At 45.7% G+C, this 284,837-nt stretch overlaps 8 protein-coding genes and 2 long non-coding RNA genes across 19 annotated transcripts; 5 read left to right on the forward strand and 5 right to left on the reverse strand.

Moving 5' to 3' along the window:
- Positions 1-57,727: 57,727 nt before the first annotated feature.
- Positions 57,728-114,557, reverse strand: CORO2A (coronin 2A). The gene is made up of 12 exons (XM_064641968.1): positions 114,459-114,557; positions 78,382-78,582; positions 73,473-73,589; positions 69,146-69,295; positions 68,419-68,598; positions 67,632-67,748; positions 65,300-65,404; positions 64,855-64,951; positions 62,808-62,920; positions 61,639-61,729; positions 61,084-61,355; positions 57,728-59,300 (listed from the first exon to the last, which is right to left on the reverse strand). The coding sequence occupies exons 2-12, from the start codon at positions 78,580-78,582 to the stop codon at positions 59,169-59,171; spliced, it is 1,575 nt and encodes a 524-aa protein (XP_064498038.1). The 5' UTR covers positions 114,459-114,557; the 3' UTR covers positions 57,728-59,168.
- Positions 114,558-117,498: 2,941 nt separating this feature from the next.
- On the reverse strand, positions 117,499-141,150 carry TBC1D2 (TBC1 domain family member 2). Of its 5 annotated transcripts, XM_064641967.1 has the most exons (15): positions 139,617-141,150; positions 138,291-138,460; positions 136,139-136,546; positions 135,306-135,438; positions 134,252-134,393; positions 132,089-132,225; positions 131,299-131,486; positions 129,819-130,205; positions 128,862-128,972; positions 125,906-126,093; positions 124,277-124,747; positions 123,049-123,169; positions 121,433-121,618; positions 120,657-120,778; positions 117,499-119,967 (listed from the first exon to the last, which is right to left on the reverse strand). In XM_064641967.1, the coding sequence occupies exons 1-15, from the start codon at positions 139,672-139,674 to the stop codon at positions 119,766-119,768; spliced, it is 3,024 nt and encodes a 1,007-aa protein (XP_064498037.1). In that variant the 5' UTR covers positions 139,675-141,150; the 3' UTR covers positions 117,499-119,765. The 5 variants fall into 5 exon arrangements, 3 of the variants coding, with proteins under 3 accessions (XP_064498037.1, XP_064498036.1, XP_064498035.1); XM_064641966.1 differs by lacking the exon at positions 139,617-141,150 and having other exon boundaries at positions 136,139-136,629; positions 138,291-138,531; XM_064641965.1 differs by lacking the exon at positions 139,617-141,150 and having other exon boundaries at positions 136,139-136,548; positions 138,291-138,530.
- Positions 141,151-141,282: 132 nt separating this feature from the next.
- Positions 141,283-172,630, forward strand: ELP1 (elongator acetyltransferase complex subunit 1). Its single transcript, XM_064641964.1, has 36 exons — positions 141,283-141,497; positions 142,569-142,721; positions 144,390-144,471; positions 146,412-146,492; positions 146,825-146,910; positions 148,154-148,253; positions 149,126-149,216; positions 149,699-149,822; positions 150,431-150,521; positions 151,581-151,811; positions 152,106-152,276; positions 152,881-152,980; positions 153,609-153,791; positions 154,573-154,679; positions 155,224-155,327; positions 156,156-156,209; positions 156,308-156,413; positions 157,081-157,196; positions 157,835-157,908; positions 158,526-158,604; positions 158,874-158,953; positions 159,818-159,958; positions 161,051-161,136; positions 162,202-162,350; positions 163,204-163,327; positions 163,748-163,845; positions 164,987-165,188; positions 166,127-166,188; positions 166,715-166,777; positions 166,901-166,961; positions 167,736-167,849; positions 168,521-168,632; positions 169,747-169,874; positions 170,275-170,429; positions 171,455-171,533; positions 172,491-172,630. Exons 1-36 carry the CDS (start codon positions 141,348-141,350, stop codon positions 172,556-172,558), a joined length of 4,005 nt encoding a protein of 1,334 aa, XP_064498034.1. The 5' UTR covers positions 141,283-141,347; the 3' UTR covers positions 172,559-172,630.
- Positions 172,631-176,276: 3,646 nt separating this feature from the next.
- Positions 176,277-184,109, reverse strand: APTX (aprataxin). 4 transcript variants are annotated; one of them, XM_064641981.1, is made up of 8 exons: positions 184,026-184,109; positions 183,188-183,324; positions 182,430-182,476; positions 180,950-181,279; positions 179,457-179,516; positions 177,841-178,067; positions 176,940-177,043; positions 176,277-176,644 (listed from the first exon to the last, which is right to left on the reverse strand). In XM_064641981.1, exons 2-8 carry the CDS (start codon positions 183,315-183,317, stop codon positions 176,490-176,492), a joined length of 1,053 nt encoding a protein of 350 aa, XP_064498051.1. In that variant the 5' UTR covers positions 183,318-183,324; positions 184,026-184,109; the 3' UTR covers positions 176,277-176,489. The 4 variants fall into 4 exon arrangements, with proteins under 4 accessions (XP_064498051.1, XP_064498049.1, XP_064498050.1 ...); XM_064641979.1 differs by having other exon boundaries at positions 180,944-181,279; XM_064641980.1 differs by lacking the exon at positions 184,026-184,109 and adding an exon at positions 183,815-183,912 and having other exon boundaries at positions 180,944-181,279.
- A 420-nt stretch (positions 184,110-184,529) lies between these two features.
- On the forward strand, positions 184,530-192,082 carry DNAJA1 (DnaJ heat shock protein family (Hsp40) member A1). 2 transcript variants are annotated; one of them, XM_064641982.1, is made up of 8 exons: positions 184,530-184,804; positions 184,897-185,074; positions 186,198-186,302; positions 186,404-186,631; positions 188,012-188,126; positions 189,947-190,062; positions 190,632-190,732; positions 191,479-192,082. In XM_064641982.1, the coding sequence occupies exons 1-8, from the start codon at positions 184,673-184,675 to the stop codon at positions 191,695-191,697; spliced, it is 1,194 nt and encodes a 397-aa protein (XP_064498052.1). In that variant the 5' UTR covers positions 184,530-184,672; the 3' UTR covers positions 191,698-192,082. The 2 variants fall into 2 exon arrangements, with proteins under 2 accessions (XP_064498052.1, XP_064498053.1); XM_064641983.1 differs by having other exon boundaries at positions 184,534-184,804; positions 191,006-192,082.
- A 12,669-nt stretch (positions 192,083-204,751) lies between these two features.
- SMU1 (SMU1 DNA replication regulator and spliceosomal factor) lies at positions 204,752-212,612 on the reverse strand. Its single transcript, XM_064641977.1, has 12 exons — positions 212,385-212,612; positions 211,846-212,056; positions 211,600-211,752; positions 210,859-210,969; positions 210,304-210,432; positions 209,442-209,561; positions 208,973-209,089; positions 208,639-208,766; positions 208,409-208,535; positions 207,017-207,184; positions 206,601-206,753; positions 204,752-206,003 (listed from the first exon to the last, which is right to left on the reverse strand). Exons 1-12 carry the CDS (start codon positions 212,408-212,410, stop codon positions 205,905-205,907), a joined length of 1,542 nt encoding a protein of 513 aa, XP_064498047.1. The 5' UTR covers positions 212,411-212,612; the 3' UTR covers positions 204,752-205,904.
- A 15-nt stretch (positions 212,613-212,627) lies between these two features.
- Positions 212,628-215,942, forward strand: LOC135407161 (uncharacterized). The gene is made up of 3 exons (XR_010426739.1): positions 212,628-212,975; positions 214,242-214,375; positions 215,343-215,942. It is a non-coding gene; the product is annotated as an uncharacterized LOC135407161 (long non-coding RNA).
- Positions 215,943-221,349: 5,407 nt separating this feature from the next.
- On the forward strand, positions 221,350-222,719 carry LOC135407027 (uncharacterized). The gene is made up of 2 exons (XR_010426649.1): positions 221,350-222,106; positions 222,556-222,719. It is a non-coding gene; the product is annotated as an uncharacterized LOC135407027 (long non-coding RNA).
- Positions 222,720-237,794: 15,075 nt separating this feature from the next.
- Positions 237,795-265,324, reverse strand: B4GALT1 (beta-1,4-galactosyltransferase 1). Its single transcript, XM_064642789.1, has 6 exons — positions 264,999-265,324; positions 252,050-252,285; positions 244,736-244,923; positions 243,203-243,325; positions 241,758-241,862; positions 237,795-241,198 (listed from the first exon to the last, which is right to left on the reverse strand). Exons 1-6 carry the CDS (start codon positions 265,270-265,272, stop codon positions 241,063-241,065), a joined length of 1,062 nt encoding a protein of 353 aa, XP_064498859.1. The 5' UTR covers positions 265,273-265,324; the 3' UTR covers positions 237,795-241,062.
- Positions 265,325-276,984: 11,660 nt separating this feature from the next.
- SPINK4 (serine peptidase inhibitor Kazal type 4) lies at positions 276,985-280,626 on the forward strand. 2 transcript variants are annotated; one of them, XM_064642074.1, is made up of 5 exons: positions 276,985-277,126; positions 278,098-278,132; positions 278,447-278,559; positions 279,264-279,351; positions 280,396-280,626. In XM_064642074.1, the coding sequence occupies exons 1-4, from the start codon at positions 277,063-277,065 to the stop codon at positions 279,316-279,318; spliced, it is 267 nt and encodes an 88-aa protein (XP_064498144.1). In that variant the 5' UTR covers positions 276,985-277,062; the 3' UTR covers positions 279,319-279,351; positions 280,396-280,626. The 2 variants fall into 2 exon arrangements, with proteins under 2 accessions (XP_064498144.1, XP_064498143.1); XM_064642073.1 differs by lacking the exon at positions 280,396-280,626 and having other exon boundaries at positions 276,987-277,126; positions 279,264-279,449.
- The last annotated feature ends 4,211 nt before the right edge of the window (positions 280,627-284,837 follow it).

Consider the following 284,837-nt stretch of genomic DNA (forward strand, 5'->3'; position numbering starts at 1 on the left):
AGAATCTGGATCAATCAGATCTGGCTGACCTTATCTACCCGGAAAGCTAAATACAGAGCTGAAGAATGAACGTTGGCACATCAGTAGATTTTGAACTTTGACAGCACAGGAACTTTATTTAATTTGATCAGCTGACACAAGAAGTTTTAAATTGTGCTCAGCAAAGACACATTGCCATTCTCTCATGTATTTTGAAAGCTAACATTACTTATAGTGTATAAGCTAACTACGTTTTTTTATTTCAAATTAAATTAAAGAGAATCCCTTGTGACCAATTTTGTGACCAGGTAAATATAATCCTTTATCCTTGAATTAGCCCTCTGTGAGATTTCTTACCAGACAACTGGATTATTCACCTAAAAGGAAAGGGAAAAGTTAGGGCAGGCAAAGAGCAAGAGATGAGGAGTTGGAAGAAAAAGAGAAAAAGACAAGGAAAGTGAGGGAGGGAGAGAGGCAGGGAGAAGGGAGCAGAGAGAGCGAGAGAGACAAGGTCCTTAGCATGGATTTCACTTTGTCTGCACCAGTGATACTTCTAGGCACTTGAAGCAGCTGCTTCGAAAAAGTAGCTTATGGAGCTGACAAGGAGATATGATCATTTTTTCATTGCTGTTCTTCATCCTATAAAAAAAGTAGATAATATACTTTTATCCAGGGATACTCCACAGCTATCTTTTCCTCAATTTCATCAGAATAGTTGCAATTTATAACTAAAGGGAGGTTAATATGAAAACATCTGCTTTTAAAACAAGTAGAAAAGCCTTTTTGAATCTATAAGGCTTTTTTCCATCTCCTTTATTAGGGAAAAAGCAATGGTGATAGGTTTAATTACCTTTTTTTTTCCTCCTCGTACCACTGTGAGGAAATGGGAACAGCACATAGAGGGCCTTCTACCAAGTGCTGGAGTATGAAACCTTATCCTTCTTGAAGGAAGATATTTATACTTTTAAAGTGAGATTCTGTTTCTGCTGAAGCCAAAGCAGGAATCTCTAGCAGGGTCAAGAGGAAACATGGTCTGTTTTGCAGTCCTGGAAGACAGCAAACACCCTCCTTCCTGCCCCGTTCTTCACTCTAATCACACTTTGGTGTTATCAGCTGAAGCCATAGGTATCAATCAATGTATTTATGAGACCAAGAGCTGACAGTCTACTCAGTTCCTCTCCTACACCACATAACCATCCACTCCTCATGACAAACAGCAAGAGATAAGGATGGGAAGATCAGAGGACATGAGAGACTCCTTCTCTCCTCCCATCCTCCTTTGGTGCAATAGCCAAAAGCATATCTAAACCGATTTGGTCAAAAAGGCTGTAGAAACACAAGACAGCTTGCACGCTGTCCCTGACCTCTGGCTCAGAGAGCCCTTACGGTCATGACTGATGCTCATTTACACTGCCCTCAGAGCCCAAGGGTGAATTACAGTGTGAACAAGGGTAGCCCTCCATAATAAATGCGTCTCTGGGTCAGCTCCTTGGTCTGTGTGCACGTGTGTTGGCTTAATTCACTTATTACCATGATCAGCATCTGTGCTAAAATACTATTTTCCTTCCTTTTTCTGAATTCCTGCAAATGCTACCCTTCAGCACAGCTCCCCAGAAACATCAGCCAAAATCCAGAACCCTTACATCCAACACCCCTTTGCAGACAGTGCAGCCCTCCTCCTGATCAGGCTGTTTAGCTCAAAAAGTACCTCATCACATCCTTAACTCAAGGTTGCTGTGGGATGCTTGCCCTCAAGGTTTCCAGGCACAGAAATACTACTGCCTGAAGGCACTGGGTAAGAAGTAGGTCATATGAGTTGTTCCTCTCATTATTATGCTCTGTATGACTCAGATATTTCCCTTTGATGGCAGTCAAGGCAGAGCATTAGGAAGCCTGTAGCATGGTAATTCCACAATTGCAAGGAATGAACAGATATGTTGTTCTGCTGTGTGGGGTTAAAACATTAAATACAGTCCTTTATGCAAAAAAGCACGATGTCAAATCATTGCAACAGTACCAAAGAGCACAAACTATAGGTGTGGCAACATTTCTTTTCTGGCTTGTTACCTACAGTGCCTGGTGGTCAGGGAATTTTTTAATCTGTTGCAATTTTGGTTCTGTTGGTATAGCCCATTTATGTCTATTTCTCCAGAGTAGGTTGGTGGGGAATTTAGCCCCACCAGCTAATCTGAGCTTCTTGCCTTGCTGAGTCCCTCACCCTCCTCAGTGCCCAGGGCTCCAGCTGTGAACCAACCTAGTTTAGTTCAGTGTGAGAGAATACACAGTACCCTGGACTTTGGAATGTCTTCACTGAAATCTTCCTACTGACCCATTGCCCCCAAAATGTATCATCTAAGAAAAGGAAAGGGCAAATTATATTTAGTAATATAATTTATATGGCAAAATAAAATTACTTACCATGCAACACAGCTGACAGAAATGAGATTTACTCTTGTAGCTGCAAGCTAAATTTGTCCCTCATCACGAGAAAGAGAAGATGGTTTCATGGTTTACAAACTACACCTCTTGGGGACAATGTGAGTGCTACTGATTTTCAGTTTTCTATTATTGCATTGTTGCAGAAACTGGGCTCTGTTTTTTCAGGCTACACAAAGGATCAGGAATTACCAGAGAAAAGGAGCCAAAAATCTTTTAAATCAATGGAAAAGCACTGAAATATGAATGCTTTCAAACTGAAACAGATAACAGAATTAGATACAAATTTATGAATAACTTGTGAAAGCAATATTCTAGCTCTCCAAAATTACAAACAATATAACAATGTTAATAAAGTTCCTATGTAAGTGACATCTACGTGTGATAACACCAACATAGAATCACACAATGGCAGCATGTTTGAGCTTGGAGGGGACCTCTGGATGTCATCTGATCCAGCCCCCTGCTTAAGCAGAACCACCTATAGAATGTTGCCAAGGACCATGTCCAGACAGCTTCAAAAGCTGGATACTCAAAATGTCTCCAAGGATAGAGACTGCACTTTCTCTTGGGGCAACCTTTGACAGTGCTCAGTCACCCTCACAGTGGAAAAGTGCTCAGAGGCGTGTTCAGGGGGAACCTCCTGTGTCTCAGGACCTCTGGTCCTGTCACTGGCCACTGCTGAAAAGACCCTGCCTCCATCTTCTTTGTACCCTCCCTTCAGGTATTTACATTCATTAATAAGATCACTTGAGACTTCTCTTCAGTAGGCTAAGCAGTCCCAGCTCTCTCACTGTCCCCCGGTCACTGAAACTTATTGTCCCTACATTGAAAATTCCAAATAAAGTTTTCAAGGATGTGTAACTCTTGCCTTTGAAGATTAGCTCTGCAAAGCCTCAGAGTTTTGAAGTCAATGAGATCTAAATCACAGGCAGGTGACTTCTTTCAAAATTTAGAAATTTCACACTCTGTCCATGTCTTTAGCCACGTTACTCCTTTTCAGTTTGTACCTGGAGCACTAAAATATTTGTAATAGAAAATTAAGTAAACTAGTGTTGTCAAGTAAATATTGAAAATCAAAGTTTGAATTGAGATAAACAACATAATAACAGTGAAAGGACAATCCTTATGGTCTTTGACACGAATGATTTTGCTATAACTATTTCTGTGACAGCTCTGAGAACGTTTCACAGGTCTCCTTAGTAACCCTCTGGGTGATCACTGTTCTCACAGGCACAGCAAAAACTATGTTGTTCTTATCCTTGTGTTGTCACCACAGTTTCAACAGCCTGGCCTTGGTGGCAGTGTGGACACAGAGAATACAAAAAGGGTCAAAACTCCCTTGTTTTGAAGACTTTTGCTATCTCCACCCAGGTAAGGTCTGTACATCCAAGCAGCGCTACAGGCTGGGCTCAGAGTGGCTTGAGAGCAGCCAGGCAAAAAGGAACCTGGGGTTCTAATTGGCAGGAAGCTGAACATGAGCCAGAGTGTGCCCAGGTGGCCAAGAAGGCCAATGGCATCCTGGCCTGGATCAAGAATAGTGGGGCCAGCAGGATCAGGGTAGTGATTCTTCCCCTCTGTACTCAACACTGGTGAGGCCACACCTGGAATGCTGTGTCCAGTTCTGGGCCCCCCAGTTTAGGAAGGACATTGAGGGGCTGGAGCAGGTCCAAAGAATGACAGTGATGCTGGTGAAGGGACTGGAGCACAAGTCCTATGAGGAGAGGCTGAGGGAGCTGGGGTGGTTTAGCCTGGAGGAGGCTCAGGGGAAACCTCATCACTCTCTACAACTACCTGAGGTTGTAGCGAGGTAAGTATCAGTCTCTTCTCTGAGGCAACTAGAGACAGGTCAAGAGGGCACAGTCTTGAGGTGCACCAGGGGAGGAAGAAGTTCTTTACAGAGAGAGTGATTTGGCTTTAGAATGGGCTGCCCAGGGAGGTGGTGGAGTCACCATCTCTGGAGGTATTTAAGAAGAGATTGGATGTGGCACTTAGTGCCATGGTCTTGTAGACAAGGTGGTGTTGGGTCATAGGCTGGACTTGATGATCTCAGAGGTCTTTTCCAACCTGGCTGATTCTGTGATTTTGTGATCCTTGCAAAAGTAAGGCTCTCTTTACTTTTGAGGTTCAGAGACTTTCCGCCACCCTGGGACCAAAAAGAGGAATTACAGCTTGATCTAATTTTGACATGCACAGAGAGGAAACACAGACATGCACCTCCGTGTCCTCTTTTTAGCTGAGAATATGCTCAAAGAGCATCATGGTGATGTTCTTTGACCTTTGCTTAGCTCTTTTCCCATCACTCTTAGTGATCACATGGAAAATGTTGTTAACTTCAGTTTACACCCACTACAGGTTTGTATACACCTTTGAACACAGTTTCAACTGCACCCACCAGCTCTCTCAGATCAGACAAGAGGCAACATGAACTGGAAGCAATATTATCCTTATTTAAGTCATCTCTAGGCCTGGCTTGTAGATCTATGGACTCCAGAGCAAAACTGCTGTGACACCAAAAGCATGCCAACTTTCACCCACGCCTCTGCTTCCAAGGCCAGATCAGCAAATGCAAAGCTAATGCATTAAAATGATGAGTGACAGCTCTCCAAATGTGCTTGAAAAATAAAATTACATTAGCATGATAGTTCAAAGAGACTTATCCCTGCATTTTCCAATCATAATTTTTACATATAAATACAATATTCCGCTAAAAATTCAGGCTCTCTGAAATCACAGAGGCAAAAAAACCTCTTCATGGAGTCAAACATGGTCTGAAATATATTGAAGAACTGCTTTAAGTAGAAAGGGCAAGTATGTCTTTAAAATTATGCAAAAGCAAGCAGGAGGGAAAAGAAGACAGGAGAGAGTGAAGGTAGTTCTCTGCAATGATATGATAAGAAAGCACATCAGAAGAAGAAAATTATGTCAAGCAATACAAGTAAATGAAATATTTAAAATAAAGCAAAATATTTAGGTCTAGAGACCAGCACAGGCAAGAAAAATAGACATAATTATTCCATAATTAATTGCGTCACACGTGTTTACCAAGTGACCCCTTTTCTTGTTTTTGATTTCTAAAGAGTTCTCATTGCTACTGCATTTAGCCTACAGTGTCATTTGTAATAATTTCGTATTCCCATCTGATTTCCATGGAACAGAGCTTTTTCTGAGCACAGCTCGATAATTAGCCACTGCAGAGTGTGGGAGCATTCCCCATCCCAGGCGCACATGAAAGGTGAGGTGGTAAACCTTCACGGTGAAAGAAGTGGTTTTATTATTTAAAACAGCAAGACATTTCTCGGGTAAAGACTCTGCTCTTGTTTCTCCCAAACTCACCAGCAGGGAAAAAAACCCCAAATTTTTCTCTCCTTTCCCACCTGGCAAGCAGTGTTTCTACATGTGAAACAAATTACTTGGATACTGCTGTGGATGCTGAATTTGGCTTGTTTAGTTACTGGGTGAAAACTTGAGCACAGCCTAGCATCTGGGAATTCGCCAGTAAGAATTGTGTCAGTAGATAAGTTATCCTTGGAGTCCTCATCTTCCCTTTCATTAATAAGGTCTGACTGGTGATTACTTTCCAAAGTTGTTTACCACACAGGAGGCAGACCTTGACTGACAGAATAGAGCTGACATCAAAGGGCTGAAGGAGCTCAGAGGAGGCAGCATCTGCAGCCAGAGGAAGCTCCGTTTGGTCAGAAATTTCAAAGGCAAACAGGAAGAGAAGGGGATGTCAGTCTCTCAGCTGGCAAAAATGGTTCTCCAGTTAACGCTGTGTAGTAAGGCACATTAACCAGGAGCAACAAGAATTATTCTGTGTCCTCGTACTGCAACCTCACAGTCATCTGGCACCCTCACCCTTTCCCTATCCATCTTTCAGCCCACATAGTGTCACCGTGTTGGGAGGTTGAAGGACTGAGAACTTATCTGAACTGAAAATCAACCCAGCAAAGCAGTGAGAAAGAGCAAGTTCTGGTTTGGTTATTCTCAAAAACAATCTTGCTTCTTCTCTCAGGTGAGCATGCTGTGGTGAATACCTCCCACATTTGCAGAAAATAATTTCTAAGTTTTAAATCATAAAACTATTTGGAAAAATTTCTATTACATAGATATCCCTATGAGCCCAAGGGGCCAGAAAAACACAGCAGGCATCAGAAGAAGGTGATTTATGCACTTACATTTCCTCTTCTCTTAAAGAAAGGACCCCATTTTTGCAGCACTAAAATCTTAAAGATGACTTGTGCATTTACCACAAGGTTCCAAACTTATGGCCTGTCATTTATAGTGACGAGTCTCAGGCAAGACTCTGCAACCACCCGCTTACCCTTAGATCTTCTCTTACTGACATCAGCGGTAACTTCTCTGTTCCCTTAGTCACTGTGAAAGTAAACCTGTGACCTGTTGTCAGCACACCTGCCTCACCTACTCGTACATTTAAGTGCCCTGTGCTGGGTAACACGTTTTTGGCAATGCCAACATATTAATCTTGATCCAAATCTCCTGGAAATCAGAGGAGTTCTTAGAAAATGTGTGGTAAGGCAACAAGACTCTTCAGCAACTAAATGGATAAAAATGTCGAGAGAGGACAGTACAGCCGCATTATGAACTAGCTTATAGGATTACTATTCCTAGAGGGCTTTCCTATTTGGTTGTTAAGACAGCAGAATTAAAGGGGGGGGGGGTGTCACATACTTGCAGCTGTATAGATATAAAAGCATGAATTTTCTCCCTGCTGTAGATGGATATTAAATTCTACTTCATTATATCCAAGCACCACCAAACCCAAGGATTTAAGAATGAAAATACTATGTGACATCATGCCTCCAATATTTTATGCATTCTAACTTTATTGACTGAGCTGTCAGAGATAATAAACACATTAATTAATGGCAGAGGTAATTGGACCAATCTTCAATTGGCAAATTATCAAAATAAAATCACTCCAGTTTGTGAAATGCATGGATTTACAGCAGGTTAAAAAAGAGAGAAACATTTCTCTATCTAATGTTACCCTCTAGATAACACCATTTCATGCACTGATTCCTGCCAGAAGCTCAGAGATTTCATTTGAACTGCAGCACACTTTGCAGACTGAGATTAACCCTTCAAGCAATGAAGAAATTAAGACTCCATCATATCCCTAGATATTTTTCTTGAAGCTTAATTAAAGTTTGAGAACAGCATGAAACATTTCTCCTGTCTATTGGCTGTGCTCCTCCTTGCCAGATTATTTCTATGTGGTGTGTTTGATTTCATGAATAGATTGAGGAGAATACTCTGTGCCTCCAGCAACTGCTCCAAGCAGTTTTATGAGGAAACGGGTTCCTAGTTTCCATAATCGCTCTCAAAACATTTCACTGCAATATAATAAGCGTGAACAGCGATCAGTCATTCAACAGCAAAGATGTTCCCAGCCTGATCACAGGGACCAGTATGTAGAAACAGATGATGCTTGTATTTTCAGGCTCCACTCCGCAGTGAGGAGGTTGTAGAGGAAAGAGGCAGTTATCAGACATATGGAAATAAACAGACTGAAATTAATCAGCCATACTTGCAGAAGTAAAATTAGGATTTGGGGATCCTTTCCTAAGTGGATAAGAAAAGCTTGTGAGGTGAATAAAATAGTTTATATGCCTAAATTAATCATCTTTACTCAAAGACAGTATGATTGAGGGGTGTTCCTTCTCAGGACGTTAGTCTTGGCTAGCTTTTGTCTCTACAGGGAGCACTAGTGTCTCTGGGCACTTGCCCAGCATAGGCACTTGCCTCACTTACGGGTGAAGTAGATCCCAGACATCGGATCTTACATGTAGTAAGAGTAAATTTAAACAGTATTACACAGGCAGCAATACCTACCCTCAGACATTCTTGACATGCCTTGGTAAAGTCCGTAGCTGGCTCAAAATATGACATTTGTGTGAGCTATAAATTTTGGTGGACATGATATAATAATTATTAAGAGGAGCCAGACCCAGTGGGCTGCAGGATTTGGGGAGGGTTTCCATCCCAGCCCAGTTGAGCTGAAGCAAGTCGGTTCCCAGGGCCAGGATGATCCCTTCACAGCCCCAACAAGGCAGGTGGCTGCCATTCCCCCTTCCAGGTCACTGATGAAAAAATATTAAATATGGGTTGCAAGCCTATCCCTGGAGACCTCAACTAGCAATAGTCAACTGGATGACATGCCAACAGGACTAACTTTCTCAATTTTTCAATGAACATCTTCTAAATTAGGTTCACTTGATTTTGAAAAATGCTAATCTTTTTGCACAGGTATAATCCACGACTGAGAAAAATGTCTTATGGAAGTGTAAGAATATTACAACACAATTCAGACCATAAAAATTGGTCTATTTCATTCATTGTATTGCCACCTATTTATTCCTCATTGACTATGCTACCCCAAAACTTTCCCACTGATTGCTTTGAGAGGTGGCTCCTGCTTACTTAGGTTATTATATTTCCCCTTTCTGAGCACTCTTTTCTCTGTTTACTGAATATTATTTGTTGCTTTCAAAAGAACAAAGGCTGATGATCACACTTTTGTACTATAGTCCTGTGTCCTTAAAAGTGAGGAATGCTGTTTCTCTGTAGAACTCTGCAAAGAGAGTTTGCAGCAAATTATGAAACCTAGTTTATAATTGGCTTTCCCTACATAGTCTCACTAGGGATAGATTGCTGAAAGCTTTGCAAGTCTGTGCTGATTTTGGATAAACCTTCACCAGTTCATGACTTCGCATGGAAATCATGTAATATGCAGACAGCTCGCACAATTTTACCACAGCTAAGCAGGAACATTTTCAAAGAAATTAGATGGCATTAAAATACGTTACTTTCTGGAAGACAAGTATTTTTCAGAGACCTATTCATTGCAAGAAAGTCCACCTTTAGATCTCTTGCTGCTGTCAAGGGTAGACAGTGAAAAACTTGCGAGACTCATGAATCAGTCTCAATAAAGGAAAACGAGCTCAGATTTCTGCCTTCCTTGTGGGCATCTTCATTTGAAATTCTCTCTGGAAACTGCATTAGTTTTCATATCAGAAGGTCCCTATAATTTGCCTAATTATCAGCCTGACAGTTTTACATGGAGCTTATATGCAGAAAATGAAAGGAATTATGAGGGAAATTCATGGAAGAGCTTTTATTTCCCCTGACAGAAATATCATCTCAACCTAATTTGCATGTTAACATCACACATTGCCCTCCAAATCTTATTGGTGGAAATATATCCACTCTCATCTATTTCCATAAAAACAGCAAGTGAAAATTGACATTTGTTCATCTTGTTCCAGCAAAGCAGCTCCAAAAACAGTGAATTTGGGTCAGACTAAGACATTGCCTATTATAGAGAAATTCAGAGTTTTATATACAAGTGATTTCTTTTAAATCATAGTTAAAAGGAGAAAAATTATTGCATTTCTGCATTAAAAAAGAAACTATCTATGGGACAACCTAGAACTTACAGGCAAACAGACAATTACATGCCTTTTTTTGGGGCCATGTTTTAGTCAGAGACTGAGATACAGAAAAAAATGGGTCTTACCAGGGAATTGGTGCCACACCTGGGTGGTCATTTCTTAACCAGATTCTTAGAAGTGCCTTTTGATATGCAAACATTATCAGTATTTGAGAAGGCTGATATCTACTATAAACCTGTAGAACCTTCTGATGCTCATATCCTTAAGATTACTGAATAGCATCCTGAGTGACTTGAAAAACTCTTCAGTCATTCACTGTCTCATTTCCTCCCTCTTTAAAATCCTCAGTACACTCACTCATAGATGAAGTATTTGAGCACTTCCAATGAAAAAGAGAGTGCAATTGCGGAGGTCTATATTACTGATCCCTGGATACTGATTGATGGCATATTTACAAATCCAGAAAAAATTGATTCAGTTCCAGTACCAAGGCTAGTGGGCTTTTTACATTACTGTACTTCATCTAGTGACAGAAGAACATTTTGTAATACCTCGGACTAAAAATGGCATGGCCTTGCCTCCTTCAGTTAACCATTATCCATTTTGTTTTAACTGAGCACTGAAAAATTCCATGTGGCTGGAAGATGCATGGAAATTAAAAACTTAACAGTCTACATTCTGGGCTAAAAAAGAAAACTATATGCAGTTGAAATTATTTGGCTTCTCAGCTTCTGTGCTGCCTCATGCATTTTGTTTAAACCGCTGTGTATGCCACTAGCACACATTTTTGTAGGTAACCAAGACAGAATGGGAGAATTTGCCTCTATGCATAATACAAAGCGAAAAGTTCAGCTATACATTTCAGCTATAATTTTTCAGATTTCCTGATTTTTTGTGTGCTTAGCTATAAAATTTAAATTCAAATACATATATTATTACAGAGAATATGATACATGCTCTATCTAATTATATTATTACAGAGAATATGATACATGCTCTATCTAATATTTTATCTTTTTCTGTAACGTACAGACATTCCCAGTCACTTCTTTTAAACAAGGAAAAGGATTAGAGATACATTCTATTTCTTGACACAAACAGTACTAGCAACGTTCACCTTCTCAAACCAAGATTTTCAACTCAATTCAACAATATCACTTTAAGCATCATATACTTCATTTACATTCTTCCTTGCGGGAGTTAGGAACACAAATACCATCTTAATTAATTCATAAAGGATAGATTTAGTGTTATAACTAAATGTGTCTGCAAAATATCGCTTGGGAAAATATAGGCAAGTGTCATTACACATAGAGCCATCTATCCTGCTAGAGAATAACTAAAAAAACCTAGAAGCTGAAATCATATACAACAAGGAGTAATTGCAGTTGTTACTGCACTTACAGTGTGAACATGGAAAGTGCTGATCACAGCTTACAATCAGCACTCAAAACTCTTCCAAAAGGAGCCTAAAATAGACTTAATGAATGCTTTCGGAAAACTACATCTGTTTTATATCTAAATAAATGCATTAAAAAAAGTTAATTTAACCACAATCCATACCATGACTTCAATCTCTGAAAATATTTATACATGTGCATTATTTGAATTCTTGGCTCAGTAATTAATCTTAACATTATAATTTTCTTCCTGGATAGTTTACGCACAGTTTTTGGCTGCATCCAGAGTACAAAATAAAAAACATTTTTGCTACGAATAGTTGAAGCAAGGGAGATACCATGTAAATAATATTCTGGGAAACACAAGCAGAAGGCTACAAAAGCTACCTCATACAAAGCAGCAATGTTTCTTTGGTTCTAGTCAAGTACTGAGCATCTTGCAGTAAGAAATGCACAACCATCAGTGTTATACAGCCTTTCTATAGACATAGCACAAAAAAAGACTATTGTAATTACTTGCAATTTCTTAATTTCACTCTTCTCTTCAAAACTTCACTTTGCTTTAAAGATCAACCAGTTTCATTGCATATTAATACAACTGGTATTTTATGGTAAAAGGAAGCTTCCCTTGCTCTTCCCCATCTGTGCTCAGAAATCTTGACAAACTGGCACACATCAAGAACGGTGATGTTCATTTAGATGGCTACTGTTTAAATCTCAGGTGAATCTTCACAAACAAATCTCAAGTGAACTTTCATAAACAAGTCTTTTTTCACCATATGTTCAGCACACAAGTGCTATTCATTAAAATTCACCTGCGTTCAATAATTTCTATTTGGTATTCATTGTTATGCAGACTTCCCTGGAAAAAGGTCTGCAGTCTGCAGAGTCTCACCAAACAGTTACACGACAGATTTCTGGCACTAGAAAATGCTTTTCTGGATTTACACACTAATTACATGGTTAAAATCGAAGCACTAAAATGTCAGCTTTGTGAAGAAATCAGTGTTTCAGGTGACAGAGGAAAGTTTGTTCAGAAATACAAATGAGCTGATAGGAATTAGGCATCCTCAGGCAAATGTACCATCCTCCTAAAGTAATTTCAGTTTCAGGCTCCCTACAAGAAATAAATCTGGGAGGTCATATAGCCATTGTCAGAGAAAGGCTTCTGTGGTCACAAAAGTCCTCTCAAGGTAGCAGAGCCATTTCCAATGAAGACATTAGAGGGGAAGATCATAGAATCATAGTACAGTTTGGGTTGGAAGGGACTTTTAAAGGTCATCCAGTCCAAACCCCTTTCAGTGAGCAGGGACATCTGCAACTTCATGATGTCGCTCAGAGCTCTGTCCAACCTGACTTTGAATGTGTTCATGGATGGGGCACCTACTACCTCTCTGGGAAACCCAATCCAGTGCTTTACCACACTCATCATAAAAAAATTAGTTTAAATTAGTGTAAAAGCATTACCCCTTGTTCTACCTTTACAGACCCTGCTAAAAAGTGTCTCCTTTCTTGCAAGCCCCCTTTATAAGGCATCAGTAAGATCTCCCTTGAGCCTTCTCTTCTCTCCTCTGTCTGACATGCTCTCTGAGGCATGGAGGACTACACCCAGAGGCATCAGCCTCCTCTTTCTATACCTCCTGCCCAGATAAGTCTGATCTTTCCAATCTGCCCAGGAAAAAATGGAGCTCCTGTTGCAGCAAAATGACATTTTAATGAGATGGTTTAAAGTAATTTTTATTTTAAATGCGTGGGAGGATAAAGCTCTCAGCTTTATTATAAATCTACACAGTTCAAGAGGAAAAAGGTGACTCTCCTGCCAGTGCCTCTGTACATCATACTGAGCCTCCCCCTCTGATCTGCCTGTGAGGTGAATTACACTGGTGCTGGCCTACCTGCCTTTAGAGAAAACCTTGCTAGCAAGTCCTGTCGCAGCAGGATCAAGTGCCTGTTATGGATCTCCTACCAGGCAGGTATTAATCATTCAAGCACAGAAATCTAGACTTTTAAATGGGTGAGGGAAAAGCTGCTTCACTGCATTTCAACTGCACAGAAGAGAAGAACAACCTATCGGTAATTGGTTGTAACTAATTAAGTAAGCTGAACACAGAGGCTACTAATGACAGCCAGTTGCTAAACAGCTACAACTGCTAATTGTAAAAGTTTCTGGAGCCTTTTGACATGATCTCTGGCAGCTTATATGCAAAGGCACCTGGATGAATAAATTAATTGCAGCTTTGTCATGTCCGGAGAGAAAATGAGTAGGAAAAATGCAGTGTAGCTTAAAAATGAAAATGTCATTATCAGAATTAAATTAATCCTTTTAAAAGGAGCAAAGTCAGACAGAAGACGTGATCAGTGCAAATGTGACAAAATGGGAGCAAATGTTAAAGTACTTATCTTAAGTATGTTCCTTTAAGTAAAAGGTGCCTTAAAACAGTAAATGAATCATCTTCCGTTACCAAGTATCGTTCAACATAGCTATCTCCAACAGCAAAGTAGTGGTTCAAGTTCTGTATACCTACCAATAATTCACAGGGAAAAAAAGAACCAATCTTAAAATTAATTTTTTTTAACAGCCAAATTCTGTTTGAAATCAAAGAAAAACAAAATTATAAACTAGATACACTAATAACCCATATCTCTATCGATTTTCCTCCTAGATGTCTTCCTGCATTCACATATGTAAATCTGATATCTGATACACCAAGAGCAAGAGATTCAATACAACTGAGCACCGTCACAACCCAATTGTCTGTCTGCCTAAATCCTCTTCCACCAGGCTCTGTGGTACACAGACACCCTTAGGCCTGGTCACCTTAAAAAAGAGTCAAATTCTTGTCTACTTTTAATATTTCGTACATCACCAGTCTTCCCAGTATGGATTATTTACTTTGCAGATATTCTGGAAATGCATATATTTCTGTTTGTTCTTGCTGCCCTAACAGATTATATTTTCTGAAACATTTCATACAGTTAACCCTGCAACTTGATTAATGAGCTCGGATAGCTACGTTCTTCCAACTCATCTTGTGTAGTGGCCTCCATTTCATCCTAAATACTTAATTACAACTTGGGTTCAAAACATGTCACTGCAACTTTCAGTACAGAAGAAATTTTAGCCTATGTTTCACAGTATGTAGTCTAATCTGTCACATCATAATAGAGGGAAATCCCTGGAGGACACAGCATTGCAGATCTTGTTAACCAGGGAAAAAAGGTATGAAATGTAATCGTCCAGATGTAGTCTCTTGATATTCCCTTGGAGGATTGAATTATCTAATGTGGAGTCTAAAGCCAAAATCAAAGATGAGGGTGTGTTACTTTTGTTTCCTTCCTTTATTCCTTCCTGTCACAGCTCAACATGGTTCTCATTTTACCTGATACATTAGTTGGCTATTTTCACCACATTTAGGGTCCTAGCACAGCTCATGTTTCTGAATTGCTCAGAAACCTAACAGCTCCTATTTCAACTTACACCCCAACTTCAGATAACCATTATTTTGAACTTCTGCCAATACCTGTAAAGTTTGACTATCAGACAGCCACTGAATCTCCTATTACTTATTTATGTCCTAAAGTGCATGACATTTTATTTTGAAGTGTTCTCATTACATATAAGTGTATGGTCAAGTATTATCTTCTCTGGGGTGGCACCACTCTGGCAAAGTTATGACTGCCATAGCTCTTCCTATACCTAAAAATAATTACCTCCTACTCGTTCAAGACTTACATGGTTTCCATAGATCCTTTTAAGCAATTTTTGGATGGCAAATGTTTCTCCTCTCAGGAAAAGTGCTTGTATCTCCCATAATTCAGGAAGAATTTTTTTACTGAAAGCATGATCAGACTTTGCAATGGGCTGCCCAGGGAGGTGGTGAAGTCACCATCCCTGGAACTGTTCAAGAAATGACCAGAGATGGCACTTAGTGCCATGGTCTAGTTGACAAGGTGGTGTTTGGTTAAAGGTTGAATTCAATGATCTTGGAGGTCTTTTCCAACCTTAACAATTCTATGATTTCATGATCTGAAGAAGCAGGGGGTCATTACACGGCATGAGGGTTTGATATGATAATGCAAATTTATCTTTGCCACATTCAGTCACTCTGTATAATCCTGTGCTGATCTGGATTATCTTGAGGATCAGGATGAACAGATTTTGCTCTGATTGTTCCTCCAAGCAAATAGCATAAACTCTTTTCCAAGTAATGCAAAGATAATAAATTTCTGGTCTTAACTGTTACAGATAAAGTAACTTTTCTTTCATGAAAGCATGTTTTGTATGCTTATCTTTATTTAGTGGTGGTTTATATTAGACATCTGAGAATATCTTCATGACCATCACCGCTTTTAATAGAATATCATCTATGTATGAAGGTTATCCTGAACAGCAGATATACATTATTCAGCTACGTAGAATAAAATAAAGTGGGGTTTTTTTCATTACAATACTTACAGGCTGTAATAGCTCTCATTTGCATATCTGACTCTGGAAATGAATTGTCACACTGGAGTTGTTCTGATTTCCTATAATTTAGCTTTCAGTCAATGTAATTATACTGCCCTCCTGGTTCTTGACCAAGTCAGTATACAATCCAAAATCTGTGTGAGGATATTGAAAAATTGCCACGTTGCTGTAGAAAACTGGGTTTGCTCCAAATCTATTTGCTCTGGAATAATCTTGTTTGTATCATAAGGAGTCAGCAGTCATTTGCATTATATGCAGGACAGTGAATATGGGATGAAATACTCCCTCTCAGCCTTGATAATGCCATTTGAAGTAACAGGAGCAAAGTTTGGGATTGGTCCTTCAGAACTCACATCCAGAGCAGTGATCATGAATTACCAGTGAGACAGGAGAGCTGGATCATTTGGCATGGACAAGGCCTTGTTCTGATGCCTGGAAACTCACAGGAATTCCCATGGCTAAGCAGAGCTGGCAGGTTAATGCACCACCTGGCACATCCAGCCAGGCTGCCAGAAAAGGCATAGCATAGACAGTGGAAAGGTGAGTGACAAGGCACCCACACAAGCCTCACCTTTGACTTTCAGCACCTCCACACCATCCTCTGCAAAACCCCTGAGGACAGACAGTACCATCCACACTGCACCAGAAAGTCTACTCTGCAAATCATCTAAACACAGCAATAGCACAATAAATTGCCCTGTGAGCAACCCAGGAACTGATTTCCAGTGGATTTGATTGTTCTAGCTGACTGAGTTTTAGCTGAAATATACTGAGGAAATGCTCTTAATGAAGCATGCTTTGCCACACTTCATCAGGCATCTCTAGCACAGAGAAGCCTGAACTGAGGAATTAGGCCCCCAATGGCTTGGGCAGTTGCCCCACACCTGTTTCTGATGTACTTGCTTTGGCCTATGGTAGTGCCTGCCTTCAAAATCACCTTTCTTTTTCTTTTCATAAAGAAAATTTTTCTTCTACAGTTCCTTTTATTTGCACTTTGACAAGCCCTTACTATCTTTATTTTATGAATGGAAAAACTAGGGAAAGTGCAAAGTCATCCCAGAATTACCCAGCAAATGAGATAACTGAATGTAGCCTATGCTTCTATTCTCTAGACATTTACTTTCTCTTCCTTGCTTTTCCCTATGAGGTGGTAATCTTTCTCTTCCATAACTACTAATTTCCTTTCTTTGGGGGGTCATAACTGCCCTTCACTCATGCAAGTAATATTGTTTAAATATGAAATTACTTTTCCCATTCTCTAGCTCCAATTTTTCCACATCTGCCTCAGCACTAAGGGTTAAGCTTGTGTGCACTTTCCAGTTGCCTGAGTCAGTCTAACAAAATACTCTTCTGTTAACAAACCTCTCTTCATAGCCTTAGTTCAATATTTCTACCAACCTACCAGAAAGCCTACTTAACAACAGAAAGTGCAGATACCAGCACTGAAGACAGGTCTAGGCAAAACATTAATATCCTTGTTGATCCTTGGCAGAGGAGCCCAGACACCAAGATTAAACCCAGGTTTGCTGAAGAGCCACGCAAGATTTCAGTCATATTGTCAAGAATCCCGCTGAGACTACTGTCTGCAGTCTTAACCTCAGGGATATCTGTTGTTCAGCAGGGAAAGATGAGAACAGACCCTTATCACTCAAGAGTCTTTGCCGTGTCTTTCTCGGTACAGTTTTGTGGAGAGAAGTGTTGTAAGTGTTAGACATCAGAGAAACCTTGATCTATTTCTTCTGCAGCGAAGTAGAAACACTTTTGGCTCAGATTAGAAAGCTGATTTGTAAAGCAATCCAACCAGATACACAGAAGCTGCATCAGGTAAGGCTGTAACAGTTGGAAAGCCAGATAAATGTGAGCAAATTTTCTCAAGACTTTTGCCTCGTTCTCATCTTTTCCCTTCTCCAGCCATACTTCCCAGCTGCCTTCCTGACACCCAGCAGAGTGGAGGGATGGGTTTTAGCAGCACGGAAGAAGGAATAAGAAAGTCAATATTGACCTTGTAAAGATTCACAGTTGCAGCCTGTGTGTATAATTGTACCTGCCAGTAATATCTGTCTGAGTCATTGTATTGGGTCTGGCTGAGATGGAGTTCATTTCCCTACAACAGCCCTCACATTGGTAGCTAGAAAGGTGTTGATTACACACCAGTGCTTTGGATACTGCTGAGCAGTGCTGGCACAGCATCAGCGCTGTCTCTCAACGCTCCCCCCTCATCATGGGGGTGGGCAAGATCCTGGGAGGGGACACAACCAGGCCAGCTGACCCAAATTATCCACAGGGATATTCCATACCATATGACAACAGCTCTGATATAAAAGCTGAGGGAAGGAGGAAGAAAGGGGGGCATTTGTGTTTTACAGTGTTTGCCTTTTGAAGCAACCACCATGTGCTTCCTGGGAAGTGGATGGACATCACTTGTTTATGGGAAGTAGAGAATAAGTTTTTTCTTTCTCTCTTTGCTTGTGCACGCACAAACTTTCACTCTTGTTTTACTAAACTGTCTTATCTCAATCTACGAGTTGTTTTCCACCTCATATTCTCTTCTCTGTCCAGCTGGGAAGGGGAGTGGTAGAGCAGCTTGCTGGGCATCTTGCTGATTGACACCCACCACATTCATAATTTTTAAAAGTCTGTTTTTTAGAGATCTCTTAGGTCAGTCTTAAAAGGTACTTAAATAATTGTATGAGGTATTACCTTGCAGGACATGGTGCAGAACAAGCTCATCACTGATCTTTGCATCCATTTCTTTCTGTTCAAACTGTGCAAATAAAAAACAGTTTCATTGCTACTCAGATCATCTGGGAAGAAAACTTTAACTACTTTCCATGCCTGATAATACAAGGCGTTTTTCTCATCTTTCTTCATTTATCTTATGTTTGGATATACTCAGTTACTCATCCTGTCCTGTGATTGGCTGCACTCCCCAGCACTTACTTATTTCTTAGGGAAGCACTGCTTATAGATTTTGGAAAGGAACTAGCATGCAAGGCAGTCAATAAAAGTTTTGGCACAGTTGTCTTCCACAGGGCCACAAACTGCTTCATAACAACTGATGATTTGTAAAGGATATAAAAGGAATATCCAAAAATTAGCTTGATGTCTCCTATCAAAAGCAATCACAAAAAGCTGATAGGGATTTGACAGTGAGTGCTCCTTGCCCTCTGTGTTCAGGCCTCTTGAACTAACATAGTTGGAACTTCATGAGTTTGTGAGTGTTGGAGAGTGAATGCATAAAATCAACTTGTTTAAAGACCATGTAAATAAATATGACATTCCTCTTCAAAAAGATCTTGCACTGAACTTTGTTGTGCTCATTATCCTGCAAATGAGAGTCATAGTCCTGCATGCCTGGGATTCTTCTACAACTAGGTTTGATCATGCAGAGTAGGAAAGCTGGAGCAAATGGCTCTGCATTACTGCAGAGCCTGCTGCCTACATACAGAGAAGATGGTATCTCCTTCTCTCTCTCTGTGGGAGTGAAGCACTGAAGAAGCTGAGCAAAAGAGCAGGTCCTGAGGCTGGTTATTACCAATTTTTCCCTGCAGTCACCTCTTAAATTTCAGGAAGATATCCCTGGTCCTTTAATCTACTCTGCTACTTAATGAAAAAAATCTGAGCCCAAAAAATGTGGTCTAAAGTGTCTTGTGGTAATCTTTTCTTGCTTACAGAGGGGAACACGTACTGTTGAGGCCTGTACTTGCTTCTTCTTATCACCTGGCAACAATCTCCACAGAAAATCCCCTGCAACATCCAGCTTTGGCACTGCTAGGCTGGAGGGACTTTTGTCAATGATTCTGAAATTCATTGGCATATAGATACAGCTAAACTGATTCTGGGGATGCATACTGCCAAGGACAGTCTCACTAAGTCCTGCACTGAAATGAATTTAGAATCTGCATTTGTTGCAGTGTGTAGGCTAAAATTATCTTATATGTATCATTGTGCATAGTTAAATAATGATATCTGTCAATCAAGAAGATTATTTTCACTCCCAGGAGTACTTTTATACAGACCACAGTGGACTACTGTAAATAGGGTAAAACCCAACTGGATAAAATACTTCTCTGTTCTATTTTTTCACTCCACTTGCAACTAAAATGCCTCACAAACATCCGTGTAACCTGAGGTAATAATCTTACTCAATGTCAGTAACTTCTTCATAAAACCAAGCTTCTGCTGTGGCCCTTGTCATTTATGTTGTGGAGGAAAGACTGGAAGAGGCTATATTTAGCAGGTTTGTGCATAGAAACATCAGTTCCAGAAATATACAGTGATAGATGAGTCCTTGGTTTCTGCAACTGACATCTGTGTATCCCATTGGAGCTTCCTAAAATGGTAGTCTTTGTTTAGTTCTAGCATGTTTCTGCCTGCACTGGATTACCATGGTCATGCTTGGAGAGTGATGCCATGAGATCATGGCTTATCCACTCTGCCCTCTCTGCACTGCAGCTTTCGCTTGAAGTTGACAAACAACCCTCACAAGTGGCCTCAGGGTATGTAGCAGTAATGCAAGGAGTGAAAAATGCCAGAAGCCAGACTAGGAGAGGCTAACTGTTTAGTAAAGTTTCAAGGGAAGTCTAGATCAAAAGAAAAAATATATTTTAAAAAAAATCCTGGGAATAGTTGCACAGTGTTGTAAAACATCTTCTAACATCTACAAAACAAACAGCAAACGAAATGAGTTTGTGTGATAATCAATCCTTGATGCTTTCCAGCCATTTTACAGAACTGAAGTCCGCACCTCCATCTGTATCAGCTAAATATTCTCTTTACATATTCCTCACCACCTCTGTCCTACTGAAAGACCTTAAGCTTAAAAGAACTTCCAGTCTCCTGAAGGACTTATCTGGTTTTAAAGGACACATAGAAATGCCTAAGTGAAAAGAAAAGAGGAGTTTGCTCTCCTCTGTGCTTGCTCTTTGTAGCTTGTTGCCTGGCCTTTTGGGCATTCTAAAGTTCTTCTGTGGCCTGAGCTCTCTTCTCACCAGCCCCTCAAAGGATGCTGGGCTTCCCTTCTCTTCCTGTCTCTCTCCAACTTTCTTTCTTCAAAGCTCCCTTCAGGTACTAGAAGGCCTCAGTTAGGTCACCCAAAAATCTTCTCTTTTCCAGGTTGAACAACCTTAATTCTTTCATCCTTTCCTCGAAGGAGAGGTGCTCCATTCCTCAACTTGGTGGTGCTCCTGTGGACTCGTTCTGACAGGTCAATGTCCTTCCTGTGCTGGAGACCCAAGAGCTGGATGCAGGTGGGGTGGGGTCTCAAGAGAGCAGAGAAGAGGGGCAGAATCATCCCACTCAACCTCCTGCCCATGTTCTTTTGATGCATCCCAGGATACACTGGGCTTTCTGGGCTGCAACTGCACATTGCTAAGTCATGTCCAGCCTCTCATCCACCAGCACTCCCGAGTCCTTCTCAGCAGGGCTGCTCTCAATCTGTTCATCCCCCAGGGAGCTGTTGCCCCCACACAGGTGCAGCACCTTGCACTTGGTCTTGTTAAACATCATGAGGTTCCCCTGGGCCACTAGTGCTTGTGCAGGACTTGACTCTTAAGATGCTGCCTCCAGTTCAGCATCCATTATGTATTAGTGGCTTTTACTGTTCTCTGTCTGGCAGATGGGTAGATGTTTTGCAGAGCACCGCAGTGGAGCAACATGTACATTTTGCCAGCCCACTAGCAGTAAAATCAAATAACAACCCAGAAGGAACATTAATTTAGCTTTTTCAAAATAGGACTTTTGCTGGAAGCCACAACAATCAGCAGTTCAAAACCCCAGCTTTTAGCAGGTAAAAATCCTGCCTGAAGAGATTGAGCTGTGTAAACCAGCTTGCTTTCTTTTTTCTTTTAAAATGGTATTAAAGTAATTTCTCACTTTTCCCATAAAAATTATTAAATGTTATTGCTTGTTAATCTTATTTAAGATTTTTTTCACTCTGTATTTACCTACCACCTCTCTCTCCATCATTCCTTCCCTTGGGGTCTCAATTATTCTCAAGTACTATGTCATTAACATTATTACTTATGCACCAATAGCAGTACAGATAAGTCTTACTTTCTCCTATTTGAGATCTGAATTATCACATTAAATAAATAAATGTTTACCAATGGCTCTGCTCTTAATCCTTCTCTTGCTGTTTTCATTATGAATGTAGACATTCATAAACACCAGTTTATAAGTTTATGAGACCTGATGTGATGTTAGATGCATTTTCACATTGGAAAAGAGAACAATTCAGGACAGGGAGAAGCTTGCTTATAGTCTGTATTAAAGAATGTGGTGACCCTGTCTCTGCAAAAGCAGGCACTCTGGATCTTGCCCATGGCACACATCAGTTTTGGAGAACTGCTGCCCTATACTGGAAATAAACAGCAATACATGTGTAAGCTGTTAGTAAACAAGTGGCTGTGTTCTTGCATGCACCCAAAGTGTGAAGTGTTCTGTCATGTCACTTCACTTTCGGTACTCCTTAGAAAGACTCCTTGACATTTTTTTTATATGACTAACCCCTCCTTACTGACTGCATTGAGAAAAGCACAGGTTCCCAAAGCAAAAAAGTACTTTCAAAAATTATATTTTCACAGACCTTCCCCAACACTGCTGCAGTGTAGAGAGCTGTGCTGTGTATTAACAGAGTTCTCTTCCTCTGCTTCCATTCCTCCACTTAGTCTTTGCATTATGGGAGCCTGAAAAAGTCCACCCAGATCGGGGCTGTGGTTTGCAGGATGGTGTACAAATACCTAACAGGAGACAGTTTCCATCCTCAGAACCTCAAACCTACACTGACAATGTATAGGAAAAGGCAAAACCATCACCGTCCCTATATCAAAGAAGCTATCAGTCACACACAGTGCAACTTGTGAAGACTGAACCTCAGCCAGAATTTCACCAGCATTTTAAGTGGGTATTGCCATTTGTCAATTTGTCAATTGCCATTTGTCAATGGCTTAAACAGCCTTGCATCTGCCTTTTAGCTGACTGCTTGGCTGGGTAGCCTTTCAGCCCTCCACATCCTCATGGCAGAACAAACAAACTGAAGTGGGCCTTGCAACAAGGCAGAAATTATTACTGAATATGTATATTGGGAGGTGTGAAAGAAGAGCACTAAATGCCACAGGCACTATCCAAAGCATCCCACAGACTCCTGCTGAGGAGGTAGTTCAGGGACAAGTGTCATAGATGGAAACGAATCAGCTGAAATCCATGAGGATCCAGCTTTTTGCTGAATGCATACACATAAACTGATTGTAGACTATTATTTATTTTTTCGTGCCTCCCTCAATTCTAGTAGCCTTCCCTCGAGATTTACAGTCATATAAACAAATTCACCCCCTCCGCTGACTTTATCTTTTCAATCCCTCTCAAGTTGCTCACTTTAGTGCCAGTGTAATTATCTCCCCAAAACAGATAGAGGTATAGTACAGAGAGGCATGCAGAGAAGCCATTTCCAAGTCTTGTCTGAACCTGCTAGTGTTCTGCAAAACACCTCTGTAAGGAAAGACATTCAATAATGATGCAATTCAGAGAAGAGATCAATCAAGCTCCGTAAAGTCTCTCCTTTCCTTCCTACTGTGCTCGTGTTCTTTTGCAGACAGAAAACCCTGAGCCCTGTATTATGAGCCTTCGGAGCTTGGGTTAGTTTGTTCACTTTTCTGTAAATGAGTCCATTAGCAAAACTGTGAGAAGGATGTACTGGATTGTGGTTTCTTCATGGGTCTGGCTAGGAGACAGAAAGGAGTCAACTCATAAGTTTAGGGGGAACAAGGCCATCCCAAAGATGGACTAAGTGGCCATAAAATGGACCCAACCATAATCATGTCCTGTAAAACTATCCCGCTCCTCTCAGTTCAGAGCTCAAGAGAGTACATTCATGAAAGACAGGCCTTAAAACCAAGTGGTAGGTAGAAAGTGGAGAAAAAAAAAAAAGGAGCTTACAACTCTAAAGCACTTTTTAGTTCAGAAGTGTAGGATGCTCTTCATATGCTGCTTGAACAAAGGCTAATTTACAGCCCATGCACAAACCAACATCTGCCATCTGGGATGTTTAACTTTACTGGTAATCTGAGGAACAAGAAAAGCCATGTTTGTCTAAGCATACATCTATTGCATTCTCCCTTTGAATCTTGGTACTATAACATCTATAGTCTGCATGTCTGGCTTTTTTCTTTTCCTAATAAAGGTAGATAATAGTACTCTAGGAACAGCATCAACATAAGCCTTACAAAATATTGAACATGCAGGCACCCTTGACACCATGCTTTTGTGATGTATTTTTATGATGACTTGAGAAATGTAATGCCTCTGTCTGAGAAGTGAGTTTTCAGTGATACTGCTCCTCTACAGTGAAAAGCTGCAAGAAAAATGCATTAAATTTTGCTGTGCAAGTGAGATTCTAAAGTGATAGTTTTATCCAGAAATGAAGAACAAACAGTTAAAAAGATAAAATGCTCATCTTGCAGTCTCAGGACAAGCAAACTTATCAAAAGGACAATTTTATAGAAGTTCTTACCCTAGTTTTGACCTCAGGCATGTTTAGACCAATATCTTGCTCAATCCTGTAGATTTCAGATGAACACTAATAAACAAACTTCTAACATACACTGTGATAAAATAATTTGCCACTAAGGGAAGGTTTTTTAACCCACTCCAGTTAAACTTTACTCACTTTCTACACTCCAGGAATTTCTAGAGAGCAGCTGCCAAGGATCTGTCAACATAGAAACCAAAAAAAGTCTAACCTTTCTAAGAATTTTGGTGTTTATGTATTCACTACTTATTAGTTGTCTTTCAAAAAGAAACTCTCTTTCTGATCAGTTTTAAATATATTGTGTTCAATACCATGGAACGTCTCATACGTCCAGATTCCCTTCGAGAGAAAAAAGGGAAACATGAGCAGTGAGAATGTTTGCACCATTTCCTGTGTTACTTCTAGTATGTCTTATTTGTCTCCTCTTTCAGCTACATAGCTGCAGTCTCCAGATGGAAGATTGGAAAGCAATCAGAGCACCACCAACACCACCCTTTTCAACAGATTGCAGCATCCCTAGACTAGCTGGTCTCAAAAAAAAACGTGGTGTAAATAGGCTTTCCACAACATTTTAAACTATGCTGCACAACCAAGGCACTGCAGGTAAGGAGTAGTCTCATGTGGTCTTTTATGCATTCTTCAAAACTCCTGAAGTTGCTAGAGAAAAAAAGTACCACAGCTTCACTCCCCAGTGAATTTCAGAATAACTCATATAAACCTACATCAAAAAAAATGTATTTACACTGATGTACCTATTTGAGCTTGAATATTTTAATAAGTTGATTAAAAAACACCCTGATTTCAGGCCTAGATTTGCAACTGGTCAGAGATAGGTTAGCATCACATTGTTCCCAGAAACGTGAATTATAAAAATAATAATAGTTCACCAGGCTGGTTGGACAACATGTGACTTGGCAGTTTTTCAGTTTTTACAATGTGGGTTCTAAAAAAAGTGATGAAGCTGTGATACAAGATGCTTGTGATGCTCCATTTAACATCACCAGTTATTAATACTGTGTGAAAGACTATCTAAAACAAACACACATCTTAGTGGGATGTACTGACTTAAGCCTTTTGAGAGTCTGGTTTCCTGGTTGTGTACAGTGGTTTCCACTGTTCAGTAATAAATCAAAATTACTTCCCTGGTCATAGGTTTGATCTTGAAGAATGGATATATCAATATGCTCTTTTCTAATCCACACATGGATCTGTTAGGGATATGGCAACAAATTTCAGCTTTTTCCCCAGCAGAAATCCTGTATGCTTTGCTGATGTCAGCATAAGCTTCAGAATATACTTTATCCTGATATGCTTCTTATATGGAAAGCACAAGAAATTAAGAGATCAATTAGCTAAATGATTATAACAATATTCTGGTTGTATTCCCAAGAGAAAGCAAATAAGGTAATGGGAATAAAAATAGTCAGATTCTATAGCATTAGTAAAGCACTCTGCTCATCACAGCTGAAGGGGAAAAACACTGACAATGTCTCTAAACTGGGTAAAATTGGAGAATGCAATAAGCACATCAGGATTGTTCTTTGCTACTGGATCGTTGGTGGAAGACAATGCTCTGTGAAAACTGGGAGCAAGAATGGTTTTCTTCCATTATTGTGGACCCATTGTGAGGAATTACTCATTAATCATGAAGGATACAGCAGAACAGAAGCATTTTGTGAAACAGAGTCATCTGTTTCATAAAAGCAGGCTTCTGATAAAAGTCTGTTGCATTGAAATGCTGTTGCACCATTTTGCATCAGTGGAGGATAATCCCACCTTTTTTATATTTCTTTTTTTTCAAACAAGTTTCTGAGTATGTTCCATCTGCACAGTTGTTACTAATTACATCCTAATTACATCCTATTTTAGCATATATGTAGTTGTCACTTGAGGAAAGGCCAGAACTCAGCTTCTCTTTCGCTGAACCTGGACTGTCTGATGGTGATGGGCCCAGGACTGTATTGCCCCACAAACAGGACAACACAAGGAGAAAAATAGTTCTTTCAGAGTCAATTACCATCTTTCCACTGTGCTTTGCTGAGGTTTATTCTTCCCTATACGTCTAGTCTTGACTTGCAAAATGCCACAGGAAAATAAAGAGCTGTGTACACGTACAGTGCTGACTGCCTTGACTTTGAGTCAGCTGCACCAGAGACAGAAGCAGGGACAAGTATTTCCTGTCAATATGCAGAGCAAACCTCAGAGGAAGTCTTTGTCTTTCAGCCACAGGTGGGTCACAAATTGTATTAGGAAGCTTTGCCTTATAAAGCCACTGAAGCCCAACTAAAATATCATCAGGTGCCAGACATTAGGCTCTGACTGATATTTGCAGGAAGAGAACCGGCACAGCATTAGGAGGCTAAAGCTTTTTTAAAAGTGGCAGTAGCTCTTCTATGAACTCAACTTCTGTTTGAGTTGGCCTAATAATTTTGTAGTGTCTTTATCTTTCTTGTCTTGGCTGCAGGAGAGGGTTGATCTGTAGTCAAAACTGTACATGTGGTTTGACTTTTTTATTACACACAGGGGGTTGAAAACCTGTATGTACCTTTGTACATCAATGCATATTGAGGTCTTCCTGCAGATACCCTGCAGTATGAGTAGATGCATACTCCATATATTTAACATAGACAGTAGGAGACTGAGGTCTGGCCACCAGGGTTGGCTCTAATCCAGTAGAATTGTGTGGAGAATCCAGCTGGCAAGTTAGGAATAAGCAATGGGATGTTGACAACAGGCTTGGGAAGAATTATGGCTCATCCCAACTAAGCACATAAAAAACTCCTGCTCTTAAGCAGAACTGGAACTCCTGTTGTTGAGGAACATTTCTTTGACCCTTGCAATACCAAAAGCAATATACCCATTTCAAAACCAGTAACTGTTCAAAAGCGCTACACTCTATAGCTACCTCTCAACTCTGTCTAAATAAAGCTCAAATTTTTCCTTTTCCCTACCTCTTATAAAAATCTCTAATCTTTTTTTTTTTTTGCCACCTTTTATCAGAACTCCTTCTCCATGAGCCAGCCAGTTTATAATCACAGAATATATGACTTTCCATAGCCTCTATGACATACAGAGAAAATCAATATTTTGCAAAGCATAAGACTGAGCTCAGAAAACATTTTCTCTTAATTGAGTACTTTAATATTCAGTCTCTATAGCACCCCAGGTATATGAATGCTGGGAAATGGCACATCTGGGAATTCTTCAGGGCCAAACTCTGCAGCCAGTCACTACAATCCAAAAAGTACATGCAGGTGACCTCTCCTAAACTAACACAGCTGAGATCTCGCCAAGGTCTTTATTGGTGCAGTATTTCATTCTCTCCAGAACTGCTTTGCCACACAATGCACAGTTCTTCCAGTGGGCTTGAATAAGCTGTATGCACAAAGTCTGCTGCTGATTTCTTTCCACAGTCTTTTTCCTTTTGGTCATGAGCAATGAAGTCAATGAATCTGAAGTGTCTTTCCTAAGTGTTTTATAAAGATATAACACAGTGTCACAATTACAATGAGCAAGGGAAAAAAATGGTGTGCATGCACATATTATATTGCCTACAACAGCTTGCAGAATGATCAATTCTCTCAATTTTCTTTCACTACCTCCTCCTTCATCTCTTCATTAAGTCAGTGAGCTTCTTCTGACCCTTTCCACCCCTCTTCCATGAATAAATGGTAAACCTCTTCAAAAGCTTGGTACTGACAAATTCTGCTTTCTCTAACTCTAATGTTCATGTAACCTGCTGGGTGATGTTTTGTAGAAATAATGATGAAATATTCATAGGAGCATGATGACAACAAATACATGGAGCAAAGAGAGTCACAAAGCAAGACAAGAGGTCATTTATCACATTATTCTAAGCTAAAAAATGAAATAACAAGCAGTCTTCTGAAGCCTGCTGGGTGAAGCATGAGCCTTCAGTCAGGCCTATCAATATCAGACTCCCTTCTATTGCCATAGCAAATCAATCTGCCGGCTTCTGCTTGCTCCCTAGCATGATAGCAACCACTGTAAAATCTCCTGGGTATACCAAAATTGATAGACCTTGCACTGTAGAAAAGTCCCTGTCCATATATGGCTGAATAATAAGATATGTAGCAAGACTGATAGTTCAAAACTAAAATATGAATGAAAAAATATCACCATGGAAATTACTCCGAAATCTGGGTAATAGTCCTGGCATCTTTGTCAAAGTCTCAAAGGAGTGGAGGGGCTAGTTTCAGGAAAACATTTTAAAGTTTATTCACCCATAATTCTTTCGGGTTTAGGCAAGCAAAATAAAAAATTTCCAACATGATATTTTCCCTGGAAATTGCTAAAACTTCAGAGTTGCCAGAGAAAAAAGCAGGACTCCGGTTTTATGTAGTGATTTCCACTCCCCCAAAGTAAATTGAAAGCACTGAGCAATCAGGATGGTAACACTTCTACAATGGCATTGCAGAGGTGTAAATGAGTTTAAGCAAAGACCTTGGCATCTGACATGCAGACCACAGCTGCAAGGTTAGGAGAGCAGGTTGTCCTTGTCTTCACTACTGCAAAGTCACAGCATTTTGATCATGGATTTGATTCGTCCCATTTACTGCCTAAAATGATAAAATGTTTTAGTAAAGCAAAGACTGTGAAAATTCCATTGACTGCATAATCAGAGCTCTGCTTATGTGAAACCTTCAACTACACTTTAAAAAACATGGTCTATTGTTCTCTCCTTCATAAAACCACAGCGCACTTTCCAGAGCACTGACAGGAGACAGGGGCCCCAGAAGGCCCCTCATTCATCACCTGCACAGAGCAGGATCTCAGCTCTGGGTTTGCAGTCTTCAAGGGTGGAGACCTCAGGGAACACAGGGCAGCTCCTTCAGAGCTTGGCTGTTATCCTTGGGAAGAAAAAGTAGTTTCTTGCATACAGCCAAGCACTGCTATGAAGAGCTTGTCCATGTCCTATTGATCCTTCTTCATAAGAACTGACATGCTGCTAGATGCACTGAAGCTCTCTCTGCCCCAGCTAAACTAACCCCAGACCCACAGTCTTCTTGTTACCTGCAAACCTGACAGAGCTCTTGTGACTTCCCCAGCTCACCACTAGAGCTGGTAACCAGGAAAGGCCCCACAGCAGATCCTGCAGGACCCCACAGGACATAATGCTCCAGGCAGATATGGCCCAGCAACCACCACCTCTGATCTTGACTGGCTAACCAAGTATTTATCCACTCAGACTCTAACGTCTAGCATGAATTCAAGGATATCGTGGGAGACTCTTGGAAGCCTTGCTGGAGTTATATCCCATGGTCTTCACTTGTCCACAAACACTTTATCACACAACATAATCAGACATGATTCACTCACAGTTGGTGGTGCTCACTGTCCCAGTCACCTTCTCTTCCATGCAGCCAGGGATGTGCTCCAAGTGAACATATGCCATGTATGACTTAGGGAGCGAAGTGACACCAAAGATATGAAGTTCAGCAAAGGGAAGTGCCGGATTCCGTACATGGGATGGGGCAACCCTGGATGTACAGACAGACTGTGGAATGAGATGCTGGAAAGCAGTGCCAGGAAAGGGACCTGGGGATCCTGGTCAATGGCAATTTGAATGTGAGTCAGCAGTGCCCTGGTAGCCAGGAGGGCCAACCCTGTCCTGGGGGGCATCAGGCACAGCATCACCAGCCGGTCAAGGGAGGGGATTGTCCTGCTCTGCTTTGCACTGGGGCAGCCTCATGTGCAACATTGTGTGCAGTCTGGGCACCACAATGTAAGAAAGATATAAAGCTGTCAGAGAGTGTCCAAAGGAGGTCAATGAAGATGGTGAAGGGCCTTGAGGGGAAGCTGTGTGAGAAGCGGCTGAGGGCACTTGGATCTGTTCAATCTGAAGAAGAGGAGACTGAGGGGAGACCTCATTGCAGTTACAACTTCCCCATGAGGGGAAGAAGAGGGGGTAAACACTTATCTCTTCTCTATGGTGACCAGTGACAGGACGTGAGGGAATGGTCTGAAGTTGTGTGAGGGGAGGTTTAGGTTGGATATTAGAAAGAGGTGCTTCACCCAGAAGGGTGGTTGGGCACTGGAACAGGCTCCCCAGGGAAGTGGTCACAGCACCAAGCCTGACAGAGTTCAAGAAGCGTTTGGTCAATACTCACAGGCACATGGTGTGACTCTTGGGGGTAGTCCTGTGCAGTGCCAGGAGTTGGACTCGATGGCTCCTTTCTACTCAGCATATTCTGTAATTCTGTGATTCTGCGAGACTGACTGGCCTGAAGTTCCCCACATCATCTTTCCTCTCCTTTTTGAAGACAGGTGTGATATTTGCCTTTCTCCAGTTGTTGGGAATCTTGCCATTCTCCGCAGCCTTTCAAAAATGCCTGAAGGTGACCTTACATAGGCATTGGGCAGCTTTCTTGGCAACCTTAGGTGCAGCCTGTGGAGTTCCACGGCTTTGCATGGGCTGAGATTGTGAAAGTAATTCCTTACTCAACCTTCATCCACTTTCTAGTTGTTCTCAGCCTTCTTGAGTCCTGTCTCTGGGGAGTCCATCAGTGGAGAGTGAGGCAAAGACAACATTGAGCACCTCAGTCTTCCTCTGTGCTTCTTTCATGTAAACTGTTTGCCTTATTCAGCCCACATTTTCCTTGTTTAGCCTGTCACTGTTGATACAGAGGTATGACTTATAAGATTGGATTTTGATATGCATTTTGCCTAGAATGGAACAGAAATAATTGCTGTAAAAATAAAGAACAAATTCACTGGTATTTTCTGACAATGACAAGTTTTAGATTACACCGAGAGTCCATCATGTACTTACATCACATAATTACTATCTAAATGTTCCTTCAAACTGCTATTTAATGAACAGAGAATCCCTTTTCCTAAAGAGAAATTATTTCTGCAGATTTACGGTTTATTTAACAGGAATCAGCTTTCCCATTTTCATCCTTCTTCCTTATTTTCATTCCATTCAGCAGTTTTATCATATCATACCTTTCTTTCAATTGAGATCCCTGGAGATACTTTACCAGGAGATTGCCATACTTAGACTTGATGTTCCTAGGAAAGCACATCAATGCAACATTTCTGAAAGGCCAAGTTGTTTCCTGTTGTCCCTTAGGAGACAATATCACTTCGTCCTATCATTGTTTATATGTACCAAGAGCTTTTTGGCGCTGTGCCTGAGCAGAGCTGTCAAGATTGTAAATTCAAGTTATAACCCAAGGAGTGTTCACAATTTTATCTTATCCTGAGCTGCCTAACATCAAAAGAAATACTGAGAACTAAACCAGCCTTCTGCATCCCTGAAATGTGCAGCTGCAGAAGCCTCTGTTTTAAAGGAGTTGAAAGTACAGCAGCTGTTTTAGGGAAAGTTACAAACGAAACCATGCTCCTTGCAGTTGAGAGCCAAGGTAAGTCCACATGGTAAGACTTTGTGTCAAGAGAAGCTACACTAAAAGACAAAAATGGAGATCCATAATGCATAAGAAAACGTACTCTGATAGAGGACAGTGCAGCACTACATTCCTTATCTCTGCCATTACAGAGGAGTCTTCCTCCTCTTCAAGCATCAGTGGGCTGAAGCCATATGACCCTGCCAATGATATCTGTAGTCCAAACTCATGGAGATGGAACTGACATAGACATGTGACAAACTGAGCCCAAACCTCTTGAAACCAGTCCACCAAACTCCCAGTCCATGGAAAGCAAGTTTGAATTCACATTTGGAGTAGCCATGCATGGATGCTGTTGCCTTGCACAGACCTTTTGATGGTAGTTCGTTACCATCATTCCTCATAAAAATTCACTCTTTTAATTGCAATCCTCACATCCCGAGGGCTTAAGCCTACAGTAACAGAAAATCATCACAAAAGTAAATACAAACATAGAGGAGAATTGACCTCTGGACAACAATTCTATTCTGTGGCACATGCAGTTTTGAAAGGGGATTTTGGCCCTCTGGTGAATAACAACCACACAGAATCTTCTTACAAACACAGAAATGTGCTAAAATGCACTATTTTTAAATTGGATTTTTAGATTTTCCAACCCAAGTATGCATGTCTTTGACTGGGACATTAGCCAAGCTTGGCAAAGTTCCAAATGGAGGACTCTGCCTGAATTTTTCATGTTGGATAGCTCTGAATAAGATAGATGAGGGATATAAATACATATCCCATATTTCATATTTGCAGTCTTACTGCAATGCTGTTGAGAGGAAGTATCTCCTGGTCTTTTTTTCTTCCTCGCATTAACATGAAATAGTGTTCATCACTGAAATATCATTTGGTCATAAACATACTACCTGATATTCTACTACTCCCTGTGCATTGTAGCAGGTGAAATATATATGTGTAGGAACAAAAGTAACTTTATGTGTATGTGGGTTTTGCAAATGCTGCAACGGCAAATGCACAGGCATATAACCTAAAACATTCCTCACGAGTTCCACCTGCTCAGAAGCCGTGTGGGCAGGTGTGCCAGTTACTACAGTGAAGTTATTCCATGTTTCCTCAAAGGTGTGGTGCGCACAAGCGTGTTGATACCCCTCTCTCACCTCTCCAGTAAGCACAATAGGAATCTCCACAGCGCTTCTTAGAAGGGTCCTGGCATTAGTATTCCCCAGAGACAATACGGTTTCACCAAAATGTCTTTCAGGGCTTCAACCCCTGTGTTAACCTGAGTGCTCACTATTTCCCAAGGAACTGGGAGTTGATGCCTACCCAGTACAGCATCATGAGTCCTACTGACCCCACAGCCCTACACAGTACTAATATGGAACACAGGAGAGGACTGCAAGCTGTGCAGAGCTGGGCCACATCTGCTTTCCCCATCTACAGTCCTGTGCTGCTGGTTGTGCATCTCCCATGGCACATCTCCACCATCCTGCATCAACAGAGCTGGGCTCACCCATGCCCCACATGGGGGGTTCTGACATCAAAGTGTGTCTCTACAAGGGATTTGCTTTTAGGGGTTCTGTCAAAGAGCCTGTATCTGTGTGTTGAAGTGATAAACCATCACCTTAAATTTTGGTTATGAGGAAGAATTCGTGGATTATGATAGACAGAGTTTTCAGAAATGCTGATTATTTTCATACTCCAATGACTCAAGAAAATTAGGAGTGTTTAGTGAGTCTCTTATTAAAGATAAAAGTACACTTACAAATAATGGATTTAAGTTCCACAAGCAGCCGTGCTTCTATTTTCTTTCAGCTTTCTGAATTCTTCAATCCAGAAACTTTAATATTTTCAAGACACAGCTTTTGGCCCTTATATATTATACATTGCTGTCATATTTACAGCTTATATGACTTAATATGTGATGACTAGAAGGTAAGATGTAAGTAGCTATACCAAAGATAAGCATGTTTTTGATGCATGCTGTGCTGCTTTTTGTGTCATAAGGACATACTAGAAAAAAGTATTGAATGGCTTCATAGCCACAGTTACAAGCAACTCAACAATAAATTATATTGCCCAAATCTCTATTGATTGTATTGCAAACATTCATACACCATTGAAAAGAATGCAAAAAGTTCTTTTTTTAAATAATGTTTAGACTTTTGATTTGATTGGAACCAAATGTAAAAATACACTAATTTTTAGGTACTGATCAGGCCAGTACTTCTTAAAGATAGTATGCTTTGGCCTCCCATTAATGCAGACAATTCATGAGGAGATGAAAAACACAAATTTCAGCTCCAGAATGCTCAGTGGAGGGTGTGCAGATCCACAGCTCTGTGTCAGATCCCTCTCTTCAGGTAGTTTGTTATGATATTTCTTTTGAGTTGACAACAGGACTGTGATCCTAGCAAGTAAATCTTGAAGCAAGCATAGTGAAAACACAGAACAATGATAGCATACATCTAGAATGTAAAGCGTGGTCTTAATATTTCCCAGTGGGGCAATCTGTCCACCTCCCAGCAGTTCTGTACATTGGAGCAGTCATGAACATAGTAAAAGGTAAATAGCACATTTTAGAAGATGCTATAGGGCTTCATCAGCTGGGGGGGCAACCAGATTGGAAAAATTATAAACCAGAGTAATTTTGCAGCTGTTCTTTCCCCTTCATTTTACCATTATGAAGCAGTAGGCAAACCCCACACACAAATAAGGTCTGTGTAAATGTATATCCCCTGGAAATCAAAATGCAAGATCTGAAATAGCATTAATTTTCTTTTATAAAAACAAAGATGTAGGAGAAATATACAAATCCAATACCTATATTATCATGTTTCACACTGAACTTTTTTCCTCTTTATGTCCCGAAGTCAGATTAAAAAGAAAACACTAAAAAATACAAATTAATGAAAATATACCCCTGCTGCCAAACTGGTTGTCATAGAAACAAATATCATTACATCCAGAAAAAGGTTTAAACAGCCAACAGAACTAAAGATCACACATGTCAAAGCATGGAGAAGCTTTACATGGTAGCACGTTACAAACATGCCTCACCCTTGGGCACAACTAGCCTCTTCTGACAGGCAGATCACAATTTGAATTCCATGTCAGTTCAGCTTATGGAGGTTCAGTGAGTAAAGCCAGATGCTGTAGTTTTTTCCAAAGCCCTATTAGATGGAATTATTTCAGATGAAATAATGAATTAAAGGCAGATCATGAAGGGAGGAGCCCTTCTCCAGTAACAGACTTCTGACTGAGGTCACCAGCTCAGCAGCACGAATCTCAAAAGAGGTCATGGAACAGCTCTTCTGTACAAGCACCAGGACAGGGTACATACTGTTTTGCCCAGGATCAGTGTTGTCTAAATTCCTGCGCTCTTAAAATAACAAAACTAGGCTCCAACTCAAAGATGATGCAGATCTTTGCAACCAGGTAACTCTGCATGCTTCAGTTATTTGGGGGAGACCTAATCATAAAATCATAAAATGGTTTGAATTGGAAGAGACGTTTAAAGGTCATCTAATACAAGATCCCTGCAATGAGCAGGGACATCTTCAACTAGATCATGTTGCTCAGAGCCCTGTCCAACCTGGCCTTGAACACTTTCAGGGATGGGGCATCAACCATGTCTCTAGGCAATCTGTGCCAGTGTTTTCCCACCCTCATCATAAAAAATTTCTTCCTTATATCTAGTCTGAATTAATCCTCTTTTAGTTTAAAATCATTACCCCTTTTCCTATCACTACAGGCCCTGATAAAAAGAATGCCCCCATCTTTCTTACAAGCCCCATTTAAGCTTATTGAAAGGCCACAATAAGATTCCCCCAGAGCCTTCTCTTCTCCAGGCTGAACAAGCCCAACTCTCTCAGCATCTCCTCATAGCAGAGGTGTTCCATACCTCTTACAATTCTTGTGTCTCTCCTCAGTACCCACTCCAACAGATCCATGACTTCTTGTGCTGAGGACCCCAGAGTTGGACACAGTACTCCAAGTAGGGTCTCACAAGGGCAGAGCAGAGGAATAGAATCCCCTCTCTTAACCTGCTGGCCATCCTTTTTTTGTTGCCCCAACTGTACTTCACAAGGAAGACTCGACTAACTGTAAGAATTCCCATTTTTCCATGTCTTATACCATAGGAATATTCACTTCACCTGGAAGACCTTTCACACTCGTGCAGCGGTGAATATCTCTTTTGCCAACCATATGCTGAACAACCCCAACACTTAAACCTCAAAAAACTGAAGAAAGCTTCCTCCAAAGAGTATTTGGACCTGTCCCAGCTTGTAAGAAACCATGGTGAACCTAGCCCTGCGAAGGAACTCAGCAGGACAATGTTTCTTTATATCAACTCCTCTGTGAACCTTCCTCACTTCAGCCACCGGACTGAGATGAAATATTTGGAGCCATACACCTCCATATCATAGCTCAACTTTGAAATTTTCTCCCTCTATGCACTGATCTTAGAGTAAGTAAATGGGGATACAAGTCCTAATTTGGATATTTTGACCCCTTTCTCAATGTTAAGAGTGATGGATCAAAGCAATGGTCTGATTTGTGCCCTAGAACTGCAGCTGTGCTGACTCAGCTCATGTCATAGGTATGTGTTTTAGGGGAAGGGGAAAGCGAAGCTGAAATTATTAACTGACCAAGATCTGTGTCATGTTTTGGCAATGTGCTCGCTTAGTGTGCATCTTATAAAGTTGGTGAGCTCAGTCAATAGTCACTGCAGGGAAACTTGCACTTGCACTGTTCATGCTCTGCTAGCACTAGATATTCAGCGTTGCTAATTCATCTCACAGCCACTCAGCTTACACAAGGCCTGAACAGAAAGCAAACAAAAGCCTTGCCTGATTTCATCAGACTTTCAGTTGAGCTGTATCACTGCTCTGTTTGTGCTCCTGGATCAAACTTCCATGCAGCACCTTTCAGGTCAGAGTGAATGTTTTTATTGCAGTACTATATTCTCTGGAGGAACAAGTTTTATAATGAAAGCACTGACACTGACCCTTAACTAAAACACAGCTTTAGATGCTGCTACTGCTCTGCCTTAACAAGTCTCCTATCAGCTTCACAGAAATAAAGAAGGAAAAGCCTAGTATAACAGTGCTGTCAGGGAGCATTTCAGTCCTGTTCTGCACATATTATTTTTATTCAACCTATCTTTGCCAAATTTTAAAGCCTATTTCACATCCTCTCTGAATACATCTGCTGTTGTCATGGCACTGTCACTTCACTTGCTTTTTCAGATACACCAGCCATTAGATTTATGTCATCATTAATTTGCCTCAGTGCGTATTTCTTATAGGCTGATTTACAGCCTTAAAAAAATCACTGGTCATCAGCATCTAGGCCAACTCTATTCCAAATGCAAATCATATACAAGAGTGGCCTTTCCCTCCATCCTGGGTAAATCCTCTTCGTTTCTATATGTGTACTGACTTCAAACAGCCCCAAGTAGACAGGTCCTTAAGGGGTCTCGCCTTTCCCACTTCTGCCACAGACTTTGCTATTGCATGGATCTGAAAATGAAAGAATTGTGTAGATTTAGGCAAATTATCCCTGGACAACACACTGCCTGTGCTTGTCCATTATGCAGCACGAATAAAGCATGACAGAGAAGGTAGACTTTGAAAGATCTGGATGTTTCAAGCGTCTCCTGCCAGCCAGCCCTCATTGCTGATCCGTCTTTTCACAGATGAAGCACTGTCAGTTTGCTGTCACTATGATGAATGAGTCCACTAGCTACAACTTTCTCAAACAATATATCGAGCCCATCTATTGTCAGCATTTATAACATCCCTCTCCCCAGGCACTCCCAGGCAGCTACTACTTAACCAGTTGCTTTGTTTATTTGAACTTGCTGGGGGGGGTTCTTAAAGTAAACATTTTATGATTAGAAGTACAGGGAGTGGCTCATAGACACGAAAGTAGACATAAGCGTTCGTTATCTAGATACAAAAAGAGATGCCTAGAGATCACTTAGAACTCGTAGCCACTGTAAACTATATCCTATTTTACCCAGTAATCACACCTTTCATTACAAACCACAGAATTTACATGCATAGCCAGGTTTTCTAAATTCCCTCATCATTGTGATATCTGGTTCTATGATTTGTTAAAGTATTGACTTCACAGTAGGACAGACTTAAAGACTTTCCACTAGCTTATCATCCACTGCTCTCTTATGTCCGCTTGTGGAATATTTAGTCAGCTGGAAGAGCAAAGTGATTCCAGTTCTAAACAAAGGAGTTCCCATGCTGAAAATAATTGGGCCTTGGGGGAAGTTTCACAGATGTTTTCCCTGTTCCTAATTTCCTCTACATACCTGGTTTGGTTACTACTGAAAATGGAATACTGCCTTAGATAGACCTTTGATCTAGCTCACCATGATCATTTTCAGAGCCTTTGCAGTGAAGAAAATAATCTCTGCCTCTGGCCACTTCCATACTAGCTTGTGGGCTGTTTGTACTTATACAGTTTTATGGTGTTATCAAGTGACACAATGATGCATTGATAAACTCATCAGCATGGCTGAAATATTGAAAAGTTTCAAGTTTATGTGAACAGATTTTTTTTGGGGAAAAAAAAAGCCTTATAAAATTACTTTCTGGATATGTTTTTCCTTGAAACTTTGTTGCAAGACATGCCCAGGAAACCAGGGGATCAGACCTAGCTAGCATGGGTTTAGGAAAGGCAGGTCCTGCCTGACCAACCTGATACCCTTTTATGATTAGGTGCCCCACCGAGTGGATTAGGGAAAGCCTGTGGATGTTGTTTACCTGGACTTCAGCAAAGCCTTTGACACCGTCTCCCACAGCACACTCCTGGAAAAGCTGGCAGCCCATAGCCTGAACAGGGGCACTCTGTGCTGGGTTAGGAACTGGCTGGAGGGCCGGGCCCAGAGAGTGATGGGGAACGGGGCTGCATCCAGCTTGCAGCCAGCCACTACTGGGGTTCCCCAGGGATCAGTGCTGATGATCCAAACAAGGGGATCAAGTCCACCCTTAGTAAGTTTGCAGATGACACTAAGTTGGGCAGGAGTGTCGGCCTGCTGGAGGGTAGGAAGGCTCTGCAAAGGGACCTGGACAGGCTGGATCGATGGGCCAAGGCCGGCTATATGAGGTTTAACAAGGCCAAGTGCCAGGTCCTGCCTTTGGGTCAAAAAAGCCATGCAACACTACAGGCTGGGGGAGAGTTGCAGAAAAGCTGCCCAGCAGAAAAGGATCTGGGGGTGCTGATGTAACAGCTGGCTGAACACGAGCCAGCAGTGTGCCCAGGTGGCCAAGAAGGCCAATGTCATCCTGGTCTGTATCAAAAATAGTGGGGCCAGCAGGACCAGGGCAGTGATTGTCCCTCTGTACTCAGCACTGGTGAGGCCTCACCTCAAGCTCGGTGTCAAGTTCTGGGTTCCTCAATTTAGGAAGGACATTGAGGTGCTGGAGCAAGTCCAGAGAATGACAATGAAGGTGGTGAAGGATTCAGAGAGTAGGTCTATGAGAGGTGGCTGAGGGAGTGGAGGTTGTTTAGCCTGGAGAAAAGGAGGCTCAGGGTAAATCTTATCACTTTCTACAACTGCCCGAGAGTAGGTTGCAGCCAGGTAGACATCAGTCTCTTCTCACAGGCAACTAGTGACAGGATGAGAGGAAATGGCCCCAAGCTGGGCTAGAGGGGGTTCAGGTTAGACATGAATTTCTTCACAGAAAGGGTTGTCAAGCATTGGAATGGACTGCCCAGGGAGGTAGTGTGGTCACCATCCCTGGAAGTGCTCAAGAAAGGACTGCACATGGCACTTAGTGCCATGGTTTATTTGACGAAGTGGTGTTTAGTGAAAGGTTGGAATCAATGATCCTGGAGGCTTTTTCAACATTAATGATTTTATGATTCTATGATTCTACGACATTTTGTTCAGGTAATCACAGTAAGCATGTATTTATTACTTCTGTATATAAATAGCTAGTTTCAGGAAAAAAAAATAAAATCATTTAGTGATATAATTCCAACTACAGAATAATACTTTGTTGCATAATCCTAGGAGCTCAATAGCTGTTCTAAGGTTCCTTGATTCCACTGTAATGATCTCCCACAGCTGCTTTCAAATGCAGCCATTAATCTGCAAGTACAGAATGTTAAGTGATGTATTTTGTCTTCGGTGTGGTTACATGGGAGACAGAAAAAGAGGAAACTGATCAACAGAAGGCCTGATTTTCCAGTTCTGCAGATAATAAAACTATAACAATAGTGTAGCCAGCCCTGCTCGCATTTGTTTTTTCAAGAGAGACACGTTAAATTCCTGCTCCCCTGAATCACAGCACTGAGTCCCTTGTCGGAAAACTTCTCCAGGTCTGGGTGAGAGACATGAGGGTGACTGTTACCCCTTCTCAGGCACATCTTTAATTCACTTCTTCCTGTGATACTTCAAACTGCACCCAGGTCTTGTTCCAAGGAGAATCAAACCTTGTAGAAGGCAGAAGGAAAATGTACGGGGCTATCTTTCGTGGAGAAAGGAAAAGAAAAAGGTAGCCACCTTTTTTGATCTCCAGAAGGATATGAAAAACTCAAAAACCCAAAATCCTGGTCTGCCTGTATATGAGATCTGCTATGTTCAGGCTGAGATCATTGCCATTTTGTTTCAATTTTATGTATATCTACCTGTCCCCGACCCTGGGCAAGCAGGTGGAAGAAACATTGCCTATTCTCCTACCTCTGCAACTGCTGCTGACAGCTGAGAGTCACCACATCTTACAGAGCTCTAGCAAGAACTGTCAGAACTTCTCCAAAGGCATCCCTAGGACAGTGAATTAGGTCTTTTCAAAATGCTAAGAAAAAAACCTTATATAGCAGACAAAGAAGCACTAATGATGAATACCTGCCATGCAGATGAAATGAGGCCACAGGAATGAATGCCCCAGAAGGTGCTCTAAGGAAATAACAAAACCCAATTAGTGCTGCATATGTCTTTTCATGGGGTTTTGCAAAGCTGAGTACTTACAGTGCTTTACTGTGATAGCTAAGCATCAACAGGGTCTGTTCTCAATAACTTCCTTTGAGGTAGAGAAAGAAAATTCTCTAGTTGTAAGACTCAGACAGATTAAGGCTGAGAATGATCTGTCTAAATGACACCTGTGATGAATCCCTTAGGATCACTGTGACACTATATTCAGGATCCCCACAGCATGCACAGACTTCACCATTTTGAGAAACTGACTTTTCCTGTCCAAGGCAAAAACCTCCTTCTTTGGACACAGGCTGCTTCTCCACAGGCTGCTTCTCCACTGACTCCACAGTCAGTGTGTCTAGTTTGGAGCTAAATGTATGCACACCAGATGCCTACAGCTAAACAGGATGAAACCCCATGCCAGTGGCTGGCCCTAAATCACACATCTATTGGGACAACAGAGTAGAGAGCAGAGATACAGCATGATCCTTCCTGCTTATTCTTTGTCATTCCTCCTCAGCAAACACCCTGCCAATTCTCCATAATAAAACCTACAAGAGAGATATGTAAGGTCTCTCTCCACAGGTGGAAGATTAAGATTTCTCTAAGAAATGTTTAGTTAATTTTCCAGGCACCAATATATTAAATGCCCCCGTGCCTTTTCTTAAAAATGTTCTGAACCTGACAATTACCATACATACCTCATACAGCTGTCTACAATCACAAGCACTATAGTCTGCTCTGGCTCACAGCTTGGATTTTCCTTTTGAAGGTTGTGGTGTCATCACTTCAATGCAGTTTGAAAAGCAATACTGCTACCACTCCTGAATAAGCCCAAGCTTGTTTGGGTGCTGTCTCTTTTATAGATCCTAATAAAGCAGTATTCCCAGCCCCTCTCTGAGTCCACTCACTTCTGCCCTGGTTGTGACATGAATGTTGGTATGTTTCTGTCCCATTGTTCCTTCATAGCAGCAACAGGAGATGACTGTCCTCTGTCCTGCCTCATCCCTTGGCACTTCATCCCTAGATCTGTTAGGAATTCTGTGCTTTCAGAGGGAACACTTTTTAGCATATTTTTTTTCTTTTCACACTTAAGATTACTGCTCCCTTTTGCTCTCATGAGTTTATTTGCCTTCCACTTGCCCTTTCACAAGCTTGCACTGATTGCTGTGACATATGTGTGTCACAGCAATCTTCCAGTGTTAGTGTGCAACCAACCTTGCCTTGTCTGGCAAGATTTCAAATGCCCCAACAGGTAACCTCTTCTGCATTTTTTTATGGAACTGAAGAAAAAAAATTGCTCTGCTGGCCTATTAGGAGCTCCTTGCAAAAGTGTCCAATTATTTTCTCTGAGACTTTCCAGCCTTCCTTGGCACAGTGGCCAATTATTATGTATATCAGACAGAAAAGTAATTACAACCTATGTCTAACACACAGTGACGTGTTTTCTTGTCTCATTTCTCACCAAAAGGGATTAGTTTCTTGGTCACTGCCTCAAGCAAGGAGAGCTGACTCTCCCTTCAGTGCATGCAGTTTCACTGAAATTTGAAGCTAGTTGATGTGCTTCTTTCAGTCACATCATGTGACACTCATGTAACTCACTACATGTAACAAAGCTGTGGTAGAGGGAGCACCAGAAGTTTTTAAAACAATCCTTCTCCAAGCACAAATTCTTTTAGCATGAAGAGCAAGCCACAGAAGAGTTGCCTTTCCCCAGCACTGCACTAACTCCATCTGTCTGTGGCTACTTGCCACTGGTTTAGAGAAATAGCATTTTTCCACAGGGCAGTGTGCACTAACACAGGTTGTAGCTAGATCTGCCTCTTTTCATGACATATCTTCTCCTATATCCTATATGCTTGTACTTGCTCTGTAACTCATCCCATTGTGTCACAAGCACAACATACATCTTCCAGCCCGTGCATATGACTTATGTATGTCTTATGCATCAGAGTTTACCACCCATCCCAATATCACAACTTCACCTACTTGTGAAGCAGTCAGTAGCAACAGATAAATGTGTCTTTGGCCGATATCTATACTGCACTTTCTATTTTTCTTCTGACTGTCAGTCTGCCAAAGTGCTTGTGAAAGAGTACTGTAAGGTTATAAGTGAATAGGGATGGAAAAATATTACTGCTAGAACAGATTATGCCTCAAATTTCAAAGAATAAGGCCACATAGGATCTATCTGCTTATCACGAGGAATCTGCAGTTTAAGAGTGCTTACTGGGTCTTACGGGGGAAAGAATGCAACAGGGCTATTGCAGAACCACCTGGACAGAAGGTCCTCGTGTCAGCCCTGTCCCGATCAAAATTGCTACTGCTGTCATTTTTGCATAGTACTGGGTATCCATCACTGATGCTAATGTCAACATGAGAGAGTAGAGGTGCTATGAGATAATTCAGCCAAGAATTTGTTTTGCTCTAGTGAAAGGTAGTGCACAGTAACTGCTGCTCAGGTTCGGACTCAACTTCCAGTTAAAGGAGTTAAAGAGAATCTGATCCCAGAAAGTAGAAATCATATTTTCTCTGTTTATTGGGATAAAAAATCCTGCCCAACGATACAGGTCCTCAAGGGACTTTTGAGACCAAGAAAGCATTCACCTTTCCCTTATCAGTGTTCTGCATTTCTGCACACTTACTCATCTGACTGAAAGGACAGAAGTGTAGGAACCCCTTGCTTGTTTTATTCCTCCTTACACACAATTAAGCCAAATTGAAAGATTTTTAATCAAAGAGTCTGCTATAGTTATTTTCTTGAGCTGGGAGATCAGCCACCAGCCAGCAACAATGTGAGTACTCAACCCAACAAATACGTTATTTTATTTCCTCTTGATGCTTTGGGGAAACAGGACTGGACAGAGGTCAGAGCAGTGTTGAGAAGCAAAGGGCAGTTGGGATTCACCCCCCCCCAGCTGCCAATCTGCTTTTAAAAAGTAGATTAAAATGCATACCATCCAGGCTCTTTCGAAAGAAAAAAAAAAGTACAAAACTTCCTGCTGGTGCCTGCTTCAGAAACAATGTGAACATGATCAGCTCCACATTGAAAGAAGTCTAGAACCAAAGTGCACACATACACGTCAGCAATAGTGTGTGCTAGTGTGGGTGCATGTGAGTGTGCATGAGAGTGAGAGTAAACACACATATGCACGTATTTGTATAGAGTAGTCACCCAATAAAGGATCTGTATTTCTCTGTGTGGTGTTATGAAAAAGGTGACAAACCTTTGAATTGTATCACAGTAGAATGTTCCTACCCATTGTACAACCCAGTGGACTGAAGCAGAATGAGAAGAAAGTAAGAGAAACTGAGATGAGATGAGATGATGAGATGAGATGAGATGAAAACTGACATAAAAATATCACAGTCCTGCAGCCTTAGGAGGGACAGAGAGATCCCTCAGAAAGGATCTCATGTAGAGTAAAAACAATGGAGGCCTCATATTCCCTACCAGGGCGTCCAAGCCAGTGTCACAGAGTGGTTCCACAGACTCAGTGGCTCTGCCTTCCCTGAGGCAGGAACTGCAAGGAGCAGGGCTGCCAGGGACTATCAGAGTAGATTAGGACTGATGGCAGTTGAGAAGGTCAGCCAGAGCTTAGAGAGTTGGAGATGGACAGGTGGAAGTGAGAGGGCAGGTTACCAATCCTTGAAGAAGCATCCTGGTAAACAAGTCCCGGAGTGGTGTTAATGGCTCGGGACCCAAGTCCCTGAAAGCATGTAAACAATTCCTGAATAAGGAATCCTCTGAAGCAGGTAACCATGATATCAGCCAGGTGCTGAACTGAAGTGCATGCTTTGTTCACAAGCATGGTGGCTATTTAAGCATTTCTTCCCTTTTGCCCTACAGCATGATTACAAATTAGATTTCTTCCCCTGAAACTGCAACAATAAAAGCCTCTGCTTTACAATGTTATTCCAAAGACGCAGAGAAATGGGTCGTGACACCTTCAGCTGCAGAGCTAATCCATCATAATGCACCATAGCTCATACAAATTGCTGCCCCCGGCAGATAATGGCAAGCATTTCCAATTGTTCCCAGGTGGCTAATATGTGGCAATGGTTTGTAACCTGCATATACTGGACCACCACAGCTGCTCCACTGAGCAATCTTGCTATACTGATGGATGCTCCTGTTGACCTAGAACACTGAACATGTTTAATAAAGAAGTATTGCCACCAAAATCATTCCCTTCTCTTCCTTTCCTCATCCCCAATTTAAAGGTCAGAAGTAAAATCAAGTTCTATCAAACTTGTCTGGTTTCCTCATTTTTGGAAGAGGTATTTGTGCTTTCATCTGACAGCTCAATTGAAATATTCTGTCCTATGCCAGTAAAAAGGATGGTTCTGCCTATTAACAAACATCACACAAGTGAAATGACTCTCACACCCTTACCAGAAAGTGTGTATGTTCTCTTTGTGGTTGAGTACATATCTGCTGATTTCTCTGTCCCCAAACCTAAGATCTAGCTATTCTCTGAAATATGATGGCATACTGTTTATTTTTTTAAAGTTGCTTTTAAATTTAATCTTTAAGAGAGCCCCAACTGCACAGAAAATAGCCAGCCGCTATCATGACACTTGATACTGTGTTGTGCATCTTAGTGTCTTTCATGGCTGAGGACAACCCCATTTTCAAGTTCTGCCAGATACCCCTTCAAAATTACGTATAACAAAACAAACTCACTCCAATTACTTAAATGTGTGTGTGTGTGTGTGTGTGTGTGTGTGTGTGTACATATTGTGTATATACTTCTGATAACATATGAGTTATGGATAGTTTAAGACCCGAGCCCATGCAGTTTTTAAATCTGGAACAATCTTTTATCTGACTCCAGCAGATGAAGTTGACCCTCTACTTTGTTATTCATTCTCCTCTTTTTAGAAGCCTATTAGTACTGAATTTCCCCCATCTTCTATGTCCGTTTTTAGCTTCCCTTCCATATTACTTGGCATTGTTAACAGCCTGTATTCTCAGTGATCTTTTGCTTACTGATTTTAAGGCTGAAGGGACTGTTAATCCGTATATTCTGATCTTCTACATGACCCAATCCAGAAAAACCTCACCCAGGTACTTTCACAGTAGACACAGTGACTCACATTTAGCTAAAATATTATCCAATAAGCACTCCGTAAAAATCCAAGGACAACATAGGACAAAGAATTCACCACAGCCTTTCTGTGATAGTGTTCTTTGGGTGTCAATATTGTAGAACTGAAAGGGATTACTTACTTCCATTTTGCTCCTTTCTACCTTCACTTTCTCCCAGCACTTTCTGATTTTTCTTCAACATTTTTTCATAATTGTAGCATTTACCTAATCATTTTCTTATATGCAACTATGTGTATTTCAGGAAAAATATGTGTAGTAGGAAAACACAGGACTTTCTGTCTATACTGAAAATTGAAGAAAGAGGCTTCATTAGTAGGAAGAGAACCCATTCTATGGTACACTGTACTCAGATCATTCTCATACCTTCTTCTCCCAGGGAACAAGACATCAAGACACCCAGTCATTTTATAAATAAGTATAAGACGAGGCAATTAAAGTACAGTTTGAGCCAGGTACGCACTCATGCAACTTCATGAATGGTTGAGCAAGAATAACTGGACAACTGTTCATTGATTTCCACTAATAAAGACAGCTGAATTTCCAGCTGTTGTAATTCAACATAGCACTGTAACCCTCAGAAAAAAAAAATCACCCACTAGTTCCTGATGGCACACTGATGAAGTTTGACCTCCCATTCCTCCTCAGGCATATTTTTATTTCAATGTGTTTATAAAATACTTTTGCAAAGACACATTAAATATTACACACAGACAGAAATCATCATCTGAGAAAACAGAAGGAGAAATGCATGTAATAGCTCTACAGGAAGGGAGGTCAGGCTTACCGTGAATATATTGAGGATGATTTCATGTATTTCTGTAGGAAAACAAGCATCATACAGGCATTCAGAAACAGGGCTATGGCCAAGATAACCTTTGATTGCACCCTTGTCCTCTGGAGTCTGTGTACGGTGTTGCATCACATGATTTGAATAGAACAATTTAAAAGAACCCAGAGGATCAGCGAGAGGAATCCAGTGAGGAAGAAAAGAATGAGCTGAGGGTAGTTTCACCTACAGAGGAGGGACATAGTCTCCAGCAAGGCAAAGAGCTATCTCAGAATAAAAAGGAATAGCCTGTTCTGCAGTTCCACAAAATAGGACAAAAAGTAACAAACTGAAGTTACAGAAAGGAAAAGCCAGACAAGACATTAGTGTAAATCCTGCTGAAAGTGAAGATGGAAAAGCATTGGCACAGATTGCTTGAAGATGACACACATCTCCATCACTGGAGGTTTTAATAGGCCAGACAAACACCTGCCAGAAATGGCATGGGTGCACTTAATCCTGCCTCAGGCAGACACACGGATTGATGACGCCTTTAGTCCTTTCAGCTCTGCTCTATACATAATTGGAATCAAAAATGAGCTAATAAGGAAGAAACACCACAGTCAACCAGACTTACTCTCCCCAGTGAGTTCCAGATCACATTTGCCTGAACACATTTTTTTTGTTTGTATACCAAAGATCTTTTATCCAGAAAACTTCTAAAACATTTCACATCACGGCAAATTACAGCTGTAAATGCAAATACGAGTAATTTGTGGGAAGGGATTATAATATAGCCCCAAGGCATCATCTGGAGTCCTATCTGCTTATCTTATTGACAAAAGTTGGGCTTCTCTAAATTGTCATTGAAATGTCTTGTGACCTTAACTGCAAATTAAGATGTATTCTTTCAATTTAGAAAATCATTGTCAATCATTAAGATTCAAGAGCTGAAATTTTTATATTATTTTTTTGTGGCTCATAGGGCAAACCACCATAGTTGTCTTGCCACTCTGTCACTATTCCTAAGGAAAATTTAAAAACTGGGGGAAGATACAAAGACAGATGAAAAGGGAATGAACAAGAGACAAACCCATTCACAAGAGATTTAAGTAGTTAAAAAACACAGAAAGGCTGAGAAAAAACTCATTACAAGTGGCCAAGTTTATTTTGTCCTGGACTCGAACTAAAAACTTGTTTAGCACTACTGCAAAGTGCAGTGTTGACACACAAGATATGAAACTCTGTCCCTCTGGTTTTATCTGGATTCTCCCAAGAAATGTCTTTAGCTTGTTGGTGGTAAGCAGAAGTCATTCTATAGTGTCATCTCCCAGATAGCTTTACCTAAAAATGTTTTATTGGTTTTGCCCTTTGTCAGAAAGATGAACCAGTGATGGCTATGTAAGAAAGCAGAGAAAGTCATACAAAATAGCTGTCAGCATCAGGCAAGAAATCAACAGGACTAAAGACAAAGCCACAGGGCTGGTTTTATCGGTCTGAATATGTTACCTTCTTGTTTAGTAGCAGAAATGAGAATACTGTTGTGGTTTAGCTGACAAACCATTAATTGGCAATTTATAGTAGCCCTCCAACTTCTATTCAAACCTAATCACAGATGCCAGCAAGCAATGTTGTTAACAGTTCTGCAGACCTGCTTTTGTGTACACACTAGCACTAGTGAGACCATATCCACAACACATTGTCCCCACATTGTCCTGAAAACAAAAAAAATGAAAATAGCGTTCATTCCTATTCTCAAACCTAGATTATATACCTGGTTGCAGGCTCCAAACAAGTTGGAATAGTACTACTACAAGTAGTAGTTCAGTGGCTTCGTGTTGTGTCTTCCCTTGTTACTTGGCACTCATTTGCATGATTTTATGCATCATAACAGGAACACTCACAATATGTTGGAATACAAGTACTTTCTTTAATGTTGAGCATATAGACTATAAACAACACAGCTGACAATGAAAACATACCATCAGCACTGAGCAGATGCAAGAAACAAGCCTCTTCTCCAAAGGCAAACATCAAGGGCGTCAAGTGGTACAAGGGCACTGGCTGTTAAATTATCTCTGCATGTACTTACAAGAACTGAGTAATACAATGATAACAACCGTATTACTCCCAATAAGTGATTCTTAGGAAAACTGAGGCATTTACAACACCCAAGTTCTAAGTACGAGGGTGTTCACTTTAGTAAATCCTTGTGGGAAGGAAAACATTCCTCCTTTCTGATTTCTGGCAATGGCTTATAGCAGAAAACTGCAAATGAAGAGATTAATTTTTTAATGGGGCATTTATTGTTCCCCAGAAAGGCTCATGCACTTAACAGAAAATCAAATTAAACCCTGGTACATTACCAAAGTAACTTAATTAATATAATTTATTTCACATGCCAGATAATAAGTGGGATCTCAGGTGTTCCTGTTCTATGGTAAACAGTTCAATTTAACTTATTTTACATAAATCACCATTGTAAAAATAGTCTAAAAGCAAAGATAGATGGAATTTGTATGTTCTCTTCTGTTGTTTTGTTAAAATCTGTAAATATCTCAATTTTCACACCTCAACATTTATTATCATAAGATAAGACCATTTTCATCTTCAGGTTAGAATGTGTTCTAAACTATTTGCTTGGACTTGCCATACATGAAACAATAGTTCCCTCTTCTGGACTAAGGTAATGTTACACTTAGAGGAGAGAATAGCAAAATGCTATTCTGATTAATGTTTAGAGGGGTTTTCCCTAACTGAACAACCTTACAGTAACACGAAAAGCCTTAGGGTCTATACACAAAGAAGTCAAGCACATAAAGAAAGAGAGGTGAAGAAATCAATGAAGTATTGGATTGTGCGGTTTTACATTTGATTTCAGCTGGAGGCAGTGATAGCTACAACAGATGTAAGTAAGGATCTGCCACCATTTTCATAGTGAAACATTAATTCTATGGAATGCATTGATTCCCAAACACTCAGGGATTTTTAAAAAGTGCTACAAATCACTGATCTGGAAGGAGGAGCTTATTTTAAACAAGTGTTTAATTCAAGGTCTTGTGCTTTTGGACCTGAACACCGACTACAGAACCAAAGACCAGCTACAGACTAAATTAAAAGTAACCACCCACTGAAAGAAACACTAGACAGAGAAATAAAGCAGAAAAGTCCAAATTCACAGAATTGGGCCCAAATTCACAGAACCAAATGTCCCCTCGAAGACACCAGTCCTCATCCTCACCTAGAGCAAAGCAATAGGAAACAAATTTGCAAAGGAGCACAAGCACCTGAAAGCAACTCTGGTTGTCTCCCAAGTTTCAGATTTTTGTTTGTGAAAAGCAGCCCAGAACAGTAAAGTACCAGTATGGAAGAGCCAAAACATTTGGGGTACCTGCAGCTGGAGACAAATAGTAGGTACAGAGGCAATCTTGTGAACAGATGGTACCAAACTCTCCTCTGGAACAACACGTCCAGGGAAATTCACGCTGCAAGCTTTGCTTCGCAGACCTCCATGATTCTTGCCTTGGCTGGCAAGGAGAGTCTGGGAAACCTCCAGAGAGGTCTCTTTGTGCCCTGAGGAAAGGTGAAGATGGGAAGATGTGAGAGGTGCCACAATGGTTGTCAGGGCAGCTTCACCTCAGTCTTCTTTCCTCTGAGGGGCCACACAGGGAGAGACTGTCTGGCAGGGCTGCCTCAGTGGAGACACCAAGCACTTGTACCCCAGGGGAGAGGCTGTCCAGGAGTCCATGAAGCTCAAGGTCAGGGCGGCCCCCAAGGAGGGGACAGTTTTCCATCCAGAGTGGGGCAGGATCTACAATGGGGCTAGGAGATGAAAGGGCTCTGCTCCCAAAACAGCTCTTCCTCCCTCAGGCAGTGGGCATTGGGGTGGGTTCAGAGTGCACAGACTTATAGACTGGCCTACTGAGGTGCCCAGGGGGACACTGTGCCCCTGACCAGCACCACCAGCGAGCCTGCAAGGGAGAAGTGGAGTCCATCACATACCTGTGCATCTCAGGTCTCACTGTGGCACTGCAGTCACCCATCCCGTGCCATACAGACAGTGCCTAAAGGCAGGCTCTGAGCAGGACCTCGCACCAGCAGGAAAGGCATTGCTGGCCTGCACCCAGGACTGACAGGACACACAAACTGTGATGCTATGGCCACAGCCTTGCCCCCTCCACCTATGTCCATCTGGATGGTAAGGATCAGCTGCTGCAGAGCTCGCTGCAGGAGAGGGTTGTATTTGGACCTCAGCAACTGTTACAGTTGACCAAAATACCCCCAAACAGAAGTTGCTCAAAGCGCAGCCCACTCCTTGAAAAAAAAGTGCCCCACTGAAAGGGGCGAGGCTCTGTGGAGGTTCGCATGGAGCTGGGGAGAGTGAAAGCTGTAACTCCCAAGTCCAACTCTAGAGTTGTAATACAGCAAATTAGTTCTTTCTTAAATATCAGAACATTTTATTCAACATTCTGTGAACTTTGAGTGTTCCCAATGTATTAGAAAACTTCCCCAGAACCTGGGCAGACTCCAGTAACACCGGCACCAAAACCAGATATGCTTGACTTCCAAGCATAGTCAGGTTCTGCTCCTTTCTGGTGTTGAATTAAAATGAATAGCCAAGTATGTCTACTACATTTGCCTTCCAATGGGGAGAGAAGCACATGTTTTGAGTCAGGTGTTTATTTATATGTTCTTTTTATGAAAGGATCTCAGATACCTGTTCCATCATTGTAAGATGAACCATGACACAGTGATTTTGCTCCTTTCCAGTCATGAATAGAACTGAAATTCAGGTTTCTTCACTCTCTATTACTGTCACTTCCACTGACTGCATCTGATTTTCACAGCGGCTTTGAAATTTTTATGGTTTTTTACCCAATCTTTCTCACTTCCAGAGACTCACAGAGCTTCCTAAAGAATCCTTCTAGGCACAAGGGTCAGGGCCAAAAGTGCTGTAAGTACCTGGGTATGAACTATTATGATTCACTTCTGTGGCCCTGAAAACACAAATTCAATCCCCGTATGGGCCAGTCACTGAAGAGCTGGACTTGATAATCCTTGTGGATCCTTTCCAATTCAGAATATTCTGAATACAGCAGCTATATCCTTGTTCACCACTCTTCTCAAAGCCCTCTTCTTCAAGTATTCTCATCCGCCCCTTTTTCAGTGTGCTTCACTTCCACTTCCTTCAATGTGTATTTAGCTTGAGAAGGTTTGCACTACTAATTTCACCAGCACTAAAAGCAATTGTGGGTTTGTGAGCAGACAAAATTTCTGGGTGTAGAAAACTATGTAACACACCCTTTAGAACACCAGTACATTCACAGTCCCTCCTTTGAATCTATTTTCAAGCAGTTTCAGCAGCAATGGAAAGTAAAATGAGTTCCTTATTTTGCAGGTCTCTGTAAATGCTGCTACTTCCATCACTTTTCCAACTGGGATAAAGCATCTTTGCTCAGTGTCCTTGTTCATGAAAATAGTGCTTGAGCATAATTTCACTTAAATATTCTCAAGGAAGCTGCCTCACAAATCACAATGGATGTATTAAACATACTTTTTGTTAGAGGCTAGGGTAAATTCACATTAAACATTCTACAGGATCAGCTTTGTGAAAACTGCCCAGGCCCTGGCAAAAAAAGATTCCTACAATCATCAGGCTGCACTCTCCAGCCTTATATGCACATGCTAGGCTTGCTGCTAAATGTACCTGAACATTTTGCATCACAAGGAGATACACAGGAACTGATATAGAAATTCAGCTTTCCAGGATGCATTAAGTCAAACAAGATGATGAGTTCTGTAAAAGCTATCAGAAGGAAGTAAGGTTTGATTCAAAACACCCTACCTTCACATGTAGGTGATTCTACCTACAGACTATCCCACAGGTTTACACACCAGCATTTTTTGTTCCTTACTCAAGTTTGGTCACATGTTCATCTGTGTACCATGTCCTGCAGAGCTGTGGGACTAGTGAAAAGGTTTGACTTTGGCATGTAAAACACATAGACCTGAAGATGAGCTAAGATACTGCTGGTATTTTCCCACAGACCTTGCAAAAATCTGACCAAACATATCTATGTGAATCAAGATGGTGAAAGTATAATGCATTAAATTCAACACAAAGCATAAGAGCTTTGTAGTCAGAAGCCCAGCCACTCACTCTAATATAGAGAGAAGAATATGAAGGAACATTTAAAGCAGAAGAAGGCCCAAGCTCTCTTCTGTTACAGGAAATAAAAATTATACTGGTTCAATCCTCTTCTAATGCCCCTCATATACGCCTTCTATATCTGATGGTTAAACACCGGGAAAGGTGAAAAACATGGATAACTCCTCGAGCTGTTAGGCCCCTTCCTCTGAGAATCCTGAGGGGTCTTTATGGTTGGATCAGAAGTTACTGGACGTGCAAATTTCTGCTAAAGAAAAAACATGCATAAACAAGAGGAAGGAAAATCAGAAGAGGAAACAATCTCCACTTATGCATACATTCATTTTAAGAATTCAGATTACTGTGCATCATTTTTTTGCAAATAGAGGTTTGAAAAGAATTTAGAAAAGAGCATGGTGCTTGCCACGTTGTGACACTGAAAAATTAAACTCGGAAATTTCCTCTAGTTCTGCACAAAAAGTTTACTCAGGAGAGCTTTCTTTGCTGGCAGTAGCTCATATCTGCTGGCCAGATTTATCATTTCTGGAAGTTTGCTGCTTGCCTAGGGTTTTCGTTAAGGAGGTTTATCTGGATCTCTCCTATACGGTGCTGCTTTTTCATACATGTGCCAAAGACACTGCCAGGGTGACCTGACAATTATTGAGTATGACTAGCAGGCTCCAGGGACACTGGCCAGCCTCATGCAATCCTTTGGAAGATGGTGGAGAAAATCCACCCAGAGAGCATTTCCAAAGGCACAAAGAATCATGCTCAGGAGTTGTCAACCTGTATTTCTGAATAGAAAATCAAAAACTGTTTCCAAAACAAACAACCTGTTGAATTTCTCCTTCAGTGACCTGCAGGATGGGACAGAGTGCAGACTCAAGCAAGTTTGCAAGGTGCACAGAAGTGGGAAAGGTGGCAGGTGCAGCAGACAGTTGTGCTGCACTTCTCAACAGGAGAAATGCAGAACTGGGCAAGGAGGAATGTGATGGAGCACAGCAAGGGCAACTGCACAATCCTGCATTTGAGGAGGAGTAGCTCCATGCAGTGGTACATGCTGGGGACTGGCACAGCTGGCAAGCAGCTTTCCAGAGAATTTCTTAGAGATCCTGCTGGACAATAAGCTGAGCATGAGCCAGAAACACTGACTTGCAGCAACAAACAGTACCCTGAGCTGTTTTTAAAAGCATGTTGCCAGAAGCTCAGGGGAATTAGTCCTTCCTCTCCCCTTGCTGCTGATGAGGCCACATGTGAGGAGTACCAGATTCAGTTCTGGGCTGCCCAGTACAAGCAAGTTTTGAACAGACTGCAGTGACCCCAGCACAAGTGCTGAGATCCTGCTCTGAAATGGTGGTGCAGCATGTCCAAGAGGCAATTTCTGACACTGAGACTTTGCTTCAGTGCCCCCCTGCAGCCTGCAGCCACCCTGTGCCAGGGATGGATGCTGCCCAGCTCAGGGCCAGCAAAGGTGACCCACTGCTTCTCACTGCAGGGTAAATGAAGAAGCATCATCTCCATGTTCTCTTCCGCTTACAGCTCTTGAGCACACCAAGGGTACAGCCTCCTAGGATGAGAAACAAATTGAGAATGACAGCTATTGTCTATGTTTGAGTAGAGTTTATTTTACAGTGGGCAGCTGGCCTGGAGTAGAGGGTGAAGATGTGATGTGTTACAGCTCTAGATGCAGCAGGCAAGTTAACACTGCAGGGCTGTGTTTCCCTTTCTCTTGTTTGGTTTATTGGCCAGGATGGCAAGGTGCTTGAGACTCTTCCTCTGCCTCCCACACTGACCAGCCCACTGCTGCCTTTTTCTAGGCTTCACTCAGAGCAGTGAGCCTGTGTTGGCCCCTGAGGAGGGACAGAGTTCCTGCCCAGCCACCCTCCCCAGCACAAGGTCCCTTACAAGGCAGGGAGGCCAGGAGGTCACAGTACCCCGATTACATGGCTGGTGCACAAAGTTCTCAGCACAGTCTTTGTCCAACAACTTCCACCTTTCTTTGTTCCTAACACTGGCCTAACATTACAAGAAACATTAAAAAGTTACATCTTGAATGCAGTCGTGAACATTTCCTTGCCCAATGCTGTGACTGATCAACAAACTGCTACAGAGGAAGACAGCTCAGAGGACATGGGCACAGCCTGTGGCAGGACAGCCTACGCCTGATAACACCTAAAATCCAATACAATTCAAGCTATCAGCTGCTGGAGCCAGGGTGCTGTCTTGTTAAAGTATGCTAAGACCATCTTGGTTCACCAGACTTCGAATACGCACCCTACTATTGAAACAGGATGTGACAGGTAAGCTGGTCTGCTGGCTTGTAGATCCATTACTAGCAGTCAATCTCTTTATACTATAAAAGTCCAGTCCCATCTCATACAGTTAGATTCTTCTGACATAAGCCTTCTTGGAGTGTATGTGTGGAGATTGCTCCCTCGGGCTGGGGACACCCCCCAAGGTTACTCCTCAAGGTTGAGAGAAAGAGATCTCCCCATAAGCATTGATATGGGTGAGTTACATCAAATCTCTACTTAATAATTATTCCTTTTTCCTAGCTTCAATAAGTTTCAATAACTGATTCAGTGTAGTGCACTATCCTATCCTATCTTGTACTATACCACTAGTAGTTTCAGCTTTTATATTGTGTAGTAAATAATTCTGATTAAGATCTTTTGTCTAATCATTTGTATAAAATAGATTATTAATTTTATATAAATATTCTCATTTTGCCAATCATTAAAACCTGCGGGACAGGAGTTGTTCAGTCATACCTCCATAACTCCTTAAACTGAAACCGTTGATGTAATCCGAGGCTGGAATCAGATTTAGCTGCACCTAGGCTCCTCTCTGAGAAGGGGCTTAGAAAGCAAGGGAGTCCTTTCTGCACCTCATGACTCAACAGCAGGGATTTCTAACAGATTTTGTCTAAACCTTCCACTCCCACCCACAACACAGGTGACGGTTCTTCAGATTCTCACCATGGCTACCATGCTCATGGGAATCATAACAAAACAAAAACAAGAAAATGGACTTTGAAGAGAGAGCTATGGGCTTGAGCTGGCTTCTGCCCATGTATTTCTTCCTGGTGATTGGAGATACTCAGCATCACGACGGTGAGAGAGACCAGCAATGGGAATTCCATTTGTATTGTGATCCAACTGGAGGTCGCAGCTGCTATATTGCACTTGTATTGTCAATGCTGCTTTACTCTGCTGAATTAAAATTCTGTCTAACACCACATGTCTTCAAATAAGTAAATTTGGTATTAACACATTATACCCTCCTCATGTGGAAAATCTAAAAGAGCCTGGTCAGATTGTATTGCACAAGAGAAGCACCTGTACTGCAGGACAGCAGGAAAAACCTCACCACACAGAATGCATCTCCAGGAGGGCTGAGTTTACTCAAAACAACATACAAAGCAGTTTAGCACAGAACAGTTCGAAATGGCCACCCATTTGTACCATCAAGGGCAGACAGGAAAGATATAAAAATACAGGCCCATGTGCATAACGCTGTGTACAACCTGCCTACTAATGTAAGGCCACTTACATTATTGCTTTATTCAAGCAAAAGAGGCAGCAGGTGATACACCTTTCTGACCTTGATTCAGCCTAAGTTTCAGTCACTTCAACAATACAATAATAAAACGACAAACTTGCATGTATCAAAAAGTAAAGCTCTAAATATATTTATTATTCAGTTATATTTGTTTTTCATTGCACAAATTTGGTTTTTATCCCCATGTTTTACAGTTTTTTACAAAGCTGTCACAAGTTTTAGAAACTGTTAAAATGATCACTTAAGACTATTTAGGCACAGATCATTAACCCATAACTCCATTTCCTCCATTTGTTTTTCCATGTGAAAGATTTACGGTTGCATTTAAGCTCCAAATTGAAATACATTTGACAGTCCATGCTTTTACAGGCATACTGTCTGAAAAAGAAGTTTTGATTAAATAGTCTCACCTTATCAAATGTTTCCAGCAAAGCCTAAAGAAAGCAACTTCTTTTCCAGAAATGCTGAAATCAACACAACCCTAAGATAAGAACCACAGTGGCCCACTATTCTCTATGCTAGTCAGTCATGGAATAACAAAGAAACAGTTCTCAAGAGGATGTAAAAATCCCCTGTAAAATTTACTTTAACATAGAAATAATTTAAATAATTTATTCTGTATGAAAAAAAAAAAAAACAAGCAAAAAAATGCAGCAAATAAAACACATATGGTGAAAGGATGTGTCATATCCCCTGGACTGTTGAGGCTGTGTTGAGTGCTCTCCTTTCTGATAATGATTTCTTGAAAAGCAGCGTCATATCTCTTGTGCTACCTTCTGTGAAAATGGCTTTGAAGTTTGAAGCTGTTAGGACTGTTCTACATAGCTGAAAAACTGTGAGCTTTTTGATTTCTTAACATAATTCTTCTCTTTGGTAAGAGAGCCTGATCACTTTTGGTGTAAGATTCCTATGTTTAGATTAAAGCTCTGTATCTGGGTTAAGCTGCTTTTGCATGTAACTGTATATGGCAGAGTGTTCCCAGGACACAGGGAAGTCCATTCTAGATGATCTGAAATGAGCTGAAGTTTGTTTCAGCAACTTTGTTATCAATATATTATTTTTATAAAAAGAGTAAAGTTAAATAAGTGACTGATGCTAAAGGACTCTTCCTGAAGAATATGAACAACAACCTCCTCTTCTTAATGCTGCAGAAACAACAATATTTGTAATTTTTTAGCACCCACATCTATTGTTGCTATTTAGAAATGAGTAAAATATTTTTGAAAACTGGGTGAAGAGTTTGCAGCAGAGCAAAAGGGAAAAGTCTTCATGTGATTTCTACATAAGAGCAATTAGTGCCATGAGACCTTGCTGGCTATGCCTTTCAGGGATAACCAGGGGGGCGTCTCACATGAGCACAGGCAGTGCACAGCCTTTAGTCATAGAATCATAGAATCATAGAATCATAGAATAGACTGGGTTGGAAAAGACCTCCAAGATCATCAAGTCCAACCCCTGATCCAACTCCAATTACTATATCATGGTACTAAGGGCCACGTCCAATCTCTTTCTAAAAACCTCCAGGGATGGTGAATCCACCACCTCTCTGGGTAGGCCGTTCCAATGCCTGATAACCCTCTCTGTAAAGAATTTCTTCCTAACATCTAACCTAAACCTCCCCTGGCAGAGCCAGTCCCCTTGATAAGGAGCCCTGTTTGTGGGTATTTCTGAAAATGGAGGGGGTTTTAATTTTTTTTATTTTTTTTTTATTTTTTTATTTATTTTTTTTTTAGATTTTGGGTAATCAGTAGGCCTCAGGGAACTAGCAAGGCATAGTATTCATTTCTATGTGCCACAACAGAGGTGCACAGTTAACACGTTAAACAGCGGTTGCTTGCTCTGCTTGGGTTTAAGACATCTCCATAAGGTCTAGCAGAGAGCTAGAGAGCTGGTGCTGAAGGGCACAGGTCAGTGTGGCTGCAGGCCTTGGGGAGCCAGAGCAGCCTGGGAGGATGCAGGGGGATGCACAACACAGCTGGGAAGAAGGACCCCGCTGCTGTAGGTGGCTGCAAGGATGGGACAAGGTGCTGGCACCTGTGAGCTGAGGAGGCAGCAGCTGCAGTCACGTGGACAAGCAATACTCCAGCAACCACAGAGGGCTTTTCATGACTAGCCACGGCCCCGTGATCTTCCCGTGGTTGACACAACACGTCTAGCACCATTGCTGAAAGGTCGGCAGTGGGTTGGGGGTCCAACTCCCCCCTCATCCTTTTAAACCCTCTTGGCAAATTCCCCCGCTGTCAACACCGTGCAGCTTTAAATGTTGTCCTCATTTATATGACGACCCCCAATTGACTGCAGCTAGTCTTTGGCAGGAGGAAAAGAAGGCCACTGACCCACAGGACACAGAGTTCTTTCTCTGGAAAGAACTAGCCCACAACACCACCCTTTAAAGTGGGACCTCCAACACCAACTCTCCTTTACCTATCACAAAAAGTGCTGGCCCTTGGCACCCCCAGCGCAGGCTCCCACTCTGAGTAGGACTATCCCTAGCACAAGATCAGGGCAGCCATGGCTTTGCCTAGCCACCTGGTGCAGGGCCAAGCCATGAGGTGAGAGGGGTGCCTGAGGATCACTTTGGAGCTAGACCTGCCGTGAAGTTCGGCTGGAGAGTGGCCTCCCAGGGCAAGAGGACAGCAGCCACAGGAGCCACACTGCTGCGTCCCATCATGGGAGAACTGGCAGCTGCCTTCAGCCTCCCATACTCCTGTGGAATGGCAGCAAAACAGGTTGCTCCTAGAGTTTAACATGTAGCTTCTCCAGGACCGGAAGAGCAAGATTTTCCAAAGTCTCTCATTAGCATTAACACATGAGCTTCTGACATCAGTGAGCGGGCAAGCAAGGGGAGCCTGAAGAAGTGCAGTAAATCCATCAATAACTGTCTGGTGATGATTAGGGAAATGTGACCACCACAAGCCAGGGAAGTCCATGCTGCCTGAAGCATCAATTTTTCTCCCAGTAAAAAACCTAGGAGGAGTTATTGGCAGCAACTGGAATCTTCTCCAGTTGCCAGGGGTGCAAAAGGCTGCAGTCCAGCACTTTCAGTTACTGCCTGTGTCTGTGCAGACGTTTCTGATCTCCAGCTCCAGCTGTTTAATTTGGACATCTCTCTGGATTATCAACTCACGTAGTCTACGGATTTCTTCCTGTTGTCGGTAAAACATCTGTAAAAGCTGTAAGAAAAGACACATTTTACTTCCTTTACACTAAGAAAACACAGCCTGACAATGCCACCAATCCTGTCACATGACATCTAAGAGAAACAGCATCTAAACAGGAGGCCTTCAACCAACAGGCTGAACATCAGCAATGCTCCTGTTGTCCACTAGGTTGAGTTAAAACTGTAGGTGTTTCTCAGCACCATTTAGTAATGCTACATCTCCTTAATTTAATGGAAAAAAATCAGGAAAAAACAGCTTCATACCGCTGATCACTCAAAGAGAGCCTACAGAAAGCATCTGGAGTCTAAATTCCTGAGTCCGCTATATCTCCTTCTCTGACCTTGGGCAAGTTCTTCTACTTTTCTTCTTTTTTTTCTGATCATGCTCTGTCCTCTCCAGTTGGGACTAGCATAGCCTTTCACTGTGCATGCAGCAGAGCACCCACATCTGCAAGGGCTTCTGTAACCTCAGGGTGCCAGCTCAGAAATATGTAGAAAAGTATCCTTTTTTACGCCACAGGGAAATTCAGATGTGGAAATTCCTGCCCTATCAACCTGCAGAAGCTAAAATCTTGAAGAGATGAAAAGGGGACCTGAGCACAGCTAGGGGATGAAAATCCTTCCAGGGTTGCTGAAAGTAAACACACTGCATGTACTTGAAAATGTCCCTGAACTGCCAATGATGAGAGGCTGGAAAATCACCACAGAGATCTACCATTGTGCCAGCTTTGGTTACTATACAGGGAGGTGGTTGGCCATGGCTGAAGATAGATCATGGAGCTGCCAGGACATTTTCTGGAGTGTTTCCCAGGCACAGGCTGCAATGAGCAGCCAGCCTCAGTGGCATTGCACTGTCAAGTTGTCCCCCAGCAATGAGCTGCTGAGGCAGGAGCAGGATCAGCCTCTTAGCCATGTCAGGGTCCACAACAGTTAGGCAGTTAAGACCATATGGATGCTCCAGGGGTACAGACAGTCCTTCCACAGTGATCCCTGCTGTCTCACCAGGCTCACTGAGTGCAACTTTCATAGGAGGGTTATACTGTATGAAGTCCCTTCTCTTCTCCAGGCACCAAACATCACAAACACCTTCTTGTCCCCAGACAGCCACCAGGCAGGTCTGTGCCACAAGAATGCCCAAGAATGGCTGAGGTCACTTGGTCTGTTCAGCCTGGAGAAGAGAAGACTGAGGGGAGACTTCATTGCAGTTACAAACTTCCTCCTGAGGGGAAGAGGAGGGGCAAACACTGCTCTATTATCTGTGGTGACCAGTGACAGCACCCAAGGGGAATGGCCTGAAGTTGTGTCAGGGGAGGTTTAGATTGGATATTAGCAAAAGGTCCTTCACCCAGAGGGTGGTTGGGTGCTGGAACAGGCTCCCCAGGGAAGTGGTCACAGCACCAAGGCTGACAGAGTTCAAGAAGCGTTTGGTCAGTGCTCTCAGGCACATGGTGTGACTCTTGGGGATGGTCCTGCATGGGGCCAGAAGTTGAACTCAATGATCCTTGTAGCTCCCTTCCAACTCTTCATATTCTGTGATTCTGTGAAAAAGCAGGAATACTGACTGCTCCCTCCTTTCCAGATTCCCTCAGCTGGGGTGCTGCTGGGCTGTATTTCTGCTTCCTGCGTGGCAGCCAGGGCATGAGGAGCTTCTGCCCCCACAAAGAAGAAAGAGCTTACACAGACCCAGGTCTGCAAAATAAACCCTCCCCAAATTGCCACCTTGTGAATAGCATCCTTTTGGCAGCTGGCTTTGAGCTTCCCCCACAGCCCCAGTCCTTCACCTCACACATTCACACCTCATTTTCAGTTTTTGGTGGTGGACACTCAAATATGTCAAAGCAATTGGAGAGGCACATTTGCTCATTTTTTGGCGATTTCTCCTCCACTTTCAGCTGTTTCCTGCCATCTTCGATCTCTCTTGGCTTCTGCTTGTCCTCCAGTGGCATTCTTTCTCCCCAACCCTGCTGCTGGCTCAGATCAGTAGTTTTCATGAGTGGCTCTGGCTCAAGACACTGTGGTACGGAATTCACAGCTCCAGAGCCTGGTCTCAAGGATACCAAGAGAGGCCCTAAGGAGGGAGGCAGGTGACAAGTTAGCACTCACAAACCACACTCAGAAATCAGCTCTAAGCAATTCATTCAAACAACTTGTAAGGATAAACATGAAGGCACTTGACTGGAATGGCTTCCAGAGTTCACGGCCACCAAGTTATTTTAGCTTACAGTCATATTTGTTATGTTTCTCCTTTTCCTCCTTTCCTCTTTCTCTGGCAGTTAACAGGCCAGAGAGCTGGCAGCAGCTTACCCAAGCCCTGGGGAGCTGAAGGGCTGGGGAGCTCTCCATGTGCTGACCTTTGTTAACTCCATTCAGCCACTGTTGTGCTGTCAGTGCTGGCTGGGCTGCTGCAGTCAAGGGGTAGATATCTTCCTGGTATGATTCCGACTGCAAACAAACAAAAGTCCAGAGTAACTACGTCAGTGGGGTTTTAGTTTAGAGGGGCCATACTGGATTGTGCTGAAGAAATAAGTTTATTCCACCTCAGCACAGGGAGTGTCATGAGTACTCACCGGCATGGATATGAAATCTTCTCACCTGCCCTGAGCCTCTCTCAGAAGAATTGCATCTGAAGGCCTAATTTAATTCCTGACGGTAAGGTCTTTGCATGTCCATACAACAGACTGAGGGAGGTTGACAAACGCTAACTCAACTCCCATAAAATCAGTGTTCCCAAGCATGAATCAGTGAGTACAAAGGATGGACACAAGTCATAAATCATTAGCTGATCATCAGCTGACAAAAACTGGCCAAGGAGATAACGTTGGAGGAACATGCCTGATTGGTAGTTGCAGTGAGCATTAGCTCTGCTGCCTCTGAATTCAAGGAACCTTCTTCTCATATTCTACTTTCTGAAAGTAGAAGGCACAGTGCTGACATTTCCCATGTACTTGACTACTCACGCAGTCACATGGAAGCTGCCTTGGCTAGCTACTGATTCATGGTCTGTTTCCTTCTCTTAATGACACCAGCTCTGAGACCTACTTCTACATCACTCCCAGTGCAATGGGTCATGGCCTACATGCTGCAGAACAATTGTCTGTAACACAATTTTACCCTCTGGGTAGAGACCTGGGAATCCATCATTCCCATTTTCCTGGGGTAATTCTTCTTCCTTCCACAAAGAGATTTTTATGTCACTCAGCATAAACTCCAGCCCCTCTCTCTCTTTTGTCATTCTGTCAAACAGATGACACTGAGGAAGTTTACAGCCAGCTAGTAGACCTGGCAGCACATCTTAGAAAGTCAGACATTAAACAGAGACCTAACTCTTGAGTTACCCAGACAGGGTTTGTTGGCAGGGCTGCCCCAGAAACTGACCAGCTATGTCCCTCATGCTAGGAGAGAGAAAATCCCTTGTTCTACCTACTCTCATGCCCCCAAAAGAGTCACAAAGAGGAGGCACTGCCCTCATTTTTCCACTGAAATTTGCCCCAGATATGAACATGACCTGAGGTTGACTTACCCGTCGAGGCACAATCATGGAGATGGGCTCAATCAGGCCTTTAGTTGGAATCAGTTTGTAGAAACGGAAAATCTCACAAGATGACACATCAAGGCCTCTCTTTGGCATCATTCCTGGTGGAAGAGCATGAAATAAATGGGATATAAATCTCCCTAGGAAAGTTAATGTCATCTGCCATGGGAAAAGGGTCACCAAATAATTAAAGGAGTCATAGCATCAGTTCCACATCAGCATGGTCTGAAATCTGCATCCAAAACTGGCTCAGTGGCATAAATTACAAGACTAAACTTTTTTTTTTTTTTTGTCAGAGCATGGAGTTACATACAGGGTGTGTGGTTTTCATGCTAAGGCTCCTGTTCCTTATTCATCCTAACAAGCTCCAAATTGAACATAACTGAGTAGAACTGGCAGGTGATGACACAGGATTTGAGTATTAGGATGACAAAGAAGGGATTTCAGGGCACCTAAACACCACTAGATTAGCTATATGTATCAGGCTGAAATCCCTTCCAGCCCAGTATGCTCCCCCAAAACTGTCCCAAAACAGAACGGAGTATGGGAAGGGCATGAACATCTATGCTGTCAGACAGCACTGTTTGTGTTTTAGGGACTGGCTAAGGCGCACAGGGTCTCTAAGTACCTGATAACTTCAGCAGATTTCTCTCCCACAAGCTTGCACAGTCCAAAGCCTATACTGTCAATTCCATTAACATGTCAATTCCCTTAACAAAAGTGATTCCCTGTGCTTGTAGACCTTGCTTCATGGTGTTCTACATAAGCTTAATTTTCTACTACTACCCAATGGCTTGAGATTAGCTTAGTTGGTTAGAACACAGTGCTAATAATGCCAGGGTTGAGGGTCTGATCCCCATAGAGGCCATTCACTTATGAGTTGAACTCAGTGATCCTCGTGGGTCCCTTCCAACTCACAATATTCTGTGGCTTCGTTAAACAGTAGATTCTATGTGAAGGAATGTTGCTCTTTACATTATGCATTCACCTAAATGCAAATCTAAACTCCACTTCTCTACACAGTATTTTGTTTTGCTAATATTGAGAAAGAAATTTTGTGCAATAGCCTTAGCAGTATATTTGATCAGCAGGACAAAGCAGGTTAGGGCAGTAGATCTGATTCATTCAGGCCTTTTAAAAACACTTGTACACTTCCTTTTCATGGAATAATTTTTAAAGAGACTACGACAACAAAAAATCAGAATGTTGTACACTGGAAGGATTATAAAAACTGAATAATGGGAGAGCCTTCCAGTTAAGTTTTAAATAATGTATTCCTTTTGATTTTTTTTTTGAAGGAGACCTGCAGGCACAAAACCCAGTGCTGCCAAATAACTGTACCAATGTTCTGTAAGACCAGGAGCGTCCAAGGTGGTGTGGAAGGGTGGTAAATGATCCTAGAAACATGTCAGTCTACAGAAGAATATGACTTAGAGGGCAGACCCAAGAAGGTTCCAGAAAGGGCTGAGGACTGAAAGCAGACTATGAATCAAACAGCGGGTAGTATGCAAGGGTCTGCAATGGAAGACAGGTGACCTAATCACAGCAGGTCTATTTCTAAACAGGAAATGTCAGTAAAGAAGAAGGTAGGAAAACAATAAAGAGTGACGGCCTTAAGATGTGAAACACCTATTACCAGAGAAATCACAGGGTGGGAATAATGTAAGTATAGTTCAGTGCCAAAAATCTGGAGCAGATTCACAAATGGCAAGGAGCATTCTCCAGCTTTAAATCCACACTATCCTCCCTTCCACCTTGACCAGGTATGTGAGAGGGGCTGCGACAGAGACTGGTAACGCTGCCCAGCCCATGCTCTGCTGGTCATAAGGGACCCCTCCGAGCTCTGACCCTGTAACACCACCTGCCATATATATGTGAGCTGGGCCAAGCTGACTGTTGTGCACCTGTAAACCCGGGTGGAGGAATCTGGCCCATTTTCTTTTCTAAATGATATTTTGGATAATCCTAGACTCTGAGAGCCTCTAAAACAAAAAAGTCACAGTCTTCTTCTAGCATTAGGCATGCTGCCACTCACCAATTCCCTTCTGTGGTAAGTGAGAACGATATTCCATCAAGTAGTTCAGGTATGGTTTCTCAGGGCTTATCTCATAGTACCGTATATTTCCATCACCCTAAAGGCAAAGAAAATCAACATCAGCCGGACTGTGCTGTTCAGCATGAGGGTCTAACAAGTATGCCTGGCCAGAGAAGCCATGCAGGATCAAGACTGAACCAAATGTTTACCCTCAATTTCCTACATGGGAAGATTAGGACTCTGCAGTGTGCTTAACTACAATAAGCATGGTACACCAGTAAATGTGGTATACACGGCCTGATGCGCAGCACCCTGTGGCCCCTTTCCATCTGCCTATGTCCTTAGGCTAAGATACTTCAGGAGCATCTTTGACTTCAGCCTGATGCAACGCAGGCTGAGAGCAGAATCAAACAGGCCAGCATTTGCTGACATGGAAAGCACTTACCTTTCCCACCACATAAAGCATGTGTGTGTCAGAGTCATAGACGGGAAACAGGAGTCCCGAGGAGCCATCCAGATCCTCCTCCAGTAAAGGCACAGAAAGGTCATTCTGGGCAGGACACAGGAAAAAGGGTCAGCTGCAATCACCTGTCAGTCACTTCAAGTCAGGGACACCTCACCTGAGCCCCAGCAGCACATGAGCCAGCTCTGTAATGATCCCCGGCCACGGCTCTGAGCAGAGGGCCATGCATAGACTTCTTCAAAGCTCTGTGGGTAGGAAATGGGTGCTCTGTCCCAGGCCTTGACTGAGTGCAGGACATCAGTTCCTACCACTAGAACATCTCAGGCACCTGATGACATTTCAGGGTATGTACAATAAGAAACATTGTCTGCCTCCATGTGGGCCACCAGACCCAGGGAGATAAACAGGCCTTTAGGGAACATCTGCATGGCACACTGTATTTTACTTATATTCTTCCAAAGCCACTAGTCAAGGCAATACCTCCACAGTTGTGCACCACCCACCACAAGAGCAGTCTACATCAGCAAGCAGTCTCCACACTGCACAGTGGGAAGGTGCCATTTGCAAGGCCAAAAGCTCCTGCTGCCCTTTGGCAGGTAAGCCATGTAGGACATAGCACACCACTGCCTACACAAGGCTGGCGTGTCTTGTACAAAGCCATCCCTGTACTGCTGAGGGGAGCAATTTTGAGAGGACCAATGGGGAACACTATGATGTCCCATGGCTACTGTGTGCCAATTCTCACATAAATATGTATTTAGCATAGGGTTAAACATAATTTGTGCTGCAGAATTGCCAAGCTGCAGGCTCCAGAAATCCAGAGCTTCTGTTTAGATGTAATGATGACATGGGTGGATGTGGACCTCAGAAAGATGCCTGCTGGGCAGATCCTGTGCCAATGCCTGTTCCTAAGGAGGCTGCACATACCTAGACTCCCACTATGTTCTTAAACTAAGTGTGGCCAGCTCCTCCAGCAGAAGGCTCTGAAAACCATGATGAGTCAAAGCACTGCTCAGTATTGTGGAAAGCCTTCAGACAGCAGCACAGTGCTTTACCTCTCACATATGGCAAAGAAGCTATGTCCAAACATAGCCAAACATCAAATCATAGGCCTGGTCCTCCAGCTTTTTCTGGTACAAAGAGTGACAGCACTACATGATTGTGCTGCATGGTGGTTGATGCAGAGAGACAATGTGAGAAGCTGACAAAGTAAAAACCTCTCACTGAATATGAGGGGGTATAGGAGAGAAGAGTTTAATTAGCCTAGCAGCCACTGTCATAGGAGATCATGTCTTGGAAGTGACCATTTAAGTGCTACCTCAATACTCTACCATCAGGAACCATCAGAAATCAAAACCACCCCACATATTTTTCTCCACTGAGGGCTTCATCTGAGTAGGCTGTGTCTAGAGCTCATTTCTATTTCCAATATCAGAGGACCAGTTTGCCAGTAAGACCACTAAGAGCCACTTAAAGTCAGAGCTACAGGAATCACCCAGAGGTCTTTTGAATGATTTCTTCCTTTAGTGGGCTGTTGTGGTTTAACCCCAATCAAAGTACAAGTACCACACAGCTGCTTGCTCACTTCCCCTTGGTGGGATGAGGAAGAGAATCAGAAAAGGGTAAACCCAAGTTGAGATAAGAACATTCAATAATTGAAAAAAAGCAACATATAAAACAATAACAATAACTGTAATGAAAAGAAAGGGGAGAGAGAGGAATTAAACCCCCAAAAAATAAGTGATGCACAACACAACCACTCACGACTCACTGACTAATGCCCAACCAGTCCCTGAGTAGCAATCCATGGCTCCTGGCCAACTCCCCCCCCTTGAGCATGACATTCTATGGTATAGAATATTCCTATGGCCAGTTCAGATCAGCTGTCCTGGCTATCCTTCCTTCTGGTTTCTCATGCACCTGCACACTGGCAGAGCATCAAACACTGAAAAGTCTTTGACTTAGGGTAAGCACTACTTAGCAACACCCAAAACATCAGTGTGCTATCAGCACTAAATCCAAACACAACATTGTACCAACAACTAAGAAGAAAATTAACTCTATCCCAGCCAAAACCAGGACATGGGCATAGCATACTCTCTGTTCTGGAGGATTTCTACGCTTAAAGTTTCTTTAGAAACTCAGTTAACTCTCACAGCAGTAAGACCTACCTCCCATTAGGAATTTGACAGATCACTTCTGAATTCCTGTTATGGTTCAATTTTTGTGTATTTGGCAGGTGGAAAAGTTACAGTGACAGCAAAAGAGAGAAAACCAAAGCTGATGTGGTTAAGATTGTTGGTCCCATACTCACTTGATCCCATAAAGCAATTTGCCTATTATTCCACCGAGATGTTCCAGTAGAGAACAGCTTTTTCATGTTTCCAAGAAACAACACTTTATTGACTCTGTGAGACTTGTAGCTGGCTTCCTATAGGAAGAGAAAGGACACTACATGAGTAAAACAGCACCTGTTGCATAGCTACATTTCATGTTACATGACAACACTCATTCATTCACATCTGAAAGATCTGCTCAGCCTGGCTGAAGTATGGTGAGCAGAACTTCACGAGGATCTGAGAAAGCTGGCCTAAACTCTTCAGGATCATTCCCAAAAGCCCAATCAACCTCCCCTAACTAATGATTGACATATTTGCAAGAGGGCAGACCCTATTAGTTGTAGGTAGAACTTCCTGTGTACACAAATCTGTGCAAATAGCTACAAGATACAGTCAGTTTCCCCTTACCAACAGATCCAAAGCCCAGGCAACAAGAACATTGGGATAAATGTACACTTGTGTACATTTGTCCACCTGATCTCTGCAAGCCCTCCCAAGGCATCCCACATAGGGCTGCACGAAGTAGCTAAGAAAACAGTGCACTTCAAGAAGGGTTTCAGGGAGCAAGGAACATGGTAGCAAGATGCAAAAGCCTTGTTTTAAACGATGGCAGTTGAGTGTTCCATGGAAAGTAGAAGGCAATAGTACCATTGCCTTGGGCAATGCAGGGCACAGATCTTTTATGGCAATGAATCTACCCAGGAGAGGAAACACTCCAAGAGAGGAGATCAGCTGGAGCACAAACCTCTGAATCCAACTTACTTGTAGGACTGCTCCTGCACGAGGGTCTATCACACGTATCTTTCTGTCCCTGCAGGCTGTGGCAAGGAGACTGCCGTCTGTGTTGAATGACATGGAGAGGACCACATCCGCGTGAGCGTCAAGAACCTTCACTGGCTTTGAGATGACAGCCTCCTTGACATCCAGGTTCCAGATCATTATCTGGAGGCAAAGGAACAAAAAAAATATCAGCCTTTTGCTGCCTGACCCACTATAATTTTTTGCACTCTATTCACTTCTTCCTCTTTTTTTTTGTCCACATGTATAGGTCTTACCATCATAAGTGATTGTTCTCCATCACTTAAAATAATTCCTGATACTTACAGCAATATATCAGTGTTGGCTCCGAATGTCCAAGATTTTAATTTCCTTTGCAACCACATTTTTTACACAAAAATAGCCAACATCAGTGCAGATATTTGCACTAGCACAACAATAAATCCAAACAAAAATGCATGACATTGCATACTGTATTCAATTCAGTAAATGAGAAAGGCAGAGTAGACTGAAATTCATCAGAAGAAAGTTAGCAAGTCCTTTTGAACTTGTAGCAACGCCGTTTTGCCTTTGGGGTCACCATGGAATTTCCCCATAAAGAAAGCTTCTGAACTCTTTAGTATCATCTTACAGCTTGAAATTAAAACAAAGTTCAAAACACTCTGCCAAACAGGGTGTCTCAGGAGGAGAGCTCCACAAAGCACAGACCCACCTTGTAGTCATAGCCAGAGCTGAAGAGGATGTCATCAGCCGTGGGGTGCCATTCAATGAGGATCACTCTTCCAGCATGCCCAAGAAGTTCTTTCTTCGGACTGGTAATGTTTCTTTTTAACAACTGGTTGGGGATGTCCCATATTTTAACCTGAATGGCACAGGATGGGTGTTTGTGAGATTCCTGAGTAAAGTAAAGAGCTGTTGGAACTTACCAATAACTATTACTGCCTTGGTATTATTGTTACCATTGTAGTGAATAGGAATGGTCCTGGTTTTATTGAACACTAGTCCTTTAAATTTGTATCTTTAGTTTTCTGTGGACCCGAAGACTCCTCTTTACCTTCTATCTTTAGCCAGCAGTCCTACCAGGTTTTTTGTAAACTTAGCAATCCAACCCTTAGACCTGGCCAAGCTGTCAGCACAATTATGAATAAGCTATTCCTAAGGGGAAGAAGTAAACTGCAGGTGTTGCAGACCTTGCCTCCTAACTTTGAGCAGGAGCAAGCAAATCTGAGTCCCAAAAGATCATAATTCTATGATTCTATGATATTATAGCATTGTTTCAAGCTCAATCTCCTCTTGCTCTCTGGTTCCTCTTCATCCTGGTCCTGAGGATCCATTCAGCACAACATGGTAAAAGAACTGAGAACTCCTCTGGTCAGGTGACAGCTATAGTCATGTTTGTCCCACAGAAAAATGACCTATTGCTGAATGCTTTGCAAATGACACACACATTTATCAAAGTACACAGAACACAACACCACCAGGTGGCCACAAGACAGGTGCCCTGAGCAGAGAGGCTGGGCAACACCACACTGTAGTCACTCAACACTGGGAGTGTGCTGTCTCATAACAGGTCTACCTACAGCTCTGTGATCTTCTAGAAAGATCCTACAAAAAGACAAAAATGATCTGTTCTCCTGTGGTGGAAGAAGACAATAGAGGAAACCTGCAACAGCAGCTGAACCTATGCAGGTAAAATGAGTCTCACACGAACTCTAGAAATACCAATATTTAGTATGTTAATAGATCCTTCGGCTCAATGAAAATGTCTATGCTTGTCATAATTTTTCTGGCTCTTAGCCTGAAACAAAAGGGAAATACTCTTCAAAGCATAGTTCATGGAAATTAGCCACACCTGCCAAGTCTCCCACTGTTCAGCTGATAAGGATTACTCCTCTCAAATAAGGAGAGGCACAAATTCTGGGACCTGCTGGGAAACATCATAAGGACTCTTCTCAACAGTGTTTATTCCACTGAAGAATCAGGCCCATCAGAAACTTCAGGACTGTAGGGTCCAGTAGTCTCCACATGAACTTCCACAGCAGCTAGAGAAAACATCATACTTTACATCTTCAACAGTTATCACTTAAAGGAATAGGGCTGAGAAAGTAGGAAAGAGAAAAATAGGTTGTGTTAATGCTGAGAAGAACTGCCTAGAATGAACCATTCACTCCTCATGCAATGAAATGGCAGGTGATAAAAGCAGAGAAAAGTCTCTGGCTGGAATCTCAGGATGCATCAAGTGGCAGAAATTGCCAGTTCTTTAGCGTGCAGAAGAAGCAGGTCTTGGACCCAGGCCTGCAGACTAAGCATGAACAATCCACAAGCTGTCTGCCCTTCTACATCTTGAAGAAAACCTGATGAAGTAAAGTAAAAGGCACAGAGTTGCCCCTCTAAACAGAGGGCAGAAGATCTTCAGCAAGCTGAATTCATACATGCCTGATGATTTGCCAAAAAGAACAGAAGGGGTAAGAGGATGAGCTCAAATTCTCAGCCCCTGGCCATTTGCATTGGCCTCAGCCCTAAGCCTGCAGCAGTGCAGACTGAAAAGGGCACTCGGTGTTCATGGAGACTATCCATTCCCTCCCATGCCCAAAAGTACCACTCTACATGCTCCAGCTATGCACCACAAAAGACAGCTGTAATACCAGCAAGGCAAGCTCCAGAAAGGCTGGTTAATGGTCAAGAAACCTCTGAGGAACGTGGGTGTAGGGAAATTTCCATCATCTTTGCAGAATCTTGCAGCCTTCCTCAAACATTTGAGGCAGATCCAGCCCAGTAAGCAATTAGATGCATCCTTGCACATAAGCCAGAACAGTGGCTTATGCTAATGTTCAGAGATGGAAGAGAGCACCAGGCCTTTAATAACAGATTGCAAGGAAGGCTTTGGCTCTAATGTCCATATGGCAATCACTGGAGATCAGATGCATCCTATTTTTCCCCGAAGGGTACTCAACAGCTGGAAGAAGGGCCTAGTGAAGATATGGGATCTGTAGCCTTAGAAATCTTTTCAACTCATCTGAACAAGGCTTGGAGCATCCCAATTTAACTGGCCTTCTTTGAGCCGGGCATGGACTAAGTGACTTCCACAGGTCAAGTTATCAGGTAACAGGAAAGACAGTCACACTAAGAAACACAGCCTGACGTCCTCCCTACTTAGCAGGGAGGGAAGAGGTATCTCTACACTGTGTCACTGTGCAGGGGACTCCTAAGATACCACTTCCTGGTTCCTGGTGATGGGAGAGTAATAACAAAAAACAGAGTACAGTCTCAAACAGATAGAGTTCTGAGAACAACTTTTGGTGCTGAGACCAGTGACAAGCTCAGTGTTTTCATTCTTTAGTCTGAAGAATGATCCAGTGTTAAGTTTCAGTAGGAAACTGGAAAAGAAAGCTGTCACAGAGCAGTCTTCTGCACAGACCCTGGGTCCCAGTGGGCGATAGAATAAGTATAACTCAGCAGTATGCCACATCAGGGATGAAAGCTGGCAACATCCTGGTCTGGAACAGCAGAAATATAGCCACAAGATCAAGGGAAGTGATTTTCCCCTTTACTCAGCAATTATTAAAGAATGGCTGGGATATTGCATCCAATTTTGCACCTCCCAGTGCAAGAAGGATGCTGATAAACTTGTGAGTCCAGTGGAGGCCACTAGAATGCTCAGAAGTCTGCAGCACTTGCTCTGTGAGGAGAAACTGAGGGAGATGGGCTTATTCAGCCCAGAGAAGAGGCAGCTTCAGGGCAAACTAATACAAGCCTTCAATACTCAACAAGACTACTGAGAAAATAGAGCCTGGCCCTGTCCTGAAGTGCAGAGTAGGAGGACAGGATACAACAGTCATTAACTACACTGCATATAAGGAAAAAGATTCCCCATGGGAGCAGTTGCCTAGAGAGGTGGTGAAATCTCCATCCGTTGAGATTTTCAAGACTCAGCTTCACAGACCTGTGCAGGAGGTGGGGGGTAGAGACCACCCAACCTCCCTTTCAACACAAATGGTTCTGTGATTCTGTGATTCTGTAACTGCAGCAGGACATTTTGAAGCTTGTGTTCATTCCTCATATGAGGCTCAAAAGAGCCTCAAGGTGGTGCTTTGCTTCCAGAAGTAAGCCATGATGTGCCATGCTGCCTGAGACAGCAGGAAAAGCTGGCATACAGGCTGTAAGACAAAATAAAATCTTTGCTATTAGTCCAGAAACTGAAAGAAGCCTTTAAAAAAAACCAAAGTATCCAAACAAGCAAAGGCAAGTCACAAAACAGAAAAGACAATACAAAAAGCCTAGATTTAAGAGTGACTTTTTGTCAGAACTAAGATGGCAGAGGATGTGAACCAAGCCAGGGCTTGAGGAAATGGCAGGAGAAATCTCCCTGATGCTGTGTGACAAAGTATGAACATACCCAGTGGGAGAAAACACGTATGGGATCTCTGGGAAAACACACAGTAGTTAGGCAGATGTCCTCACTGTCACACAAGTCAACATCACACTTCTGACAAGACCTCTTGAAAGCAACCTTTCAGTGGGTAGATATGTGCTAAACTGCCCCTTACAAACACAAATTGAATATTTCTATTCCTATGTATGACTGCATCTTAATCATACTAACTTCAGCAAAAGCATGATTTTACAGAATAACTGAGTGCAGGAATAAACTCAAATTTGTTCTGCAGGGCATTAATCTGAAATAGGTGTTCCAGATTATGGAACAGCTTTTATTCCAAAGTAAAGACAGAGTTTCATTGTAATGAAACTTGAATAGTCATTCCATTTTAAATTCATATTCTGTTTTTCTTATGCAAACACATAAAAACAAGCCCCCACAAAAGATCTTCCTTATTACATTGATTTGGTGTATCATCTGGAAGGGATCACACAGCTCTGAACTCAAGAGAAAAAAGGAATTTTACTCTTACCTGATTTCTTAAATAACTATATCTATGCTTTCACATCTCATCCATGGACCTTTTGGTTTGTTTTTAACTTCTTCCCCTACGAAGCACATTAGCCAGGTAGTAATGCAGAGCAGAAGGTGGTAAACTTACTGTGCTATCTTCTGAACATGAAGCTATTACAAAGTCATTGAATGGGTTCCACTTGATGTCCAGAACATTTCCTTTGTGCCCACATACTTTGGGATAATGTGGGTCAAGCTTGCCTGTCTGGAAGAAAAAAATATAATCAAACCTAAGGTGAGCCATGGAATTACCAGACATTTTCAAGGAAGATCCAAGGCAGCTCCAGCAAGAAACTTGTTTCTGCTTGTTATGCTTCAAATACCCTGGGTGCTCTCTGTCTGTTGAGAATGGTTTTTTCTGTCCCTGCTAGTCAAGTCTTGATGATACCACAATAAAGAAAGGAAAGAGTGCTCAGGCCTTCCTAAGTACATGCTGCTGTCAAGAAATCTCTATGCATGCATACACGCACATCAGAAAACACTATTAAGTTCAAACACCAAAATAAAACCTTGGAGGAGAAACACCTATGAATGAGTTGAACCTTTGACATTTTTCTAAAGATCTTGTGAGGGAGAGACAAACAACATCAGAATCTCCTTCAGAAGACATTTCTTATGAGCAGGAAAAAATTTTCTAGGTTTTATTTTTAGCCTCATATTTGTGACAGAAATTTCAAATGGAGCTTTTTCTTTCAACAAGCTATCTATTTCTCTCTGCTGGTGTTCAAATCCAGTCATTCGCCAGAACAAATCAGAATTTTGGACTCTCAAAAAAAAAAACCCACCATGTTCAGGTGGATCTGCGCTGGTAAAAATCCTGCAAAGTGCCCTAAGGAGTATTGAGGGCCTTGTGCCACATGGGGGCTGTGTTGTGCTGGATAAACCCACACTGCAGGAACGGTCTCTGCTAGAAAGTAAAGTCTGAATACTTATATGTTAGGAGGGGTGCAGGGATTTTATTAACATTAAAGCACCACTTGTTTCTCCCTGTCAGGAGCACAAGAAGTGTGGGGAGCTCCATGACCCACCTTGCATCTCAGGCATCTGTTCACAAGCAAAAGTCAGTCATCTAAGCAGAGAGACATGATGGCAAGCTGGTGATGCTCACCTGCTTACTGCTTCCCACCTGGAAGAATCATAAACCAAAATGATTGCAAATGTGTGGTCTCCTAGAAGGCAGACACTTCTGTTGATGTATTCTCTACATCTCTCCAGAAGTGGCCCTTAGGAGTGCACAGCAGAGGGGAATCACTGCTGGCTCTAACCAGGCTGTGGATAAGATGTAATTTTCCCAGCTTTTGAAAATTTGGGGGGTTTGCAATTTTGAATGCAGAATGGGACATGATGTGTAACTATTCTGGCTTCACTGGAAAGTTTGTTGCATAAACTGGGACTAACCTGCTTTAAACTGAACATCCAGAGGGCTTTGAAATGTAAAAGACTGCTTTTTTAGACTACAGTCTAAAACAATTCTCTTTTAGAAAAGCAACAGTGCAGAGAGATTTGGGAAGGCAGAAGAGAGATAAAAGGCCTTTAATAAGCAGTGTTCCCCCACCCACAGTGCCCTTTTGTAGGCTTCAGAGCTTGGTTTCAAGCTGACAACTAATAGGGCTGGACAGCCAGATCCACAGGGATCCCTTGATCTTTAAGAGAACTCTGACCCCTCCCAAAGCTGGCTCCCTGTCTGCTCCCTATTCCGTTCAGGAGACTCCCAGGCTGCCCTAAGCCCATTCTGCCTGACATCCTGCAAGGCTTTCTTATTTCTTTATGTTGCAAAGGAAGAGACAGATGCAGCCTCAACCAAGTTTGGTTGCCTTAAGAGACCACAGAAAAATGGGACTCCGAGCCAGCTTAGTGTATAAGATAAGATAAAGAGGGTAGGTCCTTTAATTTCAGGCTTGAGGCCCACAGGAATACATATTGACACGTCTCCCGTGCCCACGGGGTTCTACAATTTAAGATGTTAACCCATCCAATCCCAGATTTATCTACCTCCTAGCACCTCCCCCTGGCAAGCCCCTCTGGAAATCGAGGCAGGGGGCTCTGGGACCCCCTCTTCCTCATCCTCCTCTTCATCACAGCACATCCAGTCCTGGGTTTGAAGGTCACTGTGCCTGCGTGGTATCTTCTTGTCCAGGCCAGGGTACAGATGTTCTTAAACACAATGAAGGCCTAGCCTGAGGGAAGTCTAAAAAACCTAACAGAATTTTGAGGGAGTGATATGGAGTGGGGTAACAGTGTTGGGAAAATGTGCAACCATTAAGCTACTGAGAAGTAAAAAAGCAGACCTTCATCTTTCAAAGAAAGGCCACAAAATTCCACTCTGAGTCAAGATCCTGCTTCGGCATATTCTGCATGCATCTCCCCAGCTCATCTGTGTCAGACACCAATCTACACTCAGGCCACACTGTGGGAAAGCATCTCACATCCCAGTTACAGTCACTGAGTTTGTGCCTCCTCAGACTTACAAGATTTACAGTCATTCAGTTTGTTCTGGGCACCTGTGGCCACAGCCCCTTCCCCCTGGGGAGATGTGTTGCCATTCCACCCCACTGGCTTCAATGGAACATATTCACCAGGACATACCTGGCACATCCTGCAACAGGCCATTTTCAAAGTGGTGGCAAATATGCAGTTAATTTCTCTTCCCGTGGAATGCAAAGGCCTCCTGCAAGGAGGTTATCTCCAGCAAAGAACTCATTCTCTACGTAACCTCCGCTGTTCCCAACCCTACCTCACCTCCAAGCTCTCAGAAAGGAAGAACGGTGCAGAAGGCAAGAAGTGGTATTTATTCAAGGAGAGATGAGAGAGCTTGGAGTCCATGACTCAGTAGGAGAGCAGCACAACAAACAAGCAAGAAGGCACAGTTAAACAGAGCAAAGCCGAGCCTTCATTCAAGCACATCCTTAGGCAGGCAGCCCCTCCAGTAGCAGCACATGCAAAATGAAATAAAAAAAACCTTGCAGGGATAAGAGCAGCTCCCTAAACAGGTTGTTCAACCTCCCCAGAAAGTGCACCCTTCCTTGCCCTGGCTACCATTTCCTGCTTTGACTAAATGTGTGATGTCCTGGCTCTTGGGATTTTCCTCCACGCTATGGCGTGCTTGGGATGTGCCTGCTTCCTGTGAATCCAGTCAAAAGTAACTGCAGTCACAGTCAATACTGTCCCAGACATGTGTCTCCAGAACAGGCTGGCTTTGGTGTCCTGGCAGCCAAGGGCCCAAGCCAAATGGCCAGGGTGCTGTCTACATGGGTCACGTCACAGAAAGTGGCACTCACAAAAAGAACCCCACGAGGAGCACAAGTTAAAAGCTGCTGCTTTGCACCAAATGGCACCAGTTTGGAAGTGTATCATACAAAAAAAGTAACTGGTATCACAAGTCCCAACTCAGAGACCCCCTTTCTGTGAGTGGCTGAGGATGCTTTCCTCCCCAACATGGGTCAGGAACAGGTTTTGGAATATGACTGCGTGAAGCACATCATTTCCCTGAGTCATCACCAAAGGTCAGCCCTCAAGGGACTGACTCGTCTCCATTACTCTGTTTTGAACCCCTTAATTCTTCCAGGCACATCAGCATCCACAACACTGAGCTCCACATCTGAACTGCAGCAGCATTTATGTTTGCTGCTAACGGTTTGTTCCCTGGTCTCCAGAATCCCCTTCACCAAACAAATCAAGAAGAATCACTCCTTAAACTTCCCCAGCCTCTTCACAGTTTTATACACCTCCCTCATTTGCCTTTCTTCCCGGACTAATTGATGCCTAACCTACAAAGTCTTTCCTCACATGAAAGCACCTTCACATTTTCACTGACATACTTTAATTATCCTTTTCTGTATCTTTTAGTTCTACCACGCCTTTGATTCCTGCATGCAATATTTCAGATCTGGGTGTAGTATTTGAGCAGGTGCAAGAAAGGAAGGATTACTACTAAAGACTAGCCAAGCTGAGAAGAGGTGAGAAGACAGAAGAATTAATAGTAAGCAGTGCAAGCACCTTTCCCAACACTTTGAGGGTTTGGTCCCACCCCACATCCCACAGTCAACAGCTGTCTGCTTATAGATGCATTTCTGTGATAAAGACAAGTTCCTCAGCCTCAATAGACCATGGTCAAGGGGGCAGAAGTGACTCAGTCAAGAAAAACAGGGTAGTGGTTAATTCTAGGACATCTCTGAACAGCACCAGCATTGAAGGAATGAATAAACAAAGTCCAGAAGGGCCAGGAACTGTGCTAGGTTCTTCAAGCATAGCCAGTTCACTTTCATCCTTAGCAAATATATATTGAAAAAGTGGCATTGCAATAACACCATCAATTAACTTTTAATTAAAGGCTGAACTTTTGCCTTTCATCTGTTCTGTCCTGATTCCAGAGAGATCATAATCTCATATTGAAACTAATCCACATTAGTGCATGCTTAATTATTCTGAAGCAATAAACATCAGATGGCCAACTTCTCACTCTCAGCAGATCCTAAGTCATAAAAACTCACAAAGCTGGAATTTGTTTCTGAAAGGGAAGTTTTTACAGCATCAATGCTTGAAGCTTAAGAGCTTCATTACCTGATAACTGTGTCTCCATTCTTTTACAAAGAAGGTAAAACAAAACATAGCATATTCTCCTTTGGTCACAGCTGAAGCCATGCCACTAAAGCACCTTTCTGGTTTTGCTCTCTGCATCCACTAAAAACTTTTTAATGTGCTGTTTCTCCCAGGACACAAACATCTAAACAGCATAGTTCCTGCTGATTATACAAGAAAGGCAAATGAGTTATGAAATGAAGCAAGGTGTCAAAAATCTGCAAGCAGCAATGAAAGACATGTAAGTACACACATCCCAGGAACCACCTGCCAGGGCAACTGGTGCCTCTTCAGTCACTTTGCAATTCTGGCAGCAGCATTAACTGAATATCCTCTGCGATCTAGATCCCTAGAAAGCCTGTCCCTCCTCCAGCCTCTTGATGTGCTCTTGAAAGCCAGCTCGCCCTGGCAGAGCTCACCTGCTTGATGGGAATGACGAGGAAGGCACCACCGCCCACGCACTCAGTGACCACGGCAATGAAGTTGGGGTTCACGGCGCAGAAGTGGTTGTCGTGGACGCTGTGGGTGATGGGCACGCAGTCGTAGCACTTCTCCTTGCTGGCAGCTTTGCCATACACGTTGCGGAACTTAGAGCTGCGGTACCTTGGATGCCACGACATCTGCAAGGGGAGAAACACAATGCCCTGTGACGTGAGGACTGGCCAGCCTGGCAAGGCTCACAGACCCCTACTCCCCTCTCCCCACCACAGACTCACTCTCCACCTTTTGGGCTGCTCACACCAACCTCCAGCCAGCAAGTGGCAGACAGAGCTTTCTCTTCTGGTCTTCATCCCTTTGGCATGCCCTGTCTCTGCACACTTGCACATCTCTGATGGAGAGAGGAGGGCACAGGGAAGAAATGACAGCTCTCACCATCACCAACCAGCTGGGCTGTGCATGCCCAGCAGTCCCTATCACTGGGGCAGGTCCAGATGACAGCAAGTTTAAGAGGAGATGAATCCTGGTAGCACAGAGCTCAGAAAGCATGAAAGATACAAAATCTTGCATGAGAAAAGCCTGAAAGATGGTGAGCGAACAAGTCTTTGTTTAGCCCTCAGGTGCTTTAGAACCAAAAGTAGCCTAAATTTTGCTCACACAATCAGAAAAAATAAGTTTGACAGATCATAGAAATAGTCATCTGTTGATGTTTTCCCTACTGACAATTATGTTCTGTATGTCTGGTTTATAACTGTGCTACAGCCCTCTGACAAACAGCATTTTAAATGGTGTTTAGATGAGACACATGAAGCATGCTAAACACAAGAACCCCTTACCACAGAGAGCAGTGAAGCTTAAAGAAACTAACGTAACTGATTTCATCCAATCACAGAATCATGGGTTGGAAGGGACCTTAATTATCACCTAGTTCCATCTCCCCTGCCATGTGCAGGGACACCTCCCACTAGACCAGGTTGCTCAAGAACTTATCCAACCTGGATTTGAACACTGCCAGGGTTGGGGCATCCACAACTTCCCTGGATAGCCTGTTCCAGTGTCTCACCACCCTCTTAGTAAAGAATTTCTTCCTAAAATCTAAACTAAGTTCCCCCTCTTTCAGTTTGAACCCATTACTCCTTGTCCTATCACTACAGTTCCCAACAAAGAGACCCTCTCCAGCAGCTTTCTTGTAGGCCTCCTTCATTTACTGGAAGGCTGCTATGAGAGCTCCATGCAACATCTTCTCCAACCTGCACAGCCCCAGCTTTCTCAACCTGTCTTCATAGGGGAGGTGCTCTAGTCCCCTTATGAACTTTGTGGCCCTCCTCTGGACTTGCTCCAACAGTTTCATGTCCTTCTTATGTTGGGGACACCAGAACTGTACAGAGTATTCCAGGTGGGGTCTCATGAGAGTAGAGCATATGGGGAGAATCATGTCCCTCAACCTGCTATTTTCAAATAGAAAATTACCAGTGTTGGTCAGAAAAGGCAGTTAAGACTATTAAATCCTACTCTTCCCACAAGATTTATCCAGTAAAAGGCACATGGCAAAGGTGAGTAAGATTCTATTGCTCAAAGAAAAAGAAGTGCAGATCAGGCAAGAAAGTTATGGGTGAAAGAGTGCCCCACAAAATCAGCTGGGAGTATGGGCAAAGACTGGGAGAGGGCATGGTTTTGCCCTATGTACATCTCTTTAATGTACATTTACTGAGTGGTATTATCAGTGATGCTGGATCAGTGATACTCCAGTTTGACAAGAGAACACAACCAAGCAGCTTTTGAGTTACAGCAAGGCTTAGACCACTCGCTCATATGGGCAAGTGGTTGAAGGGAAGCACAAATGCATTCAAGGGCAGGGAGTCAAGTGCATCATCACCTAACAAGCAATTCTAAACTAAAATGTCTTTGTTGCTGGCATGGTATTGCATCCTCCTGGGATGACTAATAAAGGCTAAGAAAATGTATTTCTTGAGCTCTACAAGCACCTCTCAATACAAAGATACACGAAGCATACACAGTGTGTCACACTGGAAGATTTGGGTTGTGAACAGTATTAGGACACAAGTTCTTTCCTATTTCCTGCCTCCTCCCAAGCCACTGACACAGCTCAGAACCAACCCCACCTTGGACAAAACAAATGCCTGTAAAAAAATCAGTCCTGGCAGATCACCAGTTGCTTTCACAGTCATATTTATTGCTCTCTTTCACCTTGGCATGTTTTACCTATGTTAACTCTGCATTTGTCCATATTCTTAGCTGATTAAATTTCTTCTGCAGAAAACATTAGGTGCAAAGGATCTTTGATTCAGTGAGAGGTACCTATCCCAAACCAAAACATAGAAATGGAAGTTATTTGAAAAAGAAAGCAGCAATCCTGAAAGCTAATCTTGGAAGAAGGGATGTTCACAGCTAGAAAGCAAACCGAGATTATATGCAACTGGCTAGCTCCCCAAGCATCCCCAGAGGTGCAGTGTTCTCACACTTCACACTCCTTGCAGTTTTAGAAGTTAGGCTTACTCACACCAGGGGGAAAAAATTCACTGTATTGTCTGGATGCAGCAGTAAGTTCTTACAGCAAGAACATTACATTTATTAAAGGAAATTAATCGCCTGGCTGTAAGGAACTTCTAGCTAAACTGCTCTTCAGTTGGGAGAGAGTGTGTGGTCTGAAGGTTCAAGGCTCTTCTGCAGAAAGAAGTAACCAAGCACACAGGAGCAATTACTGCAATACCATTCCTACTGAGAGCAGGAACACACAGCAAGATACTGACATCCCATGCAGACTACCAGTAAAAGGTTAATGGTGAATAAGGAATAAAGGAAATAAAAGGAGTTAAATGGCCAAGTTTGGACAGTGCTTAGGAAAGACAGCTCTCTCCTATCTCAGCCTGCAGAATTCAAGTTCAGCTACCACAGGAAAGAACTTCAAGCACCTACAATACAATTTGGACAGGAGGGCAAGATATGAGTGGGAATATCATGAAACTGGAAAAAACAATCAGAGTAGAACAATGTCCCTCTTTATGCTATTGCATCAAGAGCTCCTTAATAAAAGAGGATAAATATGGTGAAAATAATACGGTCTTGCAAAAAATATGGTGAAAAAGAGCCTGAGCAGGTGCAGCATCAGCTTCTGGTACAGTGGGAGATGCTGATCCCAAATAAAGTAGGCATACAGACATAGGAAAATCTTGTTTGGAAGGAGTGTGGAGGAGTGTCCTACATTAGAGGTTGCTAAAATGGTCCTAAGTCTCCCTCCCTGAAATTCCTTTCATGACTTGGTTAGACAAAGACGCATCCTCCTTGATCAGACTATTATGACTATTCATAATAGTCCTACTCTGAACAAGAAGCTGAACTGGAGAAAATCAAGGGCACTGTGCCACCAAACCATACTGAAACCTTGCCATTTACAACTGAAAAACCTCACATCTTCACTAGGTAAAATAAGCCCCTGTGTGCACTGCCCACCATGCAGCAGACAAGACGTGGCTCCTTTGCAAGAGACAAATTTCCAGCCAGCTCTTAATAAAAACAGTGTGGCCAGGGCTCTCACAGATCTCAGCTATTAGACAGGGCAAGCTGTGGTGTCTACAAGAATATCCTTGCAAAGGAAAGAGGTCACCATACCTAGAAGTTCTCCATCAGAGCTTCAACACATCAAATGTATAAATACAGGTCCTGTACAAAATGCATGGGCAAATGTATAGGTACTAAAAGGACTACAGAAACATTTATCCCCCAAGCAGGGCCCCAATGCAGTCTGCCTTCATTTAGCTTGCCCAAATCTCCTCTTCCACTGCTGTCAGGACAATGTAGTAACCAGTCACAGGCCACTGGCAGCCCTCTTCCATCAGTAGTCCTGGCCCAGCCTCTTTGCTCAGCTCCTGTGCTTGCAGAGTAAGACAGAGGGGGCCTCAAGTCTACAGCTACAAGTCTCTTCCTCGTTTTTTGTTAAAGCAGGTTTTCCACTCGCTTCTTTTCCTCCTCTGCCCTCTACCTTCCTCTAAGGAAGAGGTTGGTTTATTCATTCCTTATCTGGTACTGCAGCAATCTGGACTATCCTCCACTCTTCATGGTGGTAGATGAGATGCCATATGTGTACCTGGGAGAAACAATTTGACTGAGTGCCATTGTCCACACTCCAGGGATGAAGATGGAGGAGGAGAACTGACCAGACAGAAGAGAAGCATCTCTGCTCCTTCCTCTCAACAAGGAGAGCAGAGAGCACCACAAACAGCTTTTTGCAGAGCTGGGCAAGAAATGCTTATGGCCAGGCAAGAGGGGGAAGAATGGTTTTGACAGCATCTCCCATTCAGTGCTCAGAGAACCTGTGCTGGTGCAGCTGGAAAGAAAGCAGCTTGTCTCCTTACACAGGTGTCAGAGAAGGCAGCTCTGAATGCTCTGTGGTCTCCTCAAGTTATGAGAGCAAGGAGATACCGGTTTCTGATACATCTCCTGCTCCCAGAAGAAGCTCCAGTGTGGCCTGAAGTGCCATGGCAGGTCTGCAATGCAAAAGTGAAGGATGCCATTTCCAAACACAGCTGCAGTGAGACACAGGAAGAGCCAAGCAGCAGCCCAGACAGAGAAGGTGGGAAAAGCTGGACTGAGCTTCTCTACAGGGCTGTGCCTGAGTAGGTCTGAGTGCCTGTTTCGGAAGAACAACATAATGTTATCTGCTGCATTTCTGTACCGGGCAGTGATAACTGGTCACAGTTCTTTTATTCTCCACTCCTGAAATCGTCAGTGACTCAGTGAGCTTCCTCACAGATACAAACCAGTTTCCTGGCAGTGAGCAGGCCACCCGCAGCATTTCCCACCGCTCACTCTTGGAGCTAAGGCCACCTTGAAGCATCTCCCATCCTGAGTGAGTCCTGCAGCAGACTGTCTCCTCCACAAGGGCCTTCAGGCTCCCAGATCAGCCCCACACTCCACTTTAGCTAATTTCACATCAAATTAGCTCATCAAAGCCATGCCACACTGACACATTTCCATGTTCATCTCACCCTTTCCATGCCCTGTCCTTGCCTATCAGCCCAATGTTCAGAAACAGGGTCTCTCACTGCTGGGGGAAAGGGGGCAGTGGGGGGCCACAGCATCATCAGAGCTGACTCCATGGGCCACATTTTGCTAGCTGCAAAATTCTCCCTAGAGCTGGAGGCAGAAGGATAAGAAACATCTGCCCTGGCTTGATAGCTCGGACTCAGAATCTGTACATATATGAGGTAATAAAATCACAAGTTAGTTCTGCCTGGACAAAGTCTGTCTCCACTTGTATTCATTTGCCACACTTCATTTCTTTTTTCTTTTTTTTTTGTTTTTTTGTTTTTTTGTTTTGTTTTGTTTTTAAGACAATCATATTGTCCTTGGCTCAGCAGTTGGATTTGAAATTTTAAGACGAAAAAGCAAAGCTGTAGCAAGTCTCAGCCCAGTGCTCAAAAAAGGTGGAAATCTTTCTGGCATCTGAAAAGGTGCCTGGAAAACCAGTGGGGTACTTTGATATACTCAAGCACAGCCTACTCAGCTCTTTCATGCTTACCAGACATGAATGTTGAAATGTTTGTATGACCTCTAAAGAGCAGGTAGTTAAAGATGGAGAAGCCAGTTCCACCACTTGCCTTCGGAAATATGATGCAGTAGCACTGAAGGGACTTTGCTCTGTTTTACCTCTCACTCTTTTACGAGGCCGTTTATGAAGAGTTAGCTTTTCGTGACTCATCTGCGAAACATGAGTGCAAAGGTCTCAGCTCTTGCCAAAGGAGTGAGCTCCTATAAGGGTTGTGAAGTCTAGGGAAGTCTGCAGCACTCAGGAGCAGTATTGGGAGAGCCATGCTGTGGCATATTTACTACTCTCTAGGAAATGTCAGACAGAAACAAACAGGCATATGCAAGTCCAACTGACTGAACATGTGCTTCACCACAGGCCAGCATGTTCCCGTTTGTCCTATCGCATCCCACTTACCCTAGGATTATGGATTTGCCTGCACCATGCATGACATTTGTGAATTCTGGATTAATTTATCTTGGTCATGGACAAAATAAGCACATGGAAAAAATGAAATATATTTGAGGAAACCCAGACATATGGTAGCCTAATCTAGACTGAACTGAGAGCACCTTCTACACTGGTGCACAGTACTCTGTAAAAGAGTCACAGCAGCAAGGTCAGACCTAATAGTCCAAAAACTCAAAACTTTGGCAGTACTTTATTCTGCCTTCTACCATCTTTGAAATCCTTAGTATTTTTTATATCCCTGGCAGTGCCAGGAGCAGATCAGGAAGTTATTTTCCTTATATCCTGGGGAAGGCCTGACAGAAGATTGATGGAACCTTATTTCCTACAAATACTAGTACTTGGGTGTGGCTACACACCACTGCTAGGAGCTGATCTCTCCAGCACACACTCTTGCACTACTTGTGGTCTGGCACCTTCAGTCCCATCCATGCTTTGTCTTGCTCAGAGCCAACATTTAACTCAGGGGGAGCATGGGAATTAAGAAAACACAAACAAACAAACAACCCTAACAACAACCAATCTCAAAACCCAACCAAAAACCAACGTAAGGCACTTGAGCAGAATCAGATCATAGAAAGTATGTGATATGAGTTAAACAGAGCACAAATGTAGGGGGGTCACGTCACATCTGGAACGAGAGGGAACTGGAGTGTGTTTGGCAGCGATGAGGTCCCCAGTCAGCTCATCAGGGAACCACAGCCAGGCAGCGTGACGGTGTCACTCCAGCAAAGGAGAAGTAGCTGTGACGCAGACCTTGCCTCATTCCCCTGTGAACAGACATGCACATCTTCAGCTATAATGACAACAGAAGACTTGGGAGCCAGGACCTTCATGCATTCTGCTGCTGACTGCCAGGAAGGTCACTCATTTTCTAATTCCCTGCACAGTGCAGGATAATCAGCCACCATATGCATATGGCTCCCATATGCCAAATGAAACCAAGGGCTCAGCATGCCTGACTCTTTTGGAGACAAGATCCATCCACCTGATTCAACAATGGGCTTAGTGTTGGAGACAATTTTCCAGTGACTTTATGCAAGGGGATAGGCTGAACAATCTCATAACTTTCCAACCTGGATGTTCTGCGTGTATTTTCTTTCCTTCTAGGCATACTCTCTGTTCTGAAAATACAGGCAAGGAGTGAGGCAAACTGTCTTCATGCTGAAATGCTAAACTGTGGTGTGAGTTGTCTGTATTTCCAGGACTGAAATGATACAGAACAAGTGTGCAGAGAGGATGATGCTGTACTTTCCCATCAGTAGCAACATGAATACCAGACAAAAAACGTCAGGTCTGGGGACTGCTCTAGAGGAAGGTGCCAGACAGTTAGAGGAGAATTCAGTGTAGAGTTGTACAGACCAGTGATCAAAGGTGTGTGACCTGCTAAGAAATACCAAAAACTTTGGTGTGGAGATGAAGGAGGGAAGCCATGACAGTAGGCTTCAAACAAAGAAAAAGTTGCTACAAGGAGGATAAAAATCATCTGCTTTCAAAGTCTAGTGGAGACAAAAGAGTCAAATGACATGTGTTTTAACTCCATCGAAGAAGTTCTCAATTAGGCAGCAGTAAAACTTTCTATCAGCCACAGGAGTGGAAGAGAGAATGGCATGAATCTCTATCAGTGGCATTTCCCAGACAGATTTGATATAAGCCTAGCAATGACAACAGAGCTACAGCTGGCTCTGATTTGGATAGAAGACAGACTCATAGAGCTCAAAGAGTAATCACATAATAATTGTAATTTCATGTGCAGTAAGTCTGCTATGTCCGGAGTGTGGCAGGGCTATTCACCCGCTCATCCTGGCTGTACTAGCCCATTTAGAAAGGCACCCAGTATCTCCATTTTAATCAATTTTCAGTTGCAGTACTTACTGTCAGAATGTCAATTCTTAACATCCAAAGCTGGATCATGTATAGCTACTTCAGAACAATCTGTTTTATACAGAATCAGAGAATCATAGAATCAACGGATTGGAAAAGACCTCCAAGATCATCAAGTCCAACCCTTGATCCAACCCCACCATGGTTATCAGATCATGGCGCTAAGTGCCACATCCAGTCTCATCTTAAAAACCTTCAGGGACCACCACCTTCCTGGCCAGCCCCCCATGTCTGATTACTCCTTCTGTAAAAAATTTTTTCCTAATATCTAACCTAAACCTCCCCAGGCACAACTTAAGGCCGTGCCCTCTTGTCTTACTGATAGTTGCCGGGGAGAAGAGACCAACCCCCACCTGGCTACAGCCTCCTGTCTGGGAGTTGTAGAGAGTGAGGAGGTCTCCCCTGAGCCTCCTCTTCTCCAGGCTAAACAACCCCAGCTCCCTCAGACTCTCCTCATAGGACTTGTGCTCCAGTCCCTTCACCAACCTTGTTGCTCTTCTCTGGACCTGCTCCAGCCCCTCAATGTCCTTCCTGAACTGAGGGGCCCAGAACTGGACACAGCACTCCAGGGGTGGCCTCACCAGCACTGAGTACAGGGCAAGAATCACTTCCCTGGTCCTGTTGGCCACACTGTTCCTGATCCAGGCCAGGATCCATTGGCCTTCTTGTCCCCCTGGGCACACTGCTGGCTCATGTTCAGCTTCCTGTCAATCCAAACTCCCAGGTCCCTTCCTGCCTGGCTGCTCTCCAGCCACTCTGTCCCCAGCCTGTAGCACTGCAGGGGGTTGTTGTGGCCAAAGTGCAGGACCTGGCACTTGGCTTTGCTGAACCTCATCCTGTTGGAATCAGCCCAACTCTCCAGCCTGTCCAGATCTGCCTGCAGAGCCGTCCTGCCTTCCAGCTGATCAACACAGCCCTCCAACTTGGTGTAACCTGCAAATTTGCTGATGGTACACTCAGTCCCCTCATCCAGATCATCAGTAAAGACATTAAACAACTGGGCCCAACACTGATCCCTGGGGGACACAACAAGTGACTGGATCCCAACTGGATGCAGCCCCGTTCCCCACCACTCTCTGGGCCCGGCCCTCCAGCCAGTTCCTAACCCAGCACAGAGTGCCCCTGTCCAAGCCATGGGCTGCCAGCTTTTTCAGGAGAATGCTGTGGGAGACGGTGTCAAAGGCTTTGCTGAAGTCCAGATAGACACATCCACAGCCTTCCCCTCATCCACCAGGGGAATCACTTGATCATAAAAGGAGATCAGGTTGGTCAGACAGGACCTGCCCTTCCTAAACCTGTGCTGGCTGGGTCTGATCCCTCGTCCATCCTGCAGGTGCTGTGTGATTGCACTGAGGATGATCTGCTCCATAACCTTGCCAGGCACTGAGGTCAGGCTGACAGGCCTGTAGTTTCCTGGGTCCTCCTTGCAGGAGGTACCAAGAGCTGCGCTGCAAGTCAAGCTGTTTAGCAATGGCCATCATTCCCACCATTAACTGGCCAGAATAGATCCTTTCAAAGGTGTCACTGTTCAGGGTTACTATTAGGAGTGGTATAATGGGAGATGAAAGCCAAAAGTTTAATTTCAGTTCATTTGTTTAATGCAGAATTTCAGCTTGACTGCATTGTTAAAACAAGTAGGCCCTATTTTCCTGAAGTTAAACTCAGCATCTCTATGGGACCGCAAACAGCATGTGTAGAGGGAGAAGACCACCCCATCCAGATGCAGGCCTGAAAGTGATGGTGAGCAAAAGGGGTGGCACCTTCAAAAGCAGAAATCACATGACATAATGGTAAAGGAAGGAAATGGGTGCACAAAAGCATTCACAGTGACACAAAACACCATCTGGAGAACTCATAGGAGCTGAACAAGCTCAGTGGGCACAAGAAATTTCTCCTCTTGGCTAGGCCACCTGGAGCTCCCTCAGGAAGGTGTCTGAGGTCTCTGGCATCAGAAAGTCTTTCAAGCTAACAAGGTTTGAAATCACCTCCATGTTTGCAGAGACAGCTGGTTGGTTCCCTGTGCCCAGGCTGCCCCTGCCCCATCCCAACACCCATCTCCTGTGGGACCAGGCTCCAGAGACGAATTACACCTCTCTCTCCAGCTCCACCTCTTGCACAGTGCATCCATGGGTCTGGTAGCACCCAGCATGCACCCACCCAACATGCATCCATCGAGGCACAAGTCCTTGACCCTTTCTGTCCCCCATGGCAACACTTAACAACATTTCACTCATTCAAGGCTGTAGAGAGAGGAGGCTCGCAGCTGACTCCAGTGACAGAAACAGGCATCCTACTCCACCCAGCTATAAGATCACCTTTATTCAAAGACTTTTAGACAAGCTTCATTCAAACTAATCCCATGCAAGCACAAGATCACTGCCTGTAAAACATCACATTAGATGAAGGGTCTCTCATAAGACTGTATTACAGTCTTGTCATGGAAGCAAGGCACATAAAGGTTGGGAAGTATCACTCAATTAAGCCAATCCAGAAGGTCAAGTAAGTTTGTAAGTTCTAACAGAAAGCTCTCCAGCTCTGTCTGCTTTCAGGTAAGCAAGGGGGTGACAGACTGCCTGTCTCTGGTCCTTATATCAGGACTATTGCAGTGATAGAAGGACAGACAAAGCTCTTCTGGAGGGCAGGATCTGGCACAGCATCTCCTGAAGAGACAAACCTGCATCCTTTCCCCATCCAAACACACAACAGGATGCCCACACTGCTCAGAACACCCCATGCCTGGGCTGAGAGCCTTCCAGTTCATAGTGCACAATGGTGCATTGCGTGCATCCATTGAGTGGATGTACGTGTCCCTTGCCAAACAATTGTTCTCTGCTTTCTTCTGCTGCATACCTCCAAGCAGGGTAGAAACACATGCCAATGAATTAATAATGGTTATGTTTGCTTCACGCTCCCCTAGTTTTGTGCATGAAGCCTCCCTTCTCTTTAAGACCTGTTCTCCACAAGGCCTTGTTACATTCCTGCAAAAAAGCTGCCCTGGCATCAGGAGACACAGGCTGAAATCCTGCCATACACCTGAAGACCTAGTGCCAGTGCACTCCTGGGGAAAGCACGTAACATGATAGTCTGCCAAAACACATTTAAGTACTGTTTTCTATTGTTCATAGGCAGGTTTCAAAACTCTGCCTCTACCTCTCACCTGAGACCCTGAAAAGCACTTCAGCTGATCAGGTGATCCTGACAAGTTGGGACTCTCTTCCTCCTGTGTCCTTACTGCCAGGGAATCAAGAGAATTTACAGTTCTGAAGGACTTCTCTGAGGTTTCAATCTCTTGAAAGTTAGCGATAATTTGAAAAGCAGAAGGACCAACAGAGAAAAAATACACTTACCCCTCATTCCTTCTATTGCATGCGGGGTCAAAAAAGATAAAAGAAAGGAAGGCAAATGCTAATAAGGGGGATTTTGAAAGTTACAATGAACATTTCAATCTGAAATGCCATTAAAGCTTTCCATTTCCCTTTTTACCTTCTCTTTTGGAATGCTAAACTTGTATTGCACAGGTAATGCCTTTTCCCTTTCAACCATATCATTTTAAGTGATGTTTCTATGGCCAAAAAAACCATAAAGCAGCCTTGCAAGTCTCTTGAGAACACTGTTTGCAAGTATCCAAGGAGTGCCACAAGAGATTCAAATTTTAAACCCCATGTAAAAAAGCAGATGATAAGTGGCACAGGATGTGCAACTAGAAAGCTCCTCAGAAGACACTCAGCCTCTTCTCAGCCCTCTATCAGCAGCCCATGAAATAAAACCTTTACATGAACTCGGCTCCAAGTAATAAAATCAAACCAAAGTAAGAATCAGTGTCCTTCCCGAAATCTGCCTAGATCCATTATTTCCTCTGGTCCCTTATCTCCTACTGTCTTAAAATCAGTTTCATTCATCTTATTCTTCTCCTGCCCTGCTAAAATCTCCCTCCTCTCCTCCACTTTTCTTTCACACCATTTATTCTCTCAAAATTCATCCCTCCCCATCCAAAAGTGAATAATGTAACTTGATGCCAAAAAGTAAGAAGATACATTCTAAGAGACCCAAAAAGCTCTTTCAGCTATCTTGTCTCTGCTAATGGCAATTAGATAATGCTTAGATCCAGAAGCTGACATACATGAAGTCAGCTTCATTATTGCCTTACACTGAACACCAAACTGTGTACTGGAAACAGAGGATACATTCCCATTCCCAATACCCCAGGACTTGTACAAAGGAAACAGTTAAAGACACTATTTTAAATAAGGCAGCTAATGTATCATGAAATACTGCTGGTTTTCTGCCCAAGAACCAGCTACGTGCACTGTAAATTTCGTGACATGGCTCCATACGGAGCAGGCTGTACAAGAGAGCTCCATAAAAAAGTACTTCCCCTCTCCTCACTCAGCTGTGCCCACAATAGATTTATGTTGAAGCAGAAATGCATCTGCTGCCTGCTCCCAAACCAGGCTTGTGCATTTTTCACTCAGGCTCAGGGACTTGGTTTCAGTGTCTCTGCTTTAAGGAGACTGTTGGCCCCTCTTCTGATCAGAGAAGTGTGATTCTTGCTGCATCTTGCTTCCTGATGAAGCTCTGCAGCAGAACATCTGCTAAGCAGGCTGCTCCAAAACTTTCTGCTCTTACCTAGCCAGCACCAAGGCACAGCTGGGAAGCAATGCAGTACATACACCAGGCCAACAAGGTGAATGTTTCTTACACCCCTTGCAGATGACATCTATCACCTGGACGCGACACACCAGCAAGACTCACATACAAGCACCTTCACTGAGAAACGGCTGCTTTTAGCAGTTGACTAATCAACCAAGCCAGCCAAGTCCCAGAACCACACAGCTAGACCGGGACACACAAATTTGGAAAACACAAATACATCACATAACTCTATTTACTCTGAATAATGCCACTAATGCTTCTTCTACAGGGCAAAGATGTCTCTCCCTGAGACCTGATACTGCAAACCTGCCCCTGAGGTTAAGCAAGAGCATTCAAAAAGACAGTCATTGAAAAAACAGTGTGCACAGGAACTTCTTGCTTCCAGACAGCTTTAAAACTTTCAACCTCACACCGCTCCAAATGCATTTCTCACCCTTTCTTCTTGCCTTATGCAGAGAAAAGGCTGTTGGCTGCAACCCTAATAGGAGCGCAATGATCACAAAGCAAGCCAGCAGCAAGAAAAGTGTCTACTTGTCATGCTAGTCTGTAGGTGCCACTTTTTAGCGCAAACCCAGTGCTGGGTTTCAATATCCCATCCCATATGTTCTAGTTGGCCACCAGCTTTCAAGGCAATGAGAAGGGCTTCATTAGAAATGGCAGAGCGGGCAGACACGTCCCTCTTGCTAAATTATTGTAGTAAGACACCGTTTTCTGCAAGTAGCACACACTCATTCCAAAAGGGGTTTGGAAGACAAGACAGACTCTCATGCTAATAGGGACCAGGCTCAGGCATGAGCAGTCAGCCCATTGGAGCACAGTCCACTCATCATTTGCTCTACCCCACACAAACATTATTCCCAAGTGATGTCACCAGACCTCATCCTGTTCCCACCCTCCTCTTTTCCCTTTTATCTGAAGCAGCAGTAAGGGACAGTTTTATCACAAAGTTCAGTGAACAATTCTCTGGCTCAGAGAACGGCCATCCTAAATGACGTATTAGTACAGCTGCAGCTTTCTCCAGCTGTGCCTTGCAAACTTCCAGGAGGGAGAGTCCCTCTCTCCCCTTCTACCCTGTACCACCCTCGTTAGATTGACCTACCCCCAAAGACTTCTGCCCACGCTCTCCAGGCATGGCCTGGAGAACCAGCAGAGCAGGGAATACTTTCAGAGACACCTGCCTTTTGCTTCCAGAGAGGACTCACCAGCAGCCAGAGGGAAGCCAGCAGGGTAGGGCTTGCAAGTCTCTTAATGACAGAGTCACTAATTATATATATTCATAAATAATGAGTCTTACGCACCACTAGGCAGATGGAGAGGCAGCCCCTGGTTTTCAGCCTGCAAGGAAACTAGAGGGGATCTCTCAAAACACCAAGGGAATTACCATGCTGCCAGACTGTTGGAGGAGTAGGTGGAGGTTTTGCCAATATGTCCTTTTGCTCCACTGGTCTGGGACTACCCTCATCCCATCCTATTAGCAGCTCTTGCTTCCCCAAGAGGAAGGTCTCTATCATAAAGGCAAATGCTCCTCTCTCCTGTCCCTGTCCTGTGCGGTGACACCTCACCTATAACAAGATCTTCCCAAGAGAATGTACATCAATAAATCAAAGCCAAACCCTCAATACAGCCATCCAAGCTTTGTGTTGAAAGGGTCATGCTGTTCCTTCTCGTTTTAAGCATTCCTTGCCTTGGGTTGTGAAAGCTTTTGGGTAAGGCTGTATGAAATACACTGCTGTCCCTATGGAGGAAATATTGCTAAGAACTGATCTTGGAGATGAGCATTTAACAGGTTATCTGTCCCCACAACCACCAACATCTGGTAGTGGTAGTGCCCGGGCCACCTTCCTGTCTTCTGGTACCTAGGAGGCTGCTTGCTGGTGCACCAGGAAAATGCAGGTGTCACAACAGACCTCCAGCATTTCAGCTCCTTTCTTAAAGGAAATGTAAATCTTTAATTTTGCTCAGAGAAGGCAAAAAGCCTAAATATTAACTGCAGCTCCGTTTTTTCTCAAGAAGAAGTTGCAAGCACAAACGAGGAAGTTTTCTTGCAAAGAAGCAATAGAAGAACCAGCAAGGATTGCAGAGTTGGTGAGAAAGGACACTGGAAAGACCGAGCCATGGAATGCCTTCTTCACCTCAGTCTTTACAGCTAAGATCAGCTTTCAGGCACCCTCAGTCCCTGAGAGATGTAGAAAGCCCAAAACAAGGAAGACTTACAGCTGGTGGAGGAGGATCAGGTCAGGGAACATTTAAACAGACTGTGGACATGCACAAAGGCCTGACAGTGGACCCACAGGAGCTGAGGAAGATGACCTGTGTTGTTGCAAGGTCATTTTTGGTTTTCTTTGAAAGCTCATGGCAATGGGCCGATGTCCCTGAGGACTGTAAGAACGCAAATGTCACCCATATCTTCAAAAAGGGCAAGACAGAGCATCTGGGGAACCACAGGCCCGTCAGCCTGAGCTTGATCAGCCCGTTAACTGTAAGAAGGAACTTTTTGGCTGTGAAAGCAGTCAAAGATTGTGCCTCTGTCAGGTACAGGTCGCTGAGAAAGGGTGTGGAGTCTCTATCCTTAGAGATACTCAAAACCCAACCCGACAAGGCCTTGAACCTGCTTTGAGCAGTTGGACCAGGTGATCTCCAGAGGCGCCTTCACCCTCCGCCACGCTCTGACCCTGTGAAATCTGCACAGTGATCTCTAGGGAGAGCATCCCGAGCAGATACAGTGAAAGTAGACCAGAACTTTGTGTGTACAGTCAGTGTGAAGAAGATGGGAGATGTTTCCATTACACAACACAGGGATTCATCGGACAGGCCACGTTCAGGGGAAGGAAAACAAGCAGCAGCTCAACCAGGTGACTTAAAGCAACAAAAATAGCTGGACCACAGTGTGAACTCCCTCATTCAAAACCAATTGAGGAACAGACAGGTTAGAAGGTTTTCAGGGGAGGCTTGGAAAAGTATAACATCACAGTAGTAAAAAGTGGAACATAGTAGATACACAGGTAAAAGTGAGAAAGATGGAGGGTCAGCACAGCTTTTGTAAACTCTTACCAGGCCTCACAAGCCAAACTGCACTGACAAAACCCAAAATCACTGCAACATTGCACACTCAGATTCCAGTACTATGATGGCTCCCCACCACAGTGATAAGGTAGAATGAGCTTAGCAAGAAGATCCTCAATTGGTAAGTGGTTTGTGAAAAACGGGAAATACCTACATTTGAGTATTGCCAGCTTAAGTTCAAAACAGACTCTCACTACCCAATTTACATGCCTACATGTCTCCCAGAAAGCATAAATTTGTGGAACAGAAGCAGATCACCATAGGTCTTGGGAGTCCATCTTTTTTGCTGTTCTTCTCATTCATTTCTCTGCATTCTTCCCTAAGGATATTTCTTCTAAAATTCTCGGGTAACGGAGAGACCATCATATTCCTGCTAAACTTATCCCGGCTCTCAGCTGCCTTTACAATTATGCAGCTTGTCCCTACTGTCAAAATTAAATCTCCTTTTGTGTAGTCAGTGTCCCTTGCTTCTTAGTCTATTTAGCCAGCTCCCAGACAAAAGTTTATACCCAGTTTTCCAGTCTTCTCCAGTTTTTACTTCATTCTCCTCCTGTCAGCCTTGTTTTCTCAACAGCTGATGAATTCGTTCTCCTTTCTTCTGAGCTCTTTGGCTCATCTGCATTTTACCAGAGCAGCTGCACCTAAAACTGGCATACATCTATTTCAGTAATACAGATGAACAGATGCTTCCTTTATAATTTACCAGATACTCTCCTGTTCCTATTTATCACTTTCTTGCTACAGCATGTCAATGAGTCGTGTTCAGCCTGGAATGAACTGCAGCCTGTGGACACTTTTCTGCAGAACAGCACTGAATCTGATGGTACTGCATCATCTGAAGACCTGGACCTCTCACTGCTGAACTGCATCCTAATTTTCCCATGCCAGTACTTCAGCTCTTCAAGGCAGTTTCAAACCAGAGCCCTGTCATTCTGCAGGCTTCCTGCTCCTCCTGGTTTCCTGCTTATTATTTATTCTTTTGTCCTAATTGCTTATAAAAATACCAAAAAGCAACAGATGTCAGGAAGAACCCTGCAAAACTCTTCTCAATAAATTCTCACATTCTGATAATTAACTATCACATAAGTTCTCCTCTATAATTCTCTCATCCAATGTACATGTACCTCACCATAGACAGATGTATCTAGTGCATAGACAGATGTATCTAGTGCATCCTCCCTTATCTTACTTGTGTGAGACAACATTGAATATTTTTCTAACGCCGAGATAAAGGATCCCACATCCACTGGGCTCACCACCCTCTGTAACATGAAATCAGTGTGTTGACATGGTTGGTTTTGCCATGCTTTTGCTACCTCTTGCATCTCATTATTTCTCCCGTGTGTTCCACTTGTTCTGATATACCCTTAGAGAGAAGCTCAAGCTTCCCTCTGTCTAGAGCTCAGAAATCTCCATCCTCTGAAGGACTCTGAAGAGTCCTTAAAGACAACCTGCTAATTGCGCTGAGTCAATCTCAGACAGTTCTTCATGTGGCCTGCAGCCCACACTAACTCCTCACACATCTGTAGTCCAAATTACCATTCATCCCTTCTTGCTGCTGCAGAAGAATTTAGCCAGGTTTGGGAAAGGCTCTGCATTTGTCCCTCCAAGAACCCAATGTGGCTAGAAGCTGTGACCCCTGCCAGGCAGGACTGCACTGCTGAGCTGATCACAGTGTGCACCAAGCCACTCAGGTGTTAACTCACTGGCTAAGCAACCAGTATCCCAATACCCACTGAGGTCCCCAGACTGGACTGCATGCAGGACAGAAGACTGCTGGTTGCTCACAACAGCCTGCCAGGGGTACAAGTTCTTCAGGATCTCCAAGCTCTTGTTCTCCTGGGGCTTTGGAAGCAGGTTTTTCCAATGCACAAGACTAAGCTCCAGGTCCAGCACACCAAATATCTGTATCATTAGCAGATCACTCACAGAAAGTCTTATCTGCAGCAAGAGGAGACCTCCTGTCTCACCTGTGGCTGGATGTCTGGAGCAACACACAGGAGCCCAAATGCAAAATCAGTGAGCCAGAACACCCCTTGCCACAGCCTACCTTTTTGGGCTGCACAAAGTCTTGCTGCTCCTACTGTGGAAAGTCAGGCATGCAGCACTGTGCAGCCTAGCAGCTCTCTGCAGGACAGGCTGTCCACACTGGGTTTTGCTCTGCATACTAACAAATGGCCCTATGGTTCTCTACAGGCAAGATGGGATGAAGAGCACCTTCATCTTTTCCCCTGTGAGAAGCACCCCTTTTGAATTAGTTTCTGCATGCCAAGGGGGACCAGCAATACCGGTGTGATTATATTCATATAATTACAGGCTTTAGCTTCAACCGAAAATGTATTCCCACATAAATAGGCCTGGAAAACCCAGTGGCACTAACAAAGTAAGTAAAGGTGTCTGTAGTACACTTTGCAGTACACTAGAAGCAACAGCTCCAGAAATCCAGAGAGCAATTACAGTTCACACTTTACAGTTCCGCAGATAACACTATCAATGCCATTTTCGTTTCTTCTTCCTTTTACTCCAGCCATAGCTCTTTAATTTCAAAATAGAAATTGTCTTTTCCTGCACAGGAAAAGGAAGGGAAATAACTCCCAGAGAACACTTTCTTTGGAACATTTGTGCACTCCTGCCAATTCGATTACTTTTGCAAATAATGCAAGACTCCTCTTAAGTCCAGCATGTCTGACTTGCCCTTGGCCAGTTGTTTCCCTGCACCCAGCAGCACAGTCAGAGGATGGGTGTACACACACAACAGCTATATCATACAGCCCTGCTGCTCTACACTAGGCATTACGCTTGCCCCGATGTGTCCATTTGCCACAGTCATATCACAGGCCATCTTGCTGGCTCCAACCCTCATCCAGGCAACATTTTTCACTAATTTAATGGTCTCAGGTTTACATTTTTGAGTTTGCACTTTTTTCAAAAACCCACCCACACGCTTCCATCTCCAAAGTTTCAAAACATAATATGAGTACGCCCTCAAAAAGGCAACCCTGAGGGCAAACAAAGGAATGTCAGTGTTATCTACAGTTTGTAAGACACACACTTACGGAACAGTCTCCTGTCTTTTACAGATGTTTTACCACGGTTTGTGTTGAGCTACTGCTTCAAGACAAAATTGAAGCCCTCAGAACTTCATCACCAGACATCAGCCTCCTGAGTCAGATGCCAAATAAGCACAGACCATTTTGTTTCTGGTCTAGCTTCTCTCAAACCTACCACACCAAACGGTTTGTGAGGCTCATTGCTTAAGTTAGGCTCCCCTCCAAGCCTCCAGCCATGGACATTCTCCGAGGCATATCTGCAAGAGAGTAGGTCACACACCCCTGGACACACCTTGTCATCCAAATTCCACTTCTGTGTTATAACCCTATCAAGGAGAAATTACCAGCAATAAATTCCTTTGGATCCAAAGTCAATAGACAACATGATTATATAGCAACCCAGACCTTTAAATACCATCTGCACATGTGATCTCAAACAATACTACAAGCTCAGAGGCTACAGATTTATTGTTACGAGAGTAATAAACAGTACGGATGTGGCATGTTTCACCTCTTGGTTCATGGCTTGGTTCCACCTAATGCAGGTGAGTGGAGCCTGCCTTGAGAGTATGTCTCTTCCACAACTGTGATCTGAGAAGCAAACTCTTTCCTACAAAGATGTTGCCCTTGGAGTTCAGAGTCCCCAGACAGACAACCTAACCACTAGATCACGGTCTTGACCATGGTACTTGACAGCCAGCTGCTAACAGAGTGAAGGGAGCTACAGAAAGATATGTTCCCAGGCTTGTTTTTTATGCACTCAGTACCCAGACTAGTGCCAACTAGTCAGTCCACAAATCTAGGTAACTGACTGTAGTTAGTTTAGGAAACAAGGTTTGCCTTGCTGAGTCCAGCAAGATCTTCTCCCCACCAGATGTGATGCAGAGTTAATAGAGACTCCAAAGTGAGACAGCTACTGCAGACACCTGAGCCTCGACAGGGAAGCAGTTTAAGTTGCTGCCACATGAAAACTGAGTTACTGGTGAAGTCCTGCAAACAGGACCAGCCTCCCAAGCAGTTTGGTATGAATAATGTATTTAAAAAAAAAAAAAAAGAAAGAAAAAGCTGGGAGTAGTTTGTAAACAAGAAAGGAGGTGGAGAGCCATTAACTAAGTGATCTGCATTCCTCGATTTGCTTTATCAATCTCAGTATTCAAAAAAAAAGCTTAAGAGCAGTCCAGACTCTCTAGTGAATCAACAGAACCACACAAAGGACTGTACCACTCCTCTCAGCCTCCAGGCTGTGCATTAGCTTTTAGCTACGGTATCTACCACATGAATAATGTAGCACGTCTTCCAGAGCATCTGTACTCCAATCAATCCACAGCAGCAAATAAAAACCTTTCAGCACGCCTTTCTATCAGGCAGCAGGACCTTTTTACAGCTGCTCAGAGGCATATCCTTGGAAAAACAACCCTATCTGCGACCAGAGCTGGAAGCCTTTTAAATCAGTCAGCTGGGAACCAGCCTTTTAAATCAGCCATCCTGCGATGGGCCTCGATTTTATCAATTGCCTTTCTTTGTCTTTTGTTCCATAAGGATCCACACCCACCGTTCCAGGGCTCAGATTAAGGGAGCTCGGACTAAGATTTCAGTTGGCTTTCGGAAACAGGCAGGTGCCACTCCCCAAAATCAGCAGCTGACAGCCTGCAGCCTGCCCTTCCGAAGAGGGACGAGATGGCCTCATCAGCCACACAGCACACACACCCCATCCTTCTCCTGAGCTATAAAGCAGCCTCTACCATTCCCTAATGTGGGAGTATGGGTAAAGAGCCTTCATCAAACCAAGAATCAGTCATATGCTCAAATCTCTGTATTTTCAGAGGCAGAGCAGGTGATAAAAAGAGGCACTTTGTCCCTCACTAGTGCTAGTTTGAGTATTGATCCTCAGCAGAAGCACAAAGGTCCTTCTCCTTGGCAGCCCACCAGGAGCTGTAGGAACTGCTTCTGTCACCTCATTTCAGCAGCACAACATGAAGGCTACTGGCTACCTGAGGAAGGACATGCTGCTGGTGCAAATGGACTAGGATTTGCAGAGGTGGTGGGGGACAAAATGACAGCAGTGAACAAGATCTCAAAGAACATATTCTAGAGTTGTGTTATCTTCCATCAGGAAACCCAGCTCTAATTAATACTCCAAAATACTTGCAGTTCTCTGGCACAGCAAGGATACTTAAATATGGTGCCCTGGAAGGCTGGTTGCGAAAAAACAGCTCTGCCTGTAGTATAAACATTGCACAATACAGAGGACATGAAGTAGGAAGGTGAAGGAGTCACTCAAGATTAAAATAATGAGTTGATTTCCTCATGCTCAAAACAGTGAGGTCAATACCTTTCTCTGAGCAGCCACAGCAGCCCCTCTTGCCCCTTATTTTTGGTGCACAATGGCCAGAACAGGACATGAGGTCTCACATATGCCCCTGGAAGGAGACATGTCAGACCCTCCCCCATGCTAGCAGCAAGTCAAATCTTACAACAACAAATAGAAGGTACTGGGTAGACACAGCCTCAGGAGAGGTGAGACAGTGGCTCCTCCACTGATGTAGGCATCTTCTGCTTAGGCCACAAGCAGAAAGAGATTCCAGTACTTTTGCCTCCCCCACTTATCAGCTGGGGCCAGGGAAGGCAAACATTGCATACAGAAACATTGCATCCAGACTCAGCCTGTATGAACAGCAAGACTCCAGAAATCCACTGCAGCCTTGCACTCCACAAACAGCTGGTACCACCTTGTCTGTCTCAGAGCATCTTTCTCATGAGGGACCCCAAGGCAGCTGACCAAGGGCCAAAGACATACCAAAGCCCTAAGCTTGGCAAAATGCACATTGTGCAAATTTTGTTCACATTAGAGGATACACCAAGTGTTGTGGACCTCAAAATAATTTTAAGCACATATGTCCAGGGGCAGACAAGGGCTGCCAGGAGTGAGTGAAACAAGGCCACTCTCCACAAGACAAGGTTGAGACAGCAGAAGTCCAGTGGCCATCCTGGATGAGCTTTCTAACTGCCTTTGTATTCAGTCACAATTTGAAACCACAATGCACTCCCCAAAGCAGGCAGCAATGCCAGATGAGTTCCAGCATAATAATTCCCTGATGGTGATACCCATTCATGCTATTGCCCCATCCCCACCAGCTGGTATTTCTCCCCGGGTTTGCTCTTCTGTCATGCTGGTGCAGCAAGGAGATGGATAAGGGAGCACATGTGCCTCACAAAAATAGCTCAGCTGGGTTATTTTTAACTGGGTCAGCCCAGCATAGCCAGCAGCAATGGTGAGCAGCAGTGAAGAAAGCAAAGAGAAAACTAGCAGAGACCACAGCTTCAGGCGGCTTCCATGAGGCTCATACTCTCCTGTCACCTGATCTGGTGAAGAATCCAAGACTGTATCATGGGTAGGATCCCCCAGAACATTGTGAAGTGCACATCATGAAGTACTGGCTGAACTGTCTTTATTTTATTGCTGCGGTCACTTGCAAACCTGACACCAGATGTGTACTTGAGCCTCCCCTGGGACAAGTAAAAGAAGCAAAAATAAATTAAAACAACAAAACACATAGGATCACATGAACAAATCAGGCCAGAAGGCACATCTGGAGGTCCTGAGTTCTGACCTCAGCCCCCAGCAAAGCTCACTACAAGAGCAGGTCATGTTGTTCAGGCTGTCCAGCTGAGTTTGAAAGACTGAGGAGGATGGAGATCTCACTGGCCTCCTTGGGAAACCTGCCTGCCTAGAGTCTTGTGGAGAAGCCTAGGCTGCAGTTGGCCTGCAGGGTTACCCAGATGACTCTGGTCAAACTTGTTGCCACCAGCACCCTCACAGCCTTCACTGAAGAGTTGCTCTCTTCACTGCAGGGAGCTGCTACACATCAGGGGAAGAAGCTGACATTTATCTTTTTTCCTGGGCCTGTTTTTCCCCTCATGATAGGCATAAAGCACTCTGGGAGCCTCCAGATTGCTTAGGAGGCCCAAGGGCTGTGAAGTGCTTATGGAGGGTCTGTTGCCAAACTTTGGACTTCCCTGCAGAGGCCAGACAAGCATCGCTCTTCCCATGAGCAACCTTTCTTCACCCTGGAGCGAGGGAGCCTGAGGCGCCTGTGGCACCATCACTGTCACTCCTCAGCCAAGGGCGCCTGGAGCTTCACTTCCTGAAGATTCACATCTCTCGCTCAGGCACAGGGAGTGAAACATCAGGATCGCCCCCAGTCACAGGAGAAGTGTCTTCATTAATATTTTGAAGCCAGCATCAGCTAGAAATCAAGCTGAAGTGCATGGCCCACCCTTCAGTGAGTGTGAAGATGCCTGTGCTCAGTCAGTGCAAAATCAACTTGTGCATCTCATGAGGGACAGGAGAATCCTCCAGGGATGATCCCATACTTGGTGGCAACACCTTTTTTTGGCAGTTCAATCTCTCCCTTCACCCATCCCTTGTCTGCTTCATGTGGTGTCCATACTCTGCAAGCTCTGACAGAAAGAAAGATGATGAGTTGAGGACACAAATAGCTTCAGTCAACATGGCTTTTACAAAATACCATAGTGGGTCGGGGGAGTATGAAAGATTAGAAAAACTCAAAATGACCCCAAAACTCAGTTCAGATTCATTAGGCTTTTCAGAGGTCCCAGGAAGGGCCAGAGGCAGTATAACTGAAGCAAAGGATGGGGCCACCCCAGCCTCTTTGGAGAGTAAGCCCCTCCTTCCTCTGGTTCACCTCCAGCTTTCCAAGATAGCCTGTGTACAGAAAGATAAAGCCAAGTTGCCTGCATTCTCCAGAGACAATACCCTCTTTCACTCTGCTGGTTACCTGGGCAGCAAAGAAAATATTATTGCTTATCAACTTCCTTGTGAGTACTAATGTGCTTCTGAATTCAATGAGAGGGCAAATTCCACCTTACAGAGCTTTTATACACTGGCAAGATCCTGCCTCATTGCAAAAGAAAAGCAAATAGAACAACCTTGGTTCAAAGACCAATGAAAACTGGAAGCCTAATCTGCCCCACCAACCTGCAAAAACTTAGTCTGAAAAGCACATTGCCACATTTATTGTCAGAAAGACAGCCTTGAAAAACTCATCATCAGACACTCCACAAGCTCAGCAGTTTCTTCTGAAACTAGAACACCATTCTTTCACTCCCCCATTTCACAGAAAGAAGCTTCCTGCTATCCAAGACCAAGCTGGCTTCTGAGTTTCAGGAATCAAAGTTCAGCTCCCTGTTGAAAAGATGCAGCTGGGTCTCAGTAACCTGCCGTGTTGTTTGGGAAGATCATGACTCTTGGTCCCACTGCTCTTTACTGTGAGGCCTAAGTGTGCCTGCAGACATTAGGCACAGCAGGTATCTCTTCGAAAGGCTACTGTACAAAAGGCTTTCCTTGCAGCAAAGCTGAGCACCACTGATTCAAGGAGATAGTCCAACTTCAGGGAACCCCACAGTCTTGGTTACTTACCCAAGGAGTCCAAGTGAGATCCAGTGGGCTAGCCAGATTTCTCTTCAAACCTGTTCTGCCTACCTGAGGAGTTGTGGTCATGGCCAGAACATAGATATGTTAGGAAATCTGAAGTGACCAGCAGGATGGTGAGGCAATGGAAATACATCAAGTACAGATGTTTCTCCTGAGTTCTGTGAAGGTTTGGAGGTTACACACTTCACCTGAAGGTCTCAAGATACAGCTCTTGCATCTAATGTGATGTAGTGTAACTGCACTCTCCCATGACAGAAGCTTTGTACACTAACCAGCCCACAGGTTAGAACACTTCCAGGATGTGATGGGATCCTGGCCAGTGAGACTAAGCCTGAATCTCATCTCTGAAGCTGCCTGAGAAAACTGAGGAATATAACCAGGTGAAAATGGAAACTGCTAAAAAGCTGGGAGGCACTAACGAGGCTCTGCCTGGTCTGGACAGGAAAGCACAAGCACAGATGCAAGGGCCCTGTGCAGGAGACACCCCCTCTGGTGGTCTCCAGTTTAGCCTCACAGTCAGTCTGCCCATATAAGTCAGGGCAGATGTGGAGCCTTCAAAATCCCCAAGGATGATGGCCTCCACCTGCCTGGTCCCAGGGATGTACAGCCCACTTGGGGATGCAGCTTTCTCTAATGTCTGACCTACTTCCCTCCAGCTGCAGCTTGTGTTCTTTTCTCCTTGTTACACTGTCTGTGCCAAGGAGAGTATGGCTCTGTAATTGTCCTTCCAGGAGTTGTATCCAGATATTAGTAACTGGGTTTGGCAGCAAAAGACAGAGGTACCTACCACCATAGACCATAGAAGAACCAGCTTTGAGTTTCCCAGTTGTGAGCCAGAATTAAAGAGAAATGGTCCCTGTCTTTCTGGGAGCAATGACAGCAAGACTTTGCTCATTGAGAGGCAGTGGGGGCAGCATCAGAGGTATTCTCTGAAGCCATAACTAGAGTTCTTCCACCTCCCTTGTAGCATAACCTGCATGCAGAAAAACATTTAGGGGCCCACATAAAAGAGAAGTGTGGGAAACTCCCACACCCATGCAGTGTTGAATTGGTTTATGATTCCAGTTGAGGTTTTTTCCTTTGACTGGCTGATTAAATCAGAATTGACATCTCTCTGTTCTCCACAAAACTCCTAACACAGTATTGAGCTCTGTAACAGCAGGTGCCACTTATGTGACACATGACAAGCCAGAGAGAGTCTGGCAAAGGCTGGTGTTACAGACACAACAGCCAATGTTTTCTTCCATCACATCACAGAATCACAGAATATGCTAAGTTGGAAGGGACCCATGAGAATCATCAAGTCCAATTCCTGGCCCTGCGTAGGACACCCCAAGAATCACACCATGTGCCTGAGAGTGTTGTCCAAACGCTTCTTGAACTCTGTCAGGCTTGGTCCCATGACCATTTCCCTGGGGAGCCTGTTCCAGTGCCCAAACACCTACTGGGTGAAAAACCTTTTCCCGATATCCAGCCTAAACTTCCCCCAAACCAGCTTCATGCTGTTTCCTCAAGTCCTGTCACTGATCATGAGAGTGGCCCTCCTCTTCCCCTTACGAGGAAGTTGTAACTGCAATGAGGTCTCCCCTCAGTCTCCTCTTTTCTGGGTTGAACAGACCAAGTGACCTCAGCCACTCCTCATAAGAACCTCCACTACCCTCCAGACCCTTCAACATCTTCATTGCCCTCCTCTGGATGCTCTCTAATACCTTAATGTCTTTTTTATACTGTGGCACCCAAAACTGCACACAATATTCAAGGTGAGGCCATGCCAGTGCAGAGCAGAGCAGGACAATCCCCTCCATCGACTGACTGGAGATGCTTTGCCTGATGCCCCTCAGGACAGTTTGCCCTCCTGGCTGCCAGGGCATTGCTGACTCAGATTCAACTTGCCATCAACCAGGACCCCCAGGTCCCTTTCCACAGTGCTGCTCTCCAGCTTCTCATTCCCCAGTCTGTATGAACATCCAGGGCTGCTCTGTCCCACTTGCAGAATCTGGTACTTTCCCTCCATATGGCTGGTGATTGCCCAGTCCTCTAATTTATCAAGGTCTCTCTGCAGGGCCTCTCTGCCCTTGAGGGAGCTGACAGCTCCTCCCAGTTTAGTGTCATCAGAAAATTCACTTAGTGTCCCTTCCAGTCCTGCATCCAAGTCGTTAATGAAGACGTTGAGGAGCACAAGGAGCCCAGGATGGAGCCCTGTGGAACCCCACTAGTGACAGGTCACTGGCCTGATGTTACCCCATTGTGATACATGGTACCCCATACATCACAAGCTATAAAATCAATTCGCCATTTAGAGCATAGTTCAGTTTTACTCTTTCTGGATTTCAGTCTGGCTTTGATTGATGCTGAGTAAGTGGGAGGACTACACATGATTTCCCTGCCAGGGAAATGAGATTCTGTGCCCATTCATTCACCCGCTGGGCTTGGCAAATGCAGTTTCTGAGGAACTAGTGCCATCCATCCTTCTGAAACAAATTCATCAGTGCAAGCGCAGAAGTAATGTTTGGTTCAGACTGGGAACACAGGTTTGGGGCAAATCTCCTTTTTGCTGCCATTCACTGCACTCCAGTTTGCATTGCAAAGTCATCTTGGAGCATGCAAACAGGATTTCTTCCAGATAAAATTAAAATCATTCCAGGATCAGAACCCAGTGCTAATGGGACCAGCTGAGTCAAATTAAAACATTCAAAATGCTTGTGGATATCAAAAGTCCTGGTACCACCTCTTTCACTCCACAGATATACTTTTCTTGCACTCTACTTTTCTTGTTGTTATAGTTAACAGAGAGGTGAGGTCTGTCACTGCCCTCTTTTTCATAGACATCACTCTCTGTTTGACTTTCAGCCTTGCCTGTCGTCGTATATACCATTTTCATTGCCTCCTCTCCTCCAGGTATTGCACTCTTATGCTGCTTTTAGGTGTTCCTCAATCTCTTATCATTTTGTTCAGCATGACTGCTCTTCTCTGTGACCAGTCTCATTCTTCACACCTCTCCATCTTCACACCTTCTAGCAATGAAGATCAGCCTCTCCTCCCACATAGTAGTAGTTTATTTACTACATACTTCATTCCTCCCAGCCTTTTTACACATCTTCAGTACAAGTTTTCATTATCTTCCGGCTTTGTCCCACTGCACCAGACTGCTCTTTAGCCCTTCCAGCTAGGGAGCACCTCTGACAATACCTCCACATCCCAGCAGAGCTCACTGCTACAGGCTCTCTCTCCCTCTACCTCTGCTACTTTCCATGCCAGTCTATTTCTCCAGCATAGCTAATTCCACACTGACAAACTGAGCTTTTCCTATGCCTTTGAGTCAGCTCTGGGCATCTGTGCCTCACAGACTTTTTGAGCCAAAGGCTTATCTGTCTGTTTAGCCAGCCCTAATGGATTTTCCGCCTGCAGATTCATCTAATGGCTTTTCTTGAACCACATCCCCAACATCCTGTGTCAATGAGTTCCACTGTTTATCTGCATCCTGTAGTTCCCGGGCAGTGATAAACAGGAACAATCACTCCCTATCTGAACTCTCCATCCCATCATACTACCATATGTCAAAAGCCATATGCCATATCCCTTTTCAGGCATCTACCAGGTCCTCAATGAGCTGCCGAAGCTGGCATTGCGTGAGTCATTAAAGACACAGTTGCACTGTAGATGTATCCAGACAGTATTTGATCTTTCCACAGTGCTGCAGAAAGGAGGGGAAAAAAAAAAAAAAAGGTAGAGCAGCCCTTGAAGTCTGGCTGTGAATTAAAGCAGAATATTGAACTCCTGACATAATGTAGGCCAGGCAGTTTGGGATGCTATTTCCAAGCCTTAGGCAGTAAAAACAAGGACTGTGTGAAGAAAAGTAAGAAGAAAAGCTCTGGATAAGACAACAGAGGCATCATTGCAGCTGACTGAATATGCAGTTTTCTCTGGACATCTTATATGCATTCATGAAATTATATCTGCATCTAGGGCTTTCCAGTATCAGAGAGTCTTCAGGCTCCAGGAAACTTCTGAAGACTGCTGAGAGCCAGAGGAGAGTCAGCGCCATGCTCCTAGCTCAGCCAGAGATGACAGCAAGTGGGAAGAGTCCCATAGCAGGCTGGAGGGCTGCAGGTGAGTCCAACCACTGCCCTCTGTGACACCATTATGCCAGGGAACTCCAGGCACAGGAAGGACAGATAGGGAAGTAAAGAAAGGGGAAGTTTTTTAGAAAGAGCTCAAAATAAAGATTGGAGTTTCCTGGGGAAGACTTGCTTTTCTGCAGGAGTTGAAGACACTTGTGGATTTATAGACTTACAGACTAACACACAGTGCAGTCATCTCCCTGTACTGGAACTGGCCAGTGGCACCAGCAGAACCCTACAACAATGAAAGGTGTATGAAACACTTCTAGTGCCATGTATGGTATCTTCCAAACCCACACAACAGGCAGAAATTGGGGTATAAAAACTGCTGCCTTTTTTTTTTTTTTTTTTTTAACCTAAGACGAGCTGTCATGAAGTCACAGAGAAGTTCATGTTGCAAGTCATGCTGTCAGGGAAGGAAGAATAGGTAAGACACTGTAAAGCTCTTCTGAAATACAAAAAACCATACACAAGATAATGACTGGTTTCCCTGGTTTCTCAAAATTGAAAGAGAAATCATCACTTCAGTTCCCTCTTTACACATCAAACACCTATTCTCAATTAAGCTCAAGAAGTCCTGTTCTACTAACAGCCCACAAAGGGTTGGACACCAAAACAAAGCTCCCAACACAAAGATTTCCCAAGCTAACAGCAAGATGAGTTTTATTGAAATGAGGTTTTTTTAATCCTCAAGGATGACCACAATATACTCAAGGACATCCTTTGATATTTTGCCTCAGTTCAGTGAATGAACCCATAAAGCAGATATGTGTGCTGCAGCAGAAAGTTAAGGATTCTTACCACTCATCCAAGTTAACATTCATCATGACTGTTGGGAAAGAAGCATGGGACATAGGGACCAAGACAAACTTTTCAGGTGGACTTTAGCTAGCAGTTTCTTTGGTTTAACTCCTTGAAACTTTCATTCCTAATATCATTACCAGGTTTTTGCTTCTAATACCATGACAGAATCACAGGCTGGAAGGGGCCTCTGAGGGCCAGTGGTAGAAACTTCCTGTTGAAGCAGGGTCTGCCTCCAAGTCAGGCTGTTTCTCGGGGTCTTGTTCATGTGAATTCTGAAAATCTCCAAAGATGGAGGTCCTACCACAGCCAAGTAAATCATCCTGCTAAGCCTCTGTCTGGCTAATAACTGTGACCACAGTCAGTCAACACACAAACCACAAAGGCAGGTACTGGTCTTACACAGTGCTCTGCCTCCATGAGGATGAGTCATGTACCCCTCCCTCTCCAGATCTCCAGACAACACGGCAGGTGAAGTTCTTTTCCACTTACAATGTCCAAAGTGGCTCAGAGGACTCCTGCCTTCAAACTGTCATCCCTACAGCAACCATAAAACAAAATTCAGGAGAGAAAGTGAGTTATTGCTTTAGGGAACAAGAATGTCACCTTGGGGCCCTAAAGGCAAAGCTCAGCAGAACATGCTGAGAGCATGGAGAGAGAATTGCATGGTCTTCACTATGAAGAGACAGGATACTCTAGGGGTGACAAGCTGGGGAAAGAAATTTCTGCAGGATGCCAGGTAGCTGCTGTTGTTTTGGTGCCTGCTAATGGCAAACTTGAGAGATGTAACCTACATCCAGACAACACTGCTGTCTGCACTGAGTGACACTGGCCATTCAATGAAGAGTTGGACTCAGTGATCCTTGTGGGTCCCCTCCAACTCAGAATATTCTGTGATTCAGTGATTTAGAAGATCACACTGTTCAGGTTTCTACCAATGCCTCATCCCGGGAAGCTCTTCCCACGATTCCTCCTCTTTGCTGCTAAAAACACAACTGCCTTATTATTTTGCCAAGTAATAACTTCTGCTTCCAGCTACTGGCTCTTGTTCTGATTTGTCAGCCAACTGAAGAATCTATTATCTGTAAAGACAAAAGAGAGTTCTGATCTTTTCAACTCCATGGGAACCAAGGGAGTTCACCAAAATACAACCTGGGCACTAAGAAAGACAAAAGTATGAACCTTCCACATGAGCTTTTACCTATAAAAATCTCAGTGAGGGTTGGGCCTTTCTGCTCTAAGACTTGGTTTGCCTGGCAAACCTCGTGCATCACACCCATAGCTGGGTTTATCACACCCAATGCCTGGTGCATCACACTCATAACTACTGCACAGGGAAGTAATGTATGGCAGGGGGCATGAGCCTCAAACAGATGCAAGGGGCTGTAAAGTCAAGCCCTTCAATCCCTATTAAGCCCTTAAATGCGTGCCATGATTTTTAAATCTGTGAGACACTGAACTATTGATTTCTGCAGAAGCTGTTGGATGCCAGGCTATCATTAGCAAAATCAATCTTTTCAATTAAGATTCAGGCATCACTTACTGACATCAAGACCTTTTCAAATTCAAAGAGAAACATGAACCAGAGCCATGATCACAGGCAGGAGGGGTCAGAAGAGAGACTCTGATCCTCCCTGACTGTAAGGAAAAGAGTCTCTGTACATAGAAAGAGCTGAATATTACTCGAGCAGGAACTTGGAGCAGTGCTATTCTGATTTTGTTTTTGTTCCTCTATGTGTGCGTTTTGGTATTCAAATTAAATTAGAGAAAATGGCAGGGAAAAATAATGTGAACTAATTACATTTAAGTAGATGTTAGCAAGACAACCTTTGACTTCTATTTGTCTGTTACAATTAAAGAGCTGCCTGGGTTCTCTGTGCCTATTACCCTGCAATTTTGTTGCCAGCACAGGCTCCTTTTAGAGGGCAAATAGAATGGAAGAAACCAGAGGATGATGAAGATTGGTCCCTCCTGGCATCATTCACGTTACAGGCAGTATTCCTAACATCAATGTGAGCTTTCTTAGAAAGGAACACTGTAACTGTGCCAGCAATTCAGGCAAAATAGTAGCTACACTTTTCTAAGGCAATATATGTTTTATATTTTTCAAGATTTATGTATTATTGCTCAGAGAAAACACTGTGAAACACTGCTTTAAACAACTGGTTTTAAATAACCTCACCTATAGCCACGTGGAAGGTGGCTGAGTTGAACAGCACTGGCAGAGCCAGACTTTCTGCAGCCCAGAAAGCAAAACTCCACAGATACCCGATGGGAGAAGAGCTATGGTGCTGCAGGATCCAGCACAGATCAATAGTGTGACAATGACACTCAGTGGCATTCAGGGGCAGCATCACTTCAAGGGTCCTTCTGGCAGATTGGCAAATTCCTGTGTGCAAACACTCCCTGGCTAAACAAGACCCAAGTGAGGACAGGCAGTGTCAGGAGAGATCCACTGCTCCCAGTCCTGCACTTGAACGTGCTCCCTTTCACTTGCTGTGTCAGTCCATATCCCAGCCCCAAGAGAAAGCTATGTCTTAGAAAACTGCACTTGTCCACCAAGCACTACTCATGCACCCTGCCATTGATTCTCAGAAAGCCTGGGGTGGGACCCAGAGCTTTCCAACTCTCCCAAGGAGTATTTCAGCCCTCCGCACAGGCACTCTGCAAGGCAAGCTTAAATCACATTATCTGTAGAGCAAGGACTGATTGATTTCTGCTCCTGGGAGTAAGCCCAGTACTTGCCTTGGCTCCTCCTTCTACCTTTTCTCTGACTGTCCCTGCTCTACTCTATGTACAGGCTAGACCCAAGAGGCTCATATTTGCTTTATTAGTGCAACCCTGACATGGGCAGCCTTGCCCAAGTCACCTTTTCCTGGGAGGAGCTCTCCCCCAGCGTTGCCTCCCAACCTGTTTAAGCACAGCTCCAAGAACTGCAGGAGGAAGAACAAGATGGAGTTTGGCCTCTCCTGCCTTCCTGCAACCTATCTAATCAGCTTCCATGGACTTTGTTTTAATCTCAGTGATAAAAATGCCACAATTGCTGGGAGTTTCTGCTGCTTTGTCTTCCTTATCATTTTCCTAGGTGACTTTGTCCCACAGAGGGAGAGAGGCAGAGCAGAGTCATCTGTTGCAGAAGACCTCCTCTCTGCAGATAAGAATCCATGTTTCCTGGCACAGAGCAAAAGAGCACAGTGATTCACCAGACTGGAAAGAAACTCCTGCACAAACCAGAGCTGTGAAGGATGCTTGGAAGAAAGGGGAAGAGAAAGGCCAAACTTTGGGCACTGCTCAGGAAAATTTGAAGCGGTGTGAAACAGAGCAGAGGGAGAGTCAACAGTCAACACGGGAAGGGAGAACGGGGCTTGGAGCTGCACACTATCACTGGTCCTACCATTGGCAGTGGCATGTCTCCAAGCTTTAGAAAGGGTTTTGCTTGGCTGAGGGTCAGAAAGTCCTCTTTCTGAATTTTAAAGTTCTCTGGAAATAGTAAGCATCAGCATTACCCTAATAGAGCCCCGCAGGGTGTATTTTCAACATGGGGAATTGCTGGCAAGCCTGTAATACCACAGAGGGGAAATCCCTGGAAATACTAGGCCAGTCTGGCTTCTACTTACAGGCCAGTATAACCCTGCGAGTGTCAAATCCTCTCAGCCCATATACAGCCTCCTGGATGATCTAAAGGTCTTTCCTGTTTCTCCTGCGGAGAGGCAGAAGGCGTGTCAGCGTAACTGGTATGTGCTGCAGGCAGTTTGCCTCAGTCAGCTCTCTGCAGCCAGAGCAGCTTAACGTGCACTTTCAGGAAGCCAGATAATGACTACATATAAACAACTCACTGCATTATCGCTTTGGTGTCTTCTTGCCACAGGAGCAAGAGACCAGACTGTCTGTGTTCCTGTTGTGCATCAAGAGGTGGGCAGAGCCAGCTGATTCAAAGGACAGCTGCTGTCCAGCCTCACCAGGAATGGATCCACAGGTCCCATTGGCTCTGAGCAGGAGGTTTAGTTGCAAGGTCCTCAGCAGCCACCCAACCAGACATCAGCCCACTGGCCAACTGTAACACTGACCACCATTTTATTACCGAAAAAGACAGCTGGTGTTTATAACAGGCAGAAGGGAATACTCAGATAAGGTGGGGGGGGGTTGTGGGGTTTTTTTACTGAAGAAAACACTTTTGAGCAAACTTTCTTGGAGAAGATTTATTTATGAGAGTGAAGGACAGGGTCTGGCCCTTAAGGATCTGCTGAGTTCTCTTGGACCAACCAAGAGTGGATGGTGGGGAAATCATTTGGGATATTCTCCCTCCACCCTATTTCTTCACAGAAAGCCTCCGTTGTACCCTATGACAATTCACACCCCAACAGTTTCCCCATCAAAATCCCTGCCATGGAAATCTAGACCCAAACAGAGTGGGATGAAGACTTCATGCTATGCACCGACTGTGGGCCAAGGAATACAAAAATATCAGAGGAAGCAAACTGATCACAACTTATGAGGAGCCACAAGGTCATGCATAAAATCTACCTTAGCTTGCCCCCAAGGCAGAGTCTCCCACTCCAAAGCATCACCTTTGCTTCTGGGATTTGCCAAAGCCTTCTGTTCTCTCCCTAAGTCTCTGTAACACTGAAGCACCTGCAGTTCACAGCACAGAGACCTGCTCTATACTGAACTATTCATCCCCAAAACACAGCCCACACAGCATTCAAGCATCTGGCAGTCCAGACAGCCCATAGGCAAGGGAGAACTGCCCTTGCAGAGGCACCACAAACCTGCTCCAGAGACAGCAGCCTGCCCAGTGCCAACCAAACTAGAAAGAGACTCACAGAAACCTGCCATAGAGTCAGGCAATGGGCAATCCATTCATTATCCAGCTGCTAACAAATGTAGCAAACACAGAAACATTAAAAATATTATTCATTACTAACATTTGCAGAGCAAGAAAACTGCTCAGAGGGGACGAACCAACACATTCAAGAGGCAGAAATTACCCAGGCAGAAAAACAGAATAAGAAAAAGAGAATAAGATACCATGACCTGCTATCAGGAAATCCACCTGCTGCACCAGATCAGCCAGCAACCAGCTGGATCAATGGAATGAACAATGCTGCTGGCCAGGCAGGTGCAGCTGCCACACAGAGGGCAGCGCTCTCCCTCACCCCCTGGTCTTGCAAAACAGGCACACTCATGCAGAGCTATTTTGCCTCAGAGGAAGAGAGGTCAGGAGGAGCTTAGGGCAGAGCTGGGGTGCAGGCAGCAGAATTCACAGAATCACAGAATATTCTGAGTTGGTAGGGACCCACAAGGATCATTGAGTCCAACTCTTAAGTGAATGGCTCGTTGTCCGAACATCACCAGCGCCTGGGTCTCATGTTTCCCAGGTCTATGGCAGCTCTACAGAGATAAGTAGCTTTGATATGTTGCTACAGACTAACAGATCGAATGAATTTGAAGTACTTGTTATCTAAGCTATAATAATAGCTGTCATAATATTAATTCAAACAACATCAGCACAGATGAAAACACCTCCTTTTTCCCTTGCCTTTAAGAAGCAACCAGCTCTTCCCTATCCTGCCTCCCAAAGCTCTAGAGTTTCCTGAAATGCTCACAACCAAAACATGAACTCCCTCGTGCCTCCATCAGTCACTCCCTATCTCTGATGAAACCAGGAGAGATCAGAGCTCTCCAAAGAGGGCACAGCCAGTGGGAGAACAAAGAGAACAGCAGGGCTACACAGGCTGCTCCTTTGTTAACCCACTGGGGAGCCTGCATTGAGAAGCTTAAAAGGCAACCAGCAGCCAACCTTCTCCCAAATGTTCTCTGAATCCTCTGCAGAAATCACTTCTCTTGAGCACTCAAGGGGCCAAAAGAGGCTAAGCCTGTCCAGGCAAATTCTCTTTACAGGACTGCAGCAAACACTGTCTTCTTAGAAGGTGTAAGTGAACGGGTCTGGGGCGAGGTGGGGTGGGAATCAGGAACAGACAGGACTCTCCAGATCGAGACAACGAGGGCACCACTCCCTGCAGAGTGAACAATGATCTTCATCAAGACACACTACACATAGCTGACCTCCCCAGGCCATCAGTGACTTGTCTGCAAAGTGCTGTCGTTGTTACCTATCCCTTTGCAACAGCCTGCCTTAGCCCCTGAGAGCTGCAGCATGGAAGCAATCCTCCAAAGCTGTGTCACCTGAAAGTAAGACCCCTTCAAGGGCTTGCCCTGAAGGAGGAACTGGCACCAGGAGATCCTGATGCCAGAGAATCGTTACGTGGCTGTCATCACGCTCTATGCAAGATGTGACCTGCCCTGACAACAGGCACTCAAATTCCCCATGACTCCAGCACAAAAGGGCCAAATTCAACCCCTCACACACAGCCGTAGATAAGGCTTCTCTCTACACAATAAGCAAAGTTATACAGGTGCCAAGCCGTGCAACCCGTGGCCCCGGCTGGCAGGAGGAGGCGCAGCCTTCCCGGGCAGGCAGCGGAGTGCCCCGGCTCGGCACCAAGCGCTGTTGTGCTCCGCGCACCGGCGGCCCCTCGGAGCGGGGCGGGCCGGCCGCAGACCCTCGGGCCGGCTGCCAGTCCGCCACGATCCGCGCAGAAAATCCCACCGGCAGCTCCCTGCAGGAACAGCCCGAGGGCAGGGCGCTCCCGGGGTGCGAGAATCCTGCCCGCCGAGGGCGCGGGCAGCATCGGCTGCCTCGACTGCGGCCAGCGGGAACGCCCCGCTCCCAATCCCGCTCCCGCTCTCTCTCCCGCCGCACACACCGGGGGATGCCCGAGGCCCCTGGCACCGGGTGGCCGCCGCATCCTCCGCCCGTGGGTGCCCCCGCGGCTGCGGGCGGCGGCCCCAGCTCCGCACAAAGCAGGGTGGGGCCGGCGGGGGCTGCGGCACCCCCGGCGCACAGCGGGCAGGGCAGGCGCCCCCCGCTCCCGGCACTGCCGGGATCCGCAGGCCGCGGGCTGCGGCAGGTGCCCGCTGCCCGGCCCCACGCCCCCCACAGTCCCCGATCTCGTACCTTGCCGCTGCCGGCGGGGGTCTGCCCTGCGCTCAGAGCCGCGCCGCGGCAGCCCAGCCCGGCACGGCTCGGCCCGCCCGCGGTCCCCGCCCCGGCCCGCCCCCCGCGCCGCGCCCCGCGGCCGGGAGGTGCCGGAGGGACCGGGGGCTGCCCGCCGCCCCTGGCTCCGCAGGGCTCCGGAGAGCCTTCCCGGGCAGGGCCGGTCCGCGGACGGGCCCGGCCCCCGGGCGCAGCCTGCCGTGGGCGGCGTGGGGTTTGCGCTGGTGATGCCGCGGGGAAAGCCCCTCCGCAAGCACTGCAAGGTGCGCGGGCGGCTCTCCCTACCCCGGCCTTGGGAGCCGGCTCGCCCAGGCCGACGGGCGCCATTCACCGTCACCATCCCGTTGCAGGGAGGGCCCCCGAGTCTCTGGCTGGAGGCACACGGTGAGGGCTGGGTGCGTGTTCCTCCTACCAGATCGTCCTGACAGCATCATGACTTTGCCATCACCTGCAGAGAGGCCTTGCATTGGCTCCGAGAGCTTCTGAGGAGATGGGCACGCTGTGCCGTGTCCTCAGTGCAACCACCAGGTCCTGAACATCCTGAACACTGCACACACCCCTGCAACACGTATTAGTGTGCCAGCCTTAGATGGCAGCCTCTGGTGGACTTTGGCAGATGGAGAGACACTGGCCCAAAGCTGCAGGGCCTTCGCTGGTGGCAAGGGTCCTTAGAAAGCTTCTCATATCTTCAGAGCTCACACTCAGACTTTGGGGTTAGCTGGTATCTCGGCAGCACTAAAAACCTCCCTGGTACCCTGTGTGAGGAACTTGGCAAGTAGACAGCAATGCCCAAGATCAAAGGGCAGAGGAGATTTCCTTAGCCAGGTCACCCTCTCAGCTAACACCACTCTGGTCCTGTCCGATCATTGAAGCCTGAGACAGCTAGCTCATTTCCATGCTTTAGTCCCACCAGTCATGGGCAGCAGAGGCAGCTCTGGGCTGAGCCAGCAGCTGTGACAAGATTGTGACACTCAGTGTCCTCCACAAGTGAAATGCTGCAAATCAGTGTAAGGGACCAAGCAGAAGATCAAGCATGCCCAAACGATAGCTCAGATGCTGTTACCAGTTTGTAACTCCTCAAGACAGAGGACTATTTACCAAGGAGCTGGGTATCAACCTGAGACAGACTCTGGCAAAGACAGTGGGGGCGTCTCAAATGCTCTGAACCAAAGCAACTGAGGAAACAACAGGCAAGATAACGGGGATTGAAATCAGTAGAGCAGTAAGACCTGCTGACAGTGCCAAAAGAATGAGGCAAGAACTGTGTCCTTATCCAAAAGGTAATCCCAGCAAGGGGAGATCATGACCATTGACCCAGTGACTACCTTCTCACTAGAGACCCCAACTCTAGTAGAAGAGTAGACTGCACATGTGAAGTCATGCCCCTCAGGACACCTGAAGTCCTTTTGGAGAAGGAAAATCATGCCCAAGACTACATCCACCAAATTCTTCACAGGTGTTGAGCAGAATTTCAGAATCCATCAGCCTGCCCCAAAAGTACTCTTCATGCCTTGCTGCCAGGTTCCAGGCTGGGACATCCCAGGAGACTGAGGCACTTGCACAGATATACCACCAGACAGCTGTTGAGAAGCAAAGTCCATGGATGGAGCACAGGAAATAATCCAGCTATGGGTATGAATCATGGCTGCTTGTGCAGCAGCTGCCCTTGGCCTGCCCTGCCTTCAGGTACTGAGGTGACTTCTGGAACCCCTCAGGACACTTGTCTGAGCAGCATGTGCTCACATCTTCACCATGGAGAAGTAGAAGACAGGTCAGGTATTGATGCACTGATGATGTCCAGTGCTTCCTTTCACGTGTGTTGTGCTCCAGGCCTGTTTAAGCTGCAGAAGATTGCACGCAGGACTGACAGGGGACAAAGATGTCTTTGTTTGAGGTTACTGAGGGGAAAGATTCCTGCTGCTTGCAGCCCTGTCCACTGTAGGCACCTGGCTGTGCTAGTCATGAGCAAGTCATGAGCAAGTGCCATTCATGTGAGCACTAGTGCTTTTATATGCAAGGGCTGAGCTGCAGCATACAGAGGCATAGATCCTGCCAGCCCAACATCACCCAGGGCCAAAAAGGGGAGAAGAAGGGAAGCCTCATGACCTCTACCTGTTTGCAGCTCAGGGACTTACTGAGCCAGCAGTGTTTGGCCACCCTCCACCAATTTATCCTCTCAAACCCTATAAACCTTAGGTTACCCCAAGGTCCTGCAACAAGGTGAACTATAGATTAATGGCACATTCTAAGAAAGAGGGTGGGTGTGGAAATCAAAACCATCCTTTCTAAGGTTGGAGCTGGTATCCCAAGGTTTAAATTAATGCAGAGACAGAAAGCTTAATTTAACAAGTACTGTTATGCATACAGCAAGACTCAGCAAAGACAAGTGTTGGGTAGAAAGTCACCTGGTTTATCCACAGGTGCCAGCGCAGGCAGGAGGAGCTGCTGGGCTGCACAACCAGGTCAAACTGTATCCCAGCCACAACAGCTGGCAGTGGCAGCAGAAATCATCCTTGAGCATTTCATGCAGAGATAACCTCTGTTCAAAGCACCCCTGCCACTGACTGATACTCACTGCAGGTCTCAAAGAGGCCTGAGGGATTTGCATTAGACAAACCTAACCTCCGGGCCCAGCTGGCACCTTGTGACCTGAGTTCAGTGCTTTTCAGTACCCCTAAAGTTTGTGAAGCACAAGGGAAGTAGAGTAGGGCCCAGAGGACATGTAAGCTTGTTGGCAAGGTGCAGGTCCGCATAGGCTTTGCAGATATTCCTGCATCCACCATGTTTTAGTAAAGAACTACCCCACTGAATGACAAGTGACTAGTCAGCAACATGACCAGAGGAAACAGCCCTTAGCAAATAATGTCTGAAGCAAAACCAAGAGCTGGTGAAGACACACAAGAAAAGAAACTTGTAAAAACCTGAGATGCCCTTCCCTTCTGATTTCAATTAAAAATTATTTTCAGAATTTCCCACCAGGGACAACACCTTGGTTCTTACATTTACTTCAGAGGTGTTTATTTTTTAACAGGTCATTATATACCACATAGACCAAAGTTTATTATATACCATAGAGATAATCTGGCTATGGTTTGGTCTAATAATACATGTTTCAAATGCTTTTTTTAATAAACATAAGGGCAAGTCAGGAGGAAAGATTTTTAAGCTGTTGCAGAAAGCTCTAGGAATAAAAAAAATTTAAGTAAACTTGTTATTTTCGTGGTCTTGATTTAAAAGATAATGTCTGTAGCAGTAGCAAAAATCTGTATTTGTGCACACCCATGCACATAACAGTATGAGTAAATTACATTAGCAATACCATCTGTGAGGAAAAACCTTCTGCCTTTTAGGCTACCTTACCTAGGTGGCGCAAGTGCATTTTTTGAGATATTGTTGTAAGATTCCAAGTAACATTTTCTTCTCATCCCGCACTTTCAATGTGTGCAGCTCTCAGTGACACGCAGAGGATCTATCCACTCTTCCCAAAACCTCATTTCCACTTTGATTACTTCCATACTGTGCGGTTGGTCTCCACAGCTCTCTCCCAGTCTTCTACAATTCACTGAAGCTGGCTGACTTGTCCAGTTGTGCCTAAGGCAGAGCTGAGGCAGACCACGCGTCTCAAGTGAACAGAGGCTGGTGCTGCTTCCACCAGAGTCTGTGGCACCAGGCTGAGGACACTATGGGCTATGAATGCATCTTTCCCCTTCCTTTGCAAGCACTGACAGCTTGAAGGGTTGGGTTGTCAACCACAGGATGTTTAAAGGAGGCATAATCCACTGGGGTTCAATGTCAGTCTAAAAACACAGAGTAGAGCTCCCATTACAGCAGGGTCTGCTGCATGTTGTCAGTGCCAGCACTGCAGGCACACCTGGAATAAAGCACCACTCAGCAGGAAAGTGGGGCTGCAGGATCTGGCATTGTGTTAGGGAAAAGAAATTGTATTTATCTGAAGCACTTGACTCATCCTGGGTCTGTGGAGGACTGAGCCGCACAGGCAGGGCATCCAGCCCAGGGGATGGGCAAGCCTGGGAGGCAAGGGAGAAGGCTATCAGACCCCATTCCCAAAGGCAGACAGGGCATCTCTGTGTACTAGACCTGGATTTGGGGGAAATTAATGATTTTTCTAAAGAAAAACAGGTCATCTTTTGTGACCTAGTCCCTGTGGTTTGCAGGTTCATTCCCAGAGTGTCATAAGCCATGGGCAAAACACCTTCAATATTGTTGTAAAGTCCTACAGAAAAGACCTTGTCCCTCCATTATGAATAGGAGTCAAGAGACAGGGATATCAGCACAGGAAAACAGTAACTGTGGGGCAGACAGAGATGGCCACACACTCATCTTGGCCAAGCGTGAGGCCATCAGAAGATCCAGTCGTTCCCAGTAAAAGTCTCTGTAACATAGGCCCTGCCTGAAGCCAGGCTGTGGTTGGTTTCACACTGAGATGAGAGTTCCTATACAGAGCAAACTCACCTCTGGAAGGCAGAGTGCTGCCAGGGTCAGGCCAATCCATAGATGGCTCTGCTCAAAGCTAAATAAAGAGGAGAACGAGCTCCCAGCATTTCCCAGCCAGACAGGGAGACGCATCTTGTGCTCCCATGGATTTCCACGGGAACCAAACTGGAGAGACAACTCCACTCTCCCACAACCCATTTCCCATGTCTGAGCCTAAATCCCATGGGGTGATGTTTTCCAGCTTCCAGGACTTCCTCAGACCCAACACTCACCTGGACGCAGTGTCTTGGCTCAGTAACTGCAACGTTAAACACAAGCTCTCCTGGCAGGCTAGCCACTGAAGGCACCATGCCTTCAAAGAGCAGGCTTTCTTCCTGACCAATCTGCTTCAGGTACCAATGAGGGAGGGTTCTCAGTTCGTTATTTCCAGTGATTTTACTTGTACATAAAGATCTCACTCGAGCCTCCATTGGAAAAATGTGGAAAAGCCCTGCCTGGTTGAATCGTTTGCACCACATCAATTCCTGTCATGGTATAACAACCGATACTTCCTATGCACCCTCAGCTGTAATCCTGAACTGTACAGGACAGGGTGGGCTGAATGGGGAGAAGTACAGAAGAGAATAAAACTCCTCCGACATCTTCCAATCCATTACAAAGTCTGACTTTGTCCCCAAATGGTCAAGGAACTACAGCCTTGCTTCCTGGGGCAGATGGGCTCCTGCTGTGACCACCCTTCCCCCTCTGGTCTATCTCTTACTACTGATGACCTTCTGCAAGATAGGAGGGAAGGGAGGGCCAACCCTATTTTTGCTAAATCTCTTCTTCCTCTTCACTAGCAACCTCCTTTGGGTCCTGAGGCCCTTGCTCTGCTCTTTCTTTTACATAGGCTGCCTTGATCTGTTCCAGTTCACACAGCTCTGCCTCCAGCTCTTCCCTGTGCATTGACCGACGGTTCCTCAGCAGTTTCATGGGGAAGGGGTTTAAGTCATTGAAGGCAATGTTCATCAGCTTCCTACAATAGAAAACACAGGTCTGGTCAACCAATTTACTGGCTGGTAACACGTGGTAACAGATACACCAAGGGCATCCCGAGGCAGGCAAAGAGTAGGACCTCACACTTCAGCTCTCTGGGCTCAAAAGTCACCAAGCAGCAGAGGCTTAAAGGAATCACAGGCAATTCCTTCTCACACCAACCCAAGCAATACTTTAAACACACCTATACCACACCACCGTTTAAGGTACCAGTGTGCAGCCACCAGTCAAAAGACAGTGGATCAGATGCCAATTCTGATGGCCTCTCGGGGAGGAATATTCCTGATGCTGAGCTCTTCTGAACATGGAAATCTTCACCTCAGACACATTGCCATTAAAGGTTGTGAGTTGTGCTGTGTACCCAAATACCCCAACTACAGCTGAGTGAAACACAGCAAACAGTAGCACAAGTTCCAGTTGCTACAAAAAGGAGGCTGACACAGAATTTGGGGCTTGCTCTGCTGTAGCATGCCTTTGCCTGGGCCAAAAATATTTTAAGTAATGTCAGGAAGGGAAAGTCAAAAAGAGACAAACCGATCCATGTCCCATGGACCTCTCAATGCATATGCATCTCTCTTAATAGATCAGTGACAATTCTTGTTCGGCTGACCCAACAGGAAAGGAAGTGCAAATACAGGATGGAAGGTTGTCTACAACTCACAGCCCTACCTGCCATCCACGATCATTCTCGTGAAAAAGCGTAGGTACTGGTAGATCTCCACACTGTCATGAATTCTCAGGATTTCCTCCTCGTTGTATTTAAAAATCGCAAGAGCATAGCGGAAAATGACCTGGAGGGTTGAAATGTATTTGAGTTGACAAGTTTTAAGCAGCTGAGGGACCAGGCCCTGCTGGCATGAAAGATGGGGTCAGGCACACAGCACTGCAGCATAGGCTTGACCCTGGGATACTCCTGCTCTCAACAGGCTGTGCTAGGACAAGCCTAAAGAAGCACAGAGCGAATTTCAGGAGAATGACCCTCTGTAAGCTAATTTACAGCCCTAGAGAATTCCAGGACCTACAAAAGGATACCACAGGGATTTCACAAGGGGTCTCCAGTTCTCCCTATGCACAGGGGCAATGCAGGACACACATTTTCAGATAATAACTGCCTATCTTATGCTCCCTGAATCTGTCATACTACTTGTGTCCAGGTCACAAAACAGGAGATGCCATGGCCTATCAGAGAGCTGTTTGGTAGCACAAATACCTGATAAAAAGTGTCAAGGATACTCTGCACAGTATCAGGGCTTAGGTTTGCCTACTGGCAGCAAGTACACAGACAACACAGGAGACTGAGAGACATCAAGGCGTGCTGCCAAACAGGCAGGAAAGGACAAGGGGTTCAACCTCACACCTCTTTCATACATATCTATGTCCACTGCCCTGCCATCACATCACAGAGGTGGTGCAGATGTGAGGGAGGCCTAGAATGAGAGTTGTACCTTAGTTCCCTCATACAAGAAGGCATCCCACACTTGCAGAAGGATGTCGCTGACCAGGCTGTCCACAAAGGCCACCAGAAACCAGTTGAAGGTGATGAGTGACACATCAATCTGATACTGCTCAAAATGAGCCATGAGGCGAGGCAGCTTCTCGGACAGGAAGTCTTTGAAGACTCTCTGATCTACCTAAAATTGACAAAAAAGAAAACTACTAAGCCCTAGTCAACAGGAGTCCTAGTATTGAAGGAGGAGCTGTGCAACAGGACAGTGGCCCTTGCGTGTTGGGGTCATCACTGGTGCTGCCTTCTAGTGAACCACACCCCAAGAAGAGCAGAGCATCCTTTGTTTCCCAACCCTTCAAAATTACTGAGCAGTGTACTTGCACACTGCACCCAGTGCAAGGTGTGAAGCTGAAAAAGGGCTAAGATACAAGCAGAGATATGCACATTCTTCTCAGTCTAAAGGATCATATTCCTTCCTAATCTCAAAGTAGAGAAGAAAAATGCTGCCACATCTTCCTGCACCAGTCTTCCTGGGGTTTTCTGTAATACCATGAGCAACCAGTTGAATGACAGGGATTAAAACCTGCCCAGGTCTGAATGACTGCACATGGCCCAACAGAATGAACACCTAGAATGCCTTTGACTTTACAAGGAGGACCTGAACTCAATTAGCATCTCTTTGTGGTCCAAGTACTGCCTGTGCTCTGCTTCTGCCTGCACGAGCTGAAACCCAGAATGTACTTGGTGAGATCCTTGATACAGGTCTATAAAGGCTTCATGTCAGCGGAGCTGTGGTTTCTAGAGGGTAAGTGCTGAGGAGCAGGACCATGGTTAGGTCTTTCCCTATGCCATATCGTACTACTGCCCCAGCTGTCAGCCCACTTGACTGTGGCACTGTGGTACAAACTAGATGAGGTAATATGCTTTGTCTTTAAAATTTGCAAGAACCTTAAGTTTTCCAGCCAACTCAAAGCTGGAACAAGCCAATCCACAAAGTATCACCCTAGACTTTCCTCTTTACATGGATCTTGGCTACACTTTCAGAGACCAACCATGATTTCAGGAAGTCTTTCTAAAAAAGACTCTCTCAAATGGCCAGAGGGCTTTCTGATCTGCAGGGAGCCCCAAAGCAAAAACACACACAGTCTCTGATCATGAACTGAGGCAAGTACAGCGAATATAAAAATCTCAGTATTTTCATCCACCTGCACACGGCACTCCAAAGACAGAATGCAGTTTCAAAAAAGGTATCTTTTTTATAAGATATCTTTTTACCTTTATCAGAAGGGCTGCAGAATGGTGCCTTCTTCATATCAAAGTTTGCTGCTTCACCTCTACTAAGCCCTCCTTAAAATAGTAACTGTGGAATGAATGAGCTCCTTCTGACTAAGTTGACCTTCAAGGAGCAGTACCCAATTTCCTAGTGCTGGGGATCAATTTTGCTAGCACTTTTGTACTCTCAAGTCTACAACACCTCTGCAATAGAAAGGATTGCACAGTGGTATCACTGTCCCGTGAGAAATCAAACGCACCACAAGTTGACTGCTCGCTTTTAAACCTTTACTGTAAAGCACTGTGTGAGAGTCCAAGCAAATGTGAGGGTGCACAGCTCACCTGTGATGTTATCAGTGTGTCACTGTAGTAGTCTGCTGGCATTAGGTTCTCCACAATATGGACTAGACACCAGAAAGCACTTTCCTCATCTTCCAGGACCAGGAGAGCTACAGCTGCCAATCTGTGATGGACAAGACATGGTGAAGCAATACAACACTAGAGGAGGTGTCATCAGCCAGCACATGAACTGAAGAATACAAGACTTCTTTTGGCATGTCTTCAGTCCATCAGTATCCAAAATATCCAACGTATCAGGACAGCTGGACAGAGAGACAAGTGATCTGTTCTGCATGTTTCTGAAGGAACCATAAGGCTGTGATTTTCTTTCCCATGTGCCTCTGTCAGAAAATATGGAACTGGTGTGACAAAGCTGGGTTTCCCACCTAATGGAATTTTCTGTAAATCTGCTGAAGTTAGTAATGTGTTTCAATACAGGAAAGAGCTCACTCAGAGGTACTCCATATGCGATGTAGTTCACCTTCCCATACATTCTTTTATATCCCTTACCTCCTTTAGCTCTGATTTATCCCTTTCAGACAGACTGGAGAGATGACATCTAATATCAAGGGCTCTCTGGAGTGGAAAATGTCTTTCTGAAGACCACACAAAGAACAACAGAAATAGCTTATACAGATATTCCTCATGTGAAAAGCTCCAACTGGAGATTTTCTTCTTGAAGCTTGTGCCCGGTACCTTTTTCACTTGGTAGGACAATTCTAAGAAGTCTGTGTTTACCTTTCCTATAGCTGTCTTTGCCAAGTGAAAGAAGCTTTTAGGTTCCCTGAACTTTCTCTTCTCCAGAAAGAATCACCTCGGTTTCCTCAGCCTCTCCTTGAGTTATTTGCTGCACTTCCCTTGTATCTTAACACTTCATGACATTTCCCTCAACTCTTCTCAGCAAACAAAGGAATCACCAATGCTGAGTACATTACGACTTAAAGATTCAGCCCCAGCCTCATGCTGTTATTCTAGGACTGCCTCACCCTACCTCCTACAGCTGTTCCTTCCTATTCTGTAACTACAAAGACGCTAAACAAGTGCATCCTGCTGCTTGCTGGATCCCAGCAACAACTTTTTTGGCTGAAAAAAAGACACCAAATGCAGAATTCTGCAGGAAAATACCTAGAGCCAGGACAGAACTCCAGAGAGGCAAGCATCGCAGCCTGGAGTATGTGTCTACACCTTTTCAGTGCTATTCCACGAAGAAGCAGCATACCTGGCTTCTCACCTGTTCAGTCCCTGGCAGTATCCAATGGCAGGATTGTGCCAGGAGAATGCCAACAATACCCTCCGGAGCTTGGGAATGAGCTGGGAAGTGGGAGAGGAGAAATGCTTGTTGTTGGTCAGCGTGCGGGGCAGGTCGAGCTCGATCTGGCGGCAGGCAGGGTGCTCAGTGCTCCTGCTCTGCTGCAGCAGCCGCTGGTAGTGGTCAGGCAGGCGGCTGCAGTGCCGGCTGACAATCCACCTCCACACCCGCTGCCGATGCTCCACTGGAATGCCACTGCGGATCAGGCTCTTCAGCTCTGCAGAGGGGTTCAGCTCTCCAATGCTGTTCCACCTGTCACGGAGGGGCTTCTCCACAATTTCCTGGCTCCGCAGTTTGTTGGACTTTATCTCCAGGGCTTGGATTTTGGCCAGAAGTTTCCAGTCCTCAATTTCATAGTCAGGTACAGTCATAAATCCATACTCATCATACTCACTGGGGGAACACAAGGCAGTGGTTAGTTCAAATGACAGTGCTAGTACCTCTGTCAAGGACACTGCCTGGGGTCATGCCAGCTACAGCCTGCTGCCACATTCCCATCACCCATGCCAGAGCACAGGTACTCCTCCTTCACTTCCCTGGCAGCAGCATGTGACAGCCTGCTATGCCCACTGTCTCAGAGCCTTGAGGACCAATGGGAGCCTGCAGCAACAGCATACAACCTTAGACTCAACTGTAACTTTGCTCTGAGCTGTGGCCCAGCCTCATCAGACCTCTCTCACAGCTCCCCAGCCCCAAAGGCTGTATCTAGCTCACCCTGTGTACCTTCTCCCTACCATGTCCTAGGGCAGAGACAGGTCTGTAGGAATGGACTGCAAAGGCTTTGGGGCATCAGACCAAAGAAGAGAGATCCACAGTCCTTTCTGATGTCTCCTGGTACACAGTGAAAATCTCCTACCAACTGGAACACACCAGGAGTGCTGACAGTACAGCTCGTTGAGGGTTTGTGCACCATCCATCCACAGGGTGGGATACTTGTAAGGTAGCATCATATTCTTGACAGAGGGACCAAGCCTGGCCTAGGGGTCTCATCTCCAAAGCTATCTGCAGAACCTGCGAGACTCATTAAACAGATAAAATGGACACTGCTACAGAACAGGAGCACTGACTGGGCAGGAAGGTATAAACACAGCAGTGCTGGTGGCAAGGCTCTCTGGAGGTTTCTAGTGCAGCCCACCTTCACTGCAACGCTGTCCCCAGGATTAGCACAGGGCAATGCTGGGAGTAGAAAATCCCTAAGGACAGAGAAGCCCCAGCTACCAGGTGGCCTCTCCTACAGAGAAAGTTAATCCTGATGTCCACTATTCACCTCCCAGGCAATCCATGGCTGTCATCACTTGCTATACTATCTGCCACCGTAAGAAAAGTTTAGCTGTACCATCTTTAACTTCCCCTACCTATGGTGATATGCTGCTATCAGATATTCATGGTCTCCAAAACACCAAACTAAACCAGCTTCCTCAACTTCCTCTGCTATGTTGTGACTCCAAGCCCCTGCTATAAAAATGTTTCCAGATCTCTCTTGCCTGCACATTCCCCTTCATAGACAGGTTTCTACAAGGGTGTTAATATTTCCAAGCTCTTGACTCTTACCTTACAGGGTTCAAGTTAAAACCTTCTTCTGCTTCTTCCTTCACATCCCACTGGAGCGATTCCTGGATGAGATTCTTCACCAACTCAGCATGGGAGCTGGGCAGGCCAGGCACAGCCTCCTGCAGCTTCCTCAAGACTGTCAAGTACTTGCTCTCCATCTGGCAGTTTCTTGCTTGCAGGCAGGCACACTGATGGGGAAACAAGAAGTAAAAAGCTGGCTCAGTGGCAGTTCTTCCTGCATTGCCACTGCTCTCTACTGGCCTGGTCTGCACATAAAGCAAAGACTGCTGAACAGCAAAGCCCCAGAAAACACATCCAGTAGTTTTCTACAGTCAGTGGAACTGCAGATGAGAATGAATCACCTTGGTCTATCAACAAGCACATACTGCAGGACCAGCATGCAACAGAAGTTGCTTATTGCATGGGAGACCTACTACATCATCACTTACTTTAGCACTGCATTACACCAGTGGGTGGCCATATTCCAGCCAGCTCAACTCAGGACACAATCCAAGAGCAGCCACTGCATCTGAATTCTCTGCAGTCTTTTTCCCTGCCCCTCACACAAGTTGTGTACACCACATTGAGCTGTGCCCTGACAAAACACACCACTCCTGAGACCGAGCTATAAGCATACCATTTTCAGGATACATGGCAGCACCACAGACCAGGTGTCACATGCCCCTCAGCACCCCCAGTCCCATGGCACTGGTACACATTGTTTCTCAAGCACAGGAAGCCCAGATGAGTTCAAACACCAGGACAGTACCTGACACCACCATACTCCTGGGCACACAAAGCAGAAAAAATGAATGATGACTGTTAGCCCACTCCACAAGTGAGGGACTGAGGCCACAGAGGTGACAAGACTCACCCAGTGTCTCAAAGGAAGCTCAGTGAAGACTCCTGTTCAGTGGAAGCAGCAGTGGAAAACAAGAATGAAACAGAAACCACGGAGAGAATTAGGTTGCATATAGAGGGGACAGGAAGAAGCATGGGAGACTTTCATACTACCACTTTAATCAGCATGTTGCCTCACACTGAGCATGCTGGGCTGGTCCAATTACTTCCTTTCTGAAGGTTATGGCTGTTTCAGGATCAGAGAGGGCAGTAAGTTAGGAGGCAGGCAGGGTTTCTAAGAACTAGAAAGCAAACAGATTTAAGAATGGCAATAACACTTCAGAAGCACCTCTTTGCCCTGTTCCAGAATCCACAACTGTGGAAACATACCTGTGGTGGTGCATCCCCCACCTCAGGCCACACTATGATCTCAGAAATGCTCATTAGGCTTCAGCCTTGATGAACGGGACCTGGGCTAAGCTCCTCTTGAGCTTATCAGAAACACTGTCTGCTCCCAGGAATTTCTGCTGTCTAACAAGCTCCTGGTTTTTAATGAACAGCACCGGAAACTTATTTTTCTTGCAAACCCAAGTGGAATAACATTTTTGTTACCAAACTTTCAAAAAAAGTTACCAGCCCAAATTGCAGCCAGGATGGAAAATTACTATAACTAAACTATAACTAAAGCCCACTCTCTTGTGACCCTATGTGAGATCCTTTGAGCTCTCCCAGACTGCAGCAGCCTGTGACCAGCAACCTCCCTCTGAGTGGGGCACGTCTCAGAGCCAGACAGCTCTCAAGTTTGCTGTACTTGGAGGACCACCACCAAACGACAACCACAGACCCTGAGCTGATGCCCCCACTCCTTGAGGCTCCACTCTTTGCCTGTTGAGAAGCTGCAAAGTCATCCAACATGAGTACTTCACTGAACTCGAGGGGAAATTTTCACAGGTGTATACCTTGTACATACTCCATAGGTGTGTGTGTGTGTGTGCAAGTGGGAATATGCTACAGCAAATGCACTATGAGTGTTGCTCTCCTAGATTCTTAAGTACCATGGATTTGTAAGGAAGTTAGGCCTACAAGTGGGCTACTGCTGTGCTATAGTAAATTCTGTATGAACCTTTTATTAAACTAAACTATTGATTAAGTACTGCTAAGCTTAACGCTATTAAACCTTTAGCCCTAAACTGTTAGTCAAGTTCAGGGCTCAGTTTGGCAAGGGGTCCATGCTGACCTTTGTGACTCAATGGGAGGGTCTCCCTTATTCCTTTTATCCTTACCCTTTCCCGTTTTTCCATCTCCAGCCTCCACACAGATCATTTTTGATTGATTTTAGTTTTAGATTTATCGATTTTAGGTTTTAGTACTAGTTTTCCTCTGTGTGCTTTAACCATCCAGTAAGTAGTAGAGCAAGCCTTGCCAACAAACTTCATCATGCTTTCACTTTAATATTAAACCTGCTTTAGCTGATAGCTTTGCCAGTGATTCTTTAAGCAACCTAAAACATTCATTCATGACAATACCTTAAAAACCAAGGAAGTAAAACCTCGGCAAAACCCACAGAACAAATGCCAGCACACACCACCAGCCCTGGAAGTGGTTCAAGACCAAAAGGTAGGATTAGACAAGTCTGAGAGTAACCAGGTTATGCACACTTGCAAGGCTAGAAAAAAAAATAAAACTTAAGAAAAACATAAAAACTCTGATCTAACTGCAGGACCTGAAGACTGCTGCCACGTGGCAATGCCAGGCCTAGCAGAGAAACCATGACTAGATGGAGCCAGGACTCAAGTCTGTCAGTCCTCAGGAACCTCTTCTGATTGCCTACACAGTGTTGCTTTTCAATTTGTGTACAGAAGCATAGCTGAAATGCAGAAATCTGGGTTAAGTTTCAGCACCCTTAAGACTGAACTTTGCAGGTATTTTACTTCTATTGCAGAATGGAAATGATCATGTCTAATTTGGGAACAACACGAAGCAGAAGAAATATCACACTAAAAAAAGACATTGGGAAGAAAGCTCACTCCTGGCAGATCAAAATCCATTCTAGTGTCAATTTCGAAAATAAATTAGTAACAGTTCACATCAAAGGAAGAAGGTCATTTTGCCTTACCTTCATCAGAAGAGCTTTTTCATTCTCAGCAGCACTTGTCCAGAGTCGAGTAACCTGGTGGATCTCCGAATTGAGAAACTGATTCTGGGTTTTGTATGCATCTAAATCATCCTGCCATGAAGCAAAACAGTCATACAAGGAGAGTTCTTGGGGGGCTTAAAATCCCTCCCATTTCAGGGACACCAGGTTATGTTAGGGACAATAAAGTATCTCAAAAATTTTGTGTTCTGGGGAGCAGACAGGACTCCCCAGGATAAATATTGCCTACAAAGGAAACCAAGGCACAACATTAAATAGGAATGTCATGCATCGTCAAGACACTTGAAAATGCTGAATTTGTGTATATGCTTAAAAAACACGGAGACATCCAGGTCATATAAAGCTAGAGAAGCATCTACATAAGATATAGAATATATGTGCTTTGTTTGGGTTTCATATGGTTGGTTGATTTGTTTTTGGTTTGGTTTTTTTGTTTTTTAAAGGAAACAAATCTCAGCCCCATGGCTGCCAGCAAAAACACTCTCCCCCAAGTGGGGAGCAAGTGGCTTTTTGGGCAATTCTCCACCTCACACTAACTGGTCATTATAACTCTGCACATACAACAGGATGGATCTGAAAGAACCAGGATGTATTGGGAAACTGTTTTCAAGAAGGAAACACAGGGGAACAAGTTAGTGAAGGCAGCAAGTGAGACTGCAGCCCTGAAACAAAAGAAAGCAAAGAAAGAGGCAAGCACTGAATGATGATGCAAAGTCAAACAAAACAGGCTCTGAGCTGAAGCTGACCCAGAAGCTTTTTCAGCACTCTAATGGCATCAGGTGAGCCCCTTCCAGCCTTTCTCCTTTGAAGGCAGATGGAACAACTAGCAGAAGCATATTCTGTGCTTCCCACAAAAAACACCCTCCCACTGAATCTGAGGGAACAGAAATGGGAGCCCCCAAAAGACCTCTCACACACCTTTAGGTGCTCAATCTCCTCCTGCTGCTTATACAACGTCTCTGCAGTGACAGTGTTGTCTTCTTGCAGGGGGTCAGAGAGCTCTCGGGCCATCTGTTCTGTCAAGGCCATGATGACTTCCTGTTTGGCGTGGTTCTTCTCCATCAGAAGCTGAACGTGTTCCTTGAGTTCCTGGATGTGGCTGTCTCTCAAAGTCAGTATCTGCTCCAGTTCCTTCTTTTCTTGTTCAAGAGCTTCCAGTCGACTAGTCAGATCTGCTATTTGTCTCACTTTGTGGCGCACCAGCTCCAGCCTGTCCTTATCTTCTGCTGCAGTGAGATACATGTTAGATACTCGCTTCTCCTGCTGGGCTGCCTCCAGAGCTTTGTGGAGAAGTTTAACCAGCTCCTGGAAAGGGAATGCAAAGTCATCACATCACAGTGCTGCCCAGGGCAATGGCAGCACAGACAGCACAGACCCAACAGTGAAAGGTCCTCAAGATCTTGAAATTGACTCATTTCAGAAGGAAAACGGAATGCAGAAATCTTAAAATCACATTGACACCATAGTAAAGAAGTTCTGCTCGCAGAGCTGGGCCTGAAATGTCTCTGCAGCAGGTTGCAGATGATTTGACTTTATGTGGATTGTAGCACAGAAGCTGCTGCTCACACTGTCTGAATTCTGGCTTTCCTACAATCATTCCTGGGAGGCCCAGCAGAGAACTTGGAGATCTGGTCAGCAGTGTGGTAAAATTGGGAGGAAATAATGCAGTCTGCATCCTCCTGTGCTACCAGGAGGTAATTGCAGTATCCATTTTAATCTTCCCACTGCCAGAGTCCTCCCTAGCTCCATCCTACCCGAAGGCATGAAACCTTGCTCCAGCAACACATTGCTGATTCAGGCTTTGCCATCTCAGACACTTAAAAAAGCAAATCAAGGATGCAATTGACTGCCCAAAGTGGGACCTGGCTCTCCTGTCTCTTCTGCTGGAATTATTACCAACATCATTAGTGGAGAACCTGGCATTCCTCCCCGTCTGTGAAGAACAGTTTCATTCATGAGAGACAGCCCTTGCAGTGACTCATGTCCTGACTTCTCTAGTCAAATCACATCTTAGTGGTGGTTCACTGTTCAAAAAGAATGACTTCTTGTTAACAGCACGACTCCACTTGACAGTTCTTGCCAGCATCACAGTACCTATTCAGAGTTGTACTTCATACCTTCAGTGAGCAATAGAGATGCACAAGCAAGACACCAGCAGAGCACACTTGGATTTGTTTTACCTCCCTCTTCTAGATGGCTGCACTTCCTAGTAATGGCTGGAGGTCCTCCCTTGTGCTGGGCACAATCAAGCACACACAAAGTGGTAACACCAGGAGCTTCAAGTGGTCCCATTAGTGCCCACTGAGCACTTCTCAGCCTAAGACCAACGTACAGGGAGTCCCTGCAACCAGCCTCAGGGCCCTGCCCTTAGAAGCAGTAGTTTCTTCACCACACTTACCTTCTGTGACTTGACTTCCTCTGTCAGCGTCAGGATCTGTTGCTGTAGAACACTCACTTTATCCATTGGGTTCCTCTCCCTGGACAGTTCTTCATGTGAGCCTGGGAAGCCACTGTTCATCCACCTGGCTTTCCTAATCCAGTTCAGCCTGGACTCCATCCTTCCATCCTCCAGGGTTCCTTCCTTAACTGAAGAGAGATAGGTTTAATTTACATAGAAATGCTTTGCTACTCTGGACTCCCAAGTCTTGCTTTGGGGGATTCACTTCTGCAGAGAAGGCTGACACACAGGACAAGGAAAATTGACCTGCTGGGAACCACAGGATTGAAGCTGAAACAGTGGGGATCAGACACAGGTATGCCCAGAATAAATGAAGCTGTGCAGTTTTATGGTACCTGTTAACCCACACTGCACCCTGCTCATGTATCTTGCCCACAGCAAATGCAAGTTAACCACCATGGAGAGGTAAGCATGCAGTGGAGCTGCTCTGCTTAGCCTCTGCTTGTGCAGCAATTCTACCTCAAAGAAATATGTCTGGCACCCTGGATTTTGGGGTTCTTTGCCTCTACAGAAGGTTGCAGAGGTAGAAGATATAGACAGATGCAACCTGAAGCAGAGCCAAAAGAGCCAGTCTTGTGGCAACAAGACAGGAAGAGACTTGAGACAATATGATAAGAGTCTTCATATCCCTTGACATCTTGCCACCTTCTCCTTCCCATTCCTGCTAAGTCCTGATTCCTGCTAAAAGGCATCATGCTCAGACCCGCTCACACAGCTCAGTAACAATCACCTGCACACCCTGCCTCCACTTCTGCCTCTTGTTCCTCATCCAGGTTCGAAGGATGCTCTTGGAATTCATCGAAGCTGAAGACATTCTCATTGTTCCCCCAGAGCTGTTTGGAGCCACAGATATTGTAGACAGTGTTTCTGAAACAAGAAGAGATCAAGACAGGCTAGTGAACAGGAGAAGCCATGATCACTGCAGTCAGTGCACATTCAAACTACTCAATGCCTCTACCTCCCCTTAATTCCCACTTCGCCTCCCAAAACCTCTCTCTTTCATGTGCTGAGAAAATGAACTCTTCACAGCATTGGTGGATCTGAGGGGAGCAAGGCTTAAACTACTGTAACTTTTGTACACAAAATCAGTACCAGCACAGCAACATAAAATCCAGTGATCTTTCCCCATGTGCTTGAGCCCTATACATAACAGATGAAACAGAGAGATCAAAGGTAACAGCAGACCAACAACATCTGTGTCTCCCCTCTCTTTCTCCTTCCCTCTCTTCCTCCCTTCCTCTCTCTGCCCCTTCCCTTAGCACATGGTAGAAATCCCCAAGTGCCAAGAAAAGCTCAGCTACCTACAGCACAGCCAAAACTTGGACGAGGATCAGATTTGAAGAAGCCATGGGTTCTGTGCTCCAAACCACATTTAATAAATAACTTTGCCACAACAAAGTCAATAGACTAAATGGAATAGAAAGATTCAGGAACAAATTTGCAGTCAGACCCAGAAACAGTTTGTTTCAGCTGCTGTTATCAGACATTGTCAAAAGCATTAATTGTCAAAAGCACTTTACAGCATCATACAGAGCCACAGATGTACAAGTATTTTGTGTAAAACCTATGCAAAAAGGTATGCATACAGGTCTTTTCCCTTCTCCTCACATGCTGCCCATCAGCTAAAACAAAATAAGCCCCGTTTTGAGGTCTGCAAAAGACTCAGTGTTTGCTACTTTCCTAACTGTAAATGAAGGTACCATTTAGATACTGTTCTTTTGCCTTGCTACTGGCCCCAGAGCAGAAGAACAGACGTTACTGACATCAGAGAACATACTGGCGCTTAAGATCAGCAGACCTTCGACCTCTGTTGTCTGCAGTTAGTACTCATCTAATGCAATTTTCCTGATTTTCTCTACCTCGTGCTGCAGTTTGTTTTTCCCCTCAGACTGCAGAAGTTTAGGGATCCAGACATGTTACACTCATGAAGATCCAGCCTGACAGCGAGAGAGAGCCCGGAGAGATGTTTACAGAACGAGGGGAGCAATACAGTTTGAAGCTGAAAAGAGACTATTGCTAGTCAGGCTCACAAAAGCAAGGCTGATGAGTTGGGGGGGTGAGGGAGGAGATAATGTTTGCGTTACTTTTAATCAAAAATTAGTGAGTAGGAGAAAATGCATAGCCTGCGAAATAGTACAGCTGATTGTGATACTCACTGGTCCCATGGGGGTCTTTCCTCCTATGGGCATCAGATTATAATCACAGCAGTGGTGGTAAAAAACAACAGGCAACCTCCCAAACAAAAATATTTGGCATGTGGCTGGCTACCTACTACACCTGTGCCACTTGCACATTTTTTTGGTTATATGTAAATAAGTGATTAGGAAATACCTACTGAGATATTGATAGGGTTGCTTTTGTGCAACTGTACCTGCCCAAGGCTTGCAACTTGAAATCCAGAAGGAGGAGTAGCAAACTGTGCAGTCAGGCCATATTACAGGCTCAAGAACCTTTTCCTTGGAGCTCCTGCTTTAGAGAATGCACTACATTCAAGGTCCTTTGAAACAACTGGAAAGTGCTAATGGGCTTCTATCACTACCTACTGAGTCCAGCTCAATCTGACCACGTGCCCTTCCACAAGTGCTGTGCAGATGCATCACAGGCATGCAAGGCACTGCTTAAACTGAAGAGAGTTTAACCAAGTCCTAGGTCTGCCACTAGGATCTTTGCTAAGAGAGCAAGATGATGTGAAATGCATCAGAACTGGGGTATGTGAAAGACCCTCTGGCAGGAAGTTTACTTTAGCCTGGAATATCCTTAAAAAGCTGATCTACAGTTCTTCCACCTAGGCAAGAGTCCTGTTTCAAACAACACACGACAGGCAAGGAAGGCACATAGTGGTAGACCAGCATGTCAACAGCACTCTGCAATCTAGTTCTCTTCATTCACTTACTGTATCTCTGTCCAAGGGTGCTTAAGGGAGATGTTCTGCAAAGCAGTAGATGTCTGGGGTGCAGGCAAAGATGCTGCCTTTAAACCCACTGCTTCTGTTGGTGTTTTCACCAAAGGCAGAAAGTCATCATTGTCAACCACATCTATGTAAAAACAAAACAGAACACAAAACCAAATGAGAAAGACGGAATTCCATCGGACTTTGGCTCCTTCATGTAACCTGAGAGGCACGATATTTTACTACGGGTATACATTCTATGTTCAAATGGTCAGGTGGAACTAGGACAGCAGAGCAGTCTTCCTTAGTTTTCCATCAAATTACAGAAGTTTCCATGTACAAATACAATCATCTATTTGAGGACAATAATGTGATGTCAGCCACATATATAAGAACAACTAACCCTAAACAATTAAACTTTTTAACTGCCTAGAGAAATAAGTAAGGGAGACTTTGCCATTCTCTTTCCACATCCCAAATCATGTTTCATAGTTTTAATGTGTGGGTAACAAACTCTCCACAGTTTGTTACCAAATTTTTCCCTGCTGTACCAAAATGCCAAGGTACCCAGAACCTTTCAGAGCAGACACTTACTAGGGAGGGAATTTGTCTCAAACAAAATGTGCATCTAGTCATGACTAAACAGGTGGACACCCTGTTTGTACCCTCCCCTGATCCACCCATCTGTGTACCACCACTTCCAGGAATGAACATCTTCATATCACTGCTGAAAATAAACTTGCTCACTCTAAATTTCACAGGCCTAGCAAGAGGAAGGGAATATACCAAATGTGTACACTTCAGATGTGTGAGGAAAATCAAGATAGAATTCATGATCATAATAGCTGGACATCTCCAAACACATGCTGTGGATTTGGAGGCAGCTTATTCACTTTCATGCATAATAAGGCAGAAGTTCCAAACATTGAACAAGCATTGATAGTTGGCACCTGCATTTAAAAATCTGGCCAAAACCTCTGCCCACTTACAGATGAGGAACACCATCCATGGAGGGTGTGCTGAAAGCAACAGAAAAGCTGACATACTCAACACCTACTTGTTCTGCCAGCTAGAGGTTCATTCACAAGCTGGGAGCTGCCCACAGGAAATCTGCTCTTAGTGTTGCAAAATTCCCAACGTCTCATTTGCAGCTGCTGCAGCCAGTACATCATTGCCTGCTTGCTGATTGCCTAACATAAAAAAAAAACAGGAAAAGGAAGGGAATAATCTCATCAGCATGAGACATATCCTGAGGGGATGACCACTACTTTGCTACACAAGTCAGCAGAAATAAAGGCCAGCTGCATCAAGCCTATGCTGAATCTGTATCCTCTGGTCCTAACCCCGATCTGGGAGGACAGAGCAAATCTTTAGTATGGCCTTAAGTAGCAGAAGCTCAGTGGACCGCTGACCTAACTTTAAACGTGTTTTGGTTTACTATGCTCCAAGGCTAAGCAGAAATGTCACAATTATTTTAGACAGGAATCACCCACAGAGCTTCTTAAAAGCAACTTTCATGGAGATAAAAATCTAGCAAAGATTTCTGCTGGAACAATCATTTTAGACAGGGGAGTTCATTTCAGTTCAGTACATTACGTGTGGACTGCGGGACTCCCCAGCTGCTTTAATTCAGCACACAGTTCAGGTTTTATTCCTATTCTGTTAAACAACAGGCATCTCATCTCAGGTTTTATTCCTATTCTGTTAAACAACAGCCATCTCACACATATTGCAGTCCCACCCTTGCCAAATCAAGCAAGTAATTTAGGTCCAAATGGTAACGATCCAAGCTGGGAGGACTAAAGTGAAATTCAAGCTAAGAGATGCCTTAGTAGAAATCTGTCTGTCCTGACTGGGAATGTTTCATTACAAGAAGATGCTGCCCCTTACCTTCAAAGTAAAAGCTCTGCTTGGTGTTCTGATCTCAAAAATCCCTTCCCCGTTTTCCATTTTGCAGTCAAAGCTGGCGCTGGAGAGCTCGATAGACCCCAAAGGGTTAATGTCCTGGGCAGTTCTGTAGTATAGTAAGTGACATTTGTTTTCATCGTAAAAGAACCAGCGAGACTTCCAGGTCTTGATTGGCCCCTTGATGCCAAGCTTATTTAAATAGCCACAGAGTTTTTTTCTGGATGTTTCTTTGCTAGGTTTCAGCTGTATGTTTTCCAGTTCTCCAGGAGAGGAAAGCACATCTTTGTCTTTCACTGAGGCTCCATTTCTGCTGTTCTCATCTGGATTTGACTCCACTAAATTTCCTAGAGCTGCAAGGGGACATGCTCCACTTTCTGGTCCTTTCTTCATCTCTTTCAGGAAATAGATCAAAATGGGAAATTCTTTAGGTAAATAAGTAACAGCAGATCCTGATTATATCATCATTACAGAATCTGAAGCAAATAAAAAAGAAGGAATAAGCTCACGTCTAGCATACAACAAAAAAACACACCCTAGCTTTCAAACTACCCAGCTGAGATCTCCAACTCTACTTTTGGTTGTTGGTCCCTGCCTTCCTGTGCTCAGATGACCTCTACATATCTGCTTTCTTCCTTTTTCATTTCTAAATTAGCCTGGACTAGCAACTAAGAAACAGTAATAAAAAATAATCTTTTGAGTGAAAAATAAGTACAGCCTGTGAGCATACAAAATCAACAGCAATAATGAGGGCATTCGGGACTTAAAATGTTAAGGAATGGTTGTAGAAAACATGGCAAGATAAAAAGCTCTGGGGGTAGGCACATACTTAGGTCAAGGGGTTGGAGGTAAGCGTGTCCTGGTAATTACACTGAATGTTCAACGAATACTTTAAACTATGGTGTCTGGAGAAAAATCCAGCCTTATGCAGCATCCTTTTAACTAATTTGTGTCAGCTGAATATTTATGTTAAAAAGCCTGTATGCTATGTGTTAGTTCTTCATCCAGTAGGATGGAATCATATGATCAATTATGCACCAGAGAAAGTAATTCTGTGATCCTTGCAAAAGAGACTTGGTTGCTCAGTGGCCAAAGTAACCACCTGGGTCCCAGGGGGAACACAAGGTGCAAAAGAGAAAAACATGCTGGAAGGGATCTGTGTAAATCTCTAGTTCCACTTTTCTCTCAGAGAAGGGGCCAACTTAAAAGCTGTAGCCAGCTGCTCAGGTATGCATTCAGATGAATTTTGATCATATGTAAGGATCAATTCTGCCATGCTTCTGAGCATTTTTTCAAGTGCTTCACCATATGACAGGTGTGATTTTCTGCTCAGAGCTGCAAACACCCACAGCTCCTCTATAAAGAAAGCTAACAACACTCCAGAACAGTATCTACAAATAACTTTTTGCATTTTTTTTAAACTTCAGTTTCAGACACTAACATATCTGAAGCAAATATGTAAGCAAATAAATTGTTGCAGTATTGAGTTAGTGGGAATCTAACTGCAGACACAAAACTATTAAACACAACATCCAGCTGTATGACAGCATGTGAATGGAGATAATACAACGGAGCACACAGAGATGTTGCCCAACCTCACACTCTGAGGAACGACTTATCCTCATGACTAAAAGAAGGCTTACCCACCCTAGCGCTTGCTAAGCATCATCATGTTTATTGCTGCCAACTCCTGTTCCCACATCAGCTTTATAGACAACAACTACTGATAATGTTCGCTCTTTTTGGAAAGCTACTGAAATTCTTTTAGTTGACTCCCATGGCCGGGGATCTTGGTGCTGAGCACATCCACAAATGCCAACAACAAGCACCCTTTGTGAAGGTGTTGCCTCAACTAAGGTTCTGTAACACCCAAATGTTTAATTTCCAAGCTAATTTTGCCTGGCACAAATGAACTATCATCAGGAGGAAGTAACACTCTCAACTCCCCTGAACGGACCCCGGAGCTTTAATGGCAGTACCGACTATGTCCTGTACAGTCAGAAGACTCCATCACATCTCTTACCAGCATGATGGTCCACACCATGAACAGGATCAAGTAAGCATTTCAGGTTCAAGCACCAAGTTACAAGGAGTCATGTCAGATCTGTATTGCAAAGCCCTCTAGATAAGACCTCACCTCCTTAAGAGAAGCCGAGAGATGCTCCTGGAAGTCACCGTCTGCTGGCATAGAGCTACTGCTGCAAATACCACCAAGCAGGTAACCACAGCCTCCAACAAACCCAACAGCAACAGAAAAGCGGCTTCTGCTCCAGGTTTTCTTCGGTCCAGTCGTTGCCAGGGAACTGTCTGAAAAATATATTTAGCAAAAAGCTGCCTTAACACTGACTCATCAATGAAAACAGAACAGGGTGAACTGCGCACAAACCTCTCCGGAGCTGCGGCGTGAGCGGCACAAGGCAGCCCCCTAGCCCCTCCCCGTGCCTCTGCCAGAAGCGCCTCCCAGCCCAGCTGCACCGCGCCGGGGCACCAGCGCCGGCGGCTGGAGCCTGGCACGGCGCTGACCCTGGCACCGCCTGTAGCGGGCAGCGGCGGGGGAGGCAATCCGAGCCGCCCTCTGGTCGGAGGATTTTGGGGGCGGGGTGGTGGCGGTGCGGGAACGCGCAGCTCCCTCCGGGAACACCTGCGGCCGCCACCCTGCGCTTCCTGCCGGGCCGGTCCGGCGGCGGTGCCCGGCGGGGCGGGGCGGGGGGGCCGGGCCGGGCAGCGCGGCGGGGACGCGGAGGGGAAAATAGTAATAAAGAAGGGCGCTTCAGCTGGTTGGGGGGGAAGAAAACGATTCACCAGGGGGATGGTGCACATGGAAAGGAGTCAAGGCTACAGGGGGACCCGCAAGTCCCGTCTGCTGGGAGGGATTCTCCCCAAGCCTCCAAAACCAGCGGGCGGCGATGCAGACCCGCTGCTCAGCGCACCCCGCAATCCGAGAGCCACAGCTGTGCAGTCAGCTGGAGCAACTGAGCAAAGGCAGGCAAATTCCAATGGGTAAGAACAGTGGTAACTTGGTGCCGCGGGAGACGAGGCTGATGGGATCAGGCTGGGCCAAGGGGTCTAGACTAAACCCTGAAAAAGCTTCCAGAAGAGATACTGCAAGGAATAGGGGTGTCAAAGACCAAAACAAGCAGTGCAGGTCCTGGGGGGGGGGCGGGGGGCGGGGCAGAGCGCAGGCAGATTCACATGCTCTCTGTCAGCTGCCTTTCTTCCTGCTAGAGTTGCCAGGCCCTGATGGGCTTGGCAGGTACTGGACTGGCCTGGGAAGGCAGTTCTTATGCGTTTATCCCCAGGATAATGAATCTGGATGGCTTTGACTTTGTGTGCAGTGATAACTGAGCCTTGATATCACCTGTTTCTGTTGGTCTCAAGAAAGCCCTCTTTGAGTTTAGCCAGCTTTACAGAGTTTTATCACTGACTTTAGTCAAGTTTAATACCAGAAGAGAAAAAAGCAAACCTAGGTGTCTGATGGGCTGTCTTTCCACTGGCCTAAACCGCCAAACTGTAACACACATGAAGCTGATTATAGGATGTAAAAGCTACAGATTTCCATAGCCAAAACCGATTTGTCCCGAACTTGTCTTGCCTCAGCATTTGGCTATTAGACTGGATCACAGAATCACACAAGAATCACTGAATTGTTAGGGTTGGAAGAGATCTCTAGAGATTATCTTGTCCAAACCCCTTGCCAAGGCCAAAGTCACGTAGAACAGGTTGCACAAGAACACGTCCAGGTGGGATTTTAATGTCTCCAGAGAGGGAGACTCCAAGACCTCTGTGGGCAGCCTGTTCCAGGGCTCTGCCACCCTCAACGTAAAGAAGTACTTCCTCATGTTAAGATGAAACTTCTTATGTATTAGTGTATAGCCTTTGCTCCTCATCCTCTCACTGGGCACCACCAAAAGGAGTCTGGCATCATCCTCTTGGCACCTGCCTTTGAGATACTTATATGTATGGATGACATCCCTTCTCGGTCTTCTCTGGACTAAAAAAGCCCACTTTTTGCAGTCTCTCCCCATAAGAGAGAGGCTCCAGACCCCTAATTATGTCTGTGGCCCTCCACTGGACCCTTTCCAGTAGCTCCTTGTCTTTCTTGTACTGAGGTTCAGTGCTGCTGGAATTGAGCTCCACTAGGAAAAGGGAAAAGCATGAAGGCTATAAGTGTGCTTGCATGAAGTCCGTCTCTCCCCTGAAAGCTGAGCTGCATTCTGCCCCTCAGTTGCACCTGGAGGGAGGTGACAGAACATGACAGAAAGAGTGCCAACAGGGCAGCACTGGCCTGTGTGAAGGCTGGCCTGGAAGTGCCTTAAAAGTCTCAGCTGGATTTCCTCAACTGGTTAGTGCCAAGACTGGCTGCAAAAGAATCATCCTGCTTCCAGTGTCACTTTATACACTAGCACTGGCACAGGCACTGGTGAGGCCACACATTGAGTACTGAGTTCAGTTCTGGCCCCTCACTTCAAAAAGGACATTGAGGTGCTGGAAAGTGTCCAGCAAAGAGCTACAAGGCTCATGAAATGTCTGGAAGACATGTCTTATGAGGAACGGCTGAGGGAGCTGGGTTTGTTTAGTCTCAAAAAAGGATGCTCAGGGTGGACCTCATTGCTCTCTACAAGCACGTGAAAGGAGGTTATAGCCAGGTGGGGGCCAGTCTCTTCTGCCGTGCCTGCAGGGAGAGGATAAGAGGAAATGGCCTTAAAACTGAGGCAGGGGAGATTCAGATTAGATATTAGAAACACTTTCTTCCTTGTCAGGGTGGTCAGGCATTGGAATAGGCTGCCCAGGGAGGTGGTGGAGTCACCATCCCTGGAGGTGTTCACGAGGTGTCCGGACCTGGCGCTGGGTGATGCAGTTTAGGGTTTAAGTGGTGACAGTGGCAGTGCCAGGCTGACGGGCGGACTGGGTGATCTTAAAGGTCTCTTCCAACCTTGGCGGTCCTATGATTCTGTGATCCTGTGTGCAGCCACACAGAGAGCTGAGCAGCTGAGGAGTCAAAGCACTGTTTTTGCTGTCTGAGGCACAACCCCAGGCGACCCGGCCCGGCACAGACCGCAGGCCCACAGCAGGCAGGGAAAGGCCCCGCTCCGCCCTGCGAGCGGCGGCCTCCGCGCACGGCGCCTGCGCCCGCCCGCCCTGCGGAGATGGCGGCGCCGTGAGGGCCCCGCGTCCATCGCTGCCTCCCCGCGCCATGAGGAACCTGCGGCTGCTCCGGGCCGGCGGGCGCCGCTGCGCCGCCGCCACGGGCACCCCGCGGTGCTTCTGCCTCGGTGCCGAGCGCGGCACGGTCCTCGTGGGCTCCCAGTACGGGCTCGTGGAGCTGCGCCCCGGCGGGGACTCGGTGAGAGCCAGGGCTGCGGCTTCGGGGGACAGTGCTCGTGCTTGCCGGCGTGTTGTGGGGGTCAGCTTTGTTTGCAGAGCTGGAATAAAGCGTTGGTTCCTCCGGGAGCGCGGCGGTGTCCGCCGGGAGCTCGCCCGTCTCCCGGTGCGGCGGTGTCTGGGGCGCCCAGACCCTCCGGCTGCGCCCTGCGCCCTCCGCCCTCCCACCGTGCCGCGGGATCGCCGCGCTGTCATCTTGCTGGCTCAAGAGGCCTCCTGTGCCTCTAAAATACTAAATCGGCCTCTTAAGAGCGTGGCTGTGTTTTGACACGCATCACTCACGTGGCTTAGTCTTAAGCATGACCTGGCGAGCAGTGGAATCAGAGACACAAAACAGAACCAAGGAGGCAAAGGGGTAGTGAAGAGCACAGAAGGAAGCTTTTGAAACTGTGCTCTAGGGGGCAAAAAACCCCAACATATCGCTGAAGTAAAATACTGCTACTGAGTTACGAATTGTTAGAGCTGGGTTGCTGTCTTCTCACTGTGCGGCTCTGAGGCATCTAATTCCCTTCAGTACATTCAGTTCTGAACTTAACTTGGCAGAAGAGCTTTGGGGCTTACCAGAGATCTCATTTTCAGAGATTGCTGTACCTTAGTGCACATGCAAATGCTTTTCCTTAGAAATTCTTTTTCATGCTGTGTCTTTGAAGTCTGCATCTCGCCTTAATAATACTGGGACCCTTTAGGCAGCTACTGATGCACCTCTAAATGTTGACACTATGCGGGGAGTTATGAAAAAAGGGTTAAAAGATGATTAGCAAGACAGATTGAAAGTTGCGGTATTGTCATTTATTGTTTGCTTCCTTATATGAGTTTCTCATTGTCTGCCTAGCACTTTTAATGTAAGAGGATCTATCACTGTGGATAAGTGAAGATAAGTTTCCTGGTGCCATTCACACACTCTTTTCTGCTGTTAATGATTTGTGTAACTGCAATAGGATGAAATACACCCATGGATGTCAGTCTGTCATTTCTGCAAAAACCCCACTGAGGTGATGTGTAATTACTAAGTCATTGCTCCCTCTGTGTCAAGGCGACAAGAGAAGTTTCTTTGGTTGAGGAGGGTTTCTTGCCTGAGGATGGAAGTGGCTACATCGTGGGTATCGAAGATCTTCCAGAGCAAGAGTGTGTGTGTGTTGCTACAGCAGCTGGAGACATCCTGCTCTGCAATCTGAGCACGAAGCAGGTAACATTGCAGAAAAGACACAACAGTACTGAGGGATTTCAGAGGGAAGAATGATACTTGTAATTTCTTCAAGGGCAGTAAGTTTGTTGCATACTGAGCTGTGGTTAGTCTCCCTTCTGTGGGCAGACAAGCTGATTTTTGTGGGAGCCTTGAGCAGAATTAAGGACAGAATAGACACACTGTAAAAGAACTGGAATTGAAGTGATGGCTTTTCTGTCCACTGCCCCAGTTCTCTTAAGTTTGCTAGGAGGGCTCTTAGCAAACACCCAGCAGCACAGGATCTGATGGAGAGTGTTACAGAAGCAGGATTTTGCTGAGAGCAGGTGCAGAATAAAGTAATCATTCCTAACTCGTAGTGTAGCTACCTTTTTGTTATCAGTCGATCCAGAACATCATGTTGACATGACTTAACTGAAGAGAGGAGAAAGTGTAGTGTTCTGTGATTTTTGGAACATTTGGAATTAAAAAGCCCTAGAAAACATTAAAGGGAAACTGAAATAGCTGAGCAGATATGGCAGGAACTGAGACACTCGCTTTCTCAGTCTCAGATTTGTACTGTCTTCAGCAGCACCCTCTGAAGTCTGAATCAGCACCCATGATACCAGGCCAACAGTGCAGGTGTAGGTGGGCATGAGATGACAGTGATCTGTCTGGGTTAGCTGTAAGGTTGTGGTTATTTGCAGCTTGCCTGTTTTGATTCTTGTTTGGGTTTGATTTGCAAATACAACTTAAATATGCAATCAGCTGTGTCTGAAAAAGGTGTCCTGGATTGCAACTTAAAACATGTCATAGGGGAATAAAAATTAACAAAGCATGTGATACATGAGACTTTTCTTGCACTGATAGATGCATCAGAGAAGAGGTCTTACTTCAGATTCTTTATTTCAAGGCTTTTTGGCTTACTTTCCAATGTTAAGGTTGTGTTCTTTTGATGCAGTCAGGGCAGCAAGAAAGAAGTCTTTAAAGTTCCTCTGCTTGTTGTGAAACCCTTTCTACATGGGTGATAGTTACTCTGTGCACTGGTGCCCAGTCTCACTTTGTTTACCTGGAAGAGATTGTGACACCCAAGCCTAAATCCTGTAATGGCATCATCTTGCCATGATATATTTATCGTTCTGTTCCATGCCTTTTGCAAGTCGGGATAACACTGTGTGACAGAAGTTCTTTGCCACTGCTGTTATGTGCTCATGATGGCCCAATAAAACTGGCCCGGTTTTCATACACTTTGAAGTTGGTGCAGCTATATACAGTTGTCAAGTTCAGCACCCACAGGCTGATCAGAATTTAACTGCATGTTGGAATTCTCTAGGTGAGAATCATTATATCTGTGTTTTGTGACTAAAGAATTTTTTACCAATGTAATCAGAGGCCCTGTCAGGCAGTATTAGTATTGACACTATATGTGCTGACTTAAGACTGAAAGCTGAGAATAAAACTCTTATTAAAACTGGGTATGGTAGAAAGTGTTAATCTTTAAACATCTGGGCCCTCATACATAAACATTCTGGAACCATCTTTGGTCAGACAGTTTCTTTTGTTTCATAAAGCAAGACTTGTGACTTTTTTAAGTAGGAGGGGATTTCCCTACTTGGTGACTGTTTGCTTTTGTGCTGGAATAGTGCTGCACTCATGTTCCTGCCCCTCTGTGATCTTATTTTGGTCTTGCAGGTGGAATGTGTTGGAAGTGTGGACAGCGGTCTGAGTACTATGAGCTGGAGTCCTGACCAAGAGCTTGTTTTGCTTGCAACAGGTATTAATAGCAGCCTGTAAGCTTCCTGCCTTTGGGAGTGAAACTCATTATGGCCAAAACATAAAACACAGCTAAGTTTTATAGAGAAGAATAAAAAGACAAAGTTATGTCACTGGAACTAGGACTTAAAGCAGGAAAAACCCCTCATCCTATATGTGAGATTTCGTTTCATGATCCATGAGGTGCTTTGGTGATCTAAGCAGAAGCTGCTCAGGTCCAAAAGACTGAGTTTTGTAGCAGAGCTATTAGTCCTTCAGCTCTTTCAAGGAAGTAGATTTGATCTTGCCTCTAAAACATGAAGACTCCTCCTTTGTATCCCCATTTGATTTATTAGTAACAAAAACTGTTTCTTGGCCTTTGGTAGGAAATGTATGTGTCACAGGCCCAAGTTATATATGGGTGTGTCTCACTCAGAAAGTGAAATTAGCCTCAGACTAAACAGAGTCATGGAATGCTTGAGGTTGAAAGGGAGCTCTGGAGATCACCTATTCCAACCACCTTGCTCAAAGCAGGTTACCTAGAGCAAGTTGTAGGGGACCTTTCCCAGTTAGGTTTTGAATATCTCCAAGGTCTGGGATCCCACAACCTCTATGGGCATCCTTTTCCTGTCTGTGACCACCCTCAGAGTAAAAATATGTTTTCTTACAGTTTAAGGGAATTTTCTCTATTTTAATTTGTACCCACTGCCTCTTGTGCTGTCACTCAGCATCACTAACGGTGTGGCTGTGTCCTCTTTGCTGTACCCCGCTTCCCATGTTAAATATTCACACACACTGATGAGATTCCCCTGGAGCCCTCTCTCCAGAGCAGTCTGGCTTCTCTCAGCCTCCACTCATGTGACAGATTCTCCAAGCCCTTAGTAAACATGTGACCGCTTGCAGGACTCATTCCAGTATGTCCTTGTCTGTCTTGTACTGGGAAGCCCAGAAATGGAGTCAGCATTCTGCATGTGTCTCACCAGCACTGAGTAAAGGAGCAGGATCACCTTCCTCAACCTGCTAGCAGCACTCTTAATGCAGCCCAGGATGCTGTTGTCCACATGTGCAGCAGGGGCCTACTGCTAGCTCATTTTCAAGTTGATGTGGCCCAGGACACACGGTTAATATTTTTGGGAAACGCCTCTCCAGCCACTTGGCTCCCAGTCTGTCTTGGTGCCTGAGATGATTATTTTCCATGTGGAGGACATGCCTTTTTTCTTGAGCTTTATGAAGTTCTGGATAGCCCATCTCACCTACATGGCAAGGTCCCTGCGGACAGCAGCAGAACCTGCTGCTCCAGCTGCTGCTTCTCCCAGTTTTGTGTCATCTACAAACTTGCTGAGGTCATTAAGGAAGATGTTAAGCATAGCCTCTGGACACTTGAGGCACACCAGTGGTGACTGCCCTTAAGCTACACTTTTTGCCACTGATAGCAAGCTTTTAAGCTTGGCAGTTCAGCTGCTTTTCAGTGTCCTCTTATCTATGCCATACGTAATGAGTTTGTCTATGATGATGTTGTGGGACACAGCATCAAAAGCCTCATTAGAGTCAAGATAAATGAAATCCACTGTTCTCCCCCTATCCACAAGCTAGTCATCTAATTGTAGGAGGCTCTCAGGATGGTCAGGCATGATTTCCTCTTCATAAATCCATGCTGACTGCTCCCAGTCAGCATGCTGACTGCTCTTCTCCTTCATATCTCAAGAGAAAATACTTCACAGTGCCAGGTACTTGTTTTGAAGATGAAAAGAACTGACTAATGTTAGACAAGGAAGCATGTTTTTGAGTACAAAAATTTGAAAGTGTTTTTCTGTTCCAGTTGTGAGATTTCATGCTTTGAAGGATATGTTCCCTGTAGTACCATATTTTCTATACTCGGGCCCATGACAGAACAATAGGACAACACAGGGGAACGTTGAGTGTTCATTTGCACCAATACTGTATTTAGCATCTGCCTTGCAGGTCAGCAAACACTCATCATGATGACAAGGGATTTTGAACCAATTACTGAGAAGCAAATCCACCAAGATGAGTTTGGGGAAGGTAAGAGGTGCACTGAAATGAAGTTGCCGTAACTGATGTCATTGGTATGTTGTAAGCATGTAAGGAAGTGGAGCTGAGCATTTATGGGTTCCAGGAGACATTTTAGCCTGTAATGTTGCTGGACAGCTGAAGAAGAAAGTCAATACTTTTAGTTGTCAGCATAAATTCAAGTAAGTTCTATGTACTAAAGGACTTTCTGGGCTATGTAACTTTCCTGCAAGATTTTAGAATAAAATTTGGAGTGAAGGTGTGTGTGGCTTGAAGTTGTGGTTGTGTGTATAGTGTACAATAGTGCTGTAAATCTTACACTAAAATGATTACTTCTTCTTCAGGAAAGTTTGTTGCTCTTGGTTGGGGAAAAAAGGAGACACAGTTCCATGGATCAGAAGGGAAACAGGCAGCACATCGCAAACAGACGGTATGATGCTGGGTTTTTTTGTGTCAAGCCCATGCTGTCCCTGGGAGAACATGTGTAATGAGAGTTTCTGTTATTCCTGGGGTGCCAGTTTCCCAAGACCTTTCTGGTAGTTCTCTTCATAGACTGCTTTCTATTTCTGTGTTATCTGAAATCCTGCCTTTTTATCCTCCTCCTAAATCAAGAAAGCAGCTGGGAGTACTTAATACTTTTCATATAGAGCTTAAAGCAAGAAGATTTGCAAGCTCCAGTGCTTGCAGGGGTAAACCCTGCCTTAAATCAGCATGATCAGTTTTGCTGAATGTGTGCTGTATGCTGAAGTTTTCGCACGAGCAAGAGAAATAGCATGCAGTGTGGCTGAAAGCAGCAGAAATAACAGTAGATTGAACTCCCAGAAGACCAGAGAAGAAGGATTTGGGCTACCTGAGCATCAGCTGTGAGGCAGCTCCTTCACATTTTAGCTCTGTGCTCCTTTGTCTGACGCTTCCGTGTTTGAGTCTTGTTTTCTCTACTTTTTGTTTTGTGAAAAGTCAGGCAGCTAAAAACGTATTTTTCTTTTTGTGCTTAAGTTCCAGAATTAAAATCGTTCAGTTAAATTGGTACTGCTGAAAGCTCGAGCGTACAGTGCAGACATGAAACATGGCCTGTTCCAGCTTTACTGTTGGGACAGACAGAACAAAGCTTGTCTGGACAAGGGAAAATATGCCTAGTTTGACAAAGTTAAAGCTTCTGAATAGCTGCCTCTTTATGTGTATTCTGTTGAAATTTCTTTTTTCCTGTGTTCTGTGAAGAGCCCGTTTGCCTTAAAGATCACTACTTCTCATCCCAGCTTCTATCTGCCTTACAGATTGCCTGGATGGCATGCCTTTCTCTTTCCAAGGGGTTGTGACAGTAGTGAACAAATATGTAATGAACAGCATCAGTAATGAACAAATCTCAATTCACCCTTGCGTCCAGCTTATGCTCAGGTGGTCTATAAGTAAAGACCCTTGTGGAGGGGAAGGATAGTGTGTGATCATGTGAAGAAACTGTCATATGCACTTGCAGGAAAAGCAGATTGAATTACTTCAGTTTTAATTCTAGTATTTCCTGAAATAACAATCTAAATAATGAATTTTTAACTTTGTAGCTTTGACACTTTTAACAGATTGATTCCATGCCAAGGCTCTTCAAAGAGCAGCCTGTTTAGACAAAGACAGCATTTGCCTTCCAAAGTTTTGATGCAACTTTCTTTGTGTGACTTCAGGAAGTGTTGCCAACCTCAGCCTGGGATGATGGCAGGCCTCGGGTGACATGGAGAGGAGACGGGCAGTTTGTTGCAGTGAGTGCTGTCTGTCCAGAGACAGGTATGGGACCAGACTTCTTTGGAAAACCAACATGTGTAAGGAGCTTCTTAAGCAGAATCTAGACAAGGCAAGAACTGGCTGGTGTTTGTGGTCTCTTGGCCACTTAAAGCAAGGGTGAGCTGAGCTAGTTAATTGCTCTTTTCTCTGTTCTGATGTTCTCAGAGGCCTTTTATAGACATGATGTTTTGAACACTTTGCAGTTCGCTTTTCAGTTCCTTGAGATGCCAGGAGAGGGTACCACTGCGTAGATACTGTCTGAACTGCTTTTTTCACCAGTGTTAAATTACTGCTCAAGCTTTAAGCAATATCTGATAGGCTCTCAGTGCCAAATGGGTGAACATGTTTGGGGTGGTATATCCACTGTCCCTCATACCAGCAGTTTAGCATTGCACACTGTTTTTTTAAATGCTGGTAAATACTTTTCCCTTGTTTTAGCCCTGAAGCCAAAGAGGTGATGAGCATATGCATTTGTTGTAAGACTGTAACTGATATCTTCCATGATAAATGCTACTTTTTGAAAGCTTAAATATACTGGTCAACATATTGAACTGCACTGCTCTTCCACAAGTTTGGGCTTTTACCTTCAGTACTTCAGATTGGGAGGATCTTGAATGTATACAAAGATTTTAACATTTCCATGGTGAAAGCTGGAGGAGGAAACTAGTATGACTGAACTAAATCAGACTGCAATTCCTAACTCGGTTCCTTTAGTCACTCAGTTACAATGGGAGAACTGCCTGAGACAGAATGCTTAGCCCTCAAGGTGTACAGGAGAAATCTCCTTTTTATGCATGCATCAAAATTTGCTCTTCTGCCCTCATAAAATCAGGTGTTTTCCTAGAGCTTTGTCTCATTGCGCTCTCAACCTGTAGGTGCTCGGAAGGTCAGGGTGTGGACCAGAGAGCTTGTGCTGCAGTCAACAAGTGAGCCTATCTCAGGATTACAACAAGCACTGTCCTGGAAGTGAGTAATAAAGCAGTCTGCATGGTGGTAGCAGTGTTGCTTTTTATTCCCTGGTCACCGTCTTTGATCAGCATCAATTTAATTTCTTCTGTGTTTGTTGATTTTTCCCAAAACTTGAAGAAAGCCACTTTGTGATTCAGCATGAGAAAGAGTGGCGCCTTAAACCTTGAAAAGTCTGATACTTGTGTTACATGTGGGAAGAAGGGCCAGATTGTCTGCATAGTGGGTTGGGACTCAACTGTATAAATAGGAATATTACAGGTCCCATTGCCAGTGCTGACATTTACTTGCTCCCCTGCAGATGCCATGAGCTCAGGAAAATGTCTCTGCTGGACCTATGACTTTGTCTGCACAGTGCTGAGGAAAACACATCCTCTGCTGCCCTTTTCTTCGTGTTGCTGGAGAAAATGTGAAATGATTGGTGTTTAAATGACAGCTAGTGACTGTGTGAGCAATGACTCTTCATTTGGCTCTTTTTTAAGGCCTTCTGGAAACCTGATAGCATCTACACAAGAAAAACCCAACAGACAGGATGTGGTTTTTTTGGAGAAAAATGGACTTCTTCATGGCGAATTCACCCTCCCATTCCAGAAAGGGCAAGTCAAAGTAAGTTCTGTGTCTGGCCTTCTTTGGTGAGAGTGTGGTGGAGAGGAGGACTAGATCTTTTGCAGATACTAGGAGGAAGTTTTTAACTTAACACTTAGTGCCTTTTCAGAAGTGATCTGAAAAGATAACAGTGAAGAAGCCCACGGAGAAGATGCAATGCCCTCTGTGAGCACACAGTAGAGAGACATGTAGTACATGGTGATTGTAGCACTGGGGTGCTGCTGGGCCCTGTATGCTTTCTGTCAGGCAAATGATTCATAAGTGCTGTTCAGCATGCCAGCCATTGCAAGAGTCCCAAGTAAGAGAAGTGAGAAGCTACTGCTAGGATGTTACTTAAGCTTCTGCCTTTGGATTTTGAGAGGCCTTTTGGCAGATGCTTTCTTAGTGCCAAGGAAAGCAAAGAGAACACTGCTGTCATGTCTGTGGCCTCTTCAGCTGTGGGGTTCTCAGGATCCCTTGCTCCAGCTATCAGGAGCTTTGCAATACAGGAGGGCTGTGTTTGTCTGTTAACCCGTGCACCTTACATTATTGAAGATAAAGAACAACTCCTGGTCTTGCAAACAAGGTGGGAGCAACAATATCAGTAAGAGCCATGTTTGTGTCTGCAGGTTAATGAACTGCTTTGGAATGCAGATTCCACAGTCCTGGCTGTCTGGCTGGAAGACCTGAAGGTGGAAAACTCCAACCCAAAGAGTTATGGTGAGAGCACTATGTGCGGCTCTGGCTCTTACAGTTGCCTGCAAGTGTGGTCAGGAGTGGGTACTTATCTGCAAGTTAGGAGGCACTGTGGAGGCTTACCAATGGCTTTGAGACTGCAGTGCTGGTGTCATGGTTTAACCAAGCCAGCAGCCAGCAGCCAAGCCCCACATAGTCACTCACCCACCTCCTCACCAGCACCAGCAGGACTTCGGAGAGAATCAGAAGGGTAAAAGCTAGAAAATTCGTGGGTTGAGATGAAGACAGTTTAATGGGGAAAACAAAAGCTGTGCGTGCCAGAAAAAGCAAAGCAGGGAATTAATCCACTGCTTCCTATGGGCAGGCAGGTGTTCAGCCATCCCCAGGAGAGCACAGCCCCATCACTTGTAGTGATTATGTAGGAAGACAGACACTTTCTCTCCAAACATCCCTTCTTTCTCCTTCTTCTCCCCATTTTATATACTGAGCATGGTGCCATGTGGTATGGAATATCCCTTTGGTCAGTTTGGGTCACCTGCCCTGGCTGTGTCTCCTCCCAACCTCCCAGGCACCCCAACTTCCTCACCGGTGTGGCAGTACAAAAAGCAGAGAAGGTCTTGGCCTCTGTGTAAGCCCTGCTCAGCAATAACAAAAACATCTCTATATTATCAACCCTGTGTTCAGCACAAATCCAAAATACAGCCCCATACTAGACACTATGAAGAAAATTAGCTCTACCCCAGCCAAAACCAGCATAGTTGGTCAGGAAGAACTGATAGTTCAGCCTGAGCTCAAAGCAACTGCAACTGGAAGTGGTATGAATGGAATGCTAAAGGTGTGAACCCTTCATGGAACAAGGGTACCTTCTCACAAGGTAGGTCAATGAATTCTGAGATTGACTCTTCTGCACAAAGTCTGTTGTTAAGCTTTCTTGTGCTGGGTGTTTGTGACACAGCTCATGGACTGAAGGCCAGAACTGTTATTTTCATTGCACATAACCCACCCCTAGAAGAGCAGTGGTGGTGGGGAGGAAGAGTTTGAGCTGGAGTACTAGTCTGTAGTAACCGTTTGTTTTTCTTACAGTTCAGCTGTGGACCACAGGAAACTATCACTGGTACCTGAAGCAAAGCCTACATTTTGGTAGCTTGGAGGAAGATCGGTTGGTGTCACTGCTATGGGACCGAGAGGACCTGTATAGACTGCATATACTCTGCCAGGGCTGGCATTACCTCTCCTATGACTGGCATTGGGCCACAGACCATGGGACGGGGGAGAACGGTCAACATGTGGCAAATGTGGCTGTCATAGATGGAGGTAAGCAGTGGGACAGCTTTGCAGCTCTAGAGTTAGAAGAGGTGGTGTAGCCTTTTGTATGCAGGCTGGATGGGATTATGGTTCTTTTACTGTTGTTTCTATAAAGCTGTTACTGAGGGGGTCCGTGTAATTGGTGGAAGCCTCAGAGGTGGGTCAGTGAAGTTAACTGCTAAGAGCACAGCAAATATTTTCCTGTAACATTATTCCTACTACCAGTAAAGAACCCAACAAGAGCCTCACTAACATTTGGAGTGGGACCCAGCCTGGATTTTCTTCTCTTGTTTTTTTCCACAGATAAAGTGCTTGTCACAGTGTTCCAGCATGCTGTGGTGCCTCCACCCATGTGTACCTATGAGCTTCAGCTGCAACAGGCAGTTAATCAGGTTGCATTTCACACAGATCCCAAACACAGTGGGGACATGGCTGTCCTGGATGCTGATAACAGGATCTCTGTGTACAGATATGGTGAGAGCATGTTGCACAACCTTGTTGAAAGAAAGCCTGTGTTCCTGAGAGCAGTACCCTGAGGGACTAGTAGGGTGGTAGCCAGTCAAACCTTTAATAGTTAGGAACGAGGCATGTTTGGTTTATTTGTGGGTTCAAGCTCTGCTCTCATGTCCAGTAGTTTGGGTGACAAAGAAGCATTTTGGTGGTGCATTGACTTTGTGAGAAGACTGTTAAGTACTTGTTTGCTGGTAATATCCCCCTGACTAGCTTCAGCTTGAGTGCAGCACACGGTATCTTGTGTAATCTGTTCTGATGGCATGTTGCTGATTGGCACTGGAGATGTCTGAGAATCTTCCCAAAGCAGTCCTACATACAGTGTGCTGTGAGGAAACAGGCTGTTACTGCTGTCTCTGTTTTGTACTGTAACCTCGCAAGGTAACTGTCTGCTCCAGAGTGAGTGTTAATGAGAATTATGTGTTGGCTGTACAAGCAGGAATGGAGTTGTCTGACTTTTTTAATAGTTTGATGTAGTTTGATCTACTTTTGATAAGATTGAAGCTGGAAGGGGCTCTCTTGAGAGGATCTCTCTAAACTCTGCTTTGTTCTGCTTTGTGTTTGCTAGGACAGAGTACAGTGAATGACCCTACTGTCAAGTTAGGAGCTGTGGGTGGAAATGGATTTAAAGCAGCTGTGGAAACACCATACCTGGATAAAACCTACAGGTAATGTAGAACTAATACAGCTGTAGTGTCGAGAAGAGTGTTGTGCCTATCTGGGTGCTTTAGAGGTCACAGCTCTGAGCACTTGTCTCAAGATTTTTAAGAGGTTGTCAGATAACATGGTTTCATTTTGTTGACACTGTGGCTGCAACTAGTGCTGAGAAGTGCCCTTGACTGAGGTCCCTGTCTGGTGGAAGCAGTGACTCTCAGTGCCAGTCCTGAGATAGCCTTTCCTGTGCCCAGTGCTGCAGTTGGTCTCTGGGAGCAGGAGCACAGTTTCCAGGCCCATGATTATGGCACACTAAACAACTGAGTTGCTTGCATGGCAGACAGTGACAAGGTTAAAAATCTCACTCTGCTCTTCATTTGTTCCTTGAGGCAGTTGGCATGGAAGCAGTACTACCTAGGGAAAGCAAAAGGAGCTTCCTAGTTCTCATCCTTTGCCTCCAGCCCAGCCTGTGGCAGGATTCATGCTTTGGGTGTCTGTGTTTCTGCACTGGAGCCTTCCCAGCCACACTGCATGTCTGAGCAGCCAGGCTGGCTGTGCCTAGGAAGACCTTTGCCTCTCCAGTGAGGTGGCTTACTGAAATCAAGTTCCATTTGCTTCCCAGTCTCTCTTATTTTGTGACAGGGTTGATGTGGGCCGTGAAAACGGTGAAGTGATGGATCCCCTGGGGCTCCGATTTCTCACCTGGCTGCCAGATGGCAGCTTCCTGGTGGTTGGTCAAGGTCATCACGCTGCTCAGTCTGTCCTTCACCATCTCACTGCAGTGCCTCACGTGGCTGGAGCTGAGGAACAGCGCCTGAATTTACGGTACTAGAGATCTGTCAGCTGTGGCTGAAGTCTGAGAACACCTCTGGACAGCCTCTTATTAGACTGCAGCCTGGAGGCTGTGGGTTGGGGAATTTGACTCCCTTCCTGCAGAAGAACCAAACAGCTCATTAAACTGCCTACTGGTCAGCACTTGGGTGTAGTCCTAATGCCTACACTCAGCCCAACAGCAGTGTGCATGCTAACATGCCTGTGTCAGTACAGGATAGCTTTGTTCCCTTGAATTCCAGGCCCTCAGGGCAGGAGGATGGGATGTGACACTGTATTCCCACCATTATCAAGATCCAGAAGGGGACTAGTAGCCCTTGTGACTGCTTTTCTCCTCCTCCTCACCTGCTGGTTTTGTGGGGCCAGTTGAATTAAAACAGATCACAAAAAAAAAAAAGCCACTTGGGGTACAGAAATAGGCTTCACAGAGATCTGGAGAGTTGCTTTCTGCAGCACTCACACAGCGAAGACAGGCTGATTTACATATGAACTGTAGAACAGAACAAAAGAAGTGTGGGTTTCGGAATGCTGCAGGCATGCAGACAGTATCCAGCACAGTTAGGCAAATGCCTGTTGGCTGGAGTTGCTGGTGCTCTGTGGTGCCCATGTCAGCTGGCACAGGTGTGAAAAGACTGCAGAAGATCCTTACTTGAACAAAGTATCTGTCCGTGCTGGAAATATGCATCTTTCCATCTGGCCACAAGAAAGGTGGGATATAGGTTTTAAGTGTATCTCTTGTAACTGATATTCTGTGTCTTCCTCTGTCTTGCTTCAGGTTGTCTACGCCTGTAGATGGAGAAGTGATCAGCCTGTACTGCAGCCCAGTGACCAAAACTGTAGCTCTGCAGCTGGCTGATAGACAGATCCTAAAATACCTGTGGGGTAAGCTGGGCCCTGTTAAAGTACCTGGTCTTAGCTGTAGTTATTACAGATTTTTTAAAAGGTTTAGTGAGATGATTTGACTTTCAGGGGCTTGACTGACTCTTGCTGGGTAGTTGGTGCTGCCTTTCATGCTCCCTCTGCTCCCAGAAATGGGGTGAAATGAGTGATTTGTGTGAGAAAGCAATTAACATTGTTAACTTTTTAAATGTATGTATGTATTTGTGTATGTATTTATGTATGTGGGTACGTGTTTATATATTTATATTTACACACATATATGTATATATGCACACACACAAAGTTCAGTGCTGACTGGCTGCCACATCCTTGGTACTTCTCTCTCATTCCATGGTGGAATAAAGGTGCTACTGAGCCCCAGAAGTTAATGCCTTCTTGTCTCCTGAGCCTGAACTTCCGTCTCGGCATTCCTCCCCTCTGTCAGATAGTGTAGCTTATTCCCAACTCTGATTTTCTTGTGCCATGTGGTTTTCATGTCTGAATTTTTGATTGGCTGGAAAACAATTCAATCTTCTTTTCTTCTCAGAGGCTTCTACTCCAGTCCTTGAGCCCTGGCGGACGAGCAGTGGCTCTGCTGTTCAGTTCCCCTATCCTTGTGTTCAGACTTCTATCACAAGGATCAGTGATGAAGTAAGTGAGACTGTGAGCAGATTAAATTCCTGACTCAGTTGTTCTCTGTGTCAAAAGTGCACCGTGATCCTCTGCACAGGGTCCAATGATACTTCTTTCAGGCGTTTCTCATAAGGCCCTGTGCAGACCTGAGAGCATATCTTTCCTTGCCTTCCAAACCATTTCTGATGGATTGCAGTTTAACACCCAATCACCCCAATCTATTACTATAACAAATAATGTCATTGAAGAGCAAGAAATTTCAGATGGAAAATTTCCAGCAGTCGCTGCCATGCTCTGGTTGAAAGGAGTATTTTGCTCGGTTTTATATGAACTTAACCTATTAGCAAATATGGCTGCACTGAGTTACTCAGATCTCCTACTGCTGGTGTTTCCTATTGGTGATGGTTTCTTGATAGCTGCAACAGCTTTAAGAATGAATGAATGAATGAATGAATGGCTGTTTTGCTGATAGTTTCAGGGTTTCTTTTGTTCAGTGTGCATCCCAGTGAGTGCTGCTTTGCTATACTCTGCTGCGTTTCCTCTGGTATTTTGCACCAAAGTGCTGCTGAATAGAAAAACCTAAATATCTGGTGCGGTTTCTGCTTCTGTTTTATGACTGTGCAGTTGCAGGGTAGGCGAATTTTCAGCCAACACTTTTTAAAGATGTTTAACTTTGAGCCCTACTGGAATAGAGCTTGCATGCATTCCTGTGCAGCTTCTGTAAGTAATTCACATGAGGTACTTGTTACCTAATTGTAAGGTACTTCAATCCAGTGCTTGTCAGTGTTGTAAAATACCGGAGGTTGTGATGCTGATAGCTCATAGTTTTCATCCTTTTTATTACAGGAGGTGATCCTGGGTCTCACAGATCGGTGCCGGTTTTTTGTTAATGATGTTGAGGTACCAAAGATTTTGTCCCTTGTTGCATCCTCTTTTCTTCTGCCAAAGGCAGCTTTCCTGTTCTGGTCTATACAATGATAAACTTCATTTTTCTACAGGTTGCTTCCAACATCACCTCATTCACAACATACAATGAGTTTTTGTTGGTGACAACCAGCTCCCACACCTGTCAGTGCTTCTGCTTAAAGAACTTATCCGTGAAAGGTAAATATCAGCAGTGTTTGCCTGCTGCTGGTAGCTCATGGCCATTGTCTGGGAAGGCAAGATGTCCCCATTTTTCACATCCAAACCTGCTGTATTTGGGTCCCTCAAAGGAACTGCTTAAGAGACAAGAGTAAGAGAGCTGCTTTCAGAAATCTATCAGAGAGCAAGAAATGCAGGGAACTGACTTTATATATCACATGCTTCTCACAAGGAGCAGTATTTGTCCTGTAGTTGTTGTCCCTTCACTATTTTCAAAAGCTTAGCCCTGAATTCACTCCCTCCCCTCCATGTCCAAAAAAAGAACAGTCTGTGTGCTATTTGTGGGGGTATGGTAGAGAAGGGATTACTGTAGAAAGAGTTTCTGGTGGTATCTGGCTCTGAGAAGTATGATGACCTCGGTAAAGGCAGGATGACAACGTAATAGTGCTTTACACCTTTCTGTGCTTCTCTCCTCTGCTCTGTTGAGCTTTGTGATCCTCTTGTATAAAGGACATAGCTCTGCTTTGTGTACAGGTACAGCGGGGATTGGCACTGAGAGGTTCTCATCCTGTCAGGAATTGTTGGTATTGTTGACTCGGTCCAGTACAAACTTGTAGAGCTACACAGCAGGGCCTTACTGGGGCACTGTGCTGCAGCGTGCCCTGTGCTGATAAATATGTTGTCTTAGCCCTTCAGGCTGGCCTGAGCAGTGCTGCTGCACCCAACAGTGAGACCCTGCGCAAGGTGGAGCGAGGGTCACGCATCGTCACCGTCGTTCCCCAGGACACAAAGGTTGTGCTGCAGGTCAGTGCTCTGCCCGTGTCTGCTGAGCTCTGCTGTCAGGGTGTGTAGGGGGCCGTCTCAGTGGGCAGCACCTGGCCATCATGCAAACAGCCCTGTAGTGCTGCAGCACAGGCAGCTGGGTGTGAACAGAACTGGGAAGGACGATGCAAATTCTTAATGGCTAAGGTAGCGTAGTGCTGCATATTGTGGCTTCTCACCATGAATCTCAAACTCACTTCTAGGACTTGCTAGCAGCCCTTCATTAGCCTTGGCACTAAGTTTGTCTGAAGTGCTGAGCTCACTCTTCAGAACCAGCAGAGATTTAGAGAATGGAGAAAGATGTCATTTGAGAGGCACCACTGGAAATGTGGAGCCCGACATCCTCCTTGGAGCAGGGCTAACCTGAATAACCTGATCAGATTGCTCTGAGTCTTGCCTGATTGAGAGGAGTCTAGCCTCCTGACGAAAGAATGTTTCTGAACTGAGAAGAATTCTCAGATATTTTTCCATGGTCACTGAAATTGCATGTCCTTTGAAGTGCACAAACAGGCCCATGCACCTGCAAGTAGCAGACAGGCCTAGAAAACTGGCAAGTCCTCACTTTGCCTACAGTGTAGGCAGAATAACAAATAAGTAACTGTGTGAATCTTGTGTTATAGATGCCAAGAGGAAATCTGGAGACTGTTCACCACCGAGCTCTGGTTCTTGCCCAGATTCGGAAGTGGCTAGACAGGTAAATGGCACTGGTGTATCTGGGTCTTCTTTCCCCTGGTCTGAGCTGTTGGAGGCTGACTGACCTGGAAAAGAGGGGGAGGCTAAACTCAGGGGAATTGACCTTATTAGAAGGAACGAAACAGTTTCTGGGGCTACCAGCTAGAAGTCCATCTTTCAGCAGTGCCAGGTCCTTCTCACTTCACCACTGAAGGGTTTATTACATGTGCAGAGATTGTGTGGGTGGGAGAAATCATCTGCTTCATTCTCCAGACTTCTCAATTACTTCATGATGAAGCTGGCTGTTTTCCATTTTTTACTTAATTCACTTACACTGAAATTTTCTGAAACAGAAGTTGATCCATTAGGTTAAAATGTAGCACTCTCTTTTTATGAGGAGAAAATAATGCAAGTTACATACTGCTTCATCGACCTGGCACGCTGGTGTGTCCCAGTGCAAGGGCTGGCAATGAACAGTGCTGACTTTGCATATTTTTTCAGGAAGGCAATCTACACAGCTTATAGCATGGGCTGTTCTCTTCCCTCTGGTTTTGCGCTTGGCTCTAGTCAGTTGCCTTTATTTCCGGATATTGCATCTTATCCACTATGTAAACTGTCCACCTTGACTCATTCCTCTAGGCTTATGTTCAGGGAAGCTTTTCAGTGTATGAGGAAGCTGCGAATCAACCTTAATCTTCTCTATGACCACAATCCCAAGGCAAGTATGCCCAGTTCTATTGTGGTGTTTGGCATCCTAATCTACCCTAGAATCCACCACTGTTGAACACTGGGTTCAAAAGAGTAGGTGGTGCTTTCAGGAGAGGTGGCTGCCCTGCACTGCTCTGCACTGCGACATCATCATGCAGGCAGATTAGATTTAGCATTTCCTTCACCCTGTACTTTCAGAGAAAGTCTCTGAATTTTTTCTTGTACTTAATGTACCAAGAATATTCAGAGTAACAGTGGTAATACTCTTGTTCATTTCAGGTATTTCTGGAAAACACAGAAACCTTTATCAGGCAAATAGATTCTGTGAACTACATCAACTTATTTTTCACAGAACTGAAGTGAGTATAATTCTGCAAATGGAACATGCATGTAGTCAGTGGTGGTACATAATTTTGTCAAAATATTGGCAGGTCTTCAGTGTGGGTGCACGGAGTCAGAAATCTGGCATGTTGAGTCATAAAGGCCCGAGTTTCAGAGACAGTGTGTCTTGTTGGGAATTCCAGCTTGCAGGCAGCCATTAGATTTTTGCAGCAAGGAGTTAATACATTGTCCGACTGCTTTGACTTGTCTTCTGGTTTGCTGTCCAGCAGTAAATGAGAACAGAAAGTTTTGTTCCCACATAAAGAGGAGCAAGATGGCACTGCTTATCTAGAGCCTGAGGCAAAGATACTTGCTTGGATTTCCAAATCAGGTCCCCTGACTTCTTTCTTAAGGTTGAGTGATGTCACTCTAAGGCATTGGTAGCTTCAGGACTTCTGAAGCTTGCTGAAGTAATTGTTTAGGAGCTGGAGCTATCACATTGCTGTTCTATTTTATTTTCAGTTTTGACCTGACCAGAAATAATAGCAAATGTCTTATTTTTCAAAAGTGCTCAGTGGATAAATCCATACTGGATTTAGTAGCAGACAGTTGTATCTTGTAAATCTTGTTTACTGGTTGGGGTTTTTTTGTGCAACTGAAGTAGTTGTTCTGACCATTTGTTGGGTTTTTTTAATGCCTCTCTTGGCTGACAATCAGTTGGGACTGATAAGAGATTTTGGAGAGCTTTCTGGTAGAGTGGCAGGCTGTGTGTCAGTACAGCATGACAGCTATCTTATTGAGTAGTAATTTTCTACATGCATTTGTGTTTCTTAATGTTATTGTCTTTGTTCTGGGTTGTCTGATGGACACTGCTGTTATTCATGTCATCTGTTTTTATTTAGAGAAGAAGATTTCACAAAGAGCATGTACCCATCTGTGAATGGTAGCAGTAATACCCAACCACGCCAGCATTCTGATCAGAAGAAAGTTAACCTCATATGTGATGTGTTGAGAGTTGCCATGGAACACATTGACCCTCAAAAGTGAGCCCTTTCTTCTTGTAGGTGAAGGGAACCATTAGGGAGATTTCTAGTAAGTCACTGGCAGAAAGCAAAGCTGTCTTTGACATCAGTTATTTTGCTTCAGGTTCTCTGAGATGAGCTTGTGCTCCACAAAACTTAGGTATACCATACCTTCCTTCTGCTGAGGATGCTGTCCTGGAAACCACAGCATCTGATAATTCCACACATAGCAAAACAGCATTTTACTACCAGAATTAAAATAATAGATGCAGGATGCTTATAAGGGTTCAAGAAGTACAATCTGTTTAGGATCAGTGTGGTATGGGGGTGGAGAGACATGATCAAGATTCCCGTATCAGTGGGTTGCTGACTGTTTGAAGCAGCTGGCCTTTTGCAGAGATCTCAGCTGTTTCATTTGAGACTGAATTGTTTTGTAAATCATCAGCTGCATATTTCTGAATTATTAGCTTTTTGGTAGCCATCTTCCTTGGATGAATCAACACCAGACAAGGATAAAAGGTGGGGAAATGGGATAATAGCAGTGTTTAGTGAAACAGTGTTAAACTATGGGCAGCTTACATGTTAAACAGTGGATAGAGGAGCAACAGGTGGTGAGTTGCTGCTGAGCCCTGAGAATTTAGACACTTTTCAGCAAACTGTTTCAGAAAACAAAGCATGTCCTTAGCTGGAAAGCTGTTTTGAAATAGTAACTCTGAAATGTATCGAAGTAAAAATAACATCCTACAAAGCTTTCATTTTATAAAATAGGCTATTTTCATGCCAAATTTCCTTTTGAAAACTGTCCAGCTATCTGAACTTTCAGAGAGACGTGCATTCTCTTCATTATGCTGGCTGGCATGGTAAGGAAGTTCATTGTACTCAAAACAAACCTCCAGCTTTGTGACATGTTTGAGGAGTCATGCTGAGTTGAAAAACCTTTCTGGTATATTCTGTTCTTTTCCCATGTTTCCTACCTTCCTTTAGAAAGGTCTGAGAAGTTTCTTTTTTTTTTTTTACTAAAACATAAATTAGAACTTGCAAAAACCATGTTAAAGAAGGAATAAGCAGTGTTTGCCTTCTCACTTTTTCATTCACTACTTCCCTTTTTTTCAGATACTGCCTATCAATACTGACAGCACATGTAAAGAAAAGTCCACCAGAACTGGAAATTGCTCTCCAGAAGGTTCATGATCTTCGAGGTTTTGTATCAAGAACTCAAAAGTTTTGAAAATGGGTGGTTTGCAGGAGCTTTCTGTTAAGGAAACTTCCCTGTCCAACCATCCAAGAGCCACTCTGGCAGTCACACTCACACCACCTGAGCTGGGACTGAAGCCCCTTTGCAGCTACACACCCCAAACTCACACAGTCAGATCAGGTTTCCTTACCAGCTTAACCCCAGGTGTCGCACAGGAGAGTCTCAGATGTCCAGATCCTTAAAATAATTTAATCTTGGTGCAATAGCTAAATAACAAAATAACAACTCAAGCCGGTGCCTGTGAGAAGGGACCCTGAACAAAGGACCCCCTGGCCTACAAGAGCTTTTATACCCTCACAGTCTCTCCCCACAGAAGTATGGTGGTCCTCAGCTCCTGCTGTGTCTCCAAGTGTCTGGTCTCGTGGCTGGGCCACAGGTCCCCGGGCCCAAAGGGCTGGCAGTTCATGGCCCCCAGAGCTCAGCCTGCAGCTCCCACTGCAGCTGCACACCGAGCTGCCTGCTCTGAATGCATTCCTCAGCACTTTCATTTGTTAGCATGGCTCACCCAGAAAATTATTTGAAGGTGACTGTTTATGGAGTCAGCCAGAAAACAAATGTACTTGAAACTTCTATGTGTTTAGGTACAGCAGCCTATCAGCTAAGATATGCTCCTGTACATGCCCTGAGCTCATCCTTTTATCTAGGTTTGTCAGCAGATACCCCAGAGTTGGACCTGTTCTTGGTTTCCAGTTGGAACTCTAGTTCTCCAAGCATGGGATAGGGAGTTCCTATTCTGGGTCCTAGTGTCTCAGGCTGGCAAACCTTTATTTTGTGCTGATGCTTCTAAGTTGTCACAGTTGCACATTTAAGAATTTACTGTGCATGGGATGGTTCTTGAAGTTGCCCAGGAAAGGCAAAGTAACCCCTTCTGCAAGACAGAATAAGCTGTTAGTTTGAGGGTCCCTGTCTGATGTCAGGGTTGTGCTTGAGGATGCATCCTTCCTTCACATCAGGGTTCCACTGCTGGTGGTGTAACAGATCATATCATAGCTTCTTTATCTTGTTACAGAAAGCGTTACTCCAGATATCAAAGCTGTGAGTGCAGAAGAAGCACTGAAGTACCTGCTTTTCCTTGTGGATGTCAACGAATTGTATGAGTATTCCTTGGGGACATATGACTTTGATTTAGTCATCATGGTGGCAGAGAAGTCTCAAAAGGTCTTCGCTTATAGTTCCAGTGAAGGAACTAATTTTTTGCTTTTTCAAAGGTTCTTTGCAATCTGTAGATGAGAGTGCATTTTCTGTTAGTAATGGCTCTACCCAGGCAGGATTCCAGTTGCTCAGAAGTCCTATGTGTGCTTAGGGTGGTGCTCAGAAGCTGTCACATCTCTACATCCCTTAGTACTTCTTGAGCACAGCTTTGGAATCTTGTACTCAAGATGAAATAGTGTTCTTCTAGAGCAGTGGGGTAAAATACCTCTGGGGAAGGGAGGGACTGGTGTCTGAAGTGTTGTGACTGCATGACTTCCATTCCCAGCTCTGTACTCTTGCCATTCTTGTTTATTTAGTGGTGCTTATGATAGCAGTGTGTATCTTCACAAAGGTTTAATGTGAAGTCTCTGAGTGGAAATGCCCATCAGGATCTGCAGAGTTTCCTAATGTTACAGTAAAGGCTGCTGTCCATCAGTTAGAACACCCTATTCATGTTAATGGGTTTTATGACCTTTGGTGTGGGGGACATCAATCAGCTTTATGGCCGCAAATTTATACATGATAATATCTAATAGCAACTAATATCTGATATGACATAACAGCCTTGAAATTTAAATGTCACCAGCTTTTAGATACTGCCAAAGTCTATGTGGGAGGCAGGTAATTTAAGTTAATAATTCCTGGCAAGAGTACATATACAGAATTGATCTCTGAAATTACTTACATTTGGAAAGAAAAAAAAAAGCCTTTTTTTAGGGTATTACATATTTTCAAATATGGGACTCCTTCTTGGTAAGGATGGCGGCAAATAAGGATTTTAGCATTTTAGCTCAACTGCAGTTCTTACTATTCTTTGCAGGACCCAAAAGAATACTTGCCCTTCTTAAATACCCTCCGGAAAATGGAAACCAATTATCAGCGATATACAATAGACAGACACTTGAAGAGATACACAAAAGCTCTTGGGCATCTCAGCAAATGTGGTAGGTGTCCTAAGGAGAATTTCTGCAGTGTAACATTTTAATTTTGGATAGCCTTTTGGGTAAAATAGCTGAAGAAAGAGAAGGATTGCACAAGGTCATCTTTCCTCCTGGTAATGCATGGTGAACTTCTGCTGCATGCTTTTTGAATGGTAGCTTGGTGCAGGGAGTGATCATGAAGCATAAGTTTTGTTTTGTTCCTGCTTAAGTGACTTGTGCCCAGTTGGTATCTGTGGCAAAAGCGGAGCAAACCTCAAGGAAGTGAACACCCTGATTTTACAGTAGTAGAACAGGTGCTTTTTTGCTCTTCCACCCAAGCACCTCTAGTTGCTTCTTGATATAATGAACCCAGATTGTCTGGGAAAGCCGTGAGGGCTGTGTGCTTTCTCTTTTATTTTTATGAAAAGTACATTATTTCTGCAGGTCCTGAACACTTCTCTGAATTTCTGAACTTGGTGAAGGATCAGAATCTGTATGGTGAGGCCTTGAAGCTGTACCCCTCTAGCACTCAGGAGTACAAGGTGTGTAAGCATGTGACACTGCAGTGTCCATGCTTTTCAATCTCTTATTCAGGTGTTTGCATGTCCTCAGCACTTTGCATGAGGGCAGGAATGAAACAGCAGCTGCTTGTGTGCAGGTTCTGCAGGTGATTGCTGTTCCATGTTGTCTGAGACACTCCTCTGAGATGATAGCTGGAATGACTATTAGGACTAACCCTATGGGGCCTGGTCACTGAAGGGCTGGCTGTTATTTCTTTGGTCCCGTGACCCAGAGAGCATGTGGAATTCCTGTTTCTTGTGCTGCACTATCTTGTGGTGTGCTGATGAACTTCCATTACCACAGAAAGACTTCTTCCTGTCTTGATTTCTGTCCGGCTTGCAGATTGTGTGGAGATGCTTTGTTATCCTTAAACTGTTCTGAAAAGTGCTATAGAGCTTGGGACACTTGCAGCTGTGCTGTTTTGTACTATGTAGTGTCCCTTGTTGGTTTCGGTATTACTGAAGAACTTTAGCTTGCCCAAGGCTGAGATAAAATGTAAATGCATTTAATATAATTTTATTTAGTTATTGTAAATACACAACACAGAAGCCTTTGTAAAAGGAGTAGATTGAGTAAGAGGGGAAATATAGAAACTTGGTCTATTTGCAACACAGTGAAAGCAGAAAGGACTCTTTACTCATGAGGGACGTCTGTTCCTGAGTGATTCATTGGGAGTCTTCTATTATTCTTTTTGTATCCTTCAAGTCAAATCCACCTGCCCCTTCCTTATGGAGCTAGTGAGCTTCAAATAGCCTGTGCCTAGAAGTGCAGGGCTTGCTTCTTCCCTTGTGCCAATGTTTGCCTCCTGAAGTAAGCTGGTTCAGAGAGACATTCTGACAAAAACTGCTCATGTGAGTGGGGAAGAAGGGTCTGATTTCTTGCAGTATCTAGTTTACCCAGCCTTTGGTTTGGAGAGTTAGGTACCTCCCCACATCACTTGCTTTGGCCCTGCAAAATGTCTCCATGTGCTGATCATCAGCCTTTGGCTTAATAAAAAGTTTGAAATGAGGTAGAAACATTGTGCCCGGAAACCCCTTGGAGGAGGGGGTAGTAGGCCCTTAATATTTACTAACAGAGGACTGCTACAGCTTTACAGCTAACTTTTTATTTTTCTTCTTGCAGGATATCAGTGATGCGTATGGGGAGTACTTGATTCAGAAGCAGCTGTATGAACAGGCTGCGTTGGTATTTGCTCGTGCTGGCATCTTTGCCAAAGCACTTGATGCTTTTCAGAGCAGTGGCAGCTGGCAGCAAGCCCTGTGCATGGCATCACGGCTTGGTTACACACAGGATAAGCTGTCCAGTCTGGCACGGAGCATGGCAGGTAGGCCTTGAGGAGATGGAGGTGTGCAGAGCAGAAGTGGCTGTTGTTATTTATGGTTCATTTTGTTTTTTTCTAAAATTCAGTGAAACCCTCAGTATTCAGCAGCATTTTTTTTAAATGAGAACAAAGATCCCCTGCTTCCCAAGGATTTGTGCAATCACCTTTGTTTCTCAAAAGAACCTAAATGTGTTGGAGCTATGTTGGTAGGCACCCAGGAGTTGCCAAGCTAGCTGTGGCCTTGGCTGCCCCATGCTGACTGCTTCTTGCGTTGTTTCCTTGCAACTGGTTGCTAAACTGCTCTTCCAAATTGCCTCCTTGGTTAACCTCAGGGAATAGACATGCTCTGAAGTGTGTGACATTACTGAGGCCTCTGGACATCACTGATGCAAGTACTGTGCCTAATCACAGATCTTGAAAGCTATTGGATAATTCAGAGCTGCATTTTAATGTTTTCCACTTAAAGCCTGCTAGCAGCTAGGACCACGTGGTACATGTAAAACTCTGCTGTCCTGATGCAGGAGAAAAAGGTAGCTGGTCTCAGAATTTGTGCTCACTAGTGCATCTCAGACTGCACGTGTGAGATGTGTTGTGGACCTGGCATATATTGCAGCAAGAGAAATGGAGCACTGTCCTGACTTTAGCCTTACCCAGAGGTCGAGTTTATGAAGGGCCCGCTTAACACAGTGGGAATATGGCTTCTGGGAGTGTAGTCTTCCACAGTTGGATACTGCAGTATTTGCTATTTTTGAATCCTTCATGTCTTGCCTTTAGTACTTTTTTCTGGTGCCCTTCTTAAATTACAGCTGTATTTTAGCAATTGAGTGTGTGTGTGAGCAGATAGGAAGTGCTTCAGTGAGTGGGATTTTCCTCTGCTTTGTAGTTTTGTGGCACAAAATCTAGCTGTTTCTGAAAAGCTGAAACTCCACCTTTTCTTGTAGGAAAACTAGTTGAACAGAGAAGGCATGCAGAGGCAGCCATACTCCTGGAACAGTACTCTCAGGTAACATATCACCCTCGTGTCTGTGCCCCAGTAATACCCTCTGTCAGATAGATACACCATCTGTGTTTTCTCTGTTCTCCTGCACCATATGTGACTCCGTGCATGCTGACAGCAAAACAGTCTGTGCCATGGGCTCCCTCGGGGAGGGCAGAGCAGGTCCAGGTGATGCAGTGAGCAGGGTGGGGATAAACACTGTCTCCCTGAGTTTTTCCACTCAAAGCACTGCCCGTGCTTTGATATGGAAACCTTTTGTCTCAGACAGCTGAAGCATGAGGGCTGGAGTAAGGAAGACAGAGTTCTAGAGGGGTTTCCCCTTTCTGTGGGAGGAGTAACATAGCTGTGGTGGGTTTGTGGTTTTTGTTTGCTTGTTTGGCTTTTTTATGTCAACACTTCAGAGTACCTGGCATAGTAGTGTTTTCCTGTCTTGACTGAGATGCTACTGCACAGAAGTATGCATCTGAATAGCTGCTATCTGAATGTGTATTACTAGCATCAGTAGCAGCCCATGGTTGCTCTTTCCTTCTAGGACTATGAAGAGGCTGTTCTCCTGCTCTTAGAAGGGGCTCTTTGGGAAGATGCTTTAAGGCTGGTAAGACATTTCAGAGCACAAGAATTGTTGTGGAAAGGAAGTACTTGTTTAGAGTGCAAGAACAAAGGGATGTGATCTGGGTTAGATCCTTAAATAATACATTCTTTCCTTTCCCTAATCTAGATTCACAAGTATGGTAGACTGGATATCTTGGAGACCAACTTGAAACCTGCTATTCTGGAAGGTGAATCTGCAAAAATCTGATCTCTGTGCTATAGAGGCTAAAGAAGGTCTTTACTGGATCTGAGGGAAGTCACAGCACTCCAGTACTGGAAGCTGTGTGGAAGCTTTGCTTCCACCTAACTGATGCATCTCAGTTAGCTGCGTTTGGCTCTGCTCAATGCATATCGAAGCCCTGCAGTGTCATGGGCTCTCTTTAACTTAGTCAGGCTCCTTTTAAGCTTTTCCAGAGCTCACAGTCACAAACTGAAAAGGTGTCTGTGTGTGCATATCCATGAACAAGCAGGACAGTCCTGGTTCCTGAGCACATGTGGCAGCAGGGCTACGAACTAGGAAAATGGGTAGCAGCTATAAGTTTTGAGTAGTTCTGAGGAAAAAAAATAGTTGGTAGCTGTATTCTCCCATCCAGGGAGGATGTTTTGTTACCATTATTCATTGTTCTTCTTCTCAGATTATGGACTTTATTAGTTGAATTTTTTTTCTTTACTTTAAATCTAATTAATGGAAAGAGACTTAAGCCACAGAACTTTCTGGTCTTCGTGTATCAGAAACAAGACTCTGCTAGAAAACACTTGTATGGCAGGTTAATTCACTCCACATCCAAGGGTATCTTGTTTGGTGGTCTCCTGTATTATAAGCTTTGAATTTTCTTCTACTTGAGTCCTTTTGTGTGCTCTGTACCTGACTTCTGAGCTTCTTGAGGATTGTGCTTGTGTAAAAAATGCTTTTCTGTTTCTGTTGCACAAATGTTGATGTTCTGATTTTTCTCAATGAGCAGCTCAGAAAAATCAGCTGATCTTCCTAGATTCTCAGAAAACAGCATTTCTTCGCTATAAGAGTCGCCTGCAAGTGGTACGAGAGCTGAAGGAGAAGGCCTGTGAGAGCCTGCAGGGTTGGTATTGAAGTGCATATGACTTTATCCTGCATAAGTAACTATGATCATCTTTTTCTTTGTGGTTTTCTTTTTGCTCTGGTAGAGCTGTGCTCTCTCCCAGCTCCAGTAGCATCTCCAGCAGTAGAACAGCACTCTCCTCACACCCTGCTCATACCATACTTGGAGTGTGGTTGTTTTGCCTTCCTTATTCTGTATTTTCAGTGCTGTCTTGTGTAACAGCTTTCATGGGATCAAAACGCACCTGAAAGCTCTTCAGAATAACACAGCGTTGTCTCCACAGTGCCATCTTGGCTGGGTGAGACAGTGCTCTGCATGTCCTTTGTGCTGAGTACCTGTAGCCATATTCACCTGCCAGCTCACACAGGCTCAGGGGATTTTTCTGAAAGCAGGATGCTTTGTCCTGGTGCAGATCTGCTGCACTGAGATTGCCATCCCTCTGATTTTGCTGTTCAGTATCACTATCCCCACCAGGGAAGAGGAGCAGAGTTGTTCTCACAATTGCTGTTTCTTCTCGTGTGCTGGCTGAGTGGGATTGAGAGCCATAATGCTCCAGAACACCAGCAGGTAGAATGAATCTGCCCAGCAAACTACATTGATCACCCAGAGAGATAGCTTGAAATAACTCTGATCTTTTTCCATACTGTGACAATTGTTACCGTGTTTTGCAGATTATGACATGCCAAATTGCCCAGAATTGGAGCTTTTCTCTGAAACCAGCAGTATTGTGACAGCCAGTGACATGAACAGCAGATATTCACACAGCAATTCAAGGATATCAGCGTAGGTATCTGCCTCCAAATTAGGTAGTGACTATTCTGGCATCAGCATTTGGCAGGTCAGCTTGCTCGTGCTTAGAATGCTCCTCCTTGCAGCTGTGTGTGCCTTGAAGCTGCTTTAATTACAGGCTTTTCATAGTTATTTTAACTCCTATTGGAAGGGAAAGAGCAGAAAATGCCAGAAGCTACTAGTGCAACCGAGTGCCCAGCAGAGGAGCTGTGAGCACAGACTCTGGGCAGGATCTGGCTCTGTGGGTGTTGGGCACGTTGCCAAAATAGCTGGCTGTAGAAAGCTTGACACAGAATACAGGCAGAGCCTCTCAAACATTAACAGCTTGTGCGCATGACTTGTGTCCTTTGTCCCTGGTTCCGCACTTGGTGTGTGGGGGTTGCTGCTGAATCTCATACCGATGTCTTCCCACAGCGGGCGTCTGCGTTGTATTTGAGTGCTCTTAAGAATACGGGCTGCAGTGTGGGGTGTGGGGTGTTACAGGCTGGTGTAGTCTGTGGGACCACTTCTGAATTCCCACCTGAAATGTAGAAAAATACAGTTGTGTAAAAATTGTGGGCTTCTTAGGGAACTTTTTTTTTTTTTGTGGACCAGATGTAATGAGAAAGAGAATGCGGCCTTAGTATTCAGCACACCTGTGCCAGAGTGTGCTGATCACTTGGGAACAATATACAGCTAAGTCTGGCCTATGAATTAAGTTGCTTTCCTGTGATAGTGAGTAAGAGGCTCTGGAGACAGCAAAAATTAAAATGTGCACACACAAGTGCCAACTCTGGCACCAGTGTTTCAAGTGGAGCTCATCTTTGCCTGATAGTGACTACTGCTTTGTGCTTAAGGTCATGCTTTAACCTTGCTGGAACACAGAGCAGTCTTTTTTGTGGTAGAGAAACAGTTTGACTCCTGTCTGGTGTTTCAGACCACAAAGGATATGGGTTGAGTAGCACTGAAAACTTTGTCACAGTGCTGAAGTTTACACACAGTCCCCTGTCACTGTAGAGAGTAAGGACTTGAATAACAAGTCTCATGCATATGTTGATGTTCCTTCAGACTTACCCTGTTAACAGCCAGTCCTGTTGTGCATCCTGTAACTGAGTGCACTCCTTTTCAGGCGATCCTCAAAGAATCGGCGCAAGGCAGAGCGTAAGAAATACAGCTTGAAGGAGGGGAGTCCTTTTGAAGATATTGCCCTTCTGGAAGTCCTGGGTGAAAATGTTCGTGCTGTTGAGTCTGTGAAGGGTAGGACACTTGGTGGTCTTAATCCACTCTGCTTGTGAGGACAGCTGAGGCACTGTGCCCCTTCTTTTTCTTATTGTGTCTGTTGGAAGGAAAAGTTGCCTGGTCCGTACAACTACCTGTGTTGAACTTTGGTATAGTTCCTCTGGCTCTGTGGTTGGAAGAACATGTGATAGTGTGAGCTCCCTGCATTTGAAATTTGGGAGCAGAGAAGCAAGGCCTTGTCTGTTTCGCTACAGGTTTGTCTTACTTTTGTACTCCAGCACTGTGGGGGCTGGATAGGGACAGAACAAGCTCTGAGTTGCCACTCTCCTTCCTATGCACTGATAGCAAAGAAATGCAGCTGTTTATTTAGCATACTTGCGTTAATTGCTATTGCTTGTGCTTCTCTTCCCTCCTGCAGGAGATATACACATCCTTCTGAAGCAGCTTGTGCTCTTTGGTTATGATGAACAAGCTGAGGTACTGCAGCAAGTCCTGGAAGAGGTTTTGCAGTTGATGGAGACCTCAGTCCCAGAAATCTGGACTCCAGACCTGCATCAGAGCTCTGTCGACCTGGTCTGTGCTCATCCACAATACCTATCACACCTGCTATACAATACCAAGTGTTTACCAGTATTTTGTATTACTCAGCAAGAGCCCAGAATCCTTCCCTGGCTTTCAAAATCTGGTTTGCTTTTTTTTTCTGTAGAGGTTCAGTAGACATTCTGTGCAGTATCTGCCAAGTCAGTACACACTAGATGTGTACAACAGGTATAGCCTACTGTGTCCTTGCACTGAATGCCACTTTGGACATCCTGAGGCTTGTGTTACCTTGTCCTAGTGGTGACTTCTTTTTGTAAACTTTATTTTAAGCCATTTGTAGAACATGGGAACACTGTTTTCTCTTTTAGGCCTAATGGTAGAAGTGTTAACATAGCTTTTATGTACAAGAGTAGTGGTTGTTCAACCTGGTGTTGTGAAGTGAAAAGCTACCAGACCAGTCAGTTTAGTCTGAACCAGTATATCATAAGGAGTATATTGCAAAAAGAAGGCTTATGTCAGGTTTTTAAGCTTCAGCTTAATGCAGAATAAGGAAATCACTAGGACTGTAGTTAGTTCCCTTCCAAAGTAAAAGTCTTTATTTCTAATAAGTGATTTCTGAGCATTCACAGTGAACACAAGATGTTCCCCAACATCTTCTCCATAACTGCTGATCAGCAGGACTCGTAAAGACAGATTAACACTTTTCTGTATGACAGGGAATTGAGACTCCCAAAAGAACTTTAAATATTGATGGTGCTGTAATGAAATTAGTACTGCCAAGTCATGACATTTACAGGGCTGTGAAGCAGTCGGTGCTGGGATAAGGGTTCTGTGTCCTTCAGAGCTGTGCGAAAGCAGTTTTCTTTCTTCCTCTATGTTAACTTTTCTGAGATATTACTGGACTTGATCACACGTTCCTGGTTACATTGTACTCTGAGGTCTCCTGCAGGCAGGTGCTTCTGCTTTTGGACACTAACAGCAGAATTTCCTTTTAGGGTATCCCTGCTTTTAGCCTTGCTTAGTTCAGGTTGGAACATGGCTATTGCTTCTTATTACAGGTCTTGGGACCCAATTCAACTGCAAACAGCATTATGGCTGCCTACCAGCAGAAGAGGATGATGCCTCCTGTTGTACAAGGTTAGTTGAGGCTCTGAGTTAGGTGTGGATGTGAAATGTCAGTGAGGTTAGTGGGCTTTGAGGCTCTCCAACCATTGCTACCTGCCAGCAGTTGTACCAGTTATTCAGCTGTAGGCGTTTCTTGCTTTTCTTAATGTGCACTGTCCTGCCTCATGGCAAGTGAGCAGCCATCTTAACAAGGTTTATTTATTCCGAATTCCTGTGCTAAAACTGTCTCAGTTGTGCTCCTGGTTCCTGTGTGTGTAATGTCAGTCTGTTTCAAGGGAATCGAAAATCTGATTTCTTAAGGAATGTGTTAAATAATTCTTCTTGTAACTTAACCTGCTGAATTTTTCTATCTGGCTTTGGCAGTCAGGCCAGGGTCTTGACCAGGGCAGGCTACAGCCTGTCATGTCACTTTGCCATCTTGAAGTTCTTGCAGTTAATGCAAAATCAGGGCTGAGAGACCTAGTAAGGGTCCCAACTACCCTATCTTCCCTCTTCCCCACTAGTCCTACCGTCTCTTCCCCTGCTAGTCCTGGAATTGCCTGGGGAAATCCTCTAATGAACCTCTAGATGTGACTTGCCTGTTGCCACTTGCCAGGGCTGGCTCCAGAAAAAACCTGTGGCTCTTATTCATGCCAAACAGAGAGAGCTGGCTGTTGTGTGTGATTGCCCAGTGACAGGTGAATGAATGGAGTTCTGCTTTGTGACACTGCTCATTGCTTCTTCTTTCTGAACAGTAACAATAACTGAGAGGGGATTGATGTGCCCCAGAGATTTTCTTGTGTAAGCAGCTCTGCTGGCGGCACTCCTCTGTGCAGGCTGGTGATCAGTCACTAAAGGGAAATGATAGATCTTGAGAGATTTCTCGGTGTCCTTTGAGGTAAAGAAAAGTGAAATAAGTAGTTGACAGCTCTTGAAGAACCTGTACTGCTGTTACCCCCCGTTCTGACACTTGTTCCATTTGCCTTTCAGATCCAGACATACTTACTCCACCAAAATTCAGTAAAAATCTACAGTGGAAACTGCATCTTCTGCAGTAACTAAAAGCCAAGGAATCCCTGTGAACTCTGAACTGTAATTTTTCATATAAGTTCATTATATCTTTACAGAAACTGTTGTTGTCCTGGCTTCTTGTTGTCCTGTCCTGTTCTTAGGGCTGTGCAAGTGAAGGGTCCCTCCACCTGATGCGGCTGTGACTGTGACCTCTATGGTGTCACACTCATGGGGACAGCCACTCACATCTCACTGCAGAGGTGGTTTGTGAAGCTGGGGAGCAAAAGGGTGTGCAGCTCTGAGTGCTGCTGGCCGAATCCAACATCTCCCACCACTGTTCCCTCCCTTCTGGATGAAGCAATCCCACCAGAATGGGCTGTTTTCTCTGCCATCACTCCCTCCCATGGATGGGAGTACATGCCGTGATGACAGGCCACATTTTAAGCACTTCAGCCTGCTGTAGATCTCACCAGTAAGTCTGTACCAATAGCAAACTGTTGTAGTTGCTACACAAATTAACTGTTTTCTCTGCTGAAGCTGGATGTTGCTAATACCAGTTTTTCATCAATATTCAGAGTGAACCCTGCAGTGCCAACAGCCATTGCTGTCCTGAAAAGGTGCTCGTTCACACCAGGGAAATCTTAGGCAGAGGAAAACATGAATAAAAGCAGGGCAGGAGGTGTCAGTGTCATGCTCTGATGGGTAATACTACCTCATAATTACCTAACTAATTATCTGAGTTTAAAGAAGACGGACTAATGCTGCTGTATGGCACTGACAGATCAGCAGCTGTACCCTGATAATGCTGTGCACCATTGCAGAACTGTGTCATCTGGAAACTGGTCTCGTACCTGAGAGTTAGGTTTCACCCAAGAATACTTCTGTAATCTGATGCAAGCAGTAACAGCAGCAATTCTGGGAGCAGAGGAAGAGGGCAAGGCTGGAAAACCTTTCAGTGGTAGCAGCCCCCTCTGAGTTACTTTTGGCCCAACAGCTGCTGTGTTCAATGCAGGCCGTTTCAGGTGCTATGGAAAAATGCCAGCAAAACCAAGGCACTTCGTGTCTGCTGGAGGTATTTAATGACAAAGTAGTGACCTGTGTTCTTACTGCACGGCATTAGCACATCCAGTGCTGCAGATCAGTGGGTTTGTGCCTTGTATCAGGATGGCCATTTGGTCTTGTGCCCTGTGTGTTGTGCTGGCTTGGGCTTGTTCGAGTGGAGTGGTAAAACACTCCTTTGTCAGGGTGAAGCATTGGAGTCCCTCTTGTTTCCAGCTGTTCTGAGTTATGTGGCCTGTCTGGGTGGTGTGGGGATGACTTCAGGCTGTTGTCAAGTACTGTGACTACACATTTAGTAACTTTACAAGATAACGTGTGACATCTAAGCTAGCATAATCTCAGTGATGCTACATGTAACATAACCTTCATGGATGGGGAGACACATGCAAAGTGCCATGGCCCCTTTCCACCACAAGAGCTGAGGTTTTTCCATAAGAGTACATGGATAAATAGGACTGGTGGGCAACAAGGACAGCAGAAATTCTTCAAATTTCATCTCATCATCTCTCTCCTTATCAGTAATTGGACACTGACACCAGAACAGCATGGCATAGTCCTCCAGCTGAATCTTCACCTGCAAAATACACTCCAAAGTATCTTGGGCACAGTTTCAGTCCACCACTGCCATGTCTTACTGGCTGATGAGTGTTAAGGTTATGTTGCTATTCTGAAGTTCTCTTTCCAACAAAGATGTCTTTTTGGTTGCTCTCAGTCTCCTGTATGGGCTTACCAGCTGTGCATGAGAGGATGTGGGAAGGCCATAGCTTCCCTGCAAAGCCACATGAAGTAACCTGTGCCAATGTCTACAAATGCTGCTTTTGTTTCCCTCATGGCCCTGAGGCTGCCCTGAGTCACAGACATGAGCTGACCCTTGTGGCTCCAGCTGCATTTAACTGTGAATCTTGTGGCTTTCCCTTCTGGCCTGTGTCTGCCATGAGGAGGATCATAGTTCTCAAGCATTTCCAACTGGTCTTGGTCCAAAATAGTTCCCATTGCAAAACATCAGCACTACTTCATCTCTGGGGCCAGTTGAAGCCCTAGTTTGTATAAAGAGTGAATCCACAGACTGGCAGTGCTTTTGTTATTGTTTCTTACTCTCCTAAAGTTTTGCTTTCTAAATTAAGGCATATTATTAATAATGTCAGCAAAAGCTTAAGTGTGACTGGTGTTTGAAATTAGGCCAGAGCCAACCCCTCACGCTTACTGTACCCTATTGTGGTGAAAGATGAATGGTTTAAGAAGAGATCTTGCAGAGTGATTCATAAGAGAACAATAAATATTTTAAAGACCCAGAAAAGTGGGAAACAGCAAGGTGTTGCAGAATAGTTTGAAACAAGTAGAGATATCACAAACAGAGATCTTGAATTAGATACTGGACACTGCACTTGGCAATGTTCAGTAAGTTTTACTGAACTTAGCTAAATCAGCTAAAAATGGGTCCTTTAGATGAACTTAGCTCATTAAAATGTGAAAGCCACGTCCAAATGAAAACAGCTACCTACTGAACATGCACAATAAATTTGAAATGCTTTGTACCTTTAAATTGAAGCAGGCAAAAGATTGTCCAATAGCTATTGAGTGGGCATGCATTTAGAAATTGGGTAACTCCAGACTTTGGTATTTTGAAAATACAAACACACTGCTTGGCTGTAACTGGGTGTGCTGGCTCTGTGGATTCACCACCCAGCACCCATCTCTGCGCTGGCACGAAATAAACTCGGTTCCTTGCACACCAGGTGAAAGAACCCATTTCTGGGGACAGTTCCATGACAGGAATGTCTTTGTTCTTTTCCAGCAGCAACAAGTTTACTATTTGCCCATTGGAGTGTGTATAGCAACATGCAGCTGCATGGGGGGACGGAAGAAGAGGACACCCTCTTCCCACAAAATGCGTTATCAAGAGTTAGAAGCAGCATTTTCCTTCTGTAGCAAAAGCTCTGCGTGCTCTTTTACTGAAAGCCATTTCACCTAGAAGGCATCTTACTTAAGTCAGAGCTGGGCTTAGGATGAAATTGAACTGTACACACCAGTTCTGGACCCAGAAACAGATTTTTATTAGTACTGCTCTGCTGCCTCTCTGCAAATTCACATCTTGAAAATAATCAAATGATTAGAGGCTCACCAAAATTCCGATAGGGAGAAACAGAGCAGGATTAAACGACACAATTTCTGTACCAAACTCAACGTATGCAGACAAGCAACTGCAAACCTTGATAGTTTATTACTCTGGGGAGCAGTAAAGCTGATCATTTCCTATTATGCATGTATTTTTATATAAAAATGCTTAAATACATCTTTGTACTGCCTTAGCAGTGGCTATCCTGCACCCTGGTGAGGGGCAAGGCCTGCTCCATAGCTGAGGGGAAGTTCAGCAGCACTGAAATGTCAAGCCATTCAGTGGCACAGCAAAGTGTGGATGCTACAGCTGATGCTCCTTCCCCTACACTGACAGCACATTCTGTCAGTCACACCAGCACCTGCAACATTATCGCTTAGGAGAAACTTCAGTGACAGGCAGCAGACATGACTAGAAAGACCTCCAAATCCTTTTCTCTGCATTCTCAGTAGAAACCTAGATCTGAGCTCAGTTCAGCTTCTGAATTAGAATAAATCCTTTAATCGAAACAAAACACTTCTTCCGGACTTTTTGGCTCACATACAGATTAGTGTGGCTGTACCACAGCAAAGCTGCAAACACACCTTCAATTTCAGAAATCACTTTATGTTTTTATTTGGTTGAAGGGGGGGTTGTTTTTTTGTCTCAGCTATTACAAAGTCAGTATGCTGCTGTTTCCAGGCTACTTTTCCCAAAATTACATTTGTCATTCCAGTTAACAAACACACATTTCCACGTACATTTCACAGTCTTTGTTTTGGCCTGAAATCCAAAGGCAGGTTGAGACACCATTTTCTGCAAAGTCATTTTGGCCAATGTTTCCTGAGATGTTCCTTTAACTGTGGGATTGTGGACAGCTGTTGTTTACAACGATGGCATCTGAGGGGCAGCTTGAGAAGTTCAGACACATGATCTTTCACCATCACTTTTCCCTTGCTTCTTACCATCTCTATCACATCTGGGGGAAAAATAAAGAAACCAGAGGTACTGAGACCACATAGCGTCATGAAACACGTGACACTGCAAATCTTTGTGCACTGCTTTGCATGCACAGCATGTCATTGCTGCATTCTAATTTAAACCAGCCACAAAATGCACTATTACCTACTGCTACTCCCCAGTATCTGAAATCAAATAAAACCTTTCACTTTCTGCAACAAAATGCATGGTTTACATATTTGTTTGGAAAAAAAGCCCAAAGCCAGAAGCTGCAAGTGGGATTACATGTTATGAAATACCTTTTCTAATATTACCTTGAGAGTTTAAGAAATAGTCGGTAGTAAAAGAGTTCCAGTGCTTTTTGGTTTTCAGAGCCACAGAATCAAAATCCTGGCTGATTACATGCAAATGTAGCTGACTGAAAAAAAAAAACCAGATATGAGAGAAGAATGTTAACGCTTCAAGTTCTTTTGCAGTAGTATCAGTTGCAAACTGATGATCCAGCAGAGCTTTGTGGGTCAGTCTTGGCCCTCAGTCCCGAGACAGAAGAAACACAGTCTGTTCTGGAAGCACCGCTTCTTGCAAGCATTTCACTTAAACAATCAAGGTCACTAGCCTGCATATTCCATTGGCCCCTCACTACAGTCTATATTCCTACTAGTTTCCAGAAAGGCAGAGAGTAGTTTTAATAAACCAAAGATTTAAACTTTGTAGAGTAACTGAATGGGACTTGATCAGTGACCAAAAGGTCCACTCAAGAACCAGAGAACAACTTAGGAGCACTGACTGCAATATTTACAGGCATTTGGATGCTCTGGGATCTGGACTTACACACAAAACTCAAATCCTTGCGTGGTATCAGGCAGGACTTGACAGGCCCAAGAGTCAGTCTCTCATGCCACACTGGTGCCCTGGGATGGGGATGCCCTCGCACTTGGCACTGGGAGCTGGCTGCGGCTGGACCACAGGCATCCCACAGCCCCAGCCCTCTGCCAGGGGAACCCAACAGGCATCTCCCACTGGACACAAGACACTGTGTAGCCCATCGGCATGTATGCAGCAGTGTGCTGCACAGGACCTGGACACCAAGCTGTTTGTGGTGCTCAGGAGGATCAGCTGTTCTCTAGCCAATATCAAATCACCTCACAGATTGAGCCCCAAATCTGTGTAACTGGAAGAACAGGGTCTCCACCTGATGACTCCTGCAGGTCTTACCTCATACTGGGGATAGCATGGTAACCCAGTCTGAACTCCAGGCTCTCTCTGGCAGGGCACTGTTCAATCATTTTTTGCCCAACTGCATGCATATGTTCCAGGAGTTCAAGATGGTCCCTGGTGACTGACTTCAAGCTGGAAATAGGGTCCCATGGTAAGATAAGCCAATGGTAACGTGCTTTGGGATATTTATCCTTGATGACCACAGTCTTTTCATCTTTGTAAACCTTGCAAAAAAACCAACTAGATTACTTTCTGATTGAAAGTTAACTATATTAATCCTATAAGCACTATATTTAGTGGGTTTTGAGATGTTATCCAAAGAGAACTTTTGCTGGAACTAAGTTGCTTCAGGATAAGTGCCCTCTTCCATAATATGCATTATGGAGTGGTGTTGCAGCATCCCTCTTCACATACTTTATAGAAGGAAAAAGCTTTCTATTCTTACATTTTATGCTTATATCTTGGGTCAAAAAAGCACTTTTTTGGTAAGCGCTTTATGAAATTCCACTTCAGGGATGAAAATTAAGCTTCATGTTTAAAAAGTAAGTAAGAATTTCAGTAACTTTATCATTCCCTACAGACAGACTCATTTGAAAGTGCTGGCAATTCCAGGACAATAAGCATCCAGTTCCACAACTATGCACTTCAACACTCCAGACTCGAATAAAAATAATAATAAATCAGTCAAGAAATAGGGCCTTCTGATAAGTTATCAGCTAAGCAAGCAACTGGCTCACAGGTTGGGCATAAAGAGTTATAGTGAGAGCAGTGACATCAGGCTGGTGACCTGTGACTAGTGGGGTTCCACAGGGTTCCATCTTAGGCCCTGTGCTCTTCAACATGTTCATAAATTAGTTGGGTGCAGGACTTGAAGGAATACTAAGTAAGTTTGCTGATGACACTAAACTGGGAAAAGCTGTCAACTCCCTCCAGGGCAGAGAGACCCTGCAGAGAGACCTTGACAAATTCAGAGAGATGGGCAATCACCAACTGTATGAAGTTTAACAAGGGCAAGTGCCTGATTCTGCACCTGGGACAGATAACTGTGCTTATCTGCACAAGATTAAAAGAAATTACCCAGAAAAATTCCTGTTGGCACAAAGAAACCAGGTGGAGGAGGAGCCAGAGGTCAGATCCTGTCCCCTGGCACAAAGGTATCAAAGTTAAGTTTGCTGGAAACCAGGAAACTGCACTATGCTTAGAAACAAGGCAGTGCTGACTACAGGAAAACGGGAACCTCCATGACTTGCTTCAAGCCACAACCCCATTTTAGTTGGTTTCCCTGAGGAAACAAAGCAACTGCATGGCTCACCTGCTCTTCCAACCTTTTTGAAATTTGTTGGCCAAATCTGATAGTATAGAGAGCTCAAGGATAATTAAGATAATGACACTGTAAAATCAGTAATCTGCAATCTGCAAAATCATCCCCAATTAATTTTATTACAGAGAGAGATGCAAGTACAATTCAGCCCTCATGCAACACTCCACTGGTTAACCAGATGTGAAAGTAAACTGAAGGAGTAATCAAGCTCATTTAGCTTTGCTAGACAGGAACTACTGTAAAGTACAAGTGTAGAACCCTTACCTGTAAAGTACAAGTGTAGAACCCTTACCTGCAATTTTGGATCTTGCATGGAGCTCTTTAGACCCTGACTCCAGTGTCCTAGATGTTCCTACAGCACAAAAGGAAAAAAAATAAATTATAAGGCAATTAAGCATCCGATTATATATTTTAAAGGATTCAGTTAGAAACATTCATTAGTATGTAACAGTAAAACAACAGCTGAATGACAGCTATTTCCCTTCCATAAAATACCAACATATCTACTCCAACTGCCCCCAAAAAGCTACATTTGAAAACTTTTAACAAGATACCGTGAAGCTGAAAAGTTAAATCTTTCAAATGTTGGAAATTTAACATCAGGGAGCTCTAATTCTGTTTGAATTTAATAATCTGCATGCACATATCATGGCACAAGGCCCTCTGCTTCGGGGATCACCAGGGCCACAAGAAGTACAAAGATCTCCATTAACTGTCCTATCCCACACTGCTCTGTGCAGAATAAAGTAGTTGTGGTGTGTGGCCCTACTCTTAGATGTACTGATTTTTTTGTATTGTGCAGTGGCTTGTAGAGCAAACAAAAAAGGCAGGGGAAGATCAAGCCAACAATAGCAGCTCTCTTCACTTGGTTACTGAACACTTAATAGAAGGGCTGCCTCGAGTGCACCTCTTTCAAAACAGATGCTTTATGTGTTGAGATCACTTTACAAGCATTATCAATGATGACCCTCAGCATATTTGTATAGAGGAAGATGTTCAAACATTATTATAGTGCTGGCAGAGAAACAGTGTGAATCATCTTATCTGCCGGTTCATTCCACAGATCTGGCCCCAGTGTAACTAGCCCAAATCCACGAATGAGGTAAGTGGTTAACCCACTGCAACCTGAGACTGATATTTCGTCCTGAGGGGTTTCATTTCTGTGCCTTCTCCTCCAGCAAGTGCACTAGTTCCAAATGCATTAAGCAGTCTTTTATTTTGCCCGTGTTCACAGGGCTAAAAACTCCCTTTCAAATGATTCTAGCTGGTTACATTCATTAATGTAAAAATGGTTTTACTGAAAGGAATGAACAAAGCAGGAGGGGAAAAAAAAACCCACGCAATTAAAATCAAACAAAACAAAAAAGTCTCGAGTTGTTCTATTCTCTGTGTGTTTGCTTTTAGACAGCAAGAGCCAGGACAGTATCCTCGGGTGACTCCAGCTAAAGAGAGTTCACGTGGACTGTCCTTCTAGAAGAAACTGCAACAGAAACCAGAAACTAAATCCTCACTTGCTACAAGCAAGCTCCCTCACACACACCCAACCCTCAGCTCAGGTTAGAAGGGGTCCCAAGTAACCGTCTCAGGGCCTGGATGACGCCAGGAGCACAGTCCTTGCATCAGCACAGATCAGCTTACATGCTCTGTATGCTCTGAGGATCCGTGTTCACCAAAGATACCTCCCCACCACTAGAATCCACAAAAGTAAAAGATCAAAGTTCTCATGGAGGAGACAAACCCAGAACAATCAGCACCATATAATCAGTACTAATACAATACATTTGCCTTTTTGCTTGAGGTTCCTTCATGTGGAGATACACTGGTAGTGCTTAGCTTTGGATTTGCAGAACTGCCTTGTGTATCCATCACCTCCATCTTCATTGTTTTTCTGGGCACAAGCTCTGCATCATCATTCTCACAGGAGTCCTCGTGTGGCATCTTGTGGGTTTCTGTTTTCTCTTCCACTTCTGTAACAGTTTTCCCTGACTCTTCCGCAAATTGCACCGTGTAGGGGTAAAGATTATTCACAATATGCAGAACTTGGCCTGGCTTCATTTTCACCACTTCATCCTTGCCAATATTCACAAGATCAACACTACTTGGGTTGACCCCTATCTTTGGTAGACATAAAAAGGAAAAAACAGTAGCAAACAATGTTTTAAGTGGAATCGCCAACTTCCACCCCGTTCTTCTGGAATACCACTCACCATCCTGGACAGCAAATGCATTTTGTGTTCACTGCCCCTCTGCCCACATCAACCTGCTCTAGAGGACCAGGGAAGTCCATCTGTCTATGGCCAGTCTTACACTCACAGCTGTCAGCACACAGCCTCAGGGATGTGGTGTCACAGGGAGCCTACAGGTCTGCAAAGCTGACAACAGAGTTGCAGCACGACTCGTGCCACACATCCCACAGCAGCAACTATTTCTGAGCAGTGACAGTGGTTTTAACAAATTATTTTAGTCCAATCACACATGGTGTGGGCAACCTACAGTGACTGCCTGATAGATGGATTTCGCCCCATTGTGAGGGTGACCCTAGGAAAACTGGGACTCTTCAGAAAAATGCTTTTGGTTAATGTTTATGCTTGAACCAGGCTTTGGGAAACCAGCTCCCTCCTGTGACTGTTAAATTCTGTCACAAAGAATTTCTATAGCTTCTTCACAGCAGTACCTGCTGGCTTCACAAGACTGGTGCTGGGCCTCCTAAGTGTGAGGGAGTGGCCCTGCATCCATCCAGCTGGTAACATGAGAATGCCTTTAGTGCTGTCTCACATCCATCCTATCCCTTGTAACCATGTCTTTGGCTCTTATCAACCATCAAAACAAAAACCTTTCACAACTGTGTGGTTCCACCAACACAAGAATTTCAACCTCAAATGAAGGGCTGCCTCAGCTTGAGAAGTTTAAGGCTCAGGAGGCAGATAAGCAAGTTTAGGGGAAGGACTCCAAAATCTCCCAAATGCAGCACCTGGAAGAACTGATGGAGGATTCACAGTAGCATTCCCTGATGCTGCAAGTCTGTCTGTCTTTAGACTGGCACATATCTGGAAGGAATAGTGCAGTCTGTCACTGAGGTGCACAAAGAAAAAGATCACTTATGAGGACCACTTGCTGCGCTCTCCTTTGGTGATAAAACAGCTCCAGGTCCTTCAGATCCAGCGATCAGGGATCAGAATCATCAGCTGGAGCATTTGTGGAGTTAAGTACAACAATCATCCCAGTAAGTACCATAAATATTGTATATCCACACATAAAGACATACCTGCTTAACTGTGACATATCCCTTGTTACAATCTGCTTTTAACTGAACTGGCAAAAGAGAAAGAACAAAGTGTCACAAAACAGTGTAAATAAAAAAAAACTCTGATGAACCCCCCAGTGCAGAAAATACTCCTCTGTTTGAAGGTCTGCTTCCTTCTGAAGCTGACTGCTGTGAATGTATGCAAAGAGCACTTCTGCCTCATCTCCTCCCAGAACCACAGGTAAAACAGAACCAGCCCATACACAGAGCCACACCATGACCAGCAAAATTACTTCAGAAGAAAGTGGAATGTTTGGAGGTCTTCTACATGTTCTTACCAGCTCTCTGTGACAATAAGGCATGCAGCAGGACTGTGTCCAGAGGGATGAAAAATAAGGCAGGGAAGATGTGCCGTATTTTACAGATCACAGGTACTTTCATATATTCTCCAAAAGCATGTTATTTTATGTATAGAATCACAAGTCATACCAAAAATCAGCTGGTGGAATACTAGGGAGAAGTGCCGCCCACAAAGCAGGCAGTGGAACACAACTGTGGGCCTGGGAACTCACGTTGAGATTCAGTGCTTTAGTTTATGAAGGTGAACGTCCTGTCTTTGGGTGTCTCTGATTTTTCAGGACCCAGAGGTCTCCCTAAGTGCTTACTGAAAAAGCTTGATGACTTCAAGAACCAGGCAACCCTACAGACCACACAGAGGAAGGAGGTAAGTTCGGTTGCTGCTGCATGTGGAAAGCAGGATTTGGGCTAAGCCACCTTACCTTGCTGCCGTGAACACTTCTTATCCGTTATCCCAGTCTCTGGGCCACGCCCAATTACCACTGCTTCCAAGTGTGGCAGTTTCACTCGCTGACTGCATTTCTCCTTCCCCACGAGCCAGCACACACGCATGGCTGTGCTACAGAGCAAAACAAACAGTGTGTTACCAACACACCACTTCCCTAGAGGCCACCTTCCCGTGGAGCAGAGTCCAGGAATTTTGCTGCCAGCCCATCCGTTAGCTGAGCCAGTTCTGCTAAATGGTCTGAAATTCAAGGCAAAGCACGGCATTAACACTCACATAACCTAAGAGCAAGTAGCTGTTGAAAGGACAATGCTGTTTTCCTTCCTACGTTACCATACGTTCTCAAAACCATGGATCATATATAGGAAAAATCAATTGGATTGACGGTTCCATCCGACAGAAAAGCCTACCTACAAAGAAAGTGATTTGTTTCCCACTGAATCAGAGTTGATTCAAGAGACTAACTTAACGGCTTAAACAAAGAGAGCAGCAGAGAGGACGACAGAGGGGGGATAGCTTCATCCAGCAACAGTCAGCACATGGATCATGCTATGAAACCCTCAGGTTTACACTCATCTGACCCTGGACAGCAAAGATCCCTCACCCTCCCCGTGCCCGGTGCTCGGCGCTGAGCCCTCCTCCTCCCAACTCTGTGGTGAGCCCACGCCGGCGGAAAGCAAGACTCGGTCCCCAGTGCAGCACCGACACTGTCACCCCCCCACCCCCATCCCCACGGTCCCCATCCCCTTGGCAGCTACAGGCCCCGTTTCCATGGCAACTCCGGGTCGCACCCCCCTCCCACCCCGCCCCCTTACCGCGCGCGCTGCTGCCAATCGCCTCCTGCAGCGCAGCCCCCACGTGACCAGGCAGTGGCTGCCGCCGCGGTCCGTGACGCGGCGCAGGCGCACCGAGCCCGCGCGCTCAAGGGGTGGACCCCGGGGCCTGGCGCAGGCGCAGTGGCGCGGAGCGGGTCTGGCCGCCGACAGGCCTGTGCGGCGGCGAGGCCAGACCCGCGTAGGACGCGGGCAGGGAAAGGGCGCGGAGCGGTGCCGGGAGGGCGGAGGCAGGGCCGGCGCTGCTAGCCTGTGCCGCTCGGTGCCTTCGCTGAGGGGGGCGAGGCCCGACCGGCGCGCAGGCGCAACGCGATGCGCACGCGGGGCAGGGCGGGAGTCACCGCCCGCGCGGGGCGGGGCGGGGCCCGCGGACCCTGGGGCGGCGAGAGCGGGCACTGATTGGCCAGCCGCGCTCCCCTCCTCAGCAGCCATTGGCGGGCCGCCCGCCCGGGCCCGGCGAGCGGCGGGGGCGGGACTTCCGGGGCGGGGCGGGGCGGGGCCGTGCGAAGAGCGGCGGGGCTGCGGGACCGGCCCGAACTTTCCAGAAGAGTCGGGAGCGGCGCCGCCAAGTGCGGGATCTCCGCCCGCAGCCCCGGCCGCCTCCCACCGCCGCCGCTGCTGCTGCCATCATGGTGAAGGAGACCACCTACTACGACGTGCTGGGCGTGAAGCCCAACGCGTCCGCCGAGGAGCTGAAGAAGGCCTACCGCAAGCTCGCGCTCAAGTACCACCCGGACAAGAACCCCAATGAGGGCGAGAAGGTCGGGGCGGGGCGGGACAGGGCGGAGGGAGCGGGGCGGGAGTCCCGCCGGGGGGGCCCGCAGATGTCCGAGTGCCCGTGTCTCTCGCGCAGTTCAAGCAGATCTCCCAAGCCTACGAGGTGCTGTCAGACCCGAAGAAGAGGGAGCTGTATGACAAAGGAGGCGAGCAGGCCATCAAGGAGGGCGGCTCCGGGGGCGGCTTCGGGTCCCCCATGGACATATTCGATATGTTCTTCGGCGGCGGAGGGAGGATGCAGAGAGAGAGACGAGGTAAGGTGCCGGCTCTCCGACAGTTTCTTAGGGTGCCCGCGGTGGTAGACAAATCAGAGTCTGCCATGAGAGTGCCCTGGATGTAAGAATTGAAAGAGAGTTAAAGGGAGGTTGCAGGCTTAATCTCAAAATCGAAGGAAACTGTTGTCCCTTAATACCTGAGACTGCAGGGGAGAGAGGACATTTGTTTCCTACGGTGGTAGTTTGGTTTGCCGTTCATTGTCCCCTGTTAATCGCTAACCAGGTGTCATTGTGTTTGGGCAGCCTTTATCAGAGTGTAATCCCAGTTGTCAATAGGCTGAATAGGAAATATAAGGGTTAAGTAGCTTAACGTGATTTGTTAGCCCTGCTACTGTAAGTGTAGTGCCTAAATGTGCATTTCATGTTTAATTGCAAGCAACTGCATCTAAATAAGATATCAGAATCAAGTTCAGTCTGTGAAACCTTTTATCTTCCTGCACTGTTCAGTGGAGTTAAGTTGAAGCTGCAGCAAAATGCTGTTCAGCAGTTAAGCTCCAGATTAATCACACTGGGAAAAATCCTAAACTGGTTAAGAGCAGTGCTGACCCCATCACCTCTTGGTGCAGATCTGGTGACAAAGGGAAGAAAAAAGAATTTGTATGAAAGTGTTATAGTGTTGTAGTAAAACACTCCTAGTAAGCCAGAGCTAAACTAAGCCTGCAGCACCTAAAGTTCTAAGGAATTCCTGAGTGCAAAAATGTAATTGCTTAATTCTGTTTCCAGAAAGTCCCCTGGTGAGAGAAAAAAGTGCTGGAGCACAGATTCCAGACAGTGTCTCCCACTTCCTTATAGGACACGTGTTCAGTGACCTTGTTAAAACTGAGTCCTTCATTATATAAGTTAAATGGCTGAGGTTCTGTATATTTTGTTTCTGTTACTGTTTTTGCTTTCACAGAAAGTCTCTTCTAAGGGCAAAGCCATTAGAATTGTTACCTAACTTGAAATCAGATGGGAAGGGGCTATTGAGTAATGCCAGCAAAACAAGACAAAGTTCTATTGAAACAAAATGTTAAAGCCCAAAGACTGTGTCGTGACTTGAGCACGGAGACATGGGAAGCTGGAGACCAAGCTTACAGACTTAAATATCTGTTTTCTTTTGCAGGTAAAAACGTGGTCCACCAACTGTCAGTAAGTTTAGAAGATATGTACAATGGTGCGATGAGGAAACTTGCACTGCAGAAAAACGTTATCTGTGACAAATGTGAAGGTAACTGTAAAACTAAAACTAAACATAACTTGCTTTTAAAGTTGTCGGCGTGTTTTTTTTCTGGCAGCACGTAACGGTCTGTCTTCAAATTTCATTGTCAGGTCGTGGTGGCAAGAAAGGGGCAGTAGAATGCTGCCCTAATTGCAGGGGATCAGGCATGCAGATCAGAATTCACCAGATCGGGCCAGGAATGGTGCAGCAAATCCAGTCTGTGTGCATGGAGTGTCAGGGGCACGGAGAGCGTATCAGCCCCAAGGACCGGTGTAAGAGCTGCAATGGCAGGAAAATTGTTAGAGAGAAGAAGATCCTAGAAGTGCACATTGACAAAGGTGAGGTGTCTTACTAAGGTGAAGTATTGAACTTGGATGTACTGACTGACTTTGCAGCTCTAAAACAGAAGCTTTAGAAAATACATGGTGTTTATTTGGTGAGTAACACTGATGAATACACATACAGTAAAGTTGCCTGTTGCTGCCTTTTTTGAAGTGGGAGACTTTTTTCTAGGGAAGGTTGACTACTTCTATGTTCCCTTCTAAAACCTGTGCACATAACTAAGAATGAATTTTAGAACCTATATTATTGTAAGAGATGAATTATTTTTGAACTCACTGTAAGCACAGTTCACAGTCAGGAAGCCTAATCAGGTTTCACTGCCCGTAGGGAAACCCCGCAGACTCCGATCACTTCTGCTGTGTTTCAGTGTGAAGGGGAACCAGGTCTGCTACAGTAACAGGGCGCTGAGACAGTGCTAAGCCTCTTGTGCTTAGAATTCTGGTGGCTGCACAACCCTGACAGTGCTACTCAGTGTAGGTACTCCTTCCCTGCCTGGCAAAATGCAGCTCCACACACAAACCCTCACAGTGGTGGGTGAACGTGGCAGTATTGGATGGCAAATGCACCTCTGTTGAGGGGGCTGCTCAAAAGCTGGTGGGAGAAGTCTCTGGAGTAGTCCAGCTTCTAAGACAGAGCAAGCTTACAACACATGGCTTCTACAGGCTTGCTCCTGATCATCAGCTGCAACTGTTGTATGTGTAAGCGTAGCTTGTGCAATGCTGAATTTGTTTTTGACAATGAAAATCCTACAATAATAGTAAATATGAGGACTAAGAGGGATATAATACTGATGTTTCGAACAGGAAAATCTCTGAGAAGAGCATCTTTTCCTTTCTAGAAAAACAGGCTTATTTAGCATTAGGAAGCTAGAAGTTTTGGTAGACGCACTTTTTTGTGGCTGAAAGGAGTGTCTGACACGAGGGTTGCAGTCCACTAGAAGTGCTTCTTCAACTTGGCAGGCACTGAGATGATGTTTCATAAGGAGATGTGCCACGTATTTCTAAAACTGAAGTGACTTATTGGTCACTTGCTCTCAAAATGGAGTTTGTACACAGTGTTGCTGTTTTATTTTTAGTACTTGTGTATATAATGAAAATTTTATGGTATTCCCCTTAAAGAGTTTTATCTTGGTGGCTGTTTTGACAGTGCAATTAAGCTTAGTGACCTTCAGCCATAATATTGATTCAGATTAGCCAACACTAAGGTTGGACACGTGAGTGGATTAAAAACAAAAAGAATTCTTCAAGGGAAGATCCTGATGTTCTTGTTTAAAGACCCAGAGATTTCTTGATACCAGCTTGTGTCTATAAAAGTATTTCTTGTTGGTACTTTTCACTTAAAAATAAGGAAAATGTTTTATTTGTTTTCTGCAATAGGAATGAAGGATGGTCAGAAAATAACATTCCATGGTGAAGGGGACCAAGAGCCAGGTCTGGAGCCAGGGGATATTATTATTGTATTGGATCAAAAAGACCACTCTGTATTTACAAGGTAAAAACTCTTGAATCCTCTTGTGTTAACTTCTGGTGCCTACTGGAGTGTCAGTGGATATGATCATGTGACTGGAACTCACTGAGTTTGTTTGGGTGGCCAGAGGAGCAGGTGCAGGAATTCTGGTGCAAATAGTCTCAGCCACATGTGTTCTAGTAGCATGAGAGAATTGTTTGTGAGCTTTGGCAGAGTAAGGGGATAGAAGACAAACAGAACCAGTTATAGTAATTAAGACTTTACAGGTCTTTAATTTTAAGAACTCTTAAAATAGTGAGATTTTGTGTGGTAGATTTGAGTATTTGTGACTCTTTCCTTGGTCACTTTGGGATGGCATTCTATTACTTAGCTCAGAAAATTACCATTTCCTATAGGCAGCTGTTTATTGTCTGCTTGGCCTCAAGGCATGGAAAACTTGGAGTGTGTTCATATTCTTTTGGGGATCTTACTTATGACAAACTCACTCAGTATAGCCTGCACCCTTCTGATCAAAGGTGATTTCCCTCAATTCATTTCCTGCCTGAGTGCTGTGGGCAGGGTAGTTGGTCCTGCCTGTTTTTTTATTGTGAATGCAGAAGTGACTCAAGCAGCATTGACCACATGTCAGCTATTTCACATTACCAGACAGTCCTGCTCAGTGTTGCACACCTCGCTCTTTCAAGTTGCTGTTTGTGGAAGTGGTCTGTGCAGTGCATTTTGGCCCAGTTGAAAGCACTGCTGTTCATCTTGCAGAAATACATTGTACTTGATGTCGTGCTGCTTCTGTTCAGAGCAGTTAAAAGGGAATCAGTCAATTTAGACGAAGCATTTATTTGTTTCAGCACCAACCACTGACCTTGTAAATAGGAACAGTGAGCCAAAGGTTCTTGGGAAACCTGCGGCTGGTCTGCCTGACTCTTTTGCATGGTGCTGAGCTCTTGAAGCTGGTGCCAGAGTTCTATGCCAAAGAACACTGAGCTCACAGGTTAAGAATCAGTTCTGTTTGCTTTGGATAAGCTTACTCAGCTGATTTTTCTTAACTTCCAGTGAAACCAGACACTGAATCAGATGTGCCTAACTGTTCTCATGGTTTCCTGGGTCTTGAAGTCAGAATTCTGCTAGATTATTTTTGTCCATCTTTCTGCCCGCTGCCTTCAGTTCTAGTGTCCTTAGATCACCCTTGATATTACTGGTTTTGTGGGGTTATGCTGAGGTCACGCTCTCGCGCAAGAGGGATGTTCCTCCTCTCCTGTCAAGAGTCTAAAATTAGCTTTTCGTGCAAGTCTCCTTCCAGAGACCTTTCAAAAACAGGGTAAGTGCTACAAGTTCTTTCAATAGGCTGGACGATTTTGTAGCTTCTGAACATGCAAACATCACTAGCACTGCCATACTGAAGCCACAATAGGCAGTAGTTAAAGGAATTCACACGATCTATTCCAGGTACTGCTTGGTGCTTTCTAAAAGGTACTTGCATCATTACGCAGAGGCCATCACCGTTTCAAACTTCCCTAGTAACAGATCTTCAAGAGTGAGTGTAACATTAACATACAGCAAGATGGTACACTTAAGAAAATGAAGGTAGGGATTAATTGTTGCAGGGTTTATGAGGCTGAGAGATCATTTTTTTCTTAGAATTGGAAAGGAACAGGGAAGTGAAACTGGATGCAAGTGAGCCTTGCTATATGTATTTCTTTTCAGTAAACACTTCAACACTTTAGTTAAGTGCCTGAGCTTCTATTAACAATACAGCTTATTGTCATTTCCAAGTTAAATACTGAGATTGGGTATGATCCTTTTACTGTTTCTGCCTCTCTGTGACTGTTGTTTGTTTGGTTCTGCCTTAGACGAGATGAAGATCTTCTTCTGGCTATGGATATTCAACTGGTGGAAGCACTCTGTGGCTTTCAAAAGCCTATCACAACGTTGGATAACAGAACTATCATTATTACCTCCCATCCTGGTAAGAGTTGCTTTACCTTCTGTTGGAAGGTGAATGTGAGCTGGGAACGAAAGGAACAGAAACATCCAGCTTTGATGTACAAGGGATGTATGCTGGTATCAAGCTCTTTTCCCTAGTCTTTACAGTACAAATCATGAAATAAAAAGGGAGTTTTGGAAAGCAGTCAGCAGTAACTTTTTCTTTGCATGACATAGTAACAGACCTTACCTCATGGACATACTTGTATCCTGAGGATACCTCATGAGAATTGAAGGGCGTGGGTCTCTGAAAACCACTTTTTCGGCCTTGGAAGTGATGGAACACTTAATAAATTTGTAAGTATGTTTCCTTTGGGAAGCATAACAAGGTTACAGATTTAATTTAGTATCAACCTCCTTTCCTACTCAGATATTACAGGCAGTAAGTCCCTGTTAGACTACTACATAGTGGGGTAGGTGCCTAACCACAGTATAGAAACCTACATAAATATTAAAGGGACTTAAAACTAAAGCTGCTTCTGTTGCCTGCATATATCTCTTCCATTTTTTTTTTTTTTTTTGTGTGATCTTTTTGTTTTGCTTTGTTTTTAGGCCAGGTAGTTGAGCATGGGGCTATTAAGTGTGTGTTGAATGAAGGCATGCCAATTTATCGCAGACCATATGAAAAAGGACGTCTGATCATAGAATTCAGGGTAAGTGGGTCAACTCACTTCCATGGCATAGTTCAGGACTGAATATCTATCCAAAATTTAATCTCTAAGCATTACCTCAGTCAAGAAGAGATACCAGTAATCAGATGTTCTGTTTTGGTGTTTGTTTTTTACAATGAGTGAGAACATGTAATCCATCAAACAGAACTACTGTTCAGAACAAAGAGAGAACTTCCTGCACACTCTGTGCTGAAAGTACCAGAGGAATTTCTTCAGTGACCTTGTGAATTTCCTTTTGTTTCACATATTCTTTAGGAAGGATGGATGAGTAACTTCAACTTCTGTGCTGGAGCAGAAGAGTAGGCTGGAAAATGATGATTTCTTCGCTGGGGAGAAGCTAATGCTGGGAGCTGTAGCAGCAGGCTCTGTCTGCTATGGCTTAGAAGATATTTAACCATATCTGTAATGTTAACATTTTGTGTTTATATATACAAATATATAGTTTTATATGTTATTATATGTATCTTATATATAGTTTGGTTCTAGGCTGATTCCAGAGGGCAGCCTGAGGCAGAAGAAATGTATTGGTTGAGTTGCCAGAGTTAGAAACTAACTTCATACAGGCATTAAAAAATAGCTTAGTGATGTTGATAATTTCATTAAGCTGAGGATTTAAGTGATCTGTGATGATAAAGCTGACTTTGGCAGATGTTTGACCTGTATGTAGGAGCAATGGGAAAAGACCAGTTCAGACAGACTTGAGTAACCCCAGTTCTTGATGATTTCAGGTCAACTTCCCAGAGAGTGGCTTCCTCTCCTCAGATAAGCTGTCTTTACTCGAAAAACTGCTACCTACAAGGCAGGAAATAGAAGAAACCGAGGAAATGGAACAGGTGGATTTAGTGGACTTTGATCCATCTCAAAAGAGAAAACACCACTATAATGGAGAAGTGTATGAAGATGATGAGCATCAGCCTAAAGGTGGTGTTCAATGCCAGACATCGTAAATGGGCCAGTGAATAACTTGTGATGCTTGTTTTGTATGCAGTAGTGGATGAGTGAAGGACTACAGACAGTTCGCCCTCACCTCCTGCTATATGTTGTTCTATCCAGCCATAGTTATTTCTAAAAGCATAAAGGAATAAACTAAATAATTAAACTGACTTTGCAATTTGTATAAAGCTCCAGGATGCAAGCTCCAATGAAGTTGATTGCACTTCACCCTTGACTCTTGGTCCAGAAAACTCCCTTACCTGCTTGTCTTTTCTTCCAACCCTTGTAATTCCTGTGTGTGTGCAATTGCCCAAGCTTAAACTTTAAGATTCTGTGGTGTGCTTTTTAGGAATTTTAGATCTTATACTCTGTGAATAAAGTATGCACAAGTACTTACAATCCATGGTAAGACGTAGTTAAGTTTTGTACCAATTAGGATAACAATGTTTTGGGCTTATACTGTTGTTTGTTAAACGGGCGCTCGCTCTAATGCAGCCATGTGATACATGAAGCTGACGTGGATGTGGTCAGTCTCCACAGGCCCACTGAAGCCATGTGATCCACAAGCTCTCTGAAGCTATTACACTTAAGGTCAGATAGTCCCTTCCTGTGCCAGCACTAGTCCTGACCCCAGAGCTCGATGTGGAGCTTGCTTTGCTTCACCAGTGACTCCTGTTTGGCTGCTGTCCTGCACCACACTGCCTCTAGAGCCAGCGCTTGCTTGGAGCTTCCTTCGCTACTGCGAATTAGTGAACATCTCTAGGCTTTGTCAGCACACATGTGGCTTGGGATCTGTCACACTGCTGCTTGATTTCCAGCTTGGTTACTGAAATCAGATATCCCTCAGTGGTGTGTCATGGAAAGCAGTGCTGGCCCTTTTGGTGGGTATATGTGATCCTGCAGAGGAGAGAAGCTTAGTGAATACAACCGACCGATGCATATAGGATGTTCTGAAATTAATGTATTGTGTGCATTATTTTAAGCTGAATCTTGGAAATTCTGTATGAATGTTCTAATTATTGTAGATGAAGCGTTTCCGATATAATTACAAAATGGTTCATTGCCTCCTTTCTTAGACCAGATGTTGGTTTAAAGACACCACCCCCTTCTTTTTAGACAGCTATTCACAGAAAAAATCTTAGCAAAAACCTTTCAGAAAATATGCTGAGAAGACAGGTCCAGATTTAACCTCTAGTGTGGTGCTTTAGTCTTGTGCAGCCATCTGGCTTGGGACAGAGCTTATGCTTTTCATACTGCTTTGAAGCAAAAGTGTCACAGAGAGAACTCTTGTAAATAGCTGCTACGTGACAGTACATGTGTTGTAACTTGAATATCTGGAAACTCTTAGAAGACAGCTCTAGCTCTTCTAAGTGTTACAGGTGTCATTTTATAAAGACAGCTGTCACCATGGGTTTTGTACCTGAAATGTACTTCCCTTTCAGGTATCCACAGAGCAGCAATCGTCTGCATGTTTCCCCTGCTTTTTTGTTTTCTTTATTCTACTCAGCAGAAATAAAATCCTGTAGGCAAAATGATTTTCCAAATTCTGCTTTGAATGAGCTCATCAGTGAGCTGTACAAATGTGACCAGCAGGTGCCTGTGCTCTCTTTGAGGGATGGTTTGTTTGAGTGAAGGGCAGAAACAAAGTAATCCTACCTCTGTCTAGGCCTGACTTCTGCACAGCTGTCTTGAGACTTAAAACAGCAGTAAAGTATGCTACTTTTTTTTTACATGTTTATTTTTTTCCCTTAAGCACGGGATCAAAACAGCAAGGGCAAACAACACCTATGCAGTGCTTTGAGGATGAGAAGGGAACATTATTTTACTTCAGATGACTGTGTATTATTTAAAAAAAAAATCACAAAAAAAAAAAAAAAAAGCCAGCATTCCATAGCTTTATTTTCCCAACACCACTTTCATTTTGCTTTCACCACACCCACAGCCACACAGTTGAGGTAATGGTTTTGACTTATTTTTCAGACCACGGACGATTCTGTTTCATGCTTGGTAACACCAGAGGGGATGGGCCAGGTCTAGATTCCACGAGAGTGGCTGACCAGAAGCTGCCTCTGGAAGCCTTAGCAGAGCAGTCCAGGGAAAGATCATACTACTACTGCAGGAAGGGCAGTAGAAACACCACCAGTTTAGGATTCTGCTTTGAAATGAGCTGGTGACTGACGTAAAATCTGTGTCCCAAAGAAATACTGGCAGCATTAGAGGGAGCTTTTGGCAAAAAGCACTAGTCAATGATGGCAAGAGCTAGCAAGGACCCAGCCCTTAGACCTTCAGGTACAAGGTGTGGCCTCTTCCAAGCTTCTTTCTTGTCCCATGATATTCTTGGTATTATACAGTCGCAGCAAGCAGCAAAACATGTTCTTTGCCACTGAAAAATAAGACATTTTTTTCTGACTTCTTGTTGCTTTATGTGGAATACAGTTTCCCATTTTGGGAAATGAATGGACAGCTGTAGAAATTGAGGCCACAGTAGCACAAAATAGCTGTTTCCATGACTACCAGTGTAGTAATCTGACGTGTTGTTACCTGAGTTGATGCTTGCAGTCACTTTCAGTGTTTTAACACCACCAAATTCATATATTCAACTCGATAGTCTAGTCTATTATTATTCTTTCCACTCTGCACCAGGCATCTGAGACTTTTTTTTCCCCCAGAAATCTTGCAGCTCCACTACTGCACAAGTTTGCTGTGAAACAGAACACTCACTGCAGACTCATTTAAGAGCCTGCTCTCATTTTTGCTTCTGCTTTCAGAGCCCTTAAAAAAACAGGTCCTTTCCTCCCCATAGCTTTGAATACCTGCTACCCAGCAGCAGTGCAAGAAGTTTGCTCAGCCTAGGGGAGTAAACTGAATTATCCCAAATCTGCTCTGAACTTGCAGTGTGATGCAAGGTCAAGCAAGCAAGCAACTCGCCCCTGTGACTTCTTCATTGGCGACTTCATCTGCGAAGACATGTTTATGGTTGATTACTGCTTAGAGCATTGGTAAGGCACACTGAGAAGGGAGGTTTGATTTAAACCATTTTTTTCCAAAAAACACACGAAAACAAAAGAAACAAAACCAGAGAAATGCCAGACTGAATGTTGTCTTAGGAGGTAAGATGAGTGCTATTATGGTGCTCAAAGAATGGGGGACTTCAACTACCCTGAAAGCTGCTGTCAGGAAAACACAGCGGGACACAATAACAGTAACACAGGTAGATCCACGCCTCAGGTAAGTGCTAAGTGCTCTCTGCCATAATGATGGGCACTCATCTCAGAGGTTGATGAAGTGTTGTGGCAGATGGCTAAATTACAAGAGACAGTTAATATACTCTGCAGTATTAGAGGGACAAAGCAGAGGTAGATAAGTAGGTTCAGAACCATGCACTCGCAGTGGACACCACCAAGCGTGAGGCACCTTGGACATGGTGACGCACAAAAGGAGGGCTCCAATTCAACCTCCACCATCCAGACCAAAGCCAGATACGATATACCTATTAAAGGCTCTAGATGTCCATGAGCAAGGCCAACAAGGAGAACCTGCACTAGCAGTGCACAGTGGTTACTGTAAAAAGAAATGTTGAGTGAGCGTGGTGGGTGACTCTCTGTTAAGGGGCACTGGGGCACCCACCTGCTAGCCTGATACAGAGTCATGGGGAGTTTGCTGTCTCTTGGGAGCTGAGATCCATGATGTTGTCAGGAGGGTACACCAAACTGTCAAAAGCACAGACTACTACCCACTATTACTTTTTCATGTGGGTGCAAATGACACCACAAGCCAAAAAATAGGTAGGATCAAGGAAAACCATAAAGGCCTGGTGAGGCAGATGAGAAACATTGGTGCCCAAGTCATCTTCTCATTTTTCTTCCTTTTTAGAGGAATCGGGACAGCCAGAAGCAGATGCATAGTGCAGATCAATGTTCTTGTGTCTGGTGCTATTGAGAAGGTTTGGGCTTTTGTAACAATGGGTTGTGCTTTAATGATTGTAGCCTGTTAGTGAGAAATGGGATCTTTGGCAGCAGGCCGGCCAGTTTGGTGAGATAGGCTTTAAACTGAAGGACTCAGGCTTGGAGTCCAAAGTGGCAATGCTTTTGCCATTGCTTCCCCCTGGGGAGTAGGTCATACCAACCAGTGCAGTGACAGATGCTCCTTGGCTGCCTCTCAAGTTGAGGACCAAAGGGCTAACCACATCAAGGATGTTTTTGGTCATGGTGAATCCTCTTACTCCCCTTCTAGGGAACCTCATTGCTTGATCCTCTCTGAAATGCCTGTATACAAACATATGCAGCATGGGGAATAAACAAGAACTGGAAATCTATGTGCAGTCATAGGCCATGGTCTCATTGCAGCTATTGAGACGTGGTGGGACAGCTCATGACTGGAATGTTGTCATGGTTGAGTATGTACTTTTTAGAAATGATAAGTCAGAGAGGTGAGATGATAAACTTACTCTACCCAGGGACAGATAAACCAGTTGAGAGTTTAGGGGTGAGAATTGCCCAGTGTGCCCTGGCAGCCAGGAGGGCCAAACATGTCCGGGGGGGCATCAAGCAAAACATCACCAAGTGGTCGAGGGAGGGGATTGTCTCGCTGTGCTCTGACCTGGGGCGGCCTCACCTTGAATATTGTGTGCAGTTTTGGGTGCCAAAATGTAAGAAAGATATTAAGCTACTAGAGAATGTCCAAAGGAGGGCGATGAAGATGGTGAAGGGCCTTGAGAGGAAGCCATGTGAGGATGGGCTGAGGTCACCTCACCGTGAGGAAGAACCTCTTTACGTCGAGGGTGGCAGAGCACTGGAACAGGTTGCCCTGGGAGATCATGGAGTCTCCCTCTCTGAAGACATTCAAAACCCACCTGCTCTAGGTGACCCTGCCTTGGCAGGGGGAGGGAAGACTAGAGGATCTCCAGAGGTCCATTCCAGCCCTAAAAGTTCTGTGATAATCAGTTCAGGAGTGCATCAATAAGAACTTCCTGACCCAAGTGATAGAGGAACCAATGAGGAGTGGTGCTCTGTTGGAGCTCATACTCAAAAACAAAGGGCTTGCTGGGATTGTCAAGATCAAAGGCAGCCTTGGCTGCAATGACCATGAGATGGTTGGGCTCAGGATCCTGAGACGAAGGAAAAGGATAAAATGCAAGTTCTCAGCTCTGGACCAGGAGAGCAGACTTTGGTCTCTCTGAAGATCTGCTTTGGAAGTACCCTGAGGGGTAAGGCTCTGGAGTGAAGAAAGGCCCAAGAAAGCTGGTTAATATTCAAGGTTCACCTCTCATAGGCTCAAGAGCAGTCCCTTCCAGTGAACAGGAAGTGAGGCAAAAATGGCAGGAGGTCTGTGTGGATGCACAAGGAACTCCTGGCTACACAAAAAGAAATCATCTGGAGGATGAGTAACCAGGGTTGAGTTGAGTGGGGAGGAGCACCAGTATGTTGTTTGGGCATCCAGGGATGAAGCTGTGAAAGTCAAAGCTCAACTGGAGCTGAATCTGGTCAGGGACATCAAAGGCAACAAGCGCCTCTATAAGTACAAAAGTGGGAAAGAGTAGGGAAAATGTGGGCCTGTTACTAAATTAGGTGGGGCATCTGGTCACACAGGACATAGAAAAGACTGAAGTACTGAATATCTTCTTTACCTCAGTCTTACTGATTACATGGGCCCTCAGAGAATCCCAGGTCCCAGAGACCAAGGGGAAAATCTGGAGCAAGGATGAGGTCCCCTTGGTGGAAGAGGATAGGTCACGGAAGACCTAGGAAACTGGACAAACACATGTCCACGGGCCCCAGTGGGATGCACCCACAAGTGCTGTGGGAGTGGCAGATGTCATTGCAAGGCCCTTCTTGACAATCTTTATTGATCATGGTATCTGGGAAAAGTGCCCAAAGACTCATGGAAAGTAAATGTCTCGTCTGTCTTTGAGAAGGGCAAGATAGAGGAACTAAAGGTCTGTTAGCCTTACCTTGATCCCTTGGAAAGTAACGGAGCAGCTAACCTGGAAACCATTTCCAGGCACATCAAGAACAAGAAAACCATCAGTTGTCAGCATGGCTTCACCAAGGGGAAGTCATGCTTAACCAAAGTGATATGTTTTTATGATGAAACAACTGAACTGGTGCCTGACAGGAGAGCAGCTGTTGTTGTCTATCCGGACCTCTGTAAGGCCTTTGGCACTGTCTCCCTTAAGATACACACAGAGAAGCTGTTGATGTATGGGACAGATGAGCAGTGAGGTGGATTGAAAACTGGCTGTATGGCCAGACCCACAGGGTGGTGATCAATGCAACAAAGCCCAGTTGGAGGGCAGTGAATAGCGATGGATCCCAGGGGTCAGTACTGGCACCAGTCCTGTCTAACATCCTCATTAATAATCTAGACAATTGGACAACATATTCCTTCAGCAGATGACACAAAACTACAGAGGAGTAGCTAATACAAGAGAGGGTTCCATTGCCATCCAGAGGGACCTGAAGAGTTCAGAGAAATGGGCTGACAAGAACCTGAGGAAGTTCAAGGGGAAGTGCAAAGTTCTGCATCTGGGGAGGCACAACTCAATGCAACAGCCCATGCTGCAGGGCACTCAGCTGGAAAGCAGCAGAGAAGGAACCTGGGGGTCCTGGTGGACACCAAGGTCACACATGAACAAGTAATGTGCCCTTTTTGGAAAGGAGACTAATAGTGTCCTGGTTGGCAGCAGGTAGAGGGAGGTGATCCTTCCCATCTACTCAGCAAGGGCTAGGTCACATCTGGAATGTGTGTCTGGTTTTGAGTTCCCCAATACAACAGGGACCTTGTTGTACTGGAGAGAGTTCAGCAAAGGGTCACAAAGATGCTGAAGGGACAGGACCATCTCAGTTATGGGGAAAGGCTAAGAGGGCTAGGACTGTTCAGCCTGGAGAAGACTCAAGGGGAATCTCACTGATGTGCAGAAATACCTGAAGGGAGGGTGCAAAGAAGAACAGGCTCTGACTAGCAGTACCCAGCAACAGGAGGCAATGGGAATAGACTGAAACACAGGAGGTTTCCTCTGAGTATCTGGGAACTCTTTTTACTGGGGGTGACTGGGCACTGGTACAGGCTGCTCAGGGAGGTGGTAGAGTCTCCATCCTTCCAACATCAAACATCCTGTCATTCCGTGAATAAAACTTGCAAGAACATTTACTTCTAATTTGGGAAGACAGGAAAGGCTTAACTAGCTTCCAATAGCACATGCCTGTTCCCAGACAAGCAAATGCCATTTCCTGCCCAACGAAGGCAGTTATCAAAAGAATTTGTTACTACACAGGGAGAAGTTTTATACACTAGGGGAAATAAAGAAACTGAAGAGGGCTTCATTACTCTTTTTCATGGTACAAGTATCTGTTAAAATAAAATTGTTATGCCTCTACCTCTTGCTCCATGAGGAGTCAAAGAATTCCCATAACTCCTACTCTGCCCCCAAAATAAAGCAATTAACCACCTTTCTCCCTAGGATTCACCTAAAGCCTGTGCTTTTTTTCCTGATAGTGAGACCCAAGTTTGCCCAGCCTGTCTTTCACGAGTCGTCATGACCCAGAAGGTCATAGGGTTTATTTACAACTACCCAGTGAATATACGGGGGCCCATACCATCAACAGGAGCTGGAGATGGAGTAACCATGCTTAAGGACTCCCAAAACCCACACAGACTAGGCAGAAAGTGAAGAAAAGCTGTACGCAAAAAGTATTTATAGCTGACTGCTGGCATCATTTTTCCTATAAATCTATGCAACATCTTTTCTTTTTTTTTTTTTTTTTTCACACAAATTGAACACTGGTCCTGTCAAGATGACTCACATCAGAGGCAGGCCCTCTTACTGAGGGTCCTGGTTCAAAACCCCCTGCAAAACACAGAATCAGAGATTCATGAGGGCTGACAGGCAATCCTGGAGGCCATCTACTCTCTCAGGCTTCGTGAGAATTCACCTGCTTTACAAGACATTCACAAAGATTCCACTGCTGTTGAGATCAAGTCTTCTGTTTTCAGGTGGTCTCCCCAGATTTTACTAGGGAGGGTTTGATTTTTGTTTGTGGATGTCAAGCTCGTAATAATTGCCATCGGCTATTATATCTATGTGACATTCCTAGGACACAGTGCACTGCCCTTTTTAAAGAACACAGCTATTCTTTTGTATCCCTTTGCACTTCCCATTGTGCTCTATTTGATCTCGCTAGCATGGGGATGGGAGTGAAACAAACCCAGGACTTCATGTCTTCATATCTAATGTTTATTTTCTTTTTCCATTAGCCATTTTTGACAGTAAAAAAAAAAAAAAAAAAAAAACCAAACAAAAACAGGTGAGATATAAGTGTTACGTAAAGAAATTATATGGAATAAGGGGTGGAGAACGTAGTGCGGTTGGTTTTTTGGATTTTTTAGGCCTTCCTTAGCAACAGGGTGTAGTGGTTTGGACTTTGTTTTCCCCCAGAGGCTAAAGAAAAGTGGTAGACCCCAAGGGATGGAAACCCCTGGAAGTTTTGAAGTTCTGCCCAATGGGCGCTCCTGCAAAAATGTAAACATATCACAAGCACCGGAAGAGATGAGTTGTAGTTTGGTTGTTGGGAGAAGAAGTAGCCATGTTGTAGAGCCACGAGGAAGGGGCTCTGAGCCCCTCGGGCCTCTGGGGCCTCCCAGCCCCTGGTTGGGGGGGACTGCAGAGACTTGGAACAGTGCTAGACTGGACTGAGTGTCTGTAGTTATGCCGGGAGATGTTTTCTCCATGGGCAGCGGAGACAGAGCAGAAAGCAGAGACGCAGCGTCCGGAGACTGGCTAAGAGCCAGGACAGATAAGAACTGAACCAAGCAGCAGAAACGGCATGTATCGCAGAAAGGACTCTTGGAAAGAGAGAGAGAGAGAGAGAGAGAGCAGCAGAGAGACAGAGTTTGGGGTAAGAACTGTACCAGACCCCCCAAAAAAAACTCCCTTGAGACCCCTCTTGGAGAAGAGGGACATGGAATCATAGAATCATAGAATCGATTGGGTTGGAAAAGACCTCCGAGATCATCGAGTCCAACCCTTGGTCCAAATCCAGTCCATTTACTAGATCATGGCACTCAGTGCCACGTCCAATCTGCGTTTAAAAATCTCCAGGGATGGTGAATCCACCACCTCTCTGGGCAGCCCATTCCAATGCCTGATCACTCTCTCTGTAAAGAATTTTCTCCTGATATCCAACTTAAATTTCCCCTGGCAGAGCTTAAGCCCGTGCCCCCTTGTCCTATTGCTGAGTGCCTGAGAGAAGAGACCAACCCCCACCTGGCTAGAACTTCCCTTCAGGTAGTTATAGATGGTGATGAGGTCACCTCTGAGCCTCCTCTTCTCCAGGCTAAACAACCCCAGCTCCCTCAGCCTCTCCCCATAGGACTTATGCTCCAGTCCCTTCACCAGCCTTGTTGCTCTGGACCTGCTCCAGCACCTCAATATCCTTCCTGAACTGAGGGGCCCAGAACTGAACACAATACTCAAAGTGTGGCCTCACCAACGCAGAGTACAGAGGAAGGATCACTTCCCTGGTCCTGCTGGTCACACTATTTTTGATACAGGACAAGATCCCATTGGCCTTCTTGGCCACCTGGGCACACTGTTGGCTCATGTTGAGCTTCCTGTCAATTAGTACCCCTAGGTTCCTTTCTACCTGGCTGCTCTCCAGCCACTCTGTGCCCAGCCTGTACCGCTGCATGGGGTTGTTGTGGCCAAAGTGCAGGACCCGGCACTTGGCTTTATTGAACTTCATCCCATTGGAATCAGCCCATCTCTCCAGTCTATCCAGATCCCTCTGCAGAGCCCTCCTGCCTTCCAGCAAGTCGACACTCCCTCCCAATTTGGTGTCATCAGCAAATTTGCTGATGATACACTCAATCCCCTCATCTAAATCATCTATAAAGATGTTAAACAGGACTGGGCCCAACACAGACCCGTGGGGAACACCACTGGTGACCGGCCGCCAGCTGGATGCAGCTCCATTCACCAGCACTCTCTGGGCCCGACCCTCCAGCCAGTTCCTAATCCAGGAGAGGGTATACTTGTCCAAGCCATGGGCTACCAGCTTTTCCAGGAGTATATTATGGGAGACAGTGTCAAAGGCCTTGCTGAAGTCTAGATAGACCACATCCACAGCCTTCCCCTCATCCACCAGGTGGGTCACCTGATTGTAAAAAGAGATCAGGTTGGTCAAACAGGACCTGCCCCTCCTAGACCCATGGTGGCTGGGTCTAATCCCTTGTCCATCCTGAAGGTGCTGTGTGATTGCACTCAGGATGATCTGCTCCATAACCCTGCCAGGCACCGAGGTCAGGCTGACAGGCCTGTAGTTGCCAGGGTCCTGCTTGCAGCCTTTTTTGTGGATTGGGGTGACATTCGCCAACCTCCAGTCATCTGGGACCTCCCCAGTGAGCCAGGATTGTTGGAAGATGATGGAGAGCGGTTTGGCAAGCTCTTCTGCCAGCTCCCTCATCACCCTGGGATGGATCCCGTCTGGTCCCATAGACTTGTTAGGATCCAGCTGGCTCAGTAAGTCGCTAACTACATCCTCCTGGAATACAGGAGGGCTATTCAGCTCTCTATCTCTGTCTATCTGCTCTAGAGGCCAGTTGTCCTGAAGGTCACCTGTCTTACTGCTAAAAACTGAGGCAAAGTAGGTGTTAAGTACCTCAGCCTTCTCCTCATCTTTGTTAACTATATTTCCCTCCAAGTCCAACAGAGAATTGAGGTTTTCCTTGCCCCTCCTTTTGCTATTAATGTATTTATAAAAGGACTTTTTGTTATCCCTAACTGAATTAACCAAATTAACTTCAAATTCCACTTTTCTTTCCGTAATTTTTTTCCTGCATGACCTAGCTCTCTTCGTAAATTCTTCATAAGTAGCCAGCCCTTTTTTCCACAGTCTGTAAACTTTCTTTTTGTCCCTGATTTCTTTCAGAACCTCCCTATTTAACCAAGCCGGCCATCTTCCCCTCCGGCTGGCCTTTCGGCTCACTGGTATAGCCTGTTCCTGTGCGCTCAAAATTGCCTGCTTGAAGCATGTCCATCCCTCATGGACCCCCTTGCCTTTAAGGGTTGTTTCCCAGGGTATGCCCCGAACTAGTTTTTTGAATAGGCCAAAATCTGGACTCCTATTTTGGAGAGCAGTTTTAGACATGCAGCAGGAGAGAGAGAGAGGAGCTGAGAAGCTCAAAAGACGTCCCGGAGCTGGACCAGGATGGCCAGATGGAATGCAGGGGGAGTTGACCTTGGCTCCCCCCTCGCACTGCTGCCACGGTGGCAGCCTGAAGGCAGGGCACAGAGACCCTGCAAGGAGCTTGAGTCTCCTGGGATACCAGACCGTCACGAAGACCCCCCTGTGTCTTTGTGATATGACGTGGTGAAACGACCTTGTCTGGGGTTACGAAGCCCACGGAAGACCCCTTTGCCTGTGTCAAGGGGGCCGAGGGAGAGTTTGGATACCTCCCTTGTGAGTGCTGGCAGAAAGCCAGCAATCAGCTGCTGTATGCATGAGATGAGGAGAACCTGCTGCCTTAGAAGATGGTGCTGCTTAAAGACTTGAAGGGATCTATCCTTCTTTCCCTCCTGGACTTTTATTTGGAGGAGAGATCTGATCCATTGTAAATACTATATGTCATGGTAGAGATAGTTGTGGTCGTGTGTATAATGTGATATGGTATTTATTTGTACAGTCATTGTAATTTATTCCCTTTCCCCCACTTGGAGTCTGGTGTGTTTTGTCTGGAAAAACCCATCTCACATTAGGTTGAGATGGGGAAGGGGGCTAGGACTAAGGGATTGGATTTTAGGGCTATCTCAAACCATGACACGGGGTCAGAAATCTAAGGAAGTATTCCATATCATCCCTTTCCGTAACACAACATATAAAAAGGTGCAGATAAGAGTTCACTCTCTTCACTCTTCCAGTGGCTGAAGATGACAGGTCTCTCTGGAGACGGTTTTTGCTTGTATAGGCCAGGGCCTGCTGCTCCGACCTGCCATTATCTCCGTTCCCTTCGGGAGGTGTGGGGAGTTAGTTCTGCTGCCCCGTTCAAGGAAATATTTAATTCGTTTTTATTTATTTGCTAGCTCTCTGTTAACGGTGCATCTTTGGAGGATATTCACCACATGGCACAACCCCCCCCCCCCACCCCGACATTTTGCACTTCTCGATGCATGACAGAACTTGACGTTTCCAAACAAAACAATTCAAGAACGAAGCAAAGCCCATGGGTGGGTGAACAATGGTTTTATTTAATATGAGTCAAAGCACAAGATGTTGCCTTGTTCTAGGCTTACAGAGAGGTAAGTAGCATAACATCTGGGTGGTTGTCCAGAGAGAAAATGTCTTCTTAGATTTAAAAAACTAACATTTACTTTAAAAAAAATCCGTTTTAATTTAAAAAAAAAAAAATCACATTTTCAAGAGTAAGACTACATTTTTGTGTCAACTGTCAGCTATTTTACAAATTACAGCTGTAGCCCAGGAAATAAGTTTTACCACTGTCCTTTCATAAGTATGGTAAATATCACCCTTTTGTCTTGAGTATTTAATGCAATAAACTGAAACTCTTCAAAGAAAAGCATAAGAAAGGCCAGAGTTTCTTACATTTTTAAGCTAGACAATGTATTCCAACCTTTAAACACTAAAATTCTGACAGTTTTATTTGCTGTAACTACTTTTCTCTTAGAGAACAATGTAAGATACAGTTTTCATTGAGGATTAGCAGTTCTGTGTAATCTGAAGACAAAATGAACCACAAGTTAGCTAGTATTAAAAATATTTTGTCAAGATCTTCTGTATCAAAAGCACTAATTGCCAATGGAGCCTTTCAGATGCGTCACTGTCAGATATTTCTGTCTTTTCAGGCAGGAAAAATAATCACTTTTTGCTATCTAAAAAAACCCTCTATTGATGTATTTAAAGAAGTAAAAAAACAACTTGGGAATTAAAACATCACAGCTAAACAGAGAACTAAACACTACAGTGTAATTAGTGCACTGAACAAGCAATGCTATGTGAAAATTCCAGCTGAACTTTTTCTGCATTCCCTGGACCATTATAGACACAGACAAAACACTTGAATTGGAACTAATTTATTTAATCAAAGAGAAATCATCACTGTTTGAAAGATTACTGTGGCAGGAAAGCATTCTACAAGAGATGAGGACAGAACACAGCACAGCAGATTCACAGCTACAAGCGTTTCACTCATCGTTACAGGAGAAACCTCATCTTCTGCATCGTAGAAAAGACATGGTCAGATTCTGGTGCTCACTCACAACAGTGTGCATTAGACAGGATCTCAAATCATAAAATCATTTGCTCCAAACTGAGCATATGAAGAACCTGAAAGTGTCTTTTTATCTGTGGGACCTAAGTATCACTTTGACTAGGTCCACAGGCATATGAAATTGAAAAAAAGAAAATCTTACAAATAATTATTAAAAGCATTATCATAGCACTAGGAACTCAGCCTATGTAAACCAACTTTTGCACATTTTAAAATATTGATCCCCTAAAGCCTGTTTCAGTTACAACTGGTCTGAAGACATTTTGCACTTACAGGAAGAGAGTACTTATAACTTTTAATCTAGAAGTGAAATAAAACAAAAGAAAAAAAAAAACCTGCCAGATCAGGCAGTTTATAGTTTACACTAGGAAATGCTGGCAGATGGGAAAGCATAGTTTCATTCTGAGGAAGCTGTGTGACACTACTTTCCAATATAATTGGAAAAATTATAGTGAAAATTGAACACAGCAAAACCCAATGAACTAGAAATGGCCTTGCCTTCAAGCTGAAGTGTGGCCTCATGTGCATTCCAGAAAAACTATGCTTGTTTCAGCAGTGTGAAAGAAACAGCTTTCCCACTCCACATTTCACTCAAATTAAAAAAAAAACCAAAACAAACCACAATACATTTTGCTGTATTTTAGGAAGTCAGCAACCACTCATAAGTGTGCCTACTTCCTGGCTCATTCAACTTTTACAAACATTGTAGGAAGAGTACAGACTTCAGGAGACACAAAAGCACTCTCACCAAAGTCACTTTTACTACTCTGATAAAAATAAGTATATGAAATTAAGCAATGGTGTATTTAAGCATTTCTCTGGAAACCCTAACTAAAAATTGAGCAAGTATCATACTCTGCACATTTAGATCTTGTTAAAGCACAAACACCAATAACCCGCGACTAAACAGGCACGCTTCAGAGCTGGCTGTGACATCCATCTATGGCTTCCAGAGCTTGAGGAGGCCATCTTCACTGTAAGTGGCAATCAGGTTCTGGTGGGGGTGATGAGCAATGCCAATGACATCCTTTTCATGAACCTAGAGAATAAGCAGAAAGATGCGTCAAAAGAGTCTTCCTTTAGCAGATTCGAGGCAAATATTGTCTTCAAACAAGAACTAGAGGAAAGCTGGACTGAGTTTTAACATACCCCCCAACAGCAAATTCCAGTCACAACAATTTTTGTGACATGGCAGTTACTTTTTGCTGGGCAAGGGAAGGTTCAGTGAAAGCTTACATCCACAGAAATCCACAAAATTTAAGTGTTCCTTGTCAAATTCAGACATTCAATCTGGTATTCCTTTTTAGTTCAATCCAAGCCAAATTTAAGCCTGACAGCTTTATATCTGACAGCCTGGTCAGATCCTCCCCCAGCTGGAGCCCAGGACAAGACATGCTCTCATTCAAATAGGTTTGACCCAATTCACTCCTGGCTTGGTGGGTAAATACTTTTCTAACTTTTACAATCAAACGGTTCTACAAAACCAAACACATTCTACAGCCAAATGTTCTGCAATATGTTTGTTACCAACTGCGGCTGTTTCCTTGGTCTGAGACTACTCTTTATGGAAGTCATGGTGAATAGTTACATCCTCCTTGTGTTTAAATTCTGCAAAAGTTCAAAGCTAAAAACTTACCGTCAGAGTTCTCTCCAGCTTGCCGGTCACTGTGCTGAAGCAGTAAAGCACAAAATCTTCACCAACACAGTAGATCCATTCACCGCGAGGTGAAAGTGCACAGCAGACGAAGTCACCACCTTCTCTCTTACCAGAGCTAAAGCTTCTTACAATCTGTAAAGAAATAATTGCCAGGATTAAACAGCAGCACCATTACTCTATTCAGGGCAAATAAATATTTAAGCAGTACTAGGTCTGCTTAGAACACAAGATCTCTCCACAGCTAAAAGTGCTTTCTGCATTCTGAGTACAGAATAGTTTGTCCAGAAAGCAAACCAGAGAAATCAGGCTTAACCCAACACTAGGCTATTAACCAGGGTTTTCTACATTCTAGAAATGACAGGGAAACTTTAAAGGATGCCAGTAAGATCACATACTTGTCCTTGCATATTCATGATGACAACTGTATTCGATCTGTTGCAAACAACGAAGTGTTCTGGGTTTTTAGGCAGCAGAATGACACCGTTCACAGTAATGTCTGTCCCAGCAGTGCTGCCAAGAGACTTGAAGGTGTTTGAGCACTCTGTTGTCTTCACATTCCAAACCTAGTTTTAAAAACAAACATAAAACCAATTAGCTTTAAAAAATTAAAACAAGAATGAGCTGATACAGAATTCAGAATTTTTAAGGCTCCTGGAGGGAAATATGAATTCCAAAAGTTATAGTTTAATGCAGAATTTGAGAAAGTTATCATATCTATTATGAAGTGTGAACACTATGACTAACTTCACTACAACTGAACTGTAGGTGAATTTCCATTACCCAAATTCTACCTGGCTCCCTTACTTTAAGCATATTCCTTAAGGGGTGAGTCCAGACATCCTTTCTGCATTTAGCTGGTATCTGTGAATATATGTGTAACCTCTGCACATGCAATCTGCATTACACAAGACTGACATGAAAACTGCAGACAAAGCAAAGCAAAGCCTCACTGCTATTACTATCCCAGCTATCCCAGCTTACAGCTGCCTCAGGCTCAACACCAGCTGTTTAGAAACAGGAAACGGAACTACCTGTTTAATATTTAAAATGTCCTTCATCATCTGTGAAATATTTTTGCTCTTTACCTACTAGCACAATCAAAAGAAACCACCTTCTTACACTATTCCCATGACTGGGGCAGTCAAGCAAAGGGTGCCAGTCTGAAGTAACATTCCATTTGATACGAGCAAATCTATCACAGTTTCCCGGGCACATCTATGAACAGGATCTGTTTGCCCACCCTCAGTGCACTACATCGATGCTCTACTTAATAAATATAGAAACAACTACATTAACCAAATAAGTGAGTAATACCCTCTATGCAGTAATGCTTTACTGCTCTAACTACTACACACTGTGCAGTTTCACTCTTTCCTTAGACTAAAAGCCAGACCTGTCATCAGCTTCATTGATGTCAAATTACCCAGCTTACACAGCAAAGGGCTCCTAAGCAACAAGAAACAAACAGGTGACCAACACAGTAAGAAAATACAACTATTCCAGAGAAGGGAATCCCCAGGTCCTAGGACAAGAGGTGTCACAGTCAACTCTATGTCTAGAATAAAGCAGAACAGGCAGGTAAGTCCTGCACTTTTGTCCCCCTTTCACAAATGCAGCAGAGACGGGCTCTGCAACAGAATGTAAGCACAGCATGAGATGCCATCAGTTCTCACACAAATCTAGAGTGAAGGTCACAAGCAGACTCACTCTGCAGCAACTATAACAAATCAGCTAGAAGAAAGCAAGAGTCTGAATGTGTTATTCACAAAGGGTAAATGCTACCTTACCTTCACTGTGCCGTCAGAGGAGGCGCTGATAATGTAGTGGCCATCCTGGGTAAAAGTAGCTTCATTGACAAAGGAGGAATGACCACGGAATTCCTTTAAAGTTTTCCCAGATTTTAAACCATGAATCCTGTCAGAAAACACAGGTGCAAACCAGTGAGTAAATTCCACTCAGTAACAATTCTGTTTTCATTTCTCCCCCACTGTAGCTCACACTTTCTCAGTTTATTTACCTGATTGTCTGATCAAAAGAAGCACTAAGAATCTGGCTGCTGTCTTTAGAGAAACTGAGGCATGTAACACCTTTACTGTGTGCTCGTTCAAATCTTCTCAGGCACTGACCACTTTGGATTTTCCACACCTGAAGAGGAAAAGAGAAAATGAAATAAAAGTGGTTACTCTGCTATGAGGTCACAGAAGCTTAAACACCAAAGCCAATACACATATCTGTTTCTGAGCCATGCTAAACTTCATTTATTTTTATATGGGATGGCAACGTTCCTGCAATTGCAAAGTAATCTTTTTGGTCACCGTCTCTCCCAATATACAGTACAAAAAGATTTGTACCTTGATCTTTCCATCCTGTGCTCCAGTTGCTAGCATTTCTGTATCTCTGCTGAAGCACATGCACAGCACTGCATCATCCATCATCATAAAGTTATCTTGTGCCTGGTACTTCAGATCCTAAACAAAAGCAGAAGATATCTATTTTAAGGCAAAGTACAAAAGTACAGCAGTTTTAACTTACAGTTACGTTTTATAATCTATAGTCAAACAGACTTCACAGCTTTGTAATGCAGGATTCAAAGGCAACAACAATGATGCAGAGAAGTAAAAAAATTTATCACAGAGGGAAATCTGTGACAGACCAAACAGTTAAACCCATGTAAATGTTCCAGACTGATATGCGAATCGCCTAAGCAGACAACCTTCTCAGGTTCAAATTCCCTGACAAATGAAAATAAACAAAATCTCAAAGAATAAATTCAGGTGCTCTGACAAATGAACCATTCGTGTGAAATAAGGAGTAACTTACCTTCCTAATCTTCCCAGTAGTGAAGTTCCACACTTCAATGAAGCCATCAACAGAGCCAGTAACCAGGTACTGTCCATCTGGAGAAAACCGAGCACACTCCACGTGCGACTTCTGCCCAAACTGTTTTATAGAAGAATATAAGCAAAACTTGATAAGCAACTTAAAAGGAACAACTCATTAAAACAAAACTGTAGTCTCATTTTGATGGTAAAAATGCGGTATTTTGTACAGGTATGCACTCACAAATTTAATGCTGCTTAGTACAAGTTGCTTCACTTCGAGTGATGTTTCTTCGGTGTAATTTTTACAGGGAATGTTTGATATTTTTTTAAATCCAATTTTTAAATTTCCAAGTTTTTAAATAGAACTGACCATGACAACTGAATATAGAAAAAAAAGTCTTCACTAATCAAACTAAAAATACAAGATCAGCACTGGTAAACAAAACAAGTTCTAATAAAGCTTTTACTGAACACCACAAATTCATTTCACAAGTTCTGACTCGTGGCTTCTAAAAAACATTTTAAGATACAAGTATTTCCTTGCACAGACAAAAAAGGAGACTATGCAAACTTCTGGAAACTGATTGATTCTGAACTGTGAAGCCAAAGAAACAGCACATTTATCTTAACCACAAATACCATAAGCATTCAATCCTGTTAAAAGACCTTATCTCAGACTCTCATGAAGAAAAGTCTCCCGATGAGATAAAGCATGGAGTAGAAAGGGGGAGGGGAAAAGGAGGGGGGAGATGACTTACAACAAAAAGAATAAAAGAATTCAGAAGATTTACCCTTATCTCCCAACATAAAGCACAGGAAGGAACAAGCAGCAGTAACATACATAAAAGCAAATACATCACCTTAATATGCCTGCTCAGCTGTGTGGGGAACTTTTCTTCTTCTACATCTTTCACAGCTGCTTTGCCTCTGAACAAGTCAATTGTCATACCAGGAGGAAGCAGGCCCTGATGCTGCTGCCATTTCAGTGCCTTTAAAGGAGTTGAAAGACATCAGCATTAGGTATCAGTTAACACAGGCATACCATATATGAAATACTGTCTGCACACGGTATCAACAAAAACATTCTGAGAACCAAAAATGGGCTGAAAGCACAACAGGAACAATGTGTGTTATAGAATGTTATTTTCAAAGTGCATTCTATGTGCTGAATATTTATTCTGTTGGAAGAAATCTACTGTTGGAGTGATGACTTTTCCTACAACAGCTAAATCCTTGTGACATGGAAAAAAATTAATTTTTAACTATTTACCACATTTAAATTTACTACATGTAAATGCGTAACATCTGAGCCTTACTTTTACAGAGCTGGAAACTCAACTACACCATAGCTAGTTTTCTGCAGCAGAGATCTAAGGAAGCTGACACAGCTACTGAAATACTTTTCCAAGACTTACCTGCCCCAACAGTGCCATGAGACGGGATGGAGGTACCACACTGACTTCTCCAGCCAAAGCTTGTGCAATAGCAGCTCTCCGCTTCTCTTTGCTGCTCCCATCTGGGTATGCCTAGAGAGAAGTTATTTTTATGAGGTGATTATTCCAAAGCATAATTATTTTTTTCCGCAAAAACCTCTGTTGCTCTGAATCAAAGCCCCTTCCATATCAATTTTCTACTAGACCTCCAAAACTCTCTTCTCTTTAATACCCACCCTTGAAACACTTGGGCTATGGAATCATAGAATTCTCAGGGTTGGAAACGACCTCCAGGATCAATCCACTAACCCAGTTAGCCAATAACCTAACAGGCCTTCACCAAAAATGTCAGACTGACATCATCAGACTGAAATAACCAGTAAGAAATAATGCCTTGCTACTATACAGTAGTATTTTTGTTGGCACAAGGTGCCTTTTTTTCTGCTGTCCTACACAAAATAGAAAAAGCAAAGTAAAGATGTCATCCTGTGGCAGGACACATGTATACACCCCTGAACTCCCACTGCTCTGGTGCTGTCTCATAATCAAGTGCCAAGCACCATTTCCTTAACACTTCATAAAACATATAAAATTTTCAAACTGGGAAACTGCAGGTTCTCACTTCCAGAGATAAGGAAAAGAGACTCCCTGAGCCATCAGCGACTTGGGCTGATGCTGGGGGTCATGCAGGAGAGCAGAAGTCTCTAAGAGAGCACAACATACCTCACGAGGATCAAAGTAGGACCTAGCCAGAAGGTTTTCCAGGTGGATGTAGCGCTCAGGCTGGGTTTGTTTCAGCATGATCATGGGATCTGTCTGCCTCAGCAGGGACCTGGCAGCCCCCAGTTCCCGGAGCTCGATCAGCTCCAGTACAACCTGCACCAAGAGACAGGTCTGCATTAGCATGGAGAACACCACAGAGACTCCCATGCAGACTGAAGAGCCTGTACGAGCCCCGTGCTCACTCACCTGCTCGTAGAGGTCAATAAGGGTCTTGTCAGGCAGCTTCAGCGACTGTATGGCCTGCAGCACCGTGTCCCAGTGCCCGCTGTTGATGTCCGCCACGAAGCTCTCGATACTGTCCACGGTGTTGAGGGACACCGTGGTCTCCTCCTGCAGGGTGGCGAGCGCCCGGTGGAGGCTGTTCTCCTTCAGGTACTGCATGATGAGCCGGATCACGCTGTGGGGAACGGCACAGCGAGCGCTCAGACGGGGCATGGCGCACACGGGGCCGCCGAGGCCGCGGCCGCCAACCCCCCTTGCGCCCCGCGCCACCGCCCCCCCCTCCCCGCGCCGCTGCTCCTTCCTCCCCTCCTCGCCGCCACGGATCACGCTGTGGGGAACTGCACAGCGAGCGCTCAGACCGGGCATGGCGCACACGTGGCCGCCGAGGCCGTGGCCGCGGCCGCCAACCCCCCTTGCGCCCCGCGCCACCGCCCCCCCCTCCCCGCGCCGCCGCCCCCCCCTGCCCGCACCGCTGCCCCCCCCCTCTTCGCCGCCACACGTACTCGGAGGACTCGATTTCAATCGACATCTTGAGCCGCTGCTGCCGCTGCTGCCGCTGCTGCCGCTACCGCTAACGCCGATACTGTCGTTACCGCCGCCGCCGCTGCTACTACTACTACTACTGCTACTACTGCTGCTGCTGCTGCTGCTGCTGCTGCTGCTGCTGCTGCTGCCGCCGCCGCCGCCGCGCAAGGCCTTCTGCCAGCACTTCCGCCAGACGTCCTAACGTCACTTCTGCCAGGCGTCCTAACGTCACTTCCGCCAGACCTTCCACTTCAGCCCCGCGGGGGCCGCCACGTCACGCCCGACGCCGATGACATCACTTGGCGGGGCGGGGCCCGCGCGCGGACAGCCCCCTAGCTGTGGCGCGGCTCTGGCGCCCCCTGGCGGCCACGTGGCGGCACGGCGGCGGGGTTCCCGGCGCGGCCGTCGGGGCCGGGACACGGTCCGGGAACGCGGGCGGTGCGGCTCCATCCACTGAGCTGCAGCACAGCGCCAGCCGGCTGAACATCAGCCAGCAGCGTGCCCAGATGGGCCAGAAGGCCAGTGGCATCCTGGCCTGTACCAGGAATACTGTGGCCGCCGGGGCCAGGGCAAGGATTGCCCCCTGTTCTTGGCCCCCGTGAGGCCGCACCTCGAGTTCTGTGTCCAGGTCTGGGCCCCTCCGTTCAGGAGGGACTTTGGGGTGCTGGAGCAGGTCCAGAGAAGGACAACAGAGCTGGGGAAGGGTCTGGAGCACAAATCCTATGGGGAGCAGCTGAGGCAGGTGGGAGAAAATGTTGCTCAGGGGTGACCTTACTGTTCTCTAGAACTACCTGGAAGGAGGTTAAAGCCAGGTGAGGGTCAGTCTCTTCTCCCAGGTAACTAGTGACATGATGAGAGGACAGAGCCCCAGGCTGCATCAGGGGAGGTTTAGTTTGGACATCAGGAGGAATTTCACAGAAAAGGTGATCAGATATTGGGATGGACTGCCCAGGGAGGTGGTGGAGTCACCGTCCTTGGAGGTGTTTAAGGAAAGACTGGACATGGCACTTAGTGCCGTGGTCTAGTGGACATGGTGGTGTTCAGTCACAGGTTGGACTCAAGAGATCTGAGAGGTCTTTTCCAGTCTAATTGATTCTGTGATTGCACCCTCTGTCTTTCGTTCATTGGGATCTCAGAGGATTCCCTGTGGTGACACAGACATGTCGGGCTGCAGGTCATGCATCCTGGCATGGACATGGAACAGTTCCTTGTCCTCCTGCTGCTTTGCACATGCAGGTTTGCAGGTGCAAGTCAGGGGTATTACTTGCAGCTTGCAAGTCTTAATAAGCCATTGTGAGCTTTGCATTTCAAGAGTGTGGTCATGTATGAAAGAATGACAGTACACAAAGTAATATCTCACGAGTAAGGAAATTAATAGCATGACTTACTTCCTTTATTTATGGACTAAGAATTAGAAAAATAACTGCTCTACCAGGCAGAGCCCTCCAGTGGCACGGGGAGGGGCATGAGAAGACAACTGTCCTTTAAACACACACAGGGTGGCTGTGGCAGTCCATCGTGCTGCTGGACTCCGACTGAGGCCAGAAGTCTTGAAGCCCTGGTTAATGCTACAGGATGGATAAAACTGACTGTGTCTTTCCTGGCTGCATGTAAGATGCCTGTCTGCATGTTAGGTGGCCTTGTCAGGAAAGGAGCTCCTCGCTCCCTGGGCAGCACTGAGGATCTTGCTGCTCGCGTTTCCCTGGCATGGCACACTTGTCACCTGCTCCCAGAAAATGCCCCGATACCAGTGCTAGACTGCCAGGGCGTGGGGGTGTGAAATCCACAGTACTCGTCCCCTCTTGGATGGGCTTGTTTCTTGCTGTTTTTTTTAGGCGTGTACATTTTGCTGGATGAGCCATGGAAAATAGAGCCGTGTGTGAGAAACTGCCAAGGAAAGCTGTTCTTCACTGTCTCTGTCCCCAGAGCACTTAAGAAAGTAATCCAATAGCATGAAGCTGAAAAAATAGTGAGTGAGGCACACGGCTAACATTTTGTATGCTGTTGTTTCCTCTGCGTGATCCCAACTAGTTTGTTTAACTGCTCGTACAGAGGTGCAGGGATTACTGCAGGAAAGTATTGGTTAAATTATTCCAGGCAAATTTGTTTTCAATGACAGGTGTATTTATGTGGGCTGAAGGTTGTTCTGAAAACAAGTCTGATCCAGACTGTAACAAAGCAAAGCCATAAAATCCAAAGATGGCAGCTATTTTTGTGCTGGCAGCACACAGGAATCTGGCTCAATTCCTCAGTAAATTCAGCTGGTGCTCTCTTGCCTGCCCTCCCTGCAGTGTTACTGGCCTCTAGCAGAAAAAACCAAACAGTCAGGCTACCTGGTCCTGAACCATCCCAGTCCTCAGGATGGTATTTTTCTGAGAGGTAAGGATGCTAACAGACTGGATGGATGTTGATTTATATACCCTCTCTGGCCTTCCTTCTCAAAGAGATGCAGAGAGGGAGGTGGAGACTCCAGGTAAATCTTCCTGTGCTTTCCATGAACTCAATCCAAGTGCTGTGCAAGCACATGAGAAGCAGACTTCAACTTTGTGGCTAGACACAGTTACGGCCAATCTAATCTGGTGCTGGCAGCAGTCCAGTGTCTGGAGACTGGAGACCTCCAGAGATCCTTCTAGCCAACACTCACAGGATGCCAGCTCTAGCAGAGCATTACATAAGGGAAGGAAAGGTTTCCATTTTATATTTTGGCTCCACTGGGAAATGGATGCAAAGACAGATAAACAATCTTGCTGCAGTTAGGCAGCACAGGTATCTGCAGTACACTGGAGCTGAATCTAAGCCTCATCAGTCACAGACCCACTCTTTAAACGGAAGCTGAGCAAGTGCCTTGGAATCAAAACTTTTTATTTTTAAGGGAATAAGTTTACCTTTTTTCCTGGCAAAAAATCTAATGAAATATTTAATAAAATATTTTTCAGATTCGTGTGAGAGCAGCTTGAGCACCAAGCCAGGAGTGAGCCGTGCCTTATGTTGACCAGGTCACCAATCTGCAGTGGCTGGGGAGCAGGATCCATGGAGTGAAGAATCACAGCCCACCCCACATCCATGAGGACATCACCACGTTCCCTGCCAGACAACCATCTGCCTTCATGTGCCACTGTCAGCTGCCTCACAAGACAGCCTGTCCAGTCCTATGTTCCAGAGCTGTGCTATGGCACCAGGAGGCCACATAACCTTACAGTGACAATGACGCCCTTTCCCTGCTCTTGGAATTACTCTAGTGACCTGCATTGGGAGTTTTGCTTTTCTCAGCTTTCAGACCACAAGGCCGGAAACAAATCCTTCCATCAAAGTGCATTTACTGTAGTCTCAAAATAAGATGCACGCCTCTGAGGCCGGCCTCTTGAGAGATGCTGTGCAAGGGAAACAGCCTGTGTGGTTTCTGTTTCTCTGTTCTTGAGAATACTTTTCGTGGGCCCCCCTAAAAAAAGAAATTAATAAAAAAACCACCCCAAGAGCAGTGTCTTGCAGAGACACTGTGATTTGAAATCGGGGTGTGGTTCCAGAGAGTTGTTAAACCTGCGCAAAACCGACTTTGTTTGTCATTTCGGGTGAGGCAGACCACATGCTGGGCCATGTGAGGAGACACATAAAGGGACATAACTATCCCTTTTTCTGGGTATCCGTCTGGGAAGGATGTGGAGAAGCTGGAGGGGGGACTAGCAAACAACTGCAAGGCAGGAAAGAGCATGGGGCACGTGGCCTGCAGGCCGAGCTGGCAGGAGCTTGGCAGCTTGCTTGGAGGAGGTGAGGCAGGAGGGGCTTTAACATCAGCCTAAAACTGCTGAAGGGCAATTCCAAATGGCTGAAGGCTCTTTGATAGCCTCGGCTGAAGCAATGAGGGGCAGCAGCCACACAGCTGTGGGGGATGTTAGTGGGCTGCGGTCACTATCAGCCCTGGGACAACGCACCAGGGAGGTGGACTGATCCCTCTCCTGGAGAAGCGGGTTTAGCTGTGGCCACAGAAAGCTTGTGGGGGCTGGGAGGGCCTTGTCAGAAGTGGGACTTGGGTGGAGACCCCACCCCCACTCTTGCAAGAGCTCTGATGCTGCTGGGGCTCCGCAAACTGTGGACCACACTCTGGCTTTATTTGACCCTCAGCAGCACAGCAGGGAGGACGGGCAATTTAGGCCAGTCTCAGAAAGATACCCAATGAAATGTATCTTGGACTAATTAGGCTTTAGGGCTCAGGAACTCGGTTTCAGTTGCCTGGCCTCTGTTTTGACCCCTCTTTTCTTTGAAGTTCATAGAGAAGAAGAGAAAGGAAATGAGAGGAGAGGCCCTGCTTTTCCTGCAAAATGCCTCATTCCTTATAAAATCGTTTGGCAGAAATCTCTTTCAGCTGGACAAGCCGAAAACTTTAATACATGCCTGCAGTCATTTTCCACCCTTGTCTCATTCCCCTGGCTGCTCGGTCACTGCTCTGCATCAGTAAAGCTGCAGACGTACAAACACAAATACTTCTCAAAAGGTAGCAGAGAAGATCACCAAGAGCACGTTAGAGGGCTCTGAGTTGCAGCAGCTGTGTTATTTCCTGGGCCAGCTTTCGGAAGTGCACAGCACCATGCAGTACAGTGGTGCCAGCTCCAGCGCAGCTCTGTGTTTTCAGACCTTCTTTCCAGGCCAGCCTGCAGGGACACACACCTTCCAGCCATTGCCAGGCCATGAAAAAAACCACACCAAAAGTCCTCGCTGCCATATTAATGCTGCATGAGGAGGAAAGCAGCCCAGGCATGGTGAGGGAGAGGCATGTAGTGTCTCAGGTCTGTCCTGGACACTAGGGATGTTTTAGAGCAGAGGGAAGCCAAAAACCTCCAAAGGAAGGCAGACGTATTCCCTCTCTCCCACTGTAACACAGAATTGCCAGGAAGTCTTGGTAAGAAGGCATCCCTGTAGGTCTCCAGTCCAACCCCCTAGTCCAAAGCTAGATCAGATTGTGTTGGGCCATGTCGAATTCTGCATACTTCCAAGGACAGAGATCTGTTCTCTGAGTTGCACCACCCTCAGTGCAGGAATTTTTTCATGCCCAGCTGGAATGTCCTGTCTTACAGCATGTATCTATTGCCCCATGTCTTGTCCTTGTCTGCCTCTGAGAAGAGTCTGGCTCTGTTTTTTCCATGACCACAATTCGGGAAGTGGGTGACCCCTGCGAGAACTCTCCAGTTGTCACTTCTCCGTGCTGGAGAAGCCCAGTTCCTTCAATGTCTCTTCATATGCCCTGTGCCATATGAAGGTGGTCACTACTGGACTCTCTTCAGTTTGTCCGTGTCTTCCTTGTACTGGAGAGGCCTAAACTGGATGCAGTATGGAGATGAGTCTTCAGCAGCACTAAGTGGTGAGAAAGAATCATCTCTCCTGTGCTTAGCTTCACAAGGTTGCTTCTGGCCCATTCCTCCAGCCTGTTGAAATCACAGGAGATGACAGGCCTTTCTCCTGAAACACAGTGACCATTCCCAGTTGATATTAGCTATGGGCTTTTTCTTATCTCTCCTTGGGATCTCTCCTCCTATGTAATCCTCCAGACATATGTGCAGTGGGTTCAGAAGGGTCCTGAGAACTGACGGGGATTTCCTCCTCTCTTGGCTGGGGATCTAAGGTGAGCTGTAGGAACTACTATTTCCCTGGAAGGTGGCCTTGCAGCAAAAGGTGACTTGCACAGAGTGTAGTAAGAGCTGGAGTCATTCTTACTTCTGCTTTTGAGAGGTGAAAGGATGGCCCAAGTGTGGTCAGATATTTCCTACACCTACATTCAGTGGCCACCTGCAGTCCTTAGGCTGGAGGTTTCATATCCTGTTTCAGACCAAGCCTACCCCACAGCTGTGGGGAGGGCTGAGCTCTGTTTTGAGTCAACAGCTGGTGATAGGGAGTCTCCAGCTTCCCTGGTGCTCCTCACATGTGCCTGCATGGTGGTCTGCAGCAGCATGTAAAGGGCCCATGATCAGACTGCCCACCAGCTTCATCTCAGCCCTCTGACTTCTGGCTTTGGCACCTTGGGAACTCCAGCAAGTGCCTGCCATCTGCAAGCTGCGCTGAATCTCCCCCATGCTCCTCCCTGCAAACAGCAGGAAACCAACCTACACAATGTGGTGCTAGCATCCCCAGCTAGCCTCAGGTCAGCTTCTCCTCCCAGCCTGGGGAAAATGCCAGTGCTTCTGATCTGCACGGTTTTTGAAATCCTGAAACAACTTGTGACACGAGTACAGCCAGGCATTCACTTGGGTGCATACAGAGCAGAGGAGGCCTCCTGAAAGCAAAATGTGGCATGGTGTACTTTGGCTGTATCATCTTAGAGGGGGAGACCACATTACAGATTTATTTCCGAAGCTGGACCTTCCAACCCATTGGAGTAATTTTAACATGTGGCTTATGTCAAAACCCCTTCAAAGTTAGAAGTGAAATTAAAAATTAGGCTGAAAGAGCTGTTAATCACAGGCAAAAATTGATTCAAGACATTTATCTTTTGTTTTTAAGGACTGCAAGGGAGAACTGTGAAAAGAGTAATTTCTGTGTAACTGGAGACTAATTATGAGTAACAACACTCCCTGTTGATGTCAGATAGAATTGAGTATATTTAACTTGCAGGCTGTGTTATACTTCCAAGTCATAATCTTGGGCAGGGCTCTTGGATGCATTAAAAGTGAGGCAAGATGCAGCAACATGAGTGGTAGAAGTAAGAAGGTGACAGGGAATGGTGTTTGTGGCTTGGCAGGCAGCCACCTTTCTTCAGGGTTAGCCCCAGTCTCAGTCCAGGCCTTTGGATCACCAACACCAGCAAGACACTCAGTCTTCTCTTCCAGGAGCAGTGGCCTCGCTGCTCTGTGACTGGTGTGAAGTGCCTTTGCCCGTGTGTGAGGCTTGGCTCTGGACAAAAACAAGCAGTCTGACAGCACAGCAAAGCTGAGTCTGTGCCGGGGTTCCAGACTTGCAGGGCTGGGGTTCCATACCATACATTTCAGGCACCAGCTGCAGGAGCAAGAGCTCTCCCTTCCCCCTGTTCCTCCCTGATACTCCAAACAAAAGCAGTGTCAGTGCCTCAAAATGTGTGAGTTGCCTCTCCTTCATTTGGCCATGTCTCTGCCTCTGGGTGTTTCCTGAGGGGTGCAGTGCAGGCGAGCAGCTGCTGTCCCTTAGAACAAACAGTGTCCAGCTGGAAAATGGTGCTTTCTCCCAGGTTGAGTGAGTGCAGAACAATCACAACTCCTCTCACCCATCTGTGTGGGAGCTTGGCCAGGGGGAAAACTCACCAGGCTTTTTTCCCAGACTGCAAGAGAGGGATGGGCTGACAGAAGGGACAGCCACCAGGACAGAGAGACTCCAGCAGCCTGTACGGCTGCTGGGCAGTGGAGGCAGAGCTGGTATCCTCTTGCTGCTTTGTGTGTAGCCTAACCATAACAAACCCAGAGTGTGGGAGACAAACATAATCCTCCAATTACAAGTGGCTTGTTTGTTTTTTTAAATGATCTACATTTGTAGATCATTTGTAGATGTGCTCTTGCCAGAGGCAGCCAAGATTAAATCAATTCACCTCATCCAGGGTGGCTGGATGAGATCCCTGAGTATTCTGTCCCTGTCACTGAGAAGCACACACACACACCTCTTGCGGGCTGAAGTCAAAGTCTGAGGGTGTTGGAAATGTCTGCTGGAACCCTTCTCTTACAGTTTTTATAGTCAGAACCCCAAGCCGAGTGGAAGAAGCCCAGCTCCTCCTGTCATGAGGAGAAAAGCCAGCTACCTGACATTCAGAAAAAGCAAAGCAGTCTCTGAGTTGTCATCCTCGACGGCAGTATCCCTCTCAGCCAAGGTGTGAATGCCAGCTGGCAGGGTGGGTCAGTTTGCACCTGTGTCTCAGAACAAAGACAAACTTTCCCGGTATTTGCACCTAAGTAAGATTTTCTTTTATCTGTGCAATGTGAAATGCTGTAGGCAGTACTTAGCGATTTGATTTCAGCTGTGTACCACAACCGTGTTTTGTGCTTCGTTGAGTAACTTAGTAAAAGCACCTTCGGCCACTGCTGTTTACTACCAATTTGTCTCACCAGAATAGTTTCAGACCCCCAGCAGTGCTGGTGGTTGTGGTTGAGCCTCTGGGGGTCTCCAGTTCATCCTCTTCCACTCAAACCAGGGATGAGTGATCTGAAGCACCTCAGCTTAGAGGTGGCAGAGGCTGGAGACGGCCGGGGGGTAGTGGAGGTACCCGGGGCAGCTCTCAGTGCACCTCAAGCGGTACAGTGTACACACACCTCCTCATGCTCTCACGTGCACAGAATGGCTGGGGCATGGGGCTGAGCACAGGGTGACATACAGAGTGGCATAGTGACCAGGGCTTTGGAGCTGGGCACCTCTGGAGGTCCCTTCCAACCTAAAGTTTCACAGGATTCAGCTGTAATTGCAGGTTTACTTAGCTTTAGTGCTTGTTCCTCTATACAAGAATTTATTGAGAACAGATTTTCCATAGCTGTAGTACTGTTGTGGTGAGAAGGCTGTACAAAGCCTTCTTTATTTGCCATCCCAGGAGGGCTTTACCAAAAGGGCAGGTTGCCACCCAGTATCAGACCTTTGATCACCTTGGGCCTTTTGGAGTTGTTGGCCAAGTCACAGCACCATGCCAACACAGAGAGGCCATGGAGTTGGCAGAGGATCCAGTAATGGTCCCAGAGACTTGTTACTGGCAAGAAGTAACCTCAAGAAAACTTTGGCTCCTGTTTTATCCTCATTTGGATAAAATTAATTTGAAATACATCACTGGATATTTCTGTATTGCTTTTAATGGAAGTCTTCATTTGCCAGGGAACATAAAAAACCAGAAGTTCAACAGCATGTCTGCAGACAAAAGATTAAGTTCTAGAAAACAGGAATGTTATATGGCTCGCTCTCTCTCTCCACACACATACATATATATATATATATATATGTAGATGTATACTTACATATTCTTTTTCTGGTTTTTTACAGTGCTGGAAATCCTCATTATGAGGGAGAGGCTGACATGGTGAAAGGCAGAGCCTCAGTCCAGAGGGAGATCTCTAAATAGGAAGACTGGAACATCAGGATGTTTACAAAGCCCAGTAAGTAGAAGTGTCAGTGGCACCTGGTGCGCAGGGGTGAGGCAGGGATAACCCTAAGCATTGGTTCAGGCTAAGAAGTGACCGGTGGAGCTGCTTGATATGATTTGGAGGTGACTGTGAACATGAGCTTGAACATGGCCCAAAAATAATTCTCATTGTCCATAATGCAAACTGCTCACTGGGCCATAAAAGAAGGACGGTGGCCAGCCCAGTGGAGGGATGTTGGAGACTGTTGTATAGCTGTGAGTCTGAAAAGCTCTTCAATATGATCCATTATACTATGGAGAAATTGATAATGATGCTGGCAAAGTTCAGGAAAGATCCCTTCACAACCTTCCACAAAACTGCTGAGGTCACAGGTAGTGAGAACAGTGGAAAAACAAGTGTTCCACCAGGGAGACTGAAGTGCACAGGCATGCTGGCAGAAGACAGCAGGCAAGATGTCTTGCTATATGTTAGGCACCAGAGTGAACATGCTTGCTGGCATGGCCTGAATAACTTAGGCCTGAATAACTTACTGCCTGAATGGGGCAGCCATGAGAGCTGTGCCAGCGTGCAGAGTACCAGCAGCACCGTCCCTTCTGCTTCCTCCCAGGGCCATCACTCCCAGCAAGCTGGTAAGGTAGAGATTAGGACGAGTCTTAAAGCACAGCCTGTTCCTTTCTCAGACAAAATGGAAGTTGTTTGGCACTGTCTGATGTCCTTCGGCTTGTTTTGCTGCTGCTGAGGCCTGGGCTCCTTGGCCACACCGTGTTTCCACAGTGTTATTCTTGCCGATACCATCAGTGGTTCCTGCTGGGTGGGTTTGTTACTATCACACCATCTCATGTTAATGGAGTGGGGGTTGCTGAAATGGCTGGAGCACTCTCTGCCCTAAGCTGTTGGTGCAACAGCAGCCCCTGGCATTAAACACAAGCAAAAGTTACTTATTTCCCCAGAGGAGGATCTTTATAGCTCTGCCCTTATTTTGTGCTGTAGTCCCAGCAATACTGTAACTCTGACAGCGGGGGTTAGAAATTTGATTTGTTAAGACATTGCAATGGCATTATGTCTGGTGCTTTTTCAGAGTTTCCTGGATGTTATTGAAACAGGATAATCACTTACTCATGTGCAACCAACAACCACATGGAAGCTGCTTACAAAAGAAGCAGCCTTTTCTTTGCTAACAATGGAACTCCTTACTGTTTTACTTTTCCAACAAAAATTTCGCAAACATAGTAATTAAATTTCCCCCTTTGTTTCAGTTTTTTGTTTATTCCAATTTGCAAGCAAGCCCAGTGGGGGGATGGAAGATAGGGGTCTTTGGTATTAGAATAAGAGCTTTGGTCTGAAGTCTTTTCTGTAGGTAATTATTCTTAGTCCAAAAATGCCGGAATGGCAAAGATTTTTCTCGTGCATTCAAATTACCATAGATGGAATACTTTGGAGAAGCTCTAAGAGAAGGATTTCAGTTTAATCAGGTCCAGGCACAAATTTTGGACAGCTAATACAGCAGAGCATCAGCAACATCTGCACTCAGATACAAGAGGAGTCGAGAGCTATCCAGGCATTTTTATGACAGAAAGATTTGCTTATACAAGAACTATCTCTCCTTTTCTTCTCCTCAGTTTTCCTCTCGTTCTCCCAATTGCAAATCAGTAACTTTTATTATCACCAGGCCTGAAAAACATTTCTATGCTTAAATGTGAACACAGATGGGTGTTTAGTTTTGGGGATATTAGTCAACCAGGAATGCATAATCAACATGCGTAATGAATTACACTCAGCACCTCCAACTGCTCGGCCATCCCTGGGAACCTAGATTTAGACTGCGATAGGATTCCTGGGATTGAGAGACCTAAATAGGAGCAGACCAGGGAGGAGTCAGCTTCTGGTGGGGAATGAAGCTCTTGTGGGTTGGGACAGAGTGTTTTGCAGGTGGGCACAGCTGGAACTTAGGAGACATGGTGGGAAGAAATGCTGGTGTGGAGAGACATTCTGTGGTAGCTAAGCAAGTCTGGAGGATGGGTGGAGAGGTGGGCTGGGTCTCTGGCCCCAGGTGGGTCTGGTGCATGAGGTGGACCTGTGGTGGAGTATGTGGGTGGAGAGTGCTGCATGAGGATGGCTCAGCTTGGGCTCCAGCCCTGTAATCAGCTGAGTGGCCTGGCTCTGGAGTTGCTTCAACAGGTCCATGTCCTTTTTATGTTGGGGGTCCCAGACTGGTTGCAGTGTTCCGTGTAGGGTCTCACCAAAGTGGAGCAGAGGGGCAGAGCCACGTCCCTCGACCTGCTGTTCATGCTGCTTTTGATGCAGCCCAGGACACGGTTGGCTTCCTGGGTTGCAAATGTGCTGGGTCATGCAGAGCAGCTTGTCGACCAACAGCCCTGAGTTTTTCTCCTTGGCTTCAGTCATGGCAGTGGGAGGGAGGGAGCTGGGTACTGTGCAAGTTACAGTCCTGAATTTAGAGAAGGGGGATCTCCCACAGAACATGTCCTTCAGAAACTTACATAACCAGCTGGCTCCTATTAGCAGGGAGTCAGAAGAACAAATCGGAAGTGAGATCTGCAGTGCTCTTAACACCTCCCCTGCTCAAAGCAGGCTATCCCCAATATCAGGTCAGGTTGTTCTGAGCCTTATCAATTTGGTTTACGGTATCTCCAAGACCAGAGATCCTACGAGTCCTCTGGTTCTTGGCTGCATCCCTTCCACAGGGAACCAATTTTTCATTGCATCCAAACAGCAGTTCCCCATGCCAGGTCTCTGCCCAAACGATGGTGAAGTAAACCAGTGTATGCATCTTTCCCACACACATCCCCCTCGTTGGGCACACAAGAACAGCAGAGACGTGAGACCACAATGCACTGTGCTCCCATTGGGAAGGGGTCTTTGCATGGAGGAGGCATCTATGTGCTATGGCAAAGGAGCAGGGAAACCCAGTACTAGAGCCTGTGGTGGGGCTGGAGCTGAAACAAAACAAAGGGCTTCCTGAAGCTCAGACCAGCTCATTTGCCCTCCTGCTGTGCCTGGCCGTGTGGGCCCGGTAGGAGGGATGACCGAAGGGATGGGGCCTTCTCACTGTCTCCTACTGGCAGCAGTGCCAGGGTGAGTCTCTCCTTGCAGTTTCAGCTGCTGCCAGTGGGTTGGAGCTGTGCCTCCCAGGCAGGGGAGGCCCACTGCTGGCTTTTACCCGGGCTCTCAGGGGTTGGTTTGCAGAAGGGAGTATGATGGCATTTCAGGCATGACTGCAGTTTCCATGGCAACCTGCAGGCCTGAGTCAGCATCTCCCTGCTGCAGTGGCTGGGAGCACACAGAGCTGCCTGTCCCCAGCTTTGCTCCAGGCATGGCACACAAAAAGGCAATGCTGGGGCAGGGGAGGGTAGTGTCTATAAGGTCTGAGCTGCTCCAAGGGCAGGAAATACATCAAAGAGAGAATCAAGTCAGTTTTTCTGCTAGCTCAATGTGGGGATCCCTTTTGAAGAATGGGGATTGCCCATGCCCACCCAAAGGAAGAGTGCTCTTCCTAGAGTAAACCTCCTCTGCCTCCACCAAGCATATCTGCCTGTGCTCTTGCCATGTGCTGGCTGGGGCTGTGCAAGTGTGCAAAGTGCTGTGTCCAGATACACACTGGCTCAGACTTGACTGGCAAGAGATCTGAAGCCTGGTTCTCTCCTAGGCACAGAGATAACTGTGTTTGTCTTTGCAGCTGCAACTTGAGAGCAGGAGCCACCAGTGTAGCAACCACCACTCTGTGCTCTGTACATGTCCCATGCACAGGGGCTGCATTTTGCAGTAGGGAACTGCAAATTATCATTAGCAACAGCAATGCAGACTCCACCTTCTGCATCTGTGGGAGTCAGAGGGCATAAAACTCTTAGGCAGTTCACCATGCAGCCTTGACCTATCATCATCTGCTTTTAATGAGGGAACAGAAGGGTCAGGAAAAAGTCTGTCTGAAAAGGCAAGACTTTATCCAGCATGCCCATGCTGGGCCTTCCTGCCCAGGCTGTGCACACAATATCCTCAGCAGTCATTGTGCAGAGTTTGGGTGCCAGAAGAGCTTTGGTGTCTGTGCTCAGGATGTGCAAGGAGCCAAAGCCATGCCAGTCAGAAATGGAGAGGCAATTGCCCCTACCTGGTCCAAGAAAAGACATAACAACACTAGTCATTTGAGCACTGTCAAGCTTTCTGGCATTCAAGATAAACTTCGGTCTTACATGTGCAGCAAAATATGTTTTCTTCTGATGACTATATGAATTCAAATTACTAGTTCACTGTGTCCCCTGTGCAACAGGTCCAGTGACAAATGGCACTGTGATGATGTGGGAAAGCCCCCCAGTGTTGCTTTAAGTGCTCTATTTTGAGACCAGTAAGTGCTGTGTAAATACTGGTGTTCTGGGAGCAAGCTGTGCTTGAAACATGAAACTCCACTGAGAAAGGTCATTTGCTTTTGCTGGGTGCATCACAGGATTGCTAGCAGCACTCAGCCCAAACGAAGCACAAGGTGGAAAAACCTGTCCCATGTTCATCCCTCAGGGCATTGCTGCCCCCCACCCCCTGCTGCCCTTCTTGGCTCTGTGCTCTCAGTCCCTCTCTGCTATGAAGTTGGCACCTCCTTCTAAGGGACCATTGCCCTCAGCTTGCTAGTTTCACACTTCTCCATGTCCAAAGCTATGGCCAAACTGCTTTGAACTCCTGTAACTTTCAAGCAGTCTCCTTGTCCCGTCTGCCACAGAGAATGTCTGTCCCAAGCAGTAACAGAGCCTACCCTTGGGTCTGGAACAGCTCAAGCTCCTCTCTCCAGTACAGCCACAGCTCCCAGACTCATCAGCTGTCTCACAATGTGTTTGTAAATCTCTGTGTTTGCAGTGAAGTGAGACTAATTTATTTCCTAGAGGTTGCCAAAAAAATGTTGCAACTCAGGCTTTCTCTGCCCTCAGATTTTGGTGTGCAGGGCGTTGTTTCTCTTCTCTGCATTGACGCACAGGACTGACACTCCTGTATGGGGTTTTGACCTTCCACAGCTACCCATATTTGCCTGGAGCCATGGCAGCTCCCTAGGCCAGCAGCCTTATTGTCTCTCTTGTGGTGCAGTGCAAGATGTCTCTGCTGCCCTTTTATATACAAGGACCTTGCAGAACTGCATATGTGAACAGAGACGTACATGATCCTCTGGATGATGTTTTGCCAGGCACAGTGGATCCAGATGTTGCTCCATATGCAGTGTGGAACCACAACACTATACAATATTTGGGCAGGTGAGAGGGAGTGTGGACATGACCAAGGGTTTCCAGCCTGTGACCCAACTCCATGCTGCTTGGCTTTTGGGGCAATTCTACAGGTTGTTTCCCTTCTACTTTTGCTCACCCACTGGGGTTATCCTACAGTTCAAAGAACTTGCCCTCTTATTTTAAGGACCTGCCAGGTGGATGAAGTGCCTCTTTGGTTGAAGCAAAAGTCCACAGCCTTCTGGAAGCAGTACAGCTTTGTAGCAGGCAGATTTTGGGGGTCCTGACAGCAGTGCCTCCAGGCTGTCTGACCTGTAGACATCTGTACAGTCTTTGCTGGCAAGAGGTGTGCACTCATTGCTTGTGCATAGTGACAGACCTGGATGTCCCTCCTTCAGCTTGTCTCGGGTTTCAGATGTGGGGATGTGTTCTGTATATGCTGCAGTATGGCTCTGTCCTGTGCATGAGCACATTCAAGTGTCTTCTGCTCCCAAGAAACATGTCAGACAAGTCCCTGATCTGTGACACTGATCTGCTCTCTAGTCATGCAGGCTATTGCTGGCACCAGGCTAAGGTTAAGAGCACAGCTGCTCAGTTGGTGCCAACAACTCTTTCCCCTACTGAGTCCTCTTTGGGTCAGGATGTTCCCTGCATACTTGATTTGCAACTGTCTCTTGAGGGGACCAGGATGCCAGGCAGCTGTCCAGGGGTGGTAAACATACAACTATTCCACAGCCCCTCTCCCTACCTTGATTTTTGACTTCCCAGAATGCGGTTTTCAGCCCAGTCTCCATCTCAGCATGCTCAAACACAGGCCAGGAGCCCCTCGTTATCACTGGCTGTCCTCCAGAACACCCATGCTCACAGACTCACCTGTGATTGCATGGTTCCCCTCGACCAGTACAGATATGAATGTTTTAGTGGGCAATAACAAAACATACTGTATGGTGGCCACCAGAGAGAGCAAAACGTGCCAAACAGCTTGGCAGCACCAGATCCCTTCTGCTGAGCTGCAGTACTTCTGCCATAGGAAGTACTTTCTCCTTTGGCCTGCACAGTCCTAAAGCCAAGGCAGGAGTTGGGATTTGGAGCAACAGGGTTAGGAGGAGTAAGCTGCTTTGCTGTGCCACCACTGCTGTGCAGCAAGATGCTAAATCACAGAGGAGCTGTAAGTGATGGGACAACAAAAACGACATCCTCAGCAGCTGCAGGACTGGGGCATTGCTTCTGCCACATATCCCAATGGGTGCTACGTGAGTACACACGGGCAGGGCAGCCTGGCACACAGACCCAGGACAAGTGTAACTTCTGTCCCCAGACTGCTCCTGCATCTTCACAGATTTCCAGCCTGAAACTGTTAGAGAGAGGAATTTCCTAAATAAATGTTGCTATTCGAGGAATGCAGCAGGGAGGAGGAAATAATCACAACAGAGATAAGGAGAAGTTGGTCGATTTGACAACTGTGCAAGTTCCTCTGACTTTTTTAGGACTGGACTTCAACCCACCTCCCTCTGCCCCAGGGCCGCCAGTGCTGCCTTAACATCATCTCTGCTGGTGGGGCTGGGGAGGCAGTTCTGGGGCAGACACAAGGAAAGGGGTCAGGGCAGTAGAGTGGCATCTGTTCCCACTCCCCTCTGTGAATGAGCCATCCCAGCTCCTCTCCTTGGCAGCCATCCTCTGGGCTTCCCTCTGGCTTTGTGGTCACAAGGCTCTTTTGCTAAGAGCACGTGCAGGTTGCAGGCATTTGCTTAGAAAGCCAGGCAGCTGTACTGCACCATTGCAGGAATTTTGGGGGCTAATCTGCTTTTCTCCCTCTCCTGGGCTGTGTCGCTCTCAGCTGCCAAGATTTCCCTGTCCTCATCACTGATCCCCTCTGGGACCAGCTCTGTTTAACATCCATCTGGCCATGTGGCAACCCTCTGGCAGTCCTCTGAAGGACTTGTGTAAGTGTTCTGCTGGATAACATTTGAGGTCCAGGGTCTAGTCCCCTCCTTCCAGGGACAGAGAAAAAGCTGCATGGCTCTTGGCTTGGAGTTCAGGAAGAATTTGCTTGCTAAAACCAGATGGCTGCATCCACTTTTGCTGACCCCACACTGGGGGTTTTGCACCTGACATTTGCACAGAGGTTGTTCTCTTGTTGACAGGCAGTGAGGGATTTGTCAGAGCCAAGGTTGCTCTCCTGGGACTGCATATCTGTAGCTTGGCAAATAAATGGTAAGAGAGAATAGGTCCCCTGGCTGGACAATCTGCAGAAGGAGAGATGGACAGACAGTGCTTGGGAAGCCCTTACCTGGCTGTCCCCAGCATATTCAAGTGATGGGGCTCACACTGTGCACACAGAAACTAAGGAAATGCCCTGAGTATTGAGACAAGACTAGAAATTAACAATTTCAGCCCTTCAAGGTGAAATCATAAACCCAAAGGAATGTCTTTAGATCTGCAGTTCTGTCTCAGCTTGCAGGTGTGCTCAGCTTTGCTTGTCCACCCTGTACCATTCGAGCATACTGCTCGCATTGGTCTTTTTAACTCACTGCTGTTCCAGACTTGCTCTGCACTTTCATCTCTGACAAAACACTTGTGAGGATTAAAAATATAGAATGCAGCTGGCCAGGAAAGGGTTTACTCTTCTTGACCCCTGCAGGTATTCAGCCCTGCAGCCTGAGCCCTGGTTTATAGTCCTGTCACAAGCAGCGCCGCATAAGTTTCCTGCAGAGTTGTCGATGCCTCCTCCCCAGAGACATACCCCGTGTCAGGGCAAAAAAAAGGAGCAAAATAGAGACTTTATTGATTAAAAGATTGAAGGTTAGAGGGAATTATCAGAGCCTTTCCTTTTGCTGTGCTGTACCTCTGCCATAGCTCGTGGATGTGCAGCATAAGGTAATATTCATGCTGTAGCACTCCTTGCTCACTTCTGCAGTCTCTTTGAATATTTATGTTTTCTTGTTCCTCTGGAAATACAGAGAGCAACCGAATGCTTTTCCCACCGGGGCTGTGCACAGAAGCAAGAGCTCTGTTTCTGATGCTGTTACCCACTTGCTTACAGCTGGAGGTTCCATCCTCTCTATTAACTGCAGCACAAGGAGCTCATGGTGTTACCCACAGATACACTTCAGTCTCCCTGAAACACTGCTTTCCAAGGCAGATCTCACATCTGAAGTTGTTTACCTCCAGTTACATTTCTGTAATTTATTTAGTAAAGTTTATTTCACCAGACTGTAGTGATTTGTTTAGATCCAGAGCCTCCTTGATCAGACATTATTTGCTATGCCACCACATTTGTGCCATCTGCAAACTTCTTAAATGTTTTGTAACAGCTACTTTTGAAAGGTCGCTGAACCATTTTTAAGCTCAGTTTCTTTTGTTAAGGCATGAGTCTTAACAAAGTATCACATGATATTAAGTAAAAAAGTCCTTTGAGGAAATCCGATTATATAACAGAAGCGTTCCCTTTATTGGATTGAAGCAATAATCCTGTGCTATTTGTTTGTTGGGGTTTATTTAAGGAAGAAAAATAGAAGAAAATAAGTTTGTTTGACAGTGCTGTGCCTCATGGCTGACTTTGGTAGCAGTTTTCAGCCTCTTTATTGATCCTGAGTGCCATTCTGACATTTGAATCAGGAGCCAACTGTCCTCTTGCCCTTACTTCTTTTATCTTCATAGAAATACTGTGCTGATTTTCTTTCTTCTGCAAGGGATTGCATTGAAAACATTGCCTGGTGTGGATGGAGAGTGTGTGGGTACAGCAGCACCTGCAGGAAAAAGTGGCAGGAGCAGCCACAGGGCGGGCAGCCATGGATGGCATTTGCATTAGCTGACTACCATGGTCCTACTGCTTTCCAGACCACCCCAAAACCAGGGATGGTCTCAAATATGTGACAGCCTAAAGCATGGTATACTGAAACCATTAAAAATAGCATTTGGAAGACAAGAGACATAAAGCATCCCAATAAGCAGAAGAAGAGCAGCAAGTACTTTTTAATGGTTCCCATAAGAGGAGTGGGATGGAGAGACAAGAGACCACAATCACCATCAGCTCCTAACAGGTACAAAAAGTCAAGTCTCAAAAGCAGCACACACAACCTCAGGTGACAAGGCTCAGCAGTGAGTGTCCCTTTTACTCTGCATCGCCATTTAGTGTCCCTGGACAGATTGCTGGCATTTTGGTGCTTGCATCCTGTACAGACCGTTCGGATTCTGCTGTCTTGGACATCCTCGTGAGTAAGAGGATGGGAGCGAGGAAACTGGCTTAGTTTCAAAATAAGTGTTCCCATTTCCCATAGGGTCTGACAGTGAGCCTTGGTGCACTGTTGCAAGGTGAGCTTTTGCCAGTATTTTCTTGGAGCTCTGAGATTTCTGATTTGCTTTTCTGCCATCTGCTGCCGTTGCCTGGGGCTCCACCAGAAAGGACGTTGCTGCTGCTGGTGACAGTCCCAGTCTTTACGCTAAAACAGTGGATGTTCAGGTTCAGAACCCTGTTGTGGCCCGTTATACTTGTTGCCAGCTTGTCATGAGTGCCTGGTGTGTGAACTGGCCTGCGGTGCCAGGTGTCTCTTGTTATTAATGTGCACTGTAAGCACAATAGCAGTAGGGGCCTTGAGAGTTTTGGAACAGGCCAGAAGTAGAGGCGCCAGGACTATAAATAACTTACTGGCAGTTAGTTAGGTGTGCAGACTCAACAGCGGGGCAAAGCCTGTGCTAAGTGTTCCAAAGAAAAGCAGCAGCAGCAGCTGAGCAATGAGTAACACATCTGAGCAACAGGGTCAGGCACCTGCTGCGGTGTGGGAAAGCAACACTTTCCAGTGCTGTGCAGGAAAGGGGGTGGAGGACAAGGGCTGAGAGCTGTCTAGAGATTCAGACACCTTGAAGAAGTGCCAGGATGCTGAATGTGGTGTGATTCTGGGGGTTTCTGTGCGCAGACTTGAAACATCAGGACAACCGTGGGGCCGTGAGTGCCCCTGCTCCATGCAGCTCTGCTCTCCTGGGGACCACATAAACCTGAGGTTGAAAGGGACTTTTGGAGGTCATCTGGTCCAACCTCCCTGCTCCAGCAAGGCCACACAGATCCAGTTGCCCAGGACCATGTCCAGATGGCATTTGAACATCTCCAAGGATGAAGATTCTCGTCATCTGCCTGGTTGCAAACCCTGATAAAACCCATCTGAGCTGCCAGTGTCTCACAGGCCGGGTGCATGGTGCCATGAGTGTGTCTGGCTTTTTATGCACAGTTCTCCTATCTAATACTCCAGTTCTCACTGTGTATCAACTCAATGTGTCTAGTACTGATTTTCGGCAGTATTATAATTAGCACATGTGGGACAGAGCACTCCTTATCAAAATGCTTCAAAGGTGGGCCAGTGGCAGCGTTTTAGACATGCTGACTTTCGAAGCAGATGATTTCGCAGGAGTGCCACATCAGCCCATTAGAGCCCTGCAGATTGCAGTTGCCAACACTGACTCCAATGTTCAGCAGCCCTTTACATGTTAAAGGCCCTCACTGATTTCACACCACCTCTGCAATCACATGGCTTCTTGTCCACCAGAGGTTCTCACTGCAGTGAGATCACAGCTTTAAGAGCTGCTAACCAGACCTCAGTGAGAAATCCCAGTTTCCACTCCTGTTCTCCATGTTGTCTGGGCAATCCTTGTTATGTCAACAAAGCATGCTGAGACCTTGTTTCTACAGGATTCTTGGTGAGAAGTACCACAGTGTTCATGCAAGTTAGAGGTAACCAAAACACAATCAATTGCTGCCTCTGCAACTGTGTTTTTTAAGGGAATGATGGTGGTTTAGGATGATTTTGGCAGGAAGGATCTCTCGAGGGCTCTTGCTCAATCCCTTTGCTCAAAGCTGGTGTAAATCTGAATTCACACTACATCATCACTCAGGGGTTTGTCTAGCTGAAGTGGAAACTGTAGTCTTCCTCTTCCTTTTGCTCTAGAGACATCCCCTTTCCCCCTCTTTGTGCTCTGTAGTAGGACTACTGCTTAGACCAAACTTTGGAAAACTACCCAAGCCTGGAAAATACGTGATGCAAACTTCTAGCACCCAGGTGAAAAGGCAAGTTTTACAGACATGGACAGAAAATCAGTGTTTTCCACCTGAAGTGAGCAAAACTTGGTCATTCTGCAGAGCGACTGACATTATCTACCTGGGCTTGTGCAAAGCGTTTGATGCTGTCTTGCACGATGTCTCTAAAAACTGGACAGATGTGGATTTGATGGATAAACCACTCAGTGAATAAGGAATTCGCTGGATAGTTACACTCCGAGTGTTCTGGTCAATGGTTGGTGTCCAAGTGGAGAGCAGTGGGGAGTGGTGTTCCTCAGGGGTCAGTACTGGGACCAATGCTGTTTTCCATCTTTGTCAGCAACACAGACAGTGGGATCAAGGGCACCCTCAGCAAGTTCTCTGACAACACCAAGCTGTGTGGTGCAGTTGATGTGCTGGAGGGAAGGGATGCCACCCAGAGGGACGTGAACAGGCTTGAGACTTGGGCCCATGGAAAACTCATGAAGTTCAACAAAGTGAATTGCAAGGATCTGCACCTGGGTTGGGGCAATCCCAAGCAAAAATACAAGCTGGGCAGAGAATGGAATGAGAGCAGCCTTGCAGAGAAGGACTTGGGGTGCTGGTTGATGAAAAACTCAACATGAGCCAGCACTGTGCACTCACAGCCCAGAAAGCCAGTGGAATCCTGGGCTGCATCAAAAGTAGAGTGGCCAGCAAGGTTGAGGGAGTTGATTCTTCCCCTCTACACTGCTCTGGTGAGAACCCACCTGGACTACTGCATCCACCTCTGGGGCTTCATTGTAAGAAGGACATGGATGTTTTGGAAGGCCACGAAGCTGATCAGAGGGCTGGAGCACCTCTCCTGTGAGGGCAGGCTGAGAGAGTAGGGGTTGTTTGGCCTGGAGAAGAGAAGGCTTTAATAAGACTTTACAGCACCTTCCAGTACTTAAAGGGGATACCAGAGAGCTGGAGAGAGACTTTTGACAAGGGCATGTAGTGATAGGACAAAGGCTAATGGCTTTAAACTGAAAGAGGGCAGGTTTGGATTAGCTGTTAGGAATAATTTCTTTACTGTAAGGTTTGTGAGGCACTGGTAGAGGTCGCCCAGACAAGTTGTGGATTCCCCAGCCCTGAAAGTGTTCAAGGCCAGGATGGGGCTTTGAGCAACCTGGTCGAGGCAAGGCTATCCCTGTGCATGGCATGGAGTTTAGAACTAGATGATCTTTAGAGGTCCCTTCCAGGCCCAACTGTTCTATGATTCTCTGGCATTTTGAGAGTGCAGCTGCATCTGTGGACTTGATTCACCAACACACCCCATCTCACCCGTGCTATTGATGTCCTTACACAGCCTTTGCACCTCCTGGGTCAAGCACAGCCCCAGGCATTGATGCTTAGTGAGTGGATGCATTAAATTCATGAAGACCCCAGTGCCTTGGCTGAGTTTACCACTGCCTCTTCTGTAAGAACACATTGATCTTGGTCGTACTGGAGTCGGAAAGGCAAAGAAATTTGGACCACGGACAGAAAAATCATCCCTTTTCCCTTCACTGCAGATTTTCTCCAGTGCTGGTCTCTGGCACATCTCACTCTTCATTGGCCCAAGTATCTCTGAGACTATTTCTGGAAATGGAGAGAACAATAGTTGTGCTGCTGGAGCACATGGTACTCTGGAGTGGTGCTGTGACCCCAGGCCTCCTTCATCCCTGCTGCTCTTCCCTGTGAAGACTTGTCAGTACATTTCCCTTAGAGGGGCCACTAAATACCATGGGAAAAGATACGGTGTCTATGCTTTTTTTTAAATTTTGTTTCAAATGAGATTTTTTTTTTTTTGTTTCAGACTGTGGTTTGGTAAAAGAAAACTTACCCATTTAATAGGTGGGGTGCTGCTGGAGGGATGACTTTTCAGCCTGTCTCTGTTTCACGTGGGACTCTGCCGATGTTTTGCGTTTTTTGACTAAGTTGTTTCTCTCCCTCTTACAAGAAAGAAAGTTGGAGGGTGTAAAAAAAAAACAGTCAATGAGCTCTTATTGTGATGTCCTTTGTGCTAGCAGTCAGCACCTCCACAGACACCTGGAAGAAATGCTTCCAGACACGGAATCAGCATCTGTTTGCCTGGATGAGTTGGATGCAAGCGTGGAAAGCTTCACAGCTCCTCCCTTTCTCTCTTGCAGCAGGGCAGATGCTCACAGTGGTAAATACCATGCCAAGTTTTGATTATTGAAATACAGTGTAAAGCAGGTTTGGAAAGGGCAGGCAACTGTGACTCCATGTTTTCCCTAGCAGTGCCCTGAAAGCTTCTCCAGGCTTGCTGGCATCATTCATGGCCCTATCTCCCGACCACCAAAGCAGCAGTGTCCTTTTGTACAGGTACTGTACACTCCTGCTGCTCCGTTGGCTCTGGCTTGGTGCTCCTGAGGGCCTGGTTTATTGCTGTATCAGTCCCCCAGCCCAGGAACCACTGACCAACCCTTGAAATCTCTCAAGGGTTCAAGACCCCCACTACCCTGGTATGCTGTCCTGGGGCTGCACCACCCTCCTGGGGAAGGGGTTTCTCATAGTGTCCGTCTTGAATATTCAAAGCCTTCCCTTCTGCAGGAAGGCAGGGAATCTCACTAGAAATCCTGCTTGAAGCACCATAAAAAGGGTGCTTCTTGCACCAAAATGGAAAAAAAAAAGGGTGTAAGAATGTGAAATATGATAGTAAAATAATGTGGTAAACATTGCTTATTTGGGTACTTGGAAGTGGTATTGACCAGGTCCAAGACTACCTAGAGCTCAGACTAGACAGGCTCATCAAAGCTACTAGAGAGGATCATCAAAGGCAGAACAACAGGACTCTACAGGCATTCTAGAAGTTGGGGAAAATGCACATGCACTGACAAAGTGAAGGAAACAATGTGGTGCTGAACAATATGAAAAACCTCACAATGATCAATGGATTTTTGTAGCATCTTCACAAGGAAAGCCTGCTCCAAGATCTCTGCATTCACCAGCTTAGTTTTGGAAGGAGGTGAGAAGGCCAAATATGGGGTTTAAGGACTGCTTAGATAAGCTGGGCATACTCATACCCACTGGAAGAGATGGCACTCATTCATATGAACTAGCTGTGCTGGTTCATGTCAGTGAAGGTGCTGTAAGCCATGGTGGAATATCATGGCAACTGGGAAAAGCCTGAATGAAAAAGCTAATATTAGGCCCACCCTTAAGAAGGGCAAGGAGAAGGACCTGGGAAACAGCAGTAATACCTCCATCCTTGTATTGGAATTACAAAATTATTGTAAGCAATACCTCTATCCTTGGAAAAATCATGGAGCAAGAATTCTCGGAAGTGATTTTCAAGCATGTGAAGGGCGGGAAGGTAATCAGGAAAAGTCCACTGATTCAGCCTTCGGACTTAACCAAAGGCCCTTATTTTTCCTGCTTAGCTCTTCACTATGATATCTAGTGCAGACTTGGGAAGCCAGTCACCTCTGGCTCTACAGAGATTTTTGTGCACTGATCTGCATTGCTGGTAATTTTACTGAGAGCAGCGGATGGAAAAGTAAAACAGGCTCCAGGGGTGGGGTTGCTGCCTTGGGTAAACAGAAGACAGAGGTCTCATATGCGTGCATCGTCCCTGGGTGCGTAGACATCCTGCATGTGGGATGTAGTCAAATAAGAACGGATCCAGCGTCAGCACTGCCATGTTAAAACACACAGCAAGAACAAAGGGCAAGCACACCCACTTCAGACTCCTTCCAAGAGGGTTAAAAGGTTTAGCAAACTCCAGCTTAGTACTTTTCTTCCTTCTAACAACAGCTTCTTTTTTGTTGTGGATTTGTTTGGTTTTTTTTCCCCTGCGGGCTGGAGAACAGGAAAGTGTAGCAGAGTAAACATGTGGGATAAATGTCAGAGACCTCAGCTAACCCACCCTGCCCCTTGGCAGGCAGGTGAAACTCGAGGTGGGAAAAAGTATGGTCTCACAGCAAAAGAGTCAAGGGATCCTTTACAAGCCACATGCTGATCTGGTCCAGGGAAGCCTTGGTGACCAGTAGGGAGAAGGGTGAAATCCTGCTGACGCTTCTCTCCTGCTTTCAGCAGGGGACAAAACTTCCATGCAGGGCTTTTTCCAGCCACTGAGCTGTGTGACTCCTGAGCATTCCTCACCCAACCATGTAGAAGACAGGTGGAAGAGCTCAATAGTCAGAGGGCAGAAGTAGGAGAAAGTAGAAGGTCCCTCTCGGACCATTTTTCTGCCAGTAGATAGCAAACTTTGAATCATGAGAAGGTGACACCCACAATTCCTGTGCAACATTTCAGGGTCCAAAACTCGATGAAAGATGCACAAGGGATCACCAGGGCTACTGCAGCACCCCAGTCTGCTGGCAGCTTCCATACAATGATGCTCCTGCATTGTCCCCAGTGCCCTGGCAGCCTGTTGTGTTGGGATGAAACAGGCAAAGGCCAGTGCCCTCTTCCAGAGGGCACCCTTTGTCACTTTGGTCTTCAGAGCATGCCTCCAAACAACTGTAGGGGCTTAGGGATGTCCCACAGTGCCACACTTGGCCCCAAAGGCTGGTAGTTCTTCCCAGCTGGAAGCAAACCTACCTTTGCCTGGAGAGCACTGGGGAGCTCATGCCAGCTGCCTAGCCTTAGCCACAGTCTTGCAGCCGGAAAAATCTCTTCCAGAGAAACTGTTTTCATGAGAAATTGCCAAGGAACACAGGCAAATGTTTACATCAGTTTCCCAGGAATGACTTTTCCATTTCCATGCTTGAGCCAAATCCACAGGCACCCAGGGAGCAAGCAATGGCCTGTTTTCCCCAAACAGTCAACAGCCTGAGTGAGGGTTTGCATCCCCTGCCTGGTTTCAGGAAGGGTTTGCATGCTGTCCCCCCCCCCCCCAGGTAAAGGAACCACGCTGTTGTTTTCTGGTGTCAACTGGGGACTCTAGGATTTTGCAGCACAGAGAAGTTCACTCAGGGGGAAGACAGAGGGAGGAAAAGCTGGAGAAAGTTAATGCAAGGAGGCTAAGGCATGGCCCAGCCCACCCCATCAGCCAGAAACTCACCCAGCCAGGGGGGTAATCCAGAGCAGTGCTACCAGACATCATTACTGAAAATACTTTATTTGACATCAATAGTAAAGCAGGAACATTGGATTACACAGCCCTTGATACATAAAATGATAAAAATACAAAAGCAAAACATGTACAGGAAACCCATAATCAGTCCAGTACACAGCAACATCCTGGGGAAAGCTGCGTATCAGGACCCTACCTCACACTAACAAGCAGACAGTCATCCCAAAGAAACCAAGCATTAGGATTTCCTTTGCAGCTATTTTTTCTGGGTTTCAACCCTTAGTTACACTCAGTATCACTTTGAGTGGTTTTACCAGTACGGGAGAGGAAAAAACACCACCCATCACAGGACATGGCCAGAACTGACTCCCGTGCAGCCTGAAGGTTCGTAGACAAGGCCCCAGAAAATCCCGGGGAGAGAAATTTCATGGCCAGGTAGAGACAGAGCACTTAATGAGTTTGACTGATACACTTAACACAGAGACAATGAGATCTGGAAATCACAGTCAGCACAGAAGGGCAAAATAAGCAACAGAAGTGGCTTTGGTTCTTACATGGCTTGTGGCTTAAGTAGAAGAGAAACTATGCAGCAGCTTCTTGCACTGCTGGTATCTCTCTGCTGAGAATGTCTTTCAGGTTTCCTGATTTTCCAGTTTCCATTTCTATCCTCTTTCAAGGCACATGCTGTAGAAGCCTTAGATCCCAACAGCCAGAAACGGGTGCTCGGACCACCTCCTGATATTGAATGATTTCAGCACACAGCCAAATAACGAGTTGTTACACTAACTTTTTCTAATCTTCAAAGAATCCCACTGCAAGGAGCGCCCCCAGGGCCTCCCCCCCCCCACCTCGCACCAAAACCAACCACTCAATTCCAACAGGTATCCCCTTTGCAGAGGCTGGTACCAGACAGACACCACGACAGCTGAAGGTCCCAGCTCTGCAAGTTACAAAAGGCTCAGCACAAAATGGCAGTGCTCTCTGCAAAGGCCTGCCGTTTTCAAGTGGAGTCTTGATGAGTTTTGGTGCTGATGTGCTTCCTTGTGGGAGTGGGTCCCTGCTTCTAAGGCACCTTTGAAAAAACAGTCCTCTCCTGTGTCTCATTACTGGTGTAGACCACACTGTTTTATGGGTAGACATTTGACCTGACTTCTCTGAAACACATTTTCTTGTACTCCCTTGTATCTGCAAGAGCTGGAGCTTAAACTGCCAAAAAGGAGTATTTTATTTTATTCATTTTTATTTTTTTTTAATGCAATGATAAGCACAACAGAGAAGCTCTTAACCACAAGCCTCCTTCCTTGCACTTTGCTCCTGCTCCGTGTAAGCCCATCTTCGCTCACCTCCCAGCATGACTGGAGCAGCAAGTCTAGCCAGAAAGAGCTTTGAAGCAAAGGGAGTGAAGACTTTTTCAAAGCAAGACTGAAAAGGCAGTCAGAAATTAAAGTTTCTATGCATCCTTGAGCCACTGCTGGCCTAAAAATAAATGCACTGTCCCCCGGCCCCTGCAGGATCCCACCCCTGCAGTGCAAGGGTTCAGCAAAACCTTCAGGTCTCAAAAAAAAATGCAATAAAAAACCAAATAAAATCAAAACAAAACAAAGCAAAAGCCCCAAACAAAACAACAAAAAAAAATAAACAAAAAATCCCCCCCACCAAAAAACTAAAGGCAGTGCTGAAGATGATCCCCAATACAAGTGTCCCTGATTTTAACAGCCTTCAGCACAGGCCAAGGAAGTGCAAATTGCTGTGGTCAGAGCTGGTGGCAAAGCGCTCACCAGAAGGAATTCAGTTCTCGGTTATGGCTAAGAGCTTTAAATCATTTAAACGAGCTCCACGGGTGTCAGCGCTTCAGGCTTTCATATGGTCATGGGAAGGAGAAGCAGGGTCTGTACAGGTGGTGCCCTGGTGCACTGACAGAAAACAGTACTGCAGAATGTGCATGGCCCTCAGAGCCCGAGACAATCAGAAAGGAGGTTCCAGATGGAGTACACGCACTGCAAGCAGGCTTTAAGGCGAAGGAAAAATCATTTGGATGTCAGCCCTGCTGTGAGTATCTCAGCACCGCAGGAGATTTCACGGACAAATATGCAGAGCAAATATGATACGTGGCTTATATAGAATGACGCACATAAAAAGCCTACTAGTCTAAAGATAGAGGAGGCCTTGAATCATATCCTATTATATGCTGCACCCTACTTTAATCTGGTATTAAATATACTGCTTATGATACACAAATTACTTTTTAAAGTTATTAAAATGTTACGACAACAACAAAAGTAATAAAAGATTTCAAGTTTTATGCACAATCTTGCAAGAGAGAATTTTGGTTTTATGAAGCTTCAGACAATGTTTAAATAGTGTGGTAAACTTCCTACCACTGTTAACAAGTGTCGGCAAATTCTAAGGCCATAATTTAATCATGCAATTAAATTAATCTTTATTTCAGGGGAAAAAAACCCAACACTACAAATCCACCCCTCTCAACCCCCCGAAAACCCCCAAGTGTTGTTGTGCGGAAGCAAATAGGCTCTATCATATCCAGAAGTAACATTATGTGAAGCCAGCAGTTTTTGCAGATGCTGCCTGTGTAGCTCCCAACCTAGGCAGAGAGCTCACTGACAAATTCCGGCAAACTCTGTCTCGACTCAAAGCCTCCTTTGAAACGAAGAGAAATAATAACATTCATTGAATCCAGACTTGATTGTTCAACACCTGCTCTGCACACAGAGAAGATGTTTGTTTTGGTCACTATGAGAAAAAAATGTGTGGTGTTGTCTCCTTTAAAAAAAAAATTAAAATCTAATGCAAAGCGTAAACTTGCACAATTTTAGCAGCATTTTACAGTCCTTCATAAAGTAAAACCAGGAATGATTTAAAAAGAATGTTTGCACACACCTCATGTAAAATACCAAATCTCATGGGCAGTAATTGTTGATACATCAGTCATAATCAGTAAAATTTGGGTCCAGAAATTAACTCAACCCATGGGGAGTACTGCAGTAAATAGATCAGATTCAACATTTTCTGGTAAATATTTACAACTCCTATATACAACTTCTGGACTTACAAAACAATGGAGAGCTAGAAAGTTGTGTAAAGTCAAGTTTAGAATTTAAAAACATTTAAAAAAAAAAAAAAAAAAAGCACTTGTCCAACCAATTTGGAGACACTTTGGCATGCCAAAAGAGGCCTTTTTTTGGTTCACTGCAGTTGTTATAAAATCAGCAGATATAATGCATCAGTGAGGCCAGATGTCCTGGGCAATATAGGCAAGTCTCTGTTGTATCTCAGATGTTAGCTATTTGGCGAGCCAATATCCACTGTGATCTTTGTATACAGAGGGTACTTGTCAGTTCTTAACACCTTGTAGGATAGTGTATTTAAGCCGTCAGAGTTCATAGTCTCCCTCGTGTGAGCAATTCGGTCAAACCTGCAGGAGGGGGAGGGCGGAAACAACAAAGAAAGAAAGGAAAAAATGTTTAAACAATCTGAATTTTGCACGCCCCTCAGGCAGCATCTCCGGTGTTTCAAGAACAACCTGAGTATCAGTCCCATAAACTCCCAGATTTGGCCAGACTGAGCAGTGGGCCAAGGCATCCCTATGGGGTCAAATTTTAGACAGGAAAGCAGCTAAGCTTATAAATCACCCAAATCCTTTTCCAGCTTTGCAGTGGAGCACAGGTTTATATCCCAAAGACATGCTGGAAACAATTGCTCGGAGCTTAATTTGCTGTGTTTAAGAAATAAAAAAAAAGGGGGAGAGACCTTCGTGTCATAGTCCAATGTTGGGGAATAGCTCTGTAATCAGGTAATAACCTGGTAAGGGGAAGGGGGCAGCTTGGAGCGCAGGGAGCTCAGTCAGGGAGGAGGAGATGGCTGCAGCCTTTCTGCAGTTGAGCTTTTTGCACGGCAAAGAAAAAGCCGTGCAGTCGGAGCAGCAAGGGCAGGAGGCACCTCTCAAACCTGCTGTGGGATAGGGTGAGACACACCTCTCAGGGTTGGGTTCATTCTTCCTGTCCCGGGTATGCCGAATCATTCTGCACTTCCCAATGACGGCATCTGGACGGGATATCCCCATGCCTTTAAACACCAGCCTGTAAAAGAAGCAAGAACATTAAACACTGAAACGGATGTGGGATGCTCTGCCACACCTTCCACAAATGACCATTGGTTTTGCCTACTTTTTTTTTTTTTGAGGGCGTTGCTAGTGCATTTCCATGCTTGCCAACACTGAAAGGGGGGGAAAGCCAGTCCTTTTCCATACAAGCACATTAGTGTGGGGAGAAGAGTCGTCCCCCTGTCAACACCAACCTAAATTCACCGCACCTTCACCTCCATCTCCTGGAACCTTCACCTCCATCTCCTGCAACCAACACCCAACACCCACATTAACCTCGCTCCAGGCTGTAGACTCCACTTTGAATGGGAGGCATCTAGTTTTTAACCCTTCTGGGTAGGATGTGAAAGCTGCAGGGCTGGGAGAACCTGAAGTGAATAGTGGTGAAGCAGCATAAAGGACTCACATGGTGAGAGTCACAGTATTCTCAGCTGGGTCCCACCGAGTGAGGGGCAGCCCCTCTTTGTTTGCATGTTCTCTGCAAGGCATCTGCAGTTATTTCACGGATACTGATGCTGGAGAAGTACTTGATTTTCTGTTCTTTGCCTCTCCCTTTTCACTTCTATATAGCATTTTCTGCTCCTCAAAACTTGAGTGCTCTAAAAAGAGAGGACTACTACCTTGCTCTGAATGTTCTGGAAGGCTGTCCCTCTCCTGGTTTCTTAAACCATTTTTAGGAAGACCCTTCCTGAAGTCCAGAAGAGCTCAAAAAGCCCAGAGAAAATGACCATGCAGAGTGGTTTTGTCACTGAGAAACAGGGCTTTCAAATTCAAGGTCCCAGTGATGATTTCTCTCAGTGATTGGCCTGGGGATGTGAAGCTGTAAGGTAGCACAACCCCAAGTCCACCCTTTGCCCTGGTCTTCAGGCAGGGATGGTCCCAGCCTGCCCTGTGCAAACACCTTCCTCCTCTCCTGCGGTTCTGAGCTGCATTGGGCAAGGTGGATAAATGTCTCATCCACCCTCCTGCTGCATGTCCTGAATCTCTGTCCTTCAGCCAGTGCTGGGAGGCTCAGAAGCACAGTGCTCCAACCCATGCACTTGTGAGGCCACACAGCGAATGAGCAATGAGGGAGGAGGAGGCATGAGTATGATTTTTCAAACCAGACCCACTCCCCACCACACCTTGGAAGCTGTGAAATGGGGTGCCAGCACTCAGCAGGAACACGTTTTTGCTGAGCCAGCAGCTTGCCCACACACCACCTTTATCTCCTGCCTGGAGACACCCTATGCCCCCATACCCGAGTGAGAGCAGCAGGTCTGTGCTCATCCCCACCCTGGATGCACCCCAGGGTGCCAAGGAGGAAAATTTATTTACCTGTTATAAATGTCATCATCTTCGCCACCCCAGCCCCAGTAATTGTTTGGGAACCCATTGATCTTTGTGAACTGCTCTTTGCTCAAGGCAGACACACCTCCAAAATACTGATTGTAAGGCAACCTGGAAGCAGAGAGAAGAGAACATTAGAGGAGGAGGGGTGCTATTCAAGGGGCAGCCTGCCTGCCTGCCTGAATAGGGTTTGCTGCTGCCCTTTAACCCAGCCCACACAGAGCCAGCACCCACTGCAAGGCACCTTCCTGCAACAGGAAACAGCATGTGTGGACTCGGCTGGTGTAGAGGGAACTGGTGGGCTCAAATACATTGGGGAAGTATTTTACAACTGGCAATGGATGCATCCTTTCACTAAGCAGTACACTGTCCTCAAATGACAGGCTGGTGAGATGCACATCACATCACCAAAGGTGACGCGCATGCCACAGGAGCGGCAAGAGCTCAGACAGACACTGGGTGTGCCACAGAGCCATCTCTTCCTGCAGCTCTACCACTCGCCTCCACACTCCTCAGTGTCATAAAAGGAGGCCTGCAGCGCAAAACCGAGCTGGCAGTGTGACCTTACATACACAAAGCCAACCAGCTCCTGCTCAAAAGAGAGGACAATTCACCAGGGGTTTGGGGACAGATGAATTTCAGACCCACAGCACAAGGAGCGGGTCCACACAGGACCTAGCGCAGACTCGTCTCTGCTTCAACAAGCAGAAGAATACCCTGGGGCATGCATTTCTTCTTTAAACTTCACCTAGCTGCAAGAAAAACCTGTAGCTGTTGTGGTGCCAGTGGCAGTCCTGCTCTGAGCAGGGCTTGGGTCTGGAGTGGAGACGTGCAGGGATCCTGCTACACCACCACTGCTATAGCTTTAGCACTACCAGCCACCCATTTTCACTTTACAGATTCACTATATAGGTGAGCTTTTAAACTCCCCCTTGGGGATTTGGGACAGGAAAAAAGAAGCCAGAAAGGAAAAGCAAGACACATTTCTGTTCACTACACCTTGCTGAACACAAACATATGTTGAAGGAAATTTCATTTTGTGCTGCTCTCAGATACCAGGGCAGGTCTCTCAGTGGTACAAAACTGAACAGCCAAAAAAATTTCATTTTGGTCTTAAAATAATGCCTGATGTAGTATTTTTAAAGCTGCACATAATTCTCACTATGTGAGAGTGTCTCACTTTTCAGACTGAGTGGAAACAGTAGCTGTCTTCCAGCTTCCAGCCTGAAACACAAGAAGGGGTATGTGGGCATCTGTGAAACGAAGGGCGCTTGGTTTTTCCTCGCCCTACATTTCACTTTCCAGAAGCTGTGAATTTTAATAAACTGCTAGGCTGCATTTCTCCGCTCTCCTCCCCTCCAGCCATCCCACTCCCTGCAGGCACACGCATGCCCAGACAGGCTTTTGTGAGAGGCGTTTTCCCATGCTTCCACTGGTAGGTGGGGATGGATAACACCATGCCTGGCCTGCTAGACAAACGGTGGTATTAGGAAAAAGATGCCCCTCCAAAAGGTGTCTCACCGAAATCCAAATTTATCCATGGATACAGAGAGGTGCCGCGGCTGGCTGTAACATTTGTAGGTGTTCCTGTCATCCATTGGGATGAGGTCTACGTCACTGAACACAAAGCAATCATAGTCATACTCTTTCAAAGCCTCTGCGAATCCTATATTCAGCAGTTTAGCACGGTTAAATTCTTCCTCTCCATCCTAATTTAAAAACAAAGAAAAACAGTTAAGTGCCTTAAATTTGACAGTTGACATCAGCAGTTTCTTACCCGTTCTGAGATGCCCGTGTTGCCGCACTGGGTTGGCACACCTGTGATGGACTGAGCTTGAGCCCGAGCACTACCCTTGCAGCACCCATGGGATGTTTGCAGCAAGACCTCCCACCCACTGAGGATGCTGCCTGTGGGGTGGTGACATCTGGGGTAGCTGCAAACCATGGGGGCAGACAAAATGGCTGAGGAAAAGCTGGACCTGGCTCAGCGCCCAACTCTTGGTGGGAGCTTCCAAGAGGGCAGGTTTGATACCGAGCGGTCTCCATGTCCCCCTCCACACACAGGCATTTTGGGATCGAATTCTGTGGTAAAGGGGAAGCAGCTGGGGCTTTCTGGAGCAGCACAGGAAAGCAAAGAGAGATGAGCTCCTCTAGAATGAGAGTCTCTTGCCACAGAGAGAAACCTTGGTGGTGCTTTGGCTTACAGCCAGAACAAAGGACCATGGACCAAAACTTTCTGTGGCCAGGATTTGAGCACTTTCTTCCTACGCTCTGCCACAACACAGCTGTGGGACTGTGGCATGGCCTCTGCTGAGCAACATGTGTGAGCACAAGCCAGGCCTGATTTGCAAAGCACAAGACGGCACCAGGAGTTAAGGTCTGCTTCTCTGCTGCTCGCTCCTGATCCTTTGCCAAGCCCTGGGCAGATATGCACACATAGGAGCAAAATGCTCCCTGGTAACCTCAGAAGCTGGTTCAGCACATGGCTGTGGCACAGCCTCAGTTACTGGGTGATAGGTCAGTGTGAGCTGCTTCCTGAAAGGGCTATGGCTCATGTGCTGGATGATGCCACTGCTGCAGTGGCACATCCCCTTCTTTGGTGCTCCTCCGCCACCATCCATCTGTTTTGGAGGCCCTGATGAGAAAACAAAATCAGGAAGGCTGTCATCATGATGGGAAGTACCTGAAAAGAACTGACACTGCAGCAGGGCACATTTATCCCAGGGTAGTCACAGAAAAAGAAGGGATCTGCAGAGAACAGGGCAGGAGAGTCTCCACTTTCCTCCCTGAGCAACTGAGGAGAACCTGTTTGGCCTTTTTCAGGCAGAAACATTTAAAAACGTGGCTTTGAGCACAAGTAGAGGCTTGCAAATTGCTTGAGTACTTTTGAAATACTACAAGATCATACGCACAAACAGAAGAATATTGGTTTGAGAGTAAGGATTTTCAGTCCAAGACCCCACTTTGCAACAGCAGCTTCAAACCCTGTGCAGGGGAACAGAGCAGGTGGAAGGAAACTCACAGGCCATCCCTGAAGGAGGATGAAGTTTTTTGCCAGCCTGGAAACCAAGACAGCCAAATCCTTTCTACCTTTGCTCCTCCACACTCTCTGAGCAGTGTTCAGCCAAAGGACTCCCCGACTGTGCAAGCTGCCCCTCCACCCTGCACTACCCACACCCAACAGGGGATGAAAATCAAGGATGGATTGTGCCCAAGGAGCAGCAGCTTAAAACATCACACCTCCTGAACAGCTTTCCCTGGTTAATAAACAGCAAGTTTGGGAACTGTTTAATCCAGACTGGTTAATGGATCTGCTGCTGGAGAGCCAATGCAAGTTCTTGAAACAGCCCCAAGTATCTTTCAAATGAAAGTATTAACATGCAAGTGTCAAACCACAGTTTTCAAAAGCATTCATCACCTGCCTCGGGCACAAATGACTTCACGGGGAGGAGTGAGCTTTCATGGAGGAGGATCTGAGCAAATTCTCAGCATCCTTACCAGAAACAAAAGGGTTCACACCGTAAATAAGGTGGTGGGAGGATGATTACCATTGTGCATAAAGTAAGAGCAGTGAAAACTCTACAGAAAATGAAGGCAAGTGGAACAAAGAGCCAGGGGAGAGGAGCAGCTAAGGCTGTGAGATCAGAGGGTTTTCTTCACCTAGCAAAAGGGCTGCCCAGCCCCAGCTCCTCAGTGCTCCTCAGGTTCCACAGCACCAAACCCAAACCTGGCTCTATAGTCCCAAGGGGGACTCTTCCCAGTGTTGGTGCAAAGTGCAGTGTTCTTATACCTCAAAGCAGCTGCTGAGTCCAGTCTAGGAGAGTGTCCTCATTTCACACCCTTTGGCTGCTCTTTTTCTAATGAAATTCAAGGCAAAGGGCACTTCACACCAATTTTGTTACCAGCAGAGGCTCAGCTGTAATTAACTCATACCTTCAAGTAGCCTCTAACTCTTCTGGGTGACATATGGGGATTAACATGCTACAAGGAGCTGCGTTTCTAAACTTCTCCCTGAAAAGCCTCAAAGCACAGCGCAGTGATCACACCAAGAACATGTGGGACCCCTGCACATGGAGGGGACTAGACACAGGGCATTGCCACTCTCTTCCCAAATGGCCACACAGCTTCATAATCCAGGATCCAAAGGGGCAAAGCAAAGACTTGGGGCAAGGGAATAAAAACCAATATAAGAAAACAAAAACCCTTCTCCATGCCATTTTTCTGTAACTTTACATCGAGCAGGTAGCTCATGTAGCAAACTTTGCAAGACTGTTATCAAATGCAATTGCTTTAAATGCAGAAGGCTGGTTTTCTGTCCCATCAGGCACGTGGGGCTTTACAGCACCTATTGAGAGGTTTTGCTTTTTGCAGAAAGCTCTATTTCTTTACCTAAGGCAATGTGGAAGCACTGGCATACTCGCAGTATCTGAGATTCAAATCTCTCAGAACTCAGAAGCATGGTGCAGACTTCCATCTTTGACTGATCCCCCACAGTTCGGAAAAAAAGCCCAACAATCCAGAGCTGAGAAACTTTGTGCCACTGTCCCTTCCAGGTCAGCACAGGGCACCCTCGAAAAAGCAGATAAAGCAGAACTGAAGAAACCTCCAGCCCTCAGCTCTGTTTGGCAGCTCCTCATCCCATGGAAGCTGGTTTTTGACACAAAGAAATGGATTACTTTGGACTTGCTTTGACAGAGGAGCATTATCTTGAAGAGCAAGGCAGCACACAGGGGGGGCTGCTGCTTTGACAGTGCAGTCAAGCTCCACGCCCTCCTATGTTTTCAACCACTAAAAATGTAGTCCCAGCACATTTTTGCTATTTTCTTTTTCCTGACAATTTTTTCCCAATATTCTCTTGTCCTGAAACTTAACCCATGTCTGAGTTTAGTGCTGGTGCCCAGCACCTGTTTCTGGCTCCCGAATTTACTCTCTATATCAATCCCACTACACCCAAGTCCATCCCCATTCCCTGATCCATAAGAGACTGGCTGAAGGGAAACAAACTGCTGCCTCAGTCCTGCAAGATCTGATGCCAATTCCTTCTTGCACCCGAAGATGAATGATCAGCCTGAGCAAAAGAACATCCAGGGCGTTTTTACTTCCCATCCCTTACATTTGCTGAAATCTTAGGCAGACCTACCAAATGATGGTACTAATTTTTTTGGGCCCAACAGAAAAAAATAATGTTTTTGGAGCCATTACTCAAGCTAAAGGGGTTGCAAACCAGCAAGAAGCCATCTGTCCTGACTTTGTTCTACCTCCCACTTCCATGCAGGAAGCAGCTCTGTCCTGCAGACAGCACAGAGGATCTGTGGCTGCATCTCTCTCACTTGGATCTTACACTCATCAGGTCTCAAGGAGGTAATGGTGAGGATACATGTTCCTGGCCAGCTAGAAGAGCCATCACCTCTAATGAGAGCTTGCTAGCTAAGTCAGGGATACACTAAGACAACCCAAACCACACACACCATGTCCATGTGAAAGTCCTCACTCCGGTGACTTAAACAGGTAGAAACGGATTTCCAGGGTCATACAGGGCATCAGGAGAGATACTTTGGTGTTTCTCTGTCAAAGGGTGTTTTGATGCCTCAGCACAATTACACTGGGCAATGTGAGAGAGCAGCTACAGTGGAAACTTGCCTCCCTCACCACTGCAAGTGTAAACTGGAGTCAAACACAATTCCCTCCTTTTCCCACATACCCAGGGGGTCCTGATACCCCCTGCAAAATGACATGAATAAGAGTGATGCCCAACCACTCCACATTCACACACACACACCCCTCTCTCTGGAAACTGCTACCCAGACACTGCAGGTAGCACCAGGGGCCAGTGGAAAATGTTTGAGCAACTGCCTGGTTTTCAGGGAATTTGTCAAGTCTCCCCTTTCCCAAACTTCAGTCTGGCTCCACAGGCATTTGTGTGGGCTGAAGTGCAGTGAGAAAACTCATTTCTAGACCTGTGTGCCCATGTGGCAAGAGCTGGAGGTGCCAGAGAGCACACTGGTAATGGCAGGACTGAGACAGACACTGCAAATTCGCCGCTGACTTCTCATTTGCTCAGGTCAAGCTTGCACAGCATCAAATGGGCACTACACAAAGTGTGCCCAGCCACGTGCCCTCATCTCAGATTTATCTGAAAAATCCTACAACTGCTACTCCATACACTGGGTTTGGGTTTTTCTGGGGGTGGAGTGTGCAGGGTGAAACGTAACATGTGTTTTTTTCCACTGGCTCCTGTTACATGGCAGACATTTTACAAGCATCATCCCCCTGACTTCAGCCAAGTCCTACCCTGAGGCATTCAGGCACGCAAGAACAGCACGGTGGAGACACAATGGACTCGTGACAGAAACACATTGCGCTGAAAGGAAGAAGTTTGACATTACCAGTGCAGCAGTAGCAGGGCTCAGCGCTCCTCTTTCTTTCTATGAGATGCGGAGCACAGAAGAGCATGTAGGCAGCGTGTAAGAACCAGATCACACAGTAATTCTCCTTGCTTCAGTGATTGCTTTGATATAGACAGGATTAACAAGTAAAGGTAATATTTCCCCACTAGAAGGAAAAATAAAATAAAAAAGAAAAAAAGGAGGGCAGATGCAAAGGGAAGGACAGACAAGAAAAAGAGAAAAGCAATTGTCAAGACAGCAGAGAAATAAGACTGTTTTCCTACTGTACTTCTGGCAGAATTAATACATTTTCTGCAACTGTGTCTATTCAGTGTTCCCATTCACCCTTGAGAGAGGCATCCGGTGGGTTTACTACCACTGACCACTCCACCTCTTCCAGACACAGCTTATTAGAGGCATGCAGAAGGAAGATGTTTATTTTACAAATCAAGTAGTCTTACTTGCTAACCTACATCTGCTGGATGTGTCCAGGGCATATATACCCTGTGTACCGCATTCCACTCCTGCTCAAACTGTGCACAAGGGATGCACCTGAAAAAACCATTTCCTTCAGAAACTTCTGTGACGGTTAACTTTAAAGCACACAGCTGTAGTGCTGGAGAACAGGACCAGAGAAGAGGAGTAGCCAGCAACACAGGGCAATGCAAGCCAGCATGCACCATCGCAGCAGCAGCAGGAACTCCAACCGGGCTTCAGACACTGCCTGCCTTTACCCTTGAACACCACCGACAGCATACCAACTGCTGGTATGAATACCAGCCCCAGCTGCACTGCCAGCTCTTTGCAATGGAGACACTGGCTTTTCCACAAGTGATGCCCCAGACCATGGGTGGGCAGCTCTCCCCAGTCCTCCGCAGAGTTGGCGGGCAAGCTGGGAAGGCAGCAGACCCCACTGCAGGACCACTGCCGGATTCCACATCGCACCCTCCCTTCCGAGCCACGCTCAGGAAAGCGAGGCATGCCGCCCTGCTACCCTCACCCACCTACACCCCAGGGACCAGCAGGGTCCGTGGCTCAAGCAGCCCTGTGGCACCAGTAACTTGCACAGGCAAATGCTGTGCGTGCAAGGAAATGCAGCCTGAAGGATGAAGGGCTGGGGCTGGCCCTGCACTGCTGGACCGCAGCAGCACCAGCTGCTCTTTGCATTACAGAGGAAGGGTCTCCTTACAGGGCTTAATTTTAGGGCACTGTGTGCCAGTCCACATGCTGCAGAAATGCCTTGTGTCCTCAGTAATGTGGCTGCCAGGCCACAAGCACAGCCAGATGCAGACACCAGAGCATCCTGGCTGCTATGCTTGGGAACAACTGCTAATTCCTCACAAATCACCTCTGTCAGATCTCTGGCACCCTGAAAATGAGCAAAGTAAGAGAAACTGTAGTAATGGAGTATTGGTTTTCTCTCTAGGAATAGTTCTCCCCTTACTTTAAATTCTGTGAGGAAATTAATCGCTTGGGCGACCACTTTAAATATTCATGGTGTTTGATATGCCCAAACACATCAGCTGATCCAAGCACAAGTTTAAGAAGTTAACATTTAAGGGAGCATGCTATATCATCTCGGTTTTTACTGAGACGAGAAAGCAGGATATAAATAAATATCCAAGAGAGAAACTGCACTGTGGGATTGCCCAGCCAGTGGTCTCTGCTGGGGCTCTCACAACTGCACCTGCCCTTTCACACTGCAGCCCATACAAATGTCTGCACATTTTAAAACTTTCAAAGTGCAAACACTACACAGTTATTTAAACACCATTATGGTATAAATTAAGACAGCTTGTCTTGAGTGAAATGTGCCTTTTTATGCCTGTTTTTTTTTTAAAGAGAGATCTAAGGCCATCAGATATCAAGAAAAAACAAACAAACAAAAAAGAACCAACAACCTTCCCATGACTGCTTGTTTCTTTTCTGTTCTATTCACCTGAAGACAACCACTTACCTGCTCCACTGCTTTCTCCATCCTGACACTCTGTGCACTAACATTAACAGAAGATGCTCAAGAAAGTAAGTGAAATCCTACAACTTCACGGCACATCAAATACCAGAATAGGCTTTAATAATACAGTGTCACCTTAAAGATCTCTGCATGCAATTCCTGCAGCAGCTGGGAAAAAGGAACATTTGGAAAGAGGTATTAAATTGGGTTGTGCTATTAGGAATTTTTTTCCTACTCACCAAGTGGTTTCTTTAAGCAGAAGCTCTCTAGAGTGAATTGTGCCTGAGCAGAAGAGGGGTATCTCAGCTTTTCCATCAAAATTGTTGAAGCAAAATTTTTCATTTTTAATTTCTTTTTTTTTTTTTTTTAAGCAACCTTATCCCTGCCTGCCAGCCTACTGCTGCTCAAAGTAAAGCAACCGTTCCTCTGTTTGAAGGGGCACAGGCAGTGTTACGACAGCTGTATAAGGGCTTGTCTCTTTAGCATCTTTCTTACCTGGTTGATAACATATACTCCATAATCAAGTTGCTGCCTTTGGAGAATTGGGTGCAAGTAATAGAGCCAGTACTTCAGGTGCTCCTCTCGGTTCCTGAACGGTATGATTATTGCTACTTTCTGAAGTGCTATACAGTCCTTCGGAGCAAAACGACCTCCTGCTTTGATCTCTGGATTTATTCTTGCCACTTCTTCCAGGTTTACAGGCTGGGAAAACTCCACCCGCAGCGCGCCAACTGGAAGAAAGGCACAGCACAAAGCAAGTTAACACACACAATCTATTCCTCTGAGCATGTATCCTTTACACACATTTGGGTTTTGGTTTGGTCTTGTTTTTAAGAAACAGACCTTTTGATCCCAACTCAATCCCAGCAGTGCACAGAGGTGTTGAAGCTTGGACCATCCTTACCCAAAGCAACCTCACACCATCATTCAGAGCAAACACTGTGGCCTCCTGGTATCAGAACCCAACCAAGTCGATGACGTTAAACTGAGTCTTGAAAATCCTACAGTCTGTGTGGCAAACCAACAGCTGTGCTCCCACTGGCACATGCACCATAAAACCAGCCTGAAGCAGTTCCCTCTGCACTCTCACCCATCTCATGCAGCCCAAGAACTTCAAAAATAGTCCTGCTTTCCTACTGAAATAATTACTTATGGCTAGCCACATGCAAAGTGAATGAAATCCCCTTTTCTTGGTTTTTTTTTTTTTTTTTTTTTCTTAGAGGTATTTTCAGTGTTCTGTAGACATGCCCCATATTTCTTAGGAATGCTAAAAAAAGCCTCTTCCAGATTTGCATGCAGGTTGGCAATTCCTGCGGATGGTTTCAACAGTGGCCAGTTTTGAAACTGCCAAAACAATCTGTGCCAAAACCAGTGGGTAAAACTGAGAAGCCCCTGTGGCACCACAGAGAGAACTCACTCAGAGAGATGCCCTCTCTGAACATCAAGGACAGTCCTTCTGCAATATTTGCTTCCAGCTGCTCCAGCCCTGATGGAGCAAAAGCCTAACAAGTGTGGCAGCTCCTGCAGAAGGAAGAGCCTCTCCTGCTGCCACGTCCTGCTCCCAGGAACAGCCAGCTAATACAGTGGGCTCTGCACACACACTCATCTACTGCTAAAACCTCTGCAGCGGGTGGGGATGCTGAGGCCCCTGTGTGCAAGGCAGAAAGTCTCCACCATAAATACCAGGCTGGGGATCACTCCTTAAAGGTTTGGCTGCTGTGCCCTCCCCCTGTCCTCCATTTTGGTGTGCACAGACGCACAGGCACATGTGTCCTAGAGCTACTGCCTCCTGCTTGCATTTGCTACAGAGACCCCCAGGCCCCCAAAAGGCAGGCAATGTGTGCACACACCACCGGGGGCTACAGAGCACTTGAGGAGCCCCTCAGGAAGGAGCACAAGTGATTTTTAGAGCTCAGAAAGGCCAAGGCTGTCACAATCAACCTTGTGCATCCCGTAACACGTGACTACTAAAAAAAGCAGAAATAAGGCTCCAGACTCGCAGCTCATTCCCTGGTTATTTAGAAAAAGCTACTTTAGTTCAGTTGCGCTGCTCCACAAACCTTGTGCTTGCTGAGGCTGGAGAAGGCAAGGAGGAGACTAGCCAAGCAGGCAGAGGTACCCAGTGTACCCCCGGAGGCAGCAGGGAAGCTTTGCTGCCTGATTCACTGCCTGCACAGCAGCAGGAAGCGGCATCATGGACAGGATGCAAAAGGATCTCCTGACCTCTGCATTTTGCACTGGTTAAATGGGCATGTTTCCCTTTCTCAGAGGAGGAGAAGGAAGCAATTTCTCAGACTCCAGGCACTGGGATCAGTCTGCCCATGCTCTCAGCACTCTGGTGGTTCCCAGCTGCACCCCCGACATGCCTGCCCGGTTCTGCACCCTCTCTGCCCCACAGCACAAGATGGATGCTGTGGATTCCTGCCCTGCGGCTGCAGGGCCAGGTCTGAAGACTCTCCGGTCTAAATGTGGCTTGCAGGGAGAGCTCAGAGGGAGCTCTGCAGCGGCGGAAGAGGCAAGAATTGGAGGAACTGAGGCAGGAAGGAACATGCAGTTGTGTGACCTGGGCCGGGGCTCAGTGATGACAGGATCAGGGGCCAGGCACAGCCATCCTTCTGCCTGTGGGACGGCTGGGGCAGACACCATATCAGCGAGGCCAGTGGGGGCGGGAGGGGAAGATAGTGCATCATTTCCTCTGAATTTGGGTACTGCTCCCGCACAGTGGTGGCGAGCACTTTCCCAGAACAACCTCTGGCCTCAACCCACTGTCATGCCTGCTTCCCCCACCCATCCCTCTGCCCATCAGCATTACCTCCATTAGGAGACTGGCACTCAGACTTAGGATGATGCTACACTTCTATGCACTTAAACAGCAATTCAAGGGCATTGAACTGGGCATGGTTCACCTAACCGGTCGTGGCCAGCAAATGGGATTACTCTGGGCATTTGTGTCCAGAGTGTTATTTTCCTGCCTCACTCACATCTGGCTGCCAGCAGCAGGACCAATCTGGTGGGATGCTGCAGGAAGCAGCTGGGCAGAAGTGACACGACCCCTCGTGGGGCCCTGCCAGCCTGGCCCACTCCCGGGCACTGGGTGGCTGCCATCCCACCAAGCAGCCCCTTCCTGCCAGGACAGGCTGCGCTCTCTGCTCCCAGTTACCACGCTCTGCTCCTGAGAAACAACTGCAAGCCCCATCAGCCCGGAGGATGCTTTCTGGTTTAATGAACAAAGGTTCTTTTAATGTCTCGCACTCACTCATTTTAAGGTGGAAGGAAATGAAAGTTTGCCATTTAGGTGAATTTACTCCTGCTGGTGACTTGTAAGCTCCAACTGGGCAAGGACAGCCACAAGCACTTGGACACTGCAAACAGGGCATTTTGCAGATCAGCATCCAGCAACCCCCCAAGGCCAAATGTGGACCATTCATCCTGCCAGCACTTGCTCTTGTTTGCCTTCAGGAGACTGGAGCATTGGCAAGGAAGAGATGGGAGAAGAAAACACAGTCATGGCAAAAAAAAGCTGCAGAAGACAGAGATTTAACAGTTTCATAGTCTTGAAGGGCACTGGTGAGAAATTATTTGTCCTGCTCCAACCTCCTACTTAATAAATCAGTTTTAAAGGCAGCACAGCTTCTTGCAAATACTGTCCTGAGGGATGCAGCCAACATGCAGGTCATTGAGAAGTTCCCAGGCACTGGTGCCATCCATGTGCAGCAAGGCAGCCGCTTCTGGGGCAGGCTGGACACAAATCACTGGGTTAATACATTCACTGAATACAAAAACAGAAAAAAGCTGAACAGGCTGTTTTGAAACACAGAATGACTAAAACAAACAAGACTTCCTAAAGCCATGTGGCTGACACAAAGCAGCAGCAACATACCACCCCCACTGCAAATCGACACTTTCAGCTCACTTCCCAAGCAGGACAAAGCTAAAGCCAAATCCACAAGCACAGGCTTTCCAACTGTGAACAGTGTCATGGTTCCAGTTGCTAATTTTAAATCCTTTTCACTGAAATTTGACTACCTGGATAGCAAGCAGCCATAGGGCTGTTGTCTCCCAGGGATGCTGACTCAGGACATGATCTGTGATGCTAAGAAAGCGTGCAAAGTCTGCTGCAAGTGCTGTCCCATCAGTCAAAACTCTGTCTATGTTTACTAGGTAAACTTTCCAGCCGGATTCACTCCATCGGAATCTTTTCTGCTTTTTTTACAAGCTAACTGCCTGACATACAAGTCACTGTATATTGAGCCCCTCCTAAAAACAGACAGGCACAACAGAGCTGTGTGGACTTGCAGCTCTGGTCACCCATACACCCTGGCCACCTGTAGGCAGATGCCTTTAGTGTTCCGCATCACAAAGCTCCAACAGAGCAGCTTCATGAGCCGCCACTGTGTATTTTCAGCAGAAGAAAACCTTGAAAACATAAATTAAGCAACTGCCGGAAGCTTGCAAAAGACACAAAAGCACAGCATCACATCCAAACATTTCAGAGATTGTAAAAGAGGCTTTAGCTGGCAGTGGCAGGGTAAGACAGACACACATACTGAAAAAGAGCCAGCCCACTCCTGCCCTTGCCTCTGACACTCAGAAGAGTTTCTGCTCACAGGGAAGGTGCACAGGAAGAGCGCTGCACAGGCACAGATGCCAGGGGCCATCATGCTGATCACAAACAGGAAGCAGCTTCTCACACAAAGCAAAAGTGAGGCTTGCAAAAAGCCAGAGGCAGCACAGCGCTCAAGCCTCAGAAGCCTGGCCCACAGCCCCAGTGATTTGCTTGTCCCCACTTCCCAAAAGCCATGCCTGGCCACAACACCCAAACCTCTTGCCATCTGAGGCTGCCAGCCCACGTCCTCCCCTAGTGCTCATCCTGATGACTCAAATGGGAGGACCCCCCCAAAAAAAAGCCCAGGATCTGCTCAGCTTGATGCTATAGTAGATCTAGAGAAGGCTCCAGCCTCCCCAGACCACAGGAAGCCGTCTAGGGGGATTATAGGGAGCATTTTCTCAGTACTAGAAGCGTTGGGAAAACTCTGCAGGGCCAGAATTGTACTCTTGCCTCCCTATGGGGGCTGCAAACGAGATGGTACCACACTCCATCCAAGGGGATACAACAGGGGGCTGCTGCCACAAAGTGCAGCCTCAGGGGGTCTTGGGTAGGACAGAGCTGGGGAAACCTCTTCTTCAGGAAGGCAGTGCGGCTGCAGCAGAAGGACATACAAGGGAGGGAAGCTGGGCTAATGGACGGGCTGGGAGAGGTGATCCAGCAGTCTGAATCATCCTCCTGAGCACTTCAGTGGGAAAACCAGGAAAATTCACCTTCATGCTTTAAGCCAGGTGTCAATCTCAGATACTTAATTTAGTGACGATGAAAGCAAAAATCATGTAGCATCAGTTGGAAAAAGTCTCTCCCCAAACAGAGCAGAAAAGAACGTTTCCATCGCCCTGGCTGAGAGCTGGGCACTGCTCTCCATCTACTGAGCCACGTGCACGCCCACACTGCCACACTTAGACAATCCTCATAAGAAAGGAAAGCTGGAAAAGAGAAGCGGAACTCACAACAGGGGGGAAAAAACCAAACAACCCTCTCTTTGCAGGGGCCCAACAGAAAAGGGAAGGAAAGGCCCATCGGCTGCACCAAGCCAGCCCTGGCTGGGAAAAAAACAGCATCAGCTCCACCCCAGAAAATGTGGGGGCAAGTTCCCCCACTCCAGGCTGTGAGGCAGGGCTGGAGAAACCTCCAGCCCCCAGACCCACGTGGCAGCTCCAGGGCAGGCAGCTGCATCCCACAGCTCGGCAAAGCACTAATTTCTTCTTAAAATCATCAAAATAATTTCCCATCAGCTAAACTTCAGAGGTGTATCAGCACCTACTGAGGTGTACCTATAGGTACACCTATACAGAGGTGCATCAGCTCCTATTCAGATGGCACCAGCCAGGCCTGAATTACAGGTCAGCCCCATGGTGGGTGGGATGAGTGGAAGGGACAGCCCACATGTCCCTTGCCCATCTGAGTCTCATGAGCAGCCCCCTGTCCTGGCATGGAAATGGACATGAGGACATTGGACACTGGCCAGTGGGTTGCAAACTGGCTGGCAGCTGCTGCCCCTTGCTGCCTGCAGCTTGTGCTCACCTATGAGCATTTAAAGAAAAAAACTCCTTGGGTCTTTCTCGAAATACCCCAGTGAGGAAAGAAATCCCCTCCCAAAGACTGACATACATTTTATTTGGCTGATCTACACTTGTAAAGTAAAGTTGCATCCTGCTACAGATGTCAGATATGCCAATGCAAGGCTTCAACCTGCTACACAGGCATATGTCCAGGCAGGCTTACACAGCCTCTGGCATCAGCAACTCTGGAACCAAAGGGAAACAGGCTGAAAAAAATGAGGATGCATCACATGCACTGGTAACATTGGGTCTGCATGAGAGCAGGTCTGTGTGATTAACTCAGAGACTACAGCCAGAGAAAAATGATTTCTTAATCCAATCCCCAACACTGCCTATTCTAACAGTGTCTCACACTGGCACATGGTGTCTTTAAAATAAAATAAAAAAGACTGTTGATGAAAGATACTTCTGGGAGAGAAGCAAAGTCCTCCTCAGCGGCTCAAACCCAGTGCACGCTCAGTGAGGCGGCTTTGAACTGTCTCCCTTTGAGCCGGGCAATCTGCATGCGATTAGCCCTTCCCGCTGCCGCCGCAGAATTAAATTCCAAGCTCTCAAACAGCAAACTACAAACAAACAGAGAGGCAAGGATCAGAGAACGGCTGAGCTGCCACCCGCCAGAAACCCCCCACCGTGCTGCGGGACGGGATGTGCGGACGGGAGCTCTCCCGGGCTCAGCGGCATCCCAGGTACATGGCTTTGCCAGGGGCAGCCCCAAATCAAAAGGCAGACGCCGCAACCCTCCTCCCCTGCCCCATCCCATCCTGCCGGTGGCATTTGCACCTGGATTCCCCGGGGGCCGGGGCTCCCCAGGTGGTGTAGGGGAGCACCGGGCGCCAGGTGGGGCAGAGGTGTGTTTGTCTGGCCGAAACTCTGCCACGCCCTGCGAACCCCAAAAGCACGGGGTGCCGCCAGCATTGGGGAGCATAGGAGATGAGGAGAGGAGCAGGGCATTACATGCCTGGGGATATGGCTGGTGCCCCATGCACTGCCCTAGAGCGCAGAGGTTTGTGGAAACCCATCCCGTAAAGCCTTTACAGGGCTCCTTCCAGATTCAGCAAGACAGTTCTGCAGGTGAGTGCCCTCAAAGCAAGTCCAGTTGACACCCCAGCCTGAGGAGGTGACAACAGCAGCCCACTTTCAGACAAAACATCTGCAGAGGCTTGGGGACTGCCCCGAGCTCCTGCAGCTCAGCTGCAGCGGGGAGGCAGCTGGAAAGGCTGTTTGCTATGCCCCAGTGGGCGGCCACGGCCACTGCTCAGTGGATTAGCACCTGCAGTGTGAATCCACACCTGGCTCACCAAGCACCTCTCCTTGCAGGCAGGGGCTCTGGGCACTGGTTAGCACAAAAGAAAGCACTGCCCAAGTGGGGACAGGCCAAGCAGCAAGACCTTCTCCAGCCCAGAGGAACAGGGGAGAGCTGGACACTGACACTGCTCCATCCATGTCCCAGAAAACCCCAGATCTTTGGCCCCACCACTGCAGCACTGCTGTGGACTGGCTTGCTTTGTCCCCAAAACCTCTGCAACCAAACCCCCTTCTGGACTGCAGAGGAGGGTGTGCAAGAGTGAGGGGAGCGGTGTCTGGCTGGGGAGTAGGGTCCACTGGTGAGGAAAGGTGGTGAGCAGTGGAGTCCAGCAGCCCAGCGCCTCTGGCTTGTTTGGGAGGCCACCAGACCTAGAGCTGAGGACTCCCTGCTGAGGACTTGCACCCCAGCCCCCTGCCCTTTGGGGTCAGGATGGCCCTCAAGACAGCAACAAGTCCCCTTTTTGCTGAGTGAAGTCAGACTAAGGAGCTCCACACCAGCAGGGGAAAGTTGAGAGCTTAACTGAATTCTGCATCAAACTGCAGTTTTGGAAGCTGCAAGTATCTGTCTTTTTCCAAACACAAACTTGGCCCAATTTCCAAAGAAACTTCTTCAGATCAACGCTGGCAGGGAAACAAGCATGTTATAAAACACTAGATGCACGAGACAGAAAACTTTCCTTTTCTCTGTGTGTTGTGCCGTGTGCCTGAAACAACTGCTCTCCAGCATGGCAAGGTACCTTTCCAAATTACTTTGCAAGCCGAATTAATGGTCCTCGACCTCCACCACTTTGACCAGGTAGGGATGCTAGGGATGTTCTCACCACAGGCTCCCTGCCCACCAGGAAAGCCTGTGCTTCAGAGGTACGATGTGCTCCCAACCACACAGCTACGGAGCCGTCGGTGGTGTTGCCAGGATTGCGCATCTGCTCCCTGCCAAACATCTTAAACATATTCTTTGGAGAAGTTTAACACAGTTTCTCAACTCCTCTTTTGAAGCCAAAGAAGCCTAACTTTGAGCTTGTTAGCTCCCCCTCCCCCCGCCCTCTCCATGCTCTCCTCTGAGTTTCTGTTTTACATTTTCAAATAAAGGCAAAGAAGGGACACAGCACAACCCCAGCTTGCAGCCATGAGCGAAGTAATGCCTGTAGCACTGGGGTCTGGGGGCAGGCAGGAAGGAGCAGAGAGACTGGCTGTATCGAAAAGGTTCAAAAAAAAAAAAAAAGAGCAAAGTAAATAATAGCAAGTTCAAACTTAGAGATGAGGGAGATGCTGAATGTAAAGCAAATGCTTTCTCCACAGTGGGGCATTGTAAGTGACCCCACAGATTTAGAGGCCCCCAGTTTCTGGGGTAGAAACACCCCACAGGGAGACAAGAGCCCAGGAATGCAGGTGGGAAATGTGACAGGATGACCAGACCCCAAGAGTGCCAAACCTACCAAATCCCTCCAGCGCTGTCACCATGAGAAGTCCTCTTAAAAAATCATGGGTTTAGCATCTCTTAGGTTTGCACCCTCTTGCCCAAATTTTGCCCTGCTAGGATTCTGCCAGTGCTAAAACGCCCTCTACCTCTGCCCACACAATGTCCATATATACAAGGGCCTCGAACTAGATTATTTGTGAATTCACTGACTTCTCAGGCAGCATATAACCTCTAAAAACTTCTGTAATACGGAAAACAAGCATCACCACTGATTTGACAAGCTACCTACATCTCCTCAGAACAAACCTCAAAATATCAGAAGATCCTCATCACTTATCTTCAGCACCTACAGTTTAGAACAACTGCTTGTACTGACAACACAACTGACAACACAGACATCAAAAGCACTGCATGAAAGAAAAAGCCAGTGCCATAGGTCCTCCCCTCCATAACTGACTGATGGCTGCTCACTCATAAGCTGGTCAAAGGAGCTTTTTTCTCTAGATTCTTGATTTTTTAAACATGCCTTGCAACAGTGGGAAGCATGAGTTTCTATCCAGAGCTCTGGCATCTCAAAGAAACTGTTGTTTTTCTTGCATGCCCAAGATCCCTGAGCAAAAGGACTTGAGGGTGCTGTTTGACCAGAAGCTGGACATGAGCTGGTAATGTGCTGCATCAAAAGCAGTGTGGCCAGCAGGGCAAGGGTGGTGAATCTGCCACTCTACTCTGCTCTGGTGAGACCCCCCCCAAAACACTGCATCCATCTCTGGAGTCCCCAACATACAAAGGACACAGGCCTGTTGAAGCAACGCCAGAGGAAGGCCACCAAGGTGATCTGAGGGCTGGAGCACCTCTCCTGTGAGGGCAGGCTGAGAGTTGGGGCTCTTCAGCCTGGAGAGGAGAAGGCTCCAGGGACACTAGGAAGGACTTCCAGTAGCTAAAGGGGGCCTAAAGAAAGATGGAGATGGGACTTCTGACAAAGGCATGTAGTGATAGGAGAAGGGTCAATGGCTTTAAAATGAAGGAGGGCAGGTTTAGATCAGATATTAGGAAAAAATCCTTTACAGTGAGGGTGCTGAGGCACTGGAACAGGTTGCCCTGAGAAGCTGTGGATGCCTCATCCCTGGCAGTGTTCAAGGCCAGCTTGAATGGGCTCTGAGCAACCTGGTCTAGTTGAAAGTGTGCCTGCCTAGGTCAGGGGGCTGAAACTAGCCATCTTTAAGGTTCCTTCCAACCCAATCCATTCTGTGTTTCCATGATGTCCCAGAAAACAGCCATTTTTAAACATCAGTGCAAACAAGTGCATCTCTAGTGGTTTGTGCTTTGGACAATTCACGGGTTCATACACTAACCTGTATTTTTGTTTTGTCAATATCTTTTAATTGTTGGTGTTCAGGGTTATCAGTTTTCTGAGCTTAAATCTGGGGATGAAAAGCCATTAAGACAGACACCTGACTGCAGTGTTTAGCACACTTGGGTCACCTGTCCACGAGGTGCTCATGGCAAAGAGGGTAAGAGCACACACCTCTTAGGTTTGCCATCCCAGGCACACCTGGTATATCTAAATGGGGGTCAAAAATGGCTAAGAAGACAGGTGTACTCTAAAATAACCTCCCCAAACATATGTGCTCAACTGGGCAGGACTGGCAAATGATGTCCCTGAAATACAGATAAGCCTGTCCATGAAATTCTGCTTTGCTGACTTCTGGCTGCCTTGAGATGAGATCTTTTCGAAAGGGTTCTTACAACCAAAGAATCTGACCCCTTGTGCACCCCCTGCTTAAACCAGCAGGCACACAACAACCCCATCACCAAAACACAAAACCTGCGTAGAAATGATAGAAGAAAACCATTTGATTGTTTTGAAAGCACTTCATCCAACACACATACTAATTCTATAAAGCAACATTTTATTAAAAAAAAAAAAAATAACCCAAACCAACACCACAATACTGTTCCTAAAGAATGTAACAATTTGGGGAATGGAAAACCTGCAAGAAATAGCTGGATTTATTTGCTTTTGGGTTTCTCAGAGAAGCCAGAATTTCTTGGGCTCTGCTTCTTGATACCCCTTTTAAGATACTCCTTGGCATGCAGCTCTAAACTGGAGCATAAATCCAAAATGCTTATCTTACCTTGTATTAGAGAATTTCATAGCAGTTAAGGATTTTTAATTCAAAGTTGAATTGTAGTAATTCCCCAGCCCCGATTTATTCTTTTGAATTATAAATAATGGCAAGTGAACCATAAAAGCACATTTTAAATTTGGCAGCTTCTTGTAAGAGATTAAACCTCATTCAGCTAATGCATTTGCTGCAGAGCCAGACAGCAGGGATTGTAAACCGCTCTGTCTAAAGAGTACTCGGAAGAAAACTCTGGGCCTCTGAAAGAAGTACCTGGCTATTTTACCACTCAAAAAGTCTGAGCAGCTCAGTCACACATATCCTGTGTGAGTCATCACATACTTCCCAACGACGAGGAGGGCGGAGGGGCGGGAAGGGGAGGGGCAGGCAGGAAATTAAAAAAAATAAGATGATGTACGATTCAACAAATTTAGGTTTACGCTGAGGAAGGGCAGTTGGAGCTACCTGTTCCCAACAGAGCACTTCTCCATGGCTTTGGGAAGGTAGGAATCACAGGAAGGTCCTTGCTGGTTCCTGTTTTTTATGTTCGTACTGATAAGGAGTTTTGTGCACAAAAAGAAGAGATCTTTTGAATTGTGGGTGGGTGAATTAAGTGCCAGACATGCCCACAAAGTGTACACCTCTCTGTTCCTCACAGTGGCCTTAGAGATCCATGAGATGTTGATGGAGACTCGGCTCTGAACAACATGTGAGGCATGACAGGACTGTTTTACAAAGGCTTTTTGCTACCAAAACCTGAAAAGAGCAGGATGAAAAAGAACAGTTTCTCACCTACATGCTGGCTACAAATTTTGACACTGTGACCGTGCCAGGCTGCATGTGACTGCACCATCCCACAAGTACAGAAGGTAACACAGCTAGTTTGCCTACTGCCTTGTAAAGAGCTACTTTCTGTATGGCCCTGTAGCTCTCTGACTATCTGTAACCATTTCCAGTTGCCTGTGGCCTTTGGCAGATCCCGCAAGTTCCATTAAAGATGTCACAAAGACGATTTAAAATACTTTAATTGATCCTTCAGTGACTAACTCCGATAATGCTTTGAATCTTGAGGTCACTAAGAGCGTTTCTGCAAACCCCAGGCATTTCCAAAGCACATGACTCACTCCTGACAGGATCAGAGTAAGTGGAGACCATTTAAAGGAAAGCCATATTCATAAAGGGTTTCCACATCCACTCTGTGAGGGACAGGCTTGCATAGCCACTTTCAACCTAAAGTGATCTTGGGGAAAAAAGTGAAAGATATTAATCGAAAACAACGATAAAAAAACACAGCACAGTTTCTGTTAGTGACCTCAAAACCGCCCTCCTAAAATACCAAGTCATTTGTAATTCAGATGCATTGATCCATAAACAGGTGACCAGCAAGCACCGAGAGAAATGATGAATTTTGTGTGAGTTTCGTAAACTGAAAACCACAGGAAGTTTCTCAGAAGTCCTCCCCATCCTGATCTCCAGTAGTAAAGGTGCCTATGCTAACATGGCACACTTGATGGATAAGAGAGATGATCCCCAGGCTCCAGGGCCCAAACAGGTTGTGGCCAGGTCACTGTCAACTGGAATGCCAGCAGGTCATGGTAACAAACTCCATCTTACACCACAGGAACGTCTGTTCAAGGAGGAACAGTTACAAGCAGCAAAGTTGGGTGAAAGAACCTTATAAAGGAATGCAAAAATCTGAAATTCATCTCGCCCCCACCTGTACCTTGTCACAAAGCTGGCGTATCAAAACAGCTCCAGGTCATCACGTAGTAAAAGTGAGACCACCAGCAGGCTGCAAACCCATCAACATCCTGCCAGCATGCCAGCACCTAAGCGGTCCCGAGAAAGGCCTGTGGGAAGCACAGCCCCAGTGCAGATAAAACACACGCCAGGCTGCCACGTATCAGGATACTGCATCACAGGACCAAATACACGGGAAGCGCCACTGGGATGCGTAACAACTGTATTCGTGACCCTGCCTCAGAGCCCATTTTAAACCCGTGCCGCTCATCCAACAGGTCCGCGCGCAAAAAAGGCTAAAAAAGCCCGCACAGCGCAAAGAGCCCCTCTGAACCTTCCTGTGGGATTGCGCAAGAGCAGGGTAGAGTTCCCAGAGGACATTACCCAACCCTGCGGACAACGAAAAAGAAACCTCGCCGGGCTGGGAGGCAGCGCTCCCCGGGCTGCTCCCGCCGCTGCCGTCCCTGCGGCAGCATCCGCGCCGCGCTGCCCCGCGCACGGGCTCCCCCAGGATTCTCCCACAATCCCCCTCCGCCGGCGGCACGCGTGGCCATCCACGCCGCTGTCACACCGCGCCGGCCCCTGGGGACAGGCGGGGACACCGGGACCTGGCGGCGGCCGCCCGCGCCCCCTCCCCGCGGCCCCCCTGCCCGCCCCCCCGAAACCCCGCCGGGACGGCACTCACCGAGCAGCGGGGAGGGCTCGGGGCAGGGGCCGGGCGGCGGCGGGGGCTCGGCGGGCGGGGGCCGGGCCCGGGCGGGCGGCGGCGGGCGGGAGAGCGGCAGCGAGAGGTTGGCGGGCGGGGGGCGGCGCGGCGGCGGCTCGGGGCTGCCCGGCGGCCCCAGGGCGCTGCCCGCCAGGTAGTAGAGCAGCGTGGCCGAGAGGTGCAGGGCGCAGAAAGCGACAAGGAGGCGGCAGGCCCGCTGCAGCGAGGTGCCGGGCAGCGACGGCTCCTTCATGCCGCTGCGCTGGCGGGGAGCGCCGCCCGCCCCGCGCCGCGCCGCCGACAGGGACGGGGACGGGGCGGGGGCGGCGGCGGCTCCGCCCGCCGGGGGCGGTCCGGCACCCCGCACCCCTCCCGCCGCGGCCGGGAACACCGGCGGGACACCGGGCAGCACCCGGCCCCGGCGCCGCCTGCCCTTGCCCCCGCACCCCGCCCCGGCATCCCCCTCCCGGCTCCGGCATCCCGCCCGTCTCCCCCGCGCCCCGGAGCGGACGGTCCCGCCGCTTTGCCGGCCTTTGTGAGCGCACCCGGCTTCGGCTGGCTCTCCAGCACGGTGCCTGGTGACACCGTGTTGGAACGGCGGCTGCGGGTCGCTGTAGCAGCCCGAAAAAGCGGTCGGCTGTAGCGCGGGCTGTGTTTGGGTTCATGCCCTTTTGGAGGGCTGCGGGTAGTCTTTGCTTGGCACTGCTAAGAGTAAACTCTAATTTTCTGTCAGGTCGGTGGAGCTTGTTTCAAGCTTTCTGCAAAGCAAAAAAAAGACCAGAAGCAGCTTTTTGTTGAATATATCACAGCACTCTGGCAGTGCCAGTGGCAGGGCCTCCTGGAGGACTCCAGCCAAACATCCTGCTTGGAGCACGACTTGCCAGGAGCAGGTGAAGTCAGCTGTGGTTTGATCCTGCTGAGTCTTGAAAACTGTCCATCATGGGGATTTACACCTCTCCGCTGCCCTGTCCCAGAGCTGTCCAACATTTCTCAGGAAGGAATTTCCTCATGTCCATCATCAAGCCAGTAGAAGTGCCTGGGCAAGCAGGTCTGGACACCATCCAACATCCCTCAAAGTTACATGTGTTTCTTATAACTAGGGAGTCCATGAGCCTGGGAAGAAACCTCCTTGGTTCTACGGGAAGAAACCTGCCCTGTAGCCCTGTCTTGGCCAGCAGCAATGGTGGGGGAGGGTTTATAGTGTTGCCCTTCTGTAAGAGCAGCATCAGTCAGGAAGCCAGAACTAACCTTGCTGTTCCCCTGGGTGCTGCAGGCACGTTGCTCATGGCTGACTGGAGAGTAATCAGTGGTACATCGGTGACTCATGGGGTAAGTGAGACTGACAGCTGACCAGGCAAAATCCTGCTTGTGGTCTGGCAGAGTCGCATGTATCTGGTTTAGCCCTGTGGGCTTCAGAGTGCTTCAGGGATACCGTGTGACACTCAAGTGGTTTTCAAGTGCAATAAATAACTCCTGCCAGTAGCCCTTAATGCTGCTGTTTATTTGGTCTCATGGAAGCAAAGTAACTCAAAGAGAAAGTGGATCTACATTCTTCTCATTGGTTAAAACTACTTCCCAACACGCACAAGCGCCACTGCTATTGCCCTCAGCCCTCGTGTGTCTGTTGATTTCAGCAGCCTCTGGTGCTGCCTGGTGGGTTGCCAAAGTGTTGGTCTGTGGAGCTGGGCTCTCATCCAACAAGGTTGGATGCTCCTTCAGTGTTCATTCAATGACTGCTCACAGTTACTCTTCCACATTAATATGTCGCTGGTGATCTTTGAAGAAATGTACCGTGTCCCATACTTTGACCTCCAACAACAGCACTATTTCTTAGTCTCAAGGCTGGCCCTCTTGGACCAGCTGAACCTCATCAGGTCGATCTGATCTCATGGACTATAGCTGTTCAATGCTGTGCAAGTGCACATCCTTTTTTTTATTACTGGCCGTGGTGGTGAAAACCAGTAGAGCCTGGTCTTGGTTTGTGATGCTGTGCTGAGAAAGCAGAAACAGGAACAGAATGCTCAAGAAGTGTGGCTGCTGCCATTGGTGGGAGAGTCTGCACTTGTCTTTAAAAACTGAAATGGTCAGTGATCTCCAGAATCAGTCTTGAATGTGGACAAATATACATTGCTCTCAGACAAAGAAGTTTCCTTCTTCTGGAGGAAAGTCAACAAGGAGTTGACTTCAGGTCTCAGTGCTTCTTTTCACACTTCCCAAGTGGCTTCCACTAACCATCTGAAAGCCCATCTTGGAAGATGGGCATCGCTTTCACCATGAGGAAGCTCGAGTAGAAAGAGCTATCCTGCAGCCAAAGTGCATGACCAGAGACATCATCTTCCTCCTTTCTGTTCACTTGCATGTTTCTCAGTTCTTTCTGACACTTTCTGCAAGTCAGTCAAATAATCACCTTGTGCTTTGTTTAAACCTGATGTTGTGAGCATGACACTAATGCCATCACTGATGGCACTGATATTCTCAGTCAATATTCAAACAAGGACTCATGAATTGCCTTCTTCAGTGAGTAAACCTAGCTTTCAAAGCTTTCAGGCTCTCCAGACATCTTTTATGCATCAGTTAGCAAAAGGCAACCCACAAGTGAGACAGCAGAAAATCCATTCTTCAGAACTAGCAGGTCAGTCCAGAGTTTCCACGTTTCACTGCTGTCAGCAAATACCTGGACTTGTGTTAGTAAAATTTGTCTCTCCCTTCTTTCAGCTTTGAACTGGGCACTTGCAGGGAAAGTTCCCTGTGGTGCATTCTGAGTTAGACCTTGACTGTGACTCAAGGCAGAGTCAGTTTGATTTCCCATGACACTATTATGTATGTCTTGTTTCAAATTTGGCTAACAATAGCAAAAGAAGTTCCAGCACAGTATTCAGGACAATCATCAGAGGGATAGAAAGTGTCTAACACAGGTGCACTGTAGCTCCCTACCATGAATGCCTGCTATGTTTTATGTGAGTCGTATAAAATATTACCATTTTTTCCATGGGACCACTGTCTTGCTTGCACTTAACATGGCTCTGGAAGTAGAGCAAGGCTTTGTGATGAAAGAAGCCTCTGTTGCAGGCAGGGATCATTCACACTGTGCACCACTCTAGTGTGCAATGATGGGTGTAAGGGTAAATATAGGTTTATAGATCCAAGCATGTAACAGCACACCTATTTTTGGTAAAGAAGTAAGATGTCCTATTGAACACATGAGTGAGGAAGTATAAATACAGGCCTTACAGGAAAAATGCAAATGTGCATATGCAAGGTCTGGCTGTGCACACTCCATGTCAGCCCTCTCCAGCTTTTCACCACTGCAATCTCCACCCCAGCCCAACCTGTAAGGAGTTCTTGGAGATCTCACTTTTCCAGGCATACCCGAGTCCAATTCTAGCTCCCTGGCCTCATTATGCTGGTGATGTTCTTTTTTGGTGAAGCTAATTTTTAGCCTTTTTCTCCCTACAAAAACTACTGTGTGACTATGGTGTTTTGCTGCACATGAATACATCTGTCCGTCCACGATGCCTAAAGACTTGTAAGTCTGATTTTAATCAAACTTGGCAGTTGGAAGAGATCATAAACACCCAAAATACCTGCTGAAACAAGTCATCAAGATGCAACAGAGTGAAAGTTCACTGGTAATCTGGTAAGACATTTGTAGCTAGGCATCAAAGCAGGAGGAGGAAGAGGGAAGCTATAAGCCCCGTACTCTTAGAAGAAAAGCAAAGTTCTCGAGCAGCATAGCAGAATGCAGGGAAGGATGTGAATATGTGCCACATGGGGGTTCCTCAGTCATGCACCTCAGGGAAGGATTGTTTCAGTGTGATCTAGCTTTCCTGGTCTGTGCTGAAGTCAGTGTTTTAGCCACAGAGGTAGCATCATCTGTTGCCATGGGGCAACTGCTCCTTACCTGAAGACCAGTTTGGTCACCACCAGCACTGCAAGGATGCTGTGCTGCCCTCTGGTCCACAGCAAAACATGGCACATCTGCGTGTGTGGTCTTGTGGAGCTGAAGGTGCCTGGGACGGTCAGGGTGCAATAGCTGTTCTAGCCCTTCTAAGTATCTCTGTGTCAAACTTCACAAGCCCCCTTCTGGCCAGGAAGGACGCTGAGAAGGACAGCCTCCCAGCAGCATTCCTATCAGCTTAAGCCACGCTTAGCGTGCATCGTGTCAGCTTCTCCAGGAAGAGTGGGAATTTGGGCTTGTGACCCTGCTCTTCGGTGCGGTCACGGCAGCCCTGAGCATCCGTGGCTCAACATCAGGCCCCGCAGGTGGGAGCAGCCTTGGCTTGCTCTGGGTGAAGCCCACAGCCCCAGGTCACTCACAAGAGCAAAAAAGAGAGCACGTCCCCAGGGCATGGAAGTGCTGTCTGGGATAAGCGCGGCTAGGGCAGGAAGCAGGGGAGGTCGGAAGGCAGGGTCCGGATTTAGAGCCCGGCCAGGATGGAGAGGGCTGGTGGGGAGCGGTGGGTGGCAGCGGGTCCGTGCGGGGGTTATCCCGGTTCACAAGTTCAAAGGTGCCCTCTGCTGGCACCGTGCTCCTGGGAGCTGGCGGGGAGCCCGGCGTGTGCTCCCGCGCTCCGGGGTGCGCTGCGCTGGCAGCTGCCTTAGTAGAAACGCTGCTTCCAGGGATGCCAGCAGGACAGACATATGCTCCCTCTCTAGCGGCCTGGGCCGGAGGGGACCCTCACTGCTCCCTTCAAGGCCTGCAGAACCCCGGGGATATCCCTACGCTGGGGCATGCTACGCGGATGGGGGTGGGCGAGCATCCCGGCTCCATTCAGGCACATTCCTGGGCTTTTTTCAGTGCCGTCGTGGCAGCAGTCTACATCCGCAGGGCAGGGCCGAGAGGCAAGGGCATGGCTCCGTGCTCTCTGCAGGTCACTCTGCTGCAGGGCCACGACGCTGAGTGTCCCAGCACAGCCCCCTGCTTTCGGGATCCTGCTCCGCAAGGTTACCCACTGTGAGATGCTCTTCTGCCAAAGCACTGGTTTAGGACGAGGACTGGGAAGGGCTGACTTCATCTGAAGGGACAGGTAGCAGTCAAGGCAGGCAGCAGAGGAACAAGTGAAGAGAGTCAGAAAGCTCTGGAGATCCAGTCGCAACATCCATCTGCCCTTTGCTGAGAGCCCATAAGAGTCAAATCCGGGGCAGCATTGTCTTTTGTGGAAAGAACTTTCATGAGAGACCAGGCCATGAGCTTTGCTCATTACTTGAAATAAAGACCTCAAGACCTGAAAAAAGAAACTCAAATCATCTTATAAACCTTGAAGTCTTTTTGCAAAGTTCCTCTTTAATTTCTGCTGCCAGCAGTGAACTGTTTTTGTGGGGCAGTTTTGCACAGTGAAGCAATTTGGGAAGAGTCCAAAGCGGCCCTGATATAGTTAGTGCTGACACAGACAAGCTCCTGCTAATCTCCTTGCCTCCTGAATGGTGCTGGCAGGTCCTGTTGTGGACTGAGGGTGTCCCATATTTGTCACAGGAAAGAAGCATGACCCTGTACCTCCTTACCCAGCCCTAAGGGACTTATTCCCTCTTTCCTTTCAGTTGTATCCAATCCTGTAATGTGTGCATCTTTTTAACTGAATGGTGTTTATGTTCCATGTCTCAGGTCCCATTCTGGGTGGTTGCCTTAGCAGAGAAGTGATAACAATTCTCTGCCTGTCAGAGCAAAGGGAGGTGCCTGCAAAACTTTGCTCATGTGTAGTTTGAGAAAAAACAGAGAAAAAAATAACTTCACCGCAGAGAAACTTGTTGCCAGGCAAGAAGACATGTTCTAAGTGTGCAGCTACATTAATCTAAGTGAAGAGAAATTTCCACCATTTCTTAGTTATAGTCTTTGATAACTTTTAACATGAATGTTTCCTTTATCAGTTTGGTGGTTTTTTTTAACAGCTAGACATTGTGGTTCAGACCAAGGTATGGTGCCATACTCATCCTTTTCTAATTACTAAACTAAGGTTAAATGGGCCTTGCCAAAATCTGGCTCCAAAGCCAGCTCAGGTTGGGTTACTGCTGCACTTTCTCAGTTCCTTGCTAGGCTCATCTTCTGTTGGTTTGGGTGGCTCCTGCTGTAGTGCATAACATATAGCCCGAATCATTTGTCACAGAAATTTAATCTATAAATCAGATAAATCCATTATAAGGGTGCTCAGCAGTGCATTTCTTGTTTATTCACTGCTTTGCCTCCTGGGATAGACAGCATTGGTGCCAGGACCTGGCTAGACCCTTGGACATGTATTTTCCAGAGCAGAATCTGGGATGAAGATTATGCACAAAAGTGTGGTTTGGTGCCACTGTTGAGTTCATTTTGCCTGACAGTTCCCTAAGGGGAAACTGTGTTAGCATCTGGCTACTCAAAAGTAAGCTGCTCCCAATACTTTTAGTTCTGTTTCCAATCCTTCTAGTTCTGCTCTGATCCACTAGTACATATCTAGATGACCACAGTGTGGGGTAAAAAATAAAGCAAAGATGTGAGTTAACAGAGGGTATTGCTATTAACGTAAATGAGATGTCTCAGAGACTGCAAAGTTCACTCTGCAGCTTTTAAGAGAAATGAAACCAAAAGCTGCAGGAATGTTCCAAGAAATAGGATGGGTTTCACTGAGGGTGGTGGTGCCCTTCTGTTCAATGGTATTTTGTTGTGGCTCCCTCCCGGTGTTAATTGATACATACCCAAGTAGTTAATAGGTCACTTGGAAAAAATTATATTTGCATATTAGGTGGGCTCTGAAGTCACAAGTAGCAGGCAACCTCAAGGACACACGTTTCTGCTCTTAGTGTCTACGTGGAAGACCTGCATCTTCCTCCTCTGGCAATTTAGCTCATGGGAAAGTGCTGAGCAGTGCATGTGCCTGCACATTCATCAGATAAACAGCATACTAGAGAGTGTTTTGTTCCCTGATTCTTCTTCAGATGGATGCTGCACCCTTGGACATGTAGGAGAAAGTGGAGATGTGTGAATGTTAACGAGTTGCAATTCGGAAAGTTGGCTGGGCATGACTGGGTGACACTGTTACCAAAGATCCATGCAAAATCACCAAACAACATCCCCTCAAAATGCAAGGAGAAACAGAAAGACTTCCCTGGCTATCTTACATCATGTCCCTTTTCACATCAGTTCACCCTGGGGTACCTTCAGGTCCTTTAGCAACTGGCAGACTGGGAAGACCAGGCCTCTCCTGCAAAAGTCAAGGGACCTCCTCCACAAAAACTCACAAAGAAGAGCTGTCACTTTGAAGGGGAGAGCTGGCATTATGTGCTACCTGTTTTTCTCCAGTATGCTGCTAAATGCAGGATGGTGACAGTATCCAGTCCTGCACAAAATGCAATTAGCAATACTGTTCTCAGAAGGTATAAAAGACTGAGGCCCAGTACAGGTTTGCTCATTCAGAAACCAGCTCCAGGGAAAAAGAGACTCAGAAACCTGATTTTTTTTTTTTGTAAATTACAGTGGGTGTGAGTTCCCAGATAAACAAGACTGAACATCAGTGTGCTGGGAACAGCCGATATACCTACTGCTGCTGCCAGCATCCAGGTTATCTGTGTCAGCTCAGAGCAGGAGGGCACAGTCCCACAGCATCAAGGGAGCTCTGCCCACCCATCCCAGGCACACAGCCTCATCCCCTCCCTGGCACCAGCACTGTGGCTTGGTATACACTGTGCCAAGCACTTGCTGGGCAAAAAGTAAACCTGTGGTTTTCTGCTGTTTTATCTGCTCCACTGAGGATTTGGTCACCCAATCCTCCTGTGTGAGCATGTGAGAAAAAGCGACTCAACACCATCCTTAAGCTGCCAAAAAGCTGCAGGGCATTTGCAGACTGCAGATGAATTTAGAGCATGCCTTGCAGTACAGAGGTCCAAACAGGCAAAGGTAAACACAAGAGAGAGGAGAGGCAGGTGCCCTTGGATCAGGACAAGCTGCAGCAACTTCTGCCCAGCTATAGAAACTTCATCAGCAGTAAAAGCAGGAGAAGAAGGTGTGCAATCGATGCTCCCCCTAAACTGTTGCACTTCTGAGGTCCAGTGTACAGCCTGGCTTGGTGGGAGCTCTAATCTTCTCCAGATTGATGCCACCTTGGCCCTGACCTTATCCAGTGAAAGTGTCAGCAGGCAGGATCAGTCCACGTAGTCACCCTGTCTTGTGTTCTCACAGCTGACAGTATCACAGGGAAATCTTTCTATCATCAGAGAAATAACGAGCCTTTCTCATTGCCTGACACATGGGAGTATCTACTCACAGCAATAAAGAGAGGAGTGAGGTGGCTGAAGGTGTGGTTTGAATCTAGAAAGTCTGGCAAAACTGCTGGGAAGTGGTGATGGCTGATCCCTGCCCTAGTTACAGAGGGTGATCTCAGATGTGAGGGTTTGGCTCCACTGTATAGCCAAAGGAAAATCTCTGGTCACTTGCATCTCTGATGTTGGTTCATTTTTGGTTTGGTTGGTTGTTTTGGGGTTTTTTTGTGTGCGAAGGAGAACAAATTTGTCCTTCTTACTTGTGGAGAGACCTCAGAGTGATCAGAGGGACAGAGCAGCAACTATTATCCTCTCTATAAAAGCCATCTGGAAGCAGGGAGTAAACTAAGGATGAAAATGAGCATGGTACTTGCCCTCCTCTTTTTGCCTTGCCCCTTTGTGCAGCGGGAGGGTAGATAGTGGGCTCTGGGCTTGGGTTTTACAAGCAAGGCAGCATCTGCTTTCAGGGTACTGCAACATTTGTATGATCCTGGTGTCTGCTGGCATGCCAAAGGCCTGGGAGGAGCAGCAGAACAGGAGTTAAAATATCAGTGTGGGTGCAGCAAGTGGGAAGGCCAAAAACAGCCGTGAAACCCAGGAAAGAGAACAGATAACAGCAAGGAAACGGCAGGTGCTGGGTGGGGGGGTGACGACACCAAGGCCGTACCACCGATAAGGCCACCACGCAGACGTGAGCGATGTGATGCAATCCAATTTGGACTCCTGCCATCTGTGCCCACTCAGATGGAAACCCTGCAAACAGAGCTGCAGTCTCCTGGGAGGGGAAAGGTGTGATAAGGGCTCATGATGCGACAAGTGATCCCAGGTCAGTGCGTGGACATGGACTGGTGGGTGCCAAGGGAACAAGCACAAAGGCAGGGGCAGTGCCACAAGCGAACAAGGATGAGATTGGTTGTGGAAGCAGGAGTCTCCTTCCATGTTGCCACTGTCTCCAGCACAGTTTATCTGCCTTGCTGGTGACAAGACTGGGACCTTCATACCTGCCCCTTGTACGCATCTTGCTGGTAAAAGTGCAGGGAGGATGTGGCAGAGCCAGCTGGAGCCACTTGGCCAATGTGAGGGCAAGCAGCCACTAGAAAACCTCCTCCTGTCTTACCCAAAGAAGAATTCCCCCACCTCTTCTTCGAGAGGGACAGGAGACAGAACTTTTGTTAGGGGTTTCAAGCTTGTGCTTGCAACAGAAAGAAAAGCCAGAAAAGACAAAACCAGTTTGCAAGGGGTGATTCCCCTTTGTCATCTCTTAGCATGTCATTTTAATTTGCTCTGTGAAGGCAGTGGCATTTCAATATCACTGAGGAATGAGGTGGAGGAAGATCAAGCCTCATATCAGGCAACAGCTTTTCCACAGCACTGCTGATCTCCAGCACAGAGAGCACACAGACATTTCCTGCTGCCCTCCATCCAAGGGGATTGATCTGGAGCACACAATATGTTCCAGCAGCACAGCCCCAACATGTTGCTCCCGTGCTGCTGCTGGCATGATCCAAAGAACTTGCTTGGGACTGGAGCCACAGCAGGGTTCTTTGCAGCAGCAGCACCAGAGGCATTACAATCAGCAATTGGGTATGGGTTTTGATAGTAAAGATTTTGAAGAAGACTGTAAAGGCCCATGATAGCCCTCATCCAGGGCTGTGCTGTGTGTTGATGTGGGAGCAGCTTGCAGGAGGTGGCTCCATGTTGACCATGTAGCTGAGTGTTGGCTAGGACCAGATCTGCAAGACGGGAATCGAAGGAAATATATGCATGTGTGCTGGAGAGTGACATCTGCTTGTGCCATGGGCCCAGCATGCTGGTGGCAGGGCCCTTCAGGGCTCACCCTCCAAGCCTTGTGCACAGCAGGGTTTGGTCAGGGCATCTGTGGCTTTATATATGGCCCACAGAGGATGGAGATCTCCCACCTCTCTGCTGGTTTGGGTTGTTTACCTTCTGGGGTAAGGTTTCTTTCCTGACTCCTCACCTGAATATCTCAGGGCTGAAGTTGCTTTTTATTCTATCATCTGGCACTACCAAGAAGAGATTGGCTCCATCAACTTCCCTTTCAGCTGTTGTAGGCTGCTATCAGATCCCCCTTGGCCTCCCTTGTACTAGACTAAACAAGCCCAACAGGACCCCATGTGCCTCAGGAAAAACTGCTAATGCAGTTAAATATTTACTTTAGTTGAGGGATTTCCAAAGTGGAATAATAATAAAAGCCAAAGGTTATTGAACTGTGTAAACTCCATGAAGAGGGAATACGAAACATGTGCACAGCTGCCTCAGCAGAGTGGAGGAATGGTTCTGCAAGAGGAACCCTGAAATGGTCACCTTCTCCCTTCCCAAAATGTGGTCACAGCCCTACTGGGTTGCATATGGAAGGGCCTCCCAGTGGCAAGGACATGAGCAACCTCATGCAGGGCCCACACCTCTCTAGCTATGGGGGATGCTCACCAAGCTGTTCCCTTTTGTCTCAGACAGACAAGGCCAGCCTGTATCTTCCTGTAGGGAAAAGATGTCCTAAGCACAGTCATAGTCAGATCCTCAGCAAATTCAAATGTTTGGTCTCTGTGCGCCTGTAGCCCTCCAAGCCTGCTGGTGGTTTCTGTAGGACACCTACCTCATGCCCACCCTTTGCACACATGGCACATCCTACCTGCTCCCATGCGGAAGGAGAGACCCTTTGCCCCTTCTGGCCCAGACCTCATCTCAGCAAGTCTATCCCAAGGGAGTTTTTTAGTCAACATTGACTTTATGCCCAGTGGTCCTCTTTCCCCTCCTTCACCCTTCACCAACTGATTTTGTTTCATGAAAGGAAGATTGGGACAGATATGGAAAATTCAGTTACTGAGAAAGAGATTATAAGGATGCTCACACAGAAGGACTGGCATCAAGCATCCAGTCTGGGAGGCAAAGCAGCTGGGCTCTTCTTGAATGGTGATGTGTGTTGAAAAGACTGTCTCTTACCACTGAGGATCCTATATCCAGCCTCTCTGTCCCCTCTGTGCTCTGTGTGCCACTTCTGTGTATTTGATCTGGGTACCCATACACACAGCTCCCTTCCAACACACTGAATAATTTTGCTCTGTCAATCTCAGCTGCAACCAAGGTGGTGAGGTATCATAGCACTTTTGACTACGTGGCTCCCCTAAGCACAGGCAGTGACTGCACTTGCAGCTCCCTGCTCCCAATCAGCCAAATTTTGTTCCCTCCAGCCCCTCTGTACCCCCAGCCTGTCCCATCCCACCCAGTACCTAGGTGGGCTTGCTGTAGCATGATGGCAGGCCTCCTGTTGTGTCTGGGGTCTTGCCCAGTGCATCAGGCCACTGAGTATCCAGCTGGCTGTATTTCATGGGATAATGCTCAGGCCACAGTGCCGCCACCCAAATCAGCCTGAATTTCCGGGCTTTTCTATGTGCAGTCTCACCACTCAAACAGAGATACCTGTTGTATCTTTGTCATACATGACAGAGATGTCATGTATGAAGAATAGCAGCTGCAAAGGGATGGTTTGGGCAAGATACACTCAGGAGTAAGGTGGCTGGGGTAAGTGGAGAAGAGCAGCCTTGCCCAACTCTGACAACTGTGCAAAGGGATTGTAAAGCAGCCTCCAGTGCTGTCACCTGAAGCTGGAAAGAGGCACAGGGGAAGCTTATCAGTTGCACGAGAGTGCCCAAGCAATCCATCCCTCTGGGTGTACAGTCCAGCTGCTACCAGCACAGATCAAAATGCTGCTTTTCCCAGCACTCCTGAGATAAGCTGGTGCCCTCCCTTATAAAGGCAGCCAGAGCGAGGTGCCCGAGCATGTCTGCCTGAACCAGCCATGGCTGTGAGGGACCTGGTGGTGGTGGTGGTGGCAGCAGTGGTGACTCTGGTTGCTGCCGGCGGTAAGTCTGCTCTGCTGCTTGAGGGAATGACAGAAGGACCAAAAGTGGGTGACAGGGAAGAAAGATCCAGAAATTCTGGTTTGGGGAGAAGGTGAGGAGGGCAAACAAACAGTGGCAGCATGGTGAGGAAGGACTGGAGCAAACACACCGTACCTTCCTTATTAGCAGTTCAGGGCAAGGACTGCAGGCTGGTTCATCAGCTGTATTGCACCTGGGAGAGGGATGGGATAGGGAGAGTTCACAGTTTGAACAGGAACCAGGTCCTAGGAGGACAGCATGTACACTGGGGTGGCAGCTACTGTAGTTCCTGCTTCCATGAAGACTGGCAAGTCCTTGCAAGAACCCTGTGTGCTCAGCATATTCATGTGGAAAGCACCTGTTTGTAGGTACTGGAAAGCCATTGCTACCTAGGTGCATGTAGGGGTGGTCCTGCACCAACCTGTGTGAGAGCCTTCATGACCTTAGATGGGCACAGATGGGCTGTGAACTGTTGCTACTACTCTGCCTGACTGAAAAAGAAAGACCCACCGAATGCTGCTCTCCCTAGGGATTGCAATTGTCCAGCTGTGCAGCATCACCAGCCTTCTGAGGATACTCCATGCCCCATACATTACTGCCTGGTTTCCCATTTCCTGAGATGTGTTGGATGCTCTGTGGAACTTCTGGTCCAGAGACTGGGAGAGAGGGCTGTTGGAAGATGGTTTAGTGGGTAGGAACAGCCGTTTCCAGCTTTGCCCCAGCCAGTGCAGCTGTGGATGGAAGCTGTGTACTGTACTGCTGGCAGGGGGAGTGGGGCTGGCATGCAGCAAACTGATTCCCCCTCATGAAACCCACACAGCTGATTCAGGTCCTGAGTGGGCTCTGCACAGCACTGCTTTCCCTTTGGTTTGGATGTGATCCTCAGTTGATGACTTGTACTTCTGCCATCAGTCACAGGTGTGCCATGCTCATGGGTCTCTGCTCTATTTCAGGTGCAGAGCTGAATGAAGAGAGTGGCCTGAGAAAGGTAAGAGGTTTCTGGTTTTTTCCTTGTTCGTGGTTTGAGATGGATATGCCTGGTGTGCCTGGGAGAAAGACTGTTCCCAGCAATCATCCAGGACTCATGGGTACTGGTGTTCCAGCACCAAACCCACATCAAATCCCAGGCTGCAATCCCACTGAGGGCTGTGGTGGCCTCTGCTCCCTGTGTGGGCATGCCCTGCCCCATTTGGGGCAGAAGGAACCAGGTTGCCGGTGGCACTTGCTCCTGCCTGGGCGTTGTGGGAGGAAGAGATGGGTCCTGCTGGCACTGAAATGTGTGCTGTGGTTTCTCCTCTCAAGCCGGTGTGTGCAGACATGGTTGACCTGCAGGCCTGCCCCCTCCTGTACTTGCCTATCTGTGGGACCGACGGGAATACCTATGCAAATGAATGCCAGCTCTGTGTGGAGCAAATGTAAGCTCATGCCCTTGGCAGAGACCTCCTGGGTCTAATTTAGGCTATCTGGGCGGTTGTGAAATACTGTCATTTGTGCCTGGGAAAATCCATGGCAGACTGCACTTGCATGGCAAATAACACAAGCCGTGTGTTGGGCTGCAAGGGGGGACGGATAACCAGCTTGTCAAGTGAAGCTGCAAGGAAGTTGGAGGAGCTGCACCCAGCTAGTCTGGGGAAGGGGAGGCCTGGGGTTATCTAGCAGCAGCCTGCAGTTGCAAATGGGATGGAGCCACTTCTTCTTGGTAGTAGCAAGTGATACAACGTGGGGCAACAGCCACAAGCAGCAGGTCCAAGAGGCTGAAAATTTGACGCAGGGAAAACCTTTTCCCCAGGAGGGTGGTGCACCATGGAGGTGTGAGGAGGGGGTCTCCATTCTTGTGGGGTGGTGGTTAGGGCTCAGACAGAGCCATGGCCACTGTAACCTCACACTAGGGACAGCCTTGCTGTGAGCAGGCTGGGCTGGAGACCCACCACAAGTGTCACAGGCCCTGGGAGGGGACATCTGTGAGCCAGGATGACTTGACCTCAACTTTTTAGACAGGAAAATGAGTAAGCCTATTTTGTAATAGTCAGTTCCATTCCATTTGATGGAATGCAGCCAAAGTGTGACTCGCAAAGTATTTTTTTTTTCTCTCTTACTCTTTTTTCCTGTATTATTTTAGGAAAACCAGGCAAGACATCCGGATTCTGAAAGATGGGGAGTGTCAAAATACCTGAGCTTTCTGATAGCTTTCCTGAACCTAGAAACAGGTGATTAATTGATCCTGTGTGCTCTGTGCTGATTGGACACTTACATTAGCTATGGTAAATAATAAAAAATAACATGTACAATCTTATTTAAACAGCACTTTTTTGTGCAAGGCTGAGGGAAAACACGACAAGCCAGTTCCCATAAAGGGCTGATAAAAGTGTAGTCAAAACATTAATTTCAAGTCCACATCACAAAACAAGGTGTTCTGCACATTACCTCACCCACATTACTGTGAGAAAAGCCATGGAGGAATAGCAAGAAAAACACAAATCCTTATGAAGACAGTACTGGACAAGTGCAGGTTTTTTTCTGTAGGAGGCAATTTCGCAAAGGGAAAGTAAAGTTTTTTCAGGATGAGAGAAGATGTCTCCCTGGCTCACTAGTAAACTGCTTCACTGCTTCCAGAGGTGATGTAAATTGAAAATAGTAACATCTGCACTTCTCATATTAGATGTTATTCAGCTTTTTATCCAAAAGGCTTTCACATACCAATCAGCTCAGATAATACATGGGGGCATGGAAAGAGCTTGAGTGGAGAACACAAGAGACCCCAGATCTCTGCTCCAGCACTTGAGAGCAACCTGAACAAATTTCAGGTCTTGGTTGTCCTGGTGTCAGGGCCATCTTTGAGACTGTGGCAGGGCTCAGTCCCACCAGGGTAACAGTGTCAGTGTGCATCAGCAGTCTCTGGGGCTCCCTCTGCTCTTTCATCTTCCACTTCTACCACATGGTCCACAACTCACCTTTCACAAAATACTTGTAATGAGGTTGTACACATTGGGTGTGCAAGGGGCCCTCTTTGCTCATAGTGGCAGCTATCAGAGGACACTGACTCATCCAGGACTTGTCTCCTGAATTCAGTTCAGTCCTGCACCAGATATATTTCTACAGAATTACTGGCTGAGATTACAGACCAGCTTTGAAGAGTGTTTCAGTGTGAACTGACACCCTCCAAGGATAGGCCTGTCCTCACCCACAGGAGATCATGCTGCTCTGACTTGCTACTATACTATAATTGTATACTGTACACCTCTTATTTGCAGGCATCTGAGTAAGAATACGGGGTGCATCATATGGTCAAGTGAGCTCCCTGAAGTCAGTGACCATTCTGCAAGTCTGGGAGCTGTGCCAGTGTCGTGGCTACTGTGCTTGATCAGATGGAATTCATCCCTTCACCCAGTTCCGCACTTTGCTGGAGCCACCAGATGGGACACTGCAGCACCATAATGCACAACAAAGCCATTGCTGACAGATTTAATGCTGCACCAGGAAATAGTATTGAGGAGCATAAAACAGCCATGCTCAGTCAGATGGATTGCATCCACCATTTTCTGTCCCAGAGGCAGCTGCTGTCATCAAAAGTTTTCTCTCCTTAAAAAGTTCTTTACCAGGCTGAGAAGTCCTAGCCTGGCTCAGAGTTGTTTTAAAAGCTTTGATTGTCCCTGTTTTCCTTTCCTGGACCCTTTCCACTTCTGCAGAGGAGGGGACACAGCTTGCCCACCCATCCATGGGTGCTGCTGTTACACCACTCGCTCATTTGCCCTGAGGCTCTGCAAGCCTGTTTTTCCTTTTTCTGTCCTCCGGTAGCAAGGGAGAGGTGCTCTGGCTGTGTGCTGCTCTCTGCATTGCCAGGTCTTCTCTGCAGACCTTGGTGTCTCCTGTGCACCACAGGGAAGGGCTTTGGTGGGGTTATGACCCCCAAAACACTTCCACGGTGAACAACACAAATGTACGGCTCACTTCTGTCCTGGGGTTTTCTGCTCCTGCTGCTGCCAACCCAGCCACAGGCAGGATGTATTTGGGCAGCTCTATCCCAGCTTTCTGCCAGGGCTGAGGGGAAGTTTATGCCCAGCTTAGCATGGTGCATGACTGGGACCCATTCTCCTCCTGGGGTGGCTGGAGGTCACCAGTATCTCAGCCCCATGCCATGGCTCAAGCTGCACAGGCAGAGTGGCTGCAGCCCTTCTCGTATTCCCTGAGAGCCACATCTATTTATGTGCAGAGGCTAGGAAAAAACAACACAATCCAGAGGCTCTTCTGAAGAGGGAAACCACATGCCTCCAGCACAACGTGGAGTGTTTATTCAGAAACTGCAGAACTAAAGCACACACTTATAGGTCAGACCTGCAAGGTTAGAGCATGGGCAGCCACAGGACAGTGTCAGTGTTGACTCTACACACAGCGAATTCAGAGGTACCAGTCCTCCCCAGGGACTGGTGGATTTGCCTGTTTATTTCACATGGCTCAAAAGCAAGCTGTAGAGCAAGGGGAGGATGGTGGGAATGGTTTAACGCCACCACAGACCTCAGGGCCTGTGCAAGACTAGCCTGGTGCAGAGAGCCTGACTCTGAAGACTGGCAGATCTGTGGCTGGCAAGGTCAGGTGAGGCTCAGGAGGCAGCTGATGGACAGCAAAATGCCTGCAATGCCCTGATCTGTGCCAAAGGGTATGAATGTGGATTTGCACTTCTGCATACAGTTTTGCCTGTTCAATTTATCCACCTGTTTCCCATCTTTTCATGCTTCAATCAAGGCAGGAAGAGGAGGGGATTATCTGTTTTCACAAGCACCATAGTTTGTCACACAGAACAACTGGTAGTTGGGCTCCCAGAGAAGTGTGTTGCTACCAGGCAAGTTGCCTCCAAATGTGCCTGAAGTCAGGGAGTGAAGGACAAGCCTGCAAGTTTGTCAGATAAAAGTGGAAGAAATGCCCTGATAGTGTGCTAGGGTGGCAGTGGTGTATCTTCCCCAGCTGCCCACGTTGATCCCTCAGATAACCTTGGGCTCAGGGCTGCACCCATGACTGCAGGGAGGGATATTTGGGTCTCTGGATATTGCCTTGCAGTAGCATTGCCAGATAGGGGAAAGAGAGATACACTGGAGGGTCATGAAGACCTTTGACTTATACATAGATCCAAAGCCTGGTGTTGTCAGGTCTACAGTGACAGCAGTTCCACCAGTGGCAGGATCCAGTCCTAAGTCCAGTTGTCCCTTGTACTTTTGAAAGCTATGTCATGGACCGGCAATAGTGAGATGTACCCAAGGTTGTGGGTGTTCCCCTACCAAGCAGCTCCAGTGACACTTGAGGAATCTGTGACGCTGGAGATGCTCAGGTTGCTGAACACCCAGTTGAACTCTTCCAGGTCCTTGTTTATAAACTGGATGCATCAGTGGAGGTGGTCCAGGGCTAGATGAACTGAAATGTGGAGTGAAAGGGGAGGGAAGCAGTATCTGGCACACTGTAAGGTGTCCAGCTGCAACAGTTCACGCAACCGAGACTGGCCAGAAAGTTAAACTTAGTTTCACAAATTCATTCATAACAAAGGGGAGGCAGCTTTGGCCACATCTGCTCAGGAGCTCTGATGAAGAAGACATCACTGCATTGCTGGTGCTGGTGGGGCACAGGGAGGCAGTGCTGGGCTCTAAAATGAGCCCAGTGCCATTGTGAGTGAGACTCTGCCTCTCAGTACCTCTTCTTCAGAGCATAGATAACTCAAAACTAGGCAGTGGGGTCTGTAATCTCTATGTTTTTAACCATTTTCAAAGCCTTCCCATGGGATAATAAAATCACTTCCTTGGGATTTAAAGTAAGTTACACACAAGAGACAGATCTCTTACAGAGAGTTCATTCCCGAGAGGTGCAAGCACAAGCTCTGTAAGGTTTTAACGCCCATCTGTTTTCCACTAAACACCTCTAAAGACTCTGGGGGCACAGTGGCTCTTTCTTGTACACGTGCTCCCTTCAGGGTAGAAGATGGAGAACGGAGAAACATTCACAGCACCAGCTCTGCAGTGTCATCAGCAATATTTTGCTGAGTCAAGAGTCACTTATCAGACCTCGCCAGGCTTTGGAGTGACTGAGTAGAGATGGGTGTGAGAAGCTGAGTTAGCCACGGTCTGAGCACGCACCCAGTTCCCGTGGAGCAGTGAAACACACGGGGATTTCCACCCTTTCTTCCATGTTTCATATCACCTGCAAGCAGCCCAAAATGTAGAATCATAGAATCATTTAGGTTGGAAAAGACCCTTAAGATCATGAAATCCAACCACTAATCCAGCACTGTCATATACAGCACTAAACCATGTCCCTAAGCACCACATCTACATGTCTTTTAAATACTTCCAGGGATGGTGAGTCCACCACTGCCCCGGGCAGCCTGTTCCAGTGTTTAACAGCCCTTTCAGGAAAGAACTTTCTCCTGATACCCAATCTAAACCTCCCCCAGAGCAATATGGGGTCATTTCCTCTTGTTATATCACTTGTTATTTGGCAGAAGAGATGGACCCCCACCTGTCTAAAATCTACTTTCAGGTAGCTGTACAGAGCAATAAGATCTCCCCTCAGGTTCCTTTCCATCAAGCTAAACACCCACAGCTCCCTTAGCCTCACAGGACTTGTTTTCTAGACCCTTTACCAGCTTCGTTGCTCTCCTTTGAACACACTCCAGTGTCACAATTTCTGCACCTGGGACAGGGAAACCCTGGTTGTGTGTATAGACTGAGGGATGAAAGGCTGGAGAGCAGCACTGTGGAAAGGGACCTGGGGGTCCTGGTTGGTGGCAAGTTGAATCTGAGTCAGCAGTGCCCTGGCAGCCAGGAGGGCCAACCCTGTCCTGGGGGCATCAGGCAAAGCATCACCAGCCAGTCAAGGGAGGGGACTGTCCCGCTCTGCTCTGACCTGGAGCAGCCTCACCTTGAATATTGTGTGCAGTTTGGGGCACCACAATGTAAGAAAGATATTAAGCCATTAGAGAGTGTCCAAAGGAGGGCCATGATGAAGGGTCTGGAGGGGAAGCTGTGTGAGGAGTGGCTGAGGGCACTTGGTTTGTTCAGCCTGGAGGAGACTGAGGGGAGACTTCACTGAGGTTTTCAACATTCTCATGAGGGGAAGAAGAGGGATAGGTACAGATCTCTTCACTCTCGTGACCAGTAACAGGACTTGAGGAAATGATGTGAAGCTGAGTCAGGGGAGGTTTAGGTTGGATATTATAAAAAGGTTTTTCACCCAGAGGGTGGTTGGTCACTGGAACTGGCTCCCCAGGAAAGTGGTCACAGCACCAGGCCTGCCAGAGTTCAAGAAGCGTTTGGACAACGCTTTCAGGCACATGGTGGGATTCTTCTGGTGTTCTGTGCAGGGCCAAGAGTTGGACTTGATGATCCTGATGTGTCCCTTCCAACTCAGCATAATCTGATTCTATATCTTTGTTGTAGTGAGGGACCCACCCAGAAAGGAACACAATGTTCAAGGTCTGATATGTTTCTCTTCTCCACAAGCAATGCCTTTGCACAGTAAAGCATCCTGAAGGATACAGTTTTCCGATGTCTGCATGACCAGGGTGGCCCCAGGGCTGTGCAGCCTCACACAGTGCTGGAACAAGGACACCTCCACCAGCTTGGGACACCATGCCTTCGCTTATGACTGAGCTACAAGAAACTACCCTGAATGACTTGGAAGCCTCACATCTCTTTATGCCATCCATGTTCCT

The sequence above is a fragment of the Pseudopipra pipra genome, chromosome Z, assembly GCF_036250125.1.
Source record: "Pseudopipra pipra isolate bDixPip1 chromosome Z, bDixPip1.hap1, whole genome shotgun sequence".
NCBI lineage: Eukaryota > Metazoa > Chordata > Aves > Passeriformes > Pipridae > Pseudopipra > Pseudopipra pipra.

Bases quoted from the DNA above. Each gene is read 5' to 3' on its own strand.
- CORO2A (XM_064641968.1), bottom strand. From the start codon at position 78,582: ATGTCGTGGCATCCAAGGTACCGCAGCTCTAAGTTCCGCAACGTGTAT. The intron at 69,296-73,472 runs GTAAGTTTACCA...TGTGCCATTCAG, and splicing joins CATGTTCAGAAGATAGCACA to GTTAAAATATGGGACATCCC. The intron at 65,405-67,631 runs GTGAGTATGGGA...TGTCCTGCCCAG, and splicing joins AAATTGCTTTATGGGATCAA to AATGACCTTTCTGTGCCTTT.
- TBC1D2 (XM_064641967.1), bottom strand. From the start codon at position 139,674: ATGTGTGTTACAGTTTGGCGGTTTAGGCCAGTGGAAAGACAGCCCATC. The intron at 135,439-136,138 runs GTAAGGGGCAGC...TTTTTATGTTAG, and splicing joins GCAGAGCTTTTACTTTGAAG to GCAATCAGCAAGCAGGCAAT. The intron at 130,206-131,298 runs GTAAGTGTGGTG...TTCCCTTTCCAG, and splicing joins AGGAAGTCAAGTCACAGAAG to GAGCTGGTTAAACTTCTCCA.
- ELP1 (XM_064641964.1), top strand. From the start codon at position 141,348: ATGAGGAACCTGCGGCTGCTCCGGGCCGGCGGGCGCCGCTGCGCCGCC. The intron at 150,522-151,580 runs GTGAGAGCACTA...TTTTTCTTACAG, and splicing joins CTCCAACCCAAAGAGTTATG to TTCAGCTGTGGACCACAGGA. The intron at 163,328-163,747 runs GTAGGTGTCCTA...TTATTTCTGCAG, and splicing joins TGGGCATCTCAGCAAATGTG to GTCCTGAACACTTCTCTGAA.
- APTX (XM_064641979.1), bottom strand. From the start codon at position 183,317: ATGCGTGTGTGCTGGCTCGTGGGGAAGGAGAAATGCAGTCAGCGAGTG. The intron at 181,280-182,429 runs GTATGTCTTTAT...TGTCTACCAAAG, and splicing joins GATATGTCACAGTTAAGCAG to ATAGGGGTCAACCCAAGTAG. The intron at 177,044-177,840 runs GTAAGACCTGCA...TTTTTTTTTCAG, and splicing joins CATGCTATCCCCAGTATGAG to TCAGCTACATTTGCATGTAA.
- DNAJA1 (XM_064641982.1), top strand. From the start codon at position 184,673: ATGGTGAAGGAGACCACCTACTACGACGTGCTGGGCGTGAAGCCCAAC. The intron at 186,303-186,403 runs GTAACTGTAAAA...TTTCATTGTCAG, and splicing joins TATCTGTGACAAATGTGAAG to GTCGTGGTGGCAAGAAAGGG. The intron at 190,733-191,478 runs GTAAGTGGGTCA...TGATGATTTCAG, and splicing joins GTCTGATCATAGAATTCAGG to GTCAACTTCCCAGAGAGTGG.
- SMU1 (XM_064641977.1), bottom strand. From the start codon at position 212,410: ATGTCGATTGAAATCGAGTCCTCCGA. The intron at 211,753-211,845 runs GTGAGTGAGCAC...CTCTTGGTGCAG, and splicing joins TTATTGACCTCTACGAGCAG to GTTGTACTGGAGCTGATCGA. The intron at 207,185-208,408 runs GTAAGGTAGCAT...TTTTAAAACTAG, and splicing joins CCTCTGACGGCACAGTGAAG to GTTTGGAATGTGAAGACAAC.
- B4GALT1 (XM_064642789.1), bottom strand. From the start codon at position 265,272: ATGAAGGAGCCGTCGCTGCCCGGCACCTCGCTGCAGCGGGCCTGCCGC. The intron at 244,924-252,049 runs GTAAGAAAGATG...TTTTTAAATTAG, and splicing joins GAGTATATGTTATCAACCAG to GATGGAGAGGAAGAATTTAA. The intron at 241,199-241,757 runs GTGTGTCTCACC...CCCCTCCTGCAG, and splicing joins AATGAACCCAACCCTGAGAG to GTTTGACCGAATTGCTCACA.
- SPINK4 (XM_064642074.1), top strand. From the start codon at position 277,063: ATGGCTGTGAGGGACCTGGTGGTGGTGGTGGTGGCAGCAGTGGTGACT. The intron at 277,127-278,097 runs GTAAGTCTGCTC...GCTCTATTTCAG, and splicing joins GACTCTGGTTGCTGCCGGCG to GTGCAGAGCTGAATGAAGAG. The intron at 278,133-278,446 runs GTAAGAGGTTTC...TCTCCTCTCAAG, and splicing joins AAGAGAGTGGCCTGAGAAAG to CCGGTGTGTGCAGACATGGT.